Here is a 217,423-nt window from a genome sequence, read left to right as displayed (position 1 = left end):
CTTGAGAGGCTGTGGATGAAGTTAACCACTAGCTTCATTCTCTCTTTTAAATGGCTGCATAATGTTCCACAACAGGGAGATAGCTTTCTATTCATGGCCAGACCCCCAGTGATTGGCAAGTGACCGTTTCTTTCTGGATTTGCCTGTTGTTGTTTTTTCCAGTACACATCTCTTTGTCTATTTGCAGAGAGAATGGACACTGTTCTTTCTATAGGCTGGATTCCTAGAAGTGGGATTGCTGGGTCAAGGAGTTTGAACATTTTTAATTTTAATAGATATGCCAAATTACTTTCCAAAAAAGGATGTAGCAACTCAGCTGCAGGCAGGGTGTGAATGCCTGTCTCCACACATTCCAACTCTGCTCTACTGGCAGGGGTCAGTCTTCTAAATTCTTGCCAATCTGAGTGTGTGGGGTGGGGGAAGATATATCATCTCAGTTTTAATTTGCATGAGTCTGATTAGTAAGATAATTTTTAAAATGTCACATGTACTTATTGATGACGTTTTTTCCCATCTTTGCCTAGTGTCTCAGGGCTACCTTTGAGGCTGAGGTTTGTAGGAATCTACCCCTCGATGAAGAGGGTCCTGGGGTTCGGTTCTGGAAACTCACCAGCATTCTCTCAAGACATAGTGTCCTTTATCTATCAGAAGGAGTTTGGCCCAAGGGTCTGCAGCTCGATTCTCTGGGAGCCCTGAGACATGTCCAAGGTCAGGGCATCGCTTGTGCAGCTCAGCTGGGCCACAGCCAGACTGCACCTCCCTCTGCACCAAGAACACCCAGGAGATGCCTCGGGCACCTTGAGGAAGGTCGGAGTCTCCTGGCCAGCTCTGGGTTGGGGTAGGGGATCTGCTGCAGGACCCTGGATTCTTTCGCCGGACCACTGGCCGCAGCCACCCACTGGGGGATTGGCAGGACAATGGAAGACAGGAACCGGGGTGAGCGTGAGCCCGAGCGTCCTCAAGTGCCTGGTGGCTTTCCAGACTCAGTTTCCCACCCGCAGGCACTGTGTAGGAGATTTTGGGTGTGTTTCAGAAAGTCCAAGGGCCTGTGGTTCCAGTTTCGGTGTCCTGGGCGGGCGCTTGGCTGGGTGGCCTGGCTGCGCGGGGGTCCCCGCGAGTTCGTGCTGTGGTGGGAGGCTTGGGGACTTCGGGGGCTACCCGGCGACGGACAAAGCGGAGGCACCACCCCGAAGCACGGGCCAATGGAATGAATGGGCTATAAATAGCGGCCAATGGGCGGCCCGCAACGCGCCCCTTAAGAGCCCCGGGAGCGACGAGCGGCCGCTGTTCGCCTGCGCCGCACTCGGAGCTGCTGACTGACTGAGCGCTCCCGCCCCTCCAGGCCGCCCGGTGAGCGGGCCCGAGGGCTGGGGGTGGCCGCACCGGGTGTGGGGCGGGGACGCTACAAGGAGGGGTGCGGGACCGCGGCGTCACGCGCGGGGCGCGCCTCCTGGAGCGCGCACTGGACCAACCGGGGTCCTGGGCTACGCGGGCGTCCCCTCCCCCGCGCGCCGCAGACCCCTCTGACCTTGGCTGCGTCCCCGGAGCACCGTGGAGCCCTGAGCGGTCTGCTTGACCCTGGAGGTCGGGTGCACCGGGCCCCGCTGACCCGCGCTTCCCCGCAGCCCGCTGCCGCCGCCGTCATGCCCTTCTCCAATGGCCACAACGCGTTGAAGCTGCGCTTCCCTGCCGAGGATGAGTTCCCCGACCTGAGCGTCCACAACAACCACATGGCCAAAGTGCTGACCCCCGAGCTGTACGCAGAGCTGCGCGCCAAGAGCACGCCAAGCGGCTTCACGCTGGACGACGTCATTCAGACTGGCGTGGACAACCCGGGTACGCGCATCTCTTATCGTGGTCAGACTTCCAGAGTCCCCCCCCCCCCCAAAGACCCCCTTGTGGTCAGGGCTCTCCGCCCTTTCCCTACCTTCTCCCGGGCCGGGGTCCCGGCGCCCCCTTCCCGCGTTCAGCCACAGGGTCCTCAGCAGCCCTCTCCAGCCTGGCGGTGACGTCACTGTCCCCCGCACCCCTCCCCCAGGCCACCCGTACATCATGACCGTGGGCTGCGTGGCGGGCGACGAGGAGTCGTACGAGGTGTTCAAGGCACTTTTCGACCCCATAATCGAGGACCGGCACGGCGGCTACCAGCCCAGCGATGAACACAAGACCGACCTAAACCCGGACAACCTGCAGGTGTGGGGCGGCCGGGGGCCGGGCGGCCGGGGGAGGGTCTCCCGCCGCTCACTCCCTTCCCATTCTGCCGCGTGCCCAGGGCGGCGATGACCTGGACCCCAACTACGTGCTGAGCTCGCGGGTGCGCACGGGCCGCAGCATCCGCGGCTTCTGCCTTCCCCCGCACTGCAGCCGCGGGGAGCGCCGGGCCATCGAGAAGCTCGCGGTGGAAGGTAGCGGTCGGGGCGGGCCGGAGCGCGGGTCCCCGTCCGGGTCTCCGCTGGGCTTGTTTACCAGCCAGCCGAGCTGCTGCGCTCTTATCTGCGCGCGCCTGGGTCCAGTTTCCCCAAGAGACCCAGGGACCAAGGCCCAGACCAGCGCCCCCAGCGCCCCCAGCGGCCTGAGGCCCAGGGAGGGCGGGTCCTGGCCCTCGGTCCCCGCCAGGGACCGCTGCCTGCTATGCTCTGGCGCCCCCTCAGGGGCGGGCGCCGGAGACGGGGGAGGGGCATGCAGCACGGGGCTGGGGGCCCGGAGAGGTGGGGCTGTCAAGCCCCCGGATGTCCTGAGCGCGCCCCTCCGCAGCCCTGTCGAGCCTAGACGGCGACCTGGCGGGCAGGTACTACGCGCTCAAGAGCATGACCGAGGCGGAGCAGCAGCAACTCATCGACGACCACTTCCTCTTCGACAAGCCGGTGTCGCCCCTGCTGCTGGCCTCGGGCATGGCCCGCGACTGGCCGGACGCCCGCGGCATCTGGTACGAGACCCCTTCCTCCTCCCGCGGATTCCTTGCCTCCCCCCGCCCCCCTCCCCCCTGCGGATTCCCTCCCCTCCCCCTCCTTCCCCTCCCCCTCCCTCCCCTCCCTCCTCCCCCCCGCAGAGGTGGGGCCCTCTGGGCAAAGTAGGAAGAGGGAGGGGCGGAGCTCCTGGTCCTTGTGGTGCCGCCCCAGACCTGAGCGCAGGTGACCTTGGCCGCGCAGGTGTGTGAAGGGCCCAGGCTGCTAGAGGCCTCAGTCTCCGGAGATTTTCAGGGTGGGGACGGGTCTCGTTGGCGTCTCTCCTCCACCGTCTTGGGAGCCAGAGCTTCTTGTTTTCTTCTTTCTCACCCTCTCCCCCGCCGGGATTCTGCCAGGTGCTTGTGACGCAGAAGCCTCCACAGGAGTCTTGGCAGGGCTCCTACCCCGCTGTCTGCGCGATGTCTGCGCAGGCCGGGCGCTGCGTGGAGCTGGCTTACCCCTGGTGGGCTGGCCTGGCTGCCCGTGCCCCTTGCTTCTTAGGTGGGGAACTGTCCTCATAAGAAGGGATCAGCACTTGACTGACAGGTTGGGGCACACTCTGTGAGATGTCCTGTGGCCCTGCCATCCTCTAGTGTTGTTGGGGCTGGGGTCTGGGCAGCCCACATTCCCCGGCATAGCTGGAAAGAGCACCTAAAGACTTTGAAGTTCTTTTTGTCTGAGGACGCCAGGAAGCTTTTTCTGGTTGTCTTGAGACTACCAGCCTTGGCCTGACTGTGCCTTCTCCCAGGCACAATGACAATAAGACTTTCCTGGTGTGGATCAATGAGGAGGACCACCTGAGGGTCATCTCCATGCAGAAGGGGGGCAACATGAAGGAGGTGTTCACTCGCTTCTGCACTGGCCTCACCCAGGTCAGGCCTGGCTGCCTCCACCCTGGGCCTGCATGCTGGGTGGGGGCTTGGGGCTTGGTGCCAGGGAGGAGGCAGGCTGGGATGTGACTCCCCCACGGAAAACCCAGGTCTCCTAGGGTTCCAGCCCCACCTGCGCTGGTCCCTTGGGGCTCTCTGTCTGGCCTCCCCTCCCATGTCCCCTTCCTTCTCCACCTCCAGATTGAAACTCTCTTCAAGTCCAAGAACTACGAGTTCATGTGGAACCCTCACCTGGGCTACATCCTTACCTGCCCTTCCAACCTGGGCACAGGGCTGAGGGCAGGTGTGCACATCAAGCTGCCCCACCTGGGCAAGCACGAGAAGTTCTCTGAGGTGCTCAAGCGGCTTCGGCTTCAGAAGCGGGGCACAGGTGAGGGGCAGGTGTCACAGGCATCCATCCCTCCTAGGCAGACATCTTTTTCTGCCTTGCTGACCTGGCTGTCTCCCCATCCCCAGGTGGTGTGGACACGGCTGCTGTGGGCGGGGTTTTTGACGTCTCCAATGCAGACCGCCTGGGCTTCTCCGAGGTAGAGCTGGTGCAGATGGTGGTGGATGGAGTGAAGCTGCTCATTGAGATGGAGCAGCGGCTGGAGCAGGGCCAGGCCATTGACGACCTCATGCCTGCCCAGAAGTGAAGCCTGGCCCACGCCACCACCAGCCTGCTGCTTCCTAACTTATTGCCCCTGGCAGTGCCCGCCATGCACCCCTGATGTTCACCACCTGGCGGCTGAGCCCTTAGCCCCTCTGTAGAGACTTTTCTGTCGCCCTGGGTAGAGTTTATTTTTTTGATGGCTGAGCTGTTGCTGATGCTGAAATAAACTAGGGTTTTGACCTGCCCTGCCTCGAGTCCTGCCTCTTGTTTCCCTGGGAAGCCAGTGGTTGGGGTCTGAGGCCCAGTTGCCTTTTCTGCTTCATCTTCTGAAGGCAGGACTGGAGCTTGCTCCTCCTTGGATCCCTCTTTGCCCTCCCCTTGGCTTCTGCGGGAGGGTGGGGGTGGAGTGGGGGAGAAGAAGGGAGGAGCTGCCAGGCAGGAGCCTCAGACTGAGCATCTAAGGGCATGTGTGCCTGGGGGTGGAGCCTGGCACTTTCCTCAGCCCCATTCTGGGAGGGGGGTAGGGGTATGATGACTGGCAGGAGTCCAGAAACTTGATACATTTCCAGTCCCTCCCTGTTCCATCTCTTCTCCTAGCAGTCTTGGGATCCAGGCATCTCCTTGCCTCTACCCACAACACCTACTCCATTTCCTAAATAAACTTCCATCCTGCTTCCTTCCCTCTCAGCCTTCCCCCTCAGGCTGGACTGCCCCCTTCCTGCAGGCAGGTCCAGTTCTCTGGCCCCTTCCCAGCACCGTGTCCCTTGGATTCTGTGCCCTTCACTTGCACCTCCACTGCAGGGCCCTCCTGGTAAGCACTCAGTCCCTTGGCCTCCATGGCAGGTCCCATAATGCAATAGGACACTGGAGCAAGAAGGCCCTGGGCTATCAAGGGCAAGATCTCCCTGAACCATGTTTTCACAATCTCTGGTTCTGGTGACTTGTGGTTGGACACCCTGAGGGCTTGGTCAGGGTCTGGGGCTTAGAGGCTGCCAATGGCAGCCAGGGCTGGGACCCCTGTCCCCTATCCCCTCCAGTGCCTCCTTTCTGACTAGTCTGTGATGCCACCTGCTGGCCAGGGCCTCCTCACACCCCGGGAGCAGGGGGCACCCCTACCCCTACCCCATGTTCTTGAGCCTTGTGGGCTCACAAGCCCCATGTCCATCTTTCCTGGCCCACTGGACTGTGGTTTAAGCCTGCCTCTCATCCTGGGGCACAGGGGCATGTAGACCCAGAACTTGGGCTGACCAGCAGGTTTGTGGTTGGTGGGCAGTAGTGGGGTATATACACTGCAGGGGACTTCCTGGCACCCATCTCCACTACCAGTGTCCAGTGAGAGGTCCCTTCAGGTGGTGTTGGGCTGAGGAGGAAAGGGGCATGGGCCCAGATAATGGACTTTGTGTCTGGGGGGCCCTCAGGGCTAGACTTAGAGGGGCATCCCTTTTACTGAGAGAACACCTGGGGGGGGGCGCTGGGCACCTGGGGGATCTCTGCATCCATCCTTTAGACCCTAGGCTGGCACCCCCACCCTCCCTGGGAGTCCAGGCCTGTTCCCAGCTTGCCCTTTTGCTAGGAAGTCCCTGGACCAGACCTGGATGGAGACTGCCTCTCTTCTTCTGGCCAGGGGACTGCTGGGCTAGGCCACATTGTGGACTTCTGTCTGGTGACTCAGGGAAAAAGGGTTGCGACAAGAGTTAGCCCCAAGAGCCAACCCAGGTGAGCATAGTCCCTCTGGAGGGGAGCTGTGGGCAGGGAGGGTGGAAAGCTGGCACAGTAGGAATATGGCTCTCCTGTCTTGCTGTCCCTGCCACACAAGGTTACCTGTGAACCACAATGGGTGGCACTGTCAGAAGGACAGAAGGGGTGGGGGTGTGGGCTGGGGTGGGGGGATGGCGCCTCTGCAGTGAGATGAAGGCTTCCTGGCTGCCTGTCACAGGAGGCCGCGCCCACACTGCCCTCCCACCTGCGACCACCCTTCCCCACACCCTGGACTTTGGGACCCAGTGGAGAGTGAAAGGCCCTCCTGCTGCCTCAGCACTGGGGTGGTGCAGACCCCACCCTGACCAAGGTGGGCACAGCACCAAGGGGCCTGGCCAGGCAGGCCTGGCACTTCATGGCGGATGCTGTCAGGCGGGGAGTCCTGGGAACACAAGGTGCAGGAGCTGGATCCTCCAGCCCCCATCCCCCCAGCGGCCTTGGCCATTCCCAGGCAGTGAGAGCAGGAGGCCCAGCCTGCATTCCCTGACTGGTTGGGCAGGTGCAGAGCCCCTGCTTGCTGGGAAGCCAGGGCGGGGCCTGGGGAGACTGCCACTCCTGGGCACAAGGGAGGTGTTTTCTCTGGAAGTTCTCCTTTGCCTCCCTTTTGTTTCTTTTTTTTACTTTGCTGCGTTAATGTTTGGGACAAGCCCCAACACACCTCTGTCAGGGAGCTTTCGTCCCACTGCTCCAGGGGACTCCCTCACACCCCCTTCCTTCCTCTATTCCAGAGGGCTGAGTGGGTATGGTCAAGTCTCCTTCAGCACCGGCACCTGCAACGCCAGGAATTTGGCATTGGTTTGGAGTGATCCCACACAGGTTCTGTGGTGGAGGTGTCCTGCATGAGCACGACAGGCCAGAAGTCTTACCCACACCTGGGGACCCTCTGGATGTTTGTAGACATTGACATTTGAGTACCGTGGCCAAAGAAATAATAGGAAATGCGATTACGAAGAACAGGGAAGAATGGGTCAGCATTCTGTGTCAACAACAAGGGTGGCAACTCTGCTGTCCAGGGGGCCCAGGCAGACATCGCACCCGTGTAGAGAAGTCAGGGAGGTGTTGGCAGACCGGGACAGAGGCCAGTGAAAGCAGGTTATAAAACAGCTCGTGCCCTGAGATCCCACACAGAGTATGTGGAAAAACCCCGCGACAGTTGTCGGCTGTGGGTGGTGGGGTAACAGGTGATTTCCTTCTTTATACTTCAGTTTCCAAATTTTCTACAGTGAACATGTATTCCTTATATAAGCCAAGATAAAATTTTCTTTGGCAGTGCTGGGGACTGAACCCAGGGCCTTGTGCATGCTAACCAAGTGCTCTGCCACTGAGCTCCACCCCCAGCCCTCAAAATAGATTCTAAAATGGTATTTAAAAAAAAAATAGTTGCCATGTGTCACAGCCCATGAGAGCTTACTGAGGCAGCAGCCACAGGACTTCACTATGCCCCCAGCCGGGGAGACTGAAGCTCAGAGAGGAGAAAAGACTGGCTCTGGGTCCTCAGTGAGACATCTGGCTCCAAGTCCTGGGCTCATTTTGCTGCTCTATGACTTTTGAACATTCCAGACTTCTCATGGGTGGGACCGCTTCTCCTAACAGCAGCTTGGAAGGCTGCAATTGCCTGGTCTGCTCCTCATTCTGCTCTTCTATTTCTGGGCCAGCCTGGTACTTACCATGTCTCCTAGAGTGCCCTGAGGGGGTGGGTGTGTACTCACAGGCACTCCAACTGCATTTCCATCCACAGGTAAAAAGGAAACAATCTTCTGATGGATAGCAAGTCCTCCTCAGGCTGTGGGGTTTCTAACTCCCGGGAGGGCATTTCAGCTTAGAGAACAGGGCTTTTTACCTGTGGCCCAGACACCAAAGTACTGGTTTGCAAGTGTGGCTCTATGGTCACAGTGACTGGCCTGTGCACCTCCTCCCCACGTCTTGGCCCTGCATACCAGGCTCTGCCTTGCTGAAGGGAGGACAAGAGGAGGAGGAGGAGGTCTTGCCTGGGTCCAGACGTGCTGACCACCACCCAAAACTTAACCCTAAGACCCAGCCAGACAGGGTCAAATTATGACTATCAGCAACTCACTCTTCTGGCACTGTTGGCTGATGTTCTGTGGCCACTCTGCCCTCTGCATTAGTCACAAAGCCCTAGTGCTTAGCCACCCTCGTTCCCAACACCTGGCCAGGTGGTGAAACCTCCCAACAGCCTGAGAATTAGGATGAGGGGGTATTATGAGCAGCAGGGTGCCCTGCCTGGTGGAACTCACAAGATGCCTGCACCACTCCTGGGGGGGTGAGGGACTGGGGCTGTGATCCTGCTCTGCCACTGGGAAGAGTGGGGCCTAGTTCTGGATCCTGTAGGGCAGGGAGGGGAATCTGTCAGGAATTTAGATGGAGCAGAGACCCGTGGCTCCAGAAGCACAGGCTGCTCAGCATGGCTCTGGAGTCCCAGCCCAGCCCATCCCCTTGCAGGATGGCTTGGATGGCTGATGGCTCCAAGGTCAGGCTTGGTTTCCTTGGCCTTGTGTCTAACCTGGGCAGGACTCCATGTCAGCTCTCTCCTTCCCACAATCTGCCCAAAAGCCCTCCGGGAAATACTGCCCTGTTTGCCCCAAGCTCGCTGTCCTTGAGCTGTGTGCACTGTCAATTCTTCCTGCTTTTGAGACACTCTTACACTGCTGACCTCAGTTGGGCAGGAATTAGGTCCTCCTTCACTGCACTGGCTACCAAACTAAACTGCACCCATCATTGGTACAGGTGGTTGGTGTCAGCACTGCCAAAGTTTGTCCGCAAAATATGACTTACAGCAAATCCAAACCAACCCTTGCACACCCGCAGCCCTGGCTACTTAGGAGGCTGAGGCAGGAGACTGCAAATTCCAGGCAAGAATGGGCAACACAGGGAGACTGTCCCAAAACAAAAAAATAAAAAGGGTCAGGGATGTAGCTCAAGGGTAAAGGACTTGCCTAGCATGTGTAAGGTACTGGGGTTCCATCCCCAGCACCACAAAAACTAACAAAAGTGAAGTCTAAAGTCTAGTTTTGTTCATACTTTTTTTTTGTACTGGGAACTGAACTTGGGGGTATTCGACCACTGAGCCACAGCCCCAGTCCTATTTTTGTATTTTATTTAGAGACAGGGTCTCACTGAGTTCCTTAGTGCCTCACTTTTTGCTGAGGTGGGGCTTTGAACTCGAGATCCTCCTGCCTCAGCCTCCTGAGTTACTGGGATTACAGGTGTGAGCCTGGCAGCTCCTTAGTACTTTTGACTCATCAACTGCCCCAAACATTGAATTACACTTCAGATGCTTGACTCTCTCAGGAAGAAAGAACGTGGGGTCTCATCCAGACCTGAAGCACTGGCTTGACAGGGACCAGCTAAGCAACTGCCCCAAAGTCACAGCAACAAGGGTCCATCTTGGAACAGCAGGAGGGGCCAGAGGTTAGCCTCTCTCCTGGAGACCAGGAAGGAGGAACAAGGCACTAACTGCTTTCCTTTGTTCCCCTGGACTGGTGGAGGATTATATACAGGACTTTGTTTTTTCACCAAAGTTGGAGTTTGGTTCACCTGTAAGACACACCCTCCATAAACACTGGGACAAGGGATGGGCAGTGTGGCTGTCCTGGACCACAGGAACTCCCAGCACTCTGACAGGCGTGCACTTCCTCCCCATGTCTTAGTCCTCCAAAGTGCACAGAATGAGCGAGGATCCAGGCACACAGGGCAGTGGGCAGCAGGCTGGGGCTGAGGCCTGGGCCACGGGAACTCTGTATAAAGAGCCTGGCCCAAGGAGGGAGGGGAGCAGGGTGAAGGAGCCCGGAGTGCACAGCCCAGGACGCGGTGCTGTGTCTGCAGGCATGACTGCACATGCTCCTTCCCAGCTCAGTTCTATGCAGAACTTGGCTGCTGGGAGAATGAGCTCGCACCACCCACATGGGCAGCAGCTCCCTTGAGGAGGGGGGGGATGAGGCACGCCCCTGCAGTCCCTGCTCCAGAAGGTGCCGTGGTACAGGTGAGACCCAGGACCCACCTATTCCATGCTGCGGGGTCTGTCCTGTACTGGCAGGGCCACAGCCCTGCTCCCTAGATGTTGGGTCGCTTCCTGGTGAGGTAATGGGGACTGAAGCCCCCAGCAGGAGTGCACTGTCTCGAACACGCTCTGTTGGGATGGCGACAAGATGGAGCTGTCTGGGAACTCAAGGTGTCACTGCCCACACAGCCCAAGTGGGACATGAGACAGGCCCTTGGCACTGCCTTCCACCTGCTGTTCCTGCCCTATCCACTGTGCACCTGTCTCCTCTCCCCTGACCCCACCTAGCAGGCCTCCCCCACAGCCCCCTGCTGCCCTTGGCGCTCTGTGTTTCTCTGCCTTGGGTGACCGGGTGTCTCAATGACAGGGTTTTATACCTTGTTTATTTTTGTACTCCTAGCCAGCACAGGGTCCTCCAGAGTAGCAGTTAGCTTGGAGAAACTAAATTTCAGGGAGGGGATGAGCATCTTATTTTGGATCCTGGGATCAAACGCAGAGCCTCCTGCATGTTGGGCAAGCACTTCCCACTGAGCCCCGCCCCAGCCTCAAGGAGCACAATTTAACCTTCAAATACCTTAACCTCGACCAGTTAAAACCCCCAAGATCAGAAGACCCCCAGGGTAGTCCAGGAAGTGCATGCTTCAGGAAAATGCAGAAGCAGCCCAACTTCCCAGGTCCCTGGGGTGTGCTGCTGAGTACCAAATACGCTAAAGAGGGGCAACTGGAGACTTCCCTTCTGCTTGGGGGTGGGTCTGCAAGGCTGACTTAAAAACTCCTGGGTGGGTTCAGAGGATGGGGTATGAAGTAACAGGAAGTTGCAAAAGGCAGGGGTTTCTCACGGTCAAGGATCATGTGACTTTCCTTTTCCATAAGTCTCAATCTGGTTCACTGACACCCCTCGATTCTTCTACTCACTGGGTAAGAAGACATTTATTTCCCCACAGCTGGGATCCATTGGTATGAACACCCAGGCTGCTGGAAGCTTTGCTAACCAAGCACTTAAGGTAGGCCACAGTCAAGTCAGCAGAGCATCCAGCCAGGCTGACATCCACGTCCCAAGGTGAACCTCAAGGTGAACCTCAGGGCCAACTTTCTGGTCTCTGGCAGGTGGTGGGAGGCATGCACAGGCTCCCCGGCATAGCTTGGTTTATCCGAGAAAGCACTTAGAAGCAAGGCCACTGCGGGAGACCGCGGCCTATTGGGCCCAAAGAGGCTGGCTGCTATTCTATTCTTGGGTTGAAATCCAAACGCCACATGACAGTGACCCTCTGCAGTATGGGGCATAGACTAAAATGCTAAGCCAAATGTTCTTAACCCCCAGAGGACTGCTGATGGCAAATGTCATCCCAAGGCAGGATCAACTACTCTATATCCACAGAAGTCACCGTTGGGACTTGGGTGGTGTGACTGACCTGGGTGGAAGGACTGTGGGCATCAGCGATACTGGCAGCTGGATGTACCCTGCTTAGTTCCTGTCCCGGCCTCAAGGCCTCAGCCTGTTGCCAGACAGGAAGGGCTGGTGGAGACGGTGGCTGGGCCAGAAGCCAGACCTAATCCCCCACAGCTGCTGCCTGTTGGCGGCAGGGTCAGCTCTGACTGCCAGTCACCAAAGCTGTCCTGTGCTCTCCAGATATCTCCTGGGCCTCGAGAAGACTTCTGCAAACACAGCTGCTCATTTTGCACTCAGGGCCAGGGTGCTACTCGAGGTACTCAGGATACAGAAGAGCTGAAGACCTGCTTCCCAGGGCTTCCTGACCCTGTGTTAGCCAGGGCTGGGGAGGGCGGTAGGCAGTCTCTAAGTTTACAAACAAAGGTGACTGCTTGTGGAAGCAAAGCAGCAGACAGCCCAGTCCTGTTAGCAGGTTCAGACAGCAGGACTGTCCACCTCAGACACAGGGACATTCCTCATCAAGACTCCTCTCTGGCAGTCTTCCCTTGAAAGCCACGAGTGTGCTGCTCAAGACCTCAGTGCCTTGGTTGGGCTAGGAGGGAAGAGGTTGGCATGGGTCCCTGTTTCATGATCCGTGCAGTAGGAGATACTGTGGGAGCCTACTACCATCTGCCAGGAGCTCTGCACAGCACATGCCACCTGCCTGGTGGACTGCCCAGCGGCCCTGGGTCAAATGTGATTAGTGTCATCCTGACTTTTAGAGCTGTACCTAGGGGGTTTCACTCATGTAGGTGGTCTCCAAGTGGGCATCAGGAAGCCAGGCTACCAAGGCCCATGGCACACACCCCAATCACTAGGCCATTCTAATTCATTTGACTTTTGTGGTACCCGGGACTGAACCCAGGGGCCTTAAACCAATTCACTTTAATGGGTTGAAGCATGTTAGTAGTGGTCCTGCCGCAGAATGGAATCACTGTGGCTTTCCTGCCACCCAGACCTAGCTACAGCAGCTGAGCAGAGAGGCATGATGCCTCTGCTGGGCTGGGTCTCACCTCCTGCCAAGAGTGCCTTCCTGCTTTGAATTCACAGTGGCATCTGTGCAACATCCACTTTGCTGTCTCTTTTTTTAAATTGATATTTTTTTTTAATAGCAGATGGACATAATACCTTTATTTTATTTTTATGTGGTGCTGAGGATCGAACCTAGTACCTCATGTGGTTTAGACAAGCGCTCCACCAACTATGCTACAGCCCCAGCCCCTCTGGTTTCCCTTCTGCCTCAAGCCGCCCTGAACACCTGCCTCCTCCCAGTAGTCCTCTGCATATTCCCAGGAAGAGCAACAACTTCCCCCACTTAAAGGTGGGCCCTGTGGTCTAAGGGACTCTGGCTTGTCAAACTGTAAAACCAACAACTGACAGACAAAAGACACTAAAAAAAATGACAAGAGCAGCATATTGCGAGCCCTTCCTCCAGTCTGAAATGGACCGGTCTGAAATGCGAGCTTGTGGGCCGCCAAGGGTCACTGTGTGGCCATTCACCAGGCAGCAACAGCCCAGGGCGAATTCCACAGCCATGGTCACTATTCACACACTCCCCATGGAGACTTCACGCTGCTATCCACACCTTCTGGGCTTCTAGGCACAGGCTTTGAATGCTCACAGCAAGGGCCCCTCAGGTTTGCCTCAGGGTTCTGCCATCACCCCTAGTGGTGAGAGGAAGAGGCCCTAGAGCCCCACTTCACCCCCTTGCAGGAAAGCCATTTTGGCTCCTCTGGCTCACCTCACCTGGAGGGGAAGTCTGCATTCACTGGCCAGTGAGCACTGTTCTCAGGACTAGGACAGCACTCTGCTTGCTGGGTTAACAGAATCAGGACTATGGCTTGCTAGGTACCTTACTGCTGAGATTCCAGGGGAGAGGTCAACAAAGAAATATGGCATCGTCTAAGTCTCAAATGACTTTAATTTATTCAAGAATATTCTCTTGGGGCTGGGGTTGTGCCAGTGGTGGGAGCCACTGGGTTCAATCCTTAGCACCACATAAAAAATAAAGCTATTGTGTCCATCTACAACTAAAAATATATTTTAAAAAATAAAATGCCATATTCTGATGTGCAATCTTAAGGCAAGCCTGGGCTCCTCGGTGATGCCGAAGGTGAAGGCCATAACCACGGTTAAAATCACACCAACACCAACTGGTAACAGACTTCAAGCAAGCTACAGACAGCCGAGGACTCCTCATGTGAGCAGCAACATACTGAAATGCAGCCACAAGGACAAGCAACCAAAGGCCGTGGAACGTCTGCGTGCATGTGAGGAGGGGACACTTCACCAAGGGCACATGGTGAGCACACTTCCTTCAAGTCTAGCTTCCAGTGTTCCACTGGCCCTGTGAATGGTAAGATGAAAACCATTCTAAACAAGCCCATTTCCACAAGTGTCCGTAGGGTGACTGCAGTATTTTGGGGGGCCAGCCCCACAGTGCTGGATTTCAGAGTGGCTCAGAAGTCTCTGCCCTGAGGACGTGATTTATGGCTGCCTGCCCAGAGGAAGGATAGTGACCAAGAGAGACTGCAGGGGGTGCACACTGCCGGTGGACCTCCCAAAGAGGCCCTGTGTACCTGGACAGCACCCTGTCCTCTTGTCTACTAAGTAAGTAGAATATAAACATAGCACCAGGCCATGGTGGATAGTCCTTGGGTCAGAGCACTGAGCTGCTGCTTAACTTTACTGTAAAAGAGCAACTCTGGGGAGGGGCTTGGCATTCTCCATTAAGCAGGCTAGATAGTTCTGGAGACACGACACATTTGACCACTAGGTCATGGGTGAGTGGCTGGCCGGTTCAGCTTCTTCTTCCCATCGACCTTCAGAGGCCCTGGGTGTTCCTGGCTGGTTCACACAATTGCCTGCTTGATGTCTCTGAAGGCTCCTCAAACTCCAGTGTGCAGACCTGCTGTCCTGAGACTCTTCCCTTCCGCCAGGCTCCCTCCAGTCACCTTCCCCCTTTAAACTCACAGCAGCACTCTTCCTTCCTCTAGCTACTCAGACAAAAACCCACACCGGCACCCTTGTTCTTCCCTCTCACTGACCTCAGATCCAATCCAAGAGAAATGCAGTTGTCTCTTATTTCAAAGCACATACAGAGCCCAGTGAGCATCTGCAGCGGGCCCACGCTTGCCTGGACCAGCATGACCTCTCGCCCATTACTGCCAACAACCTCCGCAGGGCTTTCCTGGCTCTTCCTCGCTTGCCCATGAAGAATTCCAAACATAGCTCCAGAGCAGTCCCTCGACACTGAAGGCGTGCCACTCTGGCTGGAATCCCCAGCAGCTCCCATGTAAGAGCATCTACAATGGCCCACAAAGCCCACTGACATCCTGGTGCTGTCCCAACATCTCTGCTCCAGGCCATGAGGGTTCTGGCTATTAGGCTCTGCAGTGCTCTCTGCTTCAGCCTGGACAAGGTGCTGTTCAAGGAGCCCTGCACCTACCCTTGGAGCTACTCATCACACGACAGCCTGAACGCGGGGCCCTCAGGAGCCTCCGGCCTGCTCTGTGGTGTCCTTCTTCGCATTTTTGTTCCGCACTAAGTAGCTCATTACTTCTTGTTTGTTGACCAGCTGTTGGAATGTATGTTGCAGTCCGACAGAGGTCTGTGTTTTCTGTTCACAGATGGGTCCAGCACAAGAGTGCCCTGTCTGTGGCAGACAGTAAGTACCTGTGACCGAAGGGCCGTCCAGACTTTCATATTCCTGGCAACAACCAACCCAGGATCTGAAACAGCACCCTGATTAAAGTGACAATTTCCCCAAGACACTAAAGCATTAAACTAAGTGACAAGTTCATTACCTCCTCTCCATGACATGTAGGTGTTATAAAAAAAAACTGTAGGACTGATGTGAGATCCATGAGGAAGGAAGGAGGGACATCATACACTGTACGACAGTCGACCCAGGGCTGCCTGAGCCAGCCTCTCTCCACTGCGGGGTGTGCTCAAGTGCCCTCCCTCTTAGCGCATAGGGAAGGCTGGGGAGAAAAGGGGTTCAATGCCAGGATCCACGATGAGGACAAAGTGGCCCTGAGCATGCAGATCTGTTCCTTGGCTTTTACCCACCTTGGTGATGGGGGCAAGGAATGTGCTTTAGGGGCTACCTTAATCTAAGTCTTAAATACAGTATTAGGAGACAATGCAAGTTTTACTGAGAAAAAGTGAATTTTTAATTATCTTGTGAATCTACTTAGAAAAACACACACAAGCAATGTTCACAACTATAAATTTAAACCTTTTTTGCACTAAAAAAAAAAAAAAACACAAAACAACAAACACAAAACCACAGGCATGAACTGTAAACCTGTATTAATATCAACTAGTCTTAAGGTTAACTCTTAGCAGTAATTCAGTATTTTCCTCCTTGGCAATTGTAATGTTTTAGCACCAAATGATCTCCCACAGAGGTACTAGTAACAACACTGGCTGCCAGTGTAAGGAGATGTTTCCACACACACTCCTTGCACACACACCTTCCACTCACACCAACAAGGAGACATGTGCAGATGGTGTCACACGCTGACTCCAGGGCAATGGAAACAAGACAGAGGCACGGGGGTCACACGACTTTAATGTAGTGCATTTGTAGAAAAGGCCAGCCTCCGCTCCCAGGCGTGCGCTTGTCCTCAGACTTTAATGTCATGATTTAGAAGATGCAGACGTTATTGCCTAAATATTATTCTATACATTTCCATCAGTGTTCAGGAAAACACTTTAAATTGCTACTTAATTTACACCATAGTGACTGGGTTACAGCTTTAGCTCATTGGCAATTTTGGAAGCAATATTTTTGAAAGCTATGGATGTCCCTGATATCCGCTTGAACCGGACCCCATTCAGAGACAGTCTTGGCAGCTTACACACCTCCATCTCCCACTGCACCATGTTCTCTGCGTGCCCGTCGCCCTGGACGCAGAAGAGCAGGAAGCGCTCCCTCTGCTCATAGTCGCAGTTATTGGCGTCCAGCACTTTGCGGATTTCCCGCATCATGTCACTGGGATCCATGGAACTAGTGGTTTTCATGCTCCAGGTGAAGCGCAGGGAGCGAGGCTTTGCTTCTTTGTTCTCATCCTTCGGCTCAGCATGGACGTTGCGACTGGAATGCACAGGGGCAGGGTCATTCTCTACTGTACAGGACAGCGAGCCCTTTCTACCATCAACACAAAATGACAATGACCTCCACCCTTTGCCTGTGCAGACTTGCATTTGCTAGGAAGTGTTCCTCTGTTCCCACCATCCCAACCAGAAGCCACATGCACAAGAATCTACCTGGCTGAAAAGTCTTCACTAGCCCCTCTACTGACTAAAACTAAGAGAGTGATTTACTCAGCAGAGTCCTTGGAATCAGCACAGTGAAGACAAGGCCTAGGTCTGTGTCTGGGAAGTACTGGTGGCCTGCCTCAAAATTCTGCCTACCCCACTGTTGCGCTGCTAATCTAGTCCTGCTCACCATGACTGTGGCAGAAACTGGTACTCAGGATTACCAGGGGACTCCACGCCTACAGCTCACAATCACTCTTCCCTGTCAACAGCCCCAGATGCTGAGTGCATGGCCAGGTTGGCCATCCTTATGGTCACTTCCATTCCAATGTTTTTCCTTTTCTCCATTTTGCTAAACTTCCAATTTCATAGTTAAAAACAAAAACAACATCTGGTGGCATGTGCCTGCAAGTCCCAGCTACTTGGAAGCCTGAGAGTCACCTGAGCTCTGAGTTCTAGACCAGCCTGGGCAATACAGAGAGATCTCATCTCCTTATCCCCAAAGAAGAAAAAAGGAAGAATTCTTAGATGTCACAATCTTATTAGTGGAAAAGATGGAAAAATGAAAAATTTCAGCTCAATCTGTGCCACACAGGAATGATCTACCCAGTGAATGGATTATTCAGATCACAAGCTAAAATTCTGTGTTGAGATATTTGAAAGGTCATAAAAGAGAGCCCCAGCTCTCACAATTTGGGACTGTGATTGAGAAAACAGCACCAGCTCAGGAGAGGGAGGGCAAGATGCTGGAGAGTCACAGGAGGGGAGTCCAGCCTGGCAAGACAGTGAGACCAGGCAGGACAAGAAGAAAGGGCCTGCTGGGGGCAGCCTGAGCGCTCTGAAGAGCCCCTAAATGGGATTTCAACAAAATACCATTCAGCCAAGGATGAGTTTTGTTTTGAGCAGAAAAACCCAAGGTATGGAGGCAGGAAGTATAGGATGTGTTTCTGGGGCAGAGTGCACAGGTTGCCTGCAACAGGCACAGTGGTACCCCAGGACAGCCCGAGGCCTTGCTCAGCAGTTGCCATGGTGGGCCTCATCTTGCTTGGCATAGGAGGCTGGTCCCATCACCTGCTTCCTACTGAGGATAGGCAATGAATTTGTACAGCAAGAATCTGATCCAGTCTGGAACAGCAGGCCCGGGGGAGGCTGTCTGGCGCTCACCCTAACTCTGCTTCAAAAGGATAGCCGCACCAGCACTCAGGGCCTTGAATTCTGTCACCAGAGCTCACTCTGGAAAGACCAGGAGGAGCAAAGGGGTTAAGGAGGTCCTGACATAGCATGGTGGTGACTGGTGTGAAGCAGGCCAAGTGGAGGAGACCTACAACTACAGAGACAGTCCTAGGCCCATCTGTGACTCCATATCCACGTAATGATAGCCACATAAAACCAAAAAGCAAAATATGACTTCTATAATAATCTTAGAAGAGGAAAATATATCTGGAAAAATGAAAATTCTACTCAGTGTTCTATATTTGTTCCTTGAGAAGAGAACCATGTGAGGAGCCAGGGAGGAGTCCAGGGCCACCCCCACACTTCCCACCAGGCGCAGGGCCTGAACACAGCCATGCACTCAATACACAAGCAAATTCAAAAGGGGCTGGGAAGGCTTCTGCAGCACGCCAGCGCCCTCGTGTGGCTCTGCACCAGGCCCATCTCACAAGTCCTCTCCAAGGACCAGCAGGATTAGGCTGCAAAGCATTCAGAAAAGGTCACCTTTGCCACAGAAATGAGGCAAACACTAGAAAAAGTTTTAAGTAGATAGAAATCATTTCCCTCACCTTGAGCCCTCATATCGCCCGTTCCTCTCATACTCAGTTGGAAGCCTCAACGAACACAGTGTGGAAGCAAAGAGAAGTGGGGAAGAGAAGAGAGAACTTACATAGCAGCACAACACTGTCCTGAACACACACATCATGCAGCGAACACATCTGAGTACTTTCTAGTCACCAGTGAGCCTGCGGCAGTGCTGTGTGCTTCTCTGGGAGGACACGGGCATGCACAGGGCTGGGCATCATGCCACATTGTCCTCCCACCTCTTCACCTGGGCACCTCCATGCCTTGGACCAGAGTGGCTCTGGCTTTTGTACCTCACCCACAGAAGAATGGGTTTCCAATTGAAAGGAAATAAGGCTATCAGTTGAACTCTGCATTCAATTATAACATTTTCTGTCCAAGGGAAAATTTGACAATGAGGAAGATCAACTGAAAAATAGTCAAGGAGTGGAATTCCCAGCAGGAAGAAAGCACTTTTCCCACAGTTAAAAGAGCCTTCCAGTGACCAATCAGTTTTGTAAACACAAAAACTGGCAGCCTGGCCTTCCTGCTCCGAATAAGCATAGGCACACTGTGGTCCTTAAAGGCAGACTTCCTGCCTCATAAGTGTGGATTCCAAAGGCAGCAGTATTTTTGGCCTCTTGATTGTCAACACCAAAAACATTAATGAAATCAGAATGCCTCTTATTGCAGTGCTCTAGGGAAAACAGTGAGAGGTGCTTCTTCAGTGCTAGTAGGAAGTGGCTTTAGATAGAACACTGTTTACTCTTCAATTCTCCAAAAATATTAAAACACTTCTGTTCTGCAGCTGCTCACATCTTAATATCTGAAAAAGTCAAACGTAATGAGGCTGTAGGTTTGGATTATACGCTTATCTCCTATATTAGAGTATTAGCCAATTTCTGTCATTTTTAAAGCCTTTCGCCAATCCAATCCTCAGTAAAATAAAAATGATGACTAACTCAATTACCACTTACCTTTTGCATGCTTGTGGCTAATCATTAATTGTACATTCATGTTACTGAACATCCCGTTCTTCAAACAGGAGCATGCTAAGTGATATTAGTATTAAGACAGAATTATTTGGATGCTAAATAATTCTACCAAAGACAGGAAACGCAGAGCATGCACAGGCCTTTCGCTGCAGGGGTGCCACAATTCTTTCAAAATGTCTGACAGAGTTAATCTATTTCTTTCCAGTTTCCCCTTGAGGAAATAAGTATTTAGTTCTCAGCAGAAAGTTTAGTTTTTAAGGAAAAAACAGGGCCAGAAAGCCAAACCTGATGTTAATTGCAGGAGCCATTTGGTGGGATGAGGATTGAAAAATAAGTGTGCATATATAAATCCTACCTTTTGATAAACCTGAATGACATGTTTCTAAAAGAAATTAAGCCAAAAAAAAATTAATAGAAAGGACTCGCACAATTTATATAGAAAATCTAATCAATTGTAGAGAAAAAAGAAAACAAAAACCAAAAACCCTAAACATATAGGGCTCCTCTTCCAGCCAATAATCAATGAGACAATGACATTCATTGAAAAAGTAAAAAGTATTACAGGTAATTAAAGGAGTATGTTATCTTTTAATTAGAAATATATTTAAAAAAAAAACTACTTGTAAGAAGAAGTTTAGAAGTAAATATTGACATTGGCTGTAATTAAATTTACTTAAAGTTGTTCAGATGGATAAACTTTTAAGAAAGAATTCAATGTCTTAGGTTCAAGAAATGATATGTCACAAATGATACTCGTAATAACATTTCTAAATTTTCTTCAGAACGTTATGAACAAAAATCTTGCTTTCTCATAGACACAAAAATCTCTCTACAAAAGATTTAACTATCAAGAGCATCATTAATTATTTCAGGTAGATGACTTAACAGAAAGTTTGTTACAGTGGTATGATATAAATTGCTTTTTAGGCTACTGAGAGATTTAGATCTCAAAATGAAAATAAACTACCAAGATAAAACAGTATGGATTTATCTAATAAACTGGAAGAACTGTATTTAAAAGGGGTCACACTAAGGTCACTGAAAGAAATTTAAGGAGATAAACTGGAAGAACTGTATTTAAAAGGGGTCACACTAAGGTCACTGAAAGAAATTTAAGGAGATACTCAGGTTATGCTGAATAGATTCTGACAATACATTTTTCAAGCTATGGATCAGGTTCTCCTAGTCACATGATCAGCTGCCCTAGGCTCAGCTCAGATCCAACAGGACAGAGGGGCACTCAGATGTATCTGCTAGAGACTGAAGTAATGAAATCCCTGGATTTTTTTTTTTTTTTTTTTGGTACCAGGGATTGAATTGACCACTGAGCCACATCCCTGGTCCTATTTTGTATTTTATTTAGAGACAGGGTCTCGCTAAGTGCCCCACTTTTGCTGAGGCTGGCTTTTTTTTTTTTTTTTTAGAGAGAGAAAATTTTTTAATATTTATTTTTTAATTTTTGGCAGACACAACATCTTTGTTTGTATGTGGTGCTGAGGTGAGGCTGGCTTTGAACTTGTGATCCTCTTGCCTCAGCCTCCCGAGCCACCATGCCCAGCAAATCCTTTGATTTTTTTTTCCCTTCTAATTTGGATTTAATGCTGGCATTGCTTCAGAGATTAACTGACAAAAATTGAACAATGTTTAACTACTATAGACAACTGCAAACCACCATCAAATGTGGCACACTGTAGGCTGTCTACTTTAAAGAAACACATGTGAAATATTTTAAAAATAACACTACGTAACTATTAAGGTGGCATTACCTGAAAGATTATTTTAGTTGAAAAAAATTGAAGATTAAAAAGAGCTTTTAAAATACATTTTCATATCTAAGTCTTCTGTCTGGGAAGTCAGAATTATTTTTCTGACGCGCGAGAAAGGCGGAAGGTGCTGGCAGAGGGGAGCCTTGTACCCTGAGGGGGAACAATTGTGGTCTGGACCACTGTAAAGGGTCCCCAGCTCTCCAAAGTCATGCACTGTTCACACCCGACCAGTGTGTTAAAGTGCCAGGGTCCACTGTTTTAGCTCTCCAGGCACTGCAACTTGAATCCTAGCAATTTTTGCCAAGGGGAGAAGCAGCTTCAACTGCAGCGGCAAGGATTTTGACTATTTTTAAGAACAAGCTGTCTGTAACCGAAGTATAGTACTAAAGAAGATGATAGCCCTCAATTTGTGAACTTTCACACATTAGGATAAAGAACTTTCTGCAAAAATTTTGGGGTGAAAATAGCCTGGAAATTCTAAAATAAGAAGACTACTTGGTTTGTCTTTTTTTTTTTTTTTTTTTTTTTTAAATAAGAAACTGATCTTTAATTTCAATTCAAATACTGTATCATATGAAATAAATGTAATTAGGGGACTGAGGTTGTGGCTCAGTGGCAGAGCGCTGTATGTGTGAGGCCCTGGGTTCGATCCTCAGCACCAAATAAAAATAAATGGTATTGTGTCCAACTACCAACTTAAAAAAAAAAAAAAGAAAAAGAAAAAGAAATAAATGTAATTAGAAAATAAGCAAGCACCAAGAATTCACGCCCCCAGTGGCCTTTTACTGAATTCTCCCAGGGGAGTGCAGGGCAGGGCAGCAAGCTCTGCTCCAGAGCCAGACAGAACTGGTTCAGCTGTGTTTTTGCTATAGGATATGTGCTCCGCCTTAACCTTCCGAAACTTGGCTTCAATTTCTTCTACAAAATTGGGAATATCACCGGGTGCGCTGGCGCACACCTGTAATCCCAGCGACTTGGAAGACTGAGGCAGAATTGTGAGTTCAAAGCCAGCCTCAGCAATGGTGAGCACTAAGCAACTCAGTGAGACCCTGTCTCCAAATAAAATACAAAACAGGGGTGGGGATGTGACTCAGTGGCCAAGTGCCCCTGAGTTCAATCCCCGGTACCAAAAAAAAAAAAAAAAAAAAAAATCTACCCCAAAGGGTGGAATGTGAATAGAAAATATGAGAGGGTGGGGACTATATTACACAAACAGATATACTCTTTGTATACTTAGAAATGTGTGTATATATTATTTTATAGAGAAAATACTCATACATAAAAAATCTGTGCACACTACACACACATCTCTGGATAAAATGAGTATATTTACATACCCATCTGAGCTCACAGTAGGCATTCAAATAATAGTAGTGCATTAACCAATGATAGTCTTAAGGTAACCACAAAATAAATTTAAGGGTTCTAATAGTGTGCAAGATCTTATTTAAAAAGCCCATTACACTCAGGCACAATGGTGCACGCCTGGGCTAGGGATATAGCTCAGTTCGTAGAGTGCTTGCCATATATGGACAATCTCCAGCACCATACACACAGACAAAAGGTGCACGCCTGTAATTCCAGCAGCTTGGGAGGCTGTGACAGGAGGACACAAGTATGAGGCCAGCCTCAGCAATTTAGCAAGACTGTGCCTCAAAGTAAAAATCAAAAAGGACTGGAGATGTAGCTCAATGGTAAACTGTTGTGAGTTAAATCCACAGTATCAATCAATATAAAAAGCCCATTATGAAAACCAGGCGTGGTAGCGCACATCTGGATTCTCAGTGCAGGCTGTCTACTTTAAAGAAAGTAGAAAGTGACTCTGGAAGCCGAGGCAGGAGAATCACAAGTTTGAGATCAACCTGGTCTCAAAAATAAAAAGGGCATAAAGCGGGCTGGGGATGTGGCTCAAGCTTTAGCACGCTCGCCTGCCATGCGTGTGGCCCGGATTCGATCCTCAGCACCACATACAAAGATGTTGTGTCCGCCGAAAACTAAAAAAAAAAAATATTAAAAATTCTTTCTCTCTCTCTCTCTTAAAAAAGAAAGTCATTTAAAAAAAAAAAAGTCTATTACAGAACAAAGTGTGTGGGCACCTTTTCTGAATTTTGACAGACCTTACTGCTATATATTCCTTTGGCCCAGAGGGGACAACACCTGCTCATATTATGCAGGGACGGGGAGGTAAACTGCCAGAAAATTACAGTATCTCCTCCATCTTGTGTCACTCAAGCTTTAGAGGCAGATTGCATTTCAGCCTAGTCCTGAGGAAGGAGCTGGGGGACACACAGGTCTGGGACAGGCTGATCCTTTCAGGGTGACCCCAGAAGAAAGAAAGAAGCTATCCTGGAGCCTCCTGACTGTGCTTGGACTGAACTCCCTAGTTGGTCACTGAAGTGTACCCTTTCAACCATTCTCTTCTGCCTACTATGGAACAGGGTGTCTTAGTAAAGGGGCTGTGAGAAGAGTGAGTGGGTCAACTAAAGCCTCCAGTTCATCTGACTTGTAGTTAGAGCCAGCAGTCTTGGAAGTCCTCCCTCATCAAGTGACTGAAGTCCTGACAACAGACAGACTTGACTGTTGAGCACAATTCACTTAAGTTCTAGGTGACTGATCTCAGATGAAATAAAATGACTGGAGGGATTAAGGAGAATGAAAAGTGACATCTGGCTCAAGTGTAAACAATGGAGATGGTATGAAACTGTGCAGGGAGCTAAGGGACCAGAGGAGGAAGGGCTCTGACCACTTAGGCCCCTAAGAAGATCCTGTTGTTGCTCCCTAGGACACAGGTGGTAAGCAAGAGTGTTTACACGGGAACACTTGCAAGAGACCCTGGTCACACTGATCACAGAGAGGCTGACTTGAAAGAATTTCCTCAGGGGACTTCAACTTGGGTTTCAGGGCACACTGCTGCCTAACGGTGCATTTCACTGCCTGCTTGTGGTGCAAGCAGCAGCCTTTCTTTTTCTCTTGTATCAGCCAATGTCACTATGTATTCTGCATATTCTACGCTAGATTAGAAGTAAAACCACCTCTAGAGACCTTAGTTTCCCAAGCTCAAGGCCTACTGAACACATAAGCATTGAATACGCAATCAGATATTATTGAGAATAAGCTGGGGTTTTATCTAGAAAACTACCCCAAGATAAGAAAGTTATCTTGGGCTGGGGATGTGGCTCAAGCAGTAGCATGCTTGCCTGGCATGCGCGCGGTGCTGGGTTCGATCCTCAGCACCACATACAAATAAAATAAAGATGTTGTGTTCCCTGAAAACTAAACAATAAATATTAAAAAATTCTCTCTCTCTCTCTCAAAAAAAAAAAAAAAAAAAAAGTAAGTTATCTTGCTTTCAATGTTAACTTCCTGAGAACAAGAGAGAGAACAATTTCCTGATTTAGCCTCTGAGAAACTTAGTGCTCATTACTCAATGATGATGAAGTCAGAGAAGATAAAATGTCTCGCTTCTCTGTGTCTTGGAATGACCACAATGGATCTGTCTTCTGTCCTGGTGACTGCTACAGAGTGCCAACCGCTTGCCCACCTGCCCTGAATGTGCCACATGGACAGATAAGTAATCAGAAGGAATAATAATTAAAGAACAATAACAAAAACCTTCCAAGTGCCAGGCAACTTGTAGGGCTATGAAAACCTAAAATCTTGGAGCTCTATACTTTCTCTTTTAAAGGTTTTAAAGGACAAAGTTCAGACATATACAAAACAAAACCACCAGCACCAGCTCGCCACATAGAAAACACATTCCTCTTTTGCTCTGTTTGCTTGAACACCCCCAGCACCACCTGGCACTTACCTTCTTGTGAGTTTTGAAGTTAATTTACTAAAAAGATTAGTGGAGCCTCTGCTTCGAGTCTGAGACAGTGGTGTGGCTTCGTGGGACAGGCTGGGTGAGGCAGGAGGGCCGTTGTATGTTGCAGTTCGCCGTTCCCGGGGCTGGCCATGGAAAGTGCTACGAATGGCAGTGCCTCTTGGGAAGCGGATTCGGTCCGGGGTGGTGGCACTGCTAATACTGTGGGTTGAAGCAACCGGAGTTCTCTGATCAGGAATGGTGCTAGGAGACCAGAAAAGAAGAGACTCTGACATCTTTGTTCACAAAATCATGGCACATGAAAATTTATAATCACTATGCGGAGAAAGTCAGGTATAGAGAAATTGGTGGAGAAAATCAGGTATAATGTATCCAGATCCAAGGGGAATTTTATAGAACTTAGAAGCAAAAGGTAAGTTCAGTGGGAAAGGGTACCAAAGGAACAGGACAGAACGAGACAAGGCCTCAAAGAGATTAAGGGAAAAGTTTGAACACATTTTCAAGGACAAAATTAAAGCAGGGAATTCCAGGACAGAGAACGGCTAACTCACACTCTTCTCCCCCTTCACTTCCCTCTCAAATTGCTCACACACAGAGAACCGTGCCAAAATGAAAGGAAGGACTGCAGGTCCTGAAGAACTGTAGAACAGGCAACTAAAAAGTTTGGAAGCACACAAATAGCATAAAGTTCCACATGCTGAAAGCAACTTGGGGAGGAGAGGGAATGTCTCACACCCTCTGTAATACGCAGACACACACAGATGACCAAGGACACCATGAGCAGGATGCGCTTAACTAAAACCAGACAGAGGAGGACATCTTGTGGGCAACTGCAACAAAATCTTAACTATAGAATCCACGGCACAGAATTAAGCAGCAGCGGGTGACACTGGTTTCACGAGGAATGTGAGTTTTCTTACGTAGCCTTGAAGTTATCTCCTTCACTGTCTATTGGAGGTAACATCATCTTGGGGTGCCCAGAGGCTGACATGGACATCGACTTCTGATGTCTCAGCCGACAGGTAGAAGATGTGGCACAGACTGAGGCAGGGCTAGCTGCATAAGCGAACACTTCCGTCAGGCTGGGGGGTGGGTCAGGCAGAGGCAGAAACAACAGCGTGCTGAAGCAGTGGCCACGGAGCAGCCTGCTAAGCACACGCCGCCCTCCCCAGGCCCCTTCCAGACACGTTCTGGAGATTCTGGGGAGATTGCTGACCTGTTAGCTGCTTTTTTTCAAACAATAATTTTAAAAGTTTATTACCTCAGAGAAAATAAGAGTTCTGGATATTCATGTGAGAGGACTGGTGTCTTTTGAGATTTGCATAAAATAATGTCTACTCTAAAAGAGATGTTTCAATACAAATTCAGATGGTAAAGTGAATAAGTGATAAGAATACCATGCTCTCAAACTAGTCCCCAAATGTAATGACTATCTTTTTAAAAAAATATTTTTAGTAAAAAAAAAAATTATATATATTAGTGGTAGATGGACATAATACCTTTATTTTTATTTGTATGTGGTGTCGAGGATTGAACCTAGTGCCTCCCAAGTGCAAGCATTCTACCACTGAGCTACAACCCCAGCCCACTGTAATGACCATTTATTTACTGCAGTCCTAGGGATTGAAACCAGAAGTGCTCTACCACTGAGATATACCCCAGCCCTTTTTGAGACAGAATCTCAGTGAAAGACCTGGCTGGTCCTGAACTTGCAATCCTCCTGCCTTGACCACCCAAGTCACTGGGATTATAGGTGTGTGCCACCATGTCCAGTTACAATGATATTTTTTGGTACTGGGGATTGAACACAGGGGTGACTGACCACTGAGTCATACCCCCCAGTCCTTTTTTATAAAATTTTGTTTAGAGACAGGGTCTCGTTGAGTTGCTTAGGGCCTTGCTAAGTTGCTGAGGCTGGCTTTGAACTCACAATCCTCCTGTCTCAGCCTCCCAGGCCACTGGGATCATAGGCATGAGCCACTGTGCCCACCTACAATGACATATTTTCAATGGACGAATGAAGTCATGGGTATAGGGAGCAGCTGTTATATATCAAAATATTCTATTGCATTATGAACAATAGCTTAGACCCTCCTTTATAAGGAATAGTTGAAAAAATGAAGGAACTGTGATTGGGCAAAGGGGAGGGAAGGAAAGGGTGGGGGTATGGAGGCAGGAAAGATGGTGGAATGAGATGGACTTCATTACTCTAGGTACATGTGTAAATGCACATATGGTGTGACACTATATCATGTACAACCAGAGAAACGAAAAGTTGTGTTGCAATTGTGTACAATGAATCAAAATGCTTTCTGCTATTATGCCTAATTAGAATGAATGAATGAATAAATAAATAAATAACTGACATTTCTAATAAGTCAACAGTCCAGGGGCACTTAGCCACTAAGCCACATCCCTGTCCCCTTTTTATTTTTGAGACAAGGTCTCGCTAAGTTGCCTAGGGCTTGCTAAAATGCTGAGCCTGGTCTTAAACTTGCATCCTCCTGTCTCAGCCTTCCAAAGCACTGGGATTATATGTGTATGCCACCATGCCAGCCAGAGCCTCATTTTTCAAGATGGTTTTTACCATCTTGATCAGAGCAAATTAACCATTTGCAGGAAGAGTGAAAGAGTGGCTGGTAGCCAGCAGTTTCTACTGGCATAGATAGCTCTAGACATAACTACCCATGGGAGCAACACAAGGATCACACAATTCCTCAATTTCAGCTCTGCCCCCATGTCCTAGGGTTCCAAAGGGACACAGTTTCTTTCCTTAAGAATGGCAGGACTGGGATTCTGACACTATTCTCAGTGTCTTCCTCCTGGCACCCTTCCCATGTCTTGAGCACTAGCACCTGATGGTGCTCCCTTCTGCCCCCATATCCTAGCCACTGTGGTATCTTGCTGGTGTTGACATGGAGGATTCAGGGGGTTCTCCTCTCCACATCTACTTCTGTGGTTAGTGTGGGGCTGCCCCCTCCCACCACCGCCCCCCCCCCCCAGTCTCCATGCCTTTGTCCCCAAATCTCCAGTTTAGCTACCAGAGCTGAGACCTTCCTAAAACATAAACCCAACCTTGCAGTTTATCTGCTCATGACCTTTCTCAGGGGTCTTCAGGAAGTTCAGATCCTCACTTGGCAGAGCTGTCATGGCCCTGTCAGGCACTGCTCTAGCCCCTGCCATCTCTCCAAGTTCCACTTTCTGGAACTGGACTTCCAGGTCATCAGAACTTTCATTCTCTGTCTGGTGAGCTGCCATCTTTCTATTCCTGCTTCAAAGTTCAGCCAGAGGCGGTCTCCTCTGTGAAGATAAACCTGACACTTCCCACATGAGCTGAACTATTTCTTCTTCATCTTTAGCTCAGGCTTGCACCTGTACTGTGGTGATTCCTTTCCTGGAAGAAGCGCCTGCAGGTGCATTTCATCACTGTCTCGAGTGCACCAGAAAGCCCTAACTGCAGCAAATCTCCCCCTAACAGGTTGGCCCATTAGCCACTGGAATTGTGATGGTCCCAACAGGAGGGAGACAGAGGTCTTTGAGATGAATGGCTCAGAAGAGCTGCTTGTCTCTGTGTTTTGCTTGAGAATTTTTCTCTGTGCCTTGGGAGAGAGGCTCAGGTAGCTAAGAAAGAACTGAAAACAAATGCATTATAAACAGAAGAACCTATTCTGTTTTGCTTTTTTCCATTCAACATCTCTTCTCCTCCTGTGGTGCCAGTACTTACAGTTTGTTCTGGGGGAAGCAACTCTAGGTGCCTGGGTTGCAGGTGATACTGATCCCACCCAGACCTCCCAGGTACCTTGGCCCTTGAGGCAGACCTACACAGCTGAAGGAGACAAACTCAGGGCTCCTGTCTGAGTAGAGCTGTGTGGGGGCGATGTCAGGTCTGCAGCAAGCCCCATCATGGAACTGCTACAGGAGGCACAACTAGGAGCTGGACGTGACTAGCTAAGAACATTTTTTTGATTGTTTTTTGGGGTACATTATAATTATATATGTAATAGTGGGATTCACTGTGACATATTCATACATGTACAACAATAATTTAAATAATTTCATTCATTCCCCCACTTCCCCCAATTCCCTTGGTCTCCCTTCTAATTTCATAAGAACCCCTCTTTTCTTTTTTTTTTCTCTTTAGCTTCCACATATGAGAGAAAACAAAATCTTTCATTTCCGAGTCTGGCTCATTAACATAATGCTTGGATGTTCCAATCATTTTCCTAAACTTTTTTTTTTTTTTTGTACCAGGGATTGAACCCAGAGGTGTTTAACCACTGAGCCACATCCCCAGCCCTGTTTATATTTTATTTTGCTTAGGTGCTCGCTAAATTGCTGAGGCTGGCTTTTAACTTGTGATCCTCCTGCCTTAGCCTTTTGAACTGCTGGGATCATAGGCGTGCAGCACCCAAAACTTAATTTTTTTTTAATTTTAAATATTTTTAATTGTAGATGGACATAATACCTTAGTTTTATTTATTTACTTTTACGTGGTGCTAAGGATAGAACCTAGTGCCTCACACATGCTAGGCAAGTGCTCCACCACTGACTTACTACCCCAGTTCTACCCAGAACTTTTAAAGATACATGAACCACTATATGAACTTTTTTGTCTTTATTAACCCAGTTTGGACTGTCACACACAAAAGAGCCTCTAAACTTGGTTTAAGTATTTGACAAAATGATTGGCTGTTACCTATACATGATTTATAGGCATACACACTCTCTCTCTTATTATTTTTCTAAGAAGTCACAGATGAGCATCATTGTCTCTTGTTCTCTGATCTGTTCCAAGCAGGTCAGTGGTCAGTCGATACATTTGGGTGCCCTAGCCAGCTGCTAACATTTTTTGCCAAACTGGGAACTAGGATCAATGACTGCACTGAGGAAAGCAGGAAAGGAGAGGCAGGACTTGTCTGCCATTTCCCCTGGAGAACATAAACAGCTCAAAGTTTCTGGAAAAGGGTAGGCCTTTCAGGCAGTGTCTGGCCCAGGAAGCATACTACAGATGCCTGGCTGAGGTGAAGGCAAAACCTAGAGGGCACGTAAGACAGCGAGAGTAGATGCACAGGTGCCTTGCAGCGGAGACCTGATCCTCCCTGAAGGGAGAGGACTTTCTAAAATGGAAGTGTAACTTATACTTTAATTTTGAATTATTATTATTTGTGGTTACTGGGGATTGAACTCACAGCTGCTCTACCGCTGAGCCACATCCCTGGCCCTTTTTATTTTGAATCAGGGTCTTGCTAAATTGCCCAGGCTGGTCTCTGACTTGTGATCCTCCTACTTCAATCTCTGAGTAGCTAGGATCACAGGTGTGTGCTACTATACCCAGCTCCAATAATATTTTTATTTAGAAATTTAATTCATGTTACACCATGAATTCCACAAAGCAAGCAATGAAACAGGATATGTATTGCTGACTTCTGTAGCAGGCTTAGCATTCTGCTTTGGAAACGGTAAATTTTTGCTGCATTTCAAGCTCATACAACCAAACTCACAAAACACTATCTTCAATGTATAGACCCTATACAATAATGGGCTAATATATATTCTACAAGCTCATTGAGTTGGTTGTTGTGAGAGTTTAAACAATATTTCCCCTAAGAAGAGTATTGAAAATGATGTTACGTTTCATAGTTTAGCCCATAATAATCCTCAACTGCAAAATAGTATATTGCATTTGCTTTAATAGATAATGGGTCCAAAGAGGAATTGTATTTTAAGTTGCATGAAGCCAAGTTTCTATGAGCCTTCCCAACTGTTTTGTATTTGTGACTGATAATTTCTTCTTTCTGAAACTCTAATCGACTTACAGCTGCTAAGGGACAGGCACTTTGAATTGTTTGCTATTCAGACTCCTCTCCCACATCAGAACATTTTGATGTGACATGTGCTCACTAAAAGCATACTCAGGTCAGGCAAAAGCAGAATTAAAACTATTCCTGTATAAAAGGCACATGTGTTCACTGTCATTAGTCCTTTTCCCTGTGGCCCGATGCTAACCAAGCAGATAAAATAGTAAAATCACTTTACAATGAAAAATTTTAACCAATGATACCTAGTTCCCAAACTTCTTTTAGGACTCTGTTGTGTTTTACCTTAAGGGTACAATATTACTTCCTTAAATGACCACAATCTTTTACAGTCTTATGTAGCACGGGGGCTGATGAGCAGAGTGCCAGGGTAGGTTGCTCAGCAGCATGATTAACTTGCAAGGTTAGGCACAGTCTATGGAAACCAGGAAAAGTCTTCACATTCTTTCTGAGCAATTTATGATTCATAACAAGAGCTAAGATTTATTGAGCACCATGTGTTAGTGTTAGTGTTTTGCTTCGTGGTCAGAAGCAACACAGCAGAAAGCAGGCTGGCCATCAGCATGCCTGGCTCCAACATGAGTCCCACACAGAAAACCACGCACAGGAGCTTGTGCCAAAGCAAGAACCTGCCAAGACCTGTGCTTCCCGCAGACACCAATGACAAGCTCCATCTCTCACACAGGAAAGCTGACAATCAAAGAAAGATTGCACTAGAATCAGTACATAAAGCTGATTTTAAGAAGAAAAGAAAACAAACAAACAAACTATATATATATATAAAAACCCACTTATGCTGTCTTGTGGCAAAAGGAAAAATAATCTGTATTTGGTGAGCCTTTGAAACAACATCCTATTTTCAGAGTAGAATTTTGAAGGTGGTTAGGGCTTGTTAAGACAGGCATAGGCCTTGGTTTTGTCAGCCCCAATCATTTATGTTGGAATTCTGTATGAACAGCTGCATACAGAATAGAGTCCAACATATTTAAGGTTGAAAGTGGAACAATGTGCTTGTTCCAGAAGTTAACAGGCCCAGGCATCCTGCAGCTCACTTGCATTTTCAAGTAGTGAAGTCATAAGATGTGAGGTGGGAGAGGACAGGACAAAGCAGAGAGCTTTGAGTCAATGATGCAGAGGGAAGCCTCAACCATCAATGTTAAGGGAGAGAAAATTGTCACATTCATGTCTTCACAAAGTGAAAAACATGACCACTAGTTAGCCTTCAAACTCAATACTTGTATAGTTTTTCAATTACTCTATAAAATAGAATAAAATGCAGATATTTTGAAAACTACAAGCCCTGTTTTGTAGGGTGTGGTGCTGAAGTTCTGTTTGGCTGAAGACAACATCTTCCAAAGCAAAGTATTTCAATGACTGATGCTGAGAGAAGCAAGAAGGCCCAGGTGACAGTCAACTTCATCTGGCCCAGGTGATAGATACAGGGCAGTCAACCTAATAAGGAAGGTGTCTGTAGGGGATGCAGAAAGGAAATGACTCAAAGGAATTAAAGAAGTCTTTAAAGTACTTCCATGAATAAATGGAGTAATTTTAAAAAAGGTGAACTGGAGAAGGGCACGTGTGCACTTGGCCTGAGTGTGCAATGTGCACACAGTCACAAGGGTGGAAGCAATGAAAGACTTGCTCTAAACACTCTCCCGCAGCCCCCTTTTTGGTAGTAGGGATTGAACCCAGGACTGCTTAACCACTATGCCACATTCCCAGCCCTTTTCTAAATTTTTTAAAATTTTGATACAGGGTCTCATTAAGTCACCTAGGGCTTTGCTAAGTTGCTGAGGCTGAGGCTGACTTAAATTTGCCTACCTCAGCTTCTGGAATCACTAGGATTATAGATGTATGCCACCATGCCTGACTCTTTAATTTTTTTTTTTTTTTAAAGAGAGGGAGAGGGGGGGAGAGAGAGAGAGATAGATAGAGAGAATAATTTTTAATATTTATTTTTCAGTTTTCAGTGGACACAACATCTTTATTTTATGTGGTGCTGAGGATCAAACCCAGCGCCCCGTGAATGCCAGGCGAGCTTGTTACTGCTTGAGCCACATCCCCAGCCCGAAATAGTTTTTTGTCATAAGGAAAAAGACAATGTTAAGACATACACACAGGAGTCAGAAAATAGGACACCATAATGTAAATATTTCTTAAAATTCATTGACTGATTAATAATCTTACATAAAAAACAGCCTCTTATCAGTTCAAGCCTAAATTACCTATGAAACAGGGACATGATGGACAATTAGGGTTTAAGCAGGGGAGGGTCTTTCTCAGGGGTCACAGAAGTTATGGGTCACATGTCATCTGACTAATAGAAACAGAAACCATCAGTGACATTTTAGAGAGTGTCAGAAGAAAAAAAAAAAATTGATGTTAGATATGACCAGATGATATTCATGTCTCTGGGAGGCCAAGAGACCACAAAAGATGTGAACTTATTTCATGGATCTTCACTCCAGAACTCACTTTTATCTTTTCACTTGGAATTTAGTTGATACACTACTTTTCCAAAACTAAAGAAGGAAAATCCATACCAGTCTGGGAAAACTATTCTATATAGAACATACATTTAATTACACTCTATCAACTCAAGTTTCTTTTTTTTCTCTCTCCCTAAACTAGTCCTACCTCATGGTCTCTGGACCTACTTAATCCTACTTTTCTGTTTACTTATTTTATTTCATAACCCAAGACAGTTGTTTGCAGTTGTCTGATGCTCCTCTTCTGCCTTACTGTCTTTTAAACCATTCAGAATATCAGACTCCCTTTCTTCTGGATGCTCCAATATGTCTGAGGGAGGGACTCTGCTGCTACCATGGCCATTGGTGTCTTTGTGGCACTGGTACCCTTTCTTGAATACTCACTGTCCTACCTCATACTCCCTGCCTCAGGCCCCCAGCCTCCCACTTTCAACCCTGCTTAAGTAACTGACATGTACAAAATCTGACCTCCCTCACCCCATTCACTGTTCTGCAACAAGCCAACAGCCAGCCACGCTCTATCTCATGGGGAGGACTAACCTAGTACTCTTCTCATCAGGCCCTGCCAGCCAGGAGGGTATACTTGGGACAGTAAGAATTTGGAAACCTAGCATCTTGCAATCAAATTTACTTACCTTCCAAGAATACTTACTATTATTTGAATTTTGATTATAAAAACTGAGAAATAAACAACATACTTCCATTTCTCTTAGGAAAAAGAAATTTTTGTGCCAACAGGTCACTGTCATACCTGTTCTCCTTGCCATTCTGGATGACTGAATGCCTGTCCGCTGTGGTTCTCTCACTGCAAACATAAGTATTCCGCCGTGTCATCCCTCCAGATGCTGTGCTACTCTGTAAGAAAAGGGCATTTCTCTGTTAAACTATTAGGTTAAGTACAGACCAATAAGGAAAAAAAGAACTCATCTATGTAAACACAAATACTCAATCTTTAAAAATATGCTAAATTATCAACAGCAATGGCCAAAAGACAAAAAAAAAAAAAAAAGGAGACGCCAACTTGTATAACTCTCATCTGGTAGACCCAGTGAAAAGTAGCTATAACAGAGTGACTTTGAAAAGCTGGTCTATTAATAACAAATAAAATAATCATCCATAGATTACTTAAAATCAGGACAATAGGGTGACCCACTATTTTTTAAAAGCAAATACTTTCAAAATAAAAAATTATTATATAAATATATAAATTATGAAGTAAAAAACTCTTGACATAAAACATCTGCATGATATTGGATTTGATAACAGATTTATAGACAGGACACCAAAAACATGAACAACTTAAAATAAATAAATAAATAAAAATAAGGCAGATTTTAGCAAGTGGATAAAGTTATGGGTGCAGTGGTGCACACCAGTAATTTCAGCAACCCAGGAGGCTGAGGCAGAAGGATCAAAAAAAATTTTTTTTTAATATTTATTTTCTAGTTTTCGATGGACACAACATCTTTGTTTGTATGTGGTGCTGAGGATCGAACCCAGGCCGCACGCTTGCCAGGCAAGTGCCCTACCGCTTGAGCCACATCCCTAGCCCAGAAGGATCAAATTTGAGGCCAGCTTTAGCAATTTTGCAACTCAGTGAGACCATGTCTCAAAAAAAAAAAAAAAAAAGACTGGGGATGTGGCACAGTGCTTAAGTGTCACCAATTTGATGCCAGGTACCAATCTCCACCCCCCAAAAATGGAATTGTGTGTATCAATGAACACTATCAAGAAAATAAAGAGAAACTCCTGGGCTCAAGTGATCTTCCTGCCTCAGCCTTCCAAGCAGTTGGGACTGTACAGGTACACCACCACGCCTGGCTTCAAACAACTTAATTAAAAACGGGCAATATGTTGTGCGGGGCAGATTAAATGAACTCTAGATGAGGCAAAGAGGAAAAGGGGAGGGAGGGAAAGAGAACGGGTATAGGGGTAGGAAAGATGGTGAAATGTGATGGTTATCATTATCCTAAGTATATGTATGAAGACACAAAGGATGTGACTCTACTTTGTGTATAACCAGAGATATGAAAAATTGCGTTCTATATGTGGAATGTGAATTGTAAGGCATCCTGTTGTCATATATAACAAATTAAAATTAAAAGAAAAAATAAATAATGAACAATAAAAAAAATTACAGATTGAAAAAAAAAACAAAAACAACAAAAAACACCCCCAAAACGGGCAACTTGAAGGGCTGGGGGATATGCTCAGTTGGTAGAGTGCTTGCCTTGTATCATGCACAAGACCCTGGGTTTAATCCCTAGCACCACCACCAAAAAAAAAAAAAAACAACTTGAGCTGGATTCACACCTGCAATCACAGTGACTCAGGAGGCTGAGAGGCAGGAGAATCTCAAATTCGAGGTCAGCTTCAGCAAAGTAGTGAGACCCTGTCTTAAAATAAATAAAAAGGGCTGGGGGTGTAGCTTAGCACCAAATCCCGAGTAACAAAAATAAAAATAAAAGTAAAAAGGGCAACTTGAATAGAAATTTCTCCAAAGAAGTTATACAAATGGCCAAAAAGCACAGAAAAAGATGTTTGATTATCATTGGTCATTAAGGAAATATAAATCAAAACCATGAAATACTACTTCATACTCACTAGGATGGTTATAATAAAAATGAAAATAGTGTTGGCAAGGATGTGGAGAAACAGGAACTCTCATATATTGCTGGGAGGAATGTAATATGATGCAGATGTTATGGACAGTTTGGTAGCTCCTCAAAAAGTTAAACAGAATGACATGACCCAGGAATTTTATCCTTTGGTATTATGTCCAAGATAAATGAAAAGCTAAATAATCCACATGGAAATTTGCACACAAATGTTTATAACACTTTATTTGGGGCTGAGGTTGTGGCCTAGTGGTAGACTGCTTGCCTAGCATGCATGAGGCACTGGGTTCCATCCTCAGCACCACATAAAAATAAAATAGAAATGCAGTATCCACCTAAAAAAACTAAAAAATAAATATTAACAAAAGAATGTTTATAACTTTATTGAGCATAATCAAAAGGTGGAAATAACCTAATAAAATAACCTATCGACAGATATTCAAATTGCGGTCTGCATGTACCCAAAGGCATATTAGTTAGCTGTAAAAAGGAATAGAGTACTAATACATGTTACAACTCAGATGAATTCTGAAAACATGCTGAGTTAAAGAAGGCAGACACAAAAGAACACACATTACATGGCTCCACTTATATGAAATGTTCGGAACAGGCAAGCCTGGAGAGAGAAAACAGACTGGTGATTGCCAGGGGAGGAAGAATGGGATGATATTTAATGGGTAGAGGGTACTCTTTGGGATTGTTGAAATCTTAAGAAACTAGAGAGAAATGGTGGTTGCACAACACTGAGCACAGTAAATGCCACCGAGCTGCATACTTTAAAATGGGTAACTATATGTCATGTGAATAGCATATCAATCTAGCTCTTGAAATAAAAACTTTTTAAAAAGGAACTAAAGTCAAAATGATGAATTTTATCATTTTCTCCCATCCTTCCCTCTTCCCTGTCTGTATAGGGGATTGAACACTCAGCGGGTGTTTGTCATTGAGCTACATTCGCAGTTGCTTTTTTTTTAAATCATGAGACAGCGTTTCCCTAAGTGGTTAGGTCCTTGCGAGGTTGCTGAGGCTGGCCCTGAACTTTCAATCCTTCTGCCTCATCCTCCAGAGTCATTGGAATTGCAGGCAGGTGCTGGCTTCCTATAATTTATTATTATTATTATTACTTTTTGAAGCACTGGAGATGGAACCCAGAGGTGTGCACTTTCGGCAAGTGCTTTACCAGTTCTTTTTTATTTTTGAATTAGGGTCTCGACAAGTTGCTGAGTCTGGCTTCAAACTTGGCAATAGTCTGCCCTAGTCCCCTGAGCCACTGGGATTACAGGTGTGCAACATGATGCCCATTCCAATCTATAATCATTTCTTTCTTTCTCTCTCTCTCTCTCTCTTTTATACCTTTAGTTTATTGATTTATATGTAGTTCTGAGGATCGAACCCAGGGCCCCGCACATGCCAGACAAGTGCTCTACCGCTGAGCCACAACCCCCGCCCCCATTTTTTTCTTTTTTAAATATTCTTTTAGTTGGGCTGGGGCTGTAGCTCGGTGGTAGAGCACCACCTTGCATGTGTGAGGCACTGGGTTCGATCCTCAGCACCACATAAAAATAAAGATATTAAAAAAATATATTCTAGGGCTGGGGATGTGGCTTAAGCGGTAGCGTGCTCGCCTGGCATGCGTGCGGCTCGGGTTCGATCCTCAGCACCACATACAAAGATGTTGTGTCCGCCGAAAACTATAAATATTAAAAAATTCTCTCTCTCTAAAAAAAAAAATATTCTTTTAGTTGTAGATGGACATGATATCTTTACTTATTTATTCATTTTTATGTGGTGCTGAGGATCGAACCCAGTGCCTCACATGTTCAAGGCAAGTGCTCTGCCACTGAACCACAACCTCAGTCCTATAATCTTTTTTCTAATCATATAATTTTTGAACAAAGATAAAGCACTAACCCTTAATACAGCATGAGTGGACCATGTGCAGTAAAATACTGAAAACTAATGGGACAAATTATGATAATGTTGTTGCTATCATCTGGATGACTGTTCCCCAAGGTCCAGACGTTAAAAGATGGGGCTCTAGTGTGGCAATATTGGAGGTGGGGCCTGGTGGGAGGTACTTAGGTCATCAGGGTTGTGGCCCTGGACCATCCACTCTCTGTTTCCTGGCTAATGAAGTGGGTGGTGTGTTCCACCACATGTTCCTGCCATGATGTGCTGCCCTCACTGGAGGCCCAAAGCCATAAAGCTGCCCCGTCCTGGACTGGAACTGCTAGAACTGTGAGCCAAAACAAACCCTTTCTTTTTATAAGTTAGTTGCTTCAGGTATTATATTCTAGCAATGCTAACTAATACATGGCTAATTACTCTTCTATTTTTATGTTTCATCAAAACCTCTTTTTCGTTCTTCAAGATGTCAAGTACAGACACAAAGCCAGGATCCGATATCAGTCAGACTTGGTGCTTCAGATAATGCCACAGGTGACTTCTGCCTTTATCTCCTGTCCTTTCCCTCCCTGCCGCTTGGTCCTTACAATACAGACAGGTTTATCAGTACTGCCTTTCCTGCTTTCTATCTCCTCCACTGCCCTGAACCTCAGGAAGGGCAAGCAATGGCCCAGGAACCCTTGGCACAGTCTGGCATGGAGAAGCCCCAGAAACATTTACCATCAATCCTCTCAGGACCCAGTCCTTAGGTTTTAGGCATTGATATTTCAAACATGTCAGGTTGTTATGCTGATATTTCTTTAGAAATATCACAATGCAGCAATGTCAGTCTTCAACTGTGGTGCTTTTGGTCTCCACATAAACGTGAAGTTTCCTTACTCTTCCAGGAACAAGGAAACATTCAGTAGGATATCTTGTACAAGATCTTGGTGTTCATCTGCTGAAATTTGGTCCCAGGCTTTGGGCAATGCTTGGATATTTGCCAAGTCTCCCCACTGGATGGAGGAAAAGAGATACTTTCTCTTCAGATAAGAACTTCAATAATGTCTCTCAATATCTTGCAACCATTCCAACATGTCAGCCACAGAAGGGCTCTCAGCCGAGGGCTGCAGAACAGCATCAAGACCGACCACGTCTGCATGTTGCTCATAGATCCGAAACACTTGCTCCACATGGCCGCTGACCGTGTCGCGCACCTTGAGAAGGGTGGCTAGCCTCTCCCCTAGCTTGTCCAGGACAATGTCCCCAGCCGCCAGCTGCTTGAGCCTCAGCTGCTCCTGTAAGTTGGGGAAGGCCCGGAGCGCCGGCACATCTTGGAACCGCATGCTTTGCGCGGTCTGCAACTGCTCTGCCAGGTTGCTGAGGGAGGCCAGGAGCGGCGAGCAGTCCTGCAGGGTGCTCTCCCACAGGCCCTGCTGCTCCTCCACTGCCGGGAAGCACTTCTTCAGGGCCTCCTGCACAGCAAGTAAAGGCCAGTCTTGAGCCATCTTCTTCCGGAAAGCGCAGCGGCTTGCACTCTCTCTCCATTTTATTTTTGGGTAGCCCAAGGCAACTTCTCTTTTATGAACAAATATAGGTAGCTGATAATGCTCAAGATGTCCTTTCACAACAGTAGCATGCAGAAAGATAAAAGGAATGACAATGGAAAAGGCATGAAAGCAGAGAATGAAGTCCTTCCTTGTCTTTTCTGCTATCAACAAAAGTCGAAGAATGAATTTAAACCAAAGGGCCATGGAATGACAATTCCATTTTATGGCATTCAGAAGGCAAAATACAGCCAGGCATGGTGGTACATGCCTGTAATCCCAGTAACTTGAGTGGCTGAGGCAGGAGGATTGCAAGTTCAAAGCCAGCCTCAGCAACTTAGCAAGGCCTTGTCTCTAAATAAAATATAGAAAATGAATAGGGATGTGGCTCAGTGGTTAAGTGCTCCTGGGTTCAATCCCTGGTTACCCCAAAAAGAATCAAAAACAAAAAAGCAGCAGCAAAATACAAATATTTTTTAACACAGGGTTTACTACGACTAAACACAATGTTGGAGGATGAAGATGAAAACCCTGGAGCTGGGGCTGGGGATGTGGCTCAAGCGGTAGCGCGCTCGCCTGGCATGCGTGTGGCCCAGGTTCGATCCTCAGCACCACATACAAACAAAGATGTTGTGTCTGCCGAAAACTAAAAAATAAATATTAAAAAAAATTCTCTCTCTAAAAAAAAAACAAAACAAAAAACCTGGAGTTCCTTTATGCAACTCTGTCCCATTCAGGATTTGATGAAAAGCTTCCAAGGGAGCAGCAGCCTGCCTGGGGCTCCTCCCTCAGGTTTTTCTGGGGCAGAAGGAGGGCTGCCTCACAGTTACCTTTGTAAATAAGACATGCTTGCCGAATAATCTTAACTTCACTCACTTCTCTGCAAATTATTTCCAAATAATACTTCTAGCAATGCTAAAAACAATTACTGTTAGCTCAAAGAGAAACACTTCAATTCACAGTAAAGTGTTCTGAATCAGAATGGATTCAATTTAATTGAACAAACACTACCTACTCACTGGGGATATTTTTATTAAGGGCAGAGATTAAGGTCAGCAATGTAACTTCAGGCAATTACCAACTGCCTTGCAATTTCTTTACGCTATAGTCTAGCTAAGTCATGGTCCCTGGCATAGGGCACACATGCCCTGCTAGAGCATAGCCTCCAGGTGCCATGCCCACCAGGCTTCTGATCACTGTCACCTGTCTGCACTGCTGTTTTTACTGACTTCCTCCATTAGATTGTGCGGTCACTCGATGTCTTAGTACCAGACACAATCTAAAGCTCAGATCTGTACAGTTAATTGCAAACAGCCTTTACACACAGGACCTGATCACTCACCCAGTGTGTGGGACATGTGCTATGGTTTAAATGTTCGCATCCCTCCAAAATTCATGTTGAAGCGTCATCTCCAATGTAACTACATTAAGTGGGGCTTCAGAAGGTCGTGTTTTATGAATGGGCTTGTCAGCGGCAAATTTGCCCCTTGTGCTGTGTGTGCACAATGTTCTTCTCTGGAGGATATAGCAACAGGGTACCACCTTGGAAGCAAATGCCAATGAACCTGGTAATGCTTTGCTTTGCCCTGGGATTTTCTGGCCTCTAGAACAATAAGAATGAATTTCTGTTCCTTATACTCAGCCAGGTATTGTGTCATAGCAGCAGGAATGAAGTAGAACAGGGGGTATCAACCAGAAAAACCTACAATGTAGCAAGTGGAATTTCTATAGGTGGAGATAGTATGCAGCCTAGTGGATGGATGTTCCAGGCAGAGGAGAGCACAGGAGTGAAACAGGCAGACTCAGAACAGTGGTGTCTATCTGGTTCTAGCCCAACAATCCTAGGGACTACTCCTCAGGCCAGCAATACTTACACTGGGGACAGCAGGGCTTTTCTTGCGTTCAGGAATATCCGCCTTGTTGGGATTACTTGCATTCCCAAGCATGGGACTGGCTGGAGCAATTCCCTTTCCTCCCCCGGCACTGCCACCTGATTTCCGGGAAGGAATTCCATCTTCTTTGAGGTCACTATCTGCAGTGCTGGTCTGACTCCTCTTTGGATATGCCACAACTGAAGGAATAGCTGGTCCAGCTAAAAAAAAAAACAAAAACAACAACAACAAAAAAAAAGTTCATGCTTTAAAAGACAGAAAGTAGCTGATGCAGTGGCACAGGCTTGTAATCCCAGTGACTCAGGAAGCAGGAATTGCAACTTAATGAGTCCAGTCTCAAAATAAAATAACAATAATAATAAAAAGAGCTGGAGCTGTGGTTCAGTGGTAGAATGCCCTTGAGTTTAAAAAAAAAAAAAAAAGGCAGTTTCACATATTATTCTGTGAAAAAATTTGTAAGATAATCTAAGATTCATCCAAAAAGTATAAAACAGTAAAATCCTTAAAATGGTTCCCATTTACATATAATATTGACCCTGCCCTATAAAATGAATCTGATTGCCAGTCATGGTGGCACATGTCTGTAATCTCAGTGACTTGGGAGGCTGAGACAGGAAGATTCCGAGTTAAAACTCAGCCTCAGCAACTCAGGGAGGCCCTGAGCAACTTGGCAAGACCCTGTTGCTAATAAAATATTTTTAAAAAGAGGTGGGGATGTGGCTTAGTGGTAAGCACCCCTGTGTTCAATCCCTAGTACCAAAAAAACAAAAACAAAAACAAAAAAAAACCCACAAACAGAATTTGATTTTAAATTTCGCTTACTAGGGGTTGGGGTTGTGGCTCAGCGGTAGTGCATCTGCCTGTGACAGACACTGGGTTTGATTCTCAGCACTGTGTATAAATAAATAAAGGTCTATCATACAACTAAAACATATATATATTAAAAAAAAGGAAGTACAAAAACCTTTTTAAAATTTGAGATTCTGAATGGAGATAGACAACAATCCACTCTACAGCCTCATTCAAATTTCCTGTTTTATTTGCACTTGTGTGTCTAATACTACACACTTTATCATATGTGTACATTCCTATGAGCACCACCAGTCAATGTACACGACAGTTCTATTTCAAAGACTTTGTGGGGCCACCCTTTCATGGCCTCAGCCACCTTCCACCCCAATTCCTTGTTCTTTAGCTCTGACAACCAATAACCTGTGCTCCATATCTATCATTCTGTCATTTCAAGAATGTTATATGAATATAATCAATAGCATGTGACTTGCGACTGTTCTTCCCACTCAGTATCCATCCACATCACTGTAGGTATCGAGGTTCCTTCCTATTTACTGTGCACCAGTTGGTGGTATGGAGGTAGCACACAGTCACATATATAAGTCTTTTCCTCATGAATTTATTGTTTGGTTATCATATTTAAAAAGACTTTTCCAGTCCAAGTTACAAAACTTTTTTTGACTTTTTTTTGTGGTGTTGGGGATTGAACCCAGGGCTTTATATATGCTAGACAAACACTAACACTGAGCTATACTTATAGCTAAGGGATTTCATTTTTTATATTTTCATATCATGACGCCCAGTTGGAATTTATCCTTAGATGTGAGAAAGGGATCCAATTATTTTTTTCTGATTATTTCCAAATTGCTAATTATCAAATTAATTAAATAAATTTCTTTTAAAACAAGACAAAGAACCCTTTGAAAGTCTGATTGAGATCACCCTTCTCAGGAAGGTGCATATATACACACTGGGGTTTACACCTTGGCCCCACATTAGGAAGCACTGGGGGTCAGAGTGGTCCTTGGTCCTGTGGCTTGTGGTTCAGAGGCAGAAGGACCTCAGTGCTTTTCAGTGGGCCTGCTTCACTGAGAGGCTCACTGGGGCCTGTCCTGCTCAGAGCACTTGAAAGACAGTTCTGGGGGCATTGTCAGAGCTTTCTTTTGCCAATTACTTCATCTCCAAAAAGAGTAAAAAAATTAAAAAATAAATAAAAAATAAAATGCCGGGGACATGATCAGTGATTTTTCTCTATAAATCAATTTCTAGAAATAGTCCTGCATGAACTTCCTTTTAATATTAGAAGGTACAAGAAAGGATTCTGAAATCCTTTGAAAATTATTATAAAAAGACCACTCCAATGAGGTGGTTTAGTGGACAAGCCACAGGACCAGGGACCAAGTGTCTTGGGTTTTGCCCTGGGTATTCTAAACTTGCTCTGTGACCTCAGGAGACTTAGTGACCTTCCTTGACCTACTTCTTTATTGAAAAAATGGGGGACTGGTGAGTATATGGCATCAGGTCCAAAGCTCTTTTTATTTCTAGCATTTTATGAGCAGGGGGAAAGGCATTAATACAGATAGAACCTATGGGCCTAAGGAAGAACAAACTTATTAAGGCAATGCCTGGAGAAATGAGAAAATTGAATTACTAGGTTTCTTTCAGCATTTAGGAACAATTCCGTTTAAATTGAATGATTTTAGGAAAAAAACGTGGGCATCTGCTAGCTTATTTCATCGGCAACTAACAAGAACACACAAGGCGACAGACCTGAATCCCCACTTCATTCATAGATGCTACAAAGCCTGGTGTCAGAATGGGTTCTGAGCTCAGTTCTACCCTGGCAGAGCAAACACTGCAACAGCTTCAGTCCAGCCAGGCATGGGCATGCACTGGCAGGAAGAGCAGTGGAAACCAAAGAAAAGCAGCTCACTTTATTTTATTTTAGGTGTAGATGGACACAATACCTTTTATTTTATTTATTTTTATGTGATGCTGAGGATCGAATCTAGTGCCTCACACATGCTTAAGCAAGCTCTCTGCTGCTGAGCTACAACCCCAGCCAGCATCATTTTTAATGCAAAACCAAAGCATGTCTGGAATGCTTTGTGTAGCTCAGTTTCAAATCTCAAGATCAAAGAATGGAGGTAAAAAATGTCCAGAGAAGGGAAATGAAATGAACAAGGGATTAATGGGGAGTCCCACAGGAGGTCATTCTTTTAAATAGGACCAGGTCAGCCTGGGAAAGATGGAGCACGCCCGTAATCCCAGGGGCTTGGGAGGCTAAGGCAGGAGGATCCCAAGTTCAGAGCCAGCCTCAGCAAAAGCAAGGCACTAAGCAACTCAGTGAGACTCCGTCTCTAAATAAAATACAAAAAAGTGCTGGGCATGTGGTTCATTGGTTGAGAGCCCCTTAATTCAATCCCTGGTACCCAAAAAGAAGAAAGAAAAAAAAATTAGGACTAGGTCAATATAGATTTACTTTCTGAACCCTAGAATACTGGAGTTAAAGGAATACCCACAATTTTTACATTTACAGCCACACATATGCTAGCATCTCAGGAACCCAAAAGAGCTGCCTTAAAGGTAGAATAACCACAGGGGTAGGTCAGCCTACCCATCGGGGCCTTCAGCTTCCAGTGAAGTTTAAGAGTGAGGGTGGCTTAACCAAACCAACAACAAGAGTGAGGATGAGAATGACACCATAACAATTAAAGCCAATTAAGACACAACTGAGGTACCATGGACTCCCTAGGGTTGCTTTAACCAACATGGTGGCTACTGGCCACATGTGGTTCTATGTATTTACTTTAAGTGAGATTTAAAAACACTGTTAAGTCCACTTGATTGGGCTGCACAGATATAGAACATTGTTAGCAACACAGAGAATTCTACCAGAGAATGCTGTCCTACAAAGTAAAACCAAGGCAGGGGTGGAGAAGAGATGGACAGAACTCCAGACTACTAAGTCAGGGGTCTCAGAGGGTGAAAAGCCTTGGGGAGCTTCTGCCCAGCTGAGCCTTACCCAGCCAGAGTCCACCAAATCTGTCAAGGAGATAAGAGCCTTGATTGTGCCAGAACCTGAGAAAAGGCAGGCAGGCAATGCCACAAAGGAACATCACACCAATTTCCACCCTGGCAGACCACAAGCAAAAAAAGGGTGCAGCCAGAACTGCTGAACAGCCTCAGACTTACCATGGTCACTGTACCGTCTCTGCTTCTGGCTGGAAGAAACACTTCTTTGCACTTTGTGGTGAGGAGACTGGCCAGTGCTGTTGCTGAGGTCACTGCTTGGCCGCACCTTAGCAAGTGAAAGGTTGCTGCTAGAACTGGAGTCGCTAGCGTCCAGCTACGGGAGAATGAGAAGAGCGGCAACCATACACGGACCCCAGTGGCTTGTCAGGAAGCTCAACTTCTCATGACCACACAGCTCTCATGAACATTCACTTAGAGAGGGGGCACAGCGATGTACAAGGTGACAACCCTAAACTCAGGCAAAAGCATTTTTCTGACTGCTGGGAAAACTCACAAAAGGTTATATATTAATGATCTTTCTAAGCTTTTTCAAACTAACAATGCTTTGTTTGCTTGATTTGACACATCATTTCTAAACTATTAATTACTATAGGTTAATTTATGAATACTCCTATATATTTTACGGCATTGTTATTTTAAAGTTAAAATAGTAGCTCATAATGGTCACAGGAGTTAAGATTTATTATTTGTAGGTAAATTTTAAAAATATTGCATCAAATGTTTTATATATTAAAAAAATAACCAAAAAAAATAGTTTATATAAACTGATCATTCATATAAAGGATATTTTAGCTCTTCCTCTTTGATTACTCTTACCTCTGAAGATTTTCTCCCCAACAACAAGTATGTAGCTGTGATTTCATCATATTTCATTTTACTGAGAGATTCTTGAATTTCTTCTTGTGAATATCCCATTCCTACCATAATATCTAAAATAAGGGTATAATATGGTTTATGTGTTTTGTTTGCATAAGAAATCATCTGTTACAGAGTAAAATAATTTTCCTTATTTGACCTAAAAAAATCATACACTTCCTAACATAAACAAATGGTTGAATGTGTTTCTGTTTCTGGGTACTGACGCTGGAAACTGCAGGTGGTGATTCATGAATGGGGCAGAACAGAGAAGCCAGACAGTATGTCTTGTACACATTTCTCATTCTTCATACTTGAGATGCGCATATAGGAGTGAAGACAACAAGTCATGTAAATAGACATATACAAACACGTAGGCACAGAGGAATTACCTATTCTCTTCTGGTCTGAGATGTCTAGTTCTGGTTCAACAAAGGGTTTAAGCTCATCTTCCTCATGCCCTGCATTGATCCACCTGTCCTTCATGATTTGCTGTAAAGGTGAACGATTCATTAGCAGCATAAAATAAAATATCCCAATGACCACAATTTAGAAAAATTTATTTTCAACATTTTATTGATTACAGTTCAAAAGGTAACTTAAGCCAGGCATGGTGGCGTGCACCTGTAATCCCAGCTATACAGGTGAAAGGTTGAGGCAGGAGGATGGCAGGATCTAGGCTAGACTAGGCAATTTTGCAAGATCTGCCTCAAAATAAAATAAAAAGGGCTGGGGATGTAGCTCAGTGGCAGACTTCTTATCTAGGATGTGTGAGGCCCTGGGTTTGATCTCAGGTACCACCCTCCCCTCACCAAAAAAATGTAACTTTAAAAAATATATATATTTTTTATTTCATTTCATGCTTAAAAAAAGCCCAGGAGAGATTTTAGTATGTCATACAAACCAAGCAAGTTCTGAAAATACTCATGACTCTCCAAGTCACTTGTATTATTACCTCTAGAGTGCCTCGCTTAATTGGGTTTAGCACCAGGAAGCGTTTGAGAAGGTTTTCACAGTCTGTGGACATGTAGAAAGGGATTCTGTATTTCCCTCGTAACACTCTCTCTCTAAGTTCCTTTGAGGATGTAGAGGAAAGAAAATGAGTCAACTTTAAGGTTAAAAAAAAAAAGGAAAACCCACTAAAGCCCCCATACCAATATAACATAGAAACATCAATTCATACAACTTCATAAAAATTCTCTTAGTTTGGAGAAGAACATGGCTATACCCAATTCTTATACCTTCAGATTTTGCCCGTCAAAGGGAAGTGACCCGCTGACTAGGGTGTACAGAATCACGCCAAGACTCCACACGTCGACTTCCGGCCCGTCATACTTCTTGCCCTGGAAAAGCTCTGGGGCTGCATATGGAGGACTACCACAGAATGTGTCTAGCTTACTGCCAAGAGTGAACTCGTTGCTGAAACCAAAATCTGCTATTTTAATGTTCATATCTGCATCTAACAACAGATTTTCAGCCTAGAGGGAAAACACCAAGATAAACATGAAAGTTAACCAAAAAACAATTACAATTCTGACTCATTATGAGTCAGCATCCTCTCATGAAAACTTTTTGTAATGACATGAGATCAGTATCTCCTAATAATAAAAATGAGAAAACACTGCTTCTAGACAAAAAGCAGGAGACAAATTAGAACTCGTAATTTTATAACATGAATAATCCAAAACATACATCAAATACAGATTAATTACAGCAGTAATTTAAACATTCAATATACCCCCAAGATCAAGAAAAACATAATAACCTTTATGATTAACAATAAGGCTTTTAAAAAATATAGGCTCTTGCTTTAAGCAGACAGCTGTATTTCATAAAAACTGCTAGAGTTGAGAAATGGCTATTATTGGGAAGGGAGAAATCTCACTCAAGAGAAAAACCAGCCCCTTTCATTTACTTCAACCAACTTGTACGAAGCAGTTACCACACAACAGGAGTTAGACTGGTGATGGAAGTGTAAGGATGAGCCAGACAGGGCCCTGCCTCAGTTCAGAAGGGGAGAGAAGAAGGGCTGTAGTTGTAGCTCAGTGGTACAGTGCTTGCCTAGTGTGTGTGAAGCATTGGGTTTGATCCTCAGCACCACATAACAATAAATAAAATAAAGGTACTGTGTCCATCTACAACTAAAAAAAGTGGGAGAGGAGGAAGATAAGCAGCTGCCAGCTGCCGGAGACCCATGCACTGTGGCAGAGGTTCTACACACCAGGGGCTCAGCACTGGTGGGTAGGCAGTTTCCCAGAAGAAGTAAAATCAAGCCTGAGACAAGTGATCGAAGAGGGTGGGTTTGCAGGTAGAACAGTCTGAAACCTATTCTTTCTAGAACCTGAAATCCTATGTGAGATGCACAGGTGGCCAGGCTGAAATGCAAAGGGCTGCCAAGTGACCTGTGCTTGAGAAGTATGGGTTTTCATTCTGAGGGAAAGAGGAAGCTACTGTGGAGTTGTTAAGCAGAGATGTGACAATTTTATTTATGTTTTCTAAAAACTACTCTGGATGCAATGTGGAAATCATACTGGTGAGGAAGGGGCAAAATCAGAAACGGAAGACGTTAGGAAGGAAGAGCTCAGGCTTTGGATATGCTGAGATGCCAAGGGGTGCTCAGGTAAAGAGGCCTTCATGCCACCTGCATCCTGGGAAGAGACCAAAGGTCACTAGTACATAGGCAGCCACCGGAGCTCCTAGAATAAAATCAAATGCACTGAGGGTGGGCAACAATAGGAGCAAATAAGAGGACAGCTTGCATGAGAAGGGCACAGAGAAGAGTGCCAAGTCAAGACTGAGTATCTAGTAAATGACTGGAGAATGTGCTGTGAAGGTGGAAAGAGAGGGGTATTATATCTGGAAGGTACCTAACGGAGAAACTGGGATGAACTGCAATATGGGGTAAACTCCAGCATGTGGAATGCTCTTGGTGAGAAGGTGGAAGAGAAAGAGAGTAAAGGAAGAAACAGAGCGATGAGGCAGCAGACTGCACAGCCCTGCAGGGTACCACATTCCTGTAAAAAGGAGGGAAGTGAAGGCTGTCTGTGGGTGTGTTGGGCAGATGGGCCTGGTAGGAAAGTGTTCTGCCAGCCACACAACCTCTTCCTTCTCTGAGTAAGGGCAGAGGTGCAGGCCCACAGGAGGCCTCTAGCAGGACTGCTGTTGGCAGGGGAGAATGCTCACTTGGGCAGAAAGGGTACAACACAGCACTGGAGATACTGTCCAGGGGCACCTGTGCACTTCTCGGGGTTTTTTCTCTTTGGTTTTGACCCCTGTGCTCCAGAGATCAACTATTAGCTGTCACTAAAACAGGAAATACTTTTAATAAACTTCACTTTTATTTTAATACTCCTTACTATAATTTGATGAATAGGATTCAATTGTCATAGGATTTATTTTTTCCTCTTTAATAACACATCTAATACATGCCTCATTTGTGAAATAGCCACTGAGTGAGCTGAACATCCACTGAGCAAGGGCACTTGGACGTACCTTGAGGTCTCTGTGAACGATCCGCTTTTGGTGGCAATATTGTACTGCAGACACGATCTAGGTGGGTAAGAGGAGAAGATTAGTTACCCCTGGTACAGATGTGTAATTAAGAGGAAAGCTTCGTGGGCTGGGGTTGTAGCGGTAGCGTGCTTGCCTAGCATGTGTGAGGCACTGGGTTCAATTCTCAGCACCACATATAAACAAATAAAGTAAAGGCCCATTGACAACTAATAAATAAATAGCACTGGGGATGTGGCTCAGTGGTTAAGTGTCCCTAGTATCAATCCCTAGTATCAAAAATAAAACAAAAGATGAAAGCTTCATCAATGTTCCCATGTTAAAAAAAAAAAAAATCTAAGCACTTGAATTGTGTGAATTTTTGAAAACAATTTTTAAAAATATCTTTCATCTATAGATGAACTTTTTATTTATATTTATTTTATGTGGTACTGAGGATGGAACCCAGTGCCTTACATGTGCGAGGCAAGTGCTCTGCCACTGAGCCACAACCCCAGGCCCCTGAAAACAATTTCTTATATTTTGAACTTTTCAATTTTGAGACTGTAAGGATAAAAGCAGGAAGATAAATGTAAGGATTTTTTTCCAGTCTTCTCCAGTTTTCACTGAAGTCTTTTCTTGCATTCAATCTGTTAATATTCCACTTATTTTTCAGAGAGGACAGGCCCAGTGCTTCTGGGCACTTATCATGACCTGTGAGCTAACCCACCACCAACCAGCAGTGGCAGACCCTTCATCCGGGTGTCTGCTCAGCACCCCTCTTCCCTGCTTCTGCCCACAACACTCCCTGTTCCTGTCAGCTAACGTTACTTACCTCTCCAGTGTTAGTTTCCTCTTTCTTAAAATGGAAGAATGGATGCTGATCTTATGTGAACTATGAACTATGAAAATTACTACATGCATCAACAAGGGCTCCGCTCACTTTCAGAAACGATGTGTTTTTCTTTAGCCAACTTGCAATTATTACTACAATTAACACTGTTAATTAAACAACTGTTTACTGACATTTCACAATTACTAGTAACTTTAAATAGTCGGAAGCTTTATATGCTCATTAAGGAAATTTTAGAAAATATAAAAAAATACATGTAAGTGTATACCTACACTACCATCAAATATTGAATACCTCCTGCTATTTTGCTGATTTGCTTCTAGTCTTTTTTTTTTTTTTTGGTATTTTGCATATGCATTTAGATGTACATGATTCTGTATATACAAAACTGGGATTACAATGAAAATACTGTTTGTTTTTCCAAATCATCATCATTCCAAAAATATAAACCAAATGGACACACTTATGCTGGACATAAAAGCATAGAGAGGACTGTTGTATATTTTGGTTCAAAATAAGCAGAAAGGAGAAACTGGGTTGGGGTCAGAATGGGATAAATACCAAAATCAGGGCTTCATTAAGAAGCTTTAGTACTTTATTTTTTAAAATTTTTTCTTAATACTTATTTTTTAGTTGTAACTGAACACAATATCTTTATTTTATTTATTTATTTTTATGTGGTGCTGATGATGGAACCCAGGGCTTGGCATGTACTAGGCAAGCCCTCTACCGCTGAGCCACAACCCCAGCCCCATGAATATTTATTTTTAAATAAAGTACTAAAGCTTCTTGGGACTGGGGTTGTGGCTCAGCGGTAGAGGGCTCGCCTAGCACGTGCCAAGCCCTGGGTTTGATCCTCAGCACCACATAAAAATAAATAAATAAAATAAAGGTATTGTGTCAACTACAACTAAAAAATATTTATTAAAAAAAATTTTCAGAATATGAGACCCACTCATAATCAACTAAAGGTACAAACATTCCAATGCCAAAACATGGGTTTCAGAGCATGCATTAGTCTGGTTTAATACTACTGCTATTGAATTCTATCAACATGAAAACAGGGAGATGAAATAGCTTTGCTTTCCCAAACAAAATCTACCTATGACACAGGTAAATCTTACCTTACTGCCTGGTCCCATTCAGCATTTATATTAGTTTTCCCTCTTATTTTTCCCCCCTCATATGGAGATTTCTTTTTGTAGGTTATTTTTAAATTCTGCTTTTGAATCACATTTGATAATTTCCTGTCCATTCTCAGTTCATTTCTCTTTCTTTAGCTCTAAACATCTCAAAGCTAACCTGTTGACACAATCCCTAAAAATATGCAACTTAAACCCACTGTTTTCTTGTGTTCTGTTATTAGCTAGAGGCAGGCTGAGATTCTAGATGTTTTCTAGGTTAAAATAAGAATGTTAGCCTAATTCACTTTTGCTCACTCAAGAAAGGACAGAAACATCAACATTACCAGCCCACCAAGAAATAGATAAGGAAAGAAGATGTAGCCAGGAGTCTATTCCTTGAGAAGAGCAAGAGTGCAACCAAGCAACTGATATGGCAGATGCAGTGAGGAGAACGGAAATGGTGAGCAGCGGGATGAGGGATCCTTTGAGGAGGAAGGTGGAACCAAGGGCCTCTGCATGGCACAAAAAGGATCACACCCAGCACCCTGTGCATGTACCACACCTTACTCTTTGTCATAAGCAGAAAACCTTAGACATTTTTTTTTTTTTAGTCAAAGTTGTGATGATTTGTAGAAGGCACAGCAATTAGAAAGTAAAAACACAGTATTGCGCCTGGTGCTGCCAGGTCTGAAGGAGCTGTCTAAGGCCAGTAGCCACCAGAAGGGAGGACAGTCTTTCTATGTACACAAACCAACTAAAGGCACAAACAAATAAGCCATTTTTACTGGTCCAACTAATAAGAGGTTCCTCAAACAGGCTTCACAATTTCTGCAGGGAATTTCAAATAAAAATCTGAGTAATTTTCGCAACATAAATGTCCAAGTCTCTCTGACAAATCTGAGGGCTGGACGTGGGGTGGTAGAGGTGGGGGGTTATGGTGTAGGTCCTCAACTGCTGCCTGCTCTGGCTACCTGGACATGCCCTTTCCCTATAATCAGACTACCCGTGCAAATCAGATTCTCTTGGATGGAAAGAAATTTAAGTTGAAGGAGGGAAAAACTCTTGGCTTAATTTAGGTGGCCAGTTTCTATTAAGAATACAGTTATGGGGGCTGGGGTTGTGGCTCAGTTGGTAGAGCGCTCGCCTTGCACTGTGTAAGACCCTGGGTTCGATCCTCAGCACCACATACAAAAATAAACAAGTGAAATAAAAGTTTAGTTGTGTCCAACTACAACTAAAAATAAATATGTTTTAAAAAAAAAAGAATACAGTTATGAAAAGGAACAGACTGGTTTTGTTTTCTAATAAAAATTTGAGTTTCCTTTCATACACAACAGAATGAAACAATATTAGAAATAGAAAACCTGCAGAATTCATCAAGTATAATTTTATCTTTTTATGGCTAAAAAAAGGATCAGAGAAGTTAAATGATAACCATAACCACAGTTAGTTGATTTCTTTTTTTTTCTTCTTGGTGGTGACAGAGATAGAACAAGGGGTGCTCTACAAGTGAGTATCCCCAGGCCTTTCTGTTTTTTTATTTTGAGACAGGGTCTTGCTAAGTTGTCCAGGCTGGTCTCTAACTTGTGATCCTCCTGCCTCAGTCTCCTGAGCAGCTGGGATTATAGGTATGCACCACTATGCCCAGCTCAACTTTGATATTTAAAAGATTTTTAATTCAAAGTACTATTAGTAGCACTTTGAATTTAAACTTTTAAATTAAATTTAAGCAACAGCAAAAGTTAAGAAACTTATAGATGAACCCTTAACTATAAACACGAGACTAGCAAATCAAAGGAGACACTGTTAAGAGAAAACTAGAAAACCAGCTAAAATCACCTTTCCAAACATGTGAAACTTTAAATAAAATCTCCTATTCATCCTGACAAACTTATAAGTGAATAAAACAAAAATTTAAAGGTTCTAAGAGAAATGAGGCCATACTGCCTTTTAAATATAGAACTTTAACTGTGAGAGCACTGAGTTAATTAATTGATTTATTTTTGATGCTAGAGATTGAGCCCAGGCCGTGTCCCTGCTATAAGCACATGCTCTACCTCAGAGTTACATCCCCAACCCAGAATTTATTTAAAAGTAATAACGCACCTGTGCCCTTTCTTTTATTTAAGTCTGTTGGCAAATTATGGCCTATGTGCTCAATCGGCCCAGCCCTGGTTTTGCAAATAAACTTTCACTGGAATACAGTCACACTCGTTTGAGCCGTGGCTGCTCCTATGCAACAGAGCAGAGTTCAGTTGCAACAGAAACCACATGGCCCATTGAGACTGAAATATGCATTGTCTGGTCTTTTCACAAAGAGCCTGCTGATCCCTGATCTTCACATTAGGACAATGCACTGATGAACACATTGTGTCACATCATCCCCTTAATGGAACATCTAAAAACTTAAACTATGCAACAAATATACCACTTTTCATAACTTTAAATAAATGCCTATGTTTTTAGAGTTCTATTCTTTTGAGAATATTAACAGGTGAATAATTACTGAAAATATTCATTGATATTAGTAATGATAGTACGTTAGATTATGATTTCCAACCTATTTTAATGCAACTGTGTCAATTTCATTGAAATATTCTCAATATTGAAAACTTAGAATTTAAAGAGTTAAGACTAGTTTTGAAGTGAGAGAGCCTGGGTCTGAATCTATATCAGCTCTGCCACATGACAGACATGAAAATACAGGGTAAACTGTTAAATCTTTACATGTCTTAAGTTTTTTATCTTTAGCAAATGAGTATTATGCTAATCCTTAATCCACAAGGCTGCTGCATGATTTACATTAATTTATACAAGTGTCTGGGAGGTGATGGCCAATTGATAAATGATTATTAATGGAGAGTTATGTCACCTTTATACTTAAAATCAGCTAATTAAAATTAGAGACTCTTTAAAGAGTGGGGTAAAGAAAAAACTAAGTGAATTTTGGGACTGTGATATTCTTCTTGCTAAAAACTGAAATGGGGGGGGCTGGGGATGTGGCTCAAGCGGTAGCGCGCTCGCCTGGCATGTGTGTGGCCCGGGTTCAATCCTCAGGACCACATACAAACAAAGATGTTATGTCCGCCGAAAAAAATAAATATTAAAATTCTCTCTCTAAAAAAATAAATAAATAAACAATAAAAACTGAAATAGGGGGCTGGGGATGTGGCTCAAGCGGTAACGTGCTTGCCTGGCATGCGCAGGGCGCTGGGTTCGATCCTCAGCACCACATACAAATAAAATAAAGATGTTGTGTCCAATGAAAACTGAAGAAAAAAAAAACTGAAATAGTTTGCTTTTTAAAAATTTTTAAAAGGAGCACCCTACTATGCTTGGCTAAAATGGTTTTAATTAATGTAATCACAGGCATCTTCGAAAGATTCTAGATTTTGTTTTTGTTTTTTGTGGTACTAGGGATTTAACCCTGTGTGTGTGTGTGTGTGTGTGTGTATTTACAAATTTATTATTTTAAAAATCTAATTTATAATATTCACTTATTTATTTTAAAATTAACCCAGGGGTGCTTAACTACTGAGCCATAACTCCACAGCCTTTTAAAATATTTTACTTAGAGACAGGGTCTCGATGAGTTGATTAAGGCCTCACTAGTTGCTGAGGCTGAACTTGAACTCACACTCCTTCACAGCCTCACAAGATGCTGGGATTACACAGGTGTGTAAGCACAGTGCCTGGCTTTATTTTTTATTTTATTTTATGTTTTTTATGGTGCTGGGGATTGAACCTGGGGCCTTGTGGATGCAAAGCAAACACTCTATCAATTGAGCTATATCTCCAGCTCTTATTTTTTATTTTTGAGACAGGGTCTCGCCAAGTTATCGAGGCTGGTCTTGACTTGCGATCCTCCTGTTTCAGCCTCATAAGCTGCTGGCATGCTCCATTGCACCTGGCAAAGCTCTAGATTTTTAAAGTTAAACTGCCAAAGGTCAATGTTTAGAGACTGATGTCTCAATTACAAAGCTCTGGGGAAACACATGGCTACCACTAACACCTGCCTCAGGCATGAAAGGTACCATATATATATATATATATATATATATATATTTTTTTTTTTAATGGTGCTGAGGTTCAACCCATGGCCTTGTGCATGAGAAGCAAGCACTCTCCCAACTGAGATATATCCCCAGCCACTTAATAATTTTTTTTTTTAATATTTATTTTTTAGTTTTCGGCGGACATAACATCTTTTGTTTGTATGTGGTGCTGAGGACTGAACCCGGGCCTCACGCATGCTAGGCGAGCATGCTACCGCTTGAGCCACATCCCCAGCCCCATTAATAAATTTTTTTATTATTTACTTTTTAGTTGTAGTAGGACATAATACCTTTATTTTACTTATTTATTTTTATGTGGTGCAGAGGATCGAATCCAGGGCCTCACATGTGCTAGGCAAGCACTCTACTGCTGAGCTACATCTCCAACCCCACTTAAAAAATGTTTGTTGAAAAAAATGGTCATCCTCTGCTCCACCCAATGGGTGTCATGAGCACTAACAGAGGCAAACACTTGTTTGTTTCAGGGTTTGTCAATATAAATTAAGTAAATTAATCAGCTAAAGACATGTGAATTCATACCTGTCTAAATTTAGCTCTTGCTTCTTTTTCCTTCATTCTTCCATGTGCAACCAAATAGTCAAATACTTCACCTATAATTGAGAGAAATAAAAGGAGAAGTTATACTTCTGAGCATTAATTTTCCCAGAAATTGTTAATGTTTCACTTTTAGCACTACTCTAAATTTTGGTGGTGGCAGGGGGTAACTGGAGACTGTATCCAGGAGTACTTTACCACTGAGTTACATCCCCAGCCCTTTTTATTTTTGAGACAGGGTCTCACTAAGTTGCTCAAGGCCTCACCAAGTTGCTGAGGCTGGCCTAGAACTTGTGATCTTCCTGACTCAGTCTCCTGAGTTGTTCCGATTACAGGTGTGTGTTACCACCATCCACACATAATTTTTATTTTTTTATACCAGTATAAAGTTAGCCAGAAATATGTGGAATGTGAATTAAGCTAGGATAAAGTTTCACTGGGTATTTAAGTTCACCAGTAAAATCTTTAAGCTGGAGAAAAGCCTTAAAATTAAATTCTCATATGCTTAAATTATACAACTTCCATTTAATAGTTTTTTTTTTTTCATTTTACATGTTTTCAATATGCTTTAATAAAAACTGAGCAATGAAAATGGAAAGTTAAAATGAATTAAATTATTTGGGTTAAAAGAAGCCATTCTCCTTGTTGGATGATGGCCACAAAGTATTTCCTGAGTGTGTTAATTCATTCAACAAACATTTATTGAGTGCCTAGTAACTGCCAGGCACTGTCCCAGGTTCTGGAAAAATGCAACAGTGACTTTGGCAAAGCCCCTTGCCCCATGGAGTTTGCCTTTTAGTAGGGAGACAGTGAGCAAGCATGCACCTAGTACATGAGAGGAACTGAAAGTGTGATGTAGAAAAGGTGGGAATAAACAGGAAGAATGTGAGCTTCCTTGCACCCTGCTGGGGACCTTAGAGAGTGAACAATGAATGTAGTTCTCTGAGAGGAAGAGTCTATGGTAAGCAGGAGAAAGAAGCAAGGCAGCCATGTGGCTATTGAGGCATAAGCAACGGGGAGAGGGCAAATGTGGAGGACCCAAGAGGCTTTGGAAAAAACTCTGGCTTTACTGCAGATGAGACGAGAAGCAGAGATAAGAAAATGACTGACCTCTTAAAAAGATCAATGGATATAACAAGGGGAAGGAGTAAGCCAAGAGGAAGGACAGGGAACCAACTGGAAGACCTGTGCAAAAATCAAGCCAGGCATGACAGTAACGGCCCAGAGTGGGATGTGCAGTGGATGAGCAATGGGGCTCAGGACATAATGTAGATGACGCTGGCAGAGCTCACTATCCAACATCCAAGTGCATTTCCACATAGTGTTAACTCCTTGGGGAAGAGGAGGCACCTCAGAGAACACAGTATTAGTGCTAAGTGCTCATCAATTTAGAATGAGGAAACACCACCCCTGCAATCCACAGAAACAATCCTTATTTAAAAAATTTAAAGGAAGATGCTTTTGGGAACCATGTCTACCTAATAAGTGAAAGAAACATGGACCTACATCAGCTTAGTGACAACATTCAACTAAAACATTCCGAGACTTAAAGTCATTCTAAATTATACATGAGTATCTTTGGCTTTAAAACTATTGACCCTAACTCTGAATAAATACATTTTAAATAATGGATGAGTAAAAATATTTCCATTTATCACTCGACTGCATGGTCTTTTAAAAGACTTTCCATGTTAATTTACATTCACAGTGAATTTAATTATGATGAATTGTGAGCTAAATGTCAATTCAGTAAAGTGTCAGCATTTTCTAAGTAAATGATCTTTCTATTTATAGAGAAGCATACATCATCAAACAAGTGGTTAGCAAGTAAAAAAAAAAACTAAAGATGTGAAGATGGGTTATTATTATATATACAGAAGGCAGTCTGACTTAAAAAAAAACAGCTCATTTGCTGTCATAGAGAAACAATGACAAAGTCCAAATATGTCAATATAACTTTAAAAAATCATATTGTTTTTATAAATTCCAAATGAATGGAACATAAACCTCTTATGAGATTTCTAGAATCACAAAGCACATTTACAATTACTAAGTTATAAGTAAGGAATCCAACTTATAAGCCAGGAATGCAACCAAGATCTTTTTTATCCTTATTAAAAATGTATTAACACTCAGATTAAGCAGCTGAACTGAAAACATCTAAAGGCTGTTTACTAGAGAAAAAAAGCAGAGTGGCACTCCTGCCCAGGCCAGGGAACACACAATTGGTAAAACACTGGATAGAGCAATTCAGAACGCCCTTAGCTCTAGTTCACATCCTGCAACCAAGAAGCTATGAACCCTTGGCACAGCACAACCTTTTGGAGACTAGACTATAAAAATTTCGATAGCTACTCTGAATTATTTATTTCTTTTCTTTTGCCTTGGATGATTTCTAAGATTCTTTGCAGTTCTAAAACTTTACGAGTCCACCAAATCAAAAGGCACCAAGCTGGAGGGGAAAGGGCAGCCAATTTATTTTTTTAAATAAAAAAAAATAATATATTTTTTTGTGTGTGTGTGTGGGGGGGCACCTCGAACAAGCCAAGCACTCTATCACTGAGCTACACCCCAGCTCAAAGGCAATCAATTTAATGAAGTGTTTGTGGTATGTCCTAGAGATTGACAGTGTTTGCTAAGGTGGTTACAAGAACTCCGTCAATGAAGTGCTGTTATAAATGCTGAGGGCTGTCAGCATGTCCACTGTGAAGCTCCCAGAAGGATTACTCCTCTGGTCACAGAGCCAATGAGGGTCACTGGCTCGACTCACAATTCTTTTCCAAAGTCCATCCTCTTTCTACTAAACATGGATGCTTCTCAAGACATGTTTATCTTGATTATAGAGCAATCTGTGGCCTAGGCACCTAAAATAGGTGGTAACAGAAAGCCATGACCAACAAACTGGAGAGACTATATGCTGTCATGACATGTTTGCTCCAGGTGTGGGGGTGTGACTCTAGAGCCTACCCAGTTTCCATTGCTCATTGGTAAAAGCCGTGGCTTACAACTTGGTCACATCATGGAACTGCTGTGAAAGTCAAAGAGGCCAGAGAGAATAAGCACCTTGAACAAGACCACACAAACAAGGAGGTTATAGGGCTGGGGATGTGGCTCAAGAGGTAGCACGCTCGCCTGGCATGCGTGCGGCCCGGGTTCAATCCTCAGCACCACATACAAACAAAGATGTTGTGTCCGCTGAAAACTAAAAAAAAAAATAAATATTAAAAAAAATATCTCTCTCTCCCCTCTCTCTCTATCTTTAAAAAAAAACAAAAAAACAAGGAGGTTATAAGGGTTATTCTGTATAGTTTGCCTGTGGGATGAGCAAGTGCTGGAACTCCATACAGAGTTCAGCTCTTCCTCCCTCCCGCTCCTCAAATTTGAAAAATCCCAACTAATTTCCCAAACTGCAAATTTAAAATAAAAAATACAATTCAATTAAGAGTATGAAAGAGTGGTGCCAGAGGTACACTTACAATAATTCTTTCTTTCCCAAAACAGGTTTAGAATCTTTTAACTTAATGGTTAACTTGGTACAATGAGGCTGTGATTCAACCTTCCATCCCCAGATTTTGCAACCTTGATCAAAGAACAAACAATAAAATAAAACTATGATCCTATAGAGTACAACTGGATTTATCTCCAGGAGTTTATAATTTCACAAATGCAGCCTAATTCTTATTTTTTAGTATCTGCTATGTGCTCAGCACAGTGCTAGAAGTAGGGAACACAAAAAAAGATGAATGGGAAAGCTTCTGCACTACATGGGCAGAGCAGCCCTATCAACCTCAACCCTGAAACCAGAGTCCTTATAAAAGACAGCAGCTGTATTCATGCACTGCTGATAGATACAATATCTAGTTTTTACAACCTTGTAGGCAAATAACTACTTGCCCTTAATCTTCATTTTAAAGAAAATCTGTCATTTGTACTGTAACCATCATTTCTAGCCTTTGCAAAGATGGACATCAATGATTTGAAAATCTGATAAAGAAAAGGATCTAACATGTAATACACATTTTTTCCCAACACACTAATGTGTTCATATATTAAAAAATTCAAAACACCTATGAAAAGAGGTATGACGAGCGCGCGCGCGCACACACACACACACACACACACACACACACACACACACAGAAGAACATTACTTGACCTTAAGGAGGAAGGAAACTCTGACACATGCCATGGTGCAGATAACCTTGAGGACATTATGCTAAGTGAAGCAAGCCAGGCACAAAGGACAAACACTGCACGATCCTATCATACTGCTACCTACAGTGTCAAACTCACAGAATCAGGAAGTAGAAGGCTGGCTTCCAGGGACTGAGGAAGAGGGAAATGAGCTGTTAGGGTTTAGTGGGAAGGGATATGGCTTTAGTTTAGGAAAATGGAAAATTTCTGGAGATGGATATTCATGAGGGATGAACAGTAATGAGAATATGCCGAATGGCACTGGATCATACAGTCGAAAATGGTAAGATGTTATGTGTTGTATATTTTAAAACAATGCAAAAACCCAAGAACTTGGATATCATTATTGCTAATAGTGAAACACTTACTGCAATCCACAAAACTGCTAAGGGTCAGCTTTCTGACCCTATCCTAGAGTATTATAACTCTGGATGTTAAATAAAACCTTAACAATTACCTGCCTATGGGCAGTGTGCTGTGCATTCTTTTGAAAGAGAAGAAAAGCAACCCTGATTCACACAGATGTGCTTACCTCCACTTGCATACTCCATGATTAAGTAGAGTGTTTTTTCAGTTTCAATGACTTCAAACAACTTCACTGAGGAAGGGATGCAAGAGAAAAATAAAAACAAAAACAGAAACAGAAACAAAAGTCTTTAAGCATAAACCATGCACATACAAACTCCAACTATGAGAAGCAATTTTTCCCTGTTAAAGATTTTAACAGCTGGCCTCTAAAATAATGTTCTCAGGAATTTTTACCACACTAAAAGTTTTTATAAAAATAAAGAATTCTATAAAAATAAAGACCACTTCTGGGTGATCTGATGCTGTCAGGGTGCTGCCAAGTGTATGTGCTCTATTTCTTCTATCCCTGTCCCTGTTCCTATGTCTGTGTGGGCCAGCTGCACTCTCAGAAGCCTACCTTTCATACCTACTTCTCTCAGCTGGCAAGGGTGGCCCAGATCTACTCTGCACTGCAAGTGTGAGTCTGCTCACTTGTCACCACAGCCTTATAGAGGTGATTCTAACTGAGACTTGCTGCTTAGGGAACTTAACTCTCAAAGAACAGGGGTTTCTTCATCACTATGCTGAGGCCAGTAATACAAAAAGGTAGAAGGGATTATGAGGCAATTAACTGAAAACAACTTTTTTTATAAGAATGATTTTCAGGGCTGGGGTTGTGGCTCAGTGGCAGAACGCTCGCCTATCATGTGTGAGGCCCTGGGTTCAATCCTCAGCACCACATATAAATAAAGGTATTGAGTGCAACTACTACTAAAAAAATGAATAAAAAAAGATTGATTTTCAAGGGGATAGTATAATATTGTTCATTGTCACAGATTAAAATATACCTCTAAAGCTATCAAGTCATCATTTTACATATCTGCTTTGTTATACCGTCTTTAAAATTAAATTAATCCAAAAGAGGAGAGGTATGCTCATCTGTTATAGAGCAGGTGATTTTTCTGATGCCTCAGTAGAGTACTAGGTCAAAGTTCACAATGGCATAATCAATAAATGTCAGATGAACTGAAGAACAAAACCATCAGACCATTTCTTAGACTGGAATATGTTCAGATTTTAAGAAAAAAACATTTGGGAAAGTTAAGGTATATGTGTTGATAAACCAACAAAAAAATGAAATCCCTTTAATATTCTAATGCAAATTTTGGCTCTTATGGAGAAGGATTTTTCTATTTTGGGTGCTGGGCATCAAACCAAGGGCCTCACACATGCCGGGCAAGCATTCTACCACTGAGCTACATCCCCAGCCCTGGAAAAATTATTGTAATACAATAAAAATTTAAAAAAATTTTAATACCAAAGATACTTATCATTTAATAAGTAGGAAATTCTATAACCAGGATACAATTTTAACTAATTAAAGGATAAATTAATATGTTAAAGTTAGTTCTAGGTAATAGTTTTGTTTTTTTGGTGAAAAATTGAAATGTGAAGCTCAGAACTGGCTGGATAACCTCAAAGGGTTGAAATGAAAAGGGAAAAAAGGCAGCTTTCTTCCTGTTGTTACATTCCTTTCGATCTTTCTTCTCTTTCGATCTTTCTTCTCTTTCGATCTTTCTTCTCTTCAAGTATATACTTCATTGATTTCTGAGCTGTGCATTTGTTTCACATTTTAATTACTATCCCCTGACATAAGGATGATGGCTTGGTAGCATTTTTTGTTCTTTGTATATACAAAACAACAATGCCCTTAAGTGATGGTAGCTGACTGGACGACACAGGGTATACTCCCTTTTTCAAGTCCACAGTCGAGTCCAGCTCTGAGTAAGGACTCTATGGTTCCACGTTGTCCTTCTGTCCTTATGCCTAGCTGTGTACAGCCTGTCCTCAACACTACACACCAGCCCTCTCACTTAGACTGTAGTTGCTACTACTATATATAAAATGGAATAATATTATTTAAAAAGCCCTATTATGATATATATGACAACAAAATTTTCATTGGGATACATGTCAGTGTTAGATAATTTGCATATTTAATCTTGTTCCAACAATTACTACAAGGGCAGCAAAACCATATTACTTCATTTTTAAACACCTGGCAATGTTGTGTACACAGAGGACACATAAAATAAATCTCTTTTTAAATAAAATTCCTATAAAAATGTCATTAGATAACAACTATCCCCCCTGCACCACCCCACTTTTTGGCAGTATTGGGAATTTGACCCAGCAGCACTCAACCACTGAGCTACATTCCCATTTTTAAAAAAATTTGAGTCAGGAATTCATTAAATTGCTGAAGCTAGCCTTAAACTTGTGGTCCTCAGCCTCATGAGTTGCTGGGATTATAGGCATGTATTACAGTCCCTGGCTTCTAGTACCCATCTTTTTTTTTTTTTTGGTTGTGCTGGGAATTGAACCCAGGGCCTTATAATGCGAGGCAAGCACTCTACCAGCTGAGGTATATCCCCAGCAAGTATCCCATCTTTTAAATATGATTCAGCATACAAGTATTTTGTAGTAACACAATCACAGCAAAAAAATATTATATCTTTGAAAATATTATTCCTTCTATAATTCCATTCTACTAATGAAATACAATTATATTTTCTAATACATTAAAAAATTAGAAAATTATAGTCTTGACTATGGATGTTTCCACTACATTAAAACTTTAAATTCAGATGCTTATTTAATGCCTGAGCTTTTAACCTGTCTTCAGTAATTTTGAAAGGCTAATACAAATGATCAACTTGTATACATAATTTATTAAAAGTGTACCTGGGCTGGGGATTGGGAAGGAGTGTCCTATCATGTCCTATCACTTTGGGAATACCTGTTTAGTTTTATGACATACTTTTCAAGAATGCATTTAGACCCAAAAATATTTAAGAAAGCAGAAAGTACCTATGTTTGGATGATTTAAAATCTTCATTATTCTTACTTCTCTGAAGAGCTAAAAAAAAAAAAAAAAGAAAAAGAAAGACAACCCCCCATGTTATTAAACATACTTCACTGTTGCAACAGAAATTTAAATTTTCTCTTAGATGCTGATTTGTAGCTAATATTTATTGTCTCATACCTAAGACTAACATGAAAGTCTGGAGTAACTCTGAAGTAGGTTTGTAACCTATTACCAAACATTATTTCCAAATGCTTTCATTTATGGACAACAAGCAGTGATTCCAAAGGGGAGAGTACCACACTCTTAAATTCTTTTTGTGATCTTGAAAACAGCTCAGACTTAAGTTTAATCCCAGGCTAAATCACAGGTTAAAGTTTAATTGCTAAGTTGCTGAGGCTGGCCTGTGATTAAACTTAGTTTGATTCAGCATCTATTCAGGAATTTCACTTCTGTGTATCAAACTGATACAGTCTCAGGAACTACAAAGTCAGCATATGAGATTAACAATTCCAAAAGTTATATAACAATATTCTGAACAAAACCAACATGGGAAATCCTCATTGGAGATGATGAGTAATGCAGCATGGAGGCTGCTGTAGAGTGCAGTATTAGAAACTCTTGTGAGCCAGGCGCCTCCAGGGATATGCAGTTGTGGAGTACCCCCTTTCATGCTGGCTTAAGACTTGGCTCTATTACTTGCTGTGGCCAATGCAACATTAGCAGATTTGAAGCAAGCAGAGGGTGGATAAAATGCATGGGCATTAGGAACTGCTCTCTTACGATGATGTGAAGAAGCAGGTCTAGCCTCTTTGATGATGAAAGGTAGTACATACAAAGAAGGACCCAATGTCCTGAGTCCAGCCCCTGCCAGCTGAACAAAGCCATACCAGTGAACCCAGGTGAGACCTCCAATTTGGATACCATATGGGGACAGCATGGGATGCTGCATTCAGAACTAAGCCCTGTCCATGGCCTGACAGCCCTATACTTTGCAGCTTCTGTCCTTCATTATTATCCTTCATTATGTCCTTCCAGCATCCACACCAGGCACCCTAACTTTCTTTAGTTGCTAGAACATGCTAAGTTAAAGTCTCTTCTTTTCACTATTCAAGTCTTGGGCAGATTCTCAGAAGCTCTCTGGGTAAGTCTCCTTTGTTTTATAGCAGAATCATCTATTCACTTTTTCCTTAGAATGTCTTTTTAGGTTGTGATTATGCATTTTTGTACACCTGTTTATTATACCTTTTCATCCACAGGAGCCTGAAACCAAGCCTGGCACATAAAAGAACACAATCTGTTTGATAAAAGCCTGCAAGAAAGCACTAAATACCAAGAAGTGTGGTGTGAGCCTGCCTCCGTGGCATTCTAATGGCCACAGGGCTTCAATCCTGTTAGAAGAATGGATGCTTGCTACAGAGCTGTTGCTACTCTGCTTGCTGGCAGGACAGCAGGTCAAATGAAGGCAATTATTTTTTAATTCCTATTAGTAGTGCAGTATGATTGAAACAAAGTGAATCAAAGTCAAGACCAGGGGAAAGATGAAATATTATAGAAATTCAAGGAAGGAGGGTCTTACTTCTGTCTAAGGATTTATGCAGACTTAAAAAGGATGTCTACCTCCGAATAAGGGGTTCATGTGTGCTGTGTAAGTGAAGATGGAGAGATGTGACCAGTTCAGGCATTTAAGGAAGACCAAGCGATCCCATTCTGGTCAGAGCAGTGTTTCCACGTGGGAACTCCCGGCTACCCACACCAGTCAACAGGGTGTTTGGGGCAAAGTACAGATTCCTGGTCCTACTTACCATTCCATGTGAAATGGAGTATGAGAATCTTACTCTGTGTGTGTGTATGTGTGGGTGTGTGTGTGGTGTGTCCTAGGGACTAAACCCAGGGCTTCGTGCATGCAAGTGCTTTACCACTGAACAACATACTCTGCCCCTTTTTTGTTTCATTTTGAGACAGGATCTCACTAAATTGCACAGGCAGGCCTTGAATTTGTGATGCTCCTGCCTCAGCCTCCCAAGTAGTCACCACACTAGGTAGAATAATACTTTTCAACAAGCACTTCATACGTAGTCATTTCAAAATGTCCACAATTCCTCCCCTTAAAAGGTAGAGCTACCGGGGATGGCAGTGCATGCCTATAATCTCCTCTAATCTAGAGGCTGAGGTAGAAGGATCACAAGTTCAAAGCCAGCCTGGGCAATTTGGCAAGACCCTGTATCAAAAGAAAAGAAAAAGGGCTGGAGATGTAGCTCAATGGTAGAGTGCTTGCTAGCATGCACAGGCCCTTGATTCAATCCCCAGTAGGGGGAAGATGGCGGGGGTGGGGGGGTGCTAACCTTAGTTACTTGCTTCTAACCAACAGAATGTGGCAGAAGCAAAGAAGGGGGCCCTTTGAAGGCCAATAAGGTCCCAGACAGTACTCCCTTCTTGCTCTCAGATTGCTTGAGCATCATGAGAACATTCAAGCACTACTGTGGATAGGCCCATATGGCAAAGCAGTTAAGTCCACATGCCCACAATCAGTGGTGAACTCAAGTCCCAGCAACAGCCATGTGAAAGCACCCTCTCTCGCAAACATCTGCCGGCTCCAAGCAAGCCTTCAGATGATGGCAGCTGGGCTGACGTCCAACCAAAACCTCTTGAGACAGCTGAGTCTGAGTTGTTAGACAACACATAAAAGTTTGAGAACCTCTACGTTAAAGCAGGAGCCAAGGATTCATGCTGTAAAACACATCAGGAAGGGACCAGAGTTCCTAGCAGGGTAGAGTCAGGACATTACCACACTAACTTCACATATTTCTCTATCAGAATTATGTACTAGGTAGAAACTGGCAAGCAGCAAATGAGTTAATAAACTCTATGCCAAATTACACAAGGACAGTCAGGGGCAGAAGCTAACAGTCACCCAGTCCCTCCAGCGTGTGAAGTAGTTAGATACTTCGCATCTATGATCTCACCTAAATTCTACAAGTTGAAGGGGGATATAATCATCCCTATTTCACAGAGAAGACAGACAAGAAAGGCTAAGCATCTGTCTAGAGACTGAATCAGAGCATCTAGATCTTTGTCTAGAACTCAAAGATCCACACTCTAAGGCTGTTGTCCTGGAAATTGACAACCAGAATAATTAAACAACTTACAAATATATGCTGCTGACAGAGAAGATCGAGAGCAACATGTGGTCTCTGGCACAGAAGCTTTTTAGAAGTTGATAATTTACATACAAGTAAGATAAAAAGATGCCAGCTATTTCACAATCTGTGAACCTGATAGATCATTAAACGTGAACAGGAATAATATATTAAAAGGAAAACATGCACTTTAAGAAGAGTTCCTATAAGGGACCGTACAACATATTTTTAAGTTCTGTTATCTTATTTTTTTACACTTAAAGAGACACTAGTTGTAAAAAAAAAAAAAAAAAAAAAAATCAAAAGCACAGAAATAGATAACATCTTCCCTCACTGATTAATCTGCGTCCTCAACACATTTTCACATACCTTTGAAGATAGGTACAGGATCCTGGTGAAGAGAGTATCAAGCACCCTAAGCCTATTGTGTCAGAGGAGTAAAGAAATGTCCCCACAGCCAGGACTTGATATGCACAGGTGCTATCTTTGGAAAAAGACAGTTTTAACCAACAATATGAAAATAAAATGGAATATAAAAGAACATGAGGGAATTACAGATACAACATTGGTCTAATTACCATGCCATGTATTTAGGTTCCCATCTCTGGGTATACAGGTATGGGACAGAACAGAGGGCTGCTGAGTGGCAGGCTGAATGACACTTCAGGTGCTAGAAATCATGGCAGGAAGCACAATGACAACAAACCTCTTCTTTGGAAGAGGAGATACCCTGAAGTAAAGGGAGGAGGAGGTGGCCCAAGCACACACCCTGTTCTGCACCTCAACTCCTGCAGCCTGCCCACTGAAGTGCCATCCCCTCTTCTGCCCTGGTGGAAGCTGGCAGCCTATTTTTCCTAGAAAGCTGAATCAGAGCATCTAGACATGGGGACCTTGTCCTGAAAACAGGAGCCCATGAGTGGTGACATATCCTCTTTACCCATTTTCTTTGCTTGCCTCTCGGACTCCTCCAACCCTTCTCACATTGTATTGAAAGAGATCGGAGTGTCTCTTTACCCTTATTTTTTTCTGAGAAAAATCAGCTTAGGTGAAAGATATCTAGACACGGACATTCTAGTATCTTCTAGTGGAATGACTTAATCTCTACCTAGTCACCTATGATCCAGTTCTTATGTACACGACACTCAGTTCTGTGCTTCTGTGCCTTGCTCTTGACAGCCAAGAGTCTTGGGATACTTGTGGACAACCAGAGATTTAAAAAAAGGGAAGCCTGGTACAATGGTGCATGCATGTAGTCCCAGCAATGTGGGAGGCTGGGGCAAGAGGACTGCAATTTTAAGCTCAGCATGGGCAACTTAGTGAGACCCGGTCTCAAAATAAAAAATTAAAAGGGCTGGGGGTATAGCTCAGTGGTAGAATGTCCCTGGATTCAATCCATAGTATCCCCCCCCAAACACACAAGCAAACAAACAAATAAAAAAATGAAGAGAAAAAGGAAAACCAGAAGAAGAAATAAGATTACTTTAAACAAAAACAAATTACAGTTGGTGTTTTAAATATTTAGAAATGAGAAAGAAAAAATAACAGCAACCACCCCATTCGCAAAAAAAGAACATGATTGCACTGAAGAAAGGTCACTGGCTTGGGGATGAATTATGGTATCAGAAAGAAATTCAAAAAAAGGGTTGGAAAGCAGTCAAGTGAAATCTTTCAGAAAGCAGTACAAATTCAGATATGAAAATTAAAACCTGAGAATTTCTATGAAGAAGGTGCAATTTATGATACACAGGACTTGAGCAGTAAATGAATAGAGGACAGGAGGGAACTAACCAGAGATTCACAGAACTGCACCATGTTAATTTCCAACTGTGAGGCTTCAGAGTGCTCAGTATAGTAAGTGTATCTGAACCTGCTGTCTCTTCATCTCTTCCCTGACTTACTAGGTCACTCAGGGCCTGAAGAGTAAGTCATAAAGTCGTCTGTGTTTCTAATGTAGCTCAGATTTATACCTATATGTATTTTTTTAAGAGAGAGAGAGAGAGAGAGAGAGAGAGAGAGAGAGAGAGAGAGAATTATTTATATATATATATATATATATATATATATACATTTTTTTTTTTTTTTTTAGTTTTTCGCAGACACAACATCTTTGTTTGTATGTGGTGCTGAGGATGGAACCCGGGCTGCACGCATGCCAGGCGAGCACGCTACCGCTTGAGCCACATCCCCAGCCCCCTATATGTATTTTTAAAATATGAACATAAAATATAAAAATGGTCATTGTGAAGTGAACCAGAATAATCACTTCTGATGAACAAATGTGTGTAGGTGCTGTGGGAGAGAGTGTGTACAGATAGATGGAAACTCCACACTGCAGAGCAGAGGAAAGGAGTGACAGGTCACAATGAGTACACAAGAAAACCCATGCCACTGGATCCCTACCTCTTAACACACACGACTGTCAGGTGATTTAAAGATCATAAAACTTTGAAGACAACAGACAAGGATCTTTATGATGCAGGTTGGGAAGAACTTCTTAAAGAAGACACAAAAAGTACAAACCATAAGAGAAAATCAATTGTATGGAAACTTTTTGAAAGTTTTCACCATAAAGAAATGATAAATGTCTGAGGTGATAGATATGTTTAGCCTTATCTAAACACTACAAAATGCAGACATGCATCAAAATATCCTATTAATATGTAATATTTTTGTTTTATTTATCAGTTTAAAAATTAAATTTTTAAAATGGTTAGCCTGGCATGATGGAGCACAATTATAATTCCAGTGACTCAGGAGGCTGAGGCAAGAGAATTGCAAGTTCAAGGCCAGCTTCAGCAACTTAGCAAGGCTCTAAACAACTCGGTGAGTCCATGTCTCAAAATTAAAATAAAAGGATCTGTGGTTGTAGCTCAGTGATTAAGCACCCCTGAGTTCAATTCTTAATTATCTCCCCACCCCTGCCACAAAAGAAAAGGTTAAAAAAAGTTAACAAACAAAACAAAAAAAATAGGAACCTTTGCTTCATTGAAAATACCATCAAGAAAGTGAGAAGATAAACCATCAAGTGGTAGATATTTGCCACACACAACAGTATCCAGAATATAAAATGACCTAAAAGGAGTAAGGGGAAAAAAAATCCACTAGAAATTGAAAAAACAGTTGGGAAAAGTAGCGCATATCTGTAATTGCTGGGACTACATGCGCCACTGCACTAGGCTTCCCTTTCGTTTGGGGTGGTGTTTTGTTTTGTTTTGTGTTTTGCTTTGAGATGCTGGGGATTGAACCCAGGGTCTTGTGCATGCAAGACAAGCACTCTACCAACTGAGCTATATCCCATCCCTTCCTTTCATTGTAATCTCTGGTTATCAACAAATATCCTAAGTCTCTTGGCTGTCCAAGGGCAAGGTACAGATACTCAGGAGGCTGAGACAAGAGGATCTCAAGTTTCAGTTGAGAACTTCGTTGGAGGAAAGTAGAATGGGCTGGGGGTGCAGCTCAGTGGTAGAGCACCCCTGGGTTCAACCCCCTAGTACCACACAAAAGAACAAAAGATGTTGTGTCTGAACAAAAGACTTGAGCAGGCACTCACAGAAGAAACAAAGGCATACACAGATGTACTCTAACCAGTAATGCTGAATTAAAGTAAGAATCAGTTTTATACACACCAGAATGGTGGCAAGAATTCATAAATCAGAGAAAATCAAACTGACAAGGATGCAATATTACTCACACCCTCTCTTCTATGCCTTTAGTGGGACTATAAATTAGTACAACAATTCTAGAAATAATTCTGTCCTTTAATGAATAAGGATGTGTACACTCTGTAAGCTAAGACTCAACTCCAGTGTCAGTGTCCTTAAGAAACTCTAGCACAATTGTGCCAAGGCACATAAAGAATGGCTGGCAGCATGTTTGTGATACAGACAGCTGTCAGCAATCCAAAGGCCCCTGAACCACAGTGTGAATAACACGTATGGCTCATTCACATGCAATCTTTTATATTTTTAAATTTTTTTCTTTTTAGTTATAGATGGACACAATACCTTTATTTTATTTGTTTATTTTTATGTGGTGCTGAGGATGAAACCTAGTTCTTTATGCATGCTAGGCAAGTGCTCTACAGCCCTATCCCCACATGTAATCTTGAGCATAGACATAGCAATGAAAGGAGATTACAGAGTACAGTGCAAGAGGGCAGAGGAAAAAGCAAAAGTAAACAGGAAGAGAATACATGTAGCATGATTCCACTTATACACCACAGGTACACTTAGAAATGTATTTGCCTAGGAAGATTCCAAAGAATTCTCCTATATTCACTGTATTGATGAGGGAACCACATGGTAAAACTGAAGAAAAGCAAAGAAAACAGCAACTCAAAATCCTTGTTAGTGGTTACCTGGCAGATAGGAAATGAAGAGGAGGCTCAGGTTGGGGAAGGCTCAATATGAGACTGATTTAAGACAATGCTGAAGGTCTGTTTCTTGAGTCAGGTGGTATGTGGTTGGTTCATTCAGTATATATGTAAATGAACACATCTACATCCTAAACATGGAACATTCTTTTGTGCAGTACTTAATAAAAACTAAAAACTCAATTTTAAAAAGTTGCTTAGATTTATCTGATTAATATAATGAAGCTTTTTTTAGAGAGAGAGAGACGGAGAAAAATTTTTTTTTAATATTTATTTTTTAGTTTTCGGCAGACACAACATCTTTGTATGTGGTGCTGAGGATCAAACCCGGGCCGTACGCATGCCAGGCGAGCACACTACTGCTTGAGCCACATCCCCAGCCCATGAAGCATGTTTTTTGAACATTAAGAGTAGCAGTGCCTGGGCTTGGTGGCACAAGCCTGTAATCCCAGCAACTCAGGAGGCTGTGGCAGGAGAATCCCAAGTTGAAGATATCAGCCTAGCAATTTAGTGAGGTCTTAAACAACTTAGTGAGACCCTGTCTCAAAATAAAAGGACTAGGGGCGTGGCCCAGTGGTAAAGCACCCCTGGGTTCAATCCCCAGTACCAAAAAAGAATAGCAGTAAAGTTTTTGTTTTTGTTGTTTTTTTTTTTTTAATGATCAAATAGTTCAAAGACAAACTATGCAATTCTATCCCTCAAACCCGATATTCTCGTGGGTCAAGCTTCCTACAATCAGTGCAACACCAGGAGAATTAATTTATTATGAAAATAAATTTGGTACTAACAAAACAAACAGATTTCAGGGGACATCTATCACATGTGAGCTGCATGTCAATACAGTTCTGCCATAGGGAAGATGATCATGGCAAAGGAAGCTATGTGGAGTTAGGATTAGGGTCTGATTCTGCTCAGTCATGTACTCATTGGGTACTGAACAAGCTTCAAAACTGTAGAGCTTCAACCTACCCATCTTCAAAACAGATTAATAAAATAACTATTTCACAGGATTACTGTGAAAAGGACATTCAGAGCGGCAGGTTAAATGTATAGTTATGAAGAAGTTTACCTCTGGACCCATAGTAGCTGGTCCCAGCCTGTTACCACCACTCTCTGAATCTAGGTGACTGGACTCCATGGTCCTGTTACCTGGCAGTGGAGGAACACACCATGCAGAGGGCATGGAACAGCATCTGCATACAACGAGCCCTAGATACAGGATGGGGATTCTAGCTGATGTCACTGCTGTAATCTCCTGGTTCCAAATGTTAGGTGCAGGACAGGCTGAGTAAGATGTCTGCAGGGTATGCCAAACAAAGTGAGCTGCAGGATGACCTGGCCTCTCAAACCCTTTGTCTGGTTCTTTATCAACTATTTGCTTCAAGCCCAAACGCCCAAGCCCCCACTCAAGGCTGAACACTCAACCCCCTACGAATACGTAACCCACCTTGTGCCAACAAGGCAGCTTGCAGACCCAGAGACCTCATTAGATTTGAGCTTTAAAACTCCCTCCTGCCGGGCCCCTCTCTCTCTTGCTATCTCTCTTGCTTTCTCTCTCTCTCTCTTCTCTTTCTCTCTTTTCTCCTCTGTTGCACTGCTGTAATAAAGATCTCTTGGTTGCTCTGAGTGTTGTGGTCACTTTCCTTTCACCAAAGTCTTAAGTCTTACTCTGTGCCTATTTTTTTTTTTTTTGGTGGGGGCATGTTGCAAATGGGTCCATGCTATGCTGTTTACTCACTTAAAATAATTTGTTCTTTGATGACTTTTCTAAAATAACAAAGAATTTATACTATCTATAAAACAAATTTTAATAATTTAAATTTCATAAACTATTTAAAATAGCAAGCTATATTATTTCTTGCCAAAAGAAAATAAGTCTGGCAACCAATTTAACAGTTCCCTATAAAGAAGGGGCAACACTGAAGATGATTTTCTTCCATTTCTAATACCTCTTGAGAAATCCAAAAGTAATAAACCACACATTTTTATACTCAGTATATACATTTAAGGAGTGTATCTTAGCATCGCCTATTTGTATTACTTTGTCAGATTCACAGCAATGACCCATCTTCAAAACAGACATTGGATTGAAAATAATAGGCAGGGACTGTTTTAACTACTTAAGTCAACAATCTGAATTGTTGGCTTGCTAAAAGTCAACTTAAGAAAAGGAAAGAGGGAGGTAAGAAGAAAGACTGAGATTCCCCAAATGACCTGAGCTTCAGCTGATGGGAAAAGGCATCTAGGAGCCAGGTGTCACAGTGTTCCTGAGAGTTCCGGGAGGTAGGGAATATTTAGCAGGGAGTGGAGGCAGTCTGTAAGGCTCAGGTCCCTTGGCTGCCTAGTGGAAGAAGTGAGGTGTTCATATCTGGGGACTGTGGGCAGTCCAGGGGCCACTTTCACCTGGCTGTGCACTGGTATCACCATACCCCTCCCAACTACCCAGCCAGGACCTCTAGGGAGGAAAGTACCAGAGCTGTGAGGGAAACACTTCTTCTCCCCCCACCCCTCCCACTGAATTCCACAAATGATTCCAATGCACAGCAAGGGCTAAAAACTACTGGTTTAAGAAAACTGAAGCAACAGTGCCCTAAATACCCCAGAGGAGGCAGAAGTACAAGTAATTATACTGCAGACCCCAGAAAAAGCATGAACTGGTTCTCTCTGCCTTTAAATCAGACAATTCCCTGACTGTACCACAAATAAGATCCCCTAGAGTTGGGCACAAGAATCATAAGTTTAAAGCCAACCTTAGCAACTTAATGAGGCCCTAAGCAACTTAGCGAGACCCTGTCTCTAAATAAAAAGGGCTGGAGATGTGGCTCAGTGGTTAGGTGCCCCTGGATTCAATCTCTAGTTTTAAAAAAAAACAAACCCTAGAATGCCAAAAAAGGCCACTAAAGCTACAGAGCTCCAAACACCAACAGTGGCTCTAAAATATCAGCCTTAGAAAGAAGAATTAAGTGAGTATAAGTAGGCTCTCCCCACAGAAGACCCTGATGGGAAGAGATCTATAGTCAATAATGCTTAAAAAAAAAAAAAAAAAAACCCACATATGGCACCCTACTGTGTATCCTGCATATCCTCATGCTTAATTGTCATTTTTTTCTTTAGTAAATTTGGTAACATTCTTAAAAACATAGGGATTTTTTCTTTCTTTCTCACTAGAAGTTTAGATTTAAGAATAGTGGCTAAGGCCAGACATGGTGGCACATGATTGTAATACCAACTACTTGGGAGGCCAAAGCAAAAGAATCTCACGTTTGAGGCCAGCCTGGGCAATTTAGGGAGACCCTGTCTCAAAATAAAATTTATAAAGGTATGGGGGTTATAGTTCGGTGCTTGCCTATCATGCATGAGGCCCTGGGTTCAATCTCCAGCTTCATTTAAAAAAACGAAAGAAAGAAAGAATAGTGGTTCAATCCTACTCAAATATACTCAAACATACAACATATTTCATTACTGGGTCAGCAGCCTTAATTTGAAAGGATAGAATCTCCACTGACATGTCTTTGTTCCTGCCTTGTTGAATATTTTAATTATATTTAAATAATTCAATTTAGACAGAATCAAACTGTAAGTGACAGCTAATATAAAAGATTCATCAGGGTGCTTGCCCTAATGTGTGAGGGCATCCCCAGCACTGTCTCCGCCAATTAATCTTAGCAAGAATCATCAAACTCAGGCGGGGCACAGTGACACATGCCTATAATCCCAGTGACTCAGGAAGCTGAGGCAAGAGGATCTCAAGTTTAAAGCCAGACTCAGCAACTGAGTGAGGCCCTAAGCATCTTAGCAAGTCCCTGTCTCAAAAAATAAAAAGGGCTGGGGATGTGGCTCAGTGGTTAAGTGCCCCTAGGTTCAATTCCTAGTTATCCCTCCCCCCCCAAAAAAAAAATTAAAAAATCACCAAACTCAGATTAAAAAAAAAAGTGTAAATATGGAATAAACTAGGCCTATGTTGAGGGCAACTCCTTTGTTGGCCAAAAGGCTAAGGCTATTTATCTATCTGGGAGAAGGGAAAATCAAGAAAACCAAAATAGCAACCCCAATGGTCTGGCCATGTTGGGATAATAAATTTAGCTTCTATACCTCCAAATGGCAAAAGAGAGAACAGTGTTACAGAAGTTTCTAGAAGACAGATACTGGTCTCAAGCAAGGGAGGAACTCTCCAATAACAAAGCTACTGAACAATGAACAAAATGCTGTGGGAAGGACCATCCCTGGATGTGCATAAGGCTGGCCGATAAACCAGCCGTCAATAGAAATATTTCTTTAAAATCAATTATTTTATTAACATTACAGATTTCTTTTTTTTTTTGAGAGAGAGAGAGAGAGAATTTTAATATTTATTTTTTAGTTTTTCGGTGGACACAACATTTTTGTTTGTACGTGGTGCTGAGGATCAAACCCGGGCCAGGCGAGCGCGCTACCGCTTGAGCCACATCCCCAGCCCCCAGATTTCTTGCTATTAATCAGGTGATTCCAGTTTTTAAAAAAAGCTGGGCCAGGCATGGTGGTGCACGTCTGTAATCCTAGCAACTCAGAGGTTAAGGCAGGCAGATAGCAAGTTTGAGGCCAGCCTCAGCAACTTAGTGAAGACCTGTCTCAAAATAAAGAAAAGGGGCTGGTAAAGAATCTGGGGTTCAGTCCCTGCACCCCCTGTACTGTTTAAACCAGCTGTATCATAGGGCAGTGATAATTAAGTTTCTGTACTAGAAGACAGAATCAGGACCTCTATGTCCTGTGGTTGGTGCTCTTCAGGCTACGTGCAATCCTTCACTGCACCTTACCAAAACTCCTGTGCCAAGCCCTGCAGTGAGGTCTGCAGGGTCTTTTTCCTCTCCTGTTCACCTGATGAAAACTCTTTGGGTCTCTCAGGACCTAGTAGAGTCTTACTGTACATCACATGGGCTGACCCTGAGCCAGCTGCACTTATCTGACTCATTGGAGTCTCACACAACTTGGTTCGGGAGGACAAGGGCGCTTCCTAAATGGGTTTCTAAGAGGATGCCCCTACTTTTCATCTGAGGCTGATAGATCAGGGCAAAACTGTCATTGAAAAGACAGTTTCTTATAGTTTCCAGAGGGTGGGGACCCACCATATCATGTAAGGAGCAAACAAGCACCTAGGTGAGTTGGGAGGCATAAGGTACCAGGGAAAAGCAAGGACAAGAAAGGGTCTTGCTGTGAATGGAACCCAGGGCCTCAGGCATGCTAGGCAAGTCTCTGGACAGGGCCACATCTCCCACTTAGAAGGCCTTTATTACAATTTCTGTGGGAAAAGCAAGCAGAGTAAAACTCTAAGCAGGCTCTGGGGTGCAGGAGCTGTCTTTGGTTACCTGGTGCCTGGCCTGGGGTGATTAGGGCAAAGGAATACTGCCTTTTGGAGTGCACTAGCCAGATAGAGGACTGGTGCTTTGAAGCACAGGCTCTGAATCAGCTGGTTTACATCTGAAAAGCACACACAGGGCAATAGTTTGTTATCTCTAGGAATTCTCCCTGGGAAGGGCCAGCAAGGCCCCAGATACGGAAAACATTTAGATTACAGAAAAAAATTATATAGTTAATGCACCCTACTAAATTCTTCTTCATACCACTAACATGACATTGTATGTGTGCTTACTGCTGCTCCCTGTTGATATGTCTATTTCACGAAAGCAGGTACTTCATTTTGTTCAATGTTATATCCATAGCACACGGAACAGTACAGGGCACAACAGCAGGTGCTTACTGTCTAAATGAATGAGTGAATAAACAAACTTGGATAAAAACATGGTTTTTGCAGTGTTTAGAAGGGGAAGGGGACAAGCCCCTGTTAAATACTTGAAATATTCCCCAAATTTGATGTTCTTGTTCTTTTTATTCATGTTTTTGTTCTTCTTTTTTTAATAATACCTTTATTAATTTATTTATTTTGGTACTGGGGATTGAACCCAGGGTGCTGAATCACTAAGTCACAACCCCAGCTCTTTTTATATTTTATTTAAAGACAGGGTCTCGCTGAGTTGTTTAGGGCCTCACTAAGTTGCTGAGGCTGGCTTTGAACTCACGATCCTCCTGCCTCTGCTTCCCGAGCTGCTGGGATTACAGGCATGCACTACCACACCTGGCCTACAATACTTTTATTCATTTATTTTTATGTCATGTTGAGGATTAAACACATTTGAGGCAAGCACTCTACCACTGAGGTATAATCACAGCCCCTTAATGAACTTCTTTATAGCTACTCAATAGGAAGCTTCAAGTCATTTTCCATCAAACTTTCTGTAAATCCTGAATTACAGAAATTTAATTAATTATGGTAAGGCAACATAAGGGAGTGGGAAAAGTCCACATTTTGGAGTCAGTCCAAGATTTCTATTTTTGCTCTATCATTTACTAGCTAGAGGACTTGACTACATCGACTCCTTTGTCTTGTTTCCCCAGTGGAAAATGAAAATGGCAATGATATCTACCTAACAAAGGTAGAGATGAAAGATGTCTATCAGACTAATTAACATGAAAAATCCAGGGCTTGTAAGAGTAAGGACAGGGGAGGGGCACATTATCTGACAGCAATGAGCTCCTATGCTAATGATCCAGCATGTCACTCACTGTCAGTTCTCTAACATCTCAACTGAACAAACCTGCTTGACTCAATGCCAACTTCACCTATCATAGGTGGAGTTCTATTTCAGAGAGGTTACTTCATCTCCCTGGCTCTCTTTACTGAAGAACAGAATTGACCTCGTGAAGTTATAAATGAGTAATACAAGTAAAATAACAGTGCTCAGTCTGTACACAGACTAAATGTGCAAATGTTAACAATTGTTATTATTAGTACAGCTAATTCCTACAAAAGAGACCTAGCTAGAATCTACCATTCAATGATTAAGCTTTACTTACTTTCTATGAGGGGGAAATTTTTAAACAAACAAAAAACATTCTCCATTCTGCAGAAACCAAGCAATGAAAACCAATTATTTAGCTGAGCACATGATAATGTCAAACACTCAGAGTCCTTATCATGTGTCAGGTATTATTCTAAGCTCTACTATGGGCTTAATATATTAACTTGCTTCTCACTACAACCCTCTAAGGCGTTATTATGAAGACAAAGGGAGGTCAGTGGCTTATCACACAGCTAGGCAGGCTGAAGCCTGGGTTTGTACTGATGCTTTGCATGCTCCTAAGCATCACTCTTGTGTTAACAGTCAGTCTACTCCCAAGACTGAAAGACATTATTAGGAACTTCAGATGGGTTACCCTAAGTGTTCTGACATGTCTTAATAAAGTTTAGCATTTTTGAATAAGTATATACATTTTCTTGAAATGAGCCATGATTTGCTTTTTAAAAAAAAATAAATATTTTTTAGTTGTAGTTGGATGCAATACCTTTATTTTATTTATTTTATGTGGTGCTGAGGATAGAACCCAGGGCCTCACATATGCTAGGAGAGTGCTCTACCGCTGAGCGCCAAAACTCCAGCCCCCATGATTTGCTTTTTAATGAAACTTGGATTTAATAAGGTAATACCCAGCAAGAATACCTAGTATAATTAAATTGAAGCTAAAAATAACTTAGACTAATGTTTTTGTTATTCCTGATGTTTCCAAAACCATTGCAGGTATAAACATTACGGAGTTCTTTAAAAAATGGCTGAAAAGATGTTTATGAACAGAATAGTATCCCAATAATAGTAGTCAGAAGTTGAAAAGTACAAAAACAGTGGGGAAAAAGAAATCACATAAAGAATCTACTGTTTATTAACTCAATAGCTGGGAAAATGGGAAAAATGAAAAGACTCAAGTGTGGGACAACATCAAATTGCAAATATGCTTCAACTCAGGTTTATATGCTTTGAATAAAGGCACATGGTTCAATGTACCAGCCTAATATTGTGAACTTGATACTATTTTAACATGTATGTTCAAATATTGCCTGACTCGACCCGTGTACATCCTCTAGTAGTAGTAGTGCAAATGAACTGCATGCTGTTGCTAGCAGAATGTTCCTTAAAGTCAATGTATCTTCTAGGGCTGCTCCAGGGCTTTAAATCACTATCTAGAGGGAGAACTGTTTCTGGTGCGAGTGAGATACAATTGTGAATGGTGCCAAGCAAAGAAAATAAGCTGTCAGAACACCTGTGTATACTACCCTATTAATATTTTCCTATGGAAAAGAAATTAATGAAAAAGAATTTGAGGGGCTGGGAATGTGGCTCAAGCGGTAGCGCGCTCGCCTGGCATGCGTGCGGCCCGGGTTCGATCCTCAGCACCACATACAAAGATGTTGTGTCCGCCGATAACTAAAAAAAATAAATATTAAAAATTCTCTCTCTCTCTCTCCCCCTCCCTCTCTCACTCTCTCTTTAAAAAAAAAAAAAAAGAAAGAAAAAGAATTTGAGCCAGGCGCAGGGGTGCATGCCTTTAATCCCAGTGGCTCAGGAGGCTGAGTCAGGAGAATAGTAAGTTCAAAGCCAGCCTCAGCAACAGAAAGGTTTTAAGCAACTCAGTGAGATCCTGTCTCTCAATAAAATACAAAAGAGGGCTGGGATATGGCTCAGTGGTCAAATGCCCCCGAGTTCAATCCCCAGGACCAAAAAAGGAAGGAAAAGAATTTGAAGTCAACGTGTAAGTAATTTACAAGAGAAGAATGTACACATATGATTTAAAATAATGCCTTATAAACTGAAAATATTTTACTTATCAAGTTTTTGACTTGAATAGATCAAGCTTTGGGATAAGTCTTCTATGGATAGTTTGCACTTCAACTATACCACAAACTAATCTTAAAAGTTTTAATTACTAGATTATCATAAGCCAAAATTAATGTTGTACAAATATGCATAAACACACTATTGGGCTAACAAGATAACCTCCCACATACTAAAAATAATAATGGTGTGATCTAGAGTAATTTGCAATAATAAAGAATAACTGCAGGGGCTGGGGATGTGGCTCAAGCGGTAGGGCACTCGCCTGGCATGCGTGTGGCCCGGGTTCGATCCTCAGCACCACATACAAAGATGTTGTGTCCGCCGAAAACTAAAAAATAAATATTAAAAAAAAAAAAAAAAAAGTTTAAAGAATAACTGCAATTAAAAACTAGGAGCAAAAATAATGAAAAAAGCAAGCAAGCAAAGCATGAGGAAGGAAAGACCACAGCCAACCTGACACAATCATAGGATAGAACTTCTTGGAAAATTGCTATAGAGGTCTAGGTCTCTCTCCAGGCACACATGAGTTGGGGAAGATTTCTAACACCACAGAATACTGAGTTGAGTCCCCACTAAACCTGGTAATTTGAGTTTTGAATACTACATTTTGGTAACCCTTAAATGACTTATTAATATTAAATTCTTAAATATATGAAGAAATTAAAGTTTGAGAAAACAGGTAAAATTTACTCTCCAAAACAAAGGACTAGGGCTGGGTTGTAGCTCAACAGTAGAGCACTTGCCTAGCATGCATGAGGCGCTAGGTTTAATCTTCAGCACTGGGTTTGATTTAAATTAAAGGTTTGTGTCCATTTACAACTTAAAAGACAAAAAAAAAAAAAAAAAACCTAGAAAAACCCACAAAGGATTAGAATTTCAGAATCTGTCCCAGGGCTATCTTAAGAAACCTTAATGCCCACTCTGGGCTGCAGACCACAAAGAACTACTTGTTTTAACATTGTTTTTGTTTTTATTTCTATGTTCTGCAGTGCTGGGAATTGAACATGTGCCAGGCAAATGTCCTCCCACTGAGCCACAGCCCAGGCGCCAGTACCATTTTTAGTGTAAGATCAAGTCTATGTCCTTCCCCACCTTCTACACACTAAGAGCAACACAGCTTTAAAATTACCAGAATGTAAGTAACCACTAGGAATCCATTAGTAATATATAGTGGGCATTACACTTATCAAAATACCTTACAATAGAATGTTTGCAGTTTACAAAGCTCTTTTATATGCATTATGTCATTAAAACATCCATCTTGAGAAGACAAAATTATCACTTCTTAAATTTTTTTTTGTCCCCTAAGAAACAGGTTCTACCTATGTTGCTCAGGCTGGCCTCAAACTCCTGGGCTCAAGCAACCTTCCTGTCTCAGTCTCCTGAGTAGCTGGGACTACTGGTGCATGCCCGGTGCCTGGTGATATTTGCTGGCTTTAAAGATTTCAGTATTAGTTATAAAAGTATACAAAATCTGCATAATAGATGAAAATATATTTGTATGCTATTTTTAAAAAACTCTAAATTCTAATCAATATTTAGAATATTCTCTTTTAAATCTGAGCCTTCAGTTTGTTATTCAGCACATTTAAAATCATTATTTTCAAATGAAGATAACACTAACATTTTTATAAAACACTCCACTTAAACTGTATTCATTTGAAGAACAGAAGTTTTATTGCACTAACATAATAAACAACAATTGAGACTTAAGGAGCAAATTAGATGGCAATTAACACCAAAAATCATTTTTAAAAACCTTAATACTTTTCTTACCTTTTGTAGACTTGTTGGATTCAACTGAGTTTTGTCAATTATTTTTATTGCAACCTAGAAAAAAATACATATTTATGGATTTTAAGAATTGGTAAGCACAGACTACCTGGTAACAGTTTTATAAACACCCACATATATGGCACTGTTAAAAAGCAAGACAAACCTTGACTGGTTACATCAAGCAATCAAAAATTTATAAAACTATATAACTGAAGACAGGGGCTTTAGGCAAGTAATGCTATTACTATAACATTTTATATTTAAGTTACTTATACAAACTAGGAAAAAAAAATTCAGCGTTATCAGCACTGACTCCCTCCCCAAAACAGGAGAGTGACAGATTACACAATGAAAATACTTCTAAAATATATGCAATGTAGGAAATCTCTTGAGTATTTGTTGGGGAAAAAAGGGGCGTGGGGTGGACAGTGCTGGGGATAGAACCCAAGGCCTTGTGTGTACCAGGCAAGTGCTCTACCACTGAATCCCAGCCCCAGCCCTCTTCATTTTACTGACACTAATTTCAGTTGACTCTGGGATCTGGGGGCAGGAACTGCACATTGACAGACATGTATAACTCAACATACCTCACAAAGCATCTTGCATACAATGAGGGCTTAATAAATAAATATACAAATAGGTTGGTGTTGAATCCAAAACTTTAAAAACATTACAGAAATAATAATAAAAGGCCTGGCATGGTGGTGGCTGTGCCAGTAATCCCAGCACTCAGAATGTTGAAGCAGGAGGATCACTTAAACCCAGGAGTCAGAGACCAGTCTGGGCAACCCAGTGGAGACTGGTATCAAAACAAAACAAAATCCCTTTAGGCAGTTAAAGAAAGACTAGTTCTAGACCAATCTGTGAGCTAACCATGCGCAGAGGCAACAAATGTGTCACCTGGTAACCTTTGTCCAGAAAGGGGTGAGCACACCCCTAGGTGATACAAAAAGAGCCAGTAGGACACATGAATAAAGAACCCCAGCTTCTGTTTATGTACATTTCTTAACTTTAAAAAAGGAAATCAGTTTTACCAGTACTACTAAGCGAACCTGCATAGGCATCCTCACCTGGTAGCTCATGACTTGTTGCATAAAAATGATCTCTCCAGGTGACAGAGGGGAGGATAGATAGCTTAGTGGTAGAGCAGTGCTTAGCATGCACAAGGTCCTGGGTTCAATCCCAGCGCGTGCACACACACACACACACACACACAAATTACAGACAATGAAAGGGAACGTAAGTGGAGAGAGGCTTTGCCATGACCTGGGAGGATAAATTAACTCAGCTGGCACCTGAGGTCCAGAACAGCCCATGGGCCTACCCCACTAGATGAGGAGGCCCTGCTTGCACATCCTGTAGAATATAGACCCAGTAGGACACAACACTTAAGAAAATGCCTAGAGCTAAAGTCTGGGAACAAGGGCTTAAAGATTTTCTATGCTGGGTTGGGGTTGTACTCAGTGGTAGAATGCTTGCCTAGCAAGCATGAGGCCCTGGGTTCACTCCTCAGCACCACGAAAAACTGAAATAAAGATAATGTCCACCTACAACTAAAAAATAAATATTAAAAAGAAAAAAAAAAGATTTTCTATGTCAACGGTTCTCACACTTTTTGAACCCCTCTACTCTCTTAAAGATTATTAAAAACCCCAAATGTGTTTTATATATACATTGATATTTGTAATATTACATACAAAAACTGAAAAATTGTAAAAAATAAGCACTTATCTATTCATTACTTTTTTTGTATTGTTGTGGATGGAACCCAGGGCCTCCTGAATGCTAGGCATTCTACCACTAAACTATATCCTCAGAGCCGTTTTATTCTTAGAGTCTAAGTTGCTCATGCTGGCCTCAAAGTTGTAATTCTCTTGCCCCAGCCTTCTAAATCACTGGGATTATAGGCATGTACCACTACACCCAGCAATAGAACACATCTTAATGATTTTTATTTTTCCTTCAGTGGTACTTGGGATTGAATCCGATGGTACTCTATCGCTCAGCTACATCCCTAATCCCCAATCCCTTTTTTAAAATTTTGAGATAGAATCTAAATTGTCCACACTGTCCTCAAACTTGCAATCTTCCTGCTTCAGCCTCCCAAATGGCTGGGAGATGGTGTGTGTCACTGCACCCAGGTTAATATATGTTTCTGCATTCAATCTGTTGTGATAATATAGATCATATGGCCTCTGGAAAATTCCACTCCTCACTTGTAAGAGAGACTGAAAAAGTGAATGATTTAATAGTCTTAGAATATAAAAATAGTTTTGGCTTTGCAGCCTTCAACAGGGTCTCAGTAAGTCTTCAGTGCCCCACTCCCAGCCATGCTTTGAGAATGCAATGTTATTTCCCCACCTCTGGGAAAGGCAAATCAGAACTGGAGGAGCAGAGAGTGAATGTGTATGACCTTGGGGGAAAAAGTGAAGTCAGAATTCTAGTTCTGTATTTGGAATAAGAAAATATTGGCTGCTAAAATATGTGAAAACTGACTATTAGTGTACAACTTAAATGGGAAGAAGGCATCTTTTCATCTTTACAGCACTGGCATAATGCATGGGCACAGTGCTCAATAAATGTTTGCTGAGTTGATCTGAGGGCCTGAACACTCATAATCAGTAAACAAACACACCTGAGAGAGACAGAACAGTGAAGAAGGAGGGCTTCTAGTGTTTTAACAGATAGGAAGATGGTTTTTAAAAGTTTACATTAGTTCAAAGTCAAATGAATTAATTTTCTTCAAACTTTCTATTTTCTAAGTAATTTTATGTGGTGTACTTGGATCTTCCAATTTCTAAGAAACTCTTTACCCATGCTGCTCTTTTTTTTTTTGGTGGGGTGGGAGAGTTATGGGGTATCAAACTGAGGGGCACTTAACCACTGAGCCACATCCCCAGACCTACTTTTTTATATTTTATTTAGAGACAGTGTCTCACTGAGTTGCTTAGCACCTCGCTGTTGCTGAGGCTGGCTCTGAACTCACGATCCTCCTGCCTCAGCCTCCCGAGCTGCTAGGAATATAGGCGTGTGCCACAGCGCCGGGATACGATGTTCTTTTCTGACCACCATTATGTTTTCATCTTCCTTCTTGGGACCAAATACAACAGCGCTGCTGCCCTTCCCATTCCTCTTTCCTCTGATCTTCTGAGAGCCAGTTTCTAGTGCATGACTGGACTCAAGATCACTAGCTTCTTCTGATTCTATGCCATGTCCTCTTATTCCTAAAGATCCTACTCTGCTTCAGTTCTTACACATTTCTTCTTCAGGAAGCTTCTTCAAAAAGAAACTCAAAGCATTTGGCTTCTCCAAACTGTAGAAAAGTCATTCTATCAAGGCCATGGTATTCCCAGAGTAAAACACTATCACTTAGTGTATGTGCAACAATGAAGCCTGAGGGGGACATTTCTAATCCCTTCTTCCTCCCAACTCCCTGCTATGATGACTCAATCATCAAATTAACTTGGTCCAGACCTGGAGATCTCAGACAGAGGTGAGACCTTAACGTCACCTAAAGAGAAGGCGACTGTGGGAGCATCACTGAGGCAGTGCCTCAGAAAGGGAGATGAGAGAAGACCACTCATTTCCATGGTAATGGACAGCTAGAGTATAGGGACAAAGGGACACAACGAAAGCCAAGGGGGTTCACTAGGTAAGGAAAGAGGAGAAAACGTCTCTGCTCTGGGAAATTCCATTTATTCACCCTAATGCCAGAAGCAAAGTGGAAAATTACAAAATAGGGATAAAGATAGTTCATGCATGAGAAGGGAATCCTCAACCTGCTTCAACAGACAGGATCTGCTGGAGAAAAATCCTTATTTTCCATTTCCTGTCAATTCACTGCTAGTCAAAAGATCCCAACTCCTACCCTTGAAAGGTGTTAAAGCATCTATAACTCCTAAAAGAGCAGGTAAAAAAAGATCTCAAGTCCCTTAAAGGCACATGGTAGCCTGAAGAATGCTGTATTGGTCTGCATGGGCTGCCGTAACAAAATACCATAGATTGGGAAAATAAGCAGAAATTTATTTTCTCACAATTTTGGAGACTAGAAGTCCAAGATACAGGTGCCAGCCGGATTGGTTCTTGTGAGGGCCACTTCCTGGCTTGCAGACAATTGCCTTCTCACTGTGTCCTCACATGGTGGGAGAGTCAGTTCTCTGATGTCTCTTTTTATAATAAGGACACAAATCTTATTGATCAGGGCACACCCATGTAGCCTCATTTAACCTTCTATAAAGACTCTATTACCAAACATAGTCACACTTCACCATATATAAGGTCATGGCTTTACCATATGAATTTGAAGGATTACAACTTAGTTCATAATGGTTAAAGATCACACCAAACAACTATAACAGTTGGCTGCAAAATAAAATTTCAAATTAAAACCTAACAAAACCCAACATGGGAGAAGGTTATAAGCAGGAAGTATAAGTAGCAGACAAAAGGTAACATACTGTATGATTGCATTAGAATATTTAAAAAGCAAAGAGACAAAACTAACCTGTAGTGTTAGAAAAGTGCTCCCTTGTACATGAGGGACTGTGAAGTAATCCGCAGGAGGCAAAGTGAGGCTTCTGGATATGGGTCATAGAATGTTCTGCCCTGGGTCAGGGTTACGTATAAATAGGCATTTTTTCTGTGTGTTACATTTCAAAAATAAAAGGTCTATTTATTTTTTAAGTCAATGACTTTAAAAGTCAATAGCTTATGCCTAAACTGGAAAATGAACATGAATACAATGGGCATATTATTAAAGACCAGAAAGTAAAACCTGAAGAATCAGTTTAAAATATGAAAAGTGGCTGTCTTGGATGGGGATATCCAGGGCAACACTATTTTTTATATCAAGCCTGGACTCTCTAAACAGAACTTAAGTAATTAAATGCAAAGTTTTCCATAACCATATGAGGACATTCAGTTAAACATGGCATACTGAATGATCACATGCATCTCTCTCTTCTCCCACCTGATAGGTCAAATGAAGCCCTGACAGAATGACAAAAGAGAATGGAAGAGGTGCCATTATTAGAAAAGTGACTTCCAACAATTTCTATAGTGACACAAGTAGCAGACCCAAGAAGACAAGTGTACAGTAAGTTTAAAGAAGGAAAAAAGTAATAGTCCAGGGCTGGGGTTATAGCTCAGTGGTAGAGCACTTGCCATGCACGTGTGAGGCACTGGGTTCGATCCTCAGCACCGCATAAATAAAGATGTTGTGTCCACCTACAACTAAAAATTATATTCATATACACACACACATATATATGTTTTTTATTATTATTATTATTAAAGTAACAGTCCAAGAAAAATAATTCTGGGTCATGCAGAATGAGGAAGATCCCAGTAGAAAGGCCAAAATTCCTCCCAGCTATGATGAGGCTATCTGGGCACTCACTAACTCTTCATACATCCCACCTGTATTCAGAGTTTCCTCAATTTGCTTCTTAGGACTCCAGTTTTGGAAACATAAACTCTTCAGACAAATGAGGAAAGCCTATAATGTTTCCTAACACTTTCCTCCGTGTGTGGGATACTAAAGGAAACTATCAGAAATCATTAAGTCTCCTTTTTCAAAACAATTCATATTATTCACAGAAATGTTTTATGAAGTTGCTGTGAACACCAATTTAGTGAATGCTGAACCACTTGCTGCCAGGGACAACACAGGGTCCTAGGTGACAGTGCTAGCCTCTAGTCACATTTTCATCAATAGTGAGCACACAAGCCTTCCCAGGGACCTTCTATGCTACACAGATGGTTAATGTTGAGCTCACACCTGAGTGAAGCTCATCTAACACAAACATTTCCTCTGCGAAACATCACAGACTTGCACTTAGACAACCGGACAGCACTTCAAGCACTATGACTGGGAACCACATTCAACAACAAAATCACCACCAAACAAACAAATAAATGTGTCCCAGAGTAGAAACTCTACTGCCTCAGATCCATACTGTTAGATGGAGAGACACACAAACAACATGAAAAAGCAAGGGAACAAATTGCTCCAATCGAATGAAGATATTCCAATAACAGAATCCATCAACACCACAGTGGAAGAAATGTCACAGAAGGAGTTTAGAATGTACATAATTAAACTGATCTGTGAATCAAAGGAAGGTATAAGAAATGAAATCAGAGAGGAAATACAGGAAGTGAAAGATCAATTCAATAAAGAGGCAGAGATTATGTTAAAAAAATAAGCAGAAATCCTCTAAATGAAGGAAACAATAAATCAAATTAAAAATTCAACCGAAGGGCTGGGGATATAGTTCAGTTGATAGAATGCTTGCTTTGCATGTACAAGGCCCTGAGTTCAATCCCCAGCACCACACACCCAAAAAAAATTCAATAGAAAGCATCACCAACAAATTTGACCACTTGGTAGACAAAACCTCAGGCAATGAAGACAAAATATATAATCTTGAAAATAAAGTTGACCACAGAGAGATGTTACAAAACCATGAACAGAACTCCCAACTATGGGGATAACATGAAAAGACCAAATTTAAGCTTTATCGGGATAGATGAAGGTACAGAGATACAAACCAAAAGAATACACAATCTTTTCAATGAAATAATACCAGAAATTTTCCCAAACCTAAAGAATAAAATGAAAAATCAATTACAAGAAGCTTACAAGTCGCCAAATGTACAAAATTACAACAGACCCACACCAAGGCACATTATAATGAAAATGCCTAACATACAGAATAAGGATAGAATTTTAAAGGCTTCAAGAGAAAAGTATCAGATTATGTACAGAGGGAAACCAATACAGAAATCTCAGCTGATTTCTCCATCCAGACCCTCAAAGCTAGGAGGTCCTAGAATAATATATACGAAGCTCTGAAAGAAAATGGATGCCAACCAAGAATCCTATATCCAGCAAAATTAAGCTTCAAATTGGAAGATGAATAAAAACCTTCCATGATAAACAAAAGTTAAAAGAATCTGCAACTAGAAAGTCTGCACTACAGTACATTCTCAACAAAATATTCCATGAGGGTGAAATGAAGGGAAAAAAAAGTAAAAACCAGCAAAGGGAGGAACTACACTAAAGGAATATTAATCAAAGGAGAAACTAATTCAAATTAAAAGCTAGAAATAAACCCAAATGACCGGGAATACAAATATAACTTAATAATAACCAACTCATCAATCAAAAGACACAGGCTGGCAGAATGGATTAAAGCACAAGACCCAACAACATGATGTCTCCAAAAGACTCACCTCATAGGCAAAAACATCCATAGACTGAAGGTGAATGGATGGGAAAAAATATATCACATGGAACGCGTAAACAAGCAGGGGTTTCTATCCTCATATAAGATAAAGAAGACTTTAAGCCAAAGTTAATCAGAAGGAACAAAATGGACATTTCATACAGCTTAAGGGAACTATACACATCAACAAGATGTAACAATCGTAAGTATTTATGCCCCAAACAACAGAGCATCTATGTACATCAAACAAACCCTGCTCAATTTCAAGAATCAAATAGACCACAACACAATCATACTGGGTAACTTTAACATACCCCTGTCACCACCAGGTAGATCCTCCAAACAAAAACTAATAAGGGGACTGGGGATATAGCTCAGTTGGTAGAGTGCTTGCCTTGCATGCACAAGGCCCTGGTTTCAATCCCCAGCACCATTTAAAAACAAATTTAATAAAGAAGCTATAGAAGGAAAAAATACGATTGATAAACTTAATAGACATATATAGAGTATGTTATCCATCAATGACTAAATACACTTTCTTCTCATAAGCACACGGATCTTTCTCTAATATGGACCATGTTATATAAGCTATCACATATGTTGGCAAACAATTGTAATATGACCTTAATATATTTTTAGCATCTATAGGGTTATTTTGATAGCTTCCTTTCCATTGATATCTTTGTGTTCTTGCTATTTTCTTGATTAGACTGGTTTTCTTATTATCAAATTTTAGTTATATTATTTCTTCTCTGTTTCATCTATTTCTGCTCCTACTCCTATTTACTCCTTCCTACTACACAATTTGAAAATAATTTGTTATTCTAGTTTCTTTCTGATATAAGTACTTTAAGTTATAAATGTTCATCTGAGTACTGTTTCATCCCAGAGATCCTGATAATTTTAGTTGTAGATGGACACAACACCTTCATTTATTTATTTATTTGGTGCTGAGGATCAACCCAGTGCCTTACACATGCTCGGCAACCACTCTACCACTGAGCTATAACCTCAGCCCCTCCTTTTTTTTTTTTTTGGTAGTGGGGATGAACTCAGGGGCACTCAACCACTGAGCCACATCCCAGCCCTATGTTTTTATATTTTATTTAGAGACAGGGTCTCACAAGTTGCTTAGTGCCTTGTCATTGCTGAGGCTGGCTTTGAACTCGCAATCCTCCTGCCTCAGCCTCCCGAGCCCCTGGGATTTACAGGTGTGCACACCACCACTCCTGGCAAGGTGATTAATTTCTAATGTAATAAATCATGCAGGAAACAATCTGTATTATTTCAAATTTAAAAAAAATAAATGGAAATGCTTTTTTATTGATTATATTGGTTACATACATGTCAAAACTGATCAAATTGCATACTTCAAATATGTGCATTTTATTGTACTTCAATTTTACCTCAATAAAGCTTTTGGGGGAAAAGTGTCATTAAACAGTCTACAAAAAGGATATCTGTTTACAGTATAATGGCTGAAACAAGACAGGAGAGCACCACCTCAATGGACATCAACTTGGGGATGTGCTTTACTCACCACTCTGTGTATGTCCAAGAATTATTGCCAAAGCCCTGTGAGGACTGACTTTGGGTATAACTTCTATCAGATACATAAATTTGCAAATATGAAATGTGGAAAAAATGAGGACTGATTACCTGTTCTGGAGAGGATGGTGGAGATGGTTATTCAACAACTTCAAGTATTTAATGCCACTGAATTGTACACTATAAAATGGTCACTATTGGGAATGCTACGCTACGCATATTTTACAACAATTAAAACAGTGTTTCCCATGATTGTTAATTTGTAGGTTTATATGTTCATTTTTCCCTGTACTGATAAAGTTTAATGCTTTTTAGTTGTATCTGTTATGAGAATATAAAGCTTTCTTTCACTCTGTTTCCTTACTCCCAAATCTGCTACTACTAATTTTGCTGTATTAATTTTTTTGGTCTATTGATTAATAAGTGTCCACCACTGCAGAAAGAAACTACTATTTGCTGAGATTTAATATAGTATTAAAGACAACACCCACAATGACTTGAAAGAGTATTAAGACCTTCCTCTATGCTTATCACAATAGTATGCACTTATAATCGCAGCAATTGGAGGCTGAGGCAGGAGGATTGCAAATTCAAGGTCAGCCTCAACAACCTAGTAAGACCTTCAACAATTCAGCAAGATCCTATCTCAAAACAAAACAACAATAACAAAAAATACTTGGGATGTAGTTCAGTGGTAAAAGCACTCCTGGGCTCTATCCCCAGTACCCTCCCTTTTCTTGCTACATACTTTTTCATACATTTCAATGAAAACAACATATCCAAATAGTTCACATGCAGAGCAGATACAAAAATCCAGAAAATCCTTCTGTTAAGCCAGACAATAAAGAGATTTGCAAAAAAAAACTTAAACAATGTTACTCTTCTCATAATCTGTTTTGGTAAAGTTGTTTTTCATTAAAATATATTATACATTAACATATGGCAGAATTGTTACCATATTTTAAGTTTCTTAGTGTTAACTTCTAATATAGTAAATATTAATAGGCTTTTGAGGAGTTCTCAATTTGGGGTTTTCAGGAGTTCTGAGAAAGCCTGAGAACAGATGTTCTAATCAATGGCATTTTGCACATGACCAGAGTGGAACACTAGGACAATTATGCAGCAGCACAGAAGACTACTAGGATAAAACAGGATCCAAGAGTATGACCAAAAGGATACAGAAGAAAACCTGCATATGAATAAGGAATATATTAAAAAAAATGAAAATAGTATTCAAAATATTATGACTCTGGGATTCCCTTCCCCTCTATTCTCCAAACTTTCTATCAAGCTATTAACATATTCTTCAACAAAAATTTTGTGACTAAAAGATATAACCAGGGACGGGGCTGTGGCTCAGTGACAGAGCACTTGCCTAGCATGCTTGAGGCAGAGTTCGATCCCCCGCACCACATAAAAAAGCTAAACAAATAAAATAAAGGTATTGTGTCCATCTACAACTAAAAACAAAAAAAAAAAATTTAAAGAAAAGATATAACCATTTGTATTAAATCTCAAGACATTTAATATATCCCAGAATCATGGTTTTATCATTTTTTTAGTTGTTTATGCACCTTTATTTATTTATATGCAGTGCTGAGAATCGAACCCACTGTCTTACACATGCTAGGCAGACGCTCTACCACTTAGCCACAACCCCAGACCAGCTTTATCATTTTTATAACTGAATTTAAGTCACAGAGTAAACAAGGTTCAAGACGTAACCCCACCCCTCTTCTCTCTCCACAACAGGACAGAAAAGTGGGAACAGGACACTTCCCCTGAAATGCTGAGGGCTGACAGCAATGGAACATAGCTGTGGAAGCACAAGAGAAGGTGGGAAGACAACAGTGAGAAAGCTGTGTCTATATTTTCTTAACAGAGAGAGAGAATGAGGAAAGGGCACATGGAGACAGTGTGGTCTGCCCAGCATTACTGGACGGGGCTCCAAACCTGGAGATTCAGGTGCAGACAAAGTGTGAGACCACTGGGCTAACCACAAGGTCAAGAGTCATACACAGTGACTGGGCTCATTAAACCACCAATAACCTCTAGCTCTTAGAAAGCTGGAAACTACTTCTGTGGAAATGGACAAGGCTCTGGGACTCACAATCACTGGCCAAGCAGCGGCCAGGAATGAGGCATGGAGACAGAAAATGAGCCTGACAGAATGCCACCAAGGGCTGGGACAACCAGATGCCCCACTCAGCCCCTGCTATGGAGAATAAAGGAGTCTAGAGAAACTGAACATTCCCATAGAAGAGACCTAAAGACACAGGTATCTGGAGTCCCCCATAAAAGTGGACAACCCTGAACAGGTGAGCACATCTCCTGTGCTGCAAACAGCTTCTGGGCAGTTTCTCAGGCCTGGCTTTAACACAGGCAGACAACTAGAGATACCATACTTCCAAAGAAAGTCTCTATGAAGAGAAAACAATGGAGGGAGCAAAAATCTACTTCATAAAACAAACAAAAAACCTTTTCCTATCCTCGGGAAGTCAACAGAAGAAATAGCATTCAGAGGGGCTGGGGATGTGGCTCAAGCGGTAGCATGCTCACCTGGCATGCGTGCGGCCCAGGTTCCATCCTCAGCACCACATACAAACAAAAGATGTTGTGTCCGCTGAAAAACTAAAAAATGAATATTAAAAAAAAATTCTCTCTCTCTTTAAAAAAAAAAAAAAGAAAAGAAATAGCATTCAGAGACCAGAATGGACAACAGAAAGAAACAATAAACAAATGAAAATAAGCAGAGAAATAGGAAAACACACACATACACACCAGAAAGTTTGGAAGATAAAATTAAATTCATCTCCCAGAAAGCAAAAATAGAGACAGAAAAAAGCTTTTTTTTTTTTTTTCTTTTTAAAGTTCAAGAGTCTCCATCTCATTGGCTGGGTCCAGTGGCACACACCTGTAATCCCAGCCACTCAGAAGGCTGAGGCAGGAGGAGTGCAAGCTCAAGGCCAGCCTGGACAACCAACCAAGACCTCTGTCTCAAAATAAAAAATAAAAAAGGCTGGGGATGTGGCTCAGTGGTAGAACACCCATGGTTTAACCCCCACTACCACCAGAAAAGAAAACAGACAATCCCTAAAACTGAAAAGACAAAATCTCCATATCGAAAGGGTCTAATGAGCACTAAAACAATGAATGAAGACCAACTCCATGGCACTTCACTGTGAAATTTCTATGAACCAGAGATAAACTTCCAGAAAAGAAAAATAAGTTACATCTCTTAAGCCACTTACATGGCTATACCCAATCTTTGCCTTCACTAATCTCTGAAGACCCTGTGAGCTCACTGTGGAACTGCCCAGCTCTCCAGACAAGCCCTCCTACCTCTCCCACTTGCTCAGTGCAGTCACTCCTTCCACCCAGTCTGAGCTCACTGAATTTGTGGTCCATTGACCCCAACAACTTCCTGTGGTCTGCCTCTCCCTTCCAGTTCCTACCTCTTCCTGAATCCCTCCAGTGTTCCCTAACAATGCCCAGCTCCTTCCTCCATTCCTCACTTCTGTGTGACACAGCCCCAACTCTGTAAATGTCCTGCCTGCAGCTGGGTAACTGACTGGCTGGAGAGTGAGTGCAGCTGTGCCCATCTTCCCACTTTAGTACTTTGTCACCAACCCCAGGGAAGCCTGAGGGCTGCCTGGCAATTTATAGCATTTCTCTACTCCATTTACTCCCCTGCTTGTCTGGTAATTATTTTAGCCTTCTCAGATCTATGTCCTCAATACTCAAACTCTTAGCTGATGATTTGGCTTTCCAGTTTACTAAAAAAATAGCTTAGCTCAGAAAAGAATTTGTAGAAGCTACCACAAGGAGCCCTTCACCTGCACCATAGCCAGTACACCTGCCTTCCTCTGGTGTCTACAGAAGGACAGCTCTGTTGCCCAAAGCTAATGACTCTACTGTCTCCTCACCCACTCCAGTGTCTTTCCCACAGCACTGTGTTTCCCCTTTCTGTTAGATTATTCCCATTATCAGACAAACATGTTGACATTTTGCCCATCTTCTAAAAAGTACCTTGACCTAACATCTTCCTCCAGCCACCAGCCCATATGCCTTGGAAAGAACTATCTTGCTGTCTCTGATTTCTACCCATTAGTTCTCTATTGAACTAAAATATTACATGATATGCAAGGGTACTGTGTAAGATATTTGAAAAATATGCTAGAACATTTGGACCAATCAACAGTAAACTTATAGAAACTAAAGAAGTTTTTTTAAAAAGCAACTAATCCTAGAAAAAATAAGAAATTGTGTAAGAAAAACTAATTGATCATAGCTGACACAAGTTTTAACATAGTCTTAAGCAGATAATCTAAATTTAACCAAATATATAATACTGCAGTACAGAATAAACCTTAAAACTGTGAAAAGTTGGCTAAAATCAAAACAGTAGATAGATATGATAGATGCTTTCATTACAAGGATAACAGGCAGCACTTTCATCTAAGGGCTAAATGAGATGAACTAAAAATTAAGAATTAAGGATTATCTGGGGGGGGGGGGGTCTCCAAACAACCATTTTATCTAAAGGCCTCATTTAAAACAGTTTTAACATACATATTAGAATCTTTGTTATAATACATTTTTAATAGTTTTCAACAAGTATCTTTTTTGTTGACAATATTCTTGTGACTTAAATACATGATATAAATTATCCCCACTGTCTCCTTTCAGGGAATTCCTTCCACTATGTAACTCTATTGTATTTCTTTTTCCACCCAAGCACAGCATTAAAACTGTTTCAGTGTAATATCCTTTTTCTTCTACTGACTCCAAGTAAGTCCTGGAATCATCAACATCATTTCCTGCAACTCTTTAGAGATCTTAATTACTTCAAAATAGGCAAGATACGTGACATTCCCATCAAAGGACTAGAAGTTTTAGGTCTCTTTCTATTTATTAGAACCAATGTTCTAATAACAATTCACTTAATTTTTAGCCATGTAACCCAGCAATGTCATTAATGGATAACTACCCAAAAGAAATTAAAACTCATATTCACACAGAAACTTAACCAGGAATGTCTAGAGTGGCTTGACTCATAATTGCCAATGCTGGAAACAACTCAAATGTACCTCAGTGGGGGAACAGATATAAACTGTGGTCCCATCACACAATGGAATTCTTGGTAGAGAAGAAAGAACTATCAATATATGCAATAATTTGTATGAATCTCAAAAGCATGATGCTGAGAATCTGTATAATCTCCTCTTCCTTCACACTCCTGACTATTTTTGTTTGTTTGTTCTTTGAGGTACTGGGGATTGAATCCAGGGCTCTGCACATGCTAGACAAGTGTTCTACTATTGAGCTACATCCCTTTTACTTTACATTCTTTAAAAAAAAAAAACAACATGCCACACTTGGAATTGTGAACACACAGGTGGTTACAGGAGGTGATGGTAGGGGAGAGAGACTGTGGGAGACCAACCTTGCAAGTGACTGAGTCACACTCCCTGGCTGGGTACTGAGGCGCTCAGTCACAGAAATGTAGCAGAGCTTTCCCCACCCTTTTGGGGTTCCAGGGTTGGTGTCTCCATGCATGGGTGTGACTTGCTACAGCCCCAGGGGTGAAGCTACACTCACCTGTTTCTTTGTAATATAACCCCTTGCCCTGCTTAGGATAGAATCTTCCATGGAAGTGCCTTGTGTGTGTCCCCTTCTCTTACTGTGCCTTTGGGTGTGGCCTATCCAGGTGTCAGTCAACCTGCTGACAGTGGACATCATGAAGATAGACTCAGCCCCCTGAAACCTGACCCCATGCCTCATTTGAATAGCTTCTCCTCAATAAAAGGGGTCAGCGGGTCGCGCACGCGCTGTCTCTCGTTCTCTCTCTCTTTCTCTCTCTCGCTCTCTCCCTGTGGACCCTTAAGGTATTTGTGTTTCTAGTGTGGTTATTTTGCGCAGCCCAGTTAGCCCAGTTCAACTGGAGTGACCCCTGAGCCTTTTAGCTGGGAGAACTGAAACCCAGCAAGAGACAATAAAGGGAGAGTTTGAGAAGTTTTTTTTGAGTAATGGTGAGTAATGGGGATTGTTCCACATCCTGACTATGGTAGTGGAACATGAATCTAAAATTCAAAGAACTGAAAACAAAAAAAAAAAAAAAAAAAATTTTTTTTAAACAAACTTGGTGTTATTTTATTTGGATCTTTATTTTGTTCATTTATATGAGGTACTGAGAATTGAACCCAGCGCCTCAGACATGCTAGGCAAGTGTTTTACCACTGAGCCACAACCCCAGCCCTGAAAAACAAAATTTTAAAAGTCATATAATTTAAAAAAATAGGGGCTGGGGATTGTAGCTCAGTGAGAGTTCTCATTTAGCATGTGTGAGGCACTGGGCTCGATCCTTAGCACCATATAAAAATAAATAAAAGTATTGTATCCACCTACAACTAAATAATAAAAATAAAAAAAGAGAATGGTTGTTTAAAAAAATAATATAAGCTTGCTTTATTTTGATGTTCCAGATGAATGTGAGTTCAAAAGATGCCCAAGTACAAGATGTTATATAACTATTGCACCTTCCCACATATTCACAATAGCTAGAAGAGAACATCCTATTTGCAAGAACAACAAAAATTACAAAACAGCCAAATGCAGTTACAAAAGCCTGTAATCCCAGCAATTCTGGAGGCTGAGGAAGGAGGAATGGAAGTTCAAGGCCAGCCTCGTTAACTTAGCAAGATCCTGTCTCAACACAAAAGATTTAAAAAAGGTGGGGACATAGCTCAGTGGCAGAGCACTCTGGGTTCTGTCCCTAGAACCCCAAACAAAATAAAAAACACTGGAACAAACTTAACAAGAATTATATAAAACCTAAAGAAAAAAAGATATGAAAACAAAAATCAAGACACACTTGACATTTCTGGATAAAAAATCTGGTATCATTAAAATATCAAATTTTTGAGCTGGGGGTGTAGCTCAGTGGTAGAATGCTGGCCTAGCATGCACAGAGCCCTGAATTTGACTGCAAAAACAAACAAAATATCATATTTCCCCCCCAAAATTTTAAATCTAACTTAATTTCATCCAAAGTAATCTAATCAAAATTCTGGCAAGTCTATTTTTAGAACGTGGCAACAAGATTCTAAACTTCATCTAGTAGTGTAAATAACAAAAAGAAAAATTTGAGAAATAAGAATAATCAACAGGGGACTTGACCTACTCCAAAACATCAAAATATACTTTCAAAGCTGCAGTGATAAAAACACCATGGTATGTTAGAAAACTAATATCTAGACTCTGATGTTCTGTTATAGCAGAAAAAATGGACCAAGACAACCAGACAAAAGTGATTTATAAGAGCTCTTAACAAAAGTACACAGTTATGTTAAAGAATGTTCACTGCAATTGTGTTTATGGCAAAAACATGAGAAATAACCCCCAGCTCACTGTGGTTCACCCACACGGTGGAAGACTATGCAGCCTTTAACCAAGTGTGAGATCTGTAAGTAACATACCCTGGACCTGTGTCTGGTCCAGATAATGTAAAAATATTATTATTATGTCCCATATGACTGCTTTTTTATTAAAATAAACAAAGAATTAACATATATATATATATATATATATATATATATATATATATATATATATATATAAATAAAACTATGGGAATATACACCAAACCTCTGTCTATAAGTGATTCTCTTGGAAATTTCAAAGAACTTTCACTTTCTATATAATGAATTTCTACAATGTTTACATATTATATGATTCTGGCTCATACCTACAATAGGGGTAAGAAAACAAGAATAAAATGACTTTGTTCAAAGATTAAAAAAAAAAAAACAAGGATATTTTAAAATTAAACCATCATGGTAGTAATATTTAATTATTTTTGGAGACAGAACCTTCTAAAAGTAAATATGGGGCATGGGGCAGCGGTGGTGGAGGGGGTGTCTGTCTGTCTCAGTACTCTCCTGGCTTACCATCTGTGCCACACAGAAAAACTGTAGTAATCATTTGCGATTGGTGGGAACTAAACCAGAAGTTTGTCCCTTATCTCAAGAAAGCTTTGATCAAGGAGAGCAGGGACAGCTCCAGTCCACTCATTTTTTTTTTTTTTTTACAGATTCCAAAAGCAGTCTAGGCAGCTTAACAAGGAATATTAACCAAAAATCCAAATGAATTTATTTTGTCATTGAGACAACTTACTGACAGAATGACTGGCCCAGGGTTCCTGCTCTAACAGCCCCAGGCCTGGTATGCAGCAGACATTAGAGTCAGGACATTTTTGTCACATGGTCAGCCAATGGGAGATCATTTCTCTCAGAAGCTTCCTTCAGTAGTATTATAGTAATTTAACAATATTTATTAAGTACATAACTGGCACCAAGCACTCTGCTATATACTGTAATCTACCCTTACAGACTCTAGTGGAGACAAGTAAGCCAATTTCAATACAATATAAACTGTGTCATATAAGGGAAGTGTCAGTATCTTTAATAATCCCATGGATTCAATCTCCAGTACCAAAACCAAAAAACCCCAGATATTAAGTAGACAGTTTCTTCTATTATTCAACTTTATTATGGTACAAAGTGACACACATTCACTAGAAACTGTACTTGGGATTTTGAGTTGCCTGGGGGGAAGAAGACTGCCAACGAATATTTCACAGAAGTGATCACCACACAGAAGGGTGAAGAGTACTTCAGACACCAACATCAGGTGCAAAGATGCAAGGAGTGTGCTGAAGCAGCAAAAATAGGCTCTGATCACAAAAGACTATGGAGTTAATTCCATAGTTTTAATGGATGTACTTTTGATAAGAAACACAGCTGAGTAAAAAGCCAATATCACAAAAGCTAGAAAAGTGTGTGTCTTCCTAAACAGAAACTTATCAGTCATGGGATACCAGAAATACTCAGCTAAGAAAACCTATGGGAATAAATCTGTAAATAAAAACAATTCTATTGATTTCCAAGTACCATTAGCTCACATTTAAATGCATGCATAAAGTTTTGTCCAATTTTTGTGGTAGCAGACATTTCTATTGAAAAAGACCAAAACACTACTCTTTTTAAAAATGTATTTCTTTTAGTTATTGATTCACATGCAGTGCTGAGAACTGAACCCAGTGCCTCATACATGCTGGGCAAGCACTCTACCACTGAGCCACAACCCCAGTCCCAATACAACTTATTTTTAAAGGTAAAGATTATTCACTCAATATTAATATTTACAACCTTAAATAAATGTAAATGGAAACAGGAAAGTAAAAAGACTCCTAGACAATTAACACATTTTATGTTCTTTTAAAAGAAGTTTAATTAACTTAGAAATAATCGTAAATACATACGTTCTCTTCCTTTTTCTCCCACATGGAAATAAACAAAATAAGTGGTCATAACAGAAATAGGCACAATTCATATTTATTTACCTCTCTGCCTGTAAGGATGTGTCGTGCCAATTTCACTTTAGCAAAGTTCCCCTTGCCGATCGTTTTCAACAGTCTGTAGTTTCCGATGTGAGGCTGCTCATCCGCACAGGAAGCTATGGAGTTTCTACACCGAGCTCCAGAGCGCCCAGTGCGGGAGGTGACTTCTTGTCGCCCATCTCCATGTGAGGTGTGCTACAATGCAACATACACAAAGACAAGGAAATGAGGGAACACTTAGTGCCTGCCAAGTTTTAAGGGCTCCTAGCTGAATAAACAAAACATTACTGCTTTAATTTTAATCCTAAGGTATCTAGCACTTCAAAGAAATTTAACCACATAATATATACATTTATGAAAAACCAAGAAAATATTATAAGAAAAATACAGTGTTGCAATTCAATTGGGGGTTCCAAAAAGATATTACAGCCTGGGGTGGTGGCACATGCCTGTAATCCCAGTGGTTTGAGAGGGTGAGAGAGGAGAATCATAAATTCAAGGCCAGCCTCAGCAATTTATTGAGGTTTTAAGCACCGTACTGAGATCCTATCTCAAAATAACAAATAAAAACGGATGGGGATGTGGCTCAGTGATTAAGTACCCCGAGTTCAATCCCTGGTATCAAAAAATATGTATATACATAACATATATACACACACACACATATATATATATATAGACAGTTTCTGATCTATGATTCAACTTTACCATGGTACAAAGTGATACACATTCAGTAGAATCTATACTTGGAATTTTGAATTGAGAGCTTTCCCTGGGATAGTGCAAGCAGCATGAACTCTCACAAGAGCGCTCCCCAGTCCCCCTGGCAATCATGGGAATAAACAAGATTGCAGTGTATTATACTGTCAGCATTTTGGGAATGCAGGTATTCAATAAATTACATGATATATTCAACACTTTATTATAGAACAGCCTTGTGTTAGATGATTTTGGCAAACTACAGAATAATATAAATATACTGAGGACATTTAAGGTAAACTAAACTAAGCGATGACATTTGCTAGGTTAGGAGTATTAAGTGCACTCTGACTTAACGGTATTTTCAGTATTAATTCTTAATGGTATTAAGATGGACTTATTAGGATATAACACCACTATATATTGAAGAGCATCTGTATTTTGAATATGTGGCCATCACATAAAATAGGAGTAACGGGACTGCCTTCTGGTCACCCAGAGTTTTTAACTCTTCTACATGCTAGCAATAGCACTTGCACATCTGATACTCACACCACAGGCCATAAAGCAGCAAAACCTAATGCCACCATTCACCGTTCATCAGATGAGATTAAGGCCATATAACAGTTCAGTGAAAAATTCAAGGGGAGTCTAGATTCCCAAATTCTTTCTACACGATGCTAACAATAATTTATTCCATATTTTGTTTTAATATTAGTTCTTAAAAACTTTGCTCATTACAATGTACCAATAAAAATAGGAAGAAAAAACTTTGTTCATATTTAGAAGAGCCACAGATCATAATCAGGAAACAAATTAAAATTTTACTTAAGTATATCTATTTTAAAAATATTTTTAAAATAATCAATATGGTCCCCAAATTGTTTTACCTTTGTTCATATGGGACAGAGAACCAACCTGAATTTGAAAAGACTAAGTACCCTCCTACATGAGAAGAAATCAGGTCTCCAAATTTAAAACAACTTTATATTTCAATCCTTCCTTAGTCTCTTCCCTAAAATAGAACATATGTGTGTGTGTGTGTGTGTGTGTGTGTATGTATATATATATATATATATATATATATAGTCCTTTCTATAATCCTTAAAATAACAAGCCATCTCCTTAATACAGGACAGGTTTCTTTTTTTTTTAAGTATTTTTTTTTTAGTTGTAGATGGACACAACTAATTTATTTTTGTGTGGTACTGAGGAGCGAACTCAGTGCTTCCACACAAGCAAGGCAAGCACTCTACCACTGAGCTACAGCCCCAGCCAAGGACAGGTTTTTTGAATGTGATAAAACCAAACTATAACAAGTGGACCTCCTCCAAGTATTTCATACTTCAGAGATATTAAAAAAGTTAAATTTCACTTTTGAAAAAGCCAGGCAATTATTCCATGCACTTGTAGACTAAATGATGTGATTAAAAAAATAAACTCTTATCCACCTAGGGGTAGAATGGAATTTCCTTAATTTGACAAAAATCATAGATCAAAGACACTTTGAGCAAATATTACACTAAATGGAAAATTTCATAATCATTTCTTTTAAGAAACAAGATAAGGGGGATGGGGCTGTACCTCAGTAATAGCGTACTTGCCTCACATGTTTGAGGCACTGGATTTGATCCTCAGCACCACGTTAAAAAAATAGACATAAAAAGATATGGCGTCCATTTATAACTGAAAAAAATATTTTTAAAAAGAAAGCAAGAAAGAAACAAGATAAGGTTGCCCATTATCATTACAGGTTAAGCATCTCAAATCCAAAAATTAAAGTCTGAGAAATGGGATACTCAGAAAATTTCAGATTTCTGAGTATTTTGGATTTAGTATGTTTGGGTTGGGGGATATTTCGTTGGTAAAGTCTATGCAAATATTTCAAAATCTTAAAAACTCTGAAATACATTTCAGATAAGGGCTACTCAATCTATATTACTACTATTTAACATAATATTAGAGGTCAAGGCCAATGCTTTAAGGTAAGAAAAAAATTGTAATGAGACATAAGAATTGCCATGGAAGAACTATAACTATCATTTCTGTCCTTTTTTGATAGTTTTTCTGTAAATTTAAAATTATTTCAAAGTCAAAAGTTCAACAGAAGCAGGGTGTGGTGGTACACATCTGTAATCCCAAGGACTAGGTAGGCTAAGGCAGAAGAAATCAAAAGTTGAAGGCTAGACTCAGCAATTTAGCAAGCCCTGTCTCAAAATAAAAAATAAAAAGGGCTGGGGATGTAGTTCAGTGGTAGAGTGCTTGCCTAGCAGATGTGAAGCACTGGGTTCGATCCTTATCACACATATAAATAAATATAATAAAGATTCATTGGCAACTAAAAAAAATTTTTTTAAAAAGATACAACAAAGGGGAAGCCCTATTAAAAATAAAAGCCTCTAAGAACATGACTAAGAAATGGGACCTGTCCCAGAAGTTCAGTCAAATCACTTTCTTTCTTCTTTGGTGCTGGGGACCCAAATCCTTTACATGTGCTAAGTAAGCACTGTGCCACTGAGTTATAACCACCAGTTTCACTTTTTTTAAAATTTTTTATTTAAAAAAAATTTTTTTAAGCTATAGATGGTCACAATGCCTTTATTTTATTTATTTGTTTATTTTTTTATGTGGTGCTGAGGATTGAACCCAGTGCCTCATACAAATGAGTGCTCTACCACTGAGCCACAACCCCAGGCCCAGTTTCACTTTTAAAAGAATAATTGTTACTGATATAGCAAGTGAACTAAAGTGTAAAGAAATTTACTTGTCTAATCCTCAGAAGAACTATAAGGCGCAATGAATTGACCATATGTTAGGGACCTATTAAGTGCCAGGCACTACCACGAGATGAAAACAGAAAAGTATGGTGCCAAGGCTTCAAGGCACTGGCAGTCACAGTGGGGCACTAACAAGGGGTTATGTAACCGAAGGTGGGGCAAACTCTGCCCCATGAGAAAATCTGAGTAAATATAATTAAAGCTGTCCAATAGGCATATAAAGTAAATCAAACACATATAATTTTTAATTTTGTATTTGGCCACATTAAAAAAACAAAAAATAGGTTAAATATATTTTTCTCAACCCAATACATCCCCAAATATTTCAACACATAATATAAAATATACGTAAGTTTTACATACACAAACACATATTTTTAAAAATAATACTGTCTTTGAAATCTGTGTTTCATGCTTACAGAATGCCATAATTCAGACTGGCCACATTTCAAGTGCTCAATAGTCATATGTGACTAAGGGTTACTGTGTTGAATAAAGTAGCTTTAAGCACCGAGAGGAATGATCACATATAGAAGAGGACTGATCACATGTAGGTGAGATGGAAAAAATAAGGTATCCTAGAAGTGAGGGGATGAAGTCTTGGAATGACAAGCAGAAGAGTTTTAACAGGAGGTGAGTAGTTCCAGGCCAGACACCAGCACAAGAAAAGGTAACAGACAGTTTGAAGAGAAGAGGCAAGACTTCCCCAGCATGACTCCCACCACGAACCAAATTTACCATCAACTTCTCAAGAAGCCTATCAATGTCACTTTTTATTTATAACACTTGACAGTAAAAATTCAAAGACAAGAATTGACATATATAAATATCTAAACCACTTATGGTTAAAGATCATGGTCACATGTAGTTCTTCTCTTTCTCCAACTTTATTAAAATGACAGTTCTAAAAAATTAAGGCCTAAGACAAAGAACAGAATGACAAAATATTCTTTTAGAAACTAGAAAACAGAAAGAAAATGCCTTAACACATAAAATAAAGGTGAATTCTTAGCCAGTTGTGGAGGTAAGGGGAAATGCTGCTCTGTACCACACAACCCCCAAGACCCTAAGGAACTGGCAGCACCTACTGCCTCTGCTAGTGAGAGGGAAGGCAAGGCAGAAACAGGACAAGGTGCCACTCTTGAATGACATCCCTAGATCTCCTCTCCTACTCTGGAAACAAAACTGGAGGTTCCCCAGAAAGGGCAAAATGGAAGGTCTAATGTACTTGGTCACAAGCACAAGTGAGGACAAAGGTACTAAAAACAGAAAAGAAATCAGAAAGCCAGAGACCTTTCCTCTTGCCTTCTTCCATGGCTCAGCTCCTTGGAACATGGTTAGCGAGGCATAAATCTATAGTGGAATCTGAGATAGGACAAAATATATATATATATATATATATATATATATATATATATATAGAACAGGAGTTCCCCAGAGGAACTCCTCTCTAAGGCCCAGCTTGTAAAACCCACTAAATGCACAGAACCTTCAATCAGTCTTTTAATGTCTCAGCCTTAAATATGGGCAGAAAAATAAGACTCAAAATGGCACTAGACCACTTAAAGCTCAAAGAATAAGCTTTAAGACAAAATTCTGAGAAAAAAGGCTACTCAGTCTAGAATTCTATAGGTAACCACAGTATCAATCAAAAGTGAAAACAGAATAAAGATGTTTTCAGAAATGCAAGGATTTTAAAAATGTATTTCCCAGCAACTTTCTCAAGAAATCTCTGGAGGAACTGGGTGTAGTGGTGCATGCCTGTAATCCCAGCATCTCGGGAGGCAGAGGCAGGATTTCCAGACCAGCCTCAGCAATTTAGTAAGGCCCTAAGCAATTTAACAAGACTCTGTCTCAAAATACAAATAAAGGGCTGGGGATGTGGCTCAAGCGGTAATGTGCTTGCCTGGCATGCGTGGGGCGCTGGGTTCGATCCTCAGCACCACATTAAAATAAAATAAAGATGTTTTTAACTAAAAAACAAATATTAAAAAACTCTCTCTCTCTTTAAAAAATATACAAATAAAAAGGACTGGGAATGTGATTTACTGGTAAAGCACCTCTGGATTCCTTCCCCAGTATTAAAAAAAAAAAAAAAAAAAAAAAATCAATCCCTGGAGGAACTGCTCCATTGAGACTTGACAATGAACCAAAAAAGAGGAGGATAGGAGGTCAAGGAAACAGGGTATAACAGGAAAGGAAAAGGGAGTCCCGGAAAAAAAGGGTGAGGGGAGATTCCGGGATGACCACTATGCAGCAGGCCTAGTGAGCACAACTAAGAATTCCTGACACCTCTAATACAGAGGAGGAGGTGTACAAAGGAACAAGTCACAAAAACCTAAGCAAATCATTAACTCTGGGAAGGAGAGAAAGTGAAAAGAGGTCATCATGGCATACTACACACCTCAGCTGTGAACAGCTCTATACGGCCCCAATAATGTGCAGACTGGACAATGATCTAACTATAACAGTGACAATTAGAGGTGGAGGCTAAAGACAGATGGATGGAAGGACAGGAAGGAAGGGGACAGTGGGTTAACTGGCAAACTCTCATCTTCTTTAGTGGGAAGTCAACAGAATATGCCTAAAACTGGCAGGTGGTGGTAGAGAGGAGCAAGTAGTAGTAGCAGTATATTTAGTTGTTTAAAATTAGAGACATATATGTTAAACAACCGAAAGAATTTTTCTTCCAACTATGTCTGTCTGCATTTTATAAATTCTCACAATCACCTTGGACAGACAGTCTTTCTTGCACTTAAGTACACTTGGGGTCCTCATCCATTAAGCTGAGGTTGGACAAACTGATAAAAGGATGCATCTATATCCAGAAAAGAATATTATAATGGATAATATTATGAACACAATGCATATATTATACACATCACCCATACATATGAATTCATGAAAAAGTAAACAGTAAACTGATTAAAAACAAAAACCACTAAAAGATAGGTAAAGCTAGAAAATGAAAGGGCAAGGGCTAGAGTTGTAGCTCAGTGGTAGAGCACTTGGCTGGCATGTGGGTTTGATCCTCAGCACCACATAAAAATAAATAAATAAAATAAAGGCATTGTGTCCTTTTTTTAAAAAAGGGGGTGGGGGCAAGTAATAGTCCCAAAGATATTGAGACAAGGAGGAGGAAAAAAGGGAGGATTAGAAAGGCATCAATATAAACTAAAAAAGACTGTCCAAAGGAAATGCCAACAGATGGGTTGTAGCTCAGTGGAATAGTGCTTGCCTAGCATGTGTGAGGCACTAGGTTCAGACTTCAGCACCACATAAAATAAAATAAAGGTGCATCAACAACTAAAAAATACTTAAAAAAGAAAATGACAAAATACTGGTTACTAGTAATGAAAATATTTTTCTGAATAATGAATATATTCATAAGCTCCTTAATTTTCTCATGACCCTTAACTTTCAACAAATTTAACATTCCTCTTAATGAAAACAAATCAACTAGAGGGGCTGAGGATGTGGCTCAGGTGTTAGCGTGTTCGCCTAGCATGCGTGAGGCACTGGGTTCGATTCTCAGCACCACATAAAAACAAAATAAAGATATTGTGTCCACCTAAAACTAAAAAATAAATATATTAAAAAAGAAAATAAATCAACTAGAACAGCATAAATCTTTAAAATCTGTTAAAAGTCTCATTTAATACCAACTGTTGGAAACTTTCTAAGTAGTTGGTAAATCAATAAAATTTGATTAATCCATCCTTTGAATTGGTCATTCAGTATACTGGTTTTGAATGAACTGACTTTTTGGCAAATCAACTTTCAACAAACTGACTTAGATGAAGGCTTTAGGGTAGTGGGTCTCAATCAGGGACAGGATGACTTTGCTCCCACAGGGGACATTCGACAATGAATGAAGACATTTTTGGTGGTCATGACTGAGGGAATACAGCCAGGTACAGCAGCCCATACCTGTAATCCCAGCAACTCTGGAGACTAAGGCAGGAGGATCCTATAATTCAGGGCCAGCCTCACAAACTTAGAGTAAAACCCTCAGTAACTTAGTGAGACCCTGTCTCACAAAATAAAAAGGACTGAGGATGAAGCTCAGTGGTAAAGTCCCACTGCTGTGGGACTAAAAAATAAAAATGTAAAACAACTGAGGGGATGCTACTGGCATCTGGTAAGTAGAGGCCAGGGATGCCATTAAAATCCTCCAATGCATAGGACAACGATCCACAACAAAGAATTGTCTGTCCCAAAGGCCAAAGTTCAGATAACCTGCTGTAGGGAAATAAAACTGATTATCCTCACCTCCAAGCCCGAACCTCCTATAGTCTGTTGTTGTTGTTGTTTTTTCTGTTAATGAAATCATGATCTATCTTGTACAAATGAAAAACTTAAGGGTTCATCTCTCATTCCTCCCTTACCCTCTCCCCTCACTTCTAAATCACATTTGTGGTTTTATCCCCTAAATCTCTCAAATATCACTTCTCCATTTCTACCACCACCAGGCGTTATCTTCCATAACTCAGCCCCTGCCTCTACTGTGGCCTCTTCAGACTACTTTCCAACAACAAGGCTCTCCCTAACCCACACAGCAAAGCTATTTCATCTTTCTTAATTCTCATTTCATGTGCCACTAACAAGGCAGGGGGGCCTTGATATCATGATTGATGGCAATTTCTTATCATTATGTTTTTTCCCTTGGCATCCCTTTTGCCTCGCTCCTCCTTTTTCCACCATTTCTTGCTTAGTTAATTCATAGCAGCACAGCACACAACTTCAGATTTTGGATTATTCTGCTAGCACACTATAAAAGCTATCCTATGAAGGAAGGAACAGTTACAGAATCCCCTACCACAACAGGGTCAAAGCACTGTTATTTTTTTTCCTCTTTTTTTTTTAAGCTACTGTCATCTTTTAATAATTTTTTTTAGTTGTAGATGAACATAAACCTTTATTTTATTTATTTATTTTTATATGGACTGAGGTTTGAACCCAGTACGCCTCACCCGTGCTAAGCAAGCGCTCCACCACTGAGCCACATCCCCAGCTCCCTTTTTCCCCTCTTTTTTTTGAGTTGGGAATCTGACTATGTTGCCCAAGCTGGTCTCAAACTACCAGGCTCAAGGGATCCTCCCACCTTAGTCTACTGAATAGGAGGGACTACAGGCCTGGGTCACCATGCCTGGCTTGTTTTATTTAATCACAATGATGCTAAGGGATAGATGAGACTTTTTTTTTTTTAATAAATACAAAAGATGAGGCAGGGCTTGGGATATGGCTCAGTGGTAGAGCACTTGTGTAGCATGCACAGGATCCTGGGTTGAATCCCTAGAACTGCAAAAATGAATAAATAAATAATATGAGGCATAGCATAAATCTGAAGACCTGTTTCAAAACCAGGTCTGCCACTCCTCTATCTATACCCAAAGGACTTAAAATCACCATGCTACAGTGATACAGCCATGTCAATGTTTACTGCAGCTCAATTCACAATAGCTAAACTATGGAACCAACCTAGGTGTCCTTCAACAGATGAATAGATAAAGAAAATGTGATATATATATATATTTTTCAATGGAATATTACTCATCTTTAAAGAAAAATGAATTATGGCATTTGCACTAAATGGATAGAGTTGGAGAATATCATGCTAAGCAAAATAAGCCAATCCCCCTCCCAAAACAAAAGCCAAATGTTTTCTTTGATATGCAGATGCTAATTCACAATAAGGGGCACAGGGTGGGGGTGGGGGGTGCACACACACACACAAAGGAAAAATAGAGTTAACATAGATTAGGTAGAGGGGAGTGAAGGAAGGGGAGAGGAGGGAAAACGGGAATAGGACGGATAGTGGAATGAAACAGACATTATTATCTATCTATCTATATATATACATATGTATATATGTGACTGCATGACCGATGTGATTCTACAATATGTACAATCAGAAAATATTATAAATTATATCCTATCTATGTATATCAAAGTGCATAAGTGCATTCTACTGTCATGTATAACTAATTAAAACAAATTAAAAAAAAAAAAAAAAAAAACAGGCCTGTAACTCCAAATCCCAATTTCTCCCTCCTGTGTTGTTGCTTCTTCTTTTTGCTCCACCTCTTGTCCACTCCACCTCACAAGTGTTTTCAGATTTTCCCTCAACCACAGTTCCAGGCTCTCACCCCTCTCAGCTCCAGCCCAAACTCTTTCTATCAATGTGGCCTCTTAAGAAAGCAGACCAAGGTTTTAAGAAAAGAGAAAAAGGCCATCTCAATGGAGTGAACTGTGGAGACCTTGACACTAAGAGCGACCGACCAACATTTACATATTACTATGTGTCCAGCACTGCTCTGAATGTTTGCCCATTTGTTTCAATCACTCAATTCAACCAATATTTACTGATCACACACAGTAAATGAATGGCAAGTTCTAGGTATTTGGAATAATATCAGTAAACAAAACAGTCATGCTTTTATGGAGCTTTTGGTATGCCAGGGGAAAATGACAGAACATAATAAACATAAGAAATATATAAATCAGTGATATGTTAGAAGGTAATAATGCAATGGAGAAAAGATCAGAGTTGGGGAGCTGGGAAGGCAATGAGTACTCAGAGTAAACCTTAGCAAGATGGCAGTGGAGGAGCTAAGAGCATCTGGACATCTGAAGAAAGATATTCCAGGCAATCAGCAGACCCAGAAGCTGGAGTGACCCTGGTGTGTTCAAAGAACAGCAAGGAGATTCTTGGGACTTCCCGTGCATTAAACATGAAAGACAGATAGAGATGTGGACAAAAAGGTAAAGGAGACCAAATCATGGAAAGCTTCATTCCAGGGCTACTATTTCCAACTGTCTCATAGACTGAGTAACTAGGGCACAAGAAGTTAATAATTTACCTAAGGCCACATAATAAAATACTAGGTCAGATATAAATGCAAACAGTCATTATTGTGGTGGTTTAAAAACCTGACACCAAAGTCTGTGACACACCTCCCACAAACAAAGTCCATGCCCCTTCCCTTTAAATCTGAGTAGGAGTGCTTCAACCAAAACAGAATGGCAAAAGTAACACTGTGACTTAAAGCTATTTTAACAGGCAGCAGTATAGCTGGGCACCCACCGTACGCCTGTAATTCCAGCAACTCAGGAGGCTAAGACAGAAGAATCACAAATACTACACCAACCTCTGCAACTTAGGGAGGCCCTGAGCAACTCTGTGAGACTATTTCAAAATAAAAAAATAAACAGGGCTGGGGGATGGAGTTCAATGGTGAAGCACCTCTGGTTTAAAAAAGTGCACCCCAGCACTTAAAAAAAAAAGAGAGAGAGAGGGAGGAAAACAAAAGAAAAAGAAAAAGAAGAAAAGGCAAGCAGCTTCTGCCTTGTTTGCTGGACACTGAGCCCACAAAGCAGCAGCCAACAGCATAAGAGAAGTATGGCCAAACCAAGGCCTCCTGTGCAGCTAGCTCTGGCAAGAGTTCCGGCTGAGCCAGTTTTCTAACCATACCTGCCAAGGTGCCAGATTAGTGAGCAAAGAAAAGTCTAGAATGTGTTCAATCTCCCTAGCCTTTCAAGATCCTTGCAACTGAGGCCTCAAACACAGTATAGGAGAGGTAAGGCATCTCAGTCTGAATTCCTTCCACACAATCTGTGAGCAGAATAAAATGGTTGTTGTTTTACACTACCAAGTTGTGAGGTGGTTTATTCCACAGCAATAAATAAAACTATGTGAGCAGCAAAAAATGTTAAGAACCTGAAGTTAATAAAAATGAAAAAAGAAATTGGAATACATTACCATGATATGTGCAAGTTTTTTTTTCATTGAATATCTTCAATGTCTTTTGATGATTTAACAGAAGAGAAAATGAACTCCTAAATCTACAACTAGTAAAGCTAATAAATAAATGCCTGTGGGTACCACTGGCAGGCAGGCTTAGGAAAGGTAAGGGCAAACAAGGAAAGAGTTGATGACAGAATGTGAAAAGAATGTTATAAAAAATAGCCTCAAGTGTCTTCTATAACAAAAGATGCTTGCCCAGCTTAAAATTATCCTTCTAGGTAAATCTAAGAGCAGAAAGCAAATGAGGAGTGGTTCTAGATCTACTCATTTTCAGGATTCTCATTCTAGAATCTGCTACAGTCAATGCAGTCATAAAAATACTGACTGCATAAAGGATGGTTATATACAATGCTGGGATCAAAACTCCTAGGTTTAGGTACAAAACTTCACATCAAGTTCTTCAAGATTTTCATGTCAAATGTCCATAACACAAACCCCACAATATTTAGACTCCACTCAAAACAACAGCTTTGTTATTAACAAGAAATACAGACAAAACATCTCCTGCTTTGTTTGAGCTTCAACTTTGAACACCAAGATCCCACATAACCCACAGAAACAATGCCTTAACTAGTCTACATAAGATTAAATAAGACTAAGCAGTTATATAAGGCTGAGCAGTTTAGTGGCTAGAGGGCAATGCTAAAGAACACTAGGTTGAAGAAAGAATTGAATTCTATTAGTTAGCTGTTGCTTAATGAAATACCTGAAATAACTAACTTATAAGAGAAAAGGTTGGGGCTGGGGTTGTGGCTCTGTGGTAGAGCACTTGCCTAGCATGTGTGAGGCACTGGGTTCAGATCCTCAGCATCACATAAAAAAGTAAATGAATAAAATAAAGTTTAAAAAGTGCACAAAACCAACATAATTAGAGAGAGAGAGAGGTGTTTATTTAGCTCACAGTCCTGGAGTTTCCAGTCCAAGACTAGATAATCCCATTGCTTTGGGCCTCTGGTGGGCGTGTGGGATGGCAGTATCAGAGCAAACTAATCACCTCATAAGCCAGAAAGCGAGAGAGAATGAGAAAGGGGGGCAGGGTTCCACAATCACCTTAGAGGGTATGCCCTGAGACCTAAGTAAGGATCTCCCAATAGTGCCACCCTGTAGCCCAAGCTTTAATAAGTGGATCTTTGGGGGGCATTCAATACCTAAACTACAATTCCAAAAGAGAAGTCCTTTCTTTTTTCATGAGAAATATCCTCCCATGCCAACATCCACTCACTGTCCCCATTACTTCATACAGGAGGGTGCATATGGGCCAGTAGATCAAGTCCATGCATATTCTTTAACTTCTTGAAAAAAAACAAGACATTAAAGATTTTTAGTTAAGAAATTTATTTTCTCCTTCGAGTTTAATTTGAAATTGTAAAATGGATGAGAGAAAAGCTATGTCTATGTAGTCTTCCCCATGGTGATGGGAAAGGGCTGCATCCCTTGGCTCTTATCCTGCCTGGGGTATAAAACCCAGGGTTAAATTTGACTATATCTTAGAATGTTAAAATTTTGAACAATCCTCTTTGAAATAAAGCTAACAGGCACTACTAGTTTACAGGACACTTTGCGCATCTCTTTAAGTAGTTACAATGTAAATCAGGTGCTATGTAAGTCCAGTGTAAATAACTACAATGTACATCATGAGGTACATAAATAATCCAGAAGACCAATAGTTACTTACTATAAATTTCAATATTCACCTGATTTACATAAAGATGAAAATAACCCTCAAATGAAAATCCATAAAATCTTCCCTAAATTCTCTGATCCAATATAAAATATGAATTCTTCTAAGGTAAACTTTCTTTTTAAAGGCCCAAACAGCTTGATTCAATAAATAGTGTACTCAGAAATTAAAATGCATATTAAATGAAACTATTACTACTGTTTTAAATGAGATATTATATAATTAGTACTCTTGCTATGTACATATTAAGTGATCAACAGTTATTTTCTATAACTACACTTTTGGCTTTTTAAATAAACATTTTTTTTTTTTAAACCCATGGAACCTGAAAACTCCATTAAGTTTACTGGAAATCTCTCTAACTAGAGTTATAGTACAGTTGGGTGCAACAGTGCTACCTGTAATCCCAGCAAACTGGGGAGGTACAGGCAAGAGGATAACAAGTTTGAAGGCAGCTTTAGCAACTCAGCAAGGCCCTAAGCAACTTACTGAGATCCTGTCTCAAAACAGAAAATAAAATAAAAAGAGCTGGGAATGTGGTAGAGTACCCTGTGTTTAATCCCCAGTACAGCATGGGCGCACACACACGATCTAATTAGCAAGCTTCACTGAATAATAAGGCAGTGATTTTTTCCCCCTTTGGGGGAACCTTGGATCAAACCCAGGACCTCATGCACATGAGGCACCCTCTCTCCCCAGCCGAGTAATGATTCTTAATCATAGATCCTGGACCTGCAGCATCAACATCACCTGGGAATTTGTTAGAAATGCAGTCTAGAGTGCCAACTGTAGAGTCCAAGGTCTGGGAGTGAGGCCCAGACATCAGCACTTTAACAACCCTCTAGGTTATTCAAATGTTTGCTCACGTTTGAGAGTTTACAAAACTAGTTTCACAGAGCCCTAGGTGGTTTGTTCTGCAGGGACTAGCAGGAATGATCTGGTTCCCAGATAAATAGGATATCCTATGAAGTACCTATCCCAGTGTCATACACATAATGGGTACTCTATTTGCTCAACAGGTTAATTCAGCCACACCCAAGTAACAAATGGCTATAGAATAACTTCATCAGTTTGTCTATTTCACAGAAGAAATTTTGAAGACTCTTTGCATTAACTAATAATAAGTACATAATGCACGCATATCCAGAGCTGTTAAAGAAATAACTGGAAAAGCTGTGGGGCCTCTGGTCCTTTAGCAAATAACCGAGGCATACAAAGTGTTATATGCTTTGAAATTTAAGTGAAAAATATGTTTCTAATTTTGCCAGTAAGAAACAGATACACCCATGGCTCCCTATACAAGCCAAATGTAGGACATAAACTAAAACACAACTTTCTTGTTGCGTTTTAAAAGCATCCTATTTCCAATTGTAATAAATGAGTTCAAGGTGGATTCTAATTTGAACAACTTAAAACTCAGAAAACTGAGGAAACTTTAACACTGACTTTATATATATGATAAAGGTACTAATTATATTTTTAAAAGAGGTTCTATTCTAAAAGCTTGAGAAATGATATAATGTACTAAATTTACTTCTTGGAAGAGGAAGTAAATAAGACTGGACACTGAACTGCTGAATATATGGAGCTCACTACACACCAATACAAGGGTTTCTTAACTTTGGCACTAGTGACATTTTGGGCCAGATAATTCTTAGAGGGGTAAGGTGCTTTCCATGTATTCTAAAATGTTCAGCAGAGTTCTTGATGAGCAGCAACCTCCCCTTTAGCTATGACAACCAAAAATGTCTCTAGACATGTCCAAATGTGCCCACTGAAGGGCAAAACTCACCCCAGTTGAGGATCATTATTAAATATCATTGTCTCTACTTACTTGTTTAAATTTTTCCAAAGTAGGGCTGTGGTTGTGGCTTAGTGGGAGAGTGCTTGCCTGGTATGTGTAAGGCACTGGGTTCGATCCTCAGTACCACATACCAAAAAAAAAAAAAAAAAAGCAAGTCATGCTGTCTGTCCATCTACAACTACAATTTTTTTAAATTTTTTTCCAGACTTAAAAAAAAGGTTTGCTTTATTTATATTCTGGGAATTGGTACATCTACATCCCCTTTTTTAATAATCTGCATATGAGGTCTTGAGAAATAGCCTAGTACAGCAAAAAATCAACAGACTGAGTCAGAGATCTGGAGTCTAGTAGAGGATTTCCTTTTAAACAGCCCATAGTCTCAAGCAGCTCCTGTCACCTCTCTTAGTTTCAGCATCCTTACTAGATTATTTGACTAGTTCTTTGGGCTATAAAATGTGATGACAGAGAATTTTTATATACCCACCTACTAAAAGTGGATATTGACATTTAAAAGTCAAATAAAAACAATTGTATACAAGGATGAAAATAATATTCTTGTTACAGATTACCTATTAAATTCTTTTTTTTTTTTAACTGTACTGGGGAATGAACCTAGGGACTCTTGTGTGGCAAGCACTATACCACTGAACCACACCCTCAGCCCTCTTTATTATTCTTGATCTAATAAGCAATATTATTATCATAAGTGTATATAATCATTTAAAATGTTAATGAGATTCCCAGGATAAGCAAAAGGGAATGTATTTCTATAAAATAAAAGCTCTAATAATCATAATATCTACAATGTCCATCAACTGGTAAATGGATAAAACATTGTGGTATGCTACTTAGCAATAAAAAGGAATGAACCAGCTGGGTTAGATGGCCCACACCTGCAATCTCAGCAATTCAAGAAAGGCTGGACAGGAGGATGGCAAGTTCAAGATCAGCCTGGGAAACTGGGTGAAACAAAACAAAAACAAAAAATGGCTGGGGATGTGCAGTAGTAGAGCACTCCTGGGTTCAATTTCTGGCATAGCAAAAACAAAAAAAGTATTATGATAAATGAAAGAATTCAGACTCAAAAGATTATACACTACATAACTCCATTTATAAACATTCCAGAAAAGGTAAAATTAGAGAGACAAAAAACAGATCAGTGGTTGCCAGGGGCTGAAGAAGAGAGGGAAGTGACTGTAAAGGGTCACAAGGGACCTTTTGGGGTGATAGAAAGGTTCTATATCTTGTTTGTAGTGGTGGTTACATGACTATACATTTGCCCAATTCATCATACTGTGCACTTAAAAGTGTGGACGTCATATCTCGATAAACCTAACTTTAACAAAAGAACTTCTCAACAGACTGAGAGCTCCCATTCATTCATGTACACTCACCACTCAACTGGCAGGAAGTATAACACTAGTTGTCCATGGGCTATGACGAATGTGAACCTGAAGTGTAACATTGACACATGCACCACAGCTACTTTAAGAACATGCCAACACAAGAGTTAAAAATGGAACATGGCATCAAAAATGGAGGCACATGCCTGTAATCCCAGAGACTTATGAGGCTGAAGCAGGAGGTTCACAAGTTCAAGACCAGCCTCAGTAACTCAGTGAGGCCCCCCCACCAACCTAGCAAGATCCTGTCTTAATATAAAAAGAGCAGGGGATGTAGATCAATGGTAGAGTACCCCTGGTTTGAATTCCCAGTACCAAAAATATAGAAATGGCATACGCCTATAATCCCAGCTGTTCAGGAGGCTGAGGCTAGAGGATCTTAAATTCAAAGCCAGCTTTGGCAACTTAGCAAGGCTCCAAGCAACTGAACAAGACCTGGTCTCTAAATAAAATATTTTTTTAAAAAAAGGGGAGGAGGGCTGGGGTTGTGGCTCATCGGTAGAGCGCTCACCCAACATGTGCGGAGCCCTGGGTTCCTCAGCACCACATAAAAATAAATAAAGGTATTGTGTCCAACTAGAACTAAAAAATAAATATTTTTTAAAAAGGGGGGCAGGAGCCTGCTGAGGATGTCTCAGTGGTTAAGCACCCTGATTTCAATCTCCAGTACCAAAAAAAAAAAAAAGAGAGAGAGAAAAGGGCAAGGTGAATGAATGTAATGATTGTAATGATGTACTATGAACCTCTTGATTTTAACAGTATCAACACTCCAATTGTAAATACATTACATGATATTAAAGATACACACTGGGGCTGGGGTTGTGGCTCAGCAGCAGAGTGCTCGCCTAGCGCCCTGGGTTCAATCCTCAGCACCACATAACAATAAATAAAGGTTGTAGTTGGACACAATACTGAAAAATAAATATTAAAAAAAGATACACACCCACCCTAAGTTGTTTCTAAAGAACAGAGAGAGTAATTCTAACAACTTATGCAAAAATTACAAAATAATTGAACAAAATAACCAAAGAATAGAGGAAGAATGAACCAAGTCTGTCAATAAATAATCACAAATACCAGCTAGCCATGTATTCCTAACTGAAAATAGCACATATCTTCTCCTACTGTCCCTCACTGAAATGCATACTGAAAGAAGACCTAACAGAAAATCTTTATCAGAAATCTGCTTTTATTGACGCTGGCTTCAGTTGAGCAAGTATGGAGCTCCTGCTCTGATTCAATGTAAGGTTTTTGACTAAGTGAAGATCAAAACTCAAAGCCAACCAAAACATCTTTTTGTTTGTTCCATTCATCAGGGTAGTCAAAGAACAGGAAAATGCTCAGGTCAGAAATGGGTTTCTTCAAAAAGGCCACATATAAAAGCCACCTAAAGCCAGGCGTGTCAGTTCTCTTGAGCCCAGGAGTGTGCCCCCATCCTGTACTACACAGCAGGACCCCCCATCAGAAAAAAAAAGAAAAAAGAACAAGGTCACAGACTGATCTAGTCTATTACTTTTTATGTAATTTTTCTAATCCATGTGGAGTAGGAACCTACACCACTGCCAGATTAAAGAGCATTAAATACTATACATTATTGTACTGAGGGGATGCTTTAGACTACAGTTTACATAAACAGATTAAGTTACCCAATAGCTATCAACCAACCAAGAGGTATTTTGAAGATTAAAATGAAGGCATTTGGTACCACTCTGCCACAACATTTCAGAACACTACTGAAAGCATGAAATCACCATGAGCAAGGAAGCTTTTCCTAAGAGATGGCATTCTCCTGTCAGCAACTACCTCGTAACACTTATAATGAAAGGCCAGTGTAATTTCTTTAAGAGTTATTTGCTAGATATTTTTACTTAAGATAACCAACACTTCTGAACCTAATGCTGGAGAAAGAGTTCAGAAAACATTGGGACAGAGCCAAACATTTCAATGTAATTTCTACTACAAGCTGTCACTCCTTAACAATGCTGTTCTGGCAGTTTTTAAAGGTCCACATGAATAAAATCAAAGAGACCTTTTATAGACGCACGGGATGTGAGCGCTGGAAGGGACCTGAGAGCTCTTCTAAGCCAAACTTTCTAGGATGGAGGAAAACGGGAAGCCCCGGGAGGGCCGTGCTTCAGCTGGGCAGCGAGCGCAGGCAGAGCTTCACTACACATCCGCCTTTCAAAACGCTTAGCCAACTTCTCGCCGCCGGACTGGTGAGGACTCCTCTCTCCGGGGACAACTCTCCGAGCAGAGTCGTGGAGCAACTAAGGGAGCCACAAAGATCCCACCTTGGGCACCTGGTTTCAGCGACTGTCATTAAACTTATTTCCGAACCATTTTAAAGGAGCAGAAAGGCCAGTCCACAATCCATCAACCAGATGGATTCCCATTAACCTGCACGGAGGACACATGCTTTTAACCTGGGTTCAAACGTGCACGGCCAGCGGCGGTGATCCCACACACACCGGGACAAGCCGCGGTCGGCGACGCCACTCCAGAGCGCAGGACACCCGCGACCCGCCCGCCGCGTCCGCACCGGCAGCGCGGGCCACTCACGTTTTCAGTGTCTCGTTCATTCACGGTTGGCAAGGGGGTCCTAGTGGACATCTTACTGCGCTTCGACTCTGCACCACGCGAGGGCGAAAACAAAACCGCCCAGCCCTGGGCGGTCGGCGAGCAGCGGCCGCGAGTCGCCCGCCCCGCGGCCTCGGTCTAGATCCGGGGCCTGGCCCGGGCCGTGCCCCCGCGGGCTCCGGGGCTCATTCTCCCCCGGCCCCGGCGGCCGCGGCCAGGAGCCCTGCGGGGCGGGGCGCGACGGGCGGCCGGCCGGCGTCCCCGCGCCTCAGGGCGTCCCGCGGGCCCCGGCCCGCTCGCCTCTTCCGCCGCTCCCGCCCGTCGCGCCGCGGAGCTCAGCGCCGGGGCCTCCACACAGCGTCGCGGGCAGCCCCGAGACAGGAGGAGCAGCAGGAGGATGTGAAGAAGGTGGAGCTCAAGACAGGCCGCCGCGAGCTGCGAGCGCCGACCATGGAGGGGGCCGTGGGGGAGGCGCCTGCGCCTGGCTGCTTTCCCTTATCCCGTTCGCTTTCCACTTCGCCCCCACCCTGCCGGCAGCCGCCGCCGCCGCTCCCCGGCACAGCCGAGCCTCACGGACCCAAGATGGCCGCCTCTCGGCTTCCTCCGCTGCATCCGGGTACCGGAAGTGACGACATCGGCTCCTCCGGAGTTCGCCAATCAGCGGGGCCCGAGACCGCCGCCCTGTTGCTGTTGCTAGGGGCGACTCGGTGCTGTTGGACTGGAGGGGGTGGGGCCGAAGGCTGGGACCGCGGGTTCCCACAATCCGGGAGCGTTCGGCATCCCAGACAGAGCCGGGAAACGGCGCTGGGCGGCAGCCTGAGCCCAGCTACTTGGGGTGGCATTTACAGATTACAGATCCGGGTTGAATGGATTACAGAGCGCCTACTGTGTGCAAAAGTTGCGGTCGCATCCCCAGGGCCCCGCTGCACCGGATGGAGCCACAGCAGCAATTGTAGGGTCGGGGCTTCGGGAAGGAGGTGGGCTCCTGCATCATTAACTGTGATCCAGGCATTAAGCTTTCAACCAACGAACTTTCTTGCCTCCAGCCCTGGGACACCAAGGGCTGGGCTGAGCATTCAAGGGTTGCGGGCGCATCTTTCCTGAAAGAACTGTCTGTCAGGAGGGACACAGACCCCGACGCAGCGAAATGTCATCCAGAGGGAAGAGTGTAATGAGAAGGTTGGCACACAGGGGATTGGGAAAGGGCCGGTTCCTAAATTTCCGTAGATGGTTTATAACCAGGTTCTTATAGCCAGTGTGCAGCTACTGGAGAGCTTGAGGCAGCCCTGGGTGCCAACCAGGGTCCAGGGAGGACAACTTCAGCTGGAACCTTGGAGATACTACATCGCCTGAAATTTTTCCTTACCCTGACACTCTTCCTGTCCTCGCTTGATGGAATCCAATGGTTCAGGGTTCCTGGAGGGAGGGCTGGGTGGGCTGGGGTAATACGAACTGTTACTGGACTGGTATTTGTGGGCACATTACATTTATTACTCATTGAAGCCTCAGGGTGACCATAAAAGATGGGCGGACACACCAGGTGATCTGAAGTCTAGACAAGTTAGTGATTTGGCCAAAACACCTGGTTGGTTGGCAACAGAATTGGGATCTGAACCCCAGTTCCTACAGCTTTGATAATAGGTAGATATGTCTTGTTTGCCTTTTCTTCTTGTCTTCCTTCTTTTTCTTTTGTTCCTCAGCATCCCAACATTTTGCTACGCCTGGAACATTTCCTGCTCTGTGAAGCATGTATCTTTAAACACGAGAAGCATTCCCAGAGAGGCCAGAGGCTCCTGATTCAAAAATAAAAACTAAGGAGGGAGATGCAGTCAGATATCCCGCTGCTTGCTCACAGAGGAGTGTTGAATGGATCCACATGGCCCTATTTAAACTGTTACTTTCTTTCTCCCTGTTTGACCAAGCAGAGATAGTGGAATTCCTTTAAGTTAAATGTGTGCTTCATGTAGCAGTACAACTGAAATGTAGGTTATGGTAAGTGGGGTTGAGCACATCTGTTGTGGGAGACCGTGAAAGGGCACATAGCCCACCTACACCAAGGGAAACTCCCAGAGGAAAGCATATTTATGCTGAGTCTACATGAGTAGACAGCTAGGTGAGGGTGGATGGCAAGGGCAATGCAAGAAGAAATCTGGCTGCACAGGGACACAGAGGTGAGAAAGAACAGGGTGGGTTTGGATAAATGTCAAAAGTGAGAGGCAGGAGCCAGGCATGTTTGGACATAGCATGGCACCCATTCTGCTCCTGACTCTGATGAGTTAGGAAAACATCCCCAAAAGAGTATCAGCCGCAGGTAGGAACTGAAAGAAATCATATGGACAATTCATAGCATTCCACATTAGCTAGAGAAGTAACTAGGGTATGAAGTTTCCACCCAGGAGCTTTTCTCACCAAAGCCATACATTAGTGAGTCAGTAAATGGCCAAGTTAGGAAATGAATATGACAGTACTTAACTCAAGATACTTCTGGTGTTCATAGTGGTTAGAACTGAAGAAGAACATTGGACTTTTAATTGCACTTACATCAAATGACATCATGGTCCCACAGAGAGCTGGGAATGGGAGGCAAGGTATGCTGTGTATGCCATGCAGAAAAGGAAGGAGGAAGCGGGAGGAGGAAGAAAGCATTGTTCTGCCCAAAGACCTTATGTAGTACTGAATCATGTGCATCTATGATGTGGAAGGAAGAGTAAAAGCTGGAAGTACCCTTTGATTGCCTTCTTCCATTCCCTTTTCATATTCCTTATGTCCTACCTTTATGTTACAATAGTTTCTGTCTGGAGCATCTTAAACTGAAAAGATGTAACTAAAAGTACCAAGCTGCAGATGTACACAGACCTTACAGATGCTCCTTGTCTTACAGTGGGGCTAAGTTCCTTCCAACAAACCCATCATAAGTAAAAAAATGCATTCAATAAGCCAGGCATTAGGGCTGTGGGTGTAGCTCAGTGGCAAAGTGCTTGTCCATTGTGTTGGAGGCCCTGAGTTCAATTCCCAGCACTCTGAAAAGAAAAAATAAATAAATAATCCAAGGGTAGTGGTGCATTCCTGCAATCCCAACAACTTGGGAGCCTTAGGCAGGAGGATGGCAAGCTTAAGGCCAGCCTCAGCAACTTAGTGAAACCATGTCTAAATAAATAATTGGGACTGGGCTCTATCTCAATGATGGAGCACCCATTGGGTTCAATCCTCAGTGCAAAAACATACATTCAATATAGCTAACCTTCTGAACATCAAAAATTAGGCCAGCCTACCTTAAACTTGTTCAGAACACTCACATTACAACTGCAGTTGAGCAAAAACATCTAACACAAAGCCTTTTTTTAAAATATTTTTTTTTAGTTGTAGTTGGACACAATACTTTATTTTATTTATTTATTTTTTATGTGGTGCTGAGGATCGAACCCAGTGCTAGGCGAGTACTCTACTGCTGAGCCACAACCCCAGCCCACAAAGCCTTTTTTGTAACAAAGTGTTGACTGTCTCATGTATTGTACAGCATTGGTGGTTGCCCTTGAAGTGTGGCTCACTGTAACTGCCCATCATCACAAGAAAGAGTATCATACTACATATAGTGGGTCCAGAAAAAAGATCAAAATTCGAAATTTGAAGTATAGTTTCTACTGAATGTGTATGGTTTTTTCACCATTGTAAAGTCAAACCATCATAAACCAGGGACCATCTGTACTGACTTTCATGGCATCAGCTGGACATAATTGAGTCCCATTCTATCCCTGAAGGACAAATGAGAGATTGATTCTCAGAGAGAAGTGCTACCTCACAACCATTAGGATGGCAACTATGAAAAAATGACAAAAGAACAATCCCTGGCAAGATGGAGGGATTGGAACCTTAGTGCATGGTTAGTGGGAACATGAACTGGAGTGGGCGCTGTAGAAAACAGTATGGTGGCTCCTCAAAAAATAAAAAGTAGAAACCAGATGCATGCCAGCAACCCCAGCGACACGGGAGGCTCAAGCAGGAGGATTGCAAGTTTCAGCCAGCCTGAGCAACTTTTTTTTTTTAAAGAGAGAGAGAGAGAGAGAGAATTTTAATATTTATGTTTTTAGTTTTCGGCGGACACAACATCTTTGTTTGTATGTGGTGCTGAGGATCAAACCCTGGGCCGAACGCATGCCAGGCGAGCGCGCTACCGCTTGAGCCACATCCCCAGCCCCAGCTTGAGCAACTTAAGGAGACCCTGTCTCACAAACTAAAAAAAGGCTGGGGCTGGGAGTCAGTGGTTAAGCACCCCTGGGTTCAATCCCAAGGACAGAAATAATTTTAAATTTTATCAAAAATAGAATTACTATATGATCCAGCAGTTCACTTCTGGGTAAATATTCAAAAACATTGAAAACAGGATCTTGGCAGCCAGTTGTGATGGCACGCACTACTCAGGAAGCTGAGGCCGGAGGAGGATCACTTGATCCCAGGATTTGGGGCCAGCCTGGGCAACACAGGGAGGCTTCTCATGGCTGCTCTTCTCCTCTATTTCTAGTTCCTCCTTTCCTTGCACAATGTTCATTTAGGAACTACTTCATTCCAAGCAGTATTTGAAGTACTGGGGATATAACTGTGGACGGAGAAGGTGCTTCTCTCACTCAAGGACATACATGAGAGAATTCATGAATGATGTAACTTCAGTATGAAAGAAGTGTAAAGAAAAATTAACCAGGATAAAGTGATAGAGATGAATCTCTTGTTTTAATTTAAATTTCATTATTTTTTTATAATAGATGTACATAGTACAAAATAAGGTGCAAAGGGATATATAGCTTTTAAAATGCTCCCTTGCCCCTTCAGCAATTTGTTTTTCAAAAACATCATTAGAAGCCTCAGACTTGGAGGAGTTATAAATCACAAAGCTTCAAGTCCATACTGTATAAAGGTTGTCTCCATTTAATCAACAACCTAATAGAAATATGGGGAAAAAGATAAGAACTGGCACTTGACAGTTGTTGATAAGCAGAAGGAAAATACTTAAACCCATCTGTTATTGCAACCCAAGGTGTCTTGGTCCATCCAGCCTGCTGTTAATAGACGACTGTAGACTGAGTGGTTTGTGAACAACAGGGATGCATTTTTCACAACTCTGGAACCTGGGAAATCCAAGATCCAGGCATCTGAAGATTTGGTGTTTGGTGAGAACCCCTGTAGTTCCTAGATGTCTTTCTTGCTGTGTCCTCAGGTCGAGGAAGGAAGGAGTCAGAGGAGGTCTCCAGTCCCTTTTACAAGGGCACTAATCCCATTCCTGAGGGCTCCACCCTTGTGAATTGATCACTTCCCAGGGCCCCACCTCCCAATACCATCCCACTGGGGTTTAGGTTTCAACATAAGAGGACACTCTGACTATAGCACAAACCAAGACCTCCATGAGTTACCATGTAACATCACCAGATGGACAAAAATGAAAAAAATCTGACAATGCCTAGTGCTATCAAGAAAGTAATGCAATGAAAACTGGATTGCTGGGACTAGCAGAAACCGACGATAAAGGGCAGAAAATAATGAAACTTAGCACAAACACTATAGAAAGGATCAACAAAGCCAACCACTGGTGCTTTGGTAAAAAACAATAAAACTGACATCTTGGGAAATAATCTGAAATTAGCAAGTAAAATTGCAGGCATGCATTCTCTAAAACCCCACAGTTGACCCAAAATATTTTTTCTAAAGAAAAATCTGAACATGTACAGAGGGAACATGTATAACAACATTCTTAACCTTGCAGTTCCTTATGGAGACAAGTAAGACAGCACCCAAATGTCCATTTTCTGTGTCAATAGAGAAGATGGCATCCTCAAACAAGGGAAACAGCCGAAAAAAATGTCTTTATCAGAGCTTTACACAAGGCACATGAACTTCAGGAAGTCCTTGGTGGAAAACAGGAGACTCATGGAATCCACACAGCAAGACCCGTGCCATACATGAACTTGAGAAGCAACATGGGGGCTGGCATGTGGCTCATGGGAGAGCTCTTGTCCAGCTCGCACAAAGCCCTGGTCCCATCCTCAGCACTGCTAAAAGGAAGAAAAGGAAACAACATAAAGCCAAAGCACATATTGTTCCAGGAGGCAAACACAGGGGGTGAAACTACTGAAAAAAATCCAAGAGGATGAAAATCACAGCAGTGCAGTGGGTGAGATGACAAGGGCCACCGGAGGGAGGTCCATGTGAGCGTTGGTGCATCCCCACCCCTGCAGATATTGTAGATATTTTGCATGTGCTTAATTAAAAAACATTTATTGAAGTAAAATTCACATAATAGCAGGCAACAGAGGCACACAACTATAGTCCCAGCTACTCTGAAGGCTGAGGAGAGAGGATCACTTGAACTCAGGAGTTCAAGACAAGCCTGGGCAATATAGCGTGACACTGTCTTAAAAAAAGGAAAAAGAAAGTAATTCACAAAACAAAACATCTTTTTCTTTCTTTCCTGTGTGTGTGTGTGTGTGTGTGTGTGAGCGTGCGCGTGCACGCTCGCACTGGGGATTGAACCTAAGGGCATTTTACCACTGAGCTACATCCCCAGTCCTTTTTAGTTTGGGGGACAGGGTCTTGCTAAGTTGCTGAAGCTGCATCAAACTTGTTATGATCCTCCTGTCTCGGTCTTCCCAGTGTCTGGGATTGCAGGTGTGTGCCATGGCATTTGGCAAAATAAGCATTTTAAAGTGAACAACTCCGTGTTATTTAATACATACAATGTCATGTCTGGTACTACATCCATCTCAAAGCCATCTCCCCAAAAGCTGTTTTTCCACCTTGACCAACATCTCCTCCTTCCCTGCCTACCCTCCACCCAGCATCTGGTAACCAGCATTCCTCTCTCTACCTAAACAAGTTCCACATCTTTATTTTCCCCTATGTAAGCGAGATCATGGCTTGTCACTTCGCATAACGTCCTCTAGGTTTATCAATATTATTGAAAATGACAGAAGTTCTTTTTTTTCATAGGCTGAAAAGTATTATTTTGTATGTATGTACTGCATTTTTTCTATATCCATTATCTGCCTGTGGATACTTAGGTTGATTCCATATCTTGTGCAACATGATTCCATAAATTGTGCAACAAAAAAAATGAGTAGTCATTTCTTTGGCTTATTGACTTAAATTCCTTTGGATATATGGATAGAAATGAGACTGCTTGATCATATGGCAATTCTTTTTTGTTTTGGTGCTAGGAATTGAACCCAGGCCTTGTGTAAGCATGCTCTACCTCTGAGATACATCCCCAGTCCCTAAATGCTAATTCTATTTTTAGGTTTTTTTGTAGAATCTTCATACGGTTTTCTAAAATGGTTGCACTAATTTATATTCTCACAGTAGTGTGCAAGAATTTCTCCACATCCTCACCAACACGTCTTACGTTTCATCTTTGGTTTATGGTTTTTTTTTTTTTGTACCAGGGATTGAACCCAGGAGTACTTAACCATGGAGCCACATCCCCAGCCCTTTTTATATTTTATTTAGAGACAGGGTCTGGCTGAGTTGCTTTAGGTCCTTGCTAAATTGCTGAGGCTAGCTTTGAACTTGTGATCCTCCTGCCTCAGCTTTGGAAGCCACTAGGATTATAGGCATGTGCCACTGTGCCCTGTGCCCTTTCTTTTTTTTTTAAATTATTGGTGGACACAACATCTTTGTTTGTATGTGGTGCTGAGGATCGAACCCGGGCCGCACGCATGCCAGGCGAGCGCGCTACCGCTTGAGCCACATCCCCAGCCCCTCTTTTTTTTTTTTTTAACTTTATTTAATTAATTAATTTATTTTTATGTGGTGCTCAGGATCAAACCCAGGGCCTTGCATGTGCGAGGTGAGTGTTCTACCACTAAGCCATAACCCCAGCCCCCTTTCATGTTTTTATAATAGTCATTAAACAGATATGAGGTGATATCTCACTTTGGTCTTAATTTGCACCTTGCTGATGATTAGTGAGTGATGTTGAACGTTTTCGTTTTTGTGGCCATTTGTGTTTCTTCTATTGAGAAACAGTTGTTGTTTTCTTGTTGCCGAGTAGTGTGAGTTCCATGTATATTTGGGGTATTAGCCCCTAATCTAATTTGCGACTCACAAACATTTTCTTCTAATCTGTGTGTTGTGTCTTCACTCTGTTGTTTCCTTTGCTGTGCTGAAGCTTTTAAGTTTGATGCCATCCCATTGCCTATTTTTTTGTTTTCCTTGAGAGTGTTTTTGGGGTCTTATTCAAGAAGTCACTGCCCAGGCTGATATCATAGAGCTTTCCTCCTGTTTTCTTCTAATGGTTTTATAGTTTCAGGCCTTATGTTTATGTTTTTAATCCATTTTGCACTGGTTTTTGTGTAAAGGGTGAGATAGATTGGATTTTTAAAAATATTTTTACTTGTAGAAGGACACAATACCTTTGTTTTATTTATTTATTTGTGGTGCTGAGGATCAAATCTAGTGCCTCACACATACTAGCCAAGTGCTCTACCACTAACTCACAGCCCCAGCCCTAAAGGTTGGATTTTTTTTCCTGCATGTGGATATTCAATTTTCCCAACACAATTTATTGAAGAAATTGTCCTCTCCCAATTCTGTGCTCTTGGTATCTTTGTCAAAAACCAACTGATCACAAATGTGTGCATTTGTTGAGAGCCACAGCCCAGCCGGGATGGCGCCTGACATTTTGCCAGAAGGAGTGGTTGAGAGGTGATGCCAGCAAGCCACTAAGATGATGATAATTAAGTTAAGCTGTGTATAATTGCTGTGACTGGATGATGCTGGATTGAAACAGGCTGTGTATTCAGTTGTATATAGACCCCTGCTGCCCGGCAATAGGGAGGCTCCTGCTGCCTCAGGCGCCGGCTACTTTTGAGTTCTTGCGGAGTTCTCATTGAGTTCTCGGAGAGCCCCGTGGAGAGCTGGGAGAGTTCCCTGGGAGTGAGGTGGAGTGCTGGTGGAGTTCCGACAATAAAGGAGTTCCTGTTTGAACCTACAAGTGCCTCCAGGGGGCTCAGTTATTTTGTGCCCAGCCAGACTGCTATTTTTGGGCTCTATCTCCTATTTCAGTGGTTTATATTTCTGTTTTTATGCATGCTGTTTTGATTACTATAGCTTTGTAGCAATATTTTTAAATCAAGTAGAGTGATGTCTCCAGCTTCATTCTTTTTGCTAGATTCTTTGTGTTCAATAGTGTTCTGTTGAATCTTTTTTTTTTTTTTAACAGAGAGAGAATTTTGATATTTATTTTTTACATCTTTGTTTGTATGTGGTGCTGAGGATTGAACCTGGGCGGCACACATACCAGGTGAGCGCGCTACCGCTTGAGCCACATCCCCAGCCCCTCTGTTGAATCTTATTTAGGTTAATACTTAACTTTTTGGACATTTACAGTCATTAAAAGTCCTGTCCAGGGCTGGACAAGTGCCCCCTGGAGGGTCACAGTGTCCTCCCTCTTCCCTGGCTATAACCAAGGAAGTGCCTTAGAAGGGCTTTAGCTTTCCTTCCCCGGGGGCCTCCTCCAATCTTCCCTGGATCCTCAGCTGCAACTCGTTTGCACCTCTCACTCCCTCCAGACTCTTCCCCAGTCACCAACCAGGCCTTTGTGTTTTTAAAAGAGGGGACTCTCAACTCCGTGTTCTCTGCCTTTGCTTTCTCTTCCTGTCCCTTCTCTGCTCAGCTGAACCCCTAGTCCTGAAGTCCCTTTGACTGCGCCCAAGCCCCCAGAGCTGCCTATCCGGGACGCCCCGTTGCCCACTGCATCAGGCGTGCAGCTCGGTCCTCTTCACTTGTCCGTGGTATCTGGGAAGACTCTTGGGCCTGCCTGGCTTCTTCTCATCTTCCTGGCTTCTCCTGGAGAATGAGTCCATTTTACAAGTGAGAAAACTGATTCTCTAAGATGAAGTCTTGCCGGGCTCATCAGCTGCTAAGTGTAGTTACCAGGCCAGCTGCAAACCTGGCTTCCACCTGCCATGCTGGGCCGGATGGCCAGGGTGCCCCAGGGAGCCCTGGGAGCCGGGTGGGGGAGGCGTCGGGGCTGCCCGCAAGCTGCGTTGCTGACCACATCACACTCTGCCAGGCTGCAGCCCTGGGCGCGGGCTGGAAGGCCTGGCGTCCTGAATGGTGGTCAGCGAGAAAAGGAGAATGAATAGATGAGTGACTGATCATAAGGCGTCAGAGCTAGGCTGAGGTGCACGCGGCTCCTGAGGTTAGACCGCAGCTGAGCCGGGAGGAAGCTGAGCCCGGACTTGCCTGGGCGGAGGCTGGCGGGGCGCGGGCATCTCCTCCGCCAAGCTTCAAACACCTGCCTGGGGCCGCAGTGCTTGTGAGGCGTGGAAGGCTCCCTCTGGCTGGGGGCGGGGCATCACCTAGCTGACCCGGACAGTGGACACCGGAGCCGACCTCAGCAGCGATGCGCTGGTTGATGCACCCTGGGCTTCCCCAGCATCAGCCCTGCACTTCCCACCAGCACTTGCCAGGGATCTAACAGACAGAGGTCTTGGCATCTCCGTATTTTGGGCACTATAATAAGTGACCACAGGCTGTATGACCTAAAACAATGAGAGGGTATTCTGAGCCCTAGAGGCCAGAAGTCTGAAATCAAAGTGTCCCCAGGTCACAGTCTCTGGGAGCTTTAGAGAAAATGGAATACTTGCCTCTTAAGCTTCCAGAGGCTGCTGGACGCATCACTTTCATCCGTGGCCACATTTCCGCCTCCTCTTTGTGTCTGTATATTCTCCTTTTGCATTTCTCTTATAAGGACACCTGTGATGGCTGTGAGGCCCACCCCTCCCCCTTAAGATCTCTAAGGTAGTCACATCCTGCAACTTCTTCACCATACAACCCTCCCAGGTTTCAGGCAATGGGACCCAATATCTTTGTGGGCTATTATTCAGCCTATTACACTCAGGCTGAATGGAGCTAATAACCTGCCCAAGGTTGCCAACCTTAGGTGATAACAAGAACAAGAAAGTGTGGCTAAACTATGCAGGCCATTTTTGTGGTGTTGTTTTTTTTTCAAAGAAAGGCAGGCGATTCTTCGCCTGCTGGTAAGGGGTTAGATGGAAGCTTGAAGTCAGCGCACTACCGAGGGGCCAACAGCAGCCAGACCCCCTTTCCCTACAGTTGCACACAGGAAGCTGATGGGAAAGGCTGTCAGCGACAAAGCTGCCACTTGTCTTTGCATCTGACTGGCTCAGTGGCCTTGCCTAAGCCCCTTCCTGCCCTCCTTGAACTTCAGCTTCCCCATGTGCTGATCCTGACCATTCGTGTTGCTCCCTGCACACATCAGCTGTCATCTGGACAACGTTTGCTGCCTTCAGGGACAAGGGTGAGCTGAAAGAGCAGACCCAGAGGTCTAGCCTTCCATGGGGATGAAACCTCACATGGACAACTCAGGAGTGGGAAGTTGTTAGGACAGGACTCTGTTCACCAGGCTCTAGTACCTCCTCTCCTGAGGTGTGATCTCAGACATGAGCTGTCCAGGGCTGGTCCTCTGAGTCAGCTCTGAGTCCCACCTACACACCTTCCCTGTGGGGTGGCCAGACTCAAAGCCTCCTTTCACAAAGAGGGCAAGAGAATGATGACTCGGAGTGTGTAATGTGCCCAAGTGAAGAATGAATAATTGATGTATTTGAATATTAATAAACAGGAATTGGCTTTTGTAGTCAGCAAAGCCCAAAAGAGCTTCTGATAAAGTGAACTCTCCAATCTAGACCTAAGACAAACAGACAAAAATGAGACATACTAAGAGCAACAACAAAACTCCCGAACTTCCTAAATCTACCCTAAGAACAGAAATCTACTTAGAAGAGGTCCTATTTTTGTAAGCATGTTATTTTTGAAAATTACAGTTTCAGGGTTGAAATAGAAAAAGGCTTACTGTATGGGCACGTGTGTGCACACACACCCATTGTATGTGTAAGATGGCATCGCTGGCTTCCCACACCTTGGGCTGGGACCTGAACAGCATCCTTGTCTCCTCCTCTTGCCCTTCTTTTCCAATCATACTCTTCCTCACCAAGAAGACCAGATGGAACCTGGCATGGTAGCACACACCTGAAATCCCAGTGACTCTAGAGGCTGAGGCTGGAGGATTGCAAGTTCAAGGTCAGCCTCAGCAACTTGATAAGATCCTAAAATAAAAATAAAAATGGCTGGGTATGTGTCTTAGTGGTTAAGTAATTCTGGGTTCAATCTTCAGTACAAAACAAAAACAAAAATATCAGGGCTGGGCTTGTGGCTCAGTGGTAGAGCACTTGCCTAGCATGCATGAGGCACTGGGTTCAATCCTCATCACCACATAAAAATAAGTAAATAAAAATATTGTGTCCAACTACAACTAAAAATATTTTTTAAAATACCAGATGGATTCACTGACAAGTTTATCCAAACATTTAAAGAAGGATTAAAATCAATTATTCACAAACTCTTCCAAAATTTCGAAGGGGAGGCTGCATTTCCTTATTTTTCATATTTTTATTGGTGCATTATAATCATACATAATGGTGGGAGGCTACATTTCTCAACTTATTCTACAAGGAAAGTATTTCCAAAAGAAAGCAAAGACCAGAAAACTGAAAACCAATAACTCTTTTAAATATAAATGTAAAGATTCTCAACAAAATAGTGTAAAGAATTCAGCAATTTCCAAGAAAACATGTACTATCACCAAATGGTATTTATGTCAGGAGTGCAAAGATGGATTCATATCTTAAAGTGAATTAATATATCAATAGAATATAAGACAAAACCATATCATCATATTAATAGGCACAGAAAGAGCATTTAACCAAATTCAACACCCTTTCATGTTAAAAAAAAGTTAACAAACTAGGAATAGAAATGAACTTGGTCAGCATGGTAAAGGGCACCTACAAAAAAACCCCACGCTTAATAGTAAAAAATTGGATGCTTTCTCCCTAAAGTCATGAGCAAGACAAGGATGTCTGCTTTGGGCACTTTTATTCAGCATTATACTTGAGGTTTTAGCTGGCACAATTAGGCAAGAATACAAAATAAAAGGCACCTAGATTGAAGAGGGAAAAAGGGAGACTATTTCCATTTTCCAATCTCATGATCTTGTATACAGAAAATACTAAGGAATCCATGAAAAACTAACAGAGTTAATGATCAAGTTAAGCAAATTTGTTGAACTTGTTTAATAGACAATATACCAAAATTAACATTTTTGTATAACATACAAAATCAATTGTATTTCTATTGAGTAGCAAAGGGAAAATTGATTAAATAAATTAGGAAAAATGTTATTTACAATATAATCAAAAATAATAAAGTAATAGAATAAATTTATCAAAAGAAGTGCAACCCATAATTTAAATTACAGAAAATTGTTGAAAAAAATTAAAGAAGACTTAAATAAATGAAGACATTTCAGGTCCACAGATTGGAAGACATAGAGATAAGATGACAATATTCCCTAAATTGATCTACGGATTCAATGCAATTCTTATCAAATTCCCAGTTGATGGGAAGCTGATGCAGGAGGATCAGAAGTTCAAGATTCACCTGAGCAAACTGCAAGATCCTCAGCAACTTAGTGAGAACCTGTCTCAAAAAAACTCTCAGACAATTGGGGATGTAGCTCAGTGGTAAAGTGCCTCTCAGTTCAATCTCCAGTGCCCACCCCCCAAGAAAAGGAAAATCTCAATTAACTTCTTTTTGTGAAAATTGACAAGATGATTCTAAAGTTCATATGATAATCCAAGGAACTCAGAATAGCCAAGGGAACCTTAAAAAGAGAAACACAACAATAGCAACAAAAAAACAGAGTTAGAAGACTTATACTTTCTGATTTCAAGAATTAATATAAAGCTACAGTAATTGAGACAATGCATCATTGGCATGAAGGAAGATATACTTGTAAGTCAGTGGAGGAGACTTAACCTCCTTTACAGTCAACTGATTTTCAATGAATATTTGAAGGTAATGCAACAGGAAATAAAGATGCTGAATCACAGGTCAAAGAATGAAGGTGGATCTCTTCCTCAAACCACAGGCAAAATTCAACTCAACATGGGCCAACTATATAAATGTCAGACACACTCTAGCCTTGCTGACCTAGAACAAAGCACAGAAAGTATGACTAAGAATTAGAAAATGTAAACAGTAACTACAAATGTTCAGAGATTTAAAAAGAATATGAAAATGCTATAAGCAACTTTGTATCAATAAATTTGAAAGCTTTTACAAAACCAATTAATTGCTGGAAAACTATATCATAACAATCCAGGAGGATAGAGAATAGTTCTATAACTATTAAAGAAATCAAAGGAAGCCTAAACAATTTTACAGGTGAGTTCTACCAGATTGTCAAAGATGACATTATTTCAGTTTTACACAAATGCTTTTAGCCAAGTACAGAGGCTAGAAATCCATGAACTAAGCAAATATTTTAGAAAGCTAGAAAAGGAACAGTCTATAGCATAGAAAATCATAATGAGAACAAAATAGTGAAATAGGAAACAAACATATAATAGAATCAGCAAAGCTAAAAATCTCAGCCCTAGCGAGACTGATCAAAGAGAAAGAAAAAGGCACAAAGGACAATGTCAAGGGTGAGAAGACAGTACTACTAGAGATTCCTAGATGTCACAGTCTTGAACAGGTAGAAGAAAGAATTGAAAAAACCTGAAGATAAGGCAATTGAAATTATTGAATTGGAAGAACAGAAAGAAAAAAAGACTAAAGCAGAATAAACAGAGTCTAACGCACCTGTCATATTGATCAGGTAGAACAATATTTGCATTATTGGAGTTACAGAAAGAGAAGGGAGACAGGAAAAGAGATTTTTGCCATAAAAAAAAAAAAAAAACAGAAAAAGAGATCACATAAAAAATATGGCTGAAAAAATGTCTCAGATTTGATGAAAGACATGAATACAAATATTCAAGAACTCCAAGTAGTGCAAACTCAAAAGACCTTCACTGGAACACATCGTAATCAAATGCCCCAAATCAAACAGAATAGAAACTTGAAATTAGCAAGAGTGAGTTGTTATATACAAGTGGTCTCCAATCATATCATCAACAGATTTCTCATCAAAAATTTGGAGGTAAAAAGGCTGTGGGTCAAGATATACAAAATACTGAAAGAAAAAAATTTTTCCAATCAACTGTCCCATATCTGATAAAACTGTCCCTCATAAAAGAAGAACAAGTTAAGACACTCCCAGAAAAAACAAGAACTGAGAGACCTCATTACTATTAGATCTGCCCTATGAAATATGCTAGAGGGACTCCTTCAGGTTGAAAATAAAGGGCAGTAAACAATAACTCAAAGTCATGTGAAGAGCCGAAGATCTCCTATAAAGGTGAGTACCTGAACAATTATAAAGCTAGTAGTATTGTAGCTTTGCTTTGTGACATTACTTTTTATTTTTTATATGATTTAAAAGACTAATGAATTTAAGAAAAAAATTATTACTCTATGTTTTTTGGACATGCAATGCTTATAGATACGATTTCTGACAACAGTAACTGAAATAGATATTGACAGAACGATATAGGAGCATAATGTGCTATCAAAGTTAAACTGGAAAAAAAATCAAACTAGAGCTGGGTGTGGAAGGCTGAGACAGCAGTTAGCTAGGGCATTAGAACTTTGACATATGAATTGGAGGGGACACAATTCAGTCCAAGACCCCACCAAGATGGACTCTTTTTTAAAATATTTTTTATTTATTTATTTTTAGTTAGACACAATATCTTTATTTTATTTATTTATTTTTATGTGATGCTGAGGATCGAACCCAGGGTCTCACACATGCTAGACGAGTGCTCTACCACTGAGCCACAACCCCAGCCCCAAGACTGACTCTTGAAGAAACAGAATATATGAATAGACACGTTACTTGTAAGAAGATGGAATCAGTAAAGAAAAGCTTCCAGACGAAGGAAACCTCTAGGCTTTAGAATGGCTTTACTGGTGAATTCTACCACACATTGAAAGAAGAGCTAACATTAATCCTTCTCAAACTCTTTCAAAATGTGGAAGAAGGCACACTTTCCAACTCATTCTAAGAGATCAGCATTACCCTGACACCAAAGCCAGACACAGACATGACAAGAAAAAAAAAATTTACAGACCAATATTCCTTATGAACAATGACGTAAAAATTCTCAAAAAAAAAAAAAAAACAACAAAAACCTAGCAAACTGAATTCAGCAGCATATTGAATGAATTATACTCTATAACCACATAGAATTTGCTCCTTTTGGAAAGCAAGGCTGGTTTAATAGATTAAAAATGAACATAATACAGCACATTAACAGAATGAAGAAAGAAAACATGATCATCTCAACCATGCAGAAAGAGCATTTGAAAAAATTCAATACCCTTTCCTGACAAAAACACTTAATTAGGAATAAAAGAAACCTACTTCCACATAATTATAATAAAGATCTTAAAAATCATTTATGGCATCATGCTCACCAATGAAGGACTGGAAGCTTAAAAAAAGAAAAAGAAAAAAACAGGAACAAGACAAAGAGGCCTACTTTCACCATTATAGTCAATATGGCTTTGGAAATTCTCATAAGAGTGACTATACAGGAAATGAAAGGCAACATTAAAACCAAAAATGAAATCATCTCTGTTCACAGAAGAGCTGAACCTATAGGTGGACGGTTGTAGAGATTCCACAAAAACCTGTGAGAACTAATAGACGAGTTAGGCAAAATAGCAAGATTGAAAAATTAATATTCCCGAGTATGGTGGTATACACCTGTGGTCTCAGGTAGCTTTGGGAAACTTAGGAGGTTGGATCACTTGAGCCCGGAGTTTAAGGCCAGCCTGAGAAACACAGCAAGATTCCATCTCAAATAAATAAATAAAAATAACATGAAAAGTCACTTATGTTTCTATACACAATGAATAATCTGAAAAGTAAATTACAAAAACAAGGTAATTAGCATCAAAAAGAATAACATACTTAGGAATTAACTAAGGAGGTTAAAACCACAAAATATTACTAAAAGAAATTAAGATGACAAATAAATGGGAAAATATCTCATGTTGATAGATTAGAAGACAATAATGTTAAGATGTCAGTATTACCCAAAGCACTCTTCATCTTGACTGTAATCTCTATAAAAATCTCAGTGGTATTTTTTGCAGAAATAGCAAAATCCATGCTAAATTCACATAAAATCTCAAGGGATCAAGAATAGCCAAGATGGGGGCTGGGGATATAGCTCAGTTGGTAGAGTGTTTGCCCTGCATGCACAAGGCCCTGGATTTGATCCCCAACACACACACACACACACACACACACACACACACAGAATAGCCAAGACAGTCTTGAAAAGAACAAAGATGGTTCCTGATTTCAAGACTTACTACAAAGTCAGAGTAATCAAACTAATGTGGTATTGGCACAAAGATAGACATAATAGACCAATGGAATAGAACAGAGGACCCAGAAATAAACTGCCCCCATGTATGATTCAATGAGGATGGAAGGATTACTCAGTGGGGACAGGACAGTGGTTTCATTAAATGGTACTGGGAAAACTGGATACCCATATGCACAACAATGAAGTTGATCCCATACTTTATACCACATACAAGGCTAACTCAGAATGGGCCAAGAGCTTAAACATCAGCACCAAAACTATTAGACTCTCAGAAGAGAACACAGAGAGACCTTCCTGAGACTGGATTTGGTAATGATTTCTTGTACATGATGCCCAAGGAACTAACCAAAAAGGAAAAACAGACAAATTGAATATGAAATGTTCAAATTCAAACATTTGTGAATCAAAGGACACTGTCAACAGAGTGAAAAAGTATCCACAAAATGGGAAAAGATATTTACATCTTGCCTATCTGATGAAGAGTTGCTATCCAGAATATTATATAAAGAACTCTTTCAACTCAACACAAATGAGTGAAATATAAATAAAAAATGGGCAAAGACTGGGTGTGTAGTAGAGAGTGTGCTTAGCATGCTCAAGGCCCAAAGAGGGCAAAAGACTTGAATAAGCAAGTTATGATTTGGATACGAGGTGTCCCATAAAACTTCTGTGTGAATGCAGGAATATTCAGAGGTAAAATGACTGAGCTCTGAGCGTTGGAACCTAATCAGTCCATCCCAGTTGAATGGACTGCCAGTGGTACTGTAGGTAGGTGGGCATGGCTGGAGGAGGTGGATCACTGGGGGCATGTCCTGGAAGGATGCATCCTCTCTATGTCCCCTTCCCCTTGTTCTCTGCCTTGCTGCCTGGTTGCCAGGAGGTAAGCAGCCTTCCTCCACCATGTTCTGCCTCTCCTTGGCCCAGAACAATGGCCTCTGCTTACCACAGACTGAACTTCTGAAACCATGAGCCAAAATAAACTTTTCCTCCTCTAAATTATTATTATTATTTAAAAATATATTTTTTAGTTTTTTTTTCTGATGGACCTTTATTTTATTTATTTGTATATGGTGCTGAGGATCGAACCCAGTGCATCATACATGCTAGGCAAGTGCTCTACTACTGAGCCACAACCTCAGCTCCAATAATAATAATAATAATAATTAGTAGTAGTAGTAGTATTAGTAGTAGTATTATTATTTTGGTACTGGGGATTGAACCCCAGGGTAATTGACCAGTGAGCCACATTCCCAGCCCATTTTGCTTATTATTTTGAGTCAGGTCTGGCTAAGTTAGTTACTTAGGGTCTCTCTAAGTTGCTAAGGCTGGCCTTGAATTTGTCATCCTCCTGCTTCAGCCACCTAGGTGCTGGGAAGACAGGCATGTGCCTCCACGCCCAGCCTCTAAATTGTTCTTGTTGTATATTTTGGTCATAGCAACACATGGTATTTCTCCATAGGGGATATACAAATGGCAAATATGTATGTGAAATAATGAAAGGTGCCCACCATCATTAGTTGTTAGGAAAAAGCAAATTAAATCCAACAGGAGATAACATTACACATTCATTAGTGAAGCCATTATTAATAAAATCAACTACAACAAAGGCAAATAAGTGTTAAAGAGAATATGGAGACACTTGAGTAAGTACTTGTGCACTGCTGATGGGAATCTGAAACGGTGCAGCCACTGTGAAAAATGGATGGTGGCTTCTGGGGCAAAAAAACAAACAAACAAACAAAACAGATGAAGAATTGCCATATGATCAGCAATTCCATTTCTGGGTAGATACCCCAAAGAAACAAAAATGAGGTTTTAAAGAGACATTAGCACACCCTTGTTCATAGCTGCATTATACAAAATAACTAAAATGTAGAAGCAATGCAGGTGTCCATCAGTCGATGAATGGATTAGCAAAATGTGGTATTGCCATATGTTAAATTATCATTCAGCCTTAGAAAGTAAGGAAATTCTGACACATGCTGCAACATGGGTGAGCCTTGCCGACTTCATGCTGAGCAAAGGAGTCGATCACAAAAGGACAGATACCACAGGACTCAGCTGACACGGGATGCCTACAGTGGTCAAGTTCATGGAGATGGAAAGTGGAATGGTGGTTTCCAGGGTCTAGTGGAAAGGGAGAATGGAGAGTTAGTACTTAATGGGTATGAAATTTGGGGTTGGAAAGATGAAAAACATCCTGGAAATGGATGGTGCTGATGGTCCAGTGCATGCTCTGAATGTGCTTAATTCCACCATACACTTAAAAATGATTGAAATAATAAAGTTTGTTATGTATATTTTTTTACATAAATCTAAATATTTCTTTAAACTGAAAATATTTATGAAATTTTTTATATATTTTTATTTGTTCTAATTAGTTATTCATGATAGTAGAATGCATTTTGTCATATTGTACACAAATGGAGCACAACTTCTCATTCTTCTGGCTGTACATGGTGCTAAATCACTCCAGTAGTGTAATCATACATGTATATAGGGTAATAATGGCTGAATCTTTCTTTTTTAAAAAAATATTTTTAGTTGTAGTTGGACACAATATGTTTATTTTATTTACTTCTATGCAGTGTTGAGGATCAAACCCAGGGCCTCACATGTGCCAGATGAATGCTTTACTGCTAAGCCACAACCCCAGCCCCTTTCTGTATCTTTCTACCTTCCCATCTCCACAACTCCACCTTTCCTTTCAACTCCTTCTTTCCCCTTTACACAAACCAAAGTTCCTTCATTCTTCCCTATCCTCCAGTTCCACTATGGATCAGCATCCACTTATCAGAGAAAACATTTGGCTTTGGTTTGGGGGAGTTGGCTTATTTCACTTAGCATGATATTTTCTGGTTCCATCCATTTACCTGCAAATGCCATAATTTCATTCTTATTTAAGGCTGAGTAATATACCATTGTGTATATGTACCACATTTAGTTTATCCACTCATCTATTGAAGGGCATCTAGGTTGGTTCCATAGTTCAGCTATTGTGAATTGAACTGCTAGAATATTATTTTTTAAAATTTTTATTTCAATTTTTTAGTTGTTGATAGACCTTTATTTATTTATTTTTTATTTATATGTGGTGCTGAGAACCGAACACAGTGCCTCAAACATGATAGGCAAGTACACTACCACTGAGCCGCAGCTCCAGCCCCTAGAATATTTATTTTTAATAAAGGAGTTCTTTCATATTCCAGATAAAAAGTACTTATCAGATACATGTTTTGCAAAAAGTTCTCCTACTCTGGATTTCCACTTCTCATTCATTTTATTTTATGCTTCATAGTTTATATATGCATTCTATGTATCTTCTCTAGCATATATCAAATAATATATTTCAAAGGAAAGCAAAAAGAAACTTAAACAGCAAAACAACTGTAGAAGCTCTTAGGAAGAAAGACAATGAACCTAGATGGGAACCTGAGCCCAGTTGCATCATACTTTCATCATTAGCTCTGAACATTTGAAGACCATGAAGCAAGGTCTTCAGTGTTCTGTGTAAAAGTGAACTTCAACTCAGAACTCCTCATCCAACTTATTTATCCATAAAACGAGGGGGCAGGATAGAAACATTTTCAGACCCACATACTGTGGAAGAACAGATAATGTCTAGCAAATACTTACTCCCTTCCCCTGACCTCCAAGGGAGGACCGTGCTTCCTTGCCCACTGGCACTGGGTTTAGCCATGTGACTTGCATTGGCTTATAAAATGTAAGCAAATGTGACACCTAGCAGAGGCTTGAGCTAAGCCTGATGGGGACTTGGGCTGACTCTCACCAGAAGAGGTATCTATCGGGGCTGGGGATGTGGACAGTGGTGTGGGTCCTTGGTAGAGCACTTCCCCAGCATGCCTGAGTCCAGGGAAGGCAACGCAGGGGCAGAGAGGAGGAGAGGAGAGGTGAGGAGAAGGGGAGTGGAGGGGAGGGGAGAGAAGAGGGTGGGAGGGGAGAGGAGAGACATTCCTCAGGTAGTCGCTGGTTCAAGGTGAATAAGGGACCAATGGAGCAGGGCTTGTGTCCCTCAAGCTGAGAGTCAAGTCCAGCCCAAATCAGATGCGTCATCCGAACCTCCCCCAAACTGCAGATGTGTGAGGGAAAACTAAACGGTTGTTTCACCACTGAGTTTTGTGATGGTTTGTCATACAGCAAAACCAAAGAAATGCAGACTCAGAATTTTAGCTCCCACAGACCCTTTCTTTGAAAGTTACTTGGGGATTTGAAATGACAAAAAGAGGGACACAGGGCATGTAGACAACCGAAGACTCAATTGTCAAGAGAAGATCCAGATGATGGTGGCCTGGGGTTTCACCTGGAGCAGCGAGAAGATGGTGTGAGAGGGAGGCATCCAGAAAAGCGGACCAGGCAGGCTTCAGTGTAACCTTCAGATTTTGGAAGTGCTGAGAGGTGTAATAAAGGAAGAAAATGCAACAGACAAAGAAAAGTAATTTGAAACTCTAAGGGGGAAAAAATAAAAACTGAATAAAGAAAAATGTGGTGCTGCCCAAATTGACTCTACGGTGATAAGAATTTTATAATCTTTGTAAAGAAAAGTATTGATGGAGCTTCATCTTTAGAATCAGGCTATAGATAAAGGACTGAAAGCTTTCTTCTAATTGCAGATGATTAGAAACACTGCCAACCTTGACCAGGTAAAAGCTGGGAGGCAGAGCCAGAAGGCAAGGTGAGAGGAGTGAAGGTTTTCACCTTCCCTTTGGGCAGAGGCTTCTGGGATAGAAGGACAAATAATACAATTGTAAGTACTATTTTTACACCTACAAAAGTGACCAACAGAGGTTCTGAAAATAGTAACTGGGAGTGAGAAGGGATGTAGAAGGATGGGGTGGTGAGTCAGCTTCTCAGGTCATGGACAGGCAACAGTCGTGCAATGCATAAGGACCTGTAGGTCAATGACATACCACATGTATGACAGTGCTGAAAAATTCCTATCTCCTTGTGACATCACAAGAAATGAATTTCTCAGGTGTTTGTGATGCTGGTATAAACAAACCTGTGCTGCAGTCATATAAAAGTACAGCTCTTACAATTACATAGAGTGTATAATAGTTGGCCATGATGATAAATTACATGTATTTTTTATACTACTTTTTTTTTGGTACTGGGGATTGAACCCAGGGACACTTTATCACTTAGCTATCTCCACAATCCTTTTTATTTTTATTTTATGTTTTTATTTAGAAATAGGGTCTCACTAAGTTGTTGAGGCTGGCTCAAACTTGTGATCCTCTTGTCTCAGCCCCCCAATCACTAGAGCACTTGGGATTACAGGTGTGCACTGCTGTGCCTAGCTTAAACTATAATCAGTATTTTAGATGCTACCCCTACTATTTAAAAAAATGCTGAAGAACATTTCACTGTAAAAGAATATGCTATCTGCTGGCGCAGTGGCACACACCTTTAATACCAGTGGCTCATGAGGCTGAGGCAGGAGGATTGCAAGTTCAAAGCCAGCCTCAGGCATTAAGCAACTCAGTGAGACCCTGTCTCTAAGTAAAATACAAAATTGGGCTGGGGATGTAGCTCAGTGTTTCAGTGCCCCGAGTTCAGACCCTGGTACCCCACCTCCAAAAAAAAAAAAAAAAAAAGAATATGCTATTTTAGGAAAAGTAACACACACCTGTAATCCCAGTGACTTATGGGTAAGTCAGGAGTATTGAGTTTAAGGCCAGACTCAGCAACTCAGGGAGGCCATTAACAACTTAGCAGAAACCTGTCTGAAAACAAAAATAAAAATAAAAAGTGCTGGGGATGTGGCTCAGTGGTAGAGCACACCTGAGTTCAATCTGTGGTACCAAAATCATCATCATCATCATCTTCATAATATCATCATCACCTAAGTCTTCCAGGGCCTGGGCCTCATGTATCTAGTGCTCAGAGCATTTTAGATGGCATAGTTTTCTCCTGTGTTTGATTTTGTGGATTTTGTTCATCATAGCCCTAGGAACAACAGAAGGTACACAGACACCATGTAGCCAAGACGTGTAGGCCAACTACACTTAGGTTTCTGTAATTCTACTCTATGAAGTTTGCACAAGGATGAAACCCTCTGAGGACACATTTCTCAAAAGGGGGCTCATCACGAAGCACAGCGGGATTGTGGTCAGATGCCACTCACCAGCAAACCTCCAACAGAAAGATGAGTTTCTACAGGGAGCTCTAAGGTGGGGGCAGGTCTCGGTTGCTTTTCAATACAAGTTTGGGGCTCTATTTGGGTTTTTAAATGCGTCTCCACATGATTTACACAAAAGAAAAGGAAAAGAAAAATATCCAGGCTATTTGATTTAAAAGCTTGTGCCTTTAACCTCTGTGCCTAAAGACAGATATGGACACACACACACACACACACACACACAAGAACAAAGAAACAGGAGGTGGCGAGAAGGCGCAGCAGTGGACTCCTCTAGAGGCCGGGAGCCTGGGGCAGGGGGCGGAGGGCGGAGGGGACGCAGCTGGTGGACCCGCGCTGGCAGCGCTCCCTGCGGACTTCTGGGTGGTTCAGGCCCCTCCAGAGCCCTGGGCAGGGAGGCCCGGAGCAGCCCACAGCCCTGCCAGCCTTGGAGACCTGGGCAGCCCGCCCCTCGGTTCGGCAGTGGTGCCACCAGGCCCACCGGCCCCAAGGATGCGGCTGCACCAGCCCCACGCGGAGCTTCGCCTGCCCTCCAGCCTGGGCCTCCGTCCAGGGACTGACCGTCTCTGGACCTTCAAGGGTCTCTCTTGGTGCTGTTTTAGCATCTTTCTGTGAGAAAGCCTTGGTCGCTGTAGCTGATGGGGAGGAAAAGGGCGCGGGGTGGGGAGGACCCGTATGCTCCGGAGAGCCAGGGGCAAGACTGGCATCTCAAGAGACAACAGGTGTGTGTATGCCAAGGTGCCCACTTGTTTAGTTTTCTAAAGAAAGCTTGAGCTGCCTCCATCCACAGACACTTATATCTCTGGGAGACCCCCCAAAAAGGCCCAGGGCAGCTCCTCTCTACACCTGAGCATACAGCCGGCTCAGCTCTTGGTAGGCGCCTCTGCACAGGGAGGGCTGCTGCTCCTCTGCTATCCTCCTGCAGTGCTCTCCCATGGGGACCCACCCAGCCCCTGGGGGTAGGGGGGAGAGAGAGACAGAGACAGAGAGAAAGACAGAGAGAGAGACAGAGACAGAAAGAGAGACACAGAGATACAGAGAGAGAGAGAGCGAGAGCACATGCCAGCCCACCCCATACATACTGGAAGCCTGGAAGTGGCAGTGAGGAGCCCAGTGACGTCAAGAGGTCTCTGTGGCCCTGATTTGTCTGTCTGGCTTGAGTTTGGACCATCTTGACTAGTCCACTTGGAGCAGTACTGAAGGCCCTTGGTCCTTCTCTGAGCTTTCCTCACATATTAACTACTGGCAACACCCCAAGGCCCTGACTGTCCCCTCTTACAGGTTAGATGGTGAGACACAGAGGGGTGCTAGGACTTGCTGCAGAGCTGGAATCTGGGGGTGCCACCGAGGGCTCCCTCCCTGGCTCTACCCTATCGGGCTCTCAGCTCTGGGGCTGAGCCCACCTCCCCCAGGAGTTGACCAGGAAGGGTCTCAGGTCTATCATAGGTAAATATACAGGCATCTTGCCATCTTCCGGCACATCTTCCTGCCTGAGGTCCCTCCTCCAGAGCTGCTGCTCTCCACAGTGTGGGAGCTACACCTGGTTCTCAAGGGGGAATCACCTTCATAATAGTGTCAAGGTGTCTGCCTTGTTTTCTTTTCTCTCATGTGCAGAGTATGAAAAGCTCGTTGAGGGCTGTGGATATAGCTCAGGGGTTCCATTGCCAGTACCACTAATAAACAAATAAAGGAAAGGAAAGGAAAAAAGAAGACATTTCTGTTGATTTGGTAAACGGCACATGCCTGTAATTCTAGCTTGGGAGGCTGAGGCAAGAGGATTTAAAGTTCATGGATTGCCAAGACTGGGCAATTTTAGAGAGACTTGTCTTAAAATCAATCAACTAAAGAATATCTAGGTGCTAATCAGTGCATTTCTAGAGAGGTAAAATATTGTGCCTTTTACTGCGCCATCATGTCCTGCTTTAAAGTCTAACCACTTCAAAAACCAAGTAAAATACATGTAGCCTCCTCACTAGAAAAATTAAGAAAGGGGAGTGTGGTGGCGCATGCCTGTAATCCCAGCAGCTCATGAAGCTGGAACAGGAGGATCATGAATTCAAAACCAGCCTCAGCAATAGCGAGGTACTAAGGAACTCAGTGAGACCTTGTCTCTAAATAAAATACAAAATAGGGCTGGGGATGTGGCTTGAGTGCCTCTACATTCGATTCCTGGTACAAGAATAAATAAATAAATAAGAAAAGGGCTAGGATAATACAAGTTCAACACCCATAAATCAATAGATTTCCTATATTCCAAAACTGATTCAGTCGAGGAAGAAATCAGGAAAACCATTCCATTCACAAAAACCTTAAAAATAAAATACTTGGGTATTCATTTAACCAAGGAGGTAAAAGAGCTCTACAATTAAAATTAAAGAATATTGAAGAAAGAAATTGAAGAAGACCTTAGAAGACGGAAAGATATCCCATGTTCTTGGGTAGATAGAATTAATATTGTCAAAATGTATACCAGAAACAGTATACAGATTCAGTGCAATGCCTATCAAAATACCAATGATATTCTTCACAGAATTAGAAAGAAAAAACAATTTTTAAATTTATTTGGAAGATTAAGAGACCCAGAATATCCAAAGCAATACTAAGCAAGGAAAGAGAACCAGGAGGTTGTCACAATACCTGCTCTGAAATTATACTACACAGCTGTAGTAACAAAAACAGCATGGTCCAGACACTAAGACAGACATGAAGACCAACTGAATAGGACAGAAAACACAGAGACAGACCCATAAACCTGTAGTTGTCTGATATTTGAGAAAGATGCCAAAAAATATCTGGGAGAAAAGAGAGCCTTTTTAACAAATGGTACTGGAAAAACTGGATAGATAAATACAGAAAAATAAATTAGCCCCCTATCTCACCCTGCACAAAAGTCAAATGGAAATGGATCAAAGGCTGGGCTGAGGCTGTGGCTCAGTGGTAGAGCGCTTGCCTAGCACATGCGAGGTGCTGGGTTAGATCCTCAGCACCACATAAAAATAAAAACAAGTAAAAATAAAGGAACTGTGTCCAACTACAATTTAAAAAATTGTAAAAATCATGTAACTCATCATATTAAAAAAAGTGGATCAAAGACTTAGGAATTGGTCTAGAAACCTTTCAACTGCTGTAAGAAAACATAGGATCAGCCCTCCATCACAAAGATACTGGCACAGCCTGTCTTAACAAGAGCCCCAAAGCACAAGAAATGAAGCAAACCATCAAAAAGTGGGATACTATTAAACTAAAAAGCTTCTGCACAGATAATAAAATGATTAAGAATGTGAAAAGAGCCTACAAAATAGGAGAAAACCTTGGCCAGCTACTCTTTCAATAAGGGAGTAATATTCAGAGTATACAAATAACTCAAAAAGCTTAGCCCCAAGAAACAAATAACCCAATCAATAAATGGTTGAAAGATCTAAAGAAAAATTTCTCAGTAGAGGAATCACAAAAGGCCAACAAATATATGAAAAAAATGATCAACATCTCTAGCAATCAGGGAAATGCAAATTAAAACTGCATTAAGGGGCTGGGGTTGTAGCTCAGTGGTAGAGCCTAGCATGTGTGAGGCACTGAATATGAACAAATAAAATAAAGGTCTATTGACAACCAAAGTATATTTTAAAAAACTACGTTAAGATTTCATTTCACTCTAGTCAGAATGGCAATGATCAAGAATACAAACAATAAATGCCGGCAAGGTTGTGGGGAGAAAGGAACACTTACACACTGTTGGTGGGACTGCAGACCAGTACAACCACTCTAGAAAGCAGTGTGGAAATTCCTTAAAAAACTAGGACTGGAATCACCATATGACCTAGCTATCCCACTCCTGGTATTTTCCCAAAAGATCTAAAATCAGCACACTACAATGACATAGTCTCATCACTGTTTATAGCAGCACAATTCACAATACCTAAATTATGGAATTGACCCAGATACTCATTAATAGAGAAATGGATTAAGAAATTGGGTGATATATGTACTCTGGAGTTCTATTTAGCCATTAAAAAGAATGGATTTGTGGCATTTTCCGGTAAATGAATGGAAATGGAGAATGTGCTAAGTGAAATTAGCCAAACTCAGCAACTCAAAGGTCAAATGTTTTCTCTCATATGGGGAAGCTAGAGAAAAATAAAGGAAACGGGGAGGGTGGGATAAGGAATCAATCAAATACAAATTAATAGATAAGAAAAAGGAGGTCTAATCAAGTAGAGGAAGGAGAAGGAGAGGGGAGAAGGAGGGTGGGAGGGAAAAAGGGGATCATAAACTGAAATAGATTTCCATGTGTGTTTGAGTTTGTTGGGATGAACCCAACTACTGTGTACAATCATAAAGATCTAATAAAAAATCATAACAAAAAAGACATACAGATTCATGTTTGTATAAGTACATACGTTGGGATAATACTGGTAACTTTCTTCTTTATAGTTTTTACACTCAATTCTTAATATTCACAAAAGCAACAAGGGGTGCAAAGAGGTGAAAGTAGGAGGATGTCCAGGGAAGGCCTTTCCAAGGAGACATCGAGGTAAAGACCAAGTAAGGAAGAGATGTTGGAGGGAGAGTAAAATGGGCTTGAGAAAAACTGCACACTGTAGATTCCCATGAGTTAAAATACAAGTAAAATTGTTTTTAAACACAGAAAGGAAGGAAGGAAGGAAGGAAGGAAGGAAGGAAGGAAGGAAGGAAGGGAGGGAGGGAGGGAGGGAGGGAGGGAGGGGAAGGGCTGGGGATGCAGCTCAGTGACAGAGCACCTCCTGTGTTCACTCCCCAGTGCCACACACACAAAAGTATATTATTTGATAATATGTAATGAGTTTTTTTTTTTAATATTTATTTTTTAGTTTTCGGCAGACACAAGATCTTTGTTTGTATGTGGTGCTGAGGATCGAACCTGGGCTGCACGCATGCCAGGCGAGCGCGCTACCGCTTGAGCCACATCCCCAGCCCTGTAATGAGTTTCTTGTCCCTTTAAAATGAGTCAATGAATGTTTTTGTCATCTCTCAGTCTCTATTCTAAAACAGTAAGTATCGATGTAACCCACATAGGCAAAAGCTCCCGGGAGTCCTCCATGGTCTTGAGAGCTCGGGGAGCTCTGAGGGCTGACAGCTTGTGAAGTGCTGTGTGATCAAGAGCATATACCTCTCCCCGAGTGGGAGTTTCAATTCAGATAATACCAATTTGGGATGGTGCCCATTTTTGCCAAAGGTGGGGTGTCCTACCCTTCTGTTGACCCAGAACTTTAACTTACAGCCTGTTTCAGTGCTGGGCAGCAGGGGCTTCTCAAGGCCTGGGATATGGCATCTTGATACATGGACAGAGAGTTTTTCTTCCTCCACAGAAGGCCTCAGGATCCAAGGCCAGCAGGCCACATGGATTTTCCTTCCTGCCTCTCTTTCTCAGTTTCTTCTGGGGATCACGGAACAAACCCCATGTTTACTCTTTCCACCATCTCCTTCACACTCTGCAGCAGCTTGCATTCCTTCTCAAATCAGCAGGGCCATCTGAGTCAAGGCCATCCCACATTCTGTGGGTCATAGTTACTGTGGAGGTAACCTGCTGCCTCCAGCTGTGAGGGCGGCAAGCACTCCTGGTTTTATGATTAGGATCTTATCAGCTCTCCAAGAAGCCCCCTGATCCCCCTCCCTGTGCACACAATTTGACTCCCCTGGATTGGGCATATTTGTTCTGTTCAATCATAATTCTTCCAGATGTTTACCTGTGCTTCAATATTTAAGTGGATGGACTCAGCGCTCAGGGCTATACCCTCACCCTTCTGGAGTGGATTATGTTGATTAATCTCTTGGTTGACTCCATTCCATCATCAAGCTGCTCTTCCCAGAAAGCTGGTGGCTGCTATATTCCTTGAGACAATTTATATTTGGGAAGGTCTCTCTGTCACCTTTGTGCTTGAATGATGGCTTCTGGGTCAAATAGTTTGGGGGCACATTTCTCCATAGAACTATGTGAACACTCACTGGTTCATATCTTCTGCATGAAATACGACTGTGGAGGTGTCTCAACCAGCCTGGCATCTATGGGCTACTTGATTTTTCTGGCTGGATTCCTGAAAAAGTCTTTCTTTATCCTTGATGTTCATGAATGTAGAGTGGGTCTCAATACCTATGGTCAAAAAAAATTTTTTTTGTAATTTTTCTTCTTTCTTTTTTTTTTAAAGAGAGAGAGAGAAGAGAGAGAATTTTTTTAATATTTATTTTTCAGTTTTCGGGGAACAAAACATCTTTATTTTACATTATGTGGTGTTGAGGATCGAACCCAGTGCCCCGTGCATGCCAGGCGAGCGCGTTACCGCTTGAGCCACATCCCCAGCACAATTTTTCTTCTTTGTTTCTTCTTATTGTTTTTAAAATAAGACATTTTAAATAGCCTATTAGGGTTAATTTTCCTCAATTTCAAAGAAATTATCCAGTGTTTTATTTTTCCTTTCATTCCATTGTTGGATTCCTGGTTTGAAGAGCATTCTCATGTCATGGTCCCCTCTCCCTGTACTTCTTTGCCCTTTATTTCACATGCCTGGTGATCATCTCACACTGTCAGATTCTCTTTCAGCGGTACCTATTCTGTTTCTTGATGTTTGGGAGTCCATTCGATATGTAGTGTCCGTGGCTTGGTCCTGGGGTCCTGTCTTGAGCTCCCATGCTGCCCAGGTCTCTCAGTTCTGTCACACAGAAGTGCAGTTGGGCAAGTTCCTTTCTGCCATCAGTTGAGTTTCCTCCACTCTTGTTCCTATGCTTGTCTTTTTGTTTTAACATTGCTGAATTTTCCTTTGCAGATTAAAAAACAAACTGCAGAATGCAGCCCAGGATCCCAGCTTGCATTTGGTAGGAAGCGCTCTTTGGTCTTTTCCAGCTGCCACAACAGAACAGCACTATAAACAACAGAGGATTGCTTTCTGACTACTCCAGAGGCTGGGAAGTCCAAGATGAGGTGCCTGTCCTCCTGCCTCGGCAGGTGTGTTCTGGTGAGGCTCCCTTCCTGGCTGTGGATGACTGCCTCCTTGCTGGGTCCTCACTGGCAGGCAGAAACTGAGCTCTCTGGTGGCTGCTTATCAGGGCACTGATCCCTTTGTGAGACCCCACCTCTGACCTCATCTAAGCCTAACTACCCCCAAAGGTCCTGTCTCCAAATCCTCTCACACTGGGGGTTAGGACTCCCACACAGGGATTTTAGGGGGACACACTGTTCCGGTCACAGCAGCCACCTCTGAGCAGCAGTCTCCCTCAGCCTTTCTTCTTCTTTTAGTCCTTCATGGCGCTCAGCTTCTGGCTTCGTTTCGGTGGCCCTGCACTGTGCTTGCGCATCAGCCGAGTTCTTTCTTTCCATCTGGTTCAGGGTAAGCCAGGCCCTGGCTTAGGCCTTCTGTCTGCTCTGACATTGGGTGGAGAAATCTTCCAAATTCCTCCCATCTTGTAGGGGACTGTTTATCTTCCCCTCTGTATCAGTTAGGACTAAGTTCAGCTGCATATATCAGGAAAAAAATATAATAGTGGCTTAAACAAGAAAGATTTATGTCTACTTGCATGCTCTGGAAGAAATCTGGGCAGGAGCAGAGCAGAGTGGGCATGGTGGTTTTGTGTCAGCACTGGGCAGGCTCCTAATAGGCTCAGACCCACTTGCTTCACACAGCAAGGCCACCCTGACCAGGCACGACTTCTCTAGTATTCTGGAGTGAGGACATTTACAGAAGGAGGATTAGGGAGAAGAGTCCCACCTGGCTGCTGCCTTAGTCCTGAGGCTGTAACGCCCCTCTCCCTTTCCTCATTCTTTCCCCTCATTCTTCTCTCTCTGCCTTCTGCCCACCCCACCTTCTCCACTGGGTCCTTCCAGCCAGCTCCCTTAGGAGGCCTTCCTGCCTATGGACTCTAAGACCAGGATTGCCTAGCCTGGTTGTCTGTGGGGCTCTGCTGCTGTGCTCACAGAGCTGGCTGAGCCCTCCCTGCTCTGCCTCCCTATGTAGCACCATCAACAGTCCCGAGGAGGAGCCCTAAGTGACTGGGTAGCAGCCACAGCTTTAGGGCCAACAAAACTTGTACTGTCTCCCATGGCATAAGACCCATTCTAACCCCTGGACCTCAACCACAGAGCCTGGAGGTGGTTGACAGTGAGCTGCTTCCATGTCTTGTTCTCCAGACCCGTGACGTGTTTACCCATCAGTTCTCTGGGTAGCTCTGACTTCAGTGTTGGGGGATATTTTGTTTAATGATGAAAACAACAGTAAGACAATGACCAAGAAAGCACATTAGAACTTCACTTGCATGTCCAGGATACAGGTGACCCCTTTGCTCAATCTGACACAGTTTTAGAATACTGGAAAAATATTTCCTCAGGGGCTGGGGTTGTGGCTCAGCAGTGGAGTGCTTTCCTCGCATGTGTGAGGCACTGGGTTTGATCCTCAGCACGGCATAAAAATAAATAAGCAAATTAAAGGTGTTGTGTCCATCTATAACTAAAAAATTTAAAAAGAGTTTTAAAAAACTTCCTCATTTTTTGGATGCAATTAACAAAATAATGGCTATAGGCAATCCATCACTTTCTTAATTCAGGCAATCCACACAAAAGAAACAAATCAGGCCCTGATTTGCAGTGTTTGCCAGTTTTCCTAGTAAATATCAATTTAAACTACCAATTTGCTATACTGAGCGCAGTGGAAACATATGGGGAGCTTTTCCCCAGTTCAAATATATTCCCCACTGTCCACAAATTCACACATGGTCTCACTTGGCCATTTTTCTCCCTATTCAAAGTGAATGACAAATTACATGGCTGGAAGCTCTGCCTTTGGGAGAATGTCCTCCATCCCTGTCTTTCAGGAACACCTGACTGAGGCTGTTGTGTATTTTCTTCTGCCCCCAAATACTGAGGTGATCCATCTGGAATCAAGTGGTGCTTTCCCCAATCAGCTGGTCACTGTGAAATCTCCTGAGGCCATAGGTATGAGTTGAGGAATGGTGTTGGTGTGATTGTAGAAGGTGACCTGGGAGCGGCCTGTTTGTGTCCTTTGGGCCTGCTGTGCCATGCCCCAGATGTGTCACTTCAATCAGATGGTGGGTTGCTGTTGGGCCCACCTGAAAGAAGACTCGGTAGGTCTGGCAGAGGCAGCTCATTTGGGGAAGTTCTGACCATTGCACACTCAATGTCTCATAGGAAACCTGTTTTTTTTTTTTTTAACCAGGGTCCAGATAAGCCAGGGCTACTTTTTGGATGGCCTATAGTTCTCTGCTGCATAATACACAGACTTTCCCAAGAACCCTAGGGGGCTATACTGTGACTCTCCTACGGGGGCTCACCAGAGACTCACATAGCATCTTCTTCAAGCACAGATATCTCTTGTCTTTTCTGTTGCTATAATAGAGTGCCAGATTAATTGTAAAGTACCTGGTTAACTATAAAGAATAAAAGTTTCTCTCACTCACGGTTCTGGAGGCAGGGAGTCTAAAAGCCTGGTACCGGCTTCTGGTGTGGGCCATGCTGCTTCATGAGAAGTCACAGGGCATCATGTGGTGAGACAGGGTTAACTGCTAGCTCAGGTTTCTGTTCCTCTTCTTATAAAGCCACTGTTGCAATCACAAGGCCCCACCCTTGAGATCTTGCCTAATCCTCATTATCTTCCAAAGGCCCCACCTCCAAACACCATCAGCATATGAATTTTAGGTTGAGTTTCCAACACATAAAACTTGGGGGACATATTCAAACTGTCTTACCTCTGGTTGTACTGTATCTGCTGCGCAGCTCTGGTGCTTGTGTGGCCCCTGGAACAAGCCCTGTTTGCTCTTGACCCAATTCTAAACACCCCCCTATTCCTGGCCAGTCCTAATAAAGGGTTGGATCCACATTCCCAAGTGAGAACAGTGCTCCCCCAAGATCCTGGAGAGCCGGAGCAGACCCTGTGCTTCCTCCTAGTGGTGGGAGATGCCAGGTACAGTGCCTCACCTTTCATGGGATGTGGGGGGAGGCGTTTCCTGGCAGGCCTCAAACCTGGGGAGGCTCTTGACTCTGTCCTTGAAGCTCAGCATCTCACGGTGTCTTTCGCCCCAGCCCGTCTGTGTTAAAGCCACACGTCAGTGAAGCGGATCAATGTCCATTTTGCAAGTGATTTAGGTCCCTTTGTCTTTGACAGAAAGCAGAAGTAGAACCCTTGGGCCGACCATGGGTGGATGTCGCTGTCTACCCGGGAACACGGGTGAGCCTTTCGGCTATCGCCCTTCCACAGCACCTTGGGGACTAGTAGCCTGCCTACCACCACGTCATAGGGCCATCTCTGGCTCTAACTACTTTCACTCAGGTTCCAGAAGCACAGCCTGCAACAGGGACTCCTCTCAGTGATGTTCTGTCCTGTTCCTGATTTAAATGAAAAAGGTTTTAATATTTTCCATTTAATATTGCCTGCTGATGTTTTTTGTTAAATGGGCTTAATCATATTATAGTTTCCTTCTATTCCTATTTTAGATAGTGACTAAACTTTCTTCACATGTTAATATTCATTTGTTTGGTGCACTGTCTTATGAATTTCAAGAAACGCTTGCAATCTGAGAACAATTTCATCCCCCTCTGAAGTTGCCAGCTGCCGATGTTCCTTTGTAACCGCTGCTGCCTGGGTCTGGCACTCACCCGTCTGTCCTGACCTTTCCCACAGCTTTGCCTTCCTAGAACACCAGGGAAATGGAATCACAGGCAAGAGGCTGCTGTGTTTTGAACATGGTTTGTGTCCCCCGAGGGTCTACTGGGATTAAAGGCTTATTCTCTGTGCATGCTATTGGGAGTGGCGAAACCTTCTGCAGGGGGCTGGTGGCAGGTCCCTGGGTCACTGGGGCATGAGGTACTTCTCTAGGTATCCCTTTGGTAATTCTCATGAGAAGACTGTAATGAGTTTGGGTTTGGTCCTACCCAGACTTCTCTGCTCGATTCGAGATGTAGTTGCTTGCTTGCACCTGCCCCAACTCCGGCCATTGATGTCACCATGATGTAACCCAGCTGGGAACTGACCCAGTACCAGTGCCCTACCCTTGAGTCTTCAAAACTGTGAGCTATGGGCTGGGGCTGTAGCTAAGTGGTAGAGCATTTGCCTAGCATGGGTGAGGCACTGGGTTTAATCCTTAGCACTGCATAAAAATAAACATAAAATAAAGGCATGCTGTCCATACACAACTAGCAAAAAATGTTATTTTAAAAACTGTGAGCTAAATAAACCTCCTTTACTACATGAGTAGCTCGTCTCAGTTATTATTTCATTGTAATACTGCAAGCTAGTGCCTTCTAATCCTGAATTTTATACTTGGCGCAATATAAAGGTGGCATATCTGAGATCTGAGATGCATCCACGTTATGGCATACAGCAATAGTCTGTTTCTTAAAATGTGCTGCAGTTGGCTTACTCAGCCATCAGTTCAAGGCTACTTGCATTGTTTCCAGTGTTTGGCAAATATGAATAAGGCTGCTATACATACGCATGTGTGGTTTTTGTGTGTGTGGTTTTTTTTAAAGAGAGAGAGAGAGAGAGAGAGAGAGAGAGAGAGAATTTTTAAATATTTATTTTCTAGTTATGATAGGTGGACACAACATCTTTGGGTTTTTTTGTATGTGGTGCTGAGGATCAAACCCGGGCCGCACGCATGCCAGGCGAGCATGCTACCGCTTGAGCCACATCCCCAGCCCCGTGAATGTGTTTTTTTAAATATTTATTTTTTAGTTTTAGGTGGACACAATATCTTTTATGTGGTGCTGAAAATCGAACCCAGTGCCTCATGCATGCTAGGCAAGTGCGCTACCACTTGAGCCACATCCCCAGCCCCGTGAATGTATTTTCATTACTCATGAGTAAAGACCTGGGAGGGGGATTGATGGGTCACAGGGCAAGTATATGTTTGACTTCATAAGAAACCACTCAGACAAGTAGTCTACATTGGAGAAGTGAAAGGACGTGTGTTCCTCAGTTGTTGTGGGGCATGTTCTGTAGCTAAGCTGCTTTGATTTCTGAACTTTTGGGTCTAGACTATTGGTCTGGTTCTGGAGACTAATTCTATCAATTTTTGTTTCATGTATTTTGAAGAGGTCAATCATTTCCCCTTTCTGTGAATTGATCTTCTATCTTTAGAAAGTGTATTTTGTATCTCTGGCAATATATACATTGTGGTGTTGGGAATTGAACCCAGGGCCTTGTGCATGCTGGGCAAATCCACAACTATTGAGCTATTCTTTCCAGCCCCTTTATCACAGTATTAGTGGTTATCTAATTCATTGGTATTTCTTTTTCTTTCATTTTACTTTCAACTGTTGTTGTTAAATGTGTTCCTTAAACAGCATATAATGAGTGTGTGTTTTTAAATCTAGTCGTAATTCTTTCTTTTGACTGTAACTTAGTTCAGGTAATGGTATGCCTGGGTTTAGATCTACCTTATTACTTCACACCTTCTGTTCAACACGTCTGCTGTGCATTGTTTTCTTCCTTCCTTGACTGCTGTCCTCTCCCTCCCACTTTTACTATAATTTAGGTGAAGTTATTCTGGAGGTCATGTGCATCCTCCACTCCTGCCACCTGGGACCTGCCTCTTTCTGCAAGAAGCAGGTTTGCAGCATTTCCTTTAGTGCTGGTCCACTTGCTGGTGGACAGGTCTCAGTTGCTGCAGGTATGACCATGCCTTATCTCTCCCTCATTCCTGAAAGATGGGAATATCCTTTTTCTCCCTCAGCACAATTGAAGGCATCCTTGAGTCTTTTTTTTTTTTTTGGGGGGGGGTATGGAGATTTTGAATTCAGGGGACTCGACCACTGAGCCACATCACCAGCTCTATTTTGTTTTTTATTTAGAGACAGGGTCTCACTGAGTTGCTTAGCATCTTGCTTTTGCTGAGGCTGGCTTTGAACTCGCAATCCTCCTGCCTCAGCCTCCTGAGCCACTGGGATTACAAGCATTTGCCACCATGTCTGGATTACTTATTTATTTATGTGTCATGCTGAGGATCAAACCCAGTACCTCACACATGCTAGGCAAGTGCTCTACCACTGAGCTACAACCCTAGTCCATGTTTTCCAATGTTTTATTATGAAAAATTCAAAAGCATGAAACTGTTGAAAGAATTGTAAAGTGATTATGAATGTTATTTAGTTAACATTGTACTGTATTTGCTTTATCATATATCCATCAATCTATCCCTCCCCTCTATCCATCAATCAATCCATCTCTATTGAATGTACTTCAAATATAGTTGCAAATATCAATATATTTCATTCAGAAACACTTTTACATGTACATCAGTAACTAAGTTCAATATTTTCTTTTTTAAAGGTAAAATTGACATGCAATGAAACAAAAAAAATAAATTGAAGGTTCTAAGAATTGAACCCAGAAATGCTTTACCACTGAAGTACATCCTCAGTCCTTTTTATTTTTTTTGAGACAGGTCCTGCCGAGGCTGGCATCAAACTTGAGACTCTCATGCCTTAGCCTCCCAAATTCCTGGGATCACAGGCATGGCCACTAGGTCTCACTTGAAAAAAACAAATTTTTGACAAGCACACACTCTTATGTAACTCCAATTCCTATCAATATAGAGAATACTGCTGTCACCATGGGATTTTTCCCTGCCCTGTCCATTAACCCTCACCCCATTCACCTGTAGAAGCAATGTTTTTTTCATCACAGATTAGTGTAGGCTGTTCTAGCACGTCACATACATGGGATCCTATGTATTTTTGGTAAGGTCCGTTTTTGTGATTCATGTATTTGTGTGAGCATCTGCAGTCCACTTCTTTTTATTGGCAATATCCCAATTTATCAATGTGATATAGTTTGTTTATCCACTTTCCTGGTGATGGGTCTTGGATGTTCAAGGTTTGGGATACTATAAAAAAAGCTGATCTGACTGACCATTCCCATACAGTGTTTCCATGAACATATGTTTTCATTTTTCTTGGTTGTGGAATTCTCTAGGAGTGGGATCACTGGTTCATGAAGCAGGTGTTCCCTTTTTGTGAGAAGCTGTCAGATGTTGTCAGACTCTAGAGCTTAGCTCTTCTGATGGGTGTGTTATTTTACTGTGGTGCTTTCATGTACTTTTGCTTTACATTTTGAAGGTATGTCATCAGGTACATCATAGGACAGCACTGCCATTTCTTTTTCTTTTCATAGAGATGGGGATTGAGTCCAGGGCCTTGTACACACTAAGTGTGCACTCCACCACTGAGCTACACCCAGCTGGAACTGCCATTCCTGATGTATTGTGTCTTTTATCACTTCATAAGGATCCTCTTTCTTCCCAATTTCTTTTCATTAAAATCTATTTTTTTTCTGAGATTCGGTTTGTGCATTTCTACTATATGGTAAGCATTTCCTAATCCTTTTACTTTCAAACTTTATCCTTTTAAGTAATGCTTTTATAAATAGTATATTGCTACACCTAAAAACCCAAGTTTACAAAGGCAGGTGCAACGTAGTGAGACATGATCTCATAAAAAAAGCAAGTTTATTCTCTCACAGATTCACTCCATTATGGGCACTTAACCACTGAGCCACACCCCCAGCCCTTTTCACTTTTTGAGAAAGGGTCTCACCAAGTTGCCCAGGGCCTTGCTAAATCACTGAAGCTGGCTTTGAACTTATGATCCTCCTGCTTCAGCCACCCAAGTTGCTGGGATTATAGGCATGAGCCACCACACCCAGCTCATTTTTCAAAGTATTTTGACTGGTTACTATATCTCATCCTTTTAGTCTATGGTGTACATCAGAGTCACTCTTGTACATTGTATGGAATTGGACGAATGTGTAATGACATGTCCATTATGGTATCTCATGGAGAAGTGCTATTGCCTTCAAAATGTGTGTTCCACCTGTTCACCCCTGATCTTTTCACTATCTTCAGAGTTTCACCTTTTCCAAAGTGCTTTGGAATTGAAACCACAGTACACATCCACAAAGCTGGACCTGCTGGTGCCTCTGGCCAGATTTGTGCAGTGAGGTTCCTCAATGATCCCATTATCGAGTGAATCTTTTGGAAAGCTGTTCCCTTCTCCCAAATTACTTAGCAATTCAGGATTACTTTGCACCATCATCAAAAGAACTTGTTTAACAGAGGACCAAATCTGAGGACTCCAAACCTGCAACTTTGTTGGGTTGTCCCAACCTGGAGACAATAAAAAAAAAAATCCTGTGGCTACTTAAGACTGTGAACTTCTGGGGACCCCTCCTGATTGCTGGTCTCTAGGCAGGTTCTCAATAGGAGACCCTGTCCCCAGAAAGGGAAGGTCTATTGCTCTGGGCGTTTGGAAATGTTATGCCTGTGGGACAGGGGTTGAACCTGTTCACCTCTCCATCCTGACACTGCCTTGGATAGACATGGCTGCCTAGGACCCAACCTGTCCAGGCTCAAGTACACATTCATCTGTCCTCTCTCTCTCTGTGGCTGCTACTGGGTCAGTCACACAGCACCCCTGTTCTTGTTCCCATAGCAATTTCATCTCCTGGGTAGCAGGGGGATACAAATTCTTTCTTGCCTATGAGGGCCTGTCATCTTCCCCAAGCCACATTCCCATCTTAGACATGGGAATTGCTTTCACTTTTCAGAAATTAAGTCAGTTTTCCATTGCTGTGACAAAATACCTGTGGTACATCCCAGTGGGGAGCCCATGGCCAAAGCTGCTCACTCTTCGTGAGAATAATTCCTCTTTAGTAATCATGCCCACATCACAGCACATGGTTTGGTGTTCAATTTTTTCACCATGATTCATGGAGATTTTGCTCCCCAAAGGCCCTCAGCTGGGTCAGGACCCTGTTGCAGGTGGATATAAACCCCAAGCTTCCAACCTGTTAACAATGACTCAGGGTGGGACTCAGGCACACAAGGCAGCATGTTACTTTTGGCAAGTAATTTACTCATGTCACTCTATAGTGTCTTTTTAAAAAATCAAGCTCTACACAGTACTGGAAATAACAAGACTGTATTACCATTGAGCTACATTCCCAGTCCTTTTTAATTTTTGAGACAGGGTCTTGCTGAATTGCCCAGGCTGGTCTCAAAAGTTGCAGTACTATTCTTGGTACTGAAACTTCTTGGGAACTTTGGAATAGGGAGAAAGGCTATAATTTTCATGGTGCCGGGGATTGAACAATCCTAGAAGCTAGGACATGGCAAGTGCTCTACCATTTATCTACACTGAATCTACATCCTGCCTTATCTACATTCCCAGTCCTTTTCAAGACAAGGTCTTGCTAAATTGCCCAGGCTGGTCTCAAAAACTTGCAATCCTGCCTGACTCCTCAATAGCTGGGATTACAGGCTACATACCACTACACTAGTGGGAATGTAAGAATTGTCAAGACAATAGACAGGCCAACTTTGCATTTTGAGGTTATTATAGAATATTAAACAGGTAGAACTTGATAAGCAAGGATTATCTGCAAAGCTGTCAGCACACTTAATTTTTGTGTGTGTGTGTGTGTGTGTAGGGGGTGGAGTATACTGGGGACTGACTTCAGAGGTACTCAACCACTGAGCAACATCCCCGTAATCTCAAATGGTTTGCTTTGTTAAAAAAAAAAAAAAAAGTCGTAAGTGAACTGCACGCAGAACAAATTTATTTGGTTTTAAACACATCTCATTTGGGTGCAGTGGCATATGCCTCTGTAATTCCAGTGACTCAGGAGGCTGAAACAGGAGGATCACAAGTTGGAGAAGCAGTTTAGTGAGACTAAAGGGCTGGGGTGTAGCTCAGTGATTAAACACCCTGGGCTCAATCCCCAGTACCAAATAAACACAACTCAGCACTAGGTGTGACCGGATGCAGGAATCAAGACTAGCAGCAGCTCAAGGCCCAATCTCCATATCCCCTAAGAGGAAACACTGGATAAGGAAACACCTTCCCACCCATTCTCAAACCAGTCTCCAGTTTATCAACTTCAGAAGGGCCTGTTTGAAAAGCAGTCATTCCCCATCCTTTCATTCTTGGAGATTCATGCTGTGTCCCAGTTATATAGGTATTTGGAATCTGAATTCCCTAGAAAGCACCAGATTTCAAGAATTAACTGGCGTGGCACATGCCTGTTAATTCCAGACACTGGAGAGGCCAAGTCAAGAGGATCCAAATTCCAAAGCCAGCCTCAGAAACTTAAGGAGACCCTGACACAAAATAAAACTGGGCTGGGGATGTAGCTCAGAGGAAAGCACCCTGGGATTAAATGCCTAGTTCACCACCTGTAACAATAACCATTCCTGGGCAATTTAGCAAGACTCTCAAAATAAAAAAGGGGGCTGGGCACATCAATGTTTATAGCTGCACAATTCACAATAGCTAAATTGTGCAATCAAGGTGTCCTGTAAATTAATGGATTAAACAAATGTGGTATACATACACAATATTACATAGCAATGAAAGAGAATAGAATCATGGCATTTGCTGGTAAATGGATGGAGCTGGAGGAGACAATGCTAAGTCAGTCAATCCCAAAAAACCAAATGCCCAATGTTTGATATTAAGGAAGCTAATTCATAGTGGGGTAGGGAGGGGAAACATGGAAGGAAGAGATGAACTCTATAGATAGGGCAAAGGGGTGGGAGAGGGCATCAGGTTAGAAATGGTGGAAGGAGATGGACACCATCATCCAAAGTACATGTACGAAGACATGAATGGTGTGAGTATACTTATTGCATACAACCAAAGATTTGAAAAATTGTGCTGTGTATGTTATGAATTACACATATAGAATTTTAAAAATTTAAAAAAAGGGCCACTGGGCCACACAGCTCAATTCTGGTAGAATTGTAATGACAAAGGTTCACTTGATTCTCTGACTACTACTCTTTGTGGCTTTGAAACTTACCTTTTCTTTTCCCCAAATCTTCTTTTCCCTTAACTTCTCCTCCCTAATCTCTCATTCTTTCCTGAATCACCTCTATAAAAGCCTCCTGTTCAGATGCGCAGAATCATAGCCTTTGAAGGGACAGGAATTCTGTTTTTTCCTTGATAGCCAAGCAATAAACCTTCTTCCTTTTTCTCGTGTGTCCTTGTTATTGGATTGGCATTGGGGACAAGGACTAAACTTTCAGCAACAGAATGTTTGCCCTGGGTTTGATTCCCACACCACACAATACAAAACATTTGGGGCGGGGGGGGGGCCCAGACTTGCAGTTCATAGCCAACTCATGCTACTACAGCAATAACCAATGAAATTTGCAACACTTTGTGTGTAGGACTGATATATATCCCTACAGAAAGAACAAACTACAGCTGCTACAGGGATTTCAAGGTTTTGAACTTATAAAATTATAACAAAAACTTGGGCTGGGGTTGTGGCTGAGTGGCAGAATGCTTGCCTAGCATGTGTGAGGCACATCCATATCCTAAAACAAAAAAACCCCCCAAAACTTAGGTTAACTTTAACATTAAAGCAGAGACAAAACAGAATTTTAACATTGTTTTAATCAAGTAATGCAGCTGTTTGAAACAGGAAATTTTAAGACAATTCAATAGAGCAAAGTGGATTACTCTATTAGGTTACCTGTGAATTAAATCCAGATCATGTGAATTTGAATTCCACTAAAGTTTGGCACCAGACTTAACACTGGTCTAAGCCCTAACCCTCTCCCTTAGTGTTGAGAAGCCCTGACACATTTCCCTTAGAGTAAAAGCCACACAGCTCTACAACAACCACTTCATCAGCTTGACACGTGTAGTAAGTACACTCTACATGGGTCACCAGCACCTCTGATAGAATCTAGTTAATGACAGCAAATGGGCCTTGCCCAAAGAATCTGACCTAGGTTACAGGAGTTTGCAAAAGTCCCCTCTTTGGTGTGACAAAGCATGTTCCCTTCAGGTATATAGCTCCTGCTCTTCACTCACTAGAATCTATCAAAAGGCAGAGGGAGATCTATGTTCTGTCCATGTTAAGACTGTTAGGTTTTTATTTCTGTAAAGTGTCAAGCTAACAAGGTTTTATTTTCAAATATTTGTATACTTTCAATGTGAAAAACTTTTATATACATGTCATTAAAGTCTCATAATCTGTGAGATGGGTCACAAACAAGAGCTAAATAATGTGAGCCAGTGCTCCACACAAAATTAACCACATGGACTTTGCAATGCCTGGAATGCACTTTTTGTGGAAAAGAATAAATGCAAAGTTTTTATAAACTCAAAAGTCAGAACCCCAATCAAAAGTTTTCATCAGCTAACTGCATAAGAAATTCACCTGTGTCAGTCCAAATCCAAGGCCCTGGATGGGCTCTCAGACTCATCACCTACACCCAATGGCCATCATCCAAACTTCTTGGGAGCCCAGCTATATTCAATGTGAAGTAAAAAATATCCCTCCCAAGTCTTACACCAAAATATAGGCTCTGACTTAGAAATATGCCTTTAACTTGTTTCTTTTTTAAATAAGATTTTTTTTGGGAAAAAAAAAATCCAGTTTGAAATATAGCAACACTTATTTTGGCAAGGCAATAACCAAAATCTAAAACAGCATAAGCTACGTGTCCAAATGTAAAAGGCATTGAATAAACCACGATATTTTTTTTGGGGGGGAGGGGGGCGCAATACATACTGAACACAAGATAGAATGTCTCAACATTTTGAAATTATAATTTAAACCTTAAGGGTAAAAGCTGAAAAGCTGCTCAGTTCTTGCTAGAGATTAAATGCACCTTTCCCTGTTTCCCCCAACTAAAATCAGAATTTATTATTTAATCACACCTCAAAGTTTGAGTTTTCTCTTGGTACAAAGCAACCACTACATACACATTAAAATACTTATTTGTTAATGTAATAATTTTTCCCTGGCTCATCCAACGTGCAATGCACATGACTCCAAAGACTAAAATTGGGGGCTAGTGCACATGAACTGAAAAATCACAACTCCAAACTTCAAAACTAGTTCTTAAAATTATTTATAGGACACTCAGGTTATTTTTATTTCTCAACAAAATGTTGCACTGTCATTTGATTATCAGTCTACCTCAGCACAAAAAAATTGCCAGATGCCAATTTGAGGGACTAAAAAAATTCAAAAGTACTAGATTTAACAGCTCAGTAAGATCATTACAAACAAGTTTGTTTACATTCTGCCGAAAACCCCTGAATGGTCTCAGCACCTAACAAAATCTACCAGGCTCCAAGGACCATGTCAGGTTAAATGATGGCACCACTTTTTAAAAGGAGCCAATTACTTTAGCTAAGTCATTCAGAGCCCAAAATCTGAAGAATGACCAAAATCAAATCTTTATTTTTATAACTGTATAAATGTGATCCAAATGTGTCCACCACTAGTTTTTCCAAAAGAAACATGCTATAAATAAGCAAACTACATCTGCTCACTGATGTGTGTATGGACTTCCTAGATGTCTCATTGGGCTAATTACAGACCACTCACAGTAATAGATTTTTAGTATTAAAGTGTAGCATGATGTTAAGCCATTTTAGCTTTTACACATACATGTTGCACTTCTGGCTGATAATGGAGAAAAATTTGCAGCATTACACTGTTAAGCTAGGTTGCATCCATTCTTTTAAATGGCGTCAATATCAATGTCATCATCCTTGTTGTCAGACTTCACAGTTTCAACTTTCGGTACACTGGCAGTCTTTGAGTACACCACCTGATAAAATAAATGATTTTACCAATTACATACCTTGCCCCAATAAATTTACCATTAAAATATAAATCAAGTGGTAACAAAGGAGAACTGCTTCAATGTAGCTATCGTTCCTCCTAGAGTTTTATCATATAAAACCCAAGTTACCTAACATGCTACCCATCACTCTTCCTATTGAAAGGCTGTATTTTATCTCATCTCTAATCTTAAATTTGGAATCACCCCTAATTTTTACCACCACTCTCAGACACGCACCATCAACACTGCACTAACCAACTTCCCCAGCGTTTACCTCAATGTTCTCATCTTCATCTTCTTCTTCACCACCAGAAGATTCTTCCTCTGCTTCCTTCAACCACTTTATAAATGGTTCTGCTTTGACACGAATCTCTTTGGCAAGTTCTTTTGATACGTATTTCTTAGAGGTCTAAAAAAAGTCCAGTACAATTTTCTTAGGAAAGACTTTTTACTACTGAGCTACATTCCCAGCCATTTTTAAATTGCTGAGTTTGACCTCAGATTTGCTATTCTCCTGCTTTAGCCTCCCAGGTTACTGGGAGATTCCAGGCTATTGTACCTGGCATCATGATACAATTTTGAATCCTCCATGGAATGTGTATTATGTATCTAGCAAATGCACAAAGTCTAAGCAATTTCTGCTGTTGCAATCGTCAAGATGACATTACGGAAATCACAAGTTACATCAGATAAGCACAGGGGATTATACTTCAATGCAGACAGATTATGTAGTAATTATTAACTCGGACAAAAGAACCACAATGATCTTTTTCAATAGTTTTGAACTGGAAAAGCCCACTTTTACATTCCCCACCTTTTCCGACCAGCTGATGATGACCTCCTCTTCTAAAAGGTCTGCGTCATACATTTCCTTCAAGATATGTGGAATCTTAGAGAGGAGCTGAGCTTGATGCATTGCCACCACACACTCCAAACCATGAAGAAGGTATCGTTGAGCTTTTTTGTTATTGTGACAAAACTGCAAACAGATACTTGGCATTAACAAACTTTTTTTACATGGTGTAACTTGACAATTCTAATACTCAAATATATTCATTTCCTTAAGACTGCTTTTTTAAAAGTACGGCTTATAGTGAGTCAAAAAAGTCAAAACACAAAATATCCCTACATTACATACTCTCTACATCAAAGGTCAAGTACACATTTGCAGATGCTCAAAGGTTTATAAAAATTAGCTCCTCTTTCAGGATGACAAAAAATGAATAAAAGTGATTAAAAACAGTACCAAGGACACACACCATAATCTCACATGAGTCCAAAACAATTTGCTTACTCTTAAGAAATGGCGCCTGTATTTCTTAATCTGTTCTCTAATTTTCTCATTAAAAAGAACTTCAGTTAGAACAAGAGGGCCCATGGCTTTTACATCCAGCCTTTCTGCTTCTGCGACAATTTCTTTGTCTGATGAGTCAATGATACCCTCTTCTTTCTTTTTCTGCAAATAAAAAGAAAACAATTCAGTGAAATGTTGGCATGTTTTCACTAGGCTCAAGATACCAGTTAAGGGACTGGGGGTTTTGCTCAGTGGTAGATCACTTGCCTAGCACCTTTGAGGCCCTGAGTTAGATCCTCAGCACCACATGAATATAAATAAAATAAAAATATTGTGCCCAATGGAATATAAATAAATAAATAAATGAAAGATATCAGGCTGGGGTTGTGGCTCAGGAGCAGAGTGCTTGTCTAGCACATGTGAAGCTCTCGGTTCGATCTTCAGCACCACATAAAAATAAATAAAATAAAGGTACTGTGGTTCAACTACTTAAAAAAAAAAGCTATCAGGTTAGTCTCCTTATTTCTTCAATTTGCATTTCTAAATGATACAAAATTGCAAGTGACACAACTCTTAATGACCTTCCAAAAACTTTTCTTAGATGAAGAAAAAGAAATGCGAAAATAAGAGTATTTGAAAGTAACAGAAGTTACTTTTCAATTATTGGGCTGGGGTTGTGGCTCAGTGGTAGAGCGCTTGCCTAGCCTGAGTGAGGCACTTAGGTTTGATTCTCAGTGCTGCATATATATATAAATAAAAACAGAGGTCCATCAACAACTAAAAAAAGTAAGAAATATCTAAAAAGCACAAAAGCTGGGCTGAAGCTCAACGGTAGATCAAGCAAATGTTTTACCTTAACAAAATCAAACAGGATGTTGACACGCTCTTCTACAGTTCTTTCCAAATCATCACTGAGTGTCAGAACTTTTGCGTGGTCACTAATTTCATCCATTCTACGCCTCTGAGCTTCCTCAGTTGTATCCTCTCCCCAATCATCATCCTCCTCTTCTTCCTGTTTACAAAATCAAAATGTTTGGTCAAAGGCACACTTTTTTAAAATATAAAAATACTTCAGATTTACAAAGATTATTTTCCCACCAAAACTCAAGCAACTGGCAACACTTGGAATCCAAAATACTGTTCTAATATTTAACTGAAGGCTAGTTTCATCATTTCTGCCCACTTCAACAAAGTGCCAGCTACTTTATACAACTGAGTGCCCACTAGGCTCTCAAGCCTACACTCACCACAGCATGTGGAGGAGGACTGATTTCATTTGGTGGTGGTGGTGGTGGTGTCTCACTGCTGGATACAGAACCATTTTCCTTGTCTTTGCCCTTTCTATTTTTCTTTTCCTTTTCTTTCTTTCCTGTACCACTGTCACTATTCTCTATAAGGAAAAATGAAGGAAATAAAAGTTTAGTTCTGCCAGGCATGGTGATACATGCCTATAATCTAAGCAAATCAGGAGACTAACCCTCTCTCTCAAAAAATAATAAATAAGTAAAAAATAAAAAGGGCTGAGGGCATAGCTCAGTGGTAAAGTGTCCAAGTTTAATCTCCAGTATTTGGGAAGGAGGTACATTCCTACAGTTCATATTACCTTACTGCTCCTCAGAATACTTAAACATCATGCCCCCCTATTGATCTCAGAAAATATCACAGGACACCACTGTAATTTTTAAGGGATTTCCACCTACTGTATTTCATAGGTAACAAACTCACACAATGAATGGAGATACATAAAATATTAGGCGTATTACAGTAAGAACAAGATTACAGTGATGTCTGACGCCTCGATGACCAGATTAGTCAAAAGTTGGACCTCCTGCTAGGTGCAATGGCACACACACGCAATTCCAGCAAGGAAAAATGAAGGAAATAAAAGTTTAGTTCTGCCAGGCATGATGATACATGCCTATAATCAACGTGGAAAGGTGAGGTAGCAGGATCACAAATTCAAGGCCAGCCTCAGGAATTCAGCAAGCCCTTGTCACCTGAATTCAATCCCAGCACCAATAAATAAATAAAAATGTTGGGCCTAACCAACTTGAACAAGGGTATCTCAATCTGGCTTTTACCCAACACTTTTCAGAACACTGTTTAAGCCCATATAACGGCTTGTCTCACAGAAAAGAGAACACCGGAATAGGTTAGACTTTCTTGCTATAGCAAGCTCAAATTGTGTCAGACAGTTTCAATAATCTGCCACAGAGTGTTGCTTGCAAAGTTCTAAGGTCATTTAAGCCTAACAAAGGAAGGCCCATTTACAAACAATTCCAAAGTAGATGATGCAACCCCATCATACTGTTTTACAACTTGAACTACGTTTTCCATTCTAATGTGTCTTAAAAACTGATGGCAGATTCTTCTCACCTTTAGTAGCATAAAAATAAGAGTACAATTTCCAAGGAAGTCTCACAGTCAATAAAATGCAACCCAAGGACTAAAAACTACTTACACTCTGGCTTTATAACAACAAATACTTTCCACTTTTGTTACCAATGATCATTGCTTTAAGCTCATCATGAAGACTTACCAGGTGGGTTTTTGAGAATAAATGTGCAGAGTTTATGATGTGTGTCAAGCATGCCTCGGTAGCCACAGGCTTTACAAGAATTACCTATTGTTTGCTTCTTTGGATTGACATGCTGTCAAAAGAATAAAAATAGGTATGTTACCCATAATGTAAGATGAAAATTCTAAGTGAATTTTTGGAACAAAGAGTGAAAATATCTAGACATCTAAAACACTACCTTTACGTACATTTTTTTTTAAGGTGACCTACTTGAAAGTATAAAAAAAAAAACCCCAAAATGTGAGGTGTTTTACTTACAATTAAGTCTTCTGTGTCTTCTCAGGAACGTGTTTTAGCTTTAATACAGAACTGACCACAAAAGCAGGTATTGTCTCACCACTCCCTACCCCTCCTTTTTTTGACAAAACCCTCAATGGCACTCACCAGTTCCGTTTCAGGATTCTCACACTCAGGACAGAGAACAAATTTTTTAATGAATCCATCCAACATGTCTTGCAGCTTATTCGCCTCATGAGATCCATTGACAATGTAACGGTCATTCTTAACATCAAACTGGGTCTGTGCTCCCAGCTCACAACCAAAATATTTGGTGGGATCTATGTTAAGAAAAGAAAGGCTTGATTATATTAAGGAACTAAATAAACCAATCTCTAGCTGCTTATTCACCTTTATTCAAGAACCACCACTGTTTTAAAATGATGTGGGTTCATGAAATGTTGGCTAGGCAGTGAACTTATGGCAACCCTTAAGTTAAAGTCCACAATTAACCCTTAACCTAATTAGCATATAACTCAGGAAGTTTTACAATTCAAAGACTGTCCTAGACCCCCTAGTGTACACGCTTCGAGGAAAGCTTTACTTACACGTTGGAGGCCGATTAAGCGCCTTTGCAACGTCAACCATGTTGACTATAACTGTCTTGATTCCATTTCCTTTGCCCTCAACCTAGAGGAAATAAGAATTTCAGTTTTGCGCCGTCTTCCCTGAAACCCCACGGAGAGCTGCGGCTGCCTCCCTGCCACCATGGCGACCGGTAGGTACTACCTTGGCAATCAGACGGGGCATCTTGTAGCGATAGAACTGGTCTGACACGCTGCGGTTGACGTTGACAGACATTTTGGCTTATTAGTGGCTTTATCAATAAGATGAAGAGATCTTTGATTGCAACTTTTTGGTATCTTCTGTCTGGAGAAGAAGGGATGACATAAACGACTGCAAGAGTTCTCGGTCTCTGACATGAAAAAATTTTCGCCGCTGAGGCTGTAAGCTCCTTGCTTGTACGCTATGTTTCCCCAATACAGGTACCAATGGCTGCGCAACAGCTCTGCAAGAGAAGAGGGGCGACACGCCCCGCGGTTCAGCATCGCCGGGGCCGCCCGCAGCGCGGCCTCCGGGCGGCGGGGACGAGGCGGCCGCGGCCCCGCCGCCCGCGCGCGCTGACTCACCGCGCCGGCGCGCGCGCCCCCGAGCGGCCCCCCCCAAACTGCGCCACACGCGCGCGGGTCACGCGGCCGCGCCGCCATCTTGCCGCCGCCATGGCCCGCCGCCCGCGACTCACCGTTTTCGTCAAATAAAGACATAAACCCAACGCGGCTCGCCCGGGACTGGGAGGAAGAGGCGCTATAAACCGGGTCCGGAGCGGCGGGGCGGGCGAGCGGAGGGCGGCCGGGCAGGTGCCGCCGCCGAGCAGCGGGAAGGGCTGTCCCAGCGACGTCCGCGTCCACACCGGCAGCGCCGAGCCTGGCGACCTGGCGGGGACACGGCCGTGAGCCGCGGGCGGCCGGGCGGCGCCTGCCCCGCCGGCGGCCCGCGGATGGAGGGGCGGGAGCGCTGGGCAGGGGCGCGGGCCGCCGCCCCCCGCAGACTCACCTCTGGAATGTTCTCGCACTGACTGAACAACGCCGCCGCCGCGCTCAAGCTACCCTCGGCCCCGGCGCCCGCCCCCCGCGGCGGGCTGCACTACCCATTGGCTGGAGGCCCGCCCGAGCTCGCTCGTCATTGGTCTGCAGGCCGCGTCAATCGCATCTTTCCCCGCCCCCCGCTTCCTGGGGCTCCACTCGCGGCCGCGGCCCGCCCCCGGCTCCGGGCCCGGCTTCCTTCCCTTCCCCTCCCCCGCCCTTCCCATAGGTCTTCGCGGTCTCGCGAGAATGGGGCCGCCCGCTGTCGGTTCAGGAGCTCCGGGAAGATGGCGGTTGCCCCCTCCCCCTGCCGGGCGGGGCTCTACGGCGGCATCGCGATGACCCTCGGCCGCGCGAGGCTGGCGAGCTGGTAGCCGCCCCCGAGGCAGTGTTCTTCTCGGGCTGGCGCCCGCCGGAGCATATAAGTTGTCCCTGCGTCCGGCGCCCCGGCTCCCTTGCCCTCCTCGACCCTGCTGTCCTGGTGCTGCGGCTGCCCCAGGCGCAGGTGGCGTGGACGAGGGAGCCGGCCGCCTACTGCCCCGGCCGGGACTCGGTGTGTCCCCGCACTCCCCGCGTTCGCGGCTCCCGCCTCTCCCCCGGGGAAACGCCGACTTAGCGGGGGGTCTGCGCCTTGCCTAGCCCGCTAGGTGCTTCGCCGCCTCTGGCCCCAAGTGACCGCCACGTCGGGCCTCCTAGAGCCCGGCCAGCCTGCTTTATCGGCTGGGTTCCTGGCTGGGAGCCGTGGCCAGGGCAGGTGCTGGCGATGAGATTCCATACTGCATTTGACAATGATTCTATTTGGAAAGAGCCTCTAAAGTTTCAGCTCGTAGAAACCCTCACATTCTTTCAGAAACTTGGGTTTTGGGTGAAAGTTTCGGTCGAGACTTGAAATAGTAGCCTCGTCCACCCTGAACCTCGCAAACCCACGGGGGTAACGGGGTTCCCGCCGACCCCTCGCTGAGGCCTCAGGGTCCGCGCGGTGCGTGGTCTCCCAGAGGGGTGGAACGACAGGGCTGCCCTTTGTTCTAGACCAGTCGAGTTTGCAGGAAGGTTAGAATTCAAAGATTTGTTGATTTCTATCAAAATTATTCTTGTATGATTTGAAAGCTTTATAAGCCGTTTAAAAATAGACAGTGTCAGAATAAATCAAAGATTGAGAAGTGATTTGTGTCCTTTCCTGCAGGGGCTTTTGTTACAATCACGCTTTGCGCATTGGTCTGTAATCGTTATATCGAATGCATAGTGCTTTATGGGTACCAGGGCTCCCCTCAGACAAACTCAGAGGTAGAGCCCAGACTCGCTGCTTCCGTTCCACTGTGGAGCATGACTTAGCAGTATTGAGACAGATTTGAGTTTATGCTTGGCTGCACACGAATGCCATTATTTTAGAAACTGTTGGAAAATATGGGTTGAAAGTAGTCTGGAGCAGAGGCATGATTCAGAAAAGGTTTTAAGTAACAATTCAAAGTGATTAACTTTTTATACGTTTAATTTATTAAGTTTTGGGTTTGGTTTGGTTTTGGTACTGGGCATTGAACCCAGAGGTGCTTAATCACTGAGCCACATCCCCAGCCCTTTTTATTTTTTATTTTGAGATATGATCCCCCTAAATTGTTCAGTGCCTCCCTGATTTACTGACACTGGCCCAGAACCTCTGATCCTCCGACCTCAGCCTTCCCAGAGTCATTGGAATTACAGGCATGTGCCACCATATCTGCAGAAGTTTGTACTAATTTATAATGTGTGAAGTCTTGGACAGCTTTTAAAAATTACTCTTACATATAATTTGTTGAATGCTTATCATACCCTGGAAATTTGCTAAGCCCTTTGAATACATTATCTTGTTTACTTCATGGTCTCTCTCAGGAATTTATATTCCCATTTCACAAATGAACAAACTGAGACTTGGAAATAATTGAGCCACTTGCCCAAGATCATATTCCTAGTAAGTGGCAGAGCTAGGATTAAACCCAGATCTCCCTGATTCCAAAGCCTCTTCCCTTAACCATTAGGTGGCATACCCTCTCCAGATAAATATAAGCATAAGTACAGCTAGGCAGTTTAAATGCGTAATCTCACATAATTCATTAATGGTCCTGTGAGAGGGTGTTGCTGTGCCTATATTTTACAGATGAGGACAGAGACTCAGGAAGGTTAAGCAATTTTACCTAGTTGCCTATGTAATAAATGGTGCACAGTGTTTGAACTCCAGCTTGTTTGACGCCAAGCTCATTGCACAATTCCACCTCCCTTTTCTGTCCCCGCCTCATTTGGCTACTGTATTTCCTTAATCAGATGCTCACAGGTTAAATAATGGACACTTATGAAATCCTTGTCAAATGCTTGCATGAACAGTGCATTTCAGCACACGCCCTGGACAGCGGGTGTGAATAACTGCCAGAAAGGTAAATTAATCAGCTAGCCCTCTGATTTTTCCAAGTTGGTGTCTGCTGAATGTGGATTAGTCCTCTTAAGCAAGGTCCATTCTTCCTAGACTGAGAACCTTGTGTTTCTGAGTGGTGAGCCATTGAATTAACTAAGGTAGTGTCCACTGTGAGGGGTCATCTGGTTGGCTCCCCTCTGTGACATCCCTCTCAGCACGTGGCTGGTTACTTAAGTTCCTGTCTCCCCTGTTTGTGGACAAGCTACAGAACATAGCCTCATTTTCCTTCTGGTCCTAGCCAGTCACCCTAGTGTGCATAGAGCAAACCTTCTGAGCTGCTGGAAGGGAACAGATTGTCTGGTGAGTATAGAACTTTGGCTGACCTCGGGGTTAGTGTCCTAGACTGTGATCATCTAATGCCCTCTCATCAATAAACATGTCTGTGCTATGTAACAAGGACACAGGCCCCCCTGCCCAGTCCCTGCCAGAAGTTCACTTTTCAACTAGTGGAGGCTGGTGCTTGCCCTCCTCCATGAAGGCTATGACCCCCCTGGGCAGGATGCCTCCCCTCCTCTGTGACTGCCTAGCCTACACCACCCACACACCACAGCCCTATTGAGGGTACTTTTTGTTGTTGCCTATTTACTTGTTTGTCTTCTTTACAAGGCCAGGCAGCTTGAGGACAGGGAATTTATCCTCAGGAGAACAAAGGAATCTGGAACTTTTGCCAAGGAATGCAGGCCTCCAGAGATAAGAAGCAGAGGCATGTGGGGAAAAGATTAAGGTGTTTAGGTGAGGAATCACTAGGGGCTGATGTGTGTCCCTCCTCCCAGGTACAGTGCTGTGATCCTTCAAGAGTCTATCTTGTTGCCATTCCTGGAAAGAAAAAATACAAAATTGTGTGGCATCTGCCTGCATGCACTGCAGCCCCAGTAGGTGATGGGGGCTGGATGGTGGGAGGTTGTCTCTGCTCCTGAGTTGGTTTGGTTGCTGGCACCTGGAAACCACTCAGAGCACCCAGCACAGGGCAGTCTCTCCACTCTGGTGCTTCTTGCTGGCCTCTGGTGTGTACTGACTGAGCTGGACCACTTTCCGTGGGATTTCGGTGGCCAATCTTGGCCTGAGTGCTGCAGGCGCTGGCCACAGCCAGGGGCTGTCCTGCCTGAAACCCAGGCAGACCTCTGCAAGGGAGCATCACACCTACACTCCTCTCAGACACTGCCCTCATAAGTTGTGAATCTGGCAGTTTGTCCACCCAGGTGAATCCTGCACTGCCAGCCAGTAAGTGAGCCCTGATCCCTGGTAGTATGTGGGGAGTGGACCCTGTCTCGTTAGTTTCTCAATGCTGAGTCCCTTGCTGCCTGAGTGAGGTGTCATCTAGGTCAGTTCTTACATGTACAGATATTGGTGGCCGAATTTAGCCTCTGCATCTCTTAAAGGAATACCCTACTTACCTGTGTGACCTGGTTCCCCTGGGGCAGAGGTTCTCAAACATGAACATCTGAACCCTGGATTGTTAAGACAGAGATTGTGGGGCCCCCACCCAGAGGGTCTAAGTCTGGGGCCAAGCACTTAGATTTCTAACAAATTCCCAGGTGTTTAGGTTGTGGACCCTAGAGCTACACCCTGTTCAAAAGCCAGGGGTCTGTAACTTTGGAACCTAGGTGGCCTCTGACCCTCAGCATGGATGCTCTCAGCAGTTCCTTTTGTGATTCAGGCCTTCTGTCTGCGAATGTAAATGAAGAGCAAGATCTTAGCCCTTGGTGAGGGGTGCGGAGGTGGGGTGGGGGACTGGAATTAATGCTGATTAGAGAGCTGACTTTCCTTCTGTGTGGGGCTACAGTGTCCTGACTTCCAGCTTTTAAGTCTTTCCCACCGCTTAGGGACCTGTTATCCTGCTTGGTGCCTGCAGATTCTTAAAGTTCACTTCTCTTGTCTTAGTTGGTTCAACTGCTGTAAGGCTCTTTTTCAGTCAGGTCAGAGGGGAGGCAGGCTCCAGGCATCAGCACAGGGTGTCCATGTGGCCTGGAGGTGCACTAGCGTCTCCAGAGCTGGGAGGATACATTTTCCCCTCTGCTGCTGATTTGCATCCATTGGCCACCATGAGTCCTGCCCAGGGCTGCACTACATGTTAGAGATGCAATAGGCCTTCCAGGGTGCAGCTTCTGCTAGTAGGTTTATTTTGATTGTAAGCCAATACTTAAAAACTTAGGAGATTTTCCATAAAAACCCAGATTTATGACTTCTTAGGATATTGGAAGCCTTGGCACGCTGGGATGTATCTCATAGGAATAAGATAGCGTGTCTAGAAGTCTAGTCTTGGCCAGCCATTCAGAGCCTAAGATGCATCCCAAGTGCTCATGGAGCACCCATCCAGGGGTATAAATACACCCACACTTGCCCCTTCACTCAGTCATCACTGTTTCTTACTTCTGTGTTCACCTTCACTCATTCATTCATTAATTCAGCCAAAACATATCACACATCCTCTGTCTACGCTAGAGAATTTGAACATTTAACACGTTGTATGTTAGTCTGTTTTTCATTAGGTAGCCTACCTTAGGTAGGCTAACTTTATAAAGAGGAGAAGTCTGTTTAACTCATAGTGTTGGAGACTCCATTGGTTGGGCCTCTGGAGAGGGTCTCAGCATGGCAGAAGCCTATGTGAGAGCTGCCATGTGGTGGGAGTAAGTGACTTCTTGAGACAGGAGCCTGGGGCCCCACAACCCCTCTTGCAGGCATGGCTCCAGTTGACCTTAGGACCTGCCGCTAGGCTTTCCTCTGAAAAGTTCACCACTTCTAACTGCCACATGAGGACCAGACCTCCAACACATGAATCTTCTTCAAGGGACATATTTAAACCACATCCAAACCATGGCACATAGTTTTAGTTTCAAGACCTGCTGTAACAGCATGGCTTCAAACAACAGAATTATTTTCTCATAGTTCTGGGGCCAGAACTCTAAAATCCAGGGGTCCCAGGCCAGGCAGTCTCCCTCAGCTTCTGTTTGCTTCTGGCAGCTAGAGAGCTGTGCCTTGGGTGGCATGGGATGCTTCCCTTCCTGGGTCATCTTCACGTGGCATGCTCCTCTCTCTGTTGCCTGTCTTTGTGTTTCTTGTCTTACAAAGACACTGGACAGCCAGGCACAGTGGTACACACCTGTAAACCAGCGGCTCAGGAGGCTGAGCTGAGGATCATGAGTTCAAAGCCAGTTTAGCAAGGTCCTAAGCAACTCTGTGAGATCCTGTCTTTAAATAAAATACAAAAATGGGCTGGGGATGTGGTTCAGTGTCTCAGCACCCCTGGGTTCAAATCCTGGCACCAAAAAAAAAAAAAAAGACACTGTACATACTGGATTAAAGGCCTGTGGTGTTTGCTATGACTATCTGTCTAAATTACATCAAATTAGAAACCCTTGCTTGTTATCATTCAAAGAGAGGTCAGCACCTGCCTCAGGGGCAGCTCGTGTTTGTCAGCATTCACAGGTCTGACCTGTGACCTCAGGTCCCCTTTTTAGGTTGGCTCATGAAGGCTACTTATGCCTTTGGGTGTTTCATGCAGAAGGAAGTCTTTGGGCTGGGTCACTCACATTCCATACTCTCTTGCTAGATATTTACAGAGCTTATGGCTATTTTTAACACTTATTTTGCTGCCTTAAAATCACAGCCATGACTAGCTTCACCTACATGAATGTGTTCAACCCCCAAAGCAAGTCCTCTGGGGTGGATTCCATTATAACTGCAATGAGGAAACTGAGGCACAGAGAGGTTGTGCAACTTGATCGAGGTCACAGCATGGGGGATGCAGAGCTGGTGGAATGTGGAAGGCAGTGGGGTCTGAAGGAGCCAGAACAACTGTGCCAGGTTTGTGGGTGAAGGTTGGCAGCCACGTTCTCTTTCCCATCATACTCCTCCCTAGTGACAGGGATGGCAAGAAACCTTTGCCCTGACCACATTCTTGAAGCCCAATCCCAATCTCTTTATTCCCTGTGAGCCAGAGCAGGCTGCCCCTGTGGCCCTGCGCACTTCCCAGGGCGTGGGCAGGGCTTTGGGTGGTGCACAAGCACTACCTGGATGTCTTCCTGACCCCAGGGCAAAGTTCCTAAACTTCTACTTACCAAGATTATGTCCACATTTGGGGTCACTTTCTGCTGTATTCTCTAGTATTTGGAAGACCCATCCAGAAACCATGACTATGTGCTCTAAATAACCTTTATTTTGCACTACTGATCTCTCTAAGCAAATATAGCTAGTACCAGATGGGACTGTTGCAGTGTAGAATTCTTAAGGAAAGAATGGATTCATTTTGAGTTTTCTTAAATTAGGTGAGAGAGTTTTCCCCCCCAGGTGATGAACTCCCACGTTCAACACTCTCAGTGTGACATTTTGTGCTGTTAAACTTGGTAAGTAAAGCTCAGCTATTCTGAGCTTTATGTGCCAGAAGCCTGTGCTAACATTCCTTTTTTAGGTTAGTTCATGAAGGCTGCTTGTGTGTTTGGGTGTTTCATGCAGAAGGAAGTCTTTGGGCTGGGTCATTCACATTCCATACTCTCTTGCTAGATATTTACAAAGTTCATGGCTATTTTTAATACTTACCTTTACTGCCTTAAGATCACGTCATGACTGGCTTATTTCCCTTAGCATGATCTCTTCAAGGTTTGTTCCTTATGCTGAAGAAAACAAGTCACAAAAGGACAAGTACTGAGGAATTCTACTTACATGAGGCAAATTCATTTGGACATATAGTAGAAAGACGGTGGCCAGGGGCTGAGGAGGGGAACGGGGATTTGTCCTTCATGTTTCAGAGGGTCAGTTTTGCAAAATGAAAAAGGTTTTCTGGGATGGGCGGTGGTGGCAGCTGCACAGTGTCAGTGCACTTAATGCCATGTAACTGTACACTTAAAAATGGTCAACTTGGCAAATTCAATGTTTTACATATGTATCACCACCATAAAAATCCCACAGCTTTAGCCCAAGTGACTCTATCCAAGTAGGTACACAGTGATGGTGGCTATAGAAACATTCATATTCCTGCAATTAAAATATGATGTACATTATAAATATTACTAATAGCTGCTGATATACTTACATATTTTTTGGTTTTGTTTTTGTTTGTATTTTTCAAGTTTGCTCCTTGGCAAGTGGCAATCCATAGCACTTTGAGCTGTTATTGTCCTGTGCAGGAGGGAAAGTAATATTCTACAGCATTATCAAAAAGTTTTTTAAAAGCCATGAAACTCCCTCAGCAACACAGGCAGAAATCCTCAGTAGGGTCTAGGTGAGAACCAGAGTAGAGAGCTGCCGCAGTCTGGCTGGGCACAAAATCACGAGCCACCACACAGCTTGTAGATTCAAACAGCAACTCTTTATTCCTGAACTCACACCAGCCGTCTACAATCACGTTCTGGGGAAATCCACGTTTTCTTCCCAAATCCACATTCTCTGCCCAAATCCACATTCTCTGCCCAAATCCACATTCTCTGCCCAAATCCACCTCCACTGGGCTTCTATCTACCAAAAATATACTGTCTGAATCCCGTGAGAACTCAAGGGGAACTCAGGCAGCAGGATACGCCCTATTCCCAGCAGGAATAATCTTAAACCTTAAACCTGGAACCTAAACTGGGAACGCCCTAAACACGATTATCTTAAAACCGGGAACACCCTAATCTGCCTTGGTCCTTGAGCAAGGTCACCTACATTCAATGCCACTGCAACATGTCAGCAACTTGGGGTACTGGCAAGGAAATTGTCATACCTACTTGGCTAATGGCTCCCAGCAGAGAACAAAGATAGAAATCGCAGGCCCTGAGGCCCAGTGCTGAGACCAGATCTCCTGCTGATTCCCTATTTAACCTCATTGACTCCCTCTCTTCTACAATTATCAGGTTAGTGTGTTTTCTTTTTTTGCCTGACTTTTGTGATCTGGAGGAGGGCCTTGGGCAGTTATCCTCTCTAGCTTATCCATAGTCAAAGGAAATATTGATCATTGTTCATAATTCTTATAGAACTGAAAAAAAACTTGGGTCTAGGCACTTAGGATCAGGTGTGTGCCATTTGACCATGAACCTTCACCTGTGAGAAGGTGCCTGCCAGTCTGTAATCACTCATATAAATGGGCTCTAAGCCAGCCTCCAGGGAAGACAGCCCTTGGGGTGAAGCAGTCCTTCATCTTTTCCTTCAGGTGGTTTATCCTCATAAGATCCTCTACGACCACTTAGCCTGGCCTCTTGGTTACTCAGCTGGTTTCTATCCTGCAGCCATCAGAGCCAGCCTTTTGTGAGGTAATAGGCCCATAAGAGCAGGACTTTTATCCCAGGCTGAGGTAGGAGGATCATAGTTTGAGGCCAGCCTTGGCAATTTAGTGAGACTTTGTCTCAAAAAAAAAAAAAAAAGGGCTGGCTGGGTGCAGTGGCACATGTTTGTAATTCCAGCATGATGATTGGGAGTTCAAAGCTAGTCCCAGCAACTTAGTGAGGCCCTAAGCAATTTAGCAAGACTGTGTCTCAAAATAAAAATAAAAAAGGCTGTGAATGTGGCTCAGACATGAAACACCCCTGGGTTCAATTCCTGGTAACAAAATAAATAAAAGGTATTGGGGACATAACTGGTAGAGCATCCCTGGTTCCAATCTCCAGTGCCACAAAACAAAACAGCAGGAGCTATAAGCCCAGGTCCTCCAAGGGCTGGGCAGATTATAGCAGAGTGAAGAAGGCAGTGAGGATGGCAGGGAGGACAGACCCTAGAGGGAGCAGGGAGAGAGATTGAGAGTTAAAGGCATAGGAAACAAAAACAAAAACTGTGCAGGCCAAACAAAACATCAAGGTGAGGTCTGGCTAGGGAGCCCCAATGGGGAGTCTATGTGCAGTGGGAGCCTTCCAGTCCCGCCCGTTGGCCCATGTCCAGGTGCACTGTGGGTCCTACTGACTGAGGGTATACTGCTGCAGAAAGGGCTGGCCTGGAGCCCACATGTCGGACAGTGACTTCAGGGCTCTCTTCCACCTCACTGCCAGCTAAGGCATTCCCTAGATAACACATCCTTCCACATTTGAGTTGTCTTTTTAAACATAAATATATGGATTTAATTTCATCTTATGCTATCGTCAGCTTTGGTACTTTTCTATTTTAATAATAGTCACCACTTTCTCAAGACTCAAAGTTTGGCAGAAATCTCGATGTGCATACTATGTGCCTTTAAAAATTACAATTATTTTCTCTTGGTTCTTTGGATTAAAAGAATCAAAGGAATTGCTTGCGAACATTATTATAGCATGATTCTGTTGGCCTTCTCTGAAATTTAACATGTCTTAAGATAGAATTTTTTTCTTTGGCTTTTAGGTTAACATCTACTGTGAGAAACTGAGATGATTTCAGTAGAATTCTAATCTAGGACACAACTTAGCAGACCTAGGGTAAATGCGGCCCCTGCAGATGTGTCATATTTGGCCAACACTGTTTCAAATGCCTTTTTTTTTAATAATGAAATGCCTTCAGGGCATGTGTGCTGATGGGCCTGAAGTACCCCCTGCCCCCATACAATAGCTTCCTCTTCTGAATTCAGTCTCTCCCTGGCCTGTGAAGCCACAGGTGGTTGTGATTGGTGTTACCCTGGGGAAGCACAGCTGTCAGAGTGAAGTTTGGAGCAGGTACAGGAGCTCACCCTGCCACACACTGCACAGGGCTAGACCAGTTCAGCTGCTTGAACTTTATAGAGCTGCCTCCTGGCCCTGTCGTAGGAGTGCCACGTGGCCTCTCAGGCTAGAGCGCTGAGAGGACCAGTGAGCAGCAAAGGATACCCCACTTCAGTCCCGTGCCACCCAGTTGACACCTGTGGCAAGCAGGCACCCTTGCAGGGCAGCCCATGGGGCATCACACGGGAATGACAATGCAGCAGCTGCCAGGGAACAAGTGCTGAGCCAAGTTCTTTCTGTCTGTGGAATGGTGGACTCCATGTTATAAACACAGGGTCCCTTCTTTGTTTTTAATATTTATTTTTTAGGTGTAGTTGAACACAATACCTTTATTCAATTTATTTTTATGTGGTGCTGAGGATCGAACCCAAGGCCTCGCACGTGCTAGGTGAGAGCTCTACCACTGAGATAAAACCCCAGCTCCACACACAGTGTCCCTTCTGATGAGGGACCTGCTTGTCCAAGTTTGCTTGGGGCTTTCCCATTTTAGCACCCAAAATCCCCCCACCTGGGAAGCCCCTCAGTCCCAGGCAAAGGAGAATGGTTAGTCACCCTTGGCAGGGTGTGGGTTTTACCTACATTACTTGTATAGTATAAAGTAGAATTAAAAAAAAAAAAAAAACCTAGACCAAAGGAACAATCACGTTCTATAGCAGTGCAGGAGGCGGGGGCGGGGGGGGGGGTAGAGTAGAGTGGGGCCAGAAGAGCACTTAACATTCTCTCTTCTTTCCTTCCTCCTTTCTTCTGTTCTTCCCTTTCTTTCCTTTCTCAGTACAGGGAATGGAACCCCAGGCCTTGCACATGCTAAGCAAGTGCTCTATCACTCAGACATCCCCAGCCTGCACTTATTATTTATTTATTTATTTATTTATTATTATTTATTTATTTATTTATGAGAGAGAGAGAGAGAACTTTTTAATATTTATTTTTTAGTTTTTGGTGGACACAACATCTTTATTTTTTATTTTTATGTGGTGCTGAGGATCAAACCCAGCGCCCCTTGCATGCCTGGCGAGCGCGTTACCGCTTGAGCCACATCCCCAGCCGTATTTTTTATTTTTTAGAGTAACTTTATGTTCAAGCAAAACTGAAGTGAAGGTGCAGAGATCCTGAGTATCCCTGCCGCCCTTCACAGTGCTTTACTGCCCCCACTGCCTCCTTTCTCACTCAACACCCCTTCCAGAGTAGCGCATCTGCTGCTGTCAGTGACCCGTGCTGACACTTCATCACCAGAGTCAGCAGTTTACATTAGGGCTCACGTTCAGGGTGACAAGTTCTATGCAGAAGAGCATTTTCAAAAAGTGAAATAGGCTAGACCCACTCAGAGAGCTCTGCAGGAGGTGACAGTATTCTTCTCTGAATACTTGATCTCAGTCATACATTGGCATGTGTGTCCGGGCAGTAGCATAAAACTCTTCCCTCACTGTGGATTGTGGTGACAAAAGCTTGAGAAGCTGCATGGTGTTCAAGCTGCATGGGAGGCATGTCAGGTCAGGGAGACCCTAGAGGAATTTATGGGGGCCTGGAAGGTGGGGAAGAGGGAGGAAATCTGAGAGAGACCCAGAAGTGTGGAGGAGAGATTGCAGGGCAGACAGGAGGTAAGGGGCTGCTCAGGAGGGATGGCGGCAGTGGGGGTAGAGTGGGGCATGGTGAAGGACAGCCAGGCCTTGGACTTGCTGGATCCTAGGGAGCAAGAGGACTGGGGTTTGAATTTCCGGCTTAATCTCCTGGAGCTTCTGCTGCTCAGCAGTGAGGTGGAGAAGCAAGGGCATGGGGCAGCCTGGGGCCTGAAGGATGGGAGGGTCGTTTAATGTATTAGGGTCAGGCTTTGTTGAGGAATGATTGTGGGCAGCTATCTCTAGGATAGCTCAGGGAGGGCAGAGATGGCATGAACCAGGTGGAAGGCCAGCATGGGATGCAGGGGGGAGACTGGATGCAGGGGGGAGACTGTTCTTCAGTGTCTCACCCCCAGGTAATGACATCACCACGCTTAGGTGTTGACTTGCTTCACAGTGTAGAGGCTTTATTTGCAGCACAGCAGGATGCAGAATGTAAACAGGACTCCAGAGACTTCTGCAGGCCCCTGGCTTCCTCCTGAGGAACACCAACCTGGCTGAAGGTGGTAGTTCTGCCCTGCCAGCTTTCCCAGGCGTCCTACTGCCAAGGCAGGATGTCCTTAGGTGTCTGCCTACACCTGGGAAGAGCCTTGGCCATTTTGCCTCTTAAACTATTGGAATGCAAATTTTCCTCTTTCCCTCATTAGGATACCCTACTCACTGGTCCCTATTTTTGTTTCTTGCCTTTAGGGACCCCACACCCCTCACCTGCCTGGCAGCTACGTGATATTCCTTTTTTTTTTTGGTGAATAAATATATGTGGTACTCAGAATCGAATCCAGTGCCTCACACATGCTAGGCAAGTGCTCTGAGCCACAACCACAGATCCTGATATTCTTTTTGAAAACACAACACCAAGAACCCTCCCAACCTGAACCATAGAATTTGCTGATTTTAGAGACCAGACCTTTGAAACAAAAACGCCTGATCATCACACTCGTGCCACCTAGGGTAAGATGGGGACTCTGCATATCTCTTTCAGGCCAAAGGAAACTGGGCACCACTTCATCCAGAGCAGGTCCCTCCACCCTGCCCACACACGCCTTTGCCCTCAGATTGTTGGCTCTTTGTGACCAGACGCTGTACATGGTTATATGCCCAGGGAAGGTTCCTGTCCTTGTTGGCTGCTAAGTAATGAGTGTTGGAGCCAGCAGTTTTAGGTTGTGGCCCAGAGATAAGCTTCCTGCTCACACAGCTGCACAGGGTCACTGCTGGCTGCTTGGCACATTAGGAAAGTTGGTGTCGGGGATGGGCCTGAGGAGGCATCATCTGCTGAGGAGGGGTTTGCAGTCGAGGGATGTGATGCTGGTGCTGCTGGCAACTAGTGTTGGCTTCTCATCCGTCCATCCACACACCTGCAGTGCCAGAACCTGCACTTCAAAGAAGACCCAGGACCAGGATGCAGTGTGGTGCTTGGTCAATAGAAACACTCAGGAGTCCCAGAGCAGTGGCCCTGTCTGGCTGGCTCAGGGAGACACCCATGCCTCCCTCAGGTGCAGTGGATGGTGTGACTGTGGAGGCGAACCGTGGGAAAACAAACTGTGAGTGGCTCCAGCCAGCTATAGGCAGGTCCTAGGGGACACATAAGGGGATAAGGGAGAAGTCTATGCCTATGATCGCTGGTGATTAGCATTCATTGACCTTTGCTGAGCACCCCAGAGTATGGTATGAGCTAGACAGGTAATTCCAGGTAAACTGGCTACTGTACCTATTCTCCTCACCCTGTGATCAGTATATTGGGGGTCTGCAGAGGGTCTCTGGCTACTGGGAGCTCATACAGGGTGTAGCTGGGAGAGGTGGAAGACCCACAATAGTATATTTAATATTACCCTGAAACCTGGAGAGATGTCAAAGACACAAGTGAGGCAACAGCTTCTTCTGTTCAAACCCAGACCAAGGAGGGAAGTCTGGGGTCTGTGAAGATTCCCTGTGCAGACAGCCTGGTGGTATGGGAATGCCCAGGAGCTCAGGTGGGCAGAGAACAGGGGCCCTGCAGTCCTCCCCAGAGGCCTGACTCTCCTGTGTGTGTTGAGTCAGGATTATCTCCAAGCGGAAGGCCAGGAAAGAGAGGGGCTGGTCTCTGTCCAGGGCACAAAGATGAGAGCCATGGTCAAGCTGGGCTAGGGAAGGAGGCAGGAGCTAGGCACACAAAGGGTAGGAACTCATGGGCAGGAAAAGCCCAGTTCTCATGTCATGATGGCTTTATCATAGCTCATAAGAGCATTTCCACCCAGGGCCTCATTTCATACCACAGGTGCCTTCTGATAGATGGGATTTGGGTTGAGGGCAGGGGGAGCCAGGACCAGTCCACCTCACAGATGGGGCCTGGGGTTTCCTTCTGCAGTCAGATGATTCTCTGTTTTACACATGTAAAATAAGATGGGGCAATTACTTATTTTAATTGTGTGGTTAGAAAGATGTGGGGGTCCTGGGTGACTTCCCATGATTCTGTTCTGAGCTTTGGCCCAGGTCCTCTCCAGGCTGTGGGTTGTGTGCACCATAGGGAGCCTGGGTGCTTATCTTTTCATGACAAACACGACTGACAGCCTTCAACCAACCAGGAAAATCATCATATCAGGGCCACACATGCCAGAGAAGGGGGCAGTTCCTTGGCCTTGGGTGTGTATGAGCATTCTACCTTCCTGGCTGCCTGGACACCAACTCCACACACCATGCCCACCTGGACCCTACACTTGGTGGTTCCATTTCTAGCTCCACTTCCCCGCCTCAGGTGCTTTGCACTTCTGCCTGGAGCGTAGTGTCTGTCCCCGTTCCCAGGGGGCAAGGGCTGGGCTTTCTGAGTCTGGGTGTTAGTGTCATTTCTCAATTCTGGAAAATTTAGTGATTGCCACTTTTCTTCTTGAATTCAGCTATATCTTTTCACTTAGCATTTAGGTGTTTTTAACTTTCCAGATGGATGTGCAAGTGTTTTCAAATTCATCTTTTTTGTTAGGAACATCTCATCTTAGAGGCATGTGATCCAAGCTGGTGGTCAGGATGAGACCTGGTATTCCCAGTGTGCTGAGGCCTGGGTAGTATAGGGCAAAATTTTGTTCTTTTTATCTCTTGGTTTCCAGATCTAATTTTTTTTTGGTCAGTCTTTGAATAATTCATATTTGAAGGATGGGGCTGGGCTATAGTTCAATGGTAGAGCACTTGTGTAACTTGCCTAAGACTCTAGGTTTGATCCCCAGAAGTAAAAAATAAAAATACCCCACTCGGGAGGCTGAGGCAGGAGGATCGTGAGTTGTAAGCCCTCAGCAATTTAGCAAGGCCCTAAGCAACTCAGTAAGACCCTGTCTCAAAATAAAAATACAAAAAAGGGCTGGGGATGAGCCTTGGTGGTTAAGTACCCCTGAGTTCAATCCCAGGTACCATAAACAAATAACCCCCAAACATTTGAAGGCTGTATTAAAAACTTCCTCTAATACAGTAGTCCTGTTGTTCTTTTCTCTGTTGTTTGTAAATTTCGAGACCACTTTATAAGGTGCATATGTGTTTAAAATGGCTTTATCGACTTTGCAAGTTGAATCTTTTGTTTATTTAGTAACATCTCTGTCCCTAATAAAGCTTGCTCTTAAAGTCTCTTTCAGCTGATGTTAATTTCTTTTTTAGTAGTAACTCGCCTGCTTTGTTGGTTTCCATCTTTCATATCTGATCTCTGGGTGTCCTTAGACTTTGTGTATATCTTTGGCAAGCAGCTTATACTACATGTGCATTTTTAAAATTGTGTGTGTGTGTGTGTGTGTGTGTCTGTCTTTGATGAGTTTAATCCATTTTTTATTGTAATTATAGATGTATTTAAGACAGTTTCTACCACACTAATCTGCTATTTCAGTCCTACCTTGTCTATATTTCTTTTGAATCCTCTTTGGTGTTTGAATTAGTTGTGGCCCCCTGAGCAGACAAGATTGTGCCAACTGCTCACATCCTGTGGCTTTGTCAGATGCCTCAACTTCTCCTGCATTGATAACACCCGGCCTCTGGTTTCTGGCTTGCTGTAGATGTATGTTTCTTCTGGACTTGGATAGTTTTCTTTTCATCTTAGTCTCTGTGTGTGGATTTTCTGGAGATTTCAGTCTTGGGTCCTTCCTTTAATTTGGTTCTTACTTCTGAGAACTGTCTTCACTATTCATTCCCTTAGATGTATAGCTCTGACTCCTCTTGAATCTTCTGCATCCAGATTCTGTACCTAGCCACCATCTCTGTTGGCATTTGTTTCTCTCTCTCTCTCTTTTAATATTTTTTAGTTGTCAGTGGACCTTTATTTTATTTTTTTAATGCAGTGCTGAGGATCAAACCCAGGGCCTCACCCATGCTAGGCAGGTGCTCTACCAATGAGCCACAGCCCAGCCCCGGCATTTGTTTTCTATTTCTTTGTCCTACTCTTCTTCTTGGAAATTTCCTCCATTGGATCTTCCAATTTGCTGATCTGCTCCTCAGCTGTGTCCAATCTGCTTTTTATTTCATTTATTGTGTTCTTAACTTCCAGCCATGCTTTTCATTGTTGAACTTTCTGCTTGGTTTTTTCATCTTAATGCTTTCCTATTATTATTTTATATTTCTAATATTTCCTTTATCTCATTAGCTATGTTTAGTAGGCTAACTTCAAACTGTTGGTCATTTGTTCTAATATTTCTGTGTCTGGTGGGATCCATAACACAGGTTGTCACTTTTTTTTAAAGTATTGTATTATTTAAATGTTTTTTGTTATTTTTTAGTTGTAGATGGACACAATATCTTTATTTTTATTTATTTATTTTTATGTGGTGCTGAGGATCCAACCCAGGGCCTCTCGCATGTGAGGCAAGCGCTCTACCACTGAGCTACAACCCCAGCCCTTATATGATTTTTTTTTAAAAAAATATTTATTTTTTAGTTGTAGTTGGACATAATACCCCTATTTATTTATTTATTTTTATGTGATACTGAGGATCGAACCCAAGGCTTCACATGTGGTAGGTGAACGCTCTACTGCTGAGCCATAATCCCAGCCCTTTGTATGATTTTTAAATATCTTTATTTTAATTTTTGATGTGGTGCTGAGGATCGAACCCAGTGCCTCACATATGCCAGGCAAGCACTGTACCACTGAGCCCCAGCCCCAGCCCAGGTTGTCACTTTTGTTTTGGAACACTCCTACTCTGTAGTGTCTGGATAATTGTCTTCTCTCTTCTCTGAAGGTATCAGCAACTCTCTCAGGGTGTGCACATGTGTGGAGGGCTTAGAGTGTGTGTGTCTGAATGAACTTCCTGGATGGATGAACTCTAGACAGAAACCCCTGGACATGAGAAAACCTGAAGCAACTCTGCAGTACAGGGCCTGTTGCTCCCAGGGAGACCAGGTCTGGTTCCAAGAGAAGAGAGAAGGTTGGCAGGGTCATCAGGGTCACACAGCCTGATGAATGTCTGGCAAGGCCATTAGTGAATCCTTGAGCCAGAACAGTTCTAGAATCCTCCAACCAATGTTTCTTTGGAATGGCCTGAGTAAGTAACCTTGGTGCTCTAGGTCACTGGCTGGGGGCAGCTCCTAGGAAGCATGAATGTCAGTGCTCAGTAGCTGGGACCCTCCCTAGAGTGGCGGGTAGAGGAAGTACATTCTTATGGCCACCACATATTCCCAGGCATTACTGGCCTTGGCTTGTCCACCCCCTGCTACCTTCAAGGCAACTGATGAAAGATTCAGGGGAACAGCCATCTCTGTCTCTGGTTCCTTCATGCTTTCTGTCTTTTACTTTGAGAGTTAAGCCCCCATTTGATGGGTGCTGGGGTCAAAAATGGGAAGTGATTCTTTTGCTACATTCAAGTCTCCTGAGGAGACAGGATGGAAAATCAGGTCATGAGGTCTGGGAAAGAACATAGAATGATTAAAGCCATATATTTCTATAGCAGTTCTATGAGAGCCTGGAGCTGAGAGAGGCCGTGTTGCCCCAGTGTCCTACCTGCCACAGGCTGTGGTCTTTGATGGCACCAGCACCAATATCCCTGCTGAAGAGCAGCCTGATTTGCCATCAAGCTCTTTTGCTTCTGAACAGCATTTAAATTCACCCCAGTACTTCCTCGACTGCCTGGGAAACGTCCTAGTTCAAGCTGAGAATCTGGGTCAGCTGTTTATGAGCCGAGTGTTTGCTCAATGGAGCAGGCAGCCTGGGCAATGGGTGACCCCTGGGGGGCCAGGAGTCTGGGCAGGGATCAAGCCATGAGCTCATGTTTGACATCTGCTTTCTGCCACACTGTTGCTTTGGTTGTGGGAGTGGCATGGCCAGAGCATTGGACCTCCGTGGGGAATAGCAGCAGGGTGTGTGAGGAGGCTTCTCCCAAGGATCACTGAGGTTTGCAGGGTGGGAGCTGCAGCTACCTGTAGCATAGGTGAGCTGGTCACCATATGCAGCTTTGTCTTCTACCTTGAGCTTGCTCAGGACCTGAGGCCTCCTTTCCCTGATTGAAGCTTTTTCCACCTGGTGTGCCTTCCTGGGTGAGGAATGGAGGCTGACCCTTGACTCTGCCTTTCTACATTTTCCCACTGACCTTAGGGGAGGAGGCCTGCCAATCTCTGGAAGTGGGGGTCTTCATGGACCCCTGACACCTTCCTTCCAGAAAAGCAGCCCCATTCATGGGAGAAGCCACCAGTCTGTACCTTTGGTTCCTGGTGACAGGATTATCTTTAAATTTTGTGTGTGTGTGTGTGTGTGTTTTTTTTTTTTTTAGTATTTTTTTAAATTTATTTTTTAGGTGTAGATGGACACAACACAATGACTTTATTTTTATGTGGTGCTGAGGATCGAACCCGGGTCCCACCCGTGCTAGGCGAGCGCTCTACCGTTGAGCCACAATCCCAGCCCTGGTTTTTAGTATTTTTAAGTTGTCAATGGACCCGTATTTTATTTATTTATATGTGGTGCTGAGAATTGAACCCAGTGCCTCACATATGCTATGCAAGTGCTCTGCTACTGAGCTACAATCCTAGCCCCAAATAGTGTTTTGATACCCAAGCGTGTGTGTGTGTGTGTGTGTGTGTACACGTGCATGTGTAGCTCAATAGTGTAAAACACATTCTTAGAGTGAGTCATTCAAGAGTTTGAGAAACCTTCATTGGAGCTCTGCCTGAAGCTATATCTCTGTGTGGGGGGTGCAGGTGTCTCCCCCACCTGTCTTAGATCTTTGAGTTGGGAAGAATCTCTTGGTCAAGCTCCCTTGCTTATTTGAGCGAAGGGCAAATGAGCCTTCAGGCAGACTGCTGCTTTGCCTGGGATGCAGAGTCTCCATGGCTAAAATTGGACTAGCTGGTCCCTCTAGAAAGCCTGTTGTACTCAGAGACCTCTCAGCTTCAAAAGCATTTACACACTTGAGGGACATTCTGGGGGAGAATTGAACAAGGAGACAGCCTGGTTTTGGCCAATTAGTCCCCCAGCATCCTGGCCAGAGCTGGGTATCTACAGGGATTGACCACTGGTCTCTTGGACCCTGAATGTGGAGCTGGGTTGTGGATCCCATTTGTGGGGACTTCCTCCATGGCCTGGCAGAGCAGGCAGAGTGGGGGCTGAACTTTACCCCTGCCACCAGGACCCCCTCAGCACTGGCTCCCCTGGCCTGCATGGTAGTCCATGCCCTTGGTCTTCCAAGCAGTTCTTGGGCACATACCAGCCTTGGTCTCTTCAACCTTCTCTGCTGCCTCTACCTGGGGAGGGGAGGTGTCTGGCAGAAGTACCCAAATGATGGCACTGGTGGAGCTCTAACTTCAAGGATCCTGGCCATTTTTGCTGGGAGCCCCTTCCTTGGCTGCCACCCTAGGAGTGAATGCCCACTCCCAGGAGTCCTGAGGTCAGGTCCAGTAGCTGGGGTTCTATCTGCCCTCAGATTGACTTTGTCAAGGCCAGTGCAATGAGACCCCCTTTGAGACTGCACATGAGACCAAGCTCCTTACACATGGGGTGCTTCTGCCATTCCCAAGGTGGGGGGTGAACTGTTCTGCACTGGGACCTGACTTGGGGTGCTGTTTGCCCTCCAGGTTGTATAGAGTGATACTCCCATTGTTGAAAATTATCCTGCTTTTTTTTTCTTGGGGGAAGTAACTGGAGATTGAACTCGGGGGCACTCAACTACTGAGCTACATCCCCAGCCCTTTTTTAAAATTTTATTTAGAGACAGGGTTTTGCTAAAATTGCTTAGGGCCTTGCTAAATTGCTGAGGCTGGTTTTGAACTCGTGATCCTCCTGTCTCAGCCTTCCAAGCTGCTGGCATTCCCAGGCTTGTGCCACTGGAGCCCTCCTGTTTGTTTTTTAAAAGGAAACTTCTTATTATGGAAATGTGTGACATTCACAGGAGTAGAGCAAAAGGAGCCCTCCCATTGAGTCATTTGGTTTCCACAGCCATCCTCACTTGGCCTGGCTTGTGCCATTGAGCTGCCCTCCAACACTTTGGTTTTGGAGTGTAAGCCAACTTCAGACATCTCAAAAAAGAGAGCAGTTCTTTATAAGTAGCTGCAGTGCTGTTGTTAGGCCTTGCAGCATGAATGGTAGAATATCCCAACTCAGCACCACCCAGGCCACCTGGGTGCGAAGGACCCTTTATGTTTTCTTATGTTTAAGTCATTTTAGAAATAGTTGCATAAGAATAAGGGAACTACAACAACCAACTCCATCAGACATCTTTCTCTTTCACATTTATGACTTTGAAAGGTATGTATGCCTACATCCTTAGAATGCCAGCAGCTACTCGCCACTCGCCTGTCTTGCAACACCTTCTAAGTGCTGATTCCAGGTCTCCAATGCACCCCTTGTGGGCTCCAGAATGCTATTGCTTCTCTTCCTCTTTGCATTGGCATTGTCAAGATGTAATATTTGAAGGAAACTGTAAAAACAAAATATTTTACATTACTGAGGATTGAACCCAGGATGCTATACTACTGAGCTACCTCCTCAGCCTCATTTAAAATTTTATTTTCAGACAGGATCTTGCTTAGTTGCTGAGGTTGGCCTCAAATTTGTGATCCTCCTGCCTCAGCCTCCCAAGTTGCTGTGAGTGTAGGTATGTGCCATTACGCCTGGCCCCTTTTGGAATTGTTGATGTGATTTTTTTTTTTTTTTTTAAGAAAGCAGTTATTTTCTTTACTGCATGGTTGCAGAAAATTTTCCTTTTTTTGATTTATAACACCCATTACAATGATCCACTCATCTTTAAAATGCTGCATCATCTGTTCCCTCCGGTATCTGTTTATACACTTGCCTTCAGCATTTGTCCACTGAGCAAAAGCACTGCATTTTGTTCACAAATGTAAAAAAAAAAATGTGAAAGAATGCTGTCACCTTCCTTTTAGAAAAATGGATCATTCAAATTCTTATTATAAAACACTGAAGTCTTTCCTGTTTACTGGAAACAGATGATATTTCCCTTTTGTCCTTGGAAGTAAGCTTGGAGAAAATGTATTTAGACCTGGTCATCTTAATGATGCACAGAGATTTCTCTCATTCAATGGACTTCCCCATCATGGCTGGTGTCTGGCTAGAAAGCCTCTCTATCCTCCCTTATTTCTGATTACCTGATGTTAGAAATATTGGGGTGCCTCAATAAATCAGGCACGTGCTCAAAAGTTACTCAGCAAGGCAAACTTTACTTCTGCAGAGGGTGTGCTACCAAACAAAGTCTGGCAAGAAAGCACACTTGGGTGGTGTGCCTGGTTTTATCCCTAATGCTGCACTGCCCCTTGCTCTGACAGGAGGAGTTTAGAGTTACAATCTATGCGATTGGCTACTTTTAAAATTGGGGAAGGTCTATAGTTAAAATGACCCTTCTATGATTAGATACAGGTTGGGAAGCTCAAAATGGCTATTGGATCTTACAACCCAATTTTACATTTAAGATTAAATACTTTATTCTGAAAATGGACGACCAGGCTTTCTATTTCTCACAAGCACTCCTCCTTTTCTTTTTATACCTTGGGGTGTAGCCTTTGGTATTGCCCTCCATCCTAGACATATTAACTTTTGGGGATGAAACCGCCCATGGAATTGAGTTCTCTCCTTTTTAGCAATTTGGATAGCCATCCTGGTAATCAGGAACACCTGGTAAGGTCCTTTGCAGCTGGGTTGAAGCTTGTCTTCTTTCCAGGTCTTTTTTTTTTTTAATATTTTATTTACATTTTAGTTTTCGGCAGACACAACATCTTTGTATGTGGTGCTGAGGATTGAACCCAGGCCGCACCCATGCCAGGGAGGGCGCTACCGCTTGAGCCACATCCCCAGCCCCTCTTTCCAGGTCTTGAATAAAATCAAGTTATCAGCCTGAAAGTGACGAATTGTGAACTCCAGAGGAGGTGTGTAAACAAGAAGTCCCTTTAACCTGAGGGATGATAAACTGGAGGATATGGCTGGTATATATTTTCTCAGAAATTGGCCTTTAGTTCCCATAGTAGGGAAGTCTGCAATTTTTTTCTGAGGCAAGGGAGCCCATATTGCAGCATATAATAATCATACCAGAAACAAACAAACAAACAACAGATAAACTTCACCTATGTAAGAGGTTAGAAAGATTTGTAGTCTCAGATTGACTCAGAACAAGCTTGTGACTCTGACAGCTCTTTGGGATTTTATCAGGCACTCCTGTCTAAAAGCCCTTCCTTTATAACCTTCTAGTTTTACTTACTTTAGGGAATACTGTCACAAGTGTACATCTCAAGTTACACTAAAGGAACATTGTCTTTTTTTTTAATATCCATGTATGGCTGTGCTTTGGTTATCCTCTCCTGCCAGGTATTAAAAACCAAGTTAGTCAAAATTGACCTTTCTCTTATCTACTCTAAGGATCAGCTGAGATTCCTCAGGGTTCACTCTTGGGAACCTGTGAGCCTCTTGGTTCCTTTAGCTTTTCCTGTATAAGTCGTGCCATCTGCCAGAATGGGTCACAGTCTTGCTGACCACATGTTGCTTCCCTTGGAAGTATCAGGGAAATTTCCTTCTCTAGTGACCCTCCACTTTGCAGAATGTGCAAAAAACAATCAAGAGGAGCTTATCAACTTCTCCTTGTGTGCCTTTAAAAGGAGGAGGGAGCTCTGTAAGACTCAAATGACACTCTCGCCTTTCCCAGATGCACTGCAATGAGAGTTGTGAATCTTCCTCTCACCTTCCTTTTTTGATAAAATTCCTGCTTGCTTACCTTGGTGGCAATCATGATGTTCATTCTTTGACTCTCTAAAACATGAACCTGATCCCGGCTCCTGTCAGTAACACTTATAACTTTCTTATATCTCTTTTCTAATTTCAGACCCTTTCTTAAATTTACATTCTGAAACAATCCTTATGAAATTTCTGAATTTAGACAAATTATTCCTTTTTAATAAGATGAAATACTTTGTTTCACAATATTTAAAAACATACCTGACACTTTTGTACTGTTTGCATATAGAATTATACCTGTTAGAAGACCCAGAAACAAAGTAGTCTTAAATTGTTTTCCCATTTTTCAGCAACTTATAAAAACACATTTAATAGGCCCAAATATATTGTCATATAGCCTTCAAGAAGCCAAGATTACTTGAATTTATATTTAGCAGTTACTATTTTAGTATTTTAACTTTGAAAATTAATCAGATGTCTCCTCTAATGAACACATTTATAAATGTTTATCCCAATTATGTTAAAACTTATTTACACATTTTTAATTTAGGTTACCCATGAAAACCAAGGTATCAGAAAAGTCTAGCTAACACTTTTTTTTTTTTTTTTTGGTAGGGGTGGTACCGGGGCTTGAACTCAGAGGCTCTCAACCACTGAGGCACATCCCCAGTCCTATTTTTGTATTTTGTTTAGAGATAATGTCTCACTGAGTTGTTTTGTGCTTTGCTTTTTGCTAAGGCTGGTTTTGAACTTGTGAACCTCCTGTCTCAGCCTCCCAAGAGTTTCCTGCCAAAGAAAAATCCTTAAAAGCAATGGACATTGCACTTTTATAACATTTATAGAAACTAATATTTTCTTGATTGGCTGTCCCTAGAAAAACATGTGAGTTAGTAATTTAAAAGCCATATTTATTTTTATGTATTTACATAATTTAAATTGAATTTGTTCTTAAAGGTTTAAGTCATGTGAACTAAGAGACATTTAGATCCATGTTTTAAAAAATTATGATCTCTCTTTTATCTATATCTATTTTGGTACCATGTAAATGATATGCAGACAAAAACATGTAAACATAATATATGATACAGAGGTGTGCAGAAATATACATAAAACCGGGGCTGGGGATGTGGCTCAAGTGGTAGCGCGCTTGCCTGACATGCGCGGGGCGCTGGGTTCAAACCTCAATACCACGTAAAAATAAAATAAAGATGTTGTGTCCACCGAAAACTATAAAATAAATATTAAAAAAAAAAGAAATATATATAAAACCAACAGGAAACAGACTTTATAGCTTTTCATTGAATAATTGACCTTTGAATAAGGACAGCAGGAAAAACAGATAAAGGACTAAAGTCAGACAAAACAAGACTATTTATAACAAAACATATTAATTTTGGCACATAGGACTGAACATGGACTCACCATAAAAACTGGGAGCTCAAATAACTTGAAGTCTTTGAAGAAAAAAAAAAGACAGCCATAGTTCTTCTAGTAAAAGAGAACATGGAACCTCTCTATCAGACCAGAGTGCACTTGTGGGTCAAATTAGAGACAGTCCAGGTATTTAAAGAATGTGGGAGTTCACAAGTTCTTCAGGAAAAGAAGACTTGAAGATATGGGATTTTCCCATTTTCATTCCCACTCCTAGTCCTGGAATGGTTATTCCCCAGATATAGCATTTATTTCCTCCTTTTCCTTATCTCCTAGGCTATATTGAGTGGGGTCTCTTTTGCCCCTGGTTTTTAGGGCCTGCTTTTCTTTGAGTTACTTGTTCTGGTAGCCAGCATAATTTTAGCCTCTGGTTTCTGTTTTTCTTCATCCCTCTTTATATACACCTTTTGGGTTTCCTCAAACAATTCCTCTAAACTTGTATCCTTACAAATTTCTAGTAATTTTCTAGCACTGTCAGGCCAGCCATTAGTCACAAAATATAGTCTTAACATTCCTTGCCCTAAGATGTCACCAGCATCTAATCCAGAATATTTTCTCTTCTGTTTATTTGATCTGTGCAAAAATTCTGCTGGTCCTTTATCTTTTCCTTGTTGTGAATAAAGCCTTGGCTGTATTTTGGGATCAAGGACTGTCTTCCTTATTTCTTTTACAATTAAATCTCTCAGATCTCTCAGATGGCCCTTGTATTATTTTGTTATTATTATTATCTCATTGGGGCTCTTGATTTGGAAATTTTTGCACCAGCAGGTAGAACTTCAGGTCCAGCTGGATGCTCACATTCCTGAGCTACTGTCTCTGCTCTCCAAATCATTCCCTGTTCCTCTCCCAGAAATAAAATACTCAAGATGAACATAAGCTTGGCCCAGGTGTAACGTTGGGGGCCACAGAGTTGGTCTAATTGGTCTGCAACCTCATGTGGGTCTTCTAACAGAGACATCAGTTCCCGTTTGAAATTTTTCACCTCTGTGCTAGTAAAGGAGCACTTATAAATCCAATTTCTCCCCCTCCCAGAAGAACTTCCTTGAAAGATAAAGGATGGGTTGGGAATGGAAAGGAACCAGATTTCTTCTCTATCTGGAGAAAGGGGAAACTTGGACTATTCTGTTTGCACTGGATCTAATTATTCTCTTAGTCTAGGCTGGGAAGGGTGCAAAGCTGGGGGATGGGCAGAAGCTACTGCAGCCAGCTCTGGTTCCTCTCCACCCTCTTCTGAAACATTCCTGGGGAAAGACAAGGGATCCCACTCGTTTGATTCTGCCTTCTGAGTCTTAGCAGTTTTATCCTCATTTTTAATAATTTTAAGATGCAAGAGGACTACAGGCCCCATTCTCAAAAAAAAAACAAAAAAAACAAAAACATAATCTATCTCTTCCTGAGTACCATTTACATATTCTATCCATAATTGACATATCTAATCTTCAACTGCCCCAAACTTTGGCCAAAATACTGAAGGCTTTGAGATTGGCTCCTGAGTACAAGAAAAATGATAGTATTTTATTATCTTTTTTTCCTTTTTCCCTTTAATTCTAAGATTATATTTCCAATATTTTAATGTAAAACCCAGAGGACTGTCTGGGGGAATTTTGGTATCTTTTCCCCGGTTGGTGTCATCTTTCTCCAGACTGGAGTCTTTTTATTTAGAGGCTAACCCCGCCACTGGAGGTTTCTCATACCTCCCGTTCTACTCTTCTGAGTGTGATCTCATGTGTCTGAGTCGAGGATCAATCCCCCACTAGAGGTTTCCTGAACTCACATCTTGGTCACACACTGGCAACAAGTGAAAGAGAATACAAAAAGAAAAAGCAAGGTAGACAGACCTCAATAGATCAGCGATGTTTGATTAAGCAGCAGAGGGGCATATTTTCAAGAGGAAAATGGTGACGGGCTATAACAAGGGTCTGAGTTTTATAGGGTTTAGCAGGGCCACATCATGGGAGGAGTTTGTCAGATACTTTTGGCAGGGAGGGGAGCTAACAGATAAGGAAAATTGTGGAAGGTCAGAGACTTTGGTTTCCTTTTTCCCCCAGGGGTTGTAAGTTTTCACCTCCTTCATTCCAGACTCTAAAAAGGGGTATAATGAGTTGGGGCAAAGTTATAATATATGGCTACTTTCTATTGAAGAGGGATGGAGTAGGGTATCCCTTGTCAGAGATCTGGAAGAGGATAAGGAGGTGGGGGTATTTCAGGCTCCAATACAGCCCTGGTGCTTGTGGCTTGAGGTGAGTGTAGAGGGAGGGAAATCGTGGGTGATTTCTTCCTTATGGGACTCAGGAGAGTCACATTGTGAGTGAAGGAGGAGAATGGCTTTTGCAAGTTCTTGGGAGGTGGTCTGGGCCAGATGGGTCACCTTGTCAACAAGTTGCTTCTATATAAAGTTAAGAAGGCAGGAAAAAAATGGTTATTACGAGATAAAAAGAGTATTAAAGGGGTTGAAAGAGGGAAAAACCAGGAAGTTTTAGGTCTTCCAACGAGGCTCACCAGGAATTGGCTAGTTCTTGTCTCAGCTATTCCAATCAGTCCTGTAGTTGTTTAACCTTATCCCTTATCAGTCCTGACTGATTGAAGTAGTAGCAACATCCTTCCCTGAGGTAAAGAACAGAGGCCACCTCATTCAGCAGGAAGAGATCTAGGACCTGATGATTTTGCAGGATGACCGACACCAGGGAATCCAATTGATTTTGTAAAGTCAGTACTGAATCGGTGACCTGTTGGATATCTTCAAAACCCTGTTCTGACAACTATTTATAGTAGTGAATAGAGGTTCTTAATCCTGCTGCTCCTGTGCTCTCAGTGGGTATCTCTAGCCCTATGAGTAAGGAAATAAACTGAAGGGCTCTCTTATGTCTGATGTGCACCATTATCAGGATAGGCAAACTTTGCTTTTTAGGTAAAACATCAATTTGAGGAATTAAGGAAGACCAAGATACAGAGGTCTAATTTTTTGGTAGATAGTGGTAAATATGAGCCTCTCAAAGGAAAAGTGCCTCTGAATTTGGGGGGCACCAGAGATGTAGGACTGACACAAGTGTATGTCTTAAGTTCCATTAAAATAAATATTGTCTTTCTTTTAAATGCCCAGTTAATTTGGTTGTAACTGTTTTTGCTAGATGTGTAAGACCAAGCTGGTCACATTGATCTTGTATCTATCTATTGTTAAGAGTCAGCTGAGTTCCCTCAGCGGGTCACTCTTGGGAACTTGAGAGAAGCCTCCTAGCTCCTTTAGTGCCATCTTCCAGGATGGGTCAGTGTCTTCTTAACCATGTGGCTCCCCTTGGAAGCATCAAGGACATCTCCCTCTTCAAGGACCCTCCTGTTTGCAGAACGTGCACTTGTTATGTTCTCCAGGGTCTCATTGGTCCCCCTGATTAGGAGATTATGTGGTCCAGAGTTGCAAAGCCCTTAGAGAAGTCCTGTCATTCCCTGAGTCTGAGCTGGTCTTAGAGGTCAAGAACCAAACATTGTCTTATTTTTTCTCTCTTGGCCCTTTTATTTACTTAACTTTAATCTCTAAACTTTGGTCTTAAACATCCAGCAAGCCAGTTTCACCAGTTTTAAAGTAAGAGTACTGGGTTTTACCTTTAATGTCTATACTTATGGTTATTTTACCTCTTCCATTTAATTGGGGTCAGCATTAGTACTGAAATTCAGCCTTACGTCTTGTCTGTCCTATAGTTGATAGCCTATTATCTCAAATTAATTCAGGTTGTTATATTAGAATTATGCTACTATAAGGCACCAACAGATAATAGTTATAAAATTTACAAGGAAAATACAAAATGAAATTAACAAGAGTAAAAACATATTAAGTTTATGTAATAGCTATGAACCAAAAAACAATTTTTATAATCCCAAATCTTTATTTCAAAATTAATTTGAAGAACACCAGCTTGGTTAAATGCTCTTTTAATCTTATATTTTGAAGACTTGCATACTTGGAAGATATGAATACATAAAGAAAAATTCAGAATCTGTAGTGAAGTGTAATACTCTAAAATAACAATTGTTTTTTCTTTCTTTCTTTTTTTTTTTAGAGAGAGAGAGAATATTTTTTAATATTTATTTTTCAGTTTTCGGTGGACATAACATCTTTATTTTATTTTTTATTTTATGTGGTGCTGAGGATCGAACCCAGCGCCCCCGCACATGCCAGGCGAGCGTGTTACCACTTGAGCCACATCTCCAGCCCTAAATAACAATTGTTATACAAACCCTAATTGTTATACAAACCCTAATTTCTTTAAGACTAGTTTCTATAAATAATAAAATCTAACAGACACAATAAATTATCTTGATAGATAAGAGCAGGTTAATGTTTTAAGAAATCCTTGTTACTTTAGCTTTAGAAGATTAAACTTTGGGTTATATTAGTACATTAATATTTAACCTCAGGAAAAAGCTTTAAATAAACTGATTGTGCTAATCATTCACAACCAATTTAGTTACACACAAACTTTTTGAAATTTTCTCTCCACAAACCTTCTTCAACTTACTTAACACATTCTATAACTTTTTACTTTACCACACAAAAGACTTTCTCATCTGGAAACGTTTCTTTTTCCTTCTATTTTCATACTAAAACATATTTCCATACCTAGAACCTTCTTATATCTATTTCCAAGCTGTTAATCCCTTTTTAAATTCACATTCTGAAAAAATCCTTATGAAATTTCTATTTTTTTCCCCAATTAGTCCTTTTTTGGGGGGTTGGCATACCAGGGATTGAACTCGGGACACTCAACTACTGAGCCACATCCCCAGCCCTATTTTGATTTTATTTCAAGACAGAGTCTCAATGAGTTGCTTAGCATCTCACCATTGGTGAGGCTGACTTTGAATCTGAGATCTCCTGCCTCAGCCTCCTGAGCTGCTAGGATTACAGTCATGTGCCAGAGCACCTGACTCCAATTACTACTCTTAATAAGATGAAATACTTTTGCTATCTACAGTACTTTAATTGAAATATTTAGCTGAAACTTTTTGTACTTTTTGCATATAGAATTACACCTTTTAGAACTTTAACTCTTAGTAACCTCACTTTAGTAAAGACCCAGATACAAAGCAAGCTTAAACTATTTTTTTATTTACCAATTTATAAAAACACATTTAATGTTTAAATATATTACTTTATGGAATTTAAGAAGTCAAGAGTACTTGATTTTATATCTAACAGTTGATGTTTTAGCACTTTAATTTTATAAATTACTCAGGTGTCTCTTCTGACAAACACATTTATGATTAATACCATTGATGTTGATGTCAAATCTAATTTACTCATTTCTAACTGTAAAAATCAAGATATCAGATAAGCATAGTTAATGGTACTAGCTATCTCTTTCCTGTTGAAAATAATCCTAGAAACAATGGATATTACATTCTAGACATTTTATAGAAACCAAAAATCTATTAATTGTCTGACCACCTAGAAAAACTTGTGAGTTAGTAATTTTTTTTTTTTTAAAGAGAGAGAGAGAGAGAATTTTAATATTTATTTTTTAGTTCTTGGCGGACACAACATCTTTGTATGTGGTGCTGAGGATCGAACCCGGGCCGCACGTACGTACGCCAGGCGAGCACGCTACTGCTTGAACCACATCCCCAGCCCCGTGAGTTAGTAATTTTAAAGAAATCTTTACTCTCATCTGTTTACAAAATTTAAATTGAACTTTTTAAGTCACATGAACTAAAAGGTATTTGGATCCATTTTTAAAAATTTTTACTTATGAGCATTCATTTATCTATGCCAATATTGGTACCATGTATATGATATATGGACACAAGCACATATGTAGACACAACAATACAGTACGCAGGATGCACACACATATAAAATAGAGTAAAGAAAGATTTTGTAGTTTTTTGTAGGTAGATCTCCACAAGTAGGAGACAGTGCTACAGATGTTTATTAAAGCCTCTATTAGATTTAAACTGTTAGAAATTAAATAGAGCCTATAAGAATTTTATATTATGACTTAAATGTAGGGCAGTCCTATATAGTTGAAAATGCTAGATGTGAAATCCAACAGCCATGGTGGACACTGAAATCAAAGGTTTCAGGTGGCTACTTGTCCTCGATGATTATCAGATTATCAGATTTATCCTCAACATTACCATGTCTATGTCCTTCTTAGGACTTTGTAAAAGGAGATTTTTCCAATGTATTTGAGAGCTAACCCTTGAAAATTGGCCTCTGAACAAAAACAGGGTGTAAAAACCTCTATAGTTAGATAAAATAAGTTGGATCAATGAAAGATATTAATTTAGGTGTGCAGGATCACATTTGAATTCACCATAAAACCATGAGCTCAAATTACAATTTTTTTTTTTAAAGCAGAAGTCCTAAAAATAATGACATGGCAGAATTACTCCGGTAATGGAGCATGCAGAGCATCTTTATCAGGTCACAGTGCACTTTGGCCTCAGATTAGAGTCAGTTCAAATATCTGAAGAGTGTCCTGAAATCTTCAGGTAAAGATTCTCAAAGAAAAGAAGACTTGTATATGAGATCATTTCATTTTCCCCTTCCTGTGCTGTAGCAATTATGGAGGAACTTGTTAAGAAAGGGTTGTAGAGTGCAAGAGAAGATAAGATAGCCAGCCATTTAGGTCCTTGAATTTAAAAGTTACACTTTTTTTTTTTCTTTTTTGGTCTCAAACCGGTTCTGGGCAGTCACCTCTGCAAGTCTTGTAAGTCTTGCAATTTCTGAAAGCTCTGTAAGCCTCAGGGAGACAGAGATCTGGCAGAAGTTAGAGTAAGGGAAACTGTTGTTTTGAGCTTGAGAGGCAAAACCTCATATATAGGGCATTTTAACCATTTTTTTCTTTTGTAAAATCAATCTCTTAAGATGTGGTCCTATAGTTTATGTTTTCTCCAGAGACTCTTTTTCATTTCATACTAGCAAAGCAGAAACACATATCAAGCCCACCTATGTAGGAGGTTAGGAAGATTTGAAGTTCTCAAATTGACTCAGAAAAAAGCTTGTAACTTGTGACTCTGACAGTCTCTTTTGATAGGTGTCAGGCACTCCTGTCTGAAAATTTTTTTTATAGCCTGCAGCTTTATTTACTTTTGGTGGGAGTTCATCTGCAGTTTCAGGGGCAGTAAATGAAGAAGAAGACTGGGGGTCAGGACCTGTTATAGGGGGCTTATGCAGTGGGGAGTCAGCAAGAATTAATTGTAGAACAGAACAAAGTTGGCATAATGAGGGCCTTGAGCGAAGGTAAAAGAAAGCTTGAAGGTAAGGAACCTCAGGCTATTGGCCATTTTGTTGGAGGAAATTGTCTAAGTCTTGAAAGATTTTTGGATCAAAGGTCCAGAATTCTGAATTTGGGCCATTGACAGGTTTTTTAATTTACATTGCGGGCAGATCTGAGTACTCAGCCTAATAAGACATTTACTTTTGAGATTGGATTGGAAGTGGATTTTAAAAATTTTTAGAGACTACCTAAGGGAGAGTCCCTGAGAGTGGACTGGTTAGCCCCCATGTTCAGAGGTTTGACCAGGGTGGCAGTTGAGATCATAGTGTCCTTGATGTCTCCTGCCGCAGCCCGGCTGGCTGGGCAAAATAACCCCGGGGGGTGACAAATAACTTGTGTACGTTGATACAGCAGGAGTAGGAGCCGTTTATTGCAGGACAGGAGCAGTATTTATACATTCCACACAGCTTATCTAATTAGCATAAACTAGATACAGCAGTCAACCAATCAGGAATCTCCACACTTAATGGCTTGCTTTTTTACTTCTCAAACCACTCCCTCTGGCATTTTGCCAGGCACCATCCAGACTTGTTTACGAACTCTAACATTCCCCTGGCTAAATGCCAGGTGTTATTTTGACTTGTTTACAGACTCTAACATTTCCCCCTTTTGTTTAATTTAAATAATGACCATAGTGGTTTTTACAGAAACACCAAAAATAACCTGCTACAAACAGAAAGGGAGGATACAAAATGCCACAATACCAAGCCACTTGATGGCTCCATGCAAGAAGCCCTTGGAAAAATTATACCAGCAATGACACTGTTAGCAAAGATACCGAGTAACAATTTGTTGTACATTACAGTTTGTTGTCTCAGTCCAGGTAAAGCAATGTCTCAATAGATTAACTCACAGTCCAGGTAAGTTCTGCAGGCAGCTAGCTTAAATCACAGTCCAGGTAAGTTCTGCAGGCATCTAGCTTAAATCACAGTCCAGGTAAGTTCTGCAGGCAGCTAGCTTAAGTTGTAGCAGCAGAAACAGCAATAGCTCCGAAGTCTCCTCCAGTTTTCAGCAACACTGGAAATTCTTCCACCTTGGTCTTTACCGGCACTGGGACGAAGGCAGGAACTCCGGATGGCTAAAGAAAATCCTGTAGCATTCTACTAAGAAAACAACCTTCTGAATAATTTAGTACATTATCTCAAGGTTTTTTTGCATTTGAAATAAGCATTAATAGTGCTCATTACTCATCAGCTTCCAGGTATGGGAGAACCATTGTAGCTTAGTTATTGGCATTGAAAATGACCAAACATCAGGGACACCAGTAGCGTCTTTTGCCGGCTGTAGTGTCCTGGGCAGCCCCAGATGGCCCTGGGCAGTGTCCCAGACTCAAACTGCTACTGGGCACAGGGAACAAGAGCCTGCGAGACTGTGCCTCCAGGTCAGGTCTAGATTTGGGCTCGCGGCAGTGGAAGAGCCAGCTCCCCGGCCAGGAGGCGGGGAAGGGCCAGTCGCCGCCACCTCTTGGAAAATCCTTGCTGCGCTGTGAGAGGCTTGCACACTCGGCAGCCGCCTCTCCGCTTCATGCACCCTCCGGTAACGAAAAGTATTTAGTAATAGCCTTTTGCTGCAACTTTTTTCCTGATAATCCTTCCTCCTCTGATAATCTTTCTTCTTCTGAACTTTCTTTTTCTTTCTGACTAGAGTTCCTGGGCTCTTATCGACACATGCCCTAACTATTCTTGGTTCCACTGGGGTGCCTTCTTCCCTTAGTAATTTACTTCTCACCCCTTCCATATTTTCATCATAAAGACAATACAATACACTGAGACAAAACAAGACACAAACATACTGTATCAATCTTCTCCATTTTCTCGAAATGGTCATTTTTCCTCTCGCCCTATCTGCCTAGGGACGAGCAGATTGCTCCCGTCCTATCTATGGACAGGCAGCTTTTTTTTTCGTCACTTACCCCCGAGTGTCCCGGGGCTCCCCATACGGGCCACCATCTGCTGCAGCCCGGCTGGCTGGGCAAAATAACCCGGGGGGTGACAAATAACTTGTGTACGTTGATACAGCAGGAGTAGGAGCCGTTTATTGCAGGACAGGAGCAGTATTTATACATTCCACACAGCTTATCTAATTAGCATAAACTAGATACAGCAGTCAACCAATCAGGAATCTCCACACTTAATGGCTTACTTTTGTTACTTCTCAAACCACTCCCTCTGGCATTTTGCCAGGCACCATCCAGACTTGTTTACGAACTCTAACATTCCCCTGGCTAAATGCCAGGTGTTATTTTGACTTGTTTACAGACTCTAACAGTCTCCCATCACCAAACCAAACAGTTCCACCAGAGAATGAAAGGGCATCCCCTTCAGCAATCCCAGTGGTGGAGGACCCCTGGGGTTCAGACAAGCTGAAAGGCAGAAGGTCTAGGGCAAGGTGCCTCTGAATGAGACAAAAGAGATATTGCTTCTCTGACGATTGAGGAGGTTGGTGTTATATGTGGGAACAAAATGGCAGAAAGTGGCTTCTGATCCAGAGGTCTGAGTGTGTAGGAAAGAAAGGAATTGGAAGGGATAAAGTTAGGAGGAGTTTGCCTTCAAGACCAATATAGGACCCAATACAGGTCCTTGCTCCATCCACATGGCAGTGAGGCAGCCAAAATCTAGCCCAGGAATGGGGTCGATTTCAGGTCGAGTACTGGCCTCTGTTTAGCTATAGTGAACTTGAAGGGTTGGAAGGGTCTCTCTCTATTAGGAGAAAAGAAGGAAAGAAACAGAGAGGAGAGAGGAAGATTAAAAGGCAATAGAGGTTTGTTAGGACAAGGAGAGGTAGGGAACCCCAAATCCTGTCCTGGGTTTCAGCCAAATGAAAGCAAATAAGAGAAAACAAAGAAAAAGAAGTGGAGACAGATCTCAACAGATCATCGATGCTTTATTAAGCAGTGGAGGGGCACATTTTCAAGAGGAAAATGGCAACTGGCTACAAGAAGGGTCTGAGCTTTTTTTTTTTTAAATAACTTCATTTTATTTATTTATTTATTTTAAAGAGAGAGAGAGAATTTTAATATTTATTTATTTATTTATTTGGCGGACACAACATCTTTGTTTGTATGTGGTGCTGAGGATCGAACCCGGGCCGCATGCATGCCAGGCAAGTGTGCTACCGCTTGAGCCACATCTCCAGCCCTTATTTATTTATTTTTATGTGGTGCTGAGGATCGAACCCGGGCCGCATGCATGCCAGGCAAGTGTGCTACCGCTTGAGCCACATCTCCAGCCCTTATTTATTTATTTTTATGTGGTGCTGAGGATGGAACCCAGGGCCTTGCACATGCGAAGCAAGTGCTCTACCACTGATCCACGACTCCAGCCCCGGGTCTGAGTTTTATAGGATGTAGCAGGGCCACATCATGAGAGGAATTTGTCAGATACTTTTGGTGGACTTGTTTTTAGGCAGGGGAACTTTAGCAAATAAGGGAAATTGTGAAAGGTCAGAGTCCCTGGTTTCCTTTTCCCCAGAGGGGTTGTAAGTTTCCACCTCCTTCATATACAACCTCCGGGATGTCCTGACCACCAAGGAAGCACTTCTTCCTCGAGCTTGAGAATAGATTTCCCTACCTTGGTCCATGCATAGCTACCTGGTTGTTGCGGTGCTTGCTTGGCCCTTTTCCCATGTTGTTGATCAACCTTTGGTTTAGAGTCCATTGTCAGCCTTAGGGGTGACAGGTGCCCCTCCCATTCAAGGTTGCCACAACACAGTACTGGGACAGCTCTTCTCTAAGGAGGGGGTCTCCCCCACCCCTGGGTGATATAATTTCCCCCAAACGAGCCCCAAGATTGCTATAAATATTGGGGTGCAGCAAGAAATCAGGCACATGTTCCAAAGTTACTCTGCAAGTCAAATTTTACTTCTGCAAAAGAATGTGCTACGGTAGAAAGTGTGTGGAGTGAGCAAGCACACCTGGGTGGGCAGTCTGACTGTATTTGTCCCTTAACACAGCACTGCCCCCTGCTCTGACAGGAAGAGCTCAGGGCTACACTCTAGCAATTGGCTACTTCTAAAATTGGGGAGGGCAAAGGCAGGGCTATAGTTAGAATGGCTACGATTGGATGTAGGTTGGGAAGCTCAAAATGGGCACAACTGCATCTTTCATCCCAATTTTACATTTAAGGCTAAATAGTATATGGTGAAAATGGACCACGGGACTTTCTATTTCTCACGCTGATGAAAGGGAAATGTCTCCCTGGGCCACTTTTCTCCTCGCTGTTGTGTGTGGAAAGTGAAAACTTTTGCACAGTGAAAACTTTTGCACACTTAGTTGTGTGACTCGACAGGTAGAACAACGAAAGCCTCTCCCCAGACCTCCTCCGTACCTTCTTAGAGTTGGAGCAGCTGGAGGGCAGCAGGATGACGTGGCCATGGGATTGACGTCAGCATCGTGTTGTCTCTTCAGGATGAAGTGCTGTCATCCGTCTCCGTTTTCTTGTTATCCTTGTCTTCTAGCATACCTGGGAAGTATTCGGTAAGTAGTGTTAAAATAATACTCTGGATGCTGAAAGCAAAATATTTCAAGATACAAGAAAAATAAAATCTCTAAGTATCCCGAAATGTAAGTTTGGCTTGAACAAACCCATAGGTAATTGCAGAATTGAATGAGTTTTGTTCTTTTTCTTTTATTTATTTATTTATTGTACTGGAGATTGAACCGGGGGAAACTTAACCCAATGAGCCACATCCCCAGCCCTTTTTATTTTTAGACAGGATCTCACTAATTTGCTTAGGGACTCACTAAGTAGCTAAGGCTGTCTTTGAACTTGCAACCCTGTTGCCTTGAGTTGCTGGGATTACAGGTGTGTTCTACCACTCTGGGCTTGTCCACTTGTTCTGTTTTTTTTTTTTTTTCCACTGGAGCTATGGCTTAGTAGCAGAGGCTTGCCTAGCATGTGTGAGGCATTGAGTTTCATCTTCAGCACCACATAAAAATAAATAAATAAAGTAAAGGTTTTGTGTCCATCTACAATTAAAAAAAATTTTTAAGAGCATGTCTTTTTTTTAATTTTTAAATATTTATTTATTGGTGGACACAACATCTTTGTTTGTATGTGGTGCTGAGGATCGAACCCGGGCTGCACGCATGCCAGGCAAGCACGCTACCGCTTGAGCCACATCTCCAGCCCAAAAAAATTTAAAAATAAGCAAATTTTATTTTTTATTCTTTGGAAAGTCTCTAACGGAGAGCAAAAGTCATGAACTTTATAATTCCTTATAAATTCCTTATAATTCCTGAACTGCTCAACAAAAACTAACAACAAAGGACAGTTGGATTCACTGGTCCTTGGCAAACTGAGGGTTAATGTCATTGAATACCCACTGCCACATTTAAATTGCTCTGTCCAGGGCTGGGGTTGTGGCTCAGTGACAGAGCGCTTGCCTAGCATGTGCAAGGCCCTTGGTTCGATCCTCAGCACCACATAAAAATAAATAAACAAAATAAAGGTATTGTGTACAACTAAAAATTAAATATTAAAAAAAAATAAAAATAAGTTGCTCTGTCCATAAAATGTCTTTTTACAGTTGATTTATTTAAATAGGATTGCCTATTGTGTGTGTTAATGTCTCTCAGGTCTCTTAGAAGTGTCTCTAATCTGGAACTGTCTCATTTAGGAAACCATGTCTCATTTAGGAAACTGGGCCAGTTGTCTTGTAGGACATTTCACATTTTCGTTCTGTCTGATTACTTCCCCATGGGGTCATGACCTTGCCCCGCATTGCCTGGAGTCTGCATGGGAACAAGGCTCATGTTCTTTTGCCTTTGAGAGCATGGCCAGGGGAGGCCACCTCACTCCTGAAGGGCTAGCTGACTGGCATGTGCAGAGGTTTATCCTTTGACCTTCAGAGAGGCCAACAGTAGTTGGCCTGCTTCTGCTGTGTGCATGTGTGTGTGCAGGTGTGTGTGTGTGCAGGTGTGTGTGGGTGTGCATGCAGCATCCCACTACCAGTTCTTACTGCAGCATCTTCAATCTCAGTCGGTGGTTGGGCAGGAAAGGCCTTTTCTGTCCAGGCATCAGGGTCAGCTGCCTGAGATCCAGAGGTGTCTTTAAAGTCACCCTCCCTCTCAAGGGCGCAACTGATTTCCTTCACAGACTTGGGTTCCCCTGTGGAAGGAAAGGCTCAGTGTTCTGTCACCTCACGCAGCATTATCAAACTGCAGGTTGCCACTGTTAGGGGCTGTGACACAGGGTTAGGGGATCATAGCAGTTTTGAAAAACTAGAGGAGAATTAGGGTTCCCAGGGGAAACATGGGATTAGATTGAATTTCAGATAAATAACAAATAATTTTTAGCATAAGTATATCCCAAATATGGGATATACACATTTTTTTTTTTTTAAATTTGACATTTGTCTATAAAAATTTAACAGGATGGGCTGTATGTGTATTGCTAAGTCTGCCACTTAATTGGCACAGAATACAATGCGGGAAGGGATTGTGGGGCAGTGCCACCTCCCATGCACTGTAGATGTCCATGGAGTCCCATGTGAAATGACATTCTTACTGGGGGTCGGAGAAAACACAGAGAAAGCCCCTGTCCTGGGTGACTGTGGGGGTTAGTGTGTGACTGCTGTGGAGGTTCTGACAGCACCTGGCATGGAACAGGGGCTCGGGGGCTACAGTCATCGCGGTGCCACTCACTGCTTCCATTGGTTTTTTTGGAGGATTTTCTTGGAACCCGGCCTTGACACATTCACTGGCAAATTCCTCAGAACCCTTCCCCAGGTTGATCTCTCACTGAATGGGGGAAGACCTCATTCAGATCCATGCAGACGCCACCTGGTGGGCAATGAACCAACCCCAACAGACACTTGCACCCACAGCCACTAGGTGGCACGGCACACCTATGACTCCACAGAGCCACCAGGGTCACACCTAACCACTGCTGTGTGCAGCAGGGAGGTGGACCCAGGAGCAACTCCTTTATTCCAGGACTCATCATCCCCCTGTCAGCTCTGTTCCCAGCAGGGGACAGCAAAGCCACAGGTGAAGGGGGCTGCAGTGTGAGACCAGGGCAGCTTCTGGGGGAGCAGGCGTTTCCCCCTAGGTGGGGTGATTTCCTTTTGCTGGGGGGTGGGGTGGCCCAGCAAGGGTGTGTGCTGATTTGGGTATCTGGCAGAGGGATGGATTTTAGTGCTTTGTCCTTGGCTTTGAGACCAGTTGGAGCCCCTACATCAGAGGAAGTAATATCCTGGTGGTGCTTGTGGGGTGGCGGAGCCTGCCTTTCACAAAAGGGACATGCAGATGCTCCCTTCCTGGCCCCCAGTGCAACTAGAGTGAGCTCATGTGACCCAGCCTGGGGGCTGATCTGGAGACCGAGGGTTTGACTGCACGGTGGAAGACACGGACGGGAATCAAGTGAGTGGGAATGTGCAGGCAAGGCCCGCCTGGGCTCCAGCTGGAGGGAGACAGCCCTGGGGAGGACCAGCTGCTCCTGGAACAGAGGGAGATGCGAGCTTTGTTGATGCTGTGGGTGGGCTGAAGTCTGGAAACTTCCCATTGGCCAGGGGCACAGTTCCAAAAGATGTCTTTTCTTGGGCGACTTCGGCAGTGGAGGAAAGTCTCAGCCTTCATTCCTGGTACAGTCATATCCCAAAGCTACTCTCTGTACACTGTCCCATGTGACTCCTTCCCCCAAAGGCTCATCACTACTCACAGGCAACCACCTGCTTGACTGAGACAGTTTCTTCCACGCCCACTGTTGGTGGCCTCCGTGCAGATGCATTGCTCAGCGATGTGTTGCGTGGCCTGTAAGTGCCAATGCACTGGCTGCTGCAAACAATTTATTTGACCTGTTTTTCTGTTGGTGCACTTTGGGCTTCTGCTTTTGTAAACACGCTGTGATCTTCTGTGACTGGAGTGAATCCATCTTCTTGTGTCAGGATATCGGAAGGATACGTTTTTGTACTAGAATGGCAAGGTCAAAATTCCTCAGGAATCCAAACAGAGTCACTGGTGTCAAACCCTAATCAAAATAAAATAAAGCCAGGACGTGATGATGAAGGGGACCTCACACATGTGCCTGATGACAAGAGCTGTCACACAAGACCACCAGAACCACACCCTGAAGCTAAGGCCTCATAGCCACACTCACAGAGTTACATCAAGAGGAGGTCTGCCTGGCCACTGCCTGGCCAGGCTTGGACTGTTGCCAGCCCTGATATTGATCCCTGCAGCCAAGGATTATTGTTTCAAAACAACGTATGTAATCCCCCTTACTTTGCCTTTAGAAATTTCCCTGCCCCAGCTCCCTTGAATACTCACACAGATGGCAGGGCCTGTGCATCCCCACTGCGGTGTTCATCCTGAGTAGAGTGATGCTGGGAGGGTCTCTCTGTTATTGGGTTGACAGAAAGTAAGTCCATGTACAGGTCTGGATGGATTTTGCCAAATTGCCCATTTCTAGTGATCGCCTCGACCTCCGCCCCCACCCCCACCCCCACCATGAGGAGAGCTCTATTTCCCATGCACGGGAACCACTGGCTGAATGTTGAGAACATTCTATAGTCTGCCCATCTGGGGAAAAGAGGGTGTATTTTTGCCAGTTGGGTGAACCTGGTTGACAAGGCCTCCAAATTAGTACCTGTGGGAGAAAACAGGCCTGGGGAGGGTACAGTTGGAGTGGGAGGTGCTGGATTCCTGGGCGGTGCAGTGACTACTGGTGTCCAGTTTTCATCTTAAACTTACTCTTGAAAAGTGACACTGGTCCAGGCTCTACGTAGCTGATTTGGGTGAGGCTTTGTCAGGGAGCCTGCAGGGATGGCACCCAGCAGCCTGGGATGCAAGGAGACCACAGGAAGAAGCCTAAGGAAGAAGCTAGGCTTTTGTGCCAGCTTGGAAGATGAGCTCATGTCAAGTAGCGGCCTGTGTAGCCTACCTGCTCCTGTGAGCCTCACATGCGGCTCCTCCAGGGCATACAGACAGGGTCTCTGTCTTGGGGGGCCTGGGAGGAGACAGGGCAATTGTATTAGTCAGGACTCTCCAGAGGAATAGAAGCAATAGGCCAGCTCGCTTTCCCTGTACCCTCCCATCCCCACCCCTGTCTCTGAATGAGGCGGCTCTAGGGTAACAGTGGGAGGGAATGGAATGTGGAACTTTCCCTCCTGGCTTTCCTTAGGAGTTCATTTCCCAGCCCTGTCTCGGAGCTCTGTGGAGCCTCGACCCTGAGTTGTTTGGCAAAGCTGGAGTTTATGGTGCATGGTGCTGTTACTGCTGGGATTAGGGACGTCCAGGGACGGGGCTGCTTGGCAGGTCTCAAGCAAGCTGGGGTTTAGTTTTGTGTTTGCTGTGCACCCCTGCTCCTCCCCATGTCCTTGCCAAGGCTGTAGGTGCTTGTGTTGTTTCTGTGGATGTGAGGCACCCTGGGGTTTCATGGGTGGGGACTCACTTGCTTATTGGTGCTGCAGAGGGGGCTCCAGAGGTGATGGGTCCCAAGCTTCAGATCCAGACTTGACACATTAGAAACAGGCATCATGTGCATCCTTGGACACTTAGAGGATCTTGTGGGACTGCACATTCCTGAGCCTTCCAGCTGGACACACTCTATCCCAGCTCAGCAGGGCTGCCAGCCCCGTCTGGTCAAATGGATGGTTTGCTGAGCCCACGTAGTCAGGCACAGCTTGGGGAAGCACATCTGTGTATACTTCTACTCCAGATGTTGGAGCATGTATTTGTCCCAGGATCTGGATGCAGCGAGTGTATTATTCACAGTCCCAGTATCTTTGAATCATGACAAAAGGAGTACAGTGAACTTCCTTTTAGTTCAGGAACTGTGGGAATCACCTCATTTCACCTGGTCTCATTTTCCCCATCTGTAAGTAGTGCCTACCTTATAGGGTTGCCCAGGGATGAGCAGAGGTCATCGAAGAAACTCATCACAATGCCAGAAACACTGCTTTGCAAACAAAACTTGGGGGGAAATGGCGGTATGAGTTCAGGATTTGTTATTGACTGGCGCTTAGCGCAACACCAAAGTCTACCTGCACATGGTATATGCTGTGAGGCTTCCTGACACCAGGAACAGGAAGCAACAAACATGGGCAACTGTGAATAAAACAAAACGACGGGAAACCTGGTTTGGGTGTGAGGTGTCCCCCGCAAACTCCTTCAATGCAAAAATATTCAGAAGTAAATTGTTTGAATTATGAAAGCTGTAACCCAATTAGTTCATCCTAGTTTGAACAGACTGAGGTAACTGGAGGCAAGTAGCGGGTGGGGGGGGGGGCATGGCTGGAGGAGGCAGGTCACTGGGGGCTTCCCTGGAAGGGTTGTTCTCCCTGTATCCCCCTCTGCTTACTGACCCTACCACAAACTGAGCGACTTTCCACAGCTGGGCCCTTCCCCCATGATATACTGCCTCACTTGGGCCCCAGCAATGGAATCAGCCATCTATGGACTGAGTTCCTTGTGGGGTGTGAGACCTGCTGCAGAGCTGAGACAGCCATCATGTCAAATTTCAGACATGCTGCTCCGAGTATCAGGCATGAGTTTATTAGACGAGACAGGAAAAAGGAAAAGAGGACCCTTTCAGGGGAAAGAGTGGGAGCTCTTAGAGAGGAGAAGGACAGTGTATCATACCCTCCAGTTTTATTGGGGTTCCAGGGAAGTTTCTATGGACTCTCACTCAGGTCTGCCTCTTTTTTTTTTGGTACCAGGGATTGAACCCAATGGCGATTAACCACTGAATCACACCCCCATCCCTTTTTTATATTTTATTTTATTAGAGACAGGGTCTCCTGAGTTGCTTAGGGCCTTGCTAAGTTGCTGAGGCTGGCTTTGAACTCACAATCCTCCTTCCTCAGCCTCCTGAGCCACTAGGATTACAGGCATGCACCACAGTGCCCTGTGCTACTAGTTCTAATTGAAACATGCTCTTAACAGATTTTATGGTTGGGGACTTATCTTTATCTCCCTGAGTTCTGGGATCTGGTCTGTAGAAGGGTCACAGAAGTCCCCCACCTGTCAAATTAATTTGTGTTCTTTCTATCACATTTTGGGCCTGCTCATGAAGATAACAGGTTGTTTGCTGAGGAATGTAACATATTCTGTCTGTAAGGTCAGGCACTGGTGACCCAAAGGAGGCAGATTAAAAGCAGCTAAACAAGGCTTTATTGAGATTTGCTCCCAGATGAGACCCTCCAGTCCAACAGAGCGGGTCTGGGGGAATCACACCCAGGCTCAGCTGGATTGGAATTTTATTGGGCTTAGGGTAGGAAGGGAGGGCTTGGAACAGGAAAGGGAGGTTTTTAGGGTCCCTTGTCCTCCTGGGGTTGGTCGGGGGATCTTGCTGAGATCCGTGTCCTTCCAGGATTGGTCAGGAGACCCCACTGATTGACAGGCGGTTCAGGTTGCCTGGTGCTTTGTTCCCTTAGCCACCTCAAACTGACCTAACATTGTCAACTTATGCCATGAAGGGCTGCAGGTAAATTGCTTTCTCAAGAAGAAAGCTTGTGGGGGTCAGCACAGTGGTCTAGGTTGCAGAATTATTCCCTTAGCTTCAAGTTACCACTCTTCATGTCTGTCTGTGCCGTATCAAGACCTCTGAAACAATGAGTCCCAAGTAAACTGTCCCCCTTCTAGGTTGTTCTTATTGGGTATTTTGGTCATAGTGACACAAAAACTGACTAAAACAGAAATTGGTACGAAGAAGTTAGAATCATTGCTGTGACTAACCTGATGATGTGGTTCAGGAAGCCTTTGAACATGGTTTACAGGAGGAATTTTGAAAAGCTTAGAGATGCAGGTTGGAAAAACTTTAGAATGTTGTAAGCAGAGCTTCATGGGTAATTCTGATGAGCACTCAGAAGACCAGAATGCCAGAAACGTGCTCCTGAGGTTTCAGAAGGATGAGGACTCCATTGGGAATAGGACTAGAGGCTCCTCATCTTACTCTGGTAAAGAAGTTTGCTACATTTTTCCCTGAGACTTTGTGATGCTGAATTTCAAGGTGATGGACTAATTAATATGGCAGAAGAAATTTCAAGGCAGCACAGCATTCATTCAGTGGTGTGGATATTGCTGGCAGCTTTTAGCTAGTTTTATTATGAAAATTTGAAGCAGGAAGCAGAGCTAAAGAATTGTAAAAACTTGCAATTTGGTAGATGTAAAAGTGGCTGTAAAGTTGGGATTGAGGAAGTCGTGCTTGTTGAAAATATTACAGCCTCTAAAGAAATACAAGGTACTTTGCACAGAGACAATAGGAAAGATGCCTTGAGGCATCCCAAGAATTTTCAGGACCATACCCATTGCAGGCTCCAGAGTGCAGAACAGAAAATCCCTTTGAGAAAATAGAGCGTTTGTCTTGCACATGCGAGACCCTGGGTTCCATCCTCAACACCACATAAAAAATATGTGAATAAAATAAAGATATTGTGTCCAACTACAACTAAAAAGTAAATATTAAAAAAAAATAGCATGGGGGCTCCCTGCTCACACAGTAGGGCCTAGGAAGTTGTTTCACTCTGTTGAGTCGCACAGGCAGTCAGAAATCTCTGCAGCCATGAGTTCAGGGGTTCCAGGTGTTGCATAAGCTGCCAGCAGATCTTGGCTTCATCTTTGTGGGGCTGGTGCTGCAGGAATGCAGGATGCTGGAGTCAGGGGTCATGGAGGCTTCCACCAAGATTTCAAAGGAAGGTCTGGGAGGCCAGGCAAAGTGTAACAGGGTCAGAGTCTCTGCAGGCTGCCTGAGAGGGCAAAGAGTGAAGCTGTAAAGGTGAAGCCAAAGCTGGATTGGAGCCCCACAAGATTAAGAGATGCCAGTATGTGGAATGTCTGCTGAGAACAGTCGCTGGCTGTGGAGAGAGCCCGCCTAAAAGGGAGCTCCTGTGTGCAACAGCTGACAAGGCAAAGGGGCAGGGCTGCCCAAGCCCTTTGAAGAGCCCCTCTCACCACCGTGCTGTGTGTGGAGCTACGGGACTTGCCCATCTGGGTTTCAGTCTTGCTTTGGTCCTATCCCTTCTTTCCATGCCCCTATCCTTCCTTTGGTGATGGGGGGGTTCATCTGTGTCATTGTATATTGGATATATATTGTATATGTAACTTGCTTTTGATTTTTACAGGGGCTCAGAGTTAAGAGTTTGCCTTGAGTCTCAGAGGAGACTTTGGACCTGGACTTTTGAAAAATGCTGGAACTCTTAAGACTATGGAAATCTTGCAGATGGACCAAATGCATTTTGCATTGTGAGATGGACCTAATCAGCCCATCCTGGTTTGAATGGACTCATTGGTGGTAACTGTAGGCAGGTGGGGCATGGCTGGAGGAGGTGGATCACTGGGGATGGGTCCTGGAAGGGTGATTCTTTCTCCAGCTTCTTCTTCTCTCCCCTTTCTATTTCTGCTTCCTGGCCCCGACATGAGCTGAGCAGCTTTCCTCCACTGGGCCCTTGCCCCATGATGTGCTCCTCACCTTGGGCCCAGGGATGGAGTCGGCAGTGGCGATCTATGGACCGAGACTTCTGAAACGGTGAGCCCCAAATAGACTTTCCTCCTTAAAGTTGTTCTGGTTGGTATTTCGGTCACAACAATGCAAAAGCTGTCTAAAATGGGACTGTTCTAGAAACAGCCCAGCCCCAGGCCTGGGACAATGACAGCCCGGTGGGAAGCACAAAGACACTGAGGAAGGATGAGAAGGATACTGTGGGATAGGATCTGCTCAAGGTGAGTGCTGGGAGGAGACGAGGGAGCAAAGGCCCCGGCCGAGCACGTGCACTGCACGCAGGTGCTGTTCCCACCCTAATCCCCAGGACTTGGAACACACTGGGCTGCAAGGTAAAGGGAATTCAGGCTGTAGACAGAATTAAGTTGCTAATCACTCAACCAGGAGAAAGGACAGTTCAAGACTCCCTGGACCATCTGGCGGCCTTGGCAGTGGACAGGGGAGGCAGAGCTGAGGCTGAAGGGCTGGACCGAGGCAGCTGGCTTTGAAGGTGTGGCAAGGGGTGTGAGCCGCAGGCAAGGAGCAGGTCCTCTGCCAACTTGCAGAAAGGAGCGCAGCCCTGCCCACACCTTGATTCTGGCCCTTGATTCTGGCCCAGGTGACTCACATAGACTTCCAACGCGCAGAACTGCAGGACGATACAGTGACGTTTTAAACAAGTCACTAGGTTTGCAGTAATTTGCTACAGCAGCAATAGGACCCAATACAGGATATGTGGGACCCAGGTAGGAGACTCCTGAGCACATTTCAGAGGCCCTCTTGGTTAGTGATGAATCAGGGGAGCTCAGGATCATGGCAGGTCTAAGTTTAAACAGGGGACACATATGAGAAATGTGGCAGGTCAAGTGGTGCAGAGAGGAGGCACTGTTTGGGAGCCACAGAAGGACACTTGGGGCTCCACATAGGAAAGCAGGAGACTGGGTCCGACCTCACACCACACGGAGATGGAATCTTCTCCAGAGTTTGGCTGAGGTTGCGGGTGGCACTGTCTCCTGAAGCCTTTCAGGAAGTTTTCTCCCAGCCTCGGAGTTGGGTTCAATTTCTCCAGATGTAGCCACTGGCTGCTGGCCCTGGGCTGGCAAGAGCTTTCAAGGTGAGTGAAGTTTCCAAAACCATAATGCCATTATCACTGAAGAAGAAACTACAGCTGCTGGGCGCAGGGCGGGGGGTGCCCGCCTGTATCCCAGCGGCTCCAGGGCTGAGGCAGGAGGTTTGCAAGTTCAAGGGCAGCCTCAGCACTTAGGGAGGCCCTAAGCAATTTAGCAAGACCCTGTCTCAAAAAAAAAAAAAAAAGAAAACGAAAAGGGCTGGGGGTGTAGCTCGGTGGTAAGGTGCCCCTGTACCAAAAAAAGAAAAAGAAAAGAAAAAAGCCTGGAGATGTAGCTCAGTGACGGAACGCTTACCTACCAAATAGGAGGCTCTGGGTTCCATTCCCAACACTGAAAAATTAAAGAAAGAAACACACACGTCTCAGAATCAACAGCGGGGACTTCACATACGGACGTTCACGGCGGCTGTTACGGTTTGGATGTGAGGAGTCCCCCAAACTCTCGTGTGTGAGACAATGTAAGAAAGCTTAGAGGAGAAACGATTGGATCATAAGAGCCTTAAGCCAATCATTGAATTGATCCCTGATGGGGATAGACTGAGTGGTAACTGGAGGCAGGTGGGGTGTGGCTGGAGGAGGTGGGCACGGGGCATGGCTGTGGGTATATATTTGGATCTGCCAAGTGGAGTCTCTGCTGCCTGATCATCATGTGAGCTGCTGCCCTCTGCCACAGTCTTCCTCTCTGATGTCCTGCCTCACCCCGAGCCCCAAGAATGGAGCCTGCTGTCTGTGGATGGAGACCTGTGAAACCGTGAGCCCTCGCGTAAACTCCTCCTCCTCTACAGCTGTTCTGGTGGGGCAGTGAAAAGGCCACTGGAACAGCAGCACTCTTCATAGCAACTGAACTGTGGAAGCAAGCGAGTCCCTCGCTGATGAAGGAGTCGCAGCACGTGGTGGGGTAGCGTTTGGTCAATGAAAGGAAGGACGCTCTGACATGTGCTACCCAAGGACGCGATGCTGAGGGACATAAGCCAGTCACAAAAACACAGATGCTTCTGGTTCCACTTACAGGATGGCCCTGGGAGAGTCGAATTACAGAGACAGAAAATCAAACAGAGGACACCCGGGCTAAGGGGCAGGAAGGTCCAACTACTGGTTGATGGGGACAGGGCTTTAGATTTGCAATAGGGGAGAGTTCTGGAGATGAGGGTTGGTGATGGCTGTGTAGAGATACAAATGGGCTTAATACCATTAACCTGTACACTTAAAAATAGAATGCCAATTTTATGTTGGGTATATTTTACCATAATAAAGAAAAGAAAGAACAGAACTACGGGAATTTTTTTTTTACTTTAATGACAATTTTATTTTAACCTGAACAAGAGTTCATCACCTGTCAACCGCAGAGGCAGAGGAAGGTGATGGTGGTGTTCCACTGTGACCACAGGCTCCTTGCAGTCTTCCTGATTGCAGAGCTCTGTGCTGGCCAGGTTGCCAGGGCAACCTTCCTGGGCTAAATAATGAGCCTGCCACTGCCAGTCTTTGCTGGGGGAAGAGGTGTGGGAAGGGAGGCATGTGCCCCTACATTTTCAGTTTCAAAGCTTGCTCTGGTGGTCACCCAACTTTCTCCTGCTGGTGACTTGTTCTGTAGAGAGAAGAACACAACCCAGTGGCCCGGAAGCCTGGGAGAGAGGGTGTCTGCAGAGGCAGGGAAAGGGACCCCGTCACAGTGCCCGGCAGGGAAGGGGAAGGTGCGGGGGCTTGCACCAGTCCTGCCCACCGAGGCTCAAGAGTGCCTGTGGATGGGACCACCCGCTGCGGGAGGCCAAGGAACTCCTGAAGGGGAATAAAGAAGCCCAAACCGCTGTGACGTGAAGAAAATGTCCGGAGGCTGCACCTCCTTCCATGGCTGGCAGGAAGTCCTGTCCTGCTCCTCTGCTCCTGTTCCTCTGCCCGGGTCCCCTCCCTCCACTTCCGACCTTAACTGCATGTCAGCTCGAGGGTGTCACGCTGAGAGGGTCTGGAGGGGATCAGGCGGGGCCTTGGAGGATCCAGAGGGTGGGGGCCCCTTGCAACACCAGCACCCCCGTGCTACTGGCCGGGATGGGGCTAGGTGGGGGCTGAGCCTGTGGGGTTCAGAGCCCCATGGTGGGAGCAAGAGTCGTCCCAGGGCAGGACCAACGGGCCACAGTCGTCACCTTTGCCCCTTGCTAAGCAGTACCACCAGGGGCTCGTTTTTCTTTAAAGTTTTTTCAGTTTGGAGAATGAAACCCAGGCCCTTTGAGCATGCCCTTTCTTATTTTTTATTTTGAGATGGGGTCTTGCTAAATTGCCCAGGCTGAATCTGAACTTGAGATCTTCTTGCCTCCAGTCTCCCGAGTCATTGGGATTACTGATGTGTGCCATCATGCCCAGCTAAAATGTTCATTTCAAAGCTGACAAAACAAAGATTCAGAAAGGTTGAGCCATTTTTCCAGGGACACACAGCCAAGTGGAGAGGTCATGGTCCAACTCCAGACAGCCAGAACCAGGTGCTGGGTTGTGTTCCTGGGCTCTGGGGCCACAGGGGTGGGAGAAGAGGACCTGAGTGGGGTGAAGACTGGCTGAATTCACCTGTGCAGGATCCCTATTTGTGTCCCTGTGGCCCAGCCCAAGACACCCTGCTGAACAGAGCAGGTAGAACAGGGGCTCCAGGCTCTGGAACATAGTCAGGCTTTCCTGAGTGTATTTTGGATTGTCTACAAAGTCAGTGGGAAGTTCCAGAATAACAGTGGGAGCCCAGAGTCCTGGGGACACAGTGGCCTTCATGCCTCTGGCACCTGG

General features: G+C 43.0%; 3 protein-coding genes, 1 long non-coding RNA gene, 1 other non-coding gene and 1 pseudogene across 28 annotated transcripts; 2 read left to right on the top strand and 4 right to left on the bottom strand.

Moving 5' to 3' along the window:
- Nucleotides 1-1,206: 1,206 nt before the first annotated feature.
- On the top strand, nt 1,207-4,671 carry Ckb (creatine kinase B). Its single transcript, XM_046453189.2, has 8 exons — nt 1,207-1,350; nt 1,626-1,836; nt 2,039-2,193; nt 2,273-2,405; nt 2,755-2,926; nt 3,694-3,817; nt 4,016-4,205; nt 4,292-4,671. The coding sequence occupies exons 2-8, from the start codon at nt 1,644-1,646 to the stop codon at nt 4,468-4,470; spliced, it is 1,146 nt and encodes a 381-aa protein (XP_046309145.1). The 5' UTR covers nt 1,207-1,350; nt 1,626-1,643; the 3' UTR covers nt 4,471-4,671.
- A 6,429-nt stretch (nt 4,672-11,100) lies between these two features.
- Nucleotides 11,101-16,590, top strand: LOC131424482 (uncharacterized). Its single transcript, XR_009227584.1, has 2 exons — nt 11,101-11,207; nt 13,716-16,590. It is a non-coding gene; the product is annotated as an uncharacterized LOC131424482 (long non-coding RNA).
- On the bottom strand, nt 16,189-118,948 carry Mark3 (microtubule affinity regulating kinase 3). Of its 24 annotated transcripts, none has more exons than XM_058582226.1 (20): nt 118,727-118,948; nt 100,000-100,191; nt 93,156-93,227; nt 81,820-81,873; nt 80,306-80,371; nt 63,835-63,883; nt 60,989-61,054; nt 56,248-56,318; nt 49,679-49,735; nt 47,428-47,664; nt 47,142-47,261; nt 46,579-46,678; nt 46,148-46,260; nt 45,491-45,644; nt 41,486-41,703; nt 34,314-34,417; nt 25,243-25,458; nt 20,024-20,050; nt 18,679-18,723; nt 16,189-16,733 (listed from the first exon to the last, which is right to left on the bottom strand). In XM_058582226.1, exons 1-20 carry the CDS (start codon nt 118,775-118,777, stop codon nt 16,388-16,390), a joined length of 2,358 nt encoding a protein of 785 aa, XP_058438209.1. In that variant the 5' UTR covers nt 118,778-118,948; the 3' UTR covers nt 16,189-16,387. The 24 variants fall into 24 exon arrangements, with proteins under 24 accessions (XP_058438209.1, XP_058438211.1, XP_058438206.1 ...); XM_058582228.1 differs by having other exon boundaries at nt 25,243-25,500; nt 45,491-45,596; nt 118,727-118,946; XM_058582223.1 differs by having other exon boundaries at nt 25,243-25,500; nt 118,727-118,945.
- On the bottom strand, nt 34,433-41,479 carry LOC131424481 (AFG2-interacting ribosome maturation factor-like; annotated as a pseudogene).
- A 41,720-nt stretch (nt 118,949-160,668) lies between the features above and the next one.
- Nucleotides 160,669-168,709, bottom strand: Eif5 (eukaryotic translation initiation factor 5). Its single transcript, XM_046453152.2, has 12 exons — nt 168,583-168,709; nt 168,272-168,461; nt 167,758-168,037; nt 167,577-167,658; nt 167,137-167,309; nt 166,714-166,825; nt 165,422-165,564; nt 165,028-165,186; nt 164,175-164,336; nt 163,695-163,859; nt 163,155-163,289; nt 160,669-162,865 (listed from the first exon to the last, which is right to left on the bottom strand). The coding sequence occupies exons 3-12, from the start codon at nt 167,827-167,829 to the stop codon at nt 162,776-162,778; spliced, it is 1,293 nt and encodes a 430-aa protein (XP_046309108.1). The 5' UTR covers nt 167,830-168,037; nt 168,272-168,461; nt 168,583-168,709; the 3' UTR covers nt 160,669-162,775.
- Nucleotides 166,273-166,398, bottom strand: LOC124098377 (small nucleolar RNA SNORA28). Its single transcript, XR_006853561.1, has one exon. It is a non-coding gene; the product is annotated as a small nucleolar RNA SNORA28 (small nucleolar RNA).
- Nucleotides 168,710-217,423: the final 48,714 nt, after the last annotated feature.

Source organism: Marmota monax, unplaced genomic scaffold (assembly GCF_021218885.2).
Source record: "Marmota monax isolate L192 unplaced genomic scaffold, Marmota_monax_Labrador192_F-V1.1 WCK01_AAM20220418_F8-fsc00190, whole genome shotgun sequence".
Lineage (NCBI taxonomy): Eukaryota > Metazoa > Chordata > Mammalia > Rodentia > Sciuridae > Marmota > Marmota monax.
This window is presented reverse-complemented; position numbering and strand designations above follow the sequence as displayed.

Coding starts and splice junctions, on each gene's coding strand:
- Ckb (XM_046453189.2), top strand. CDS start 1,644: ATGCCCTTCTCCAATGGCCACAACGCGTTGAAGCTGCGCTTCCCTGCC. Junction 2,406..2,754: donor CGAGAAGCTCGCGGTGGAAG/GTAGCGGTCGGG, acceptor GCCCCTCCGCAG/CCCTGTCGAGCCTAGACGGC. Junction 3,818..4,015: donor TCTGCACTGGCCTCACCCAG/GTCAGGCCTGGC, acceptor CTCCACCTCCAG/ATTGAAACTCTCTTCAAGTC.
- Mark3 (XM_058582223.1), bottom strand. CDS start 118,777: ATGTCCACTAGGACCCCCTTGCCAACCGTGAATGAACGAGACACTGAA. Junction 49,736..56,247: donor CAAGAGCTAAATTTAGACAG/GTATGAATTCAC, acceptor TTACCCACCTAG/ATCGTGTCTGCAGTACAATA. Junction 18,724..20,023: donor TCATTCAGGTTTATCAAAAG/GTAGGATTTATA, acceptor GTGTTCGTTGAG/GCTTCCAACTGAGTATGAGA.
- Eif5 (XM_046453152.2), bottom strand. CDS start 167,829: ATGTCTGTCAACGTCAACCGCAGCGTGTCAGACCAGTTCTATCGCTAC. Junction 167,659..167,757: donor TGCCCCGTCTGATTGCCAAG/GTAGTACCTACC, acceptor TATTTCCTCTAG/GTTGAGGGCAAAGGAAATGG. Junction 164,337..165,027: donor TCCTGTTTGATTTTGTTAAG/GTAAAACATTTG, acceptor TTTTATTTGCAG/AAAAAGAAAGAAGAGGGTAT.